Source organism: Pinus tabuliformis, chromosome 8 (genome assembly GCF_031772625.1).
Source record: "Pinus tabuliformis cultivar Carrire ecotype Pingquan chromosome 8, CPIR1, whole genome shotgun sequence".
NCBI lineage: Eukaryota > Viridiplantae > Streptophyta > Pinopsida > Pinales > Pinaceae > Pinus > Pinus tabuliformis.
The window spans coordinates 1,491,699,858-1,491,971,097 of NC_142294.1; the positions used below are offsets into that span (position 1 = coordinate 1,491,699,858).

General features: G+C 37.8%; 1 protein-coding gene and 1 pseudogene across 1 annotated transcript; one reads left to right on the forward strand and one right to left on the reverse strand.

The window, feature by feature from the left end:
• Positions 1-13,164: 13,164 nt before the first annotated feature.
• LOC149241471 (3-ketoacyl-CoA synthase 11 pseudogene) lies at positions 13,165-14,675 on the reverse strand (annotated as a pseudogene).
• A 98,645-nt stretch (positions 14,676-113,320) lies between these two features.
• LOC149241472 (calcium-transporting ATPase 5, plasma membrane-type-like) lies at positions 113,321-237,428 on the forward strand. The gene is made up of 23 exons (XM_089370555.1): positions 113,321-113,916; positions 138,379-138,489; positions 138,591-138,636; positions 139,630-139,721; positions 139,834-139,965; positions 140,071-140,160; positions 169,069-169,138; positions 193,589-193,659; positions 193,794-193,877; positions 193,974-194,051; positions 194,192-194,263; positions 194,367-194,450; positions 194,550-194,632; positions 194,728-194,836; positions 194,971-195,026; positions 195,150-195,192; positions 195,278-195,361; positions 195,516-195,653; positions 229,553-229,618; positions 229,744-229,842; positions 229,983-230,093; positions 230,214-230,381; positions 237,291-237,428. The coding sequence occupies exons 1-23, from the start codon at positions 113,701-113,703 to the stop codon at positions 237,426-237,428; spliced, it is 2,241 nt and encodes a 746-aa protein (XP_089226681.1). The 5' UTR covers positions 113,321-113,700.
• The last annotated feature ends 33,812 nt before the right edge of the window (positions 237,429-271,240 follow it).

Below are 271,240 nucleotides of genomic sequence, written 5' to 3' on the forward strand. Positions count from 1 at the left end.
AATGTGTTTATGAGTTAATGGAGGATAATGCAGCAAATGGCATGAGGGAACGATGGTTCATAGTGATTCTCAGATAAGTATGATATCCCTACACTTAATTATGTTATTTACACCTATAGGTTACATGTTGATGATATGTTTGATGAAATGCCTGTCATGGCTAGTAGGGGTTTGGTGATGATCTTGTTCATATTATTGCTTTTGCATCATTGTTTCCTTGCATCCTTACTAATTCTAAGTGATCATTCTATTCTAGGCAGTGTCCCGGATTCTGGGCCAAAAAAGGTGGCTCAAATCTTGGAATGCTAGCATTAGTTCTGAGACTAACTTGACTGGGCAGTGTCTAGGAAGCATTATAAAGCACTTGGGCAGTGTTTGGGAAGCGTTATAAAGCACCTGTGTAGTGTTTGGGGAGTGTTAGTAGTGAAACTAACTTGCCTGGGCAGTTTCTAGGGAGCGTTACCTTGCCCTAAGTCTCTTAAACAATAGTAGGACCCAGGGATTGGTAGTCTGAGTGGCTGACTTGTCTCCTTAAGGTTATTTGGATGATGTTGGATGGTTGTATGTGATGTTCCATTGATTCCATTTCCTTAAAGTCACAAAGGAGGTTGAATCTTATCATAGTGGCCTCTTGTCGCATGTTTACCCTGGCTAGCCGGTTGCATGGGTAGATGTGGGAGGAGGGTGTTACAAAAGTGGGATAATGTAAGATGTAAGGGATGGATTTTAATAAAAATTACGAAAGAATATGAAGACAACAATAGTGGTGTTTTTTCCCATTAGGTTTTCCACCTAGTATCCATTGTTTATGTGTGCTTGATTTTTTTCCCTGTGTTTTCTAATGATTACTTTTTCATGGCTCTTGATAGATAATGGTTTCTCTTATATATGCCTACTTACATATATCTTACTTATTGATACAATTAATGATTTGTAAAGAAATGCATAAATTGGGAAAAAATTGATTTAACACAAAATACTTATTCAACTCCCCTCTTAGTATTTTGAACAACTGACACACAAGAACTAGCAGGGTAATGGAAGAAAAGAAAGAGGTCCTTGTTGAAAGACAATAACTAGTAGGGATGGTGGAAGAAGAGATGAAAACCCTTACTGCTACACAAGAACTAGTAGGGTAACACTTGAAGAAAGTATTTGTTACACAGGGAGGTGATTATAAGAAACAAATAAGGGAAGGAGAGGTTCCAACACCAGAAATGGGAGCAAAACTATAGCACATAGTTGCTTCTCAATAGACCACTAATGTTGCAAAAGCTTTAAGGAAAATACACATGGGCTAAAGGAAGCAAAGGCCTAGAGGTAAAATTTTCTCTTCACCTCCACATTCATTTATAATTACAAGAAATAAAATATTAGAAAAGAGAAATAAGGAGTTGCAACACAAGTTTAAAACTCTAAAGGCCAAACTTAAGGTTAAAAATATTTTGAGGGGTTAAGATACCTTACATAAGTAATAGGGATCCTTGATGACATAATGAATGAAAATGAACCAACTATTAGGGTAAGTTAGCCACTTCAAGGATAAATACACAAATAGAGAACCTCTATTAGGAAACAATTATCCAAATAAAAGAAGATAGACCTGAATTACAAGAGGTAACCACTCAAATAGAGGCCAATCTAATAGATGAGAATTATGTTCAAACAGACATCCAAGATGTATTTGGGAGGACCAAATGATAAGTTAAAAAATATGATGGAAACCTATGAAGAGGTAATGTTACCAGTACGAGAGCATCACCAAACTATAAAATCCTTAGATAAAAGGGGATAGAACACTTAGAATCCCACAAGTTCTAAGGGTTGGAGCCTTCGGTAAGGGAGTGGTACTAGCTTACCTCTTGTGGTAGCCAAAGAACTTGCTAAGGGAGTGGTAGCTACCTTATGGTGGTGGTTAGAGAACTTCGTTAGGGAGTGGTGGCTTCCATCTAGTAGTAGCTGGAGAAATTATTGGATTTGTTGGCCACCAACAGGTTAGAGCGTACACACTCAAAGTGGGCTAATGTAAGATGTAAGGGATAAATTTTAATATTATTAAGAAAGAAGATGAAGACAACAATAGTGGTGGTTTTTCCCATTAGGATTTCCACCTAATATCCAGTGTTTATGTGTGCTTGATGTTCTCCCCTGTGTTTTCTAATGATTACTTGTTCACGGAAATTGATTGATAATGGTTTCTCTTATATATGCCTACTTACATATATACTACTTATTAATACAATTGATGATTTGTAAAGAAAAACATAAATTGGGAAAAAATTGATTTAACACAAAATACTTATTCAACCCCGCTCTTAGTATTTTGAACAACTGACACACAATAACTAGCGAGGGTAATGGAAGAAGAGATAGAGGTCCTTGTTGAAAGACAATAACTAATGGGGATGATAGTGAAACTTGAGGTAATGTTGCACAATATTTAAGGAAAACACACATGGCCTAAAGGAAGCAAAGGCCTAGAGGTACACTTTTCTCTACACCTCCACGTTCATTTATAATTACAAGAAATAAAGAGTTGCAACACAAGGCTAAAACCCTAGAGGCCAAAATTAAGGTTAGTGAAACTTAAGAAGTGATTCTAGTGGTAGCTTACAAACTCAAATATTGTCTGAGGGTTGGAGCCTTGAGTAAGGGAGTGGTGGCTTACTTCCAATGGTAGCCGAAGAACTTTCTAAGGGAGTGGTAGCTTCCTTCTGGTGGTGGATGGAGAACTTCGTTATGGAGTGGTGGATTCCATCTAGTAGTAGTTGGAGAAATTATTTGATTTGTTGGCCTCCAACAGGTTGGGGCATACACACTAGAAGTCGGCTAATGTAATATGTCAAGGAGGAATTTTAATATTATTAAGAAAGAAGATGAGGACAACAATAGTGCAGGTTTTTCCCATTAGGTTTTCCACCTGATATCTAGTGTTTATGTGTGCTTGATGTTTTCCCCTTTGTTTTCTAATGATTACTTGTTCATGACTCTTGATTTATAATGGTTTCTCTTATATATTCCTACTTACATATATGCTACTTATTAATACAATTGATGATTTGTAAATAAAATCATAAATCGGGAAAAAGGATTTAACACAATATACTTATTCAACCCCCCTCTTAGTATTTTGAACAACTGACACACAAGAACTAGAAAGGGTAATGGAAGAAGAGATAGAGGTCCTTGTTGAAAGACAATAACTAGTAGGAATGGTGGAAGAAGAGATGAAAACCCCTACTGCTACACAAGAACTATTAGGGGAACACTTGAAGGAAAAATTTGTTACACAATGAGGCGATTATAAGAAAAAAACAAGGGAAGGAGAGGTTCCAACACTATAAATAGGAGCAAAACTATAGCACATAGTTGCATCTCAATAGACCACTAATGTTTCACAAGCTTTAAGGAAAATACACATGGCCTAAAGGAAGAAAAGGCCTAGAGGTACACATTTCTCTACAACTCCACATTCATTTATAATTACAAGAAATAAAATATTAGAAAAGAGTAATAAGGAGTTGCAACACAAGGTTCAAATCCTAGAGGCCAAACTTAAGGTTAAACAATATTTTGACGGGTTAAGATACCTTACATAAGTAATAGGGATACTTGATGACATAATGAATGAAAATGAACCAACTATTAGGGCAAGATAGTCACTTCAAGGAGAAATACACAAATAGAGAACCTCTATTAGGAAACAATTATCCAAATAGAAGAAGATAGACCTAACTTACAAGAGGTAACCACTCAAATAGAGGCCAAACTAATAGACGATAATTGTGTTCAAACAGACATTCAAGATGTATTTGGGAAGACTAAGGATGATAAGTTAAAAAAGATGATGGCAACCTATGAAGAGGGGATGCTACCAATATGAGAGCATCACAAAACTATAAAAATCCTTAGATAAAAGTGGATAGAACACTTAGAATCCCACCGGGCTAAGTGGGACCAATGGAAGAAACAAATGAAAGAAGAAGCAAAGAAATCCTCCAAGTTACAAAGAAAGGTGGATAAGTTAGAAATTGAGAAGATATAACTTGGATTACTAATAGAGTCTACATTCAGTTGCGGGGTACCATCCCCTATCTACAACATGTATCTACAAGAAAAGTATATCATGTTTTAGAGGAAATCATTGATAATGGGAAGGCCTTACTGTTGAAAATGGCAATAAGAAATGCTATAAATAGCATCTCAAGTACCAGAGTTGGATATAGCAACAAGGAATGAAAAAATGGAAATGCTAAAAATAGCATTGCTATAAATAGCATTTCAGGATAGATTCCAATTTTAGTTAGTCCCTGAACTAAAATTGAGAAGCAAAATTCGAATTTGATCTTAGCAGATGTTTGTAAAATAATTAATTAATTCATCTTGAGTTAATTAGTTGTAGGAAATCAAACATGAAGTCTATGTGAAGACATGCAACAGTTTCTCCATTGATTGAGGAAGTTATCCCTTGATTAAAGGAGATCAGGATGAGTTATACCTTGAGTTGTAATTAGTTAGCTCAATTAACTGAGTTAAGTCCATTTAGATTAGTTCAAATACGTTGTTGAACTAATTGTGAGTTCAATTAGTTAATGCATGCATGCATGTAACTGCTGCACTTCAGATAACTGAATATTCTCTCATAAATAACTCATGCATGTCAGTTCAGTCAGAGACCCAGTTGAGATCAGAGGAAGGGACAGTGTACTATTAGTTGGAGGATTTTTCCTATATAGGAAACTCATCCATGCAGAAGGAATTATCTCCTTCAGGACTGCGCAGTTACTATTGAGTTTAATGTGTTGTGTGAGAGGTGAATTCACACAGGTGGCAGCATTGGACCCCAGGAGAAACTGCGCAAGGAAATAGGAGGCTTGGAGGGCAGAGGAGAAGGTTTGTGAGAAGCCTTTGACTATCTATGAGCAACAGAGGGATTGTACTGAGAGTTGGATAGCTTGTGAGCTAAAGCTTTTTGTAATCCGGACATATTTCCACTTGTATGACAATACATAGATCGAGGTTCTTAGCTGAGGCTTTCCCCAAAGTATTCTTCTATGTTCATGTGTGATTGATTTCTTTTCATCTGTTATATGTGTTCTATTTGATCTTGCTCATATTCGATTAAGCTTCCGCAAGTTTGTTATAGAAGTAGATCTGGTATTTTGCTTTAGTATATTGAATAATCTATTGATCTACAGTGGGGAATTCTACATGGTATCGGAGCAAAGGCGATCAAAGGAGAGAACAATATACAAGAAGGGAGAAGCTTGAAGTTTGAGGTTCCTGATTATAGAAATCGAGTTCTTATCGCATCTCAATTTCACCAATGTTGTTCAGTGGTTAAGGACTCGACTATGCCCTTGATGGCAGCTTGAATTATATAGCCTAGAAGGATCGCATGGAAGCAACATTAGAGGAAAATGGTCTAAAGGACTTCATTGATTAAGAAGTCCCCAAGCTGGCAGCAGCTAATGCTACAGAATTGGCAGAATGGAAGAAATGTGTGGCTAGAGCAAGGAGAATCCTCCTAGAGGGAGTTTGATACCACATTGTCTCAAGCCTCCATGGGAAGGAGACACCGTTTTCGATGTGGAAAACATTGAAAGATCTATATTAGAACAGCAGCGATCAGAGGAAGCTGGCGCTAAAAGACAAGCTTCCGAAAATCAAGTGTGAAAAGGGCGACACGATCTCTACATATCTAAACAAGCTCACCACCTACAGGGATGAGCTTGGAAGTGTAGGGATCACGACAACCGATGATGACATGGTGAGTCTTGCACTCCTTGGTCTTCCTAAGAACTGGCATAGCTACCAAGACTGAGCTAATGGAAGATAAAAACTGCCAGATTGGGAATGACTTTGGTCGGATCTGATGCAGGAGGAGATAAAAAGAAGCACCAGAGATGGATCTTCATCATCCAAGGAGTATGAATAAAATTGCACCTTAGCAAGTAAGGCAAAGAAAGGGAAGGAGAAGGATTATCATCCCAAATCGAGTTCTTCCTATGGTGGGAAGAAGTTTGACAAATTGAAAGTGCGATGCTTTCATTGTCATGAGGTGGGCCATTTTGCTACAAATTGTCCACTGAAGAAATCCAAGAAGGGATCCAAGGAAGGATCATATAGTGAGGCATTGGCCTCATAGTTCGAGTTGTATTTCACCCTCTTCGCATGCATGGTTTCATCCATGGCAGGATGTGGTTGGTTTCTTGATAGTGGAGCTTCATTCCACATGACTGGCAATAAGAGTTTGTTCAATACCTTGGAGGAGAAAGATCTCCAAATACTCATAATGATGGGTAATGATGAAAATTACAATGTCTCAGGAGTAGGCACAGTTGTTTTTCAGAGGGAGCATGGAGCTCCCATTACGTTGACAGATGTGAAGTATGTTTTAGGACTAAGGAAAAACCTGGTATCGATCACAATGTTGGAAGACAAAGGCTATGATGTAGTCTTTAGTAAGGAAAAGTTTTTCCTTAGACATGTCACCATGAGACAGGTGAAGTAGATCGGTTCACGAGTCAAGAACCTGTATGCTCTTGAGGTTCAAGATGCATACAAAGCCTTGAGGAGCAAGGCAACTGTTGGAGACTTGGTGGTTGAGAGGGAGAGTACATTACCTCTCAACATGCAGCGCCAGAAGAAGTCTCAGACCATTGTGGAGGAGCCATAATTGGTGAAGCAGCTTCAGGAGGTTGTGGAACAGCCACAACTAGAGAAGCCAAGAGGAGACCGAGTGGAGGCATCCACTCATGCAGAGACCTCCAGTAGGGGGGAATTTCAATTCAAGTGGGCAGAGGGATCACATGCATCCATAACTCCAAGTCGGAGGTGGGGCGATGTGGAGTGACAGTGCCAAGAAGGCTGGAATAGGGGCAGGATCATTGAGGTACCCAACCTCTTTGATTAGACCTTGCTACGGGAGCCCCGACGAGGAGTAGTAGAACTGGCTGAGTGGGTAGAGGTAGATGCATATGGAGCATCAGAGAGACCTACAGTGTAGGAATCCCAAGACAATGTAGAGCTAGCACGCTGCAACAATGTGAGAGGCACAGGAATGTTGCACCAATGCAGGATGGCATAGAGAGGTGTGCAACAGTGTGAGATGCATGGAGTGTTACAGCAGCTCAGAGGTCACAGAGGGAGCACTTGTCAGCAACAGAGGAAGCTTCAACATCAGAGGATGTTTCTAGCTCATCAGGGAGGTCAGTTGGGAGATTTTTTTGTTTCTAGAGTTGCTAGAGCAACAACACTTGGGAGAAGTGTTACATGCAGAACATTCCAAAAGGTTCAAGATCGGGTTTGAGTTGAATGCCTTTCTTGTTGAGAGGGAGTGTTGAAAATGGAAACAAGAAATGCTATAAATAGCATCTCAGGTACCAGTGTTGAAAATGGAAACAAGGAATGAAAAAATGGAAATGCTAAAAATAGCATTGCTATAAATAGTATTTCAGGATAGATTCCAATTTTAGTTAGTCCCTGAAATAAAATTGAGAAGTAAAAATCAAATTTGATTTTGCAGTTGTTTGTAAAATAAATAATTAATTCATCTTGAGTTAATTAGTTGTAGGAAATCAAACATGAAGTCTATGTGAAGACATGCAACAGTTTCTCATTTGATGGAGGAAGTTATCCCTTGATTAAAGGAGATCAGGATGAGTTGTACCTTGAGTTGTAATTAGTTAGCTCAGTTAACTGAGTTAAGTCTAGTTAGATTAGTTCAAATAGTTTGTTGAACTAATTGTGAGTTCAATTAGTTAATGCATGCATGCATGTAACTGTTGCACTTCAGATAACTGAATATTCTCTCATAAATAACTCATGCATGTCAGTTCAGTCAGAGACCCAGTTGAGATCAGAAGAAGGGACAATGTACTATTAGTTGGAATATTTTTCCTATATAGGAAACTCATCCATGCAGAAGGAATTATCTCCTTCAGGACTGTGCAGTTACGATTGATTTTAATGTGTTGTGTGAGAGGTGAATTCACACAGGTGGCAGCATTGGACCCCAGGAGAAACTGTGCAAGGAAATAGGAGGTTTGGAGGGCAGAGGAGAAGGTTTGTGAGAAGCCTTTGGTTGTCTATGAGCAGCAGAGAGATTGTACTGAGAATTGGATAGCTTGTGAGCTAAAGCTTTGCGTAATCCGGACATATTTCCACTTGTATGATAATACAGAGATCGGGGTTTTAGCTGGCGCTTTCCCCAGAGTATTCTTCTGTGTTCATGTGTGATTGATTTCTCTTCATCTGTTATATGTGTTCTATTTGATCTTGCTCATATTCGATTAAGCTTCCGCAAGTTTTTTGTAGAAGTAGATCTGGTATTTTTCTTTAGTATATTGCATAATATGTTTATCTGCAGTGGGAAATTCTACACTTACAAGATAACTTCTCCAGCTACCTTCTTGGATACCTACTACAATACTAATGAAGTAAAGGACTTGTTTTGTGAATTATACCAACATAATATTTTGTTGCACAACAATCCTGAATGGAACCCTAACCACTTTGTGGAAAGCATCTAATTGAGAGTCTTTATGTAATATCTAAACAATCATGCTTACTAGTTAATTTCTCACCAAGTAGCTGAGAACATATACTATTGTAACATGTGGGTAAAGGAGAAACAATCATGCTTACTAGTTAATTTCTCACCAAGTAGCTGAGAACATATACCATTGTAACATGTGGGTAAAGGAGAGTACCATAGACCCAAGAATGTTCCCTCACACACATTAGCTGGGTGAACTCCCATAGACATGAAAATTTCATGGTCCATAATAGATAAGAAGCTATTGATATTTGTAGGGAAAAAATCAAGGTGTTGTTCAAAGCTGTTGCAAAGGGATGTTCTCAAAGGTGGAAATAAGCCAGGAAAATATATGCACTGAAAAGATCCCTTCAATCCTAAGAACCTTGCAGTGGATTTGGAATGGGTGCACATGTATATTAGATGCATGGACAACTATGGGAATAAATGGATAGGCCTCAAGTTTCACTACCCCATGATTTGACTACTATCCCTAAAATATTAGGCTGATTATAACATGACTAAGAAAAAATATGTTGGTTGTTGCAGGAAAATTGAGAGGAGAAAACGTTATTTCTTTACCCATGATATATGGGAAGTTGAAAGCAACATCAAAAACCTCCATGGAGGTCACTCTCACTCTCATTCACACTAAATATCTAGTTGCATGGGTACAAGCAACACTTTCAACTGGAGGGAGATGATAGGTGCAAAAATTAGCATCCTTTCAACACTGATTCACCACATTTTTTATATTTATCTCCCATCTTCATAACATCTTATTACCTGTTTTCATCACAATGATGATTTTTTGTCTAATGTACAATATTTTTGTAGTTATATCACTTTTAATATCCATTCTCATGTATTAAGGAAAGACTCTGTCTTTTATGCTAACTAATGAGAATCATGAGAAATACTTTAGACAGACTCATACAGGTACCCTTGGAGGCAATGACAAAATATTTGGAGAAGTTTAATTGTTGCAACACCTTTGTGTTGCTACAACATCTTTATGTTGATACAACACCTCCAACTCTCGTTGTTGCAACACCACACATTCAATTGCTACAACACCTCCAGCACATTGTTGTTGCTACAACACCTCTAGCATAATGTTACTGCCACACAACTAGGAATTATTGATGTCATAGTACATTGGAGTATTAATGCTACAACACAATTGAATACCAATGTTGTAAAAAAATGGAGTATCGATGGTCAAACACAATAGCTAAGAACTAATTTTGCAACACCTTAACACACCAACCATGGAAGCAACTACTACAACTTTGTGGACAATTCTAGAAGCACAACGAAATCAACTACAAGATGCATAATTTTCACTGCTAGCTACTCAATGAAGGGATCAACCACTTGATTACCCAATGGATAAAATGAAAATGGTGGTTGGTCATCTAACATGGAGAGATTAACTGTAACTAATTTGACCCAACCTCCTTTCCTATCGTAGTGGTTGAGTGAATCAACAAATGCCCAATTTTTCCATATTTTGATTATGTTGTTGTAATGAATGGAGAGCACCTTGAAAATCATATATTCTCATGTTTGTCCCTCGATCTCATGGTCAAATTGAGAGATTAAAGCATTGTATAATACCTTGCTTTACTCAAGCCAAGGGGAATGCTTAAGTAAATGAAGAGAAGACTAATGTAATTGTAATTGCTATTAATTAAAAATATTCCTAGTTCTTGCTCCATTTTCATTTTTTGCACGTAATGAACTTCTCCACCTCAAGATAAATATTTCCTTAAGTTCATCATGCTACAAGATGGTTTTGCAGATAAATTTGCAGGAAGGGAGCTAAAACTTTGTTTTTTAAGCCCTCAACAGCTCGATTGAGCACTTAAAAAGCTTGATTGAGCACTTAAGGTAAAATTTGAAATAGCTCGACTCAGGGTTTAACAAACCCTCGATCAAGATTTTGACATAGTTAAACAAGGGCTCAATCGAGCCCTTCCAACCATAAACTCCTCATTGTGTTTTGGCCGGGAATTTAAAAAAATAGCTTGAAGAGCATGTAGATTGATTAAGATTCTATGTAATTATGGTTACATAGAAGTTCTATCGAGGGTTTATTTTTTAAATTCTAAAATAGCTCGATCAAGGGTTTATTTTTTAATCCCTCCAATAGCTCAATCGAGGGCTAAAATATTGCTCGATTAAGATGCTTTTTCCCCCATCTCAACCTGTGTGCTTGCAAAAAATGTTGGGTTGTGTTATATTCTTTCCACGACTAGCCCACGTAGTTAACCGAGGGGTTAGAAGGGGGGCGGAGCCCCCTCTTCATTGCGCCGATTGCGTAGCGGGGGGAATCACAAGGGGTTTAAGGGGTACAGGTAACCCCACCCTATGGGGTTCGGGGCAACGGCCGGGAAAATTTTGGTTTTGGACCCTATATTAGGCTAGGCGAACCTGCCTATGGTTTTGTGCATGTTTTTCGCACATGGTTTTAGACGCGATGGTTTTCGGTCCATGGTTTTGGGCATGATAGTTATAGGTCCATGGTATTTGGATGCTTCGGCATGTATAAATATATATTGTAACATTGAAAGAAATATAATGAAAAATCAAGCTGGTAGTCCCGGTTTTGGGATCCAGGGGAAAATCTCTGTGTATATGTGTTTTATGTGTTATGCTCTCGCATTGATTATTTTCTGTGTTCTAGAATTCGTATGTAGGTAATTTCTGTACAAGGTTAAAAGCTACATAGTGTAAATGAGCTTCATGCATTCACCCTAATTTACTATGTTTTCTAATGCTATTTGTTGATTGAATCAAAAAATGATTCATTCTCTTTCCAATTTTATGGTATTAGTCTTAATTTAGCTTGTGAGTTAGGATTTCTTTATCACAATTTGCTAGTATCTCATCAATTTATGAGCATTTCTATTGCAGAGTTCAGGAATGAGCAGTTAACTTGATCAAGACACCCATTTACTTTATTTTTTGTGTGTTCACTTTCCAACAAGGGTGGTTTACTTTCCTTCTTATGTGTTTGCTTTTCGACATAGTGATTTACTTTCTTGTCTATGTGATTACCTATCTAACAAAGAGTGATATACATTTTTGCAAGAGTGTTGTAATAGTCTTTCAATTCCTGCTAGTGTGAAGTGTAACGTTTCAATTCCTACAAGTGTGAAGTGTGATATTTTGATTCTTGCAAGTCTGAACCTTTCATTTCCTGCAAGTGTGGTTTGGTGACTTGAGAAAGAGCATTAACATCCAACTCTATCATACTTAATTAGTACTACAACCTAATCAATAGTTAGCAGTTTGTGTTTGGATATACAGTGCATGACGATTCTCATGGTCCATATGAACATCAGATTGACAATTAAAGGTACAACTTCTCAACTATCCACAAAGTAATTAAGAAGTGATTGAAAGACCCATCAAACATATTTCTTAATTTATAATGGAGATAATCAAAGAATCCAACAAAACAATTTTTATCTAATTCATGCCTCTCTTGGACTACCATATTTACACTAAAGTCTTTTTCCTAATTCTTTAAAGGGTAGTAGTTCATTAGAAAAGTGCCAACCTTACAAGAAAGAGATTGGTGATTCTATACAATTATACCTAGATATTGTAGTTTAATTTTAGGAAAATAATGTTAATTTTGATTTAAGCTAGTGGTAAGTAATAGATTTTGTAGATCATCTTATATATTGTTTATAAATACCAAAGGAATATCATTTCAGGAGAAATAAAAAAAAAAGATGCATTAAAACCAAAAACTTGTAATATATTGTAAATATAATTTTGAGAAAAATATGACATTAGGAGAAAGAAACTACTATATACCAAAGTAAGAGAGACATGATATGACCTGACCTTTATTACAATATCTCTAGTCGAATTCTCCAATGGTACTTGAAATCAACTTCATTTCTCATGTGATGAATATAAAAAGATGGGAATGATAACAGTAACTTTAATTTGTACAATACCGTTAACATTATGACATTCATCTTAATTTTCATGTATATTTTAATGTGGTCTTCTTAATGGCACTTTCTAATTTACAATATCAAATTCATTTAAAGCATATCAAATCCATTTAAAATTTTCAGAAAATCAACCTAAATCCATTTTAACTCAAAATTAATCAACACAATCAAATCTTAACCAAACCCTTGTGTAAATATTTATTTAAATTTTAACTAAAAAAACCTCTAATCTATCTTATAACTTGATAAATTTAAATTTAAAATAAATCTAAACTCAAAATTTAATAAATACAAAATTTAAACTTAAAATTATCCAAAAGTAATCACAATTTGCAAATAAATCATAGATTCTCGTAATTTGATATTGGATTACTTCACAATGAAGTTATATAATTTCTACGTTACTCATTTAAAAAATAAAAAGTAAAAATATACCTTCTGCAGTCTTATTACGAATAAGATAAGTACAAATATTACCCAATTGTTTATGGTCCTCTACAAAGTCAGTGAAGTTGTCCATTTATAACTTGGTTGGAACAAATTTTCTCATCAAGGTTTATTATTGAAAATACATAACTAAAAACAGTGGAAAAATTACATAAATGATAAATCAGTTTGCAGTTTGCGATATGATTTACTGTCTTACTTTCAATTTCTGACATCCTCAAAATCTGGGATTGCTACTGTGTATCGATCAATACATTCCAACCATGGACTTTTAGAGGGCATTTTGATAGTTCTCAAGAGCTTTCCAAATTGCATTGTTGCACTTGAATCCCGAGCCAAAAGGTACTTGTCATATTATGTAGCCTTTCTTGATTCTCTCCTTTTCTTCAAGGTATGCAAGCTCATACCAAAGAATTTGTTGGATGTATTTCCAAACCTCTGAAGAGTCATCCGAGAAGGCTCCATGTTGATGTCACTAAAAGATAAATTCTTCTGTAACGCATCAAGCACAGCTCAGCCTCTACCATGCATATAGAAATGCTGAGCTTCCAATTTGAAGTCAGGGATGTAGGGTTCAATGTTCATTCACATAATTTTGCAACAAAACAAGGAAGACAAGAATATATTTTGTTATGAAAAGGGAACAACCAGGGGACCCAAAGTTCTTATATTCGCTTTGAGTGCATGGCCTGCAAATTTCATGAGTTCTTTGCATAGGGTGAGGCCCTTTTTGATGTCACCATCTTACTCTTGAAAAACACACTAGTAATTTTTGCTATCTAATCCTGTATGATTTCTAGCCATTATGAAAAACTCGTATTTTTCTCCTTGTATCTTTCCTCTTGTTGGATAGAAGAATAGCTGCACCCCCCATGCGAAACAAGCAATTGGGTAGGAGCATTGATCTGTTGGTGCCATAGTACCAATTTAATGTAATGTTTTCAGTGCTCACAACCAGTGCATATGAACTCCCATGCAATTTCAACATGTCTTTGGCCACATCCACTGTTATGATCCCTGCACTGCACCCTCTTCCTCCCGGGAAGCTCAGAATGTTTTCTCTGATATTGTAATGGTTGAAAATCATGGAAGAAAAATATGGAGTTGAATTAAATAAGTTGCAGTTCACAACTAGGATACTAATATCCTTTGGCCTGATTTTACATTTCCTTAAGACCTCATCCAGGGCTCCAAACATCACCATCTCTGCTTCTGCATGAGCTTCCTTCATTGTGAGCTGAGGTGGGGAAGCCAAAATAGCTTACGAAAAGTACGTGCATTCTCCAAGCCCAGATTTCTCTAATATTTTCTTCTGAAACCTCAAGCTTCCATCATCAAATAGGCCAAATTTGTTAGAGTGTTCCATGAAATACTCTTTGGTTACCCCAAATTCATTAGAGGGCTTATAATAGGGAAAATCTACCAATTTCTGAAATGCTTATGTCACGACTTACATGTGTAAGATTGGACGGTACACTGAAATGTACGTTGAAGTACAGTACATGGTCCAGGATTCTCAGAGCTAAGCTCACCATTTCCATATCCGCTGAAAATTTCACAAATTCTTTGATTTCTTCAATTGAATCTGGGTCCACGAAACCCATCAAAACACAGTCAGTATCGCAGACACCTATAACAAACAAACTACACCTCGCAACACAACAATGAAATTGGCTTATGAGAGAAACTTCATCCTCATACGACAACGTCATGATTTAAAAATATGGCTTCCGAGAGAGAATCTTACACACTAAATTGTAGAGATCCTTGGCTGAGTGGACTGGAAAATTGATCCCGAAGATATAAATTTGATGATACCCAGCACTACCAGACGCAGAGTACACACGACCAAATTGAAAATAGAGCGAGCTGGCAAATTGAAAATATAAAAAATGGGTGGGAAAATAATATCAAAAATTGGTGGGAAAATTTAAATATCGGATCCATCATAAGCATGGTGGATCATCTGGCATCGACATAAGCCATGAATGATGAATGCGAATATGTATAGAGACATCAAACCATTTCATGTTAATCATAAATGGCTCGCCGGAGAAAGTATGTACACGGGTTGACTGCCAAGGTCGATGTCTAAGTCCTCCCAAGACTGTCCTTAGAGTGTATTAATGGCTCTATATCTTTCGAAATATTGGTTTCCATCAAAGACAAAGTTGGAAAGTCATTTCTCTCTTAAATGTGGTAAATGTTGCAACATTGAAGGAATAAAAGATTTGGGAAAATCACGGAAGTTGCAAAGACAAATTGGACCAGTTTTGGCACGATCACTTTTACTAGTCATATAAATACAACTCAGGGGACAACTTCATGGAGATAGACAAAAAAATTGTTAAGTGTGAAGCCAAATTCACGGAGGATTCTAGATTAGAGCTTTCTAGATCTCCAGGATTCTAGATCTTTCTACACCGCCATTAGTTTCTAAAATCACATGCAGGAGTCTAGATCCTCCTACACCGCGAGTGGTTTCTAGATCATTCCAGATCTCCATCTGAATCACACACAGGATTCTAGATCCTTCTTCTGCCTCTATAAATTTGTAATTTCTCTGGCCAAGGAAAACAAGCCAAGGCCCAAGCATGTTATGTAATGCAAAGTGATTTCTCTTGTACAGTGATTATTTTATCTATTCCGTTGTTTCTGACTAAGTAATCCTGTTGTTTCTCCATTTGTCTGTCTCTATGAATTATTCTCTGCTATTGTTGTCTAAGTCTCTAAGTATAAATCCGTTGTGTGTTATGTATGCTCTGGTCTAACAACTGATATCAGAGCATAGGTTCGAATATCCACTGTGCAAGCCGCTTAGTGCCATCGCCTAACTCTGGCAGCGTTTGTTAAAACGTTGGTTGTTACCCCTGGAGCTTTTGAAGGATCTGTTCAGGAAATAGCTGAGGAACGTTGGAACTAAAAGGCAATTGCTACAAGAAAAACAAGGTCGTGGATCTATGTTGAAATGTGTCGTTGGAGTTTGAAAGTGGAGATCCCTGGAAATTGGAGTTGAAACGTGGTGTTGGCAAGTTTTTTTATTACATCAAGCTTGCATGTATATGTAAGTTTTTTTCTCAAACCAACATATGTATGTGTGAAATGTGAAAAAGTTAAAACATTATATATGTTTTTATATTTATTATGAAACATATATAATTATATGTTGGAATTTTGAAAAGTATATTTTAAAAAGGAGCCGGAATTTTGAAAAGAGTATTTTAAAAGAAGGAAGGTCATTATTACTAAATTTTAAAGAGTAATAATTAAAGTTTTATTTTTTAAGTGGAGTTTTTCGTGTTTTGGGGCGTGAATTTGATTGAAAATGGAGACAACAGTTACAGATATGGAGAAGTTGAGCGGGGCTAATTTTGCCCTATGGAAATCACAGATGGAGGATATACTGATTTTAAAGGATCAGTATTTACCGATTGAGGGCACAACAAAGAAACCCTCATCGATGACAAATAAAGAGTGGAATAAGCTAGATAGAAAGGCGACTGCAACAATCTGCCAATATTTAGCAAAGAATGTTTATTTCAATGTGTCCGAAGAAAAGACGGTTGAAGGATTATGGAAGAAGCTCCATGATCTATATGAGAAGAACACAGCATAAGAGAAAGTGTTCTTGATGAAGAAGATTTATAATCTCAAAATGAAGGAGGGTGCTTCAGTCGCTGAGCACTTGAATGCATTTAATATTATTACTAATCAGCTTGCCTATGTTAAAATCATTTTAGATGATGAAATTAGAGCTATTTTGCTAATGTGTTCTATGCCAGACAGCTGGAAAAATTTAATTGTAGCTATGAGCACTTCAACAACTACAGGGACCCTGAAGTTTGATGATATCAGCAGCAGTTTAATGAATGAGGAGCTACGACGCAAGTCAATTGCGGAAAACCAGGGAGGAGAGGCTCTAGCTCTAGCTGATTGTGGTAGGAGAATGGATCGAGGTCGGAAAGGGCGATCAAGATCGAGAGGCCGATCAAAATCAAGGAGAGGAAGGATCATCTTCTTTCATTGTGGCAAACCCGGGCACATGAAGAAAGAATGTCGATTCTGGAAGAAAGGACAAAAGGATCAGAAACCGTCTAGTACAAATCACAAGTCATCCAGCACAAATGAAGGTGAGACTACTGCTGTAGCCACAGATGGTGATGTGTTGTTTACTGTTTCAGTAGAGGATGCATGTGTATATACATCTAGCAGTGGCTTTGATTGGATCCTTGACTCTGGGGCATCTCACCATGTAACCCCATGCAAAGATAGTTTTGTTTCATATAATCCCGGTGATTATGGTAGAGTGCATTTGGGGAATAATCATTTTTGCAGTATTGTTGGAGTGGGAGATGTCCAGATCAAGATGAAATATGGACAAGATATATTTTTGAAACAGGTCAGGTATGTACCAAAAATTCGCATGAGTTTAATCTCTATGGGACGACTAGATGATGAAGGCTATTCGACAAGCTTTGGAAAAGGAGGCTGGAAAATTAGCAAAGGTGCATTGGTCGTGACCAAAGGACCCAAGACAGGAACATTATACACATTGAAGACATTGATAGGAAAATCAAATTTAACTGTTGTCACAAAAGAAGGAAATTCAGCAGATCTGTGGCATAAGCGTTTGGGTCACATGAGCGAGAAGGGCTTAAAAATCCTTGTTGGTAAAAATTTATTGCCAAGTTTGAAATCCTACAATCTTGATCTTTGTGATCATTGTATATATGGTAGAAAAAGAAGGGTTTCATTCCTTAGAGGTGGCCATGACAGAAAGAAAAATGTGTTAGAATTGGTACACTCAGATGTGTTTGGGCCTGTTAACATCAAATCATTAAGAGGAGCATCATATTTTGTAACATTTATAGATGATGCATCCAAGAAGGTTTGGGCATATCCTATGAAAAATAAAAGTGAAGTGTTTGGAATATTTCAAAAATTCCATGTTGTTGTTGAAAGAGAGACTAACAAATTGCTGAAGTGTTTAAGAACAGATAATGGTGGAGAACATTGCTCAAATGCATTAAAGGGATATTGTAACAGGTTTGGCATAAAGCATGAGAAGATTGTGCCTGGTACTCCTCAACAAAATGGTGTCACAGAAAGGATGAATCGCACCATTATGGAAAAGGTGCGAAGTATGTTGTCCAATTCCGGTTTGGAGAAGAATTTTTGGGCTGAAGCAGTCAGGACCGCTTGCTACCTCATAAATAGATCTCCAACTACAGCCTTGGATTGCGGTATCCCTGAAGAAGTTTGGACTGGTAAGAATTTGAATTATTCTCACTTGAAAATATTTGGATGTGAAGCATTCGTACATATTCCCAAAGAAAATAGAACTAAGCTAGATGATAAATCTATGAAATGCATTTTTTTGGGATATGCGGATGAAGATCTTGGTTATCGTCTATGGGATCCAGTCAAACATAAAATTATTAGAAGCAGGGATGTTATATTTAATGAGTCAGAAATGTTCAAGAGGACTGTAGGTGAGTTGGAGGTCAAGAAGGTTATTGACAGGTTTGAAGAGAAGCAGGAAAACATACCAGCAATACAAGAAAATGAACAGCAAATTCAGGAGCATGAAGAACAACAAGAAGAAGGAATCTTGCAGGAACCTTTACAGGAGATTCAACCTGATAATGCACCACCACAGTTGGTTCGCAGATCTTCTAGGCCTCATAAGCCTTCACAAAGGTATCCTCCTTCAAACTATATTTTGTTGACTGATGAAGGTGAACCTAATTGTTTTCAAGAAGCTTGTAAAGTCGAGCACAATAAAGAATGGAAGAAAGCAATGGAAGAAGAAATGAACTCTTTGCAGGAAAATAAAACTTGGGAGTTGGTAAACCTCCCAAAAGGTAGAAAGGCTCTACAAAACAAATGGGTGTACAGGATTAAGCATGAAGGTGACGAAAAGAAGGAGAGGTATAAAGCAAGACTGGTGGTGAAAGGTTTTGCCCAAAAAGAAGGTATTGACTTCATTGAAATTTTCTCACATGTTGTTAAAATGTACTCCATTAGAGTCATTCTTGGTCTAGTTGCTACTTTAGACCTAGAATGTGAACAGTTAGATGTAAAAACTGCATTCCTTCATGGTGAATTGGAGGAAGAAATTTATATGGAGCAGCCAGAAGGCTTCATAGAAAAAGGCAAAGAAGGCCTTGTTTGTAGGTTGAAGAAGAGTCTCTATGGGTTGAAATAGGCACCTCGACAATGGTATAAGAAATTTGATTCATTCATGTTGGAACATGGTTTTCAGAGGTTGGAAGCTGACCATTGTGTCTATATCAAGAGGTATGATCAAGGAAAGTATATCATATTATTGTTATATGTGGATGACATGTTGATTGTTGGGCATGATAAGAATAAGATCAATAGGTTGAAGAAAGATTTGGGTAGAAAATTTGCAATGAAGGATTTGGGACCAGCACAATAGATATTGGGCATGCGGATTATGCGTGACAAGAAAAACAAAAGGTTGTGGCTGTCACAGGAAAAATATATCAAGAAGGTGTTTGATAGGTTTAATATGAAGGATGCCAAGCCAGTTGGTACACTCCTTGCAGCGCAGTTCAAGCTGAGTATTGAATTATGTCCTAGTAATGACAAAGAGAAAGAAGAGATGAGTATAATTCCTTATGCTTCAGCAGTTGGCAGTTTGATGTATGCCATGGTATGCACACGACTAGACATTGCATATTCAGTGGGAGTAGTGAGTAGGTTCCTTAGCAATCCAAGCAAACAACATTGGAAGGCAGTAAAATGGATTTTAAGTTATTTCAAGGGTACTAGTCATTATTGTTTATGTTTTGGTCGTGATGAGATTGTGCTTGAAGGATTTACAGATGCGGATATGGCTGGAGATATGGATACCAAAAAGTCCACTATAGGTTATTTGTATACATTTGCAGGCGCAGAAGTATCTTGAGTGTCAAGGCTACAAAGAATAGTAGCCCTCTCTACAACAGAAGCAGAGTACATAACTGCAATAGAAGCTTGTAAAGAGATGTTGTGGATGTAGTGATTCCTAGGAGAGATAGGAATAAAGCAAGACGAGTATGTGTTATATTGTAATAGTCAGAGTGCCATTCACTTGGCTAAAAACCCAACATTTCATTCAAAAACCAAGCACATTAACTTAAGGTACCATTGGATCCGGCATGTGTTGGAGGAAGAACAGTTATCCTTGGAAAAGATCCATACAGATAGGAACCCTGCTGATATGCTCACTAAGATTCTATGACGAAATAAACATGAGTTATGTAGAGGCATGGTAGGACTTGGTGTGACTTGATGACTCTTATTTGGCTTCAAGTGGGAGAATGTTAAGTGTGAAGCCAAATTCACGGAGGATTCTAGATCAGATCTTTCTAGATCTCCAGGATTCTAGATCTTTCTACACCACCATTAGTTTCTAGAATCACATGCAGGATTCTAGATCCTCCTACACCGCCAGTGGTTTCTAGATCATTCCAGATCTCCATCTGAATCACACACAGGATTCTAGATCCTTCTTCTGCCTCTATAAATTTGTAATTTCTCTGGCCAAGGAAAGCAAGCCAAGGCCCAAGCCTGTTATGTAATGCAAAGTGATTTCTGTTCTCCAGTGATTATTTTATCTATTCCGTTGTTTTTGACTAAGTAATCTTGTTGTTTCTCCATTTGTCTGTCTCTATGAATTATTTTCTGTTATTGCCATCTAAGTCTCTGAGTATCAATCCGCTGTGTGTTATGTATGCTACAAAATTGAATTTACAACACTTCTTGCTCAACATCCAGACTATGTCTTAACCTTAGGCTTCAACATCTGCACTCAATCTTTTGGAGCAAAATTGTGATTTCTGAATGTTTGAAATGAGATTTTAAACTTTATGAACACCTAAATTGTGCTAATTGTATAACTCAAACTTTTAATTTTAACACATATCTACTAATTTCAATAAAAATAAATAAAAAATTATGAGTTGTAAACTCCAAAACTTGGAATAATTAAGCTACAGTTTTCTTCAACAACCATGAGTCATTATGACCTTCACCAAGATTTATCTGCACAATTAGGAGAAGTTGGTTTGAAAAGGAAAAAATCCATAAAAATTAACTATAATAGTCGTTGTTGTGCAAGAACGTTATCTGATAAGATGTCAATATTCTTTCATCCTAAAAAGGAATTAAACAATTTTTTTTTAATCTTCAAAGACTTGAACCCACACTACTTGGGACACAAATCATTAACCACATCACTTGAGCTAAGTTCCTTTGACAAAAGGGAATAATTTTTTACTATGAAAAGAAAGTTCCATAGTTCACTAGGAAGATATATTTAAAAAAAATGATATCAACTAATTATAACATACAAACGTGAATATTTTTTCTTGAATTAATAAGAAGTCATTAGTTTTTTAATGTAAAAAGAAAAAATAAAAGTGTATATTTATGGGTAGATTTGTTTCCATTTTAAGTTTATCACATTATTATATTGTTTTAATTTTTAAATAAATTTAATATTCTGTCCCAAGTCTATATTTTTTCTTGAATTAATAAGAAATCAATGGTTTTGTAATATAAAAAGGAAAAAAAAGTGTATAGTTTGATGGGTGGATTTTTTTCCCTTTTAATTTTATCACATTATAATATTTTTAAATTTTTAAAGAATTTAAAATTTTGTCCCAATTAAGTCCTTTCTATTTGAGGCATGATAGAGGCCCCATTTTATAAAGCAATGAAAATTGATTAGCTCTGAAACAATCATACCAAATGCTTGAATAATTATCATATTACCTATTAATGGCTTACACTTGTGCAAGATGGTATCTTAGTCACTTATGGCTTCTTCTGCCTAGTGTATATTTGAAATTTTAACCCAACAAAGAAAACAACGACCTATATTAGTTAAATATTAAATCAATGCACTTGTAAGAACACTTAACAACTAATTGTTTCTTTAATATTCAACTAAGCCACTTAAAAAATACATGTCCTTGTGAAATTATCACAGGATCCAAAATGAAGTCACCTGTAACATGGGGAATTATTACAAGTTCTAGAAAAGAAATCTTTTCGATGGAATAACATTTATTCAAAACCATGTGATTCCTCCAAGGAATTATTTAGAGTTTACATATAGTTTAGTCCATGGAAATGGAAATATCACATGTCATCCAAGATGAGGATGGAGGAGATAGCTTCTGGCAGCGCATCCATTGGCCCTGTACAGATAAAATCCACCGGCTATGGATTCATTTCCTGTGTCATACAAAACTCTCAAGATTTCCCTTGGAGTTCTGTTGTATGACAGAGAGTTTGGATCTGCAGATAAAATGTGACATCTAACTCTTATTTCAACTCGTGAGAGAGTCTGGGGTCATCCTTTTATCTTATGTTCATCTAGCATGTTGCGACAAGCTCTATGTTCTCAACAAGAAAACCACTTATCAAATTTAACTAGCAATGTACATATGGAATTTCAAATAGTGCTTTATATAGATTTTTCATTGTTGTTGTAGCTGGGACTGACTTGATATTCTTAAATATAGTGCGATTCTGAGAGAGCCAGATAGGCCAACACAAGTTTTTAAGGATGGTTGCCCAACATATGGATATGACCTAGGAGTAGCTATGATTTTGGGGGAATGGAGTCTCTATTTCTCAAACATTTCGGTCCAATTAGCCCAGATGTTATGTATTTGACTAACATGGTGTAGAGAAAATTTCCATACTTCAATTGAGAAAGGACACTGGAAGAATATGTGATTGATATATTCTTTTGCTAAGCCACATAGAACACATCTTGAAGGTTCATGTATTTGCATTTTTTCTAAGTTTTTGCAGTCACTATCTTGCCATGAACTAGTTCCCAACAAAATATTTTGATCTTCAGAAGACCGTCCTTATTCCATATTCTGGTCTATATCCGAAAGGCTTGGGCGTGTGAGAGTTCACTAATCAGATATTCATAACCCTCTTTCACCGTATAATGACTTTTTTTACCTCACGGCCAAATTCTCAATCCAATTGATGAGAAGTTATTGATACATAGCCTTTGAACTCTTTTAGCAAGGTGAGCCATGATTGATGTAGGTGGGGTGAGAAATTGGGGTAGATCCAACTATACCAGACTCCATTTTCATCCGAGACTAGAATGTCAGCCAAGCTTTGAATTTCTTACTCCTCCATCCATATTGCAAGTTCCCAAACCTCTTGGTTATCATGTGCTAATTATTAGTAAGGAATTTTATTTTTCCAAATATTAATTCATCTTTCATTCCCTGTTTTCCATCCCAACTTCTCTAAAACCACCGGGACAGAGGCTTTACATAGTTTCCATATATTTATCCCCTACCCTTCCCAAAATTCATTCTTCAATCTGAGCAACTAATTCTTAAGAAAATATTTCCTCAAGAAAAATTGTTTCCACCATTTTGAATTAGATATTAACCTCCTTATTAGTTTTTCCCCATAGCGAGATTCATGTACTCCATATATATTTTATAGACAGACCTCCCAACTTTTTTGGTGGTCTAACTATATTGCAATTTACCAAATGAAATTTATTCTCATTACTTTTCCCACCCTTCTGTAGAAACTTCCAAATCATGCCACTGTTGATTTGGATGATACTCTTGGGGGTGAGGAGACCTAAAACAATGTATACTAGAAGAGAGGAGAGAACTGATTTGATTAGGATGGATTTCCCTGCCACTTTCAGTCACCAGGCACCCCAAAATTGGATTTTCCTTCAATTTTTTGGAGGAATACCTCCCAATCCTCTACAGAAGATGGCCCAAGAGAAATGGGGATTCCAAGATAGGATAAATATTTCCAATCCTTAGCAATAGGAAACCCAAAGATGCATGATATTACATTCAGGGTGTTTTATGAACAATTCTATCCTATCAGTTGACTTTTTCCTTTGTTTACCAGTCCTTCAAAGATCAAAAAATAGGTGTCCAATATTTTCTTGAATCTTGCTGCTATGATTTGAGAGGCACACTCCAACAAAAGTGTATCATCAACGAATTGAGAATGGTTGATCTCTTTCACAATTCTTGCTATGCTTAATCTTGGGAGTCACCCAACTTGCCTTGCCACTTCCAATTTGCAACTGAGACTTTCTAGTATTATTATATATAATAAACGAGACAATGGGTAGTCGTGTCAAAGGTCCCTTGAAGTGGAGAAGAACGGGGTTGGTCCCCTATTGATCAATGGAGTTTTCCAAGGTGCTCCTATGCAGGCTCTTATCCATTGAATGAAATATTGACATAAACCCACTTTTTTTAAAACAAGAAGTAGGAAGGAATGATTTACCCAGTCAAAGGCATTGTCCATATCCAACTTGATGACCATGCCTTCTTCGCCTACTTCTTTGTTGGAATGAACAACTTCTTATACTAAAATAGTGTTATCCAATAAGTTCTTATGATGCATAAACCCTCCCTAATTCTCTTAGATGAATGAGGATAGTAATAATTTCAGCCTATTGGTGATGATTTTGGTAAGGATTTTATAGGAGGCATTGCAAAGGGATATAGGACAAAAGCGAGAAAAGTTAACAGAATTTCAATCATTCAGAATAAGGGCCAAGAAAGAAGAATTATTTCCACCTCCTAGTTTCTTTTTCACGCAACATTATGAGAAGGTCATATTTAATGAGAGGCCAAAAGAATCGATAGAAGCTAATAGTGAAGTTGTCTGGGCTCGGGGCCTTGTTCATATCTAGGGACGTTTATCACTTCAAATTTTTCTTCCTCAAAAATAGGCTTAACTGAATTCGAATTTGAGGTAGGGGTAATTACCTTTGGCATGTTCTTGATAAATTCATTTGATTGTTCTAATGGAATCATCTCTGCATTATATAGGGCACGAAAGTGATAATACGCATTTTGTTTGATTTACTTAAAAGAAGAGATATTTGACTTACCTTCCGTGGTGATTTCTTTTACCTAATTCCTTGATTCCCTTGTCATAGTATGTTTATGGAAGAGAAAATTGTTCAAGTCCCCTTCCTTCAACCATAAGCTCCTAGATTTGAGGAGACAAAGAGCTTCCTCTTTTCGATTTGTTGTGAATATTTCTTGGGTCAACTCCATTTCCTTCTGCAAATGTCTATCCTCTACTGTGATGTCCTCTACCAATATGCAATGTTCTTCAAGCTACTTGCTTAAGTCCTTCTTCTTTTTCCCCAAAGGTTGGAAGGATTCTCTCAACCATTTTCTAAGAGCTTATTTAACATTTATGAGCTTGGATTCCGATGACACATATGCAGGGGAACCTTGCACTAGAGTTTTACACGCTTGGGTTATCAATTAAACAACCCCCTCCTCTTGGATCCATCCCGCGTTGAATCAAAATGGAATTGGCCTAAGGTTTTCTGACTTATTCATTTGTAGAACTATTGCCCAGTAATATGAAGCGTCATGAGGTTAAATTGTTGAAGAACAATCTAAAACTTTCAGCAGTTAGTTGTTGTGGATCAATAATCAATCCAAACAAGTAGTTATGTGATTATCTCCTACTCTCTGATTTGACCAAGTGAACTTACCTTATTTTAGGGTCACATAATAGTGGTCCCATTTTGCAATCAGGTCCTCCATGCGATCTTTGAAGGGGTCTCTAACAATGCTTCCCCCTCTTTTTTAAGAGGCACATAGGACTGTATTGAAGTCACCTTCAATGATACATTTTTGATACCAATCCTTACTTCTAATCTCCTCCAACGAATCCAAAAATTATTCCTTTCAAACTATATGGAAAGGCAGCATAAATATTGAAAGTTGGAATCCTTTCCCCTATCTCTTTATGTTCTAATACCACCATAATCCAAAACTAGGTCATTAGTCTATCCACTAAAGTGAAAATCTTATTTGAGCAGAAGGTGCAAAGGCATCCTAAAGCACCTCTTGACTATTGAACCATACCTGAGATTTCTTTTTAAATTATTTTTTTCACTTTGAAGGATTCCTTCTCCTTCAGTTTGGACTCTTGAAGGAAAATAATCCAAGGTGCTTCTTATTTAACCATACCTTTTATAGCCCGGGATTTTCCGAGGCTCCCCAAACCTCTTATATTCCAAGGTAGAATTATCATTTGGAGGCAAGAATTTCTAGAGCCCCTCCTTCAGTTCTTTCTTTACCTTTTCCCACTTTATTTTTTAATATATCTGAGATTACAGATTGATTTCCAAAATTTTTGTTTTTCTCTTCTTCCTTATCCCTTATTGTTTTATATTTCAATCAACCCCTTTTCCTGGAACTCTCACTCAACTAACTACTCCCTTCATCATACCATGAGAATCTCTTGGAAATATGTCGTGTGGTAAATCCTCTTATTTCCTTCACTGCACTAGAGGGAGAGTTGCGCTGCTAAGAGGGGGTTTTGGATTTTGATGTTGATCCCTATTTTGATGGTCAGGTACTTTCAGTTGAGGTATGCCCTCCTTTATTTCTCCATCTTCTAAATCTTCATATTCATCTTGGAACACTTGATTCTCCTTGTTTTTTTATGGATTTGTGATCCAGGTGGATATTGGTGGCCACCTACCAAGTCCACCTGGACCCCCACCATTGTCTTTCTCAGCATTTTCAGTTTCCTTAATTGTAGCACAACTTACTATTTTTAGCAGTTTTTCGGGTCCTGAACTTCCGGAGCCGTTTTGAGGCCCTAAACGACGTTTTTTGGGGAATCCGGGGGCAACACGAGTCCATGGAATGGACTGGTGTTTCCCGTTCCAAAAATGATAGTGCTCGGATAGATCTTTCTAATGAGCTATTGTACGCGTCAAACGGAGATCATATGCCAAAGTTACGACCCCGGGAAGTTGATGTACCAACTTACCCCCAAACGGGGCCCACAGTTTGGCGTTTCATCTCCTAGGGTTAGGTTTTGGAATGTTAAGGGTTTTTCCATTGTTTCTCAACAATAAATAGGCCTTCGAGCCTCATTGTAACACAGTTCAGAGGCATGTAGCCATCACATCTCTTCTCAGAGATAAGCTACCATCGCCCTAGCTAGTTTATTGCCATTTCTGTTTGTAAGCATATTTCAGTATTTTCCATTAATGAAATGAAGTATTATTTCCGCTGCATCTTTGTGTATATGGTTATCTCTGTAATTTGTTGCGTTCCTGTTTAAATCCGGATCAGTGGTATCAGAGCGGTCTGCTTTTTCTCTGTTTTTCTTTGCATGTCCCCAACAAGGTCGGGATATAAGGAGTTAGGGCTTGAACTGGTTGAACCTTTGCAAGACCAGCCTCGCAAATCCCGACGGCCTCCCATGGCGGACGAGAAGAAAGACGAGGGGGCAGGAGATCCCATCAAAATCTTGCTCGAAGAAGCGCTCGAGCGACAACGGAACGCGATGATGGACAACTTTGCACAGATCCTTCAGCGGCTACCCAGAAGCGGTGCATCGGCTTCCAGCAGCTCCTCTGGAAACGCCACACCCTTTAAGGTACAAGTTAATTTTGAAATCCCCATATTCGAGGGTCAGATAGACGCCGATGCCGTAGATAAATGGTTAAATCTGCTAGAGGGTTATTTTTCTGTTCATGAATTTTCGAGTCGGGAAAAGATTGTTTTTGCTCTTCTCAAAGCAGCCCCCCACGTCAAGGACTGGTGGGAAACCTACTGCGAGCAGAAGGATGAAAGTACTGGCTCACTATTTTCAGCCGCACCCACCTGGGATTCGTTCCGGGATGCCATCAAGGAGCAGTACTACCCTGTCGGAAGCTATGAGGATGAATACATAAAGTGGACCACGCTGCGGCAGGGAAGGGACCAAGACGTGCCGGAGTTCACCAATCTTTTCCATACCCTTCGCACAAAGTTGGGTATCAAGGATTCGGAGCAACATTTGATACTCAAATACCGTGGCTGCCTGCACAAGTACATCCAGGAAGAAATACAGTTCCTAAACATCCCCTCGCTCGGCGCAGCATACCGGTATGCCGTCAAGGTCGAGCAGAAGTTTAAACAAAAGAAGCGAGACTTTGGATCTGCGAATCCAAAGCAGGGGAAAGGTGCCCCTAAACCACAGAACAAAGGACAAAGCCAAGGCGGGACAGCCCAAGACAACCAGCCGAAGCTGCAAGCAAAGAGCAACGCCGCGAAGCCGAGAAAGGACACTGGAAAATGGTGCGAGTTCCATAAGAGCTCCACTCACAACACAAGTGAGTGTCGGGCCAAGCAGTCACTGGTGGCTGAGCTAAAGGTTTCAGAATCAGATGCATGTTCCGACTCTGAGTCAGAACCCGATAAGGGGTATGAAAAAGGGAAGCAGATCATTGATGCGGATCCCAGCGCCACTGTTGCTACCGCAAAGATCCAGAAAAATGAACCCGAAGATCCAGAGGAGGAGGAGCGTCTCTTCCACTCCCAGATGTGGGTAAAGGGCTCCCCGATACAGTTCATTGTTGATAGCGGGAGTCAAAAGAACCTCATTTCGGCAGAGGTCGTGAAGCGGTTGGGCTTACCGACCACAGCACATCCACAACCATACACCATTGGGTGGCTTCACCAAGGGCGAGATCTTCGCGTGAGCCAGCAGTGTCGCCTTCCATACAACATCAAGCCCTTCACGGATGAGGTATTGTGTGACATTGCTCCCCTTGAAGTTTGTGATGTATTACTAGGACAACCATACTTGTGGAAGCGACATGCTGTGTATGAATCAAGGCCCCGTGCTGTTATTATTACATTGGGAAATAAGTTGTTCAGGATACCAGAGGTAGCACCACCTGCCGCCATCTCTTTGATTACTGCAAAACAATGCAGTAAGATCATTTCCAAAACCAGGAAATTTGTTTTCCTGATGATACGCCCTCAAGGGAAGAAGAAGACAGTGGCCGCGGCCTCCAAACGGGGTCCCTCTGCACGGCAGCTACAGATGGACAAGATTGTGGAGGAGTACGAAGACATCTTCACCTCCCCGGCAGGGGTTCCTCTGCACTGTCAAGTCAAGCACTCCATCGATCTGACCCCAGGTGCGCCGCTACCCAATGGACCAATTTATCGGCGCTCCGTTCTGGAGAACAATGAAATCAAGAGGCAGATTCAGGAGCTCCTGCAGAAAGGTCACATCCGTCCGAGTTCTTCGCCCTGTGGGAGCCCGATAGTGTTGGTACAGAAGAAGGATGGGACGTGGAGACTCTGTATTGACTATCGGGCGCTGAACAAGATCACTGTCCGTAATAGGTACCCGATCCCGCGGATTGATGACCTCCTAGACCAACTAAAGGGGGCGAAATATTTCAGCAAGATCGATCTGAAGTCAGGATATCACCAGGTACCAATTGAACCCTCAGATGTGTGGAAGACTGCCTTCAAATCCAAGGAGGGCCTCTTCGAATGGTTGGTCATGCCTTTCGGATTGACGAATGCTCCTGCAACCTTTATGAGGCTAATGGATGACATCTTGCGGCCATTCACCAACTCCTTTGTAGTAGTATACTTGGATGACATTCTGATCTTCAGCCAGAGTTGGGAAGAGCACCTCCACCACATCCGACAGGTTCTCCAAACACTGCGGCAACACAAGCTATGTGCCAATTTGGAGAAATGCACTTTTGGCATGACCGAGGTTCAGTATCTGGGATACATCATTGATGAACAGGGGGTGCATGTCGATCCAGCCAAGGTCCAAGTCATTCGGGATTGGCCCTCTCCAACCACTCTAACAGAGCTCCGCAGCTTTCTAGGTCTTGCCAACTTCTACCGCAGGTTTGTGTTGGGATTTTCTCATATTTCTTGGCCCTTGAGTCAAGTCACCAAGGGCGGGGCGAAAGCAAAATTCTTTTGGTCTGAATCTCAACAGAAGGCATTCAGGGAGTTGAAGGATCGCCTCTGCACGGCACCAGTGCTCGCGTTACCAGATTTACAACAACCATTTGAGGTCGAGACAGATGCCTCTGACTATGCTATTGGGGCAGTCCTTACTCAACATGGACATCCAGTGGCATATCACAGTGAAACACTTTCAGACACAGTCCGGAAGTACCCCACTTATGATAAAGAGATGTATTCCATTGTACAGGCCTGCCGACAATGGAAGCATTACATTTTGGGGAAGGAAACGGTCATCCACACAGACCACCGACCTCTGCAGTTCATACAGACCCAAGGGAAATTGCAGAATGATCGCCATCAGAAGTGGTCTACATACCTGCAACAGTTTCACTTGAATATCAAGTATAAAAAGGGCAGCACCAATAATGTTGCAGATTGCCTCAGTCGACCACCGATCATGGCGCTAACCACCGTGCTCAACTCTTGTGGGCACGAGACTTCTGATTGGCCACTTCTCTACAAAAGCGACCCAGAATTCGGCCACACATACCAGACACTCTTGGAGGGTCGGCAGGTTGCAGATTTTCACCTCCAGGATGCCCTATTATGCCACCTCGGTCACCTTTGTGTTCCTTCAAGCGAGCGTGCCAAGATGATTTGGGAAGCACACTACAGTCGGGCTGCTGGGCATTTCGGGGTCGAGAAAACAGTGGCAGTACTGCAAAACTATTTCTATTGGCCGAATCTTCGACAGGATGTTGGGAAGTACATCCGATCATGTACTGCCTGTGCCATTGCCAAACCGACCATTAAGAAGCAAGGCCTCTATACCCCGTTGCCTACCCCTAGTCGACCTTGGGAATCCATCTCCATGGATTACATGTCAGGCCTTCCTTCCACTAAGCATGGAAATGACTGTGTTTTTGTGGTCGTCGACAGGTTCTCAAAGATGGCCATTATGATGGCCTGCAAGAAGAATATCACAGCAGAAGCCACTGCTAAACTCTTCTTTGAACGAGTGTGGGTGCACTTTGGGATCCCACAGTCTATCATCTCAGATCGGGACAGTCGGTTTCTCAGCACCTTTTGGTCCAGTCTCTGGTCAATGCTGGACACCAAACTCACGAAGTCCACAGCCTTCCATCCTCAAACTGATGGCCAGACAGAGGTTGTCAATAGGATGATTGTGCACATTCTGCGCATGTATAACTCAAAGCATCCACGCACATGGGACGAGAGCCTCCCCTACGTTCAGCACAGCTACAACCGAGCTCTTCACAGCTCCACTGGCCATAGCCCTTTTCAGGTGGGTTTGGGATTCCAGCCACTATGCCCCATTGATGTGGCCATGCCACTTGCAGCTACTCACATGAATTCAGCTCATGTCCAGTCCGAAACAGATAAGGCCACCAGCTTCATTGAGCGCATCCAACATATTCGCCAGCAGGTCCATGACATTCTTGAGAAATCAAATGCCAAGTACAAGCAGCGACATGATCAACATCGGGTGCCACACAAGTTTCAGGTGGGCGACAAAGTCTGGTTGCATTTGCAAAAGGAACGCCTTACTGGAGCCTATCGGAAATTGAGACCACTCCGATATGGTCCTTACACCATTACTAAGGCTATGGGAGACAATGCATTTGAGCTCAGCATTCCCCCATTCCTTGGCCTGCACCCAGTATTTAATGTGGACCGCCTTCGGCCATACTTTCCACCATTGCTAGACACATCCGACATTGCAGAACAGCTCAAACCCACAGAATTAAATCCAGATTGCATGGAACAAGCTGCAACTGATCGGATCATGGACACACAGATCAAGAACACTCGCCAACAGAATATCCAACTGTATCGAGTTGTCAAAGCGGGCCAACTCCTTCAGCAGGGCAAGTGGCTCACCAGGGAACAAGTTCAGCAGAAGTTTCCTCATCTCATGGAGGAGCTCAACGCAATGGGGACCATTGCTTCCTAAGGGGGGAGGAATGATCCAGGTGGATATTGGTGGCCACCTGCCAAGTCCACCTGGACCCCCACCATTGTCTTTCTCAGCATTTTCAGTTTCCTTAATTGTAGCACAACTTACTATTTTTAGCAGTTTTTCGGGTCCTGAACTTCCGGAGCCGTTTTGAGGCCCTAAACGACGTTTTTGGGGAATCCAGGGGCAACACGAGTCCATGGAATGGATTGGTGTTGCCCGTTCCAACAATGATAGTGCTCGGATAGATCTTTCTAATGAGCTATTGTACGCGTCAAACGAAGATCATATGCCAAAGTTACGACCCCGGGAAGTTGATGTACCAACTTACCCCCAAACGGGGCCCACAGTTTGGCGTTTCATCTCCTAGGGTTAGGTTTTGGAATGTTAAGGGTTTTTCCATTGTTTCTCAACAATAAATAGGCCTTCGAGCCTCATTGTAACACAGTTCAGAGGCATGTAGCCATCACATCTCTTCTCAGAGATAAGCTACCATCGCCCTAGCTAGTTTATTGCCATTTCTGTTTGTAAGCATATTTCAGTATTTTCCATTAATGAAATGAAGTATTATTTCCGCTGCATCTTTGTGTATATGGTTATCTCTGTAATTTGTTGCGTTCCTGTTTAAATCCAGATCAATTTGGCTCTGTGGAATTAAGATCCTTCTGGTTCCTTATAACATTGAATGGATTTGAAGAGGTGGAAGTTGAATTATTACCTTGGTTGACTTGGGGTTTTGGAACAGTTGCCTTTCCATGATTTCCACTTCTATGTTGCATCTACCATTTTTCTTCAGGAGGGGATGGTCATTCAATGCCTTTGTTGGAAGTAACCTTAGTGCAATCCCCAACAAAGTGATTGCTGTTGGACAGTTAGCATTGTGTGCATGGCTAATGGCCTAGAGAAGGCATCTGCAAGTGTGGTGGCATCGATGTCAATAGTCATGTTGTGGAGATGTATTGGGCAGTTGGCCGAAGTGTTGGCATTGGTGTCAACTAGAAAAGATTGGATGCTTGTTGCAGCAGATGCTGGTAGTAATGGCTAAGGAAGAATCTCATGGTAGATGAAGGCTTCATGTAGAGAATCATCATAGTAGAAAGCTTATTGGAAAATCCATAAAATGATGATTACAATGATGGCCCATAATGGAAGTCCATGGGAGCTACATGCATGATGCTAAGGACACATTATGGATGTGATTCCTAGATGTACAAAGAGTTCAGGAGCAGAACATTAGCAGTGACCCACCTTTGAGGCATCAGATAGGCTCAATATCTAATCAGACTCCTTCATTGGAAAGTTCTCTAGAACATATTTCCAACGATACGTGGAAGTCCAGAAATGGACTTGTGGGTCAAAATTTATGACCTATTGAAGTTTAGGGTGTTAAATCCTTCAGTAGGGAAGAATCTCGCATATCGCAAGTCCTGCAAATCAGAGGTGCAGTGAGATCGGAGGCCAAGCCATCTCGATAATCGGTAATCAGAGGATCCTAAGGAGAAGAGCACAACATTGTGAATTTCCAATTAGCGATTGCGATCCTACATATTGAAAGTCCCAACGATATCGATGATTGCATATCAGAGGATTAGCATGCATTGCATATTGGTGATCCCGCATATCAAAGGTCCCGTCAAATCGCAATCGAAAATCCTTGGTGGTTGGCATCGGTGCAACAAACAGAAAAATGTCATCATTTGAGCCTCTAGTGTTAAATCGCCAGTGGAGGCAAAAAGGAAAATACAAAGGAATTCATTGCAAAACAAAGGTTGGCGGGCCTCTTTCTCTCTCCTCCAGGAGGACATGTGGGGGCATCCGATTGGGTCTGAGAAGGACACGTGGCATCTAGTGATGTGATCCAATGAGGACAAGTGGTAGAGTCTGGTTGGCTGCAATAAGGATAGATGGTAGCGTCTGGTAAGCGCCAATAAGGACACATGGCATCAAGTGGTGAGCTCTGATGAGGACACATGGAGGTTGGTTCTAATAAGGTCAAGTGGTAGTTGACATTACCATGATGTGACAGTATGGAAGAACATGTGGCAAGCATTTTCGACCATTTTGGGTGGCCTAATGGGCCATATCTGGGTGACATGTGTCACCACTCAGGGAGTGCCACGTGGGAGGTGATGACATCACATCGACGATCGGTGATCAGAGGTTTGTGGTTGTTGGCACATTGGTCACAATTGGAAATCGTCGATTAAGGGGCTCCGATGTAAGGGATGGTGCGTGGTCATGAAGAGATATAGAACCAAGGGCTAGGGCTGAACATAGAGGGCCATCAGCGATCATTGATCAAAATTTTTTGGTTGTTAGCAGATTGATCACAATATGGAAATTATCGATAAGGTGTCTCTAATATATGGCTAGTGCATGGTCTAGAGGAAGCTCAGAAAACCAAGGGCACAGTGCGTTAACAAAGGGAGTGTAGACCTAGGCGGGAGTTTAAATTCTTAAGAACCTTAAGGCTAAGAAACTCATCACGTCCCTCGATCCTATGATAGGAAGTGCATGGTAAGGGCTAAGCAGAAGGAACTCAGAAATTAGAGATCGGCGATCAAATAATTGTGGTTGTTGGCACATGGGCAACAATTGAAAAACATTGATAAGGGGGCTCTGATGTGGTTAGCGCTTGGTCTAGGAGAAACTCAAAAAAACAAGGGCACAACGCAATAACAAAGGGAGAACAACCCCCTACATGAGCATAAATACTTAATGCCTTAAGGCTAAGCCCTTAGTCACAGCACTCGGTCCTATAGTGGAAATTCGAGGAGAGCTAAAGCAGAAGGGGTTTGAATTCAAAGGTTGGCAATTGATAGTTTGCAATGTGGGACTATTGTGAAGTTGTGATGGAAAAGCTCTGATACAGTAGTACAGAGGTGTATTTATGGTGTATGGGTCGACAGTTGGATGAGTAAATGCGGAACAAAGGTTTGGTAACGAGATGAATGGCAACTGTCATGGATTGGTCAAATATCTATAAGAACAAGGCAACAAGGACAATGGTCCACAGAATGTCCATGCCTGAAGTACGTAGAAGACATGCTGAAGTGTTATCAAGCTCTGTGAGCTTTGAATAGGCATGGAGAGTCTCAGTGATGGGAGAGCTAAAGCATAGTGGAGACATGAGATGTGTGGAAGTAGCTTGAGGTTTGGCCATCACTTGGAGAAAATGATGGTCTGTTGCCATCAATGCCAAAGGGAGATATTTTTGGACAGTTAGCATTGTGTGCATGGACAATGGCCTAGAGAAGGCATATGCAAGTGTGTTGGCATTGATGTCAATAGTCATGATGTGGAGATGTGTTGGGCAGTTGTGAGTACAAACAATTGGTAAGAGAGTTGGCATTGATGTCAACTAGACAAGCTTGGATGCTTGTTGCAGCAAAGGCGCGTAGTAATGGCTCAGGAAGAATATATGGTAGTTGCAGGCTTCATGTAGAGAATAATCACAGTAGCAGGCTTATTGGAAAAGGCATAAAATGAAGATTACAATGATGGCCCAGGATGGAATTCCATGGGAGCTGCAGGCCTCATGCTAAGGACACATTCTGGTTGTGATTCATAGTTTTCTGGAGAGTTCAGGAGTAGAATATTGGTAGTGAGGTTAGAGCCATATTTTGAGGAATCCCATAGGCTCAATGGCTAATCCGACCCCTTCCGTTGGAAATTTCTCTGGAAGAGATTTCTAACGATATGCAGCATTCTAGAAATGGACGTGTGGGTAAAAAGTTATGACCTGTTGAAATTCAGGGTGTTAAAGCCTTAAGCATAGAAGAATCTTGCATATCGCAAGTCTCGAAAATCAGAGGTGCAGCGATATCGGAGGCCAAGCCATCCCGACAATCAGTGATTTGAGGATCCTAAGTAGAAGCGCACAACATTATGAATCATTGATTAGCGATTAGCGATCCTGCATATTGGAAGTCCCAACAATATTGGTGATTTCATATCAGAGGATCAGTAAGCATTGCATATCGGTGATCCTTCATATCGGAAATCTCGATGAATCGCAATCAGCGATCCCTGATGATGGCATCGGTACAACAAATAAAAAAAGGTTTGGATTTGACCCTCTAGTGTTAAACCGTCAGGAGAGCCAAAAAGGCAAATACAAAGTAAATCATTGAAAAACAAAGGTTGGCCAGCCTCTTTCTCTCTCCTCCAAGAGGACACATGGAGGTATCTGATTGGGTCTGATAAGCACACATGGTAGCTAGTGAGGGCTCCGATGAAGACAAGTGGCAGAGTCTGGTTGGCTCCAATAAGGATAGATGGAAACAAGTCGTGAGCTCTGATGAAGACACATTGTAGGATCTGATTAATTATGATAAGTCCAAGTGGTAGATGATGTCAGCATGATGTGATAGTACAAAACGACACGTGGCAGGAATTTTCAACCGTTTTGGGTGGCCTAATGGGCCATATCAAGGTGACACATGTCACCACTCACGGAGTGCCACATGGGAGGTGATGACATCACATTGGCGATCGACGATCAGAGGTTTGTGGTTGTTGGCACATTGGTCACAATTGAAAATCTCTTATTAAAGGGATCTGATATAAGGGATGGTGTGCGGTTGCGAAGAGATATAGAACCATTGGCTAGGGCTGAACATAGAGGGCCATTGGTGATTAGCTATCAGAGGTTTGCAGTTGTTAGCACATTTATCTCAATATGGAAATCACCGATTAGGGGGCTCCGATATATGGCTAGCGCATGGTCTAGAGGAAACTCAAAAAACCAAAGGTGCAGTACATTAACAAAGGGAGTGTAGCCCCTTATAGGAGTCTAAAGGATTAAGCACCTTAAGGCTAAGCGACTAGTCATGACCCTAGGTCCTATGGTAGGAAGTGCATGGTAAGGGCAAAGCAAAAGGAGCTTAGAAATCGAAGATCAATGATCAGAGGATTACGGTTGTTAGCACAATGAAAAAAATTGAAAAACTTTGATAAGGGGGCTCCAATGTGGTGAGCTCTTGGTCTAGGAGAAACTTAGAAAACCAAGGGTGCAGTGCAATAAAAAAGGGATAATAGCCCCATGCAGGAGCAGAAATACTTAGCGCCTTATGGCTAAGCTCCCGGTCACAACACCCAATCCTATAGTGGAAATTCGATGAGAGCAAAAGTAGAAGGGGATTGAATATCATAGGTCGGAAATAGGTAGTTTTCAATGTTGCAGCATTGTGAATTTGTGATGGAAAAGCTCTGATACAGTAGTACAAAGGTGTATTTATGGCATATGGGTCAGAAACTACAAGAGTGAATGTGGAACAAAGGTTTGGTTATAGAACGAATGGCGATTGTCATGGATCAGTCGAAGATCTATGAGAACAAGGAAACAAGGATAATGGTCCACAGAATGTCCATGCCTGAAGTACAGAGAAGCCATGCTGAAGTGTTATCAAGCTCTGTGAGCTTTGAATAGGCATGGAGAGTCTTAGTGATGGGAGAGTTGCATCATAGAGAGGATTGTGCCTGATTTGAGTAAGCATGTGGACTGAGAATTAATTTTCAGTATGGAGAAACAATAAGGTGCCCAATCTTAGTGAACGCATTGGCAGAGATCGAGACCAATGCAGACAGCAGAGTGTAGGGCCATGCCGAGGTACAACATGTAGTATGGACAAAGGACAATGTGACAACATCGATCGCGAAGATAGAAGAGGAACAAAACGGAGGATCTTGAATGAGCAGTGGGGGAATGCAGCATATTCACCAGTTAGCTAAGAGGAAAGAGGTCTGATTGTGTGTATTGTTGCGTAAGGCTTAGTAAGATCCAGTTTTACAAAGAGAGTCCAAGAGTGCCTATGCAGAGGTAAAGAGTCCCCGAGATTAGCAAGCTATGTGTGAAAGGCCAAAGGTATCAATAGCAAGTCTGAAGTGCCTATTCTTTGTGTTTTAGGCCGAAAGTTGCATGTGCGTTGTGTAAGAAAGGCTGAAGTTCCTGTGCTCTATGTTTTAGGCCAAAAATTTTCCTGTGAGTTGTGCGTCAAGGATGAAGTGCCTTTGCAATGTGTGGAAGGCCAAAGGTTCCTATGAGATGTTGTGAGAAAGGCTGAGAGTTGAGCCTGTGTTGTGCAGAGAAAGAACACGAGTGTTGAAAGTTTATTATTGATGAGCAGATCAGTGGGCTGCTGAAGAGTGCTACAAAGTGCATTGGGGTGAGCTGAGATTAAAAGTTTCTATCAGGAAAAGTTGCTGCCAAACTAGAGTGAGCATTCAGATCCTATTTGAATGTGGGTTGGTGCCTACATACAAGAATTTGGTGCTTCCATCTCTAGTGGAGCTTGTGAAGGGTTGGAGGTCGGTGCCTCTTGCAAATTTTTGCTTGAAAAAATCTAAGGAGCTGCAATTCTGTGCTTGCAACAAATCCGTGAGGTTAGTGCCTCACATGGTGCTTCTAGTAAGTTGGATAGGTGTCAATAACAAGAGGGTGTTGGTGATAGCAAACAATCAAAGGGAGTTGGTGCTTCCTGTGAGTGGGTGCTCACAAAACATATTGATGTAATAGAGTGGGTGCTCTTAATTTACATCAATAACAACAACAAGCTTTGTGGTTTTTTCCTGAAAGGGTTTCCACATGAAAAACCTTGTGTCGAATGTGTATGATGCTTATGGTTTGTTTGCTTATATGTTGAGTTTATGTTGTTGCCACATTATATATTGTTGCTGGTTATATGGATGAATGCCAAGTTAAATAAGAAAAGTAAATTGGCATAAAGAAGTTAAAATTAGCCTTAATATTAATTCACCCCCCTCTCAGTATTAACATTGTTTCCAACAATTGGTATCAGATCCAAGTTCCTTCAGAAATAGCTTAATCGCTAGAAGGTAGATCAAAGGGAAACAATGGCTAATGAAGTTTGGCTAACAGCAACAAGAGTTCCATATTTAAATGAATCATATTGTGGGCTTGATTATGAAGTCTGGGAGGTTTTAATGATGGAATGTTTACTAGCCTTGAATGTTGACATGTGGTGCTTTGTTCAATATAAAGAGAAGAATGATTAGAATATAAAAGCCAAGGAGGTCATCATGAGAGGGCTATCTAAGTTGGATGCTAATAAAGTGAGGCACTGTAAGTGAGAAACAGATGTGCTAGACAGCCTGTAATTTGTGCATAGTGTCAATAGCCATGTGGCTCGAGAAGAGGCTGAGGATCCCTGTTTCTCTAGCAACGAATCAGAAAGTGGAGAATTTGTTGCTCGTCACACTTTTGTTGATGAGGTAGAAGTCTCAGAAGAGATACCATGTTACTCAAAAGGTATGTTATTGCCTTGTGATAAATGTAAAGAAGTAGGTCATTCATTATCTAGATGTTCATGTGAAGATAGAGACAGCCATGCATCTAGTAGTTGTAATGAAGATAGACTCAGTCTAGTAGCAATAGAAAATAATGGATCCTTAGATGAAGAAGAAGGAATAACCCTTAGACTTGTGGAAGACTCCATGAACACATAGATGGGCTTAGATCTTTGTGATAACTCAGCTAACACCTCTGATAGAGAAGAGAAGGATCTAAATGAAAGGATATTTTCTATAAAGAAGTTGATCTCTGCTCTAAAAGAGATCAAGGACCTATCAAAGGAAAATATCAAGCAAGAAGAGCAACTGGTAGTTTATGAGCTTGAGAATGAGAAGTTGAGAGAAACAATAGTTGAACTAATTTCTCAACAAGAAGAGGCTAGCAGTCTGAATGCGAGGTTAACCCATCAAATGAGTATAAAGGAGGCTTGCTATGAGAGACTACCATTTTAGGTAGTCTCATTGAGACATGACTTATAGAAGTCAAATAAAGCATTGTCTCAATATCAGAAGTTCAAAGGTTCCAACAACAACAAAAGAAAAGTTGTTGGATAGAAGCAGCAGCAAGGAAAGCAACAAAAACAAGAGAAGAAAAGGCAATAGAAGGCTAAAGAGCAGCAGCCTATAGTACAATAGAAGGCTAAGAAGAAGCAGCCAGTAGTGTAGCAAAATCCCAAGGAGCAGCAACAACCAATAGTGCAGCAAAAGCCAAAGCATTAGCAGCAGCAAGTGCAGTAGATGAAGGAAAAGCAGCTACAAGGGAGAGTGCATGATAACAATGATTGTTGCCATAGAAGGTATAAGAAGAGCCAACAGAGGACCCTTCCACCCCAATGAAAAAACCTTCAGAGAAAAGTAACTTTTGTCCATAAAATCCTTTTTATGGTTTTTGTTTTTTTTGCAATAATTTTGGATATAGAGCCATAGATTGTAGATGGCATGAAAGAAAACAAGATGTGTTGAGTAGTGGCAACCCAAGAATGCACAATAAGGCTATAAGAAGGAATGTTGGCCTTGAGAGGAGTTTTGACAAAAGAGATGTCAAAAAGGGTAACTCCTCCACCCCATTCTTAGGCCAAATCAAATGCTACGATTGTGGAAAATTTGGGCACAAGAGAGTTGGCTGCAAAAATGAGAAGAAACAGAAATCTTCTCAGCATATGCATGCAAATGTAGCAGCTCAGGGTTTGAAGACAATGAGAAAGAATGAAGCGGAAAAATATAGACTTGTCTTTAGTGCTTTGTGCCAAAAGAGCAAGATGAAAAGAGGAGGAAGTAATTAGATGAATGATCCTCCTACTCTTGTGGTAGATCCCTCTGAAAGGAAGAAAGGCTTCAAGAGGGTTTGGGTGAAGAAAGAGGAGTTGAAAGGAAATTTTCCTCTACCCAAGTGCAGTCGTGAAGAAGCCCAAACAGGGGCAAAGAAGAAGCTAGAGGGGAATGCTTCTGTCAAAAATCGACCTTTGAAGGTCTAGAGGAAGAAAGGGGATGATTTTCTCAGGGGGAGTAGATCCTCTATTTCTCTTCAATAAAGGAAGAGAAGGGCCTCAAGGGAGGCCGAGTAAGTTAGATGCAGGAGGCCATGAAGATGAACAATATGGTGCATCTGATTGATGAAGGTGGAGTGCAACTAGCATGAGGAGTACACAACAATATCTCTTGTTGTGGGAAGAAGATGGGTTGCAGTGGAAGTGTGGAATGATAGGAAGCTCACATTCATGTCAGGTCCACAGGATCAGTCCCCATGCAAAGGCAAGGAAGCTTTACAGGAGATCAAGGAGCATTGGCTCAGGGGGAGTTTCTTTAACAAAGCAGTAGCAGGCAACAATGGGCAACCTTAGAAAGGAAGATTGTTGAGCAAAGATAAAGGTTTGCATATTTAATGAAACATTTGTATTTCATTTAAGTTGTAAAATGATAATGTATAGCAGCCTTGTGTTCATAAAACACAATTGGTATAAGCTTTTTCATGCCCCTTAACCCTCAATTGGTGTAGCTATGTCAATTGGTTGTGATGGACTCATGTTGAGTAACCATGTGTGCAAATAGACATTTATTTTTGGGAAAATAAATATCAATGTTTGCCTGGTACATTGTTCCATTTGTATCATTTATGTTGATGCAATTGGGATGAGATGTGGAGTATTCCCTATATACGATAATGATCTCAAGGGGATAATTTGAGATGCTCAAGAATGAGATCAGTCTTAGAAGAAATAGCAACAACGAATAAGGGTGAGACAAAATGCATCATTATAAATTTGTATTTGTAATAGCAGTAATACCATGAGAAGTATAATGGGCATCAATATTTTTCATACAAACGATGCATTGGTTGACACAGTTCTCAGCCAAAAGCCATAAGGTGTCCAAAACTAGAACGAAAAATCAGAGGCAGTAGATATTCATGGGGATCATATCACATTTTCCTAGTTTATTGAGCAGCAATAGTGGCAGTCCTAATAGAGAGGTCTCCAAGGCAGAATGCACATCCTGATAGCTAGACTCTAGTCCTCACGTTCAGTGAGAGCATGGAAAGAGAAATGCATCTCGTAGCACTTTTCCATTGATTTCAAAGGGGGAGAAAAGTCGTGGAGAAGTTGTGATGGAAAGAAGGCTATTGGTGTCTCGTGCCATGAGATGTGTGGAAGCAGCTTGAGTTTTGGCCATCAGTTGGAGAAAAGGAGGGTGTGTTGCCATCAATGCCAAAGGGGGAGATTGTTGGACAGTTGGAATTGTGTGCATGGCCAGTGGCCTAGATAAGACATATGCAAGTGTGTTGCGATTGATGTCAATATTCATGTTATGGAGATGTGTTGGGTAGTTGTCAAGCCTAAAAGTTGGCAAAGTGTTGGCATTTATGTCAACCAGACAAGTTTGGATGAGTGTTGCAGCAGATGTTGGTAGTAATGGCTCAGGAAGAATCTCATGGTAGCTACAAGCTTCATGTAGAGAATCATCATAGTAGCAAGCTTATTGGAAAAGCCATAAAATGATGATTACAGTGATGGCCTAGGATGGAAGTCCATGGGAGCTGTAGGCCTCATGCTAAGGACACATTGTGGATGTGATTCCTAGTTGTCCAAAGAGTTCAAGAGCAGAAGATTGGTAGTGAGGTTGGAGCCATATTTTGAGGCATCATATGGGCTCAATGTCTAATCGGACCCATTCCATTAGAAATTTCTCTGGAAGAGCTTTCCAACGATATGTGGAAGTCCAGAAATGGACTTGTGGATCAAACATTATGACCTTCTAAAGTTCACGGTCTTAAAGCCTTAGGCAGGGAAGAATATTGCATATCTTAAGTCCTGTGAATCAGAGGTGCAGTAAGATCAGAGGTCGGAGATCGGAGCCCAATCCATCCTAGTAATCGATGATCGAAGGATCATAAGGAGCAATGCATAACATTGTGACTCACCGATTATCGATTAGCGATCCCACATATCGAAAGTCCGGTGATATCAGAGACTGCATATGAGAGGATCAGCAAGCATTGCATATTAGCGATCCCACATATTGGAGGTCCTTGCGAATCGCAATCGACGATCCTTGGTGGCTGGCATCAGTGCAAAAAATAGAAAAACATCAGGATTTGAGCCTCTAGCATTAAATCGCTAGGAGAGCGAAAACGGAAAATACAAAGGAATTCATTGCAAAAAAAAGGTTTGTGGGCCTCTTTCTCTCTCCTCCAGGCGGACACATGGAGGCATCTGATTGGGTCCGATAAGGACATATGGCAACTAGTGATGGGATTTGAGGAGGACTAGTGGTAGAGTCTAGTTGGCTCCGATAAGGATAGATGGCGGCATCTGGTAAGCTTCGATAAGGACACATGACAGCAGGTGGTGAGCTCCGATGAGGACACATAGCAGGATCTAATTGGTTCTCATAAGGCCAAGTGGTAGCTGACATCAGCATGATATGATGGTACAGAAGGACAGGTGGTAGGATTTTTGGACCATTTTGGGTATCCTAATGGGCCATATCCGGGTGACATGTGTCACCACTCAAGGAGTTCCATGTGGGAGGTGATGATGTCACATCGGCGATAAGCGATTAGATGTTTGTGGCTGGTGGAACATTGGTAACAATTGGAAATCACCGATTAATGGGCTCCAATATAAGGGTTGTCATGCAGTCACGAAGAGATATAGAATTAAGGGATAGGGATGAACATAGAGGGCCATCAGTGATCGACGATCAAAGGTTTTCAATTGTTAGCACATTGGTCACAATATGGAAATCGGTTAGACTTTAAGCTTCTGTGGTAGTTTTTTGGGGTAGCATGATCCGGATTCTCCATAGTACTATGTTCATTCTGTCGACGTTTCGAACCCCAAAGGGGGTCCATCATCAGGACCTTTTTAGAATATGGAAATCTCTGATAAGGGGGCTTCAATATATGGCCAGCACATGGTATAGAGGAAACTCAGAAAACCAAGGGTACAGTGCATTAACAAAGGGAGTGTAGCCCCCGACGAGAGTCTAAAGGCTTAAGAACCATAAGGCTAAGCAATTGGTCATGGCCCTCAATCCTATGGTAAGAAGTGTGTGGTAATGGCTAAGCAGAAGGAGCTCAAAAATCAGATATTGGTGATTGAAGGATTACGGTTGTTGACACATGGGGAACAATTGAAAAACGCTGATAAGGGGGCTCTGAAGTGGTTAGCGCTTGGTCTATGAGAAACTCATAAAAACAATGGCGCAACACAATAACAAATGGAGAACAACACCCTACAGGAGCAGAAAGACTTAGTTCCTTAAGGCTAAGCCCCCGGTCATAGCACCCAATCCTATAGTGGGAATTCGATGAGAACTAAAGAAGAAGGGGCTTAAATATCAGAGATCAGCAATCGGCAGTTTGCAATGTTGAACCACTGTGAAGTTGTGATGGAAAAGCTCTAATAGAGCAGTATAGAGGTGTATTGATGGCATATGGGTTAGAAACTATAGGAGTGAATGCGGAACAATGGTTTTGTCACAGGATGAATGGCGACTATCATGGATCAGTCAAAGATCACTGAGAATAAGGTAATAAGGAAAATGGTCCACAGAATGTCCATGCCTGAAGTACAGAGAAGTGATGTTGAACTGTTGTCAAGCTCTATGAGCTTTGAATAGGCATGGAGAGTCTGAGTGATGGGAAAGTTGTATCATAGAGAGGATTGTGCCTGGTTTGAGTAACCAGGTGGACCGGCAATTAATTCTCAGTATGGAGAAACATTCAAGTGCCCATTTTCATTGAACACAGTGGAAAATATTGAGACCAATGTAGACAGCAAAGTGCAGGGCCATGCCAAGTTACAGTGTGCAGTATGGACATAGGACAGTGTGACAACATCGATCATGGAGACAACAAAGGAACAAAACCTAGGATCTCGAATGAGGAATCCAGCAGAGTTTTCAATGAGCCAAGAGGAAAGAGGTCTGAGTGTATGCACTATTGTGTAAGGCTTAGTAAGAGCCAGTTCTGCAAATAGAGGCCAAGAGTGCCTATGTAGAGGTAAAGAGTCCCCGAGAGCAACGAGTTGTGTTTGAAAGGAAAATAGTTGCATGTGCGTTGTGTAAGCAAGGCTGAAGTGCATGTGCTCTGTGTTTTAGGCCAAAAAGTTGCCAATGCATTGTGTAAGCAAGGCTGAAGTACCTGTGCACTGTATTTTAGGCCGAAAGTTCTTGTGAATCGTGAGTCAAGGCTAAAGTTCCTATGCACTGTGTGGAAGGTCGATGGTGCCTATGAGCTGTTGTGAGCAAGGTTGAGAGCTCAGGCTATGTTGTGGAGAGAAAGAGCCCAAGTTTTGAAAGTATATTTTTGTTGATTATATCATTGGGCTATTGAAGAATGCTGCAAAGTGCAGTAAAGTAAGCTGAGATCAAAACTTGTTATGAGGCAGAGTTGATGCCAAACTACAGTGAACATTCAGTTCCTATTTGAATTGTGGGTTGGTGCCTATATACAGGAAGTTGGTGCTTCTATCTCTAGTGGAGCTTGGGAAGGCTTTGGGGTCGGTACCTCTTGCAAGTTGGTTCTTGCAAAATCCAAGGAGCTACAAGTCAGTGCTTGTAAAAAAATGTGAGGTTGTGTGCCTCACATGGTGCTTTTGGTAAGTTGGACAGGTGTCTACAATAATAGGGAGTTGGTGCTTCCTGCTAGTCAGTGCTAACAAACAATAAAAGGGAGTTGGTGCTTCCTGTGAGTGGGTGCTCACAAAACAAATTGATGTAATAGAGTGGGTATTCTTAATTTACATCAATAACAACAACAAGCTTTGTGGTTTTCTCCCAAAATGGTTTCCATGCGAAAAACCTTGTGTCAAATGTGTATGATGCTTATGGTTTGTTTTCTTGTATGTTGAGTTTATGCTGCTGCCACATTATATATTGTTGTTAGTTATATGGATGAATGTCAAGTTAAATAAGAAAAGTAAATTGGCATAAAGAAGTTAAAATTAGCCTTAATATTGATTCACCCCCCTCTCAGTATTAACATTGTTTCCAACAACTATATTTGTGATAGTTCCGACACTTAAATGAGATCTTCTCATAATCCAAGATTTGTCGATGCTTCTAGTCCCCTAGGGTTATATTTATTTCCATAGAGATGGCCTTTTTGTGATATGCTTACACACAAATGTAACCACCCCCTCCCACATTTACACAATTTCACTCGACTTCCATGGTAAACATGAGACAAAGAGTTATTATCATATGACCGACCTCCCAAGTTTAGTTATGGAGGTGGGGCCGAAAACCGACAACTCACAGACATCCCTCAAGGCTTACAAGACACTTAAGGGCCAAAGAACCACCCCAAGTGACCAAAATGTGAGCTGGATTATTTTTTCACTAACCTAGGCCCATAATTGCATGCATGACAAGCCAAGAGTGCAGTTATAGGCCTCCAACTACACATACAAGCCTCCTTACCTGTGGCTATAACACAAAATCTTTAGTTCAGAGGGTGCAATCCCAAGATCTAAGCCACCTTTCCAGGCCAACCTCTAGACAACTTCCAAAAAATACTTGTAACTTCTCATAATGATAAGTGACATAAGGAAAATGCTATTCATACAAAACTTGAACAAGAACTTAACCTAACCAAGCCTAACCATGTCAGTGATTTCGTCAAACATATGGTGAACATGTGAGTTATAGGTCATGAATGCATATATGACCTTAAGAGTTTGTGGTCCATCTGATAATGATCAAGAAGGTATAATTCCCTCTTGTATTAGTTAAAACAACACTTGTTAGCCCATGCATTCATTAATCATTCATATAGTTCTCAAATCATGAACAAGTCATAGCTATAGAACATTACAAATCTAGGCTTATGACCAGATTATTAACCATGACAAAACAACCATCAAATCATCATAATAATGAGTACAAGTTCTCATATATTACAATAGGAAAATAGATTTTATTAACTTGTGCAAAATCCAACCAAGTCAGGGACTTCCACGTACTACCCGACCATATATTGGGTTGAACCAAATATTTCTTTAAACCAATCAACCTCGTGCCATATTCGAAGCATGAATGTGGGATCTCAAGACATAAACAACCAGGGCTTCTCAGAGATTAAACCAACTCTTCCCTCAGGCTACTGTGATCTCACCAAAACGACGGACAAGAGATCACAAAAACAAAATAATCATGGATGCCTCAAAATTTCTTCACCGTCGCCTTGAAGAATTTTCCTATCTCTACCAACCTATTGAGGGCTTCCCAGATATTAAACCATCTCCACCCCCAACCCCTTGGGAATTTTCCTGAGACCACCTCACTCGGTTCCAAAACCTTTCGGAAATCCAAAGCTCAACCAGAAAAGAATCCTATCACAGCATGGCTATCCAAGAAATGGAAAGGCAAGCTTGAAACCATTGTCAAACCAAGAAAAACCTAAGCCAATGACAAAAAATGAATGTACCAAGCATTCACACCTTAACTAGGAAATCACACTTGCAACCTATTACCTACAAAATCCTCCTATTGAAGTTGCTTGATCCAACCTTCCTTCCTTGTCCTTTGCTTTCCTTGTCCTTCCTTTTCCTTCCTTTCTCCAATGCTAAAGTTCTCCGAGAATGCTCTAAGTGTGCAAGAGTATGAGATAGTAGAAGAGAGCTCCAAAACTGAACTAATAAAAAGCTGTGAATTGATCCTCAAAAGCCTTTTTATTATTGATGCCTCTAATTTCTTCATTTTCCTTCAACTTTCCTCTCATGGAAATTTGTGACCCTTCATCTCCCTTTTCTCCTATTTTCCTTTATTTTCATAAATAAATGTCAATTAATGCCTCTTTTCCTTTTCCAATGCCTTTGCCAATTTCCTTAGCCATAATAAATAACAAGTGATGCCCACTATAGATTTTTTCCCAACATTCATCTTGGAATATGTGTCCCTGAAAACCATGACAATCATAACGCTTATTGGAGCTTTATAACACAACTCATTCTGGTATTTACAACCATATACACATATAAATACATATACCAAAACGAATTTGCTTGACCCAACAAATAAGGAAGGATATAAAGCCCACATCTGGTCATCCATCTCCCATGTAGCTTCATTAGGCCCAAAGTGCTTTCACTACACTTTAACTTGCTCAATTGCTCTATTCTGGAGCATGAATAATCCGCTTCAATTTGCACTAAGGTTCCGGTTGTAATTCTTCTTCTAGTTCCACCTATAATATAGACTAGTCAATCACATGATCAACATCCTTCACATATCTTTTAAGCAATGAAACACGGAAAATGTCATGGACTTTCACTATTGGCAGCAGTGCAAGCCACTGGTCCAATCCTCTCAAGGATCTCAAAAGGCCCGTGCTACTGAGGTGCCAACTTGGCATATTATTCAATCATCAAGGAGCTCTTCCCACTTTCATTTTTGGTGCATAACATACATCCTCAACATATCCTCCAGAATATTCTTAACCCACTATTTCTATCCATCTGTCTGTGGATGATAAGTTGTACTAAAGGCTATCTCTGTCCTTAAACTTGCAAACAAATCCATCCAAAACCTAGAAGTTAACTTGGAATATTTGTATGAAATGTTCTTCTTAGGAACAACATGTAGTCTCACTACCTCCCTAATGTAAATTTGAGCTATGTCACTAGCTTAATCAGTAGACTTCACTAGAATGAAGCAAGCTATCTTGGTCAACCTTTCAACCACAACCATAATGGAATCATGATGCTTGTATGTATTCAACAAACCTATAATTAAATCCATGCAAATGACCTCCCATTTCCATTATGGAATCGAAATCGACTACAAGAAACCACCTAGATGCTTGCATTCTACTTTTACATTTTGACAATCCAAACAACTAGCCACAAACTCGGCCACTTACTTTTTCAAATTCAACCAGTAGTAAAACTTCTTCATAGTTATCAAAGTCTTCTAATATCCTAGGTGATCTGAATATGGATTGACAAGAAACTCCATAAAGATAAGTTTTTTGAGCTCACTATTATCTAGCACATATATCTTTCCCTAAATATCATTGAACCATATGTCATGAGATGATAATCCACATCCTGATTGCCTGTACTCTATTGTTGTAACATGTGCTTAAGTTGTGAGTACATGTCATCTTGCTTCCTTGCCTACAAGATTTTCTTCTACAAACTTATCCCATATTAACCTATTGCTTCAATGTGATTCACCTGTACTCTTCTACTATGAGCATATGCAACCTTGTTCTCCTTTCCCTTGATGTACCTCATATCGAAGTCAAACTCACTAAGTTTGACCAACCATTTAGCTTGACTGGCTTTCAGATTAGGTTTTTCAAACAACTATCTTAGCCCAATGTGATCACTCATCAAAACATACCTCCTACTAAGACGATAGTGCCTCCACATCTTAAATGTGTCAATGATCGCCGCAACCTCAAGATCATGGGTCACATAATTATGCTTATGCTCATTCAGTTTCCTTGACTTGTAGCATACCACATATCCCTCTTACATCAAGACTCCACTATTTTTTATATTGCAAGAATTTGTACACACCATGAACTCTTTATCTATATTTGTAATATTTACAACTAGAGTGTTTGTAACCAACTGCTCAAAACTAGTTGCACATTCCTTTGTCCATTCAAGCTTCTTTCCTTTTCTTTGCAATGATGTAATAGGATAAGCAATTCTTGATAATTTTTTAGTGAACCTCATGTAATAACCTGCTAACCCCATGAATGATATGACCTCATCTCCTGTAACATCCTCCTCCCCCATCTACCCAAGTAACTATCCAACCGGGGTAAACATGTCACGAGAGGCTATTATGATTAGATTCAACCTCCTATGTGACCTTAAGGAAGTGGAATCGACGAAAACACAACATACATACCTTCAACATCAGCTATAGGACTCTCAGGAAGTATCCCAACCACTCAGGTAGCTAGCCCCTGGGTCCCACTGAGGTTTTAGACCAGTTGACCTTTGGAAACTCCCATGATATGGACCTGACAGTGTCCAGGAGGCTCTGGATGCTCTCGCACCAAGGCATGCCAGCGTCTAGGGACTATTTTTCCCAGTGTTGTGCCAGCGTCCCTGGGATTTCAGCCACTTTTTCAGGCCTGGAGCCCAAGTCACTACCTAGAATTGAATGACACCTTCAGAACAGAAAGATAACAGGGAAACAATGATGCAGATGTAAATACTTGAATGAGCCCTTAACCAGACCCCTACTAGTCATGACAGGAATTTCTTAAAACATATCAAGTAAGTTACAGGTGTAAACAATAGATTTAAGTGTAGGGATCTCATACTTATCTGAGAATTGCTATGAAGCATTATTCCCTTATATCATTTGTTGCATTATCATTTATCGGGTCATAGATACATTGTTCATTCATTTACAAGTAAAAACATGATGAGAGCCTTACATAACCACTATCATAAAACATATACATAACCAACATAATAGCAACAAAAATACCAATGAAATAACAACCATATGATCCACATATAAACCAGTATAATACTCATATAAATACAAGGAGAAATAACCTCATATTCATGATGAAAAATCCAACCCCAGGATGGGACTACCATGTTCCACCCGAACATAGAATTGTTGATCCAAATCTCTCTTCATCCATTCACCCTATGCAATATTTCAAGCATGAATGTGGGACTTAAACCAAAAGAACCAACCAAGGCATCTAGACGCTAAACCAACTCACCCTCATCAATAGAAACCAGGCTTTACCGTAATCCATCCTAGATCACTAGGTCAACACAATAAACATGTAATAACAGGCTTTACCATGATCTCCACCCAATCACTAGGCCAAACAAGTTTCGATGCCATCGGATTTCTCCACCTACACAGTGAGGAATTTTAATGCCTCCTAGTCTCTCAGGCTTTACCGCAATCCACAGTCTGATCCAGGGATCACTAGGCCCTAAACCGAGGCACCACCTTCTACTATTTACCATATATCCCACCATTCACCGGCAAGGATTCCTAGGCCTAATCAAGGGAAACAACCTCTAGGCTTTACCGTATATCCTATCATTAACCAGCAAAGATTCCTAGTCCCACCAAGGCAACACAATCCTAGATTTACCGCAACCCACAATCTGGCTCAAGGGTTACTAAGCCAGTGGATTTATCGTGATCCACAATCCGATTTAGGGACCATTAGGCCATGTGCTATATCATTCGGAGATCCACCTCACTCAACTTCAAATCCATCTGGCAATCCAACTCAACCAAAACATGAGAACCCCATCACACCATGGCTATCTGGAAATGGGAGGGCTAGGCTGAAAACACTGCCACACCTGGCAAAACCCATGCCATAATAGCAAAATAATCACATGCAATACCATGCATGACAAATATAGCAAGGAAAATACACATGCAAATCGATACCTGCAAAGAATATTGTTATAAATGCTTGATCATGCTCTTCCTTGCTTTCTCCTTCCTTCCTCTTTCATTTTTTTCCTTTCTTAATCCTATGCCAAAGTGCTCCAAGAAAACTCTAAGTGTCCAAGAGTGAGAGAGAGAGAGAGAGAATAATGAGAGAGCTCCAAAACTGAACTGACAAAAGGTTAAAAATTGATCCTCATAATCCTTTTTATCAATTGGGCCTCTATTTTCTTCATTTTCCATTATTTTCCTTCATTTTCCTCACCTGCAACCTATGACCCTTCACCTTCCTTTTCTCCTAATTTTCATTATTTTCATAAATAAATGTGCCAAAAATTCCATTTGCCTTTCCAAAGCCTGAGCCATTTCCTTTCCCAATTTCCTTAGCTATAATTAACCAAATGAACACCCACACTAGGATGTCTTGCCCAACATTCAGCTTGGAATAAGTGTCCCATCAAACGTTTATTATTTTTTCCTTTGTTATCTTTTATTACATGGAATTGTCACCAGGGTTGTGACAAAACCCTCCCCCTTGGGGGACATCGTCCTCGGTGTTCAACCACACCTATACCTCATCAAAACTGTTGAAAAATAAATATATTTCTCATGGAGATTTATAACATAGCTCGATGTAGTATTTACAATGATCACCCTTCTAAGAAGCAAACCAACATGATAACATAACAACATGACAACTACAAATGACATGACACCCATAGTGCTTATTGGAGCTTTATAACATAGCTTATGGCAGTATTTACATCCATATACATATGTACATATACAAAACATCACCAAAACATGTACCAAAACTGCTTTTCCTCAACCGGCAAACAATCAAGGATACATAGGTTGCATTTGATCTGCCATCTCCCATGTAGCTTCATCAGGCCCAAAGTGCTTCCACTACACTTTAACCTACTCAATTTCTCGGTTCCAGAGCATTAACACCTTTTTTTTCAATATACACTAAGCATCTGGCTAGAATTCTCCATCTGGTTCCACCTGCAATACAGACCATTCAATCACATGATCAACATCTTTAACATACTTCTTAAGTTATGAAACATGGAAAACATCATGGACTTTCACTATCGGAGGCAGTGCAAGTCGATAGGCTACTAGCCTAATCCTCTCAACAATACTAAAGGGTCCAAAAAACTGTGGTGCTAGCTTGGCACATGATCCAATCTTTAAGGAGCTCTTCTTTGGTTTGATACTCAAGTACACATGTTCTCCATCCTGGAACTCCTTGAACAACCTATTCTAATCTGCCTATCCTGTATTTCCTTTAGATTCTAATTTACAACTACATTTCCTATTCCATGTCTACCAACATGTCTGGTCCAATCAACACCCTATTCACCATATCACTCCAACTGATGGGAGTATTGCAACTCCTCCCATACAATGCCTCAAACATACTCATCCTCAAGGATTCCTGATACCCATTGTTATAAGCAACTCTACTAGTGGAAGATACTCTTCCCACTTTCATTGTTGATGCATCATGTACATCCTCAACATGTCCTCCAATATCTTGTTGACCCTCTCAGTCTATCTATCTGTCTGTGGATGATAAATTGTATTGAAGGCCAACTTTGTGCCTAAACCTGCAAACAATTCATTCCAAAACTTGGAAGTGAACTTTTCATCCTTGTCTGACACAATCTTCTTTGGAACTCCATGCAATCTAACCACATCTTGAATGAATACTTGTGCTACATCACTAGCTGAGAATGTAGACTTCACTGGAATGAAGCGCGCTACCTTTTTCAACCTGTCCACCACTAGCATGATGGAATCTTGTTGTCTCATTGTCCTCGGAAAACCTATGATAAATTCCATGGAAATGAACTCACATTTCCATTCTACGATTGCAATCGACTGTAGCATTCCACCTAGATTCTTACACTCTTCCTTCACACACTGACAATCAAAACACTTAGCAACAAAATTTTCTACATCATTCTTCATAATTGGCCAATAGAAAGATTTCTTCACTACAGCCAATGTCTTCTAGTAGCCTGGGTGACCTGAATATGGTTTCACGTGAAACTCCCTCAAGATCACCTTCTTGAGTTCACTGTTGTCTAACACATATATTATGTCTCTAAATCTGACCAATTCATCTACTATAAGATGATAATCCACATCATGTGTACCTTCACCTGTACTTGTACCTATACCACTACATGTACATGTACATGTACATGTACTACTACCTGTATCTATACTTGTACGTGTACATGTATTGTGTTGCAACCTATGCACAATCTCCATATACATGACATCCTATTGACCTGCCTATAAGATCCTATCTTGTAAGTCTGTCCCATAGGAGCTCATAGTTGTTAAGTGATTTACCTATACCCACCTACTAAGAGAATTTGTCACCATGTTCTCCTTTCCTTTCATGTACCTGATTTCGAAGTCAAACTCATTAATCGTGGCCATCCATCTAGCTTTTCGGGCATTCATATTCAGTTGGTCAAACAAATACCTCAACCCAATGTGATCACTCATCAGTACAAAGATCCTATCAAGAAGATAGTGCCTCCACATCTTCAATGCATGTATGATCGTTGCTAACTCAAGATCATGTGTCGGGTACTTCTGCTTGTGCTCATTTATTTTTCGTGACTCATAGCATACCACCTATTCATCCTACATAAGGACTCCACCAAGTCCTCTCTTGCAAGAATTTGTACATACTACAAACTCCTTGTACAGATCTGCAATATTTAACATTGGAGCATGTGTCAACAACTACTTAAGTTGCTCAAAACTGGCCTCATACTCGTCTATCAATTCAAAATTATTACCTTTCTTCTGCAATGATGTAATAGGATAAGAAGTCTGAGAGAAGTTCCTGAAGAACCTCCTATAATAGCCTTCCAACCCCATGAAATATCCCACCTCATCCACATTTCTAGGAGCTACCCACTCCATGATGGCCCTTATCTTTTCTAAATCCACTACTATGTCCTCGTTCGAAATAACATGTCCCAAGTAGTGCATCCCAGTCTGAAAGAAACTACATTTGTTAATCTTAGCATACAACTGATGCTCTCTCAACAATCTCAACACTACTGCCAAATGCTCAACATGCTCTTCCTCACTTTAAAATATACCAATATGTCATCAATGAACACAATAAAAAACTTATCCAAATATGGATGCAACACACTATTCATCAAGCACATAAATGTAGCTAGAGCATTAGTCAATCTGAATGGAACTGCAACAAACTCATAATGCTCATACTTGGTCTGAAAAGTTGTATTGTAAATGTCTTCCTCTTTGATGTGTGCCTGGTGGTATCCTGGTCTCAAATCGATCTTTGAGAACACTGCTTCTCCCTTCAACTAACTGAAAAAGTCATCAATGCTCGACAACAGATACCTATTCTTAATAGTCACTTTGTTCAACTGCATATAGTCAATGCATAATCTGAGATTACCATCCTTCTTCTTCACAAACAATACCAGTGCACCCCAAGGTGATACACTTGGTCTAATGTATCCCTTTTCCAACATTTCCTTCAACTACAACTTCAACTTTACCAATTCAGGTGTGCTCATCCTGTAAGGTGCTTTAGATGCTAGAGCTACCCCTGGCACTAACTCAATAGAAAAGTCTACTTCCCTATAAGGTGGAAACTCTAAAATCTCTTCAGGAAATTCCTGAAACTATTGTAGAACTGGGTACCTACTCAAAACATTTGCATCCTCAAATTCCTTACCTTTCTCACTAGAAATATGTACAACAAATAACACACACCCTTTCCTGTGACTATGCTTTGCCTACATAGTTGTCACCATCCTAACTTATGTGGCTTTCTTCTTTCCCTGTAAGACTCTCGGTTCACCATTGTCATCCACACACTCAATGCCTTTGTCATAACAATCCACCTTGGTCCTATGAAGATACAACTAATCCATGCCCAACAACATATTGTATGATCCCAACAGTAATACATTCAAATGTGTTGCAGTAGGCATACCATTCAAATCGAATCCACAAGCTCTTACTCAATGTTGAACTCGCTTCTTTGTACCTATAGCCAACTACACTAACCAATATTATGCATGAAATTCCTTACTCAAACCACACTTATCCACCAATTGAGGACTAACATAACTATACTTAGATCCAGGGTCAATCAAAATAGAAATAACTTGATCACAAAGCTTATTCCCATCTCAATGACAAATGTCTAATGATCTGCCTATTTGTTATCCAATGCTACATAAATACAAGGAACACTCGGACCAACATCCCCAAGAATTTGTGCCTCCTTCATACTATATATTTGAGGCCTACCACCTCAATTATGTGGAAAATCTCTTTTAAGGTTCTCCTTACCGCATGTCCAACACTCCAACCGACCAGTATCCTCACCTCCATGTTGCTACTGTGACCCATGTCCATGTCTAGCTACATTGAACCTCTTTTTTGGTGCCACAATTTCTATCTCGTTTTCAGTTTGAGGCCTTTCGCTTTCTGGTTTCCATTTACCTTTACCTTTGTCTTTCGCTTTCCATCCTTGCTGAGATTCGTTATTACGTTTTGACTGTTCATAGAAATTATTCAATTTCCCAATAAATTCCTCAAGTTACTAAGGCTCATCATACCCAATCTGATCTCTAAATTCTAATAGCAATCCACTGAAAAATCGTTGAAATTTATCCTTCTCATCTTTAAGATATGGTACATACCTCAATAGCTCCAAGAACTTAGTCATGTACTCTTCATTTGTCATTGATCCCATCTTTATCTCATAGAATTCTTTGGCCTTACTATCGTAGTACCTTTTTGACAAGTACTTCTTCCTGAAAATCCTCTCGAACTCATGCCAAGTCAAGTCATCTGTCCTGATTTCTCTAACCCACTTCACATCTTCCCACTAGGTGTCTTCCTTACCTTTCAAGCTGAAGATAGAAATTCTCGCCTTCATGTTTTCTATGTACTCATGCAACTCAAATAACTTGTTCATCCCAAGTATCCAAGCCTCAGCATCTTTCGGTTTCATCAAGTCTCCATCAAAATTAGGTGACTTTTCTTTCTTCAATTCATCTAGCAAGTATCCCATATCAATCCTCTTGTAAGAATGATAACGATGACAATCATGATTCCTATCGGAACCATAACTAGAATAGTACATGTATCCATCACCTCTCCTATCTGGAGTATCCAACAATCTTCCATCTCTAACCATGTCATCTCTATCCAACCTGTAACCACCATGAGACCTACTGCCATATGCCCCATTAGTTTTGTCCTCCTGCCCATGGCTGATCCGAAGTGGCCCTTGTCACTGCAATTCTGACAAACTTTGAAGAAGTATTGCATTAACCTCTACTTGTTTCTCTTGTGCCTATATGATTTTTTCATTGTCTGCCTTACAACTCCTTATTTCTTCCTTCAAGCTTCTCAATGTGTCTACCAAATTAGAAGATCACCCAACACCATGTTGCTCATCTGATTCGTAGGGGGATTCTTTGTAGTCTACCATCTTACTAGTCATTTTGATCTCTTTTCGGCAAGGCATACTATGCCAGCTAAACCAAATCACAAAAAACCAACATACCTTAGCATAATTCGGGGAGGATATCTCATCTGCAAGAACAACCAATTAGTGTACTACATGTATAACATAATCATGACAACATATATACATATAAAACATAAGCACATAACCAAATAACCATCAGTCTAGCTAGAGTCCAATCATCAATGCATGACCATATAAACTACACATACGATGACCTCATGACAACAACAACCATACCAACGTACATGAAAATACACAAGCATAAACAACATGTAACCAATCATGCACTCATGATGACATACTTCATAACAACAAAATCCTCTTTCACATGGCGACATCACTACAACCATGACTGACACCATGCATATGCAACAAGCACATAAACCACAAGGATGGTTAACACACGTGCAAACGACATGAATGCATGACAAACACACTTACATCCAGTCCGAGAGGTAAACCATGGTTTGATACCACTCTGTAACACCCTCCTCCCACATCTACCCAAGTAATCGTCCAACTAGGGTAAACATGTGACAAGAGGCTACTATGATTAGATTCAACCTCCTATGTGACCTTAAGGAAGTGGAATCGATGGAAACACAACATACATACCTTCCACATCAGCTATAGGACTCCCAGGAACCATCCCAACCACTCAGGTAGCTATCCCCTAGGTCCCACTGAGTTTTTAGACCACTTGACCTCTGGACCCTCCCATGATATTGACCTGAAAACGTCCAGGAGGCTTTGGACGCTCTCATGCCAGCGTCTAGGGACTATTTTTCCTAGTGTTGTGCTGGCTCCCCCAGGATTTGAGCCACTTTTTCAAGCCTAGAGCCTAGGCCACTGCCCAGAATTGAATGACACCTTCATAACATAAAGGTAACAAGGAAAGAATGATGCAGATGTAAATACTTGAACAAACCCTTAACTGGACCCCTACTAGCCATGGCAAGCATTTTGTCAAACATATCACGAATATGTAATCTACAAGTGTAAACAATATATTTAAGTGTAGGGATCTCATACTTATATCAGAATCACTATGAAGCATTATTCCCTTATATCATTCGTTGCATTATCATCTATTAGGTCATACATACATTATTCATTCATTTACAAATAAAAATATGGGGAGAGCCATACATAGCCACTGTCATAAAACATATACATAACCAGCATAATAGAAACAAAAATACCAATTAAATCACAACCATATGATCCACATATAAACTAGTATAATACTCATAGAAATACAAGGATAAATTACCTCATATTGATGATGAAAAATCCAAACCCGAGATGGGACTATCATGTTCCACCCGAACAGAGAATGGTTGAGCCAAATCTCTCTTCATCCATTCAACCCCATGCTATATTCCAATCATGAATGTGGGACTTAAACCAAAAGAACCAACCAGGCCATCCCAAGGGTAAATTGCCTCACCCTCATCAATAGAAACCAGGCTTTACCGTAATCCATCCTTGATCACTAGGCCAACATAATAAACATGTAATAACAGGATTTATCATTATCTCCAACTAATCAATAAGCAAAATAGGCATGGATGCCACTAGATTTATCCACCTACACCGTGAGGAATTTTCATGTCTCCTAGTCTCTAAGTCTTTACCGCAATCCACAATCTGATCCAGAGATCACTAAGCTCTAAACTGAGACACCACCCTCTAGGATTTACCATATATCTCACCATTCACCAGCAAGGATTCCTAGGCCTAATCAATGGAAACCATCTCTATGATTTACCATATATCTTTCCATTCACCGGCAAGGATTCCTAGGCCCACTGAGGCAACACAATCCTTGCTTTTACCACAACCCACTGTCTGACTCAAGGGTTACTAGGCCAGTGACTTTACCGCGATCCACATTCTAGTTCAGTGACTACTAGGCCATGTGATCTATCATTTAGAGATCCACCTCACTCAACTTTGAATCCATCCAACAATCCAGCTCAACCAAAACATGAGAACCCATCGCACCATGGCTATCTGGAAATGAAAAGGCTAGGTTGAAAACGTTGTCACACCTAGAAAAACTTGTGCCTTAACAACAAAAGAACCACATGCAATACCATGCATGATAAATCTAGCGAGGAAAATACACATGAAAATCAATACCTGCAAAGAATATTAATGTAGTTGCCTGATCTTGCTCTTCCGTGCTTGCTCCTTCCTTCCTCTTTCCTCCTTTTCCTTTCTTGATCCAATGCCAAAGTGCTCCAAGAAAACTCTAAGTTTCCAAAAGTGAGAGAGAGGGAGAGAGAGAGAAAATAATGAGAGAGCTCCAAAACTAAACTAACAAAAGGTTACAAACTGATCCTCATAAGCCTTTTTATCAATTCGGCCTTTAATTTCTTCATTTTCCATTATTTTCCTTCATTTTCCTCCTCACATGCAACATGTGACCCTTCACCTTCATTTTCACCTAATTTCCATTTTTTTTCATAAACAAATGTGCCAAAAATAACATTTGCCTTTCCAAAGCCTAAGCCATTTGCCAATTTCCTTAGCTATAATAAACCAAATGAGCACCCACACTAGGATGTCTTGCCCAACATTTAGCTTGGAATAAGTGTCCCATCAACCGTGGTTATTATTTTTTCCTTTATTAACTTTTATTACATGGAATTTTCACCAAGGCTGTTACATCTACATTCCTAGGAGCTACCCATTCCATGATAGCTCTGATATTTTATGGATCCACTGTTATGCCTTCCTTGGAAACAACATGTCCCAAGTAACGAACTTTTGTGTGAAAAAAACTGCACTTGCTAAGATTGGCATACAATTGATGCTCTCTCAACAATCTTAATACTATTTCTAGGTGTTTTACATGCTCTTCCTCATTCATATAATATATCAATATATCGTCAATGAACACTATAACAAACTCGTATAGATAAGTACACAACACACTATTCATAAAACACATGAAAGTAGTTAGTGCATTCATCAAACCAAAAGGAACCACAACAAACTCATAATGCCCATATGTGGTCTAGAAATCAGTCTTATAAATGTCCTCTTCTTTGATGCATACCTAATGATATCCTAATATCAAATCAATCTTCGAGAACATTTTTGCTCCCTTCAACTGATCAAACAAATCATTAATCCTTGGTAACATATATACATTATTCATCATCACCTTGTTCCGTTGCGTGTATTGAATACACGACATGAGAGTACCATCCTTCTTCTTCACGACCAACACCGGTGCACCCCAAGGCGATACACTTGGCCTTATGTATCCGTTGTCAAGCATTTCCTTCAACTGTAACTTCAGTTCCACTAAATTTGGAGTGCTCATCCTATAAGGTGTCTTTCATGATGGTGTTGCTCTGCGTACTAACTTAGTAGAAAAATCCACTTCCCTATGAGGAGGAAACTCTAAAATATCTATTGGAAATACATCCTAAAACTAGTGCAATACCGGATACCTCTTCAAGACTTCCACATCCTCGAGATCCTTACCTTTGTCACTAGAAGCATGCACAACAAACACTACTGCCCTTTCCTACAACTGTGCTTTTCCTGCATAGATGTAACCATTTTTTACTAATGTAGGCTTCTTCATTCCCTACAAGGTTCTCTTCTCTCCATCATCAGCCAAGCACGTGATAGCCTTCTCATAACAATCTAACTTAGCCTTGTGAAGGTACAACCAATCCATACCCAAAAGCAACTGTATGATTCCAATGAAAGCACATTTAGATGTGTTGATGTAGGCATATCTTTCAGCTCAAATGCATAAATTTTTACCCAATGATGAACTCTTTTCTTAGTACATGTATCCAATTGCACCAACCAAGACTCTACATGCACTTCTTTTCTCAAACCACACTTATCCACCAGGTCAGGATTAACATAACCATAATTAGATCTACGGTCAATCAAAATAGAAACAACTTGATCATAGAGCTTACCTTCCATCTCAATAATGGATCCTTGGTGATCCACCTTCTTGTTATCAAATCTTGCATAGATCCTAGGAATTCTCTTGCCCACATCCCCAACTATCTACACCTCTTGATCACTATAGATCTGAGGTCTGCCACCATGATACAACAAAAAATCTTTCTTACGATGATCCTTGCCACATATCCAACACTGCAATGGCTCCCTGCCACTACCCTTATTATTCTACTCTCCAGGATGAGACCCATGTCCCTTCTCTACCACATTAAACTTCTTTTAAGTAGCAGCATTTTGCTTCTCACTTGCATCCTAATGTCTTTCTCGCTTCGGTGGAAAATTTCCTGTACTATTTTCATTACCCTTCCAATCTCTCTTAGACTTGGACTTACGCTTCAATTTGTCATAACAGTGCTTCAACTTTCTAATCATTCCCTCCAATGAATGAGGCTCATCATAATTAATCTAATCCTTGAATGATAATGGCAGTCCACTCATAAATCTCTAAACCTTTGTCTTCTCATCCTTGAGGTAAGGAACATACCTCAACAATTATAGAAACATAGTCATGTACTCCACGTCTGTCATAGATCCCATATTCAACTCATTGAATTCCTTAGCATTACCATCATAGTATCTCTCTGAGAAGTACTTCTTTTGGAAGAGTCTTTTAAGCTCATGCCAACTCAACTCCTTTGTCATGATGCCTCTAACATGCTTCACATCTTCCCACCAAATGTGTGCTTTTCCCTTGAGGCTGAAAATAGTTATCTTAGCCTTCATGTTCCCTGTATAATCATGCAGATCAAAGAAATTCTTCATCCCAAGTAGCCATGCCCCTGCATCTTTTGGTTTCTCTCTCCATCAAATGTAGGAGGCTTGGATTTCTTGAACTCATTCGAAAAGTATCCCTCCCACTCCTCATGTAAGGATGATAACAAGGATGACCATGATGCCTATATGAACCAAAACTAGAATATAACCCATAACCACTACCTTTCCTATCAAGTGTATCCACTCATCTACCGCCTCTGACTGTATTATCCCTATCTAATTTATGCCCTAATCGAGATCTGCTGCCATATGCCCCATTAGTCTTGTCCTCATGTCCATAGCGGATCTGTGGTTATCCCTGTCTCTGCAAATATGACAAACTCTGAAGGATAACTACATTGACCCATGCATTCCTTTCCTGATCCTTGTCAAGTCTTTCCTGTGACTGAATTATTCTATCATTATCTGCCTTGCAACTGATCTCTATCTTTAAACTTCTCAAGGTATCTATTATGTCAAGGGAGTACTCATCTCTGCTCATATGATCTATAAGGAGAGTCACGTGAACTGTAATCCACCATTATGTTAGTCATATTTTATCTTCTTATTCTTGCAAACATACCATGACATATAACTAAATATAAACATAATCAACATACCTTAGTGAAGTTTAGGGCAGACTATCTCATTTACAAAATCAATCTAGATTAGAACGATGTATATATATATATATATATATATATATATATATATATTCTTGATCATATTAGTATGTCAACATCATGCATGATAATACTAACTACATACAATTACCTCATGGAAAATAACCATAACTGTGATAATGAATGCATAACGACACACATCTAGCCCATCGAGTCCAAGTGTTTGAACCATGCTTTGATACGAATCTGTAACCAACCAACCCCCCCCCCCCCCCAACATTTACCTAATTTCACTGTAATGCCAAGGTAAACATGGGAAGAAGAGTTATTATGACATGATCCAACCTCTCAACTTCAGTTATGGAAGTGTGGCTAAAAACTGAAAACTCACAGACATCCCTCAAGGCTTACAGAACACTCAGGGGCCAAAGAACTACCTCAGGTGGCCAAACCCTGAACTATATTTATTTTTCACTAACATAGGCCCACAATTGCATGCATGATAAGGCACGAGTGTGGTTATAGGCCTCCAATCATACGTAAAATCCTCCTTCCCAACAATTATAGCCCAAAATATTTAGTTCAAAGGTTGTGGTCCAAAGATCTGAGCCACCTTTCCAGGCCAACCTCTAGACCACTACCCAAAACTGCCTGTAACTTCTCAGAATGATAAATGACATAATGACAATGTTATTCATACAAAAATTGAACAAGAAATTGACCTAACCAGGCCTAACCATGATAGTCATTTCATCAAACATATGGTGAACATGTGAGTTACAAGTCATGAATGCATATCTGATATTAAGAGTTTGTGATCCATCTAATAATCATCAAGAAGGTCTAATTCCCTGTCATATTAGTTGCAATAACATGTTTTATCCCATGCATTCATCAACCATTCATATACTTATCAAATCCTAACAAGTCATAACTAGAGCAGATTACAAATCCACACTTATAACTAGCATATAAACAAATTATTAACCATGAAAGAAAAACCATCAAATCATCATAATAACAAGTACAAGTGCTCATAGATTACAATAATAAAATAGCTCTTATTAACTTATGAAAATGCCAACCAAGTTAGGGACTTCCACGTACTACCCGACCATAGATTGGGTTAAACCAAATCTTTCTTTCAGCCAATCACCCCCACGCCATATTCGAAGCATGAATTTGGGATCTCAAGATATAAACAACCATGGATTCATGGAGATTAAGACAACTCCACTGTCAGGTTACTGCGATCTTGCCGAAACCAATCAAGAGATCGAAAAGCCAAAAAAAGATTGCATGTCTTAGAATTTCCCATAAATTAAACCATCTCCACCCCCAACCCTTGGGAATTTTCCTGAGACCACCCCACCCGGCTCCAAAAACTTCTGACAATCCAAATCTCAACTAGAAAATAATCCCATTACACTATGGCTATCCATGAAAGGGAAAGGCAAGGATGAAACTGTTGTCAAACTAGGAAAAACATATTATGCCAATGATAGAAAATGAAAGAAATAAACAAATGCATGTACCATGTATTCACACCTCAACTAGGAAATCACACGTGCAACCTGTTACCTGTAAAATCCTCCTGTTGAAGGTGCTTGATCCAGCCTTCCTTGCTTGTCCTTTTCTTTCATTGTACATCCTTTGCCTTCCTTTCTCCAATGCTAGAGTGCTCCAAGAATGCTCTAAGTGTGTAAGAGTATGAGAGAATAGAAGAGAGCTCCAAAATTAAACTAAAAAAAATATGTGAATTGATCCTCAAAACCCTTTTTATTATTTATGCCTCTAATTTCTTCATTTTCCTTCAATTTTCCTCTCATGCAAATCTGTGACCCTTCATCTCCGTTTTCTCCTATTCTCCTTTATTTTCATAAATAAATGTCAATTAATTTATCTTTTCCTTTCAAATTCCTTTTCCAATTTCATTAGCCATAATAAACAACAAGTGATTCCCACTATAGATTTTTTTTAAACATTAAACTTAGAATACATGTCCCATGACCTTGGTATTATTCTTTTACCTTTATTATATTTTTTTACATGAAATTTTAACATGTGGTTGTTACAACAGATCTTTGCACAAGCTAACTGGGAGCCTTCTGGCTCAGATTTATCTAGGTATTTCGCAAACCCATTTCCAATCACTCAGATGCAGTCATCACTCCAGCAGGACAGAGGGAGTCACGAGAATTTTCCTCAAACTAGAATGGTTGTAGTGATTTCCTACCCTAGGTTGAAGTCATGAATCCACTTGTTCAAATTCCCTCCCCGAGATCCTAAAAAATAAGGCCCATTTGGAAAGATCACATCTCTATCTTCATTAAACTCAATCAGAAAGGTGAAAAAACAATTATCCACTGCAAATAGATTGATATTCCCCTTCATTTTAAATTTCTAGGTGTTTTCAATCCATATCTCCATGGATCTTAGAAAAGGCCACGTGTTTGTGAAATTTCCAATTAAATCTCTCTCTGAATAAGCCAATGTAGTGCGTCTAGCACCCAACGGAAGGATTATATCTCATACTTCATCATTCCTCTTGAAAAATTACGACTAGTTCTCATTGAATCACTAGCGCTTAGGGAGAGAGGCCACCAAGGCCTGGAAGGTTGTGGCTTCCTCATCAGATGAAATAGGAGGAGGTAGGGGAGAGGGGGCGCCAGAGGAGCTCCCTCTGGAAGCGCCATTAGGGTTAGGGTTTATGTAGTTGATTAGAGCCTCTGGAGGCCAGGGGCAGAGCATGTGAGTATATTATTTAATGTATTTTTCTTATATAAGTAATAATTCAATTTACTCAAAATTGATATAAAATTTATATCCACGTTAATTTAATGTGTGTATATGTAGCAATTCATTATTCAAATGGATGAAGTTATATTGTAATAGATAAGAACATTGAAAAGTATAAGCATCAAAACACATTTGAATTACTTATAAATGAAAATAGTTTGGGAATAAATGTTATTGTTCAATAACAATAAAAATGCTCGAAAATGAAATACCAAACAAAAATCAAGATCTCAAACGTATGAAACTTGTATCGGTTGAAAAATATTAAAACATAGCATTTCAACTCAATTTATAAAATTAAACATGATGTCGCTTCACTTAGAATAGAGCTTTATGGATTTTCATATCCTAGATGTATCATGATATCCCCTCATAGCCTAAGGGAATATAAACATTCCATGCCTTTTGCATGAAGGTTCCTTCCTACGCTTTCTCCCATCAGAATATGCCATTTGAAATATCCATGTGGCTTCAACCATGGATCTCCCCAAGTCTAGAGCCATCCATAAACATATGGACTGCAACTGTGGGAATTTGTTGATTGGAATAATAGTCCCTAACTATGATTATTTATCACTCCTAAATCCATTATTATTCCATTTGATAACCAATCAAATGGAAGTTGTCGAATTGCCTCCGGGATAGGGATAGGAACCTTTTGTTCTATTCAACAACCCCCATTTTAATATATTATAAATTTCCTACGAAATTTATATATTAAACTAGTGACCCTTAGTTTTAAAAATCCTTTGATTTTATTTCTTTAAAAAACTAAAAACTAAAAATAAAAAAATAGAAAATCAACATAAAAATTTTAATAAAATCCCATAACCAAAGTTTAATACTTAGGATTTTTAATTAAAACCCAAGTATTAAACCTTGATTATAAAAAACCAAATTTTAAATAGCCCCCGAGACCCAGATCACACTTAAGCTTTTAAAGCCCTAAGTATTAAAACATGGGTTATTTAAACAAAAAATCAAAATAATCAGAGTTTTATTCTTTACAGCTCCCTCGCATCGCAAATAAACAATACACTAAGGCAAGACCCCTTTGTTAATTCTATTTTACAGTTGCGATATGATATCGGAACCGACGGGATCATAAAATTCACTTACAATCCCGTGTCCGCGCAATTGCAAGTTCCACAGTTTTGATGCCCATGCCACCTATTGCAATATGTGATAAAGCCCAAACCCAACGAGATTATCCACTACAATCCATAAATACCCCGTTTCCACAGCTATTGCAAGCTCCAAAGGCTTAAGTTCAAACCCCTCTCTGCACCACCAATTGCAATATGCGATAAAAGCCCCAGACCCAATAGGATTATACATGCCAATTCATAAATTACCCCACGTCTTCGTCTATCACAAATACCAAAGGATCATGCCTCATACCTCCTACCTCATGCCGATTGTGATTGCAATATGATCCATGTCATTTTCCACGTCATTTTCCACGTCACTCATCACATCACCTGTGATGTCATCCTCCAATATCCCACAGATTGCAAATCATTCGCAACTTTCATAGTCCTACCCGTTCCTTTGCCTCTACTTCGAACGTTGATTGCAATAATACGAAGAGCCTAATATGTCTTGTAAAAATAAATGGCTTGTTGGTACCCCATTTTGTCTCCACTACCACTATTTTCCACCTCCATTATTTTCCTTTTTGTACTCCTATACCTACTCTCCTACCATTTTTATTGCTCTAAAACTGTCAAAATCCTACTACGAGGTAAAGAATTTCATTGTGTCATTTTGATGTTTATTAGTTAAATTTAAGTGAATTTGAGTTGTTACCAAGGAACTAACTAATCAATATGGTCGAGTGTGGATATTGCAGCAGCTAAGCAGGATGAAATTAGGAGAGTGTTGGTCCATGAACCATGTTCCCCCATTTTTGTACTCAACAACCATTTCGGGATCAGTACTTAACAATGTAAAGGATGGATAGGTCGCATACTTCTAGATGAGTGAGCCACCTCCAGCTATGCTTGAACAAGTTCAACTTCTACCATGATAAAGATCTCCACTATCCTCACTGAACTTAGTTGGTACCAATCTTGGGGTTAGTTGAGGGTTTGTTAGGCTAAATTGAACAGGTTGTTCCAACAATCTAATCTGGAAGATCGATTTAGCCAAGCTGTTAGAATTTGCTATGTATGGTTCAAGTTGTTTTTAATCAAGTCGATGCCTATAAAGGTTGCTCTGTAATAATTAGGAAGGTAGTGAATAGAAGGATATACTGTCATTTGTATATTTTATCTCCAGACATATATTTTTAATTAAAAGATTGTTATGATGGTGATGTATTGAGTTCAGATCAATTTGTTGGATGGTTCACTGTGAATTCATGAACTAGCTGTGTTAAAGCTTTTCGTTTCCTGTAAGTAAATAAGCTCCCCAGGTGTGGCTAGGCCCACCACTATCTAGGATCAGCTCTGTATCATTTCTTAGGAACATAGCTGTGTGATAGTCATAATTGCTTCTCATTTATCTTTGGTTTATCAATTGTTTATATGTTGCATGGAGGTTTCTATTGAATTTGAAACGATTTTGGTATGTTGACTATGTGATGCGTTTTCAGATCCTTTACTTCAGCAATTTGAATGTATGGTTCTCGTGTGATTGGCACTCCTACTTCTAAGGTAGAGTCATACTCTGTTCTCTAAAGCCACCAACCGTATTTCCCTAACTGTGTTGTCGAAGTTATATAAAACTTGTTTTAATCACATTATAAATTGAATGCTTGTGGTGAGTTGGTCCATCCAATGAAAACACAGAGCAACCCTCGAACAGAAGTTGAGATAATTCATTGAGTAATCAAGATTGATCTGGTGTGAGTTTAATTATGCATTGAAGTGGATTTCATTTGATTCTGAATAAATCACATTTGCTTGTTTCTTTCAGTGATCAAATTGGTTGGTTTCCTACCAAATTATTTTCATAAATGTGTGTGCCATAGAAATATTGCTTTCCAGATTGATTGATTAAGTTAGCTTAACATCGTTTAATCTTGTCTTGTTTCTCAAATAGATTCTCAGTTTCTTAATAAATTCGCAGATCGATTTTGGAGTTCAAGTAAACGATTTAGTTTTAATTTCCAGTGTGATTTCCCTTGCTTTGTTTTGAGTGCTTGAGTGCAGTACCATAGCCTAGAGTCTACTACTGTTGATTGAAAACATAGTTTCCAACCTAAGGTAGTTTCCATCAAATGTGTTCTTGATTTGATTTTAAAGTTAGGTTGCAATCAGCTGTGAGAAGACAGAGTGTTGGTTTGCTGAGATTTTGAATAGGTTTGCTTGAGTTTAATTTGAGATTTATGCAACTGTAGGATAGTTTCCTGAGTACAGTTTTGTGTGCCTGATAGCAATTTATAGTTGTTTTATTTGTTGTCATTCTTGAGAATAGAGTTAAGGCTTGAAGCTTGTTCTTAAGGTTATGATAGATTAGGAATATGTATTAGTGTGAGAGATCAAGTTTCCTGGTTAAGGGTGTGAGACAGAGTATTCAGATTAACTCCCAACATAAAGATCTTTTACTTATTGTCAAAACAGTGGAATTAATGTGAAGCTTTTCTCATTCTAGGGTTTCAAATTAAGAACAGTCATTGAGTGCAGGATTGATTGCTTAGCTTACAGTTGAATTACCATTCCAAGTAGATTAGATCTTTTAATCCTTTCAAGTGGAAATTGTAAGAGTTGGAAATTAGGATTTGGGTTTTGAATGATTGAGTTATGTGTGGAGTCTGTTTGATTAAGCATTTGCTTTCATAGCCTGCTAGATTGGAATTTGTGGTAAAGAATCAAGTTGACATTTAAGTCCAGATTTCAGTTTCAGTACCAAGTAGGTTAAGTTCATAGAGATTTCAAAGTCTTTTGAATTTGATTATTGATTCTGCCTGTGTGAGTTGTGTGTTTACAAGCATTTGTGTGTTTCATCACTTAGTTGATCATCATAAGGAAACATTAAAGCTCTGACCAAGAACTGAATGTAGAAAGCGCAATACAACTCATGTTTACAAGCCCGGATTGACATATAGATGTAGGAGAATTAATACACCTATTAAATCTCTCAACACAGCTCATATTTAATCTGCCCGGATCAATTACAAAGAATATTTCGGACCCTCCTGCACTCAATTTTAAGTTTCTCAAAGGGGGGGATCCAAAAAGTGGTTTTTTTGTCTAAACCTATATCCACGTGTCACTCCTTTGTTCTTTCGGACTCCCCTCTTCACAAACCACTTACCACTTGGAACCCCCTCCGAAAAAACACTAAACCTCCCCTTTTCATCAACGTCTATTTTGCGATTTTTGATAAGACCGCAAAGTCAACCTCTCTTATCATAGGCCTCACTCTGCATTCCTCTCCATGATGGTTGTGTTCGGGATTTATTACGCTCTACGTTTTCTCCTGATTTCATGCAAAATGTTATTTATTTAAAATGAAACTCGCTTATTAGTCTCATTTAATTTTTCCTTATCGATTCTTGTTTTATATGTTCAGGTTCATGATAGAAGAGGACAGTTGTGTTGATAAGTGGTAGTTCAGTTCAAACAGGTGGACAAACATCCAAATAATTCAATGGAGCAAACAAATTCGATGAAGACAACAAATCACATACATATATTCCTACCAAAAACTATTTTCCTTTAAGCGTTACTGAAGGGATCTATTTAAATGCCCTTACTGCTCTGCACAATACATTCAGTTGTTTTTTTGCTATTTAAGCTTACTTGTTGTATGAAATCAAGTCCTGAATTTTATGAAGAAATGCTTACGAAAGATCACACTATTGTACTTTCATAACTTTTCTCGATAGAACGACTGGAACATTGTTTTAAGATTTTTCATAAAGAATTTTGAGAAGTTTCATTTCTGTACTCTCGAAATCATCTTTGTGAGAATGACTAAACTGCTATTATTTCTTTTATGAGCTGAGAAACGTGCATCTGTTATTTCTATCTATGTACATATGTTTTGTTCATAAATAAATAGTGAATTTATCTTTTCAGATTGCTTATTACATGGTATTTAAAGAATAATGTTACATGTATTCATTTCAAATCATGCTATCATTAATATTTTTAAATACATGTTAAGCAATTTGCCTTGATATTCTAAATGTGATATGAGTTATACACATTATTTTGATTAAATATTTAATCATAATAATAATCTTGAAATATTTTCATTTCCATTGGTGTTTGAGCAATCTATATTGTCATTTACTAAGGAAAATCATTATAGATCACATCTAGATAAATATTAAACAATCCCGGGTTATAGAGTAGATTAATGCATATGTTTTCCATTTTATTCTTTGTTGCAAATCCATATATTTCACTCCACTATAAGCATTACACATTCATTCAATCACCTTTCATTGGGAAACTGGTCCCATTATCCCTAGTCAGAGCCACTACCTAAACAGAAAAGGAGTTGTCTTAAGGTCCAGACCGGGTGGTTTTCCCCATGTTGATGCAGCAATTTTCGAGGCCTCAACACTTTTGGCGCTAGAAGGATGACCTGAATGCTATGAATGGAAATCAAGTCCAATCCAAAAACAAAAGGCCATTCCAAGATTCATTCCCCTACAACTTCCAAATCCCCTCCAGAATCTCTTACATTTAGATCAAGAGTTGTACAATCACCTCCCAAGTCTCCTAGAATACTTCCTGAGGTAATCCCTATGGATTATACTCTAGAATCACTAGAAATTATAGATTTGATCAATAAATTGGAAGACGTCTCCATTTCAGCAAAAAATCCTGAATCATCCGAAGTTTCTAAAGGAAGTATAACTTCTATTTTTCAATGAACTAGTGTTTTGAATCGGTCCCGAAGTGCAAAACTTGGAATTTCGCCATTTGAATTTCCACTTCAATCCCGCCAAACGAAAACTGCTACATCATATTCCCAAACATCTACTAGTGATATTACCTCATTCTCTCATTCACAAACATCTCTATTTTTCCTTTTTCATTTCCTTTTTCTCTATCGATCACTTCTTCTATTTCCATTTCCTCTACACAAATGACTAGTGCTACCTCAAGCAATACTATCATAGATTCCAATTCTTCTTTCATTACATCCACCTCCCCAACTGTTATAATGGCAGCTAGATCACAGTCCAATCCGGGAGTTGTTCAAATGCCAGTGCCACTTCATCCTCTGCCAAAACTTCCTGAAAGATGGCTTCCCAAATTCAATCCTGATGATGGGTTACCTATTGAAGAGAACCTTCATAATTATATGTTAGCCATCAATCTCAAAGAGGTAGTTGAAGAAGATGTTGTTGTTAGATTATTACTGGACACTCTTACAGGATCAGCAGGGTCTTAGTACTTTTCATTACCAACCAATTCTATTACTAGTTGGGATATTTTTGAAGAACTACTTTTGACTAAATTTGATGATAATCACTCAACCACATCTCTTATCAATGACCTTTCCAATTTAAAAATGAATTCATGGGAAAATATAAAATATTTCAATTCCAAATTTAACATATTGTTAAATAAAATCCCAGCTACTTCTAGATGTGGTGTCGATGTACAAATTGAATGGTATATTTCATCTCTTCCTTCTAATGTAGAAATTTTTGTAGATAAAGCTAATAAAAATACCTTGATAGAAAACATGAAAGAATATGTGTTTGTAGAGAAGGGGATAAATGCACTAGAAAAGAAAAAGGATCAGGAAGACAAAAAACAAAAATTGTTACATTTAAGGATGACTCTAAAAAGAAAGTACTTAAAGATCCCTTTGATCTTGAAGGCTTGCAACATGTCCTTAAAACGTTATCTAATGAGATGGTAGAGATAAAAAAACAAGTAGTTGAATCTTCTTCCAAAAAAACTTTTAAAACATTCATAAGAAATCAGCCACCTAATCCACAACCTCCAAACATGATCTCTAATGCAGAAATTGATGATGAAGATGAGGAAGAAGAAGCATTTTCTGGTGATGAATCCCAAGATGAACAAATAGCTTAGTTAAATGGAATGTGGGATTTTATTCTTCCTATTTTCGATAGTGAAAATGAATATGAATCATTACCTGTTGGTACAAGAAGTAAAGTTCCAACTAATCCTATACAACCAATTCAAAAATAGAAATGTTCAACTTCCATTGCTAAAGATAAAACCGTTGTTAAAAATTCCACTTCCACTTCCCCCAAAGTAATTTTGCCTCCGTCCAATTCTCCAACTTCACCCAAAACCTTAGTAGTTTCAGATACTATTGAGTACAATATAGTTGAGGATATGAAGAAAATAAAAGCAAACATTTCCCTTCATGAAATCACTAAACTCAAACAAAAGCAGAAATTTTTACCAAAATAATTGAATGCAGTACCTGCTTCTCCTCTTCCTGATGTTGTGGTATCCAAAGCTTCTAATGGAATCGGTAAACCTCTTAGTTATTCATTATTCGATTCCTCTGATGCTATTCTGATAGGTGAAAACTCTAATTCACATACCCCTCCTTTTCTTTTAACATTTTAAATATTTAATAAAAATGTACATAATTGCTTGGTAGATTTAGGGGCTTCTTCGAATATCATGTCGTATTCAGGTTGTCTGAAATTAAACATGTCACCCCAGAAAACTGCAGTTCACATTGTGCAACTCGATAGGAAAAAAGTCAAATTCATAGGAGAAATGAATTCAGTTCTTATTAGATTATCTTCGAATCCTGAAGTTTATCAAATAATTGATATACTAGTTATTGATATCCTAGATTTCTATAGTTTAATTCTTAGTAAAGATTGGTCAAAAAACCTACACAGTTATTTTCCCACTGATTCATCTCACTTATGGCTCCCATTTAATGGAAAGCCGAATCAAATTAGAATCAACCGAGAAAAACACATGAAACATTTGGTAACAGATTTTGAAGGTGAAAATGAGGCAGTAGCATTTAATAACAACATTCTTGGAAACTACTCTATTGAATCATTTTTTCAAAATTTTAAAGCACAAACATCGCCATTTCTGATTAATTCTGTAACTTCTCAAATTGAAAAATTTTCACAGACAGACTTTTCCAGATGTGTAAATATGCTAGAAAAACCATTAGTTAATTCTTTATTCTGGACATTGTATTTTGATGGGTCGAAATCAAGTGATGGTGCAGGAGCAGGTTGCATATTGATTAATCATGAATGTGCAAAGACAATGCTGACTTGCAAATTGTATAAATCGAATGCACAAATAATATTGCAGAATATGAGGCATTGGTCCAAGGTATGTACAAAGCAATTAGACTTGGCATTAAATACCTTCAAGTTTTTGGAGATTCAGGAATTGTAGTCAAACAAGTAAGAAACACGATGCATTGTATCTCTACACACTTGAAGCATTATCAGTATTTAGTTCAGTCTCTCACTTCACATTTTTTGGCGTTTAACATTTCTGCTATTCCTAGGATTCAAAATGCAAGCGCTGACCTTCTAGTTAACGTTGCATCAAAACTGATCCCATCCGAATATTACAGTCCCGATAGATTTTCTGTATAGTTAATATTTAGACCATCTATTCCTCATAATATCGCCAATTGGAGGGTATTTAATGATTATTAAGACATTTTAAGCTTCTTAACTTCTGAAAAATCATATGATGATCAAATAATTGATGAGGATGAACACGAAAATCAATTAAAACAGAAAATCGATGATAATCCATACTCAAATCTGTAGCTAAACTTGAGGATCTCTATGATTTAAAAGACAGATTTAAAAGAGTTACTAATTCAGAACTATAGAGTTCAACTTTGAGATTTGAAATAATAAACCTTGGGACATATCTTAAACCTCAGAACATCAATTTAGGACTTGGTCTCTCATCTGAAGAAATATTATCCTTCATTCATTTGTTAAAGAAATATAAGAAGGATATATTTGCTTGGAGTTACGAAGATCTCAAAACATTTGACACCTACGTCATTCAACACACAATTCCGATGACATCTAATGATAAACCTGTCCAACAAAAATGAAGCAAAATTCATCTAAACTTAGAAAATCAAATCAAAATAGAATTGAATAAACTTCTTAAGGCTAAAAAAAAATTTTAGTTATGCATTCAAGATGGTTTTCCAACTTGGTACCTGTTAGGAATAAAAACGGTGATATCCACATTTGTATTTTAGGAATCTCAATAAGGTCAGTCAAAAGGATAATTTCCCACTACCCACTATGGAACAGATTTTATTATCAGTTGTTGATTCTGAACTTATGTCTTTCCTTGATGGTTTCTTAGGATATAATCAAATCATGGTCCACCCAGATGATAGGCTAAAAACTACTTTCAGAACTAAATGGGGAACTTATGCCTACCAAAAAATGCCATTCGATTTAATAAACGCAGGGGCCACTTTCCAACGAGCCATGGATATAACTTTCAAAGGTCTGTTAAACAAAATGGTTGTTGTTTATTTGGATGACATTATTGTTTATTCAAAGAACATAAATAATCATTTGTAGGACTTAAGACAAATTTTTTAACACTGTAGAAAATATGGGATTTCATTAAATCCAAAAAAAGAGTATTTTTTCTCTCTTAGTGAAGGAAAACTTTTAGGATTCATTGTATCAAAAAATGGAATTTACATTGACCCTGATAGAATAAAATAAATTTCAAAAATTTCTCCACCATATAACAAAAAAAACATGCAATCATTTTTTGGACAGATCAATTTTGTCAAAAGGTTTGTCCCTGATTTCTCACAAATTATTTTGTCGTTACAACAAATGATTAAGAAAGACACAGTTTTTAAATGGGGTCATCATGAAAAGAAAGCATTCGATTTAATCAAACAAGAAATTATCAATGCTCCTTCTTTAAATACTCTGAATTTCTCCAATCATTTCATCTTATATACCTTTGCTTCTTCAACATCTTATGCCATTGTTTTGACACAAATTAATAATCAGAAAATTGAAGCACCCATCTCTTTTTTCAGTTCAAATTTTCAGGGTGCTTAATTGAATTATTTAGAAGTAGAAAAACAAGCATTTGTTGTATATAAATTTGTAAAGCATTTTAGACATTTTCTTTTAAAAACACACACGAAAGTAATAGTCCCATTCCCAGTAGTGAGGCAATTACTAATGCAAAAAGAATTAGGAGAAAAGAGAGAAAATTGGGTAACAGCTCTGCAGGAGTACGATATTGAAATTAAACCAGCCAAAATTGTCAAAGGGAAAGGTTTCTGCAAGCTGCTTACAGGAGAATCCAACATACTAGCTGAAGTGGACAAAGGTAACAATGAACACATTTTTGAGGTAAATGTAATTGATGTTGAGTCCCAATACGTTGATTTAATTTTTTATTTAAAAAATGGATATGCTCCTCGCGAACTCAATCATAAAAGAAAAAGAGCTTTATGATTAAAAGCAATTCACTATGAGATTGTTGATAACATGTCATTTAGGAGAAACTATGATTCTGTATTGTTAAGATGCCTTGAAAAGTATGAACAACAAACATTTTTGTAGGAACTTCACGATGGACCAGTAGGTGGACACTTTGGAGGAGATACTACGGCACACAAAATCTTACATGCTGGATACTACTGGCCCACTCTCTTCAAAGATACCCAAGCCTACATAAGGAAATGCAAAGCATGCTAAACTGCTTTTGGAAGAGAACAGAAACTAGCCTTGCCTCTACTGCCAATCAATATCGAACAATGGGGACTGGATATCATAGGTGAGATCGTTCCTCAATCTTCTGAACAACATAGATATATCTTGACTGCTACATATTACTTCACTAAGTGGGTGGAAGTAATTTCGCTAAAGGCAGTCAATTTTGAATCTATTATTGAATTTATTGATCGATTTATCATTACAAGATTTGGTTTCCCTTCTACACTTATATTTGATAATGCATCTTATTTTTTGGGTACCAGTATGATTGAATTTGTAATTAGGAGAGGTTTTAAACTTAAATATTCTGCTAATTACTATTCCCAGGGAAACGGTTTGGTAGAATCCACTAATAAAAATATCCTTAGAATAATTAAAAGAGTTGTTGACCAAAATCAAAGAAATTGGCACAAAGCTTTAATATTTTCTCAATGGACTGATAAGATAACTCAGAAGGCCTCTATAGGCACTGCTCCATCCAACTTAGCATATGGGAATGAAGCCATCGTTCCATCACATTTAGCTCTCCCTTCATTAGCCCTACTTCAATTTATTAAAGAAACACATTCTTCTTCCTTGCAATTAAGAAATTCACAAATCCTAAAACTAGAAGAAGAAAGGGAAAAGGCAAAACTCACACACACCAAACATCAACAGATGGTGAAAGATTCTTTTGATGCAAGTTCGGTCACAGAACGATCCTTCCAAGTTGGAGATCTAATTCTCAAGTGGGACAAAGCACACAAAGAAAAAGGGAAACATACCAAATTTCAAAAATTATGGCTTGGTCCATTTCAAATTGTTGAACAGATAAGCCCATCTACATTTATACTTCAAGATTTATCAGGAAATAGAGATTCTCTTCTTGTAAATGGGCTCATCTTAAAGAAATTATTTTCTTAAAAAAAAAAAACTATAAAAGATCACTTCCATTGTACATCCCGTTGCAATTTATTTTCCTTTTGCAAATTTTGTTAATAAAAAATGTTAAATAGTACTCTATTGACTTTTCAAACATTTCTTGAAGTTATTTTAATTTTTTCAATTTGAAGGTAGGAATTTTTTAAGAAGTGGTTACCAAAATTGAAAACTAGATAAAAATTATGTAACTCTGAATTTTTTTTCCATTAAGTTGTAAAATATTTAAAAAAAAAAAACCTTAAAAAATTATATCATTTTACTCTAGTTTCAGTCAAAAAGGTTATCCTTAAAAACTAACGATTGTCTTACGACAAAAGAATTTTCAACTCGGATTTGTCATCCAAAACTCTTAAGGAGTCAATGATCCTCCCCATCCATTAAAAAGATATTTTTTAGAGTGTAATTCTAAAATATAATAAATCTAAAAAGATAAGAGGTCTCATCACGAGCCTTCTTACCATGTTCATAGGGAACCAATTAAACTGACATTACCACACTGAACACCAAATCAGGGTAATGGCTTATGATTTTTAATTGTAAGACAAGGGGTCTCATCACAAGCCAGCTTGTTCAATTTTAATTATTACCGGTGAATGACATTGTCATTATCTGGCCACCAAACCAGGACAATGGCTTTTTAGCATCAAAAAAGAAAAGAAAAATAAAATAAAATTTACCTCTAATTATTGCACTATTAAATGGATGGGATACTGGATTGTTGTTGGTTAAAAGGTAACCCTGTCGAGGCTATGAACGCTTGCTAGTAGTAGTGGCTCTACCTGTGACAAATGAGTAAACTACAAACTAAGTTGTAAAAGGCCCCCTACTTTATTTTTATAAACTGATTAAAGACTGATACAAGTAAATAGGTGTTTTTCATTCACGAAATTTTTAAAATAAATTGCAATTTAATGAGTTTTATAGTTAGAGTAATTTTATTTATCTAAATGTTTTGAAAAGAAGTTTCCACTTCCTAAATTATTTTTACTGAATCTTTGAAGAAATTCGTTATTTATCAGAGATAATTGGTTCTTCCAGTGAATCACCAATTGTTGTACTGTTCAACAACCCCCATTTTAATATATTATAAATTTCCTATGAAATTTTTTATATAAAAATAGGGACCCTTAGTGTTAAAAAGCCTTTGATTTATTTCTCTAAAAAAAAATAGAAAATCAACATAGAAAATGTTAATAAAATCCCATAACCAAAGTTTAATACTTATGCTTTTTAATTAAAAACCAAGTATTAAACTTTGGTTATAAAAAACCAAATTTTGAATAGCCCCCGAGACCCAGATCACACTTAGGCTTTTAAAGTCCTAAGTATTAAAACATGGGCTATTTAAACAAAAAATCAAAATAATTGAAGTTTTATTCTTTACAGCTCCACCCGCATCCCAAATAAACAATACACTAAGGCAAGACCCCTCCACTAATTCCATTATGCGATTGTGATATGATATCGAACCTGAAGGGATCATAAACTTCACTTCATTATAATCCCACGTCCGTACAATCTCAAGTTCCATAAACTTGATGCTCGCGCCACCGATTGTGATATGCGATAAAGCCCAGATCCGACGGGATTATCCACTGCAATCCATAAATCCTTCGCGTCCATGATTATCGCGAGATCCAAAGGCTTAAGTTCAAACCCCGCTCTGCACCACCGATTGTGATATGTGATAAAAGCCCCAGACCAAATAGGATTATACATGTTGATTCATAAATTACCCCACGTCCGTGGCTATTGCAAATAAAAAAGGATCATGCCTCATGCCAATTGCAATTGTGATACGGTCCACGTCATCTGCCACGTCACTCATCACATCCCCTGTGACATCATCCTCCAAAATCCCGCAGATCGCAAATCGTAAATCCTTTGCAACTTTCAAAGTCTTGCCTGTTACTTTTCCTTCACTCTGAACATTGATTACCATAATACGAAGCGCTCGATGTGTCTTGTAAAAATAAACGGCTCAAATCTAATATGCCTGGATCAACGACAGAGAAGATTTTGGACCCCCATGTGGTCAATTTTAAGTTTCTCAAAGGGTGGGTCAAAAAAGTGTTTTTTCCAATCCACATGCCACTCCTTTGTTCTTTCAGACTCCCCTCTTCACAAAACACTTACCACTTCGAAGCCCCTCCAAAAAAACCGCAAAACCTCCCCTTTTCATCAACGTCTATTTTGTGATTTGCAATAAGGCGACAAAGTCAACCCCTCTTATCACAGACCTCACTCTGCATTCCTCTCCATGATGGTTATGTTCAGGATTTATTATGCTCTACATTTTTTCCGATTTCCTACAAAACGTGATTTGTTTCAAATAAAACTTTCTTATCAGTCTCATTTAATTCTTGCTTATCAATTATTGTTTTTCGTGTTTAGGTTCATGACAAAAGAGGACAGTTGTGCTAATAAGTGGCAGTTCAGTTCAAACAGATGGACAAACATATAGATAATCCGATGGAACAAACAAATTCGATGAAGACAACAAATCACATACAAAAATTCCTACCAAAAAACTATTTTCCTTTAAGCGTTATTGAAGGGATCTGTTTAAATGCCCTCAACACTCTACACAATACATTCAATTGTTTTTCTGCTATTTAAGTTTACTTTTGTATGAAATCAAGTCCTGAATTTTATGAAGAAAGGCTTACGAAAGCTCGCACTATTGTACTTTCACACTTTTCTCAATAGAATGACTTGAACATTATTTTAAGAATTTCCATAAAGAATTTTGAGAATTTGCATTTCTGTACTCTCGAAATCATCTTTGTGAGAAGGACTAAACTACTGTTATTTCTTTTATGAGTTGAGCAACGTGCATTTGGTATTTCTATCTTTGTACCTTTGTTTTGTTCATAAATAAATAGTGAATTTATCTTTTCAGATTGCTTATTACATAGTATTTAAAGAACAGTGTTACATGTATTCATTTTTTATCATACTACCATTGATATTTTTAAATACATGTTAAGCAATTTTCTTTGACATTCTAAACACGATATGAGTTATACACATTACTTTGATTAACTATTTAATCAAAATAATCATCTTGAAATATTTTTATTTCCATTGGTGTTTGAGAAATCTATATTGCCATTTACTAAGTAAAATCATTATAGATCACATCTAGATAAATGTTAAACAATCTCGGGTTATAGAGTAGGTTAATGCATATGTTTTCCATTTGATTCATTGCTGCAAATCCATCTATTTCACTCCACTATAAGCATTACACATTCATTCAATCACCTTTCATTTGGAAACTGGTCCCATTATATATAGTCGAAACCACTAACTAAACAGAAAAGGAGTTGTCTTAAGGTCTAGGCCAAGTGGTTTTCCCCAGTGTTGAAGCAACGATTTTCAAGGCCTCAACAGAACCTAAGTGAATGCTTGTCTTTGATTTTGATTCTTAGATGAAATACATAATAATTCCATGATCAAGTAGTGAAAAGAGAGTTATAAAAGAAATAAATTATATATATAAACCCTAACAATATTATAAAGTTATCAATAAAATAAAATTATAAAAGCGATGAATTAAAGAATCTAAACCCTAAATATGAAAGACATACTTTAATAGAAAAAAATTGTCTTTGATAATGTGGCTCTGTTACCAAATTTCATTGAATTTGTTCTGCAATCAAACTCCAAACATGTCTAAGAGCTTGGTTATTTTTATGTGTGAAAAAATCGTTGAAATTTGGGCCTTTAAAAGGTTTACATTAGAGAAAAATACCATGGGATATCAAAAACTGGAGTAAAAATGCTTACATAACACAAAACTAACTAATGGTCAATCAACTATTTTTAAAATTTTATTTTAATTAATAATTTTATTTTTATTATTTATTTATTATTTATTTTTATTTTCATTTTTATTTTATGTTATTTGACCTTTAAATAGAATACAATAAAGAATAATATCGTGGAAAAAAAACCGTGGGTTCCCAAAATCCAGAGTCAAAATATTTATTCAATAGTTTAATATATATATATATATATATATATATATATATATATATATATATATATATATATATATATATATATATATATATATATAGATATATATATATATATATATATATTCTACATTAAAGAAGAATACCATAAAAAATCCATGTGTTCCTAAACTCCGGAGCCAAAATGTTTACTCAATAATTTAAAATACATACATACATATATAATATTATGTTTACATAAGAATACCACGGGAACATGTATGGGTTGTCAAATCCTGGAGCTAAAAACTCACCAAAGGTAAATTGACTATTTTACTCATTTTTATTTTAATTATTGATTTCATTTTTTCTTATTTTATTTTAATTTCATTTTTTACTTTTATTTAATTTGGCTAAATCAAAATGTTTACAAGACACGACAATATTTTGTTTACAACATCTCTATCATACTATGTTGGAGTGCACCTCTTGGCACAATTACATGTCTACAACTCATCCTTGAGGTGAAATGTCATTCCCTTGGAATTTCTTAAGATTCTGGGTGCTAGGTTTGATGATCAAAACCTTGATCTGCAAGATAATCTAATGGTGGTAAAGCCAACATCAACATAGTCAAAAGAGGATGAGACGATGACTCTTGGCACTACCCGACAAGTTGCTTTCTTTTTGTGTATCTTCTTGTTCCAATAGTAGACATTTCCTAGAGTTATGCAATGTTTTTGGCTCCATTAGCCATTTTCTTACATGACTTATATTTCCTTGGTAATCTTCATATCATGTGTTTCTCAAGAAATCATTTAAAGGATGGTTTTCTTGAAATCAGAAGTTTCATATGATAACTTATGAATCGATTGATGATGGTTTGGGCCGCTTACCAAGGGTATGGTATGAGTAGTCACCCCTCCATCTCGTATTTCCTATTTAACACTCCACTTCGAGACATTTCAATATTTGGATCTATTACTAATGTGATATAAGAAAGTAATGGTTTTGTGAAAGGATTCAAGCCAAGGCTTTAGTATGGGCAATCCCAATTATACTAGCTGTGTTTCAGTAATCACATGGAATTGATCATTATCATGTTATAAAAAAACAATATAAGGACTTTGGAAGCCTTAGAAAATATCAAAGTTTAGGTTTGTTCATGGAAGAGATGGTTTTAAAATGATTTCATATAGTGAGCATTTGGATGCCCATAGAATATGTTGACCCATACTAAGGGTAATTTTATCAAAAACTGAAATTCTGATGAGACCTCCAAGGAGAAAGATAAATTTCCCCAAAGTAATTGGTTACCTCATTTGAAACAACTTGACAAATTCCCCAATATATACATTTTTTTGAGATTTAGTCTTATATTTTCTCATCTAGGGTAGAATCATACTATTGAAGGTTATTCTCTCAAACCTACAAGGCCTAGGAATATTCATTCTGGTCGTTGGAATTTTTGACAATTAATATTTTTCTCTTACAATTACCTGAATTTTGACCCATTTTGGTCACATAGGGATTGATTTTGAGTTTCCCTTGGTAGTACCTCAAGCTTGAGACCACTTTCTCCCAAGCTATTATCACCTTGGAAAACGAATAATTGATAACAAAGTATCAAAGTTCTCAAATCTTTTTCATTCTCACTCATTATAACTTTGAAGTTTACGCCTTTCATTTGTTGAGCTTGAGTTGTTGAGAATGGCCAGAATTGATGAAGCATTAGAGTCACTGAATAATTTGATATTATTTACTATTAATAGTATAGTCAAACTCAGTAAATCCACTATCACTGATATTCTAACTTTTTTACAAGATTCATAGGAGAAGATTGAATTTCTCCAGCTCAAATCACAACTCCAACAAGATGAGATACAACATAAGAATCGTCAATTTGGACTAATTCTTCTTTAGAATAATTCCCTATTTGAGTTTGTTTCCCATCAACAACCAACACATGATGCTATTTCAATAGTAGATTAAAATGATGATGTAGAAGTTTTGTTTGTACTTCCCAAGCCAATCATTAGACCTTAAGAAGAATTCATAAATACCAAACATAGAATTGTTCATGGATATGAAAAGGAAGTGATTTTTCACATCCAGATTATTCCAAATCAGTCCAGTTTCAGAGTGATGCGTTTCTTCAAGAAATATCATCTTCACCTACTTCACGTCTACATCAAATTCTTAAATTCCAACATTGTCATCAATGTGGCTACAGGAAAGATCTATGTCTTGACCTTCAACCTTGTGAGCATTGTGGAAAACAACCCCATCATTTATACAAATGTTACACGAACAAGAACCCTACAAGAGTAAAGACTCACCTTGGACGGATTGCTTCTTGGTAATGTTCTTCAATGACCAAGAAGCTATGTCAATCATACTATAGAATTCATTCTTGAGCATCGACAAATGTTGTGGTGGAAAAAAAATTCATCTTCTAACCTTGTATCTGACATGGTAGAATTGATAGTCATCTACAATTTTTGAAGTGACATCAAGCTAGACTAATCCACAACCAAAACCAGAGCCTAAAGCTAGAGTCATCTAGAATCAAAGTCAACATCCAAAGCCTAGAGCCAGAGTTAGTTAGAGACAAAGTTATAGCTAGAAACAAACTCATATTCTATGAGCACCATTTGGTCTATGATCCTCTTTAAACCACCACTTAGTACAAGATGTAAAGAGTCTCTCTATTTTTCCTAAGTGTTGTCCTCTTTGATTTTAGTTTCTCATTTTTTTCCTTTAAAACAGTTCTAAAGTGATCGTACTTTCACTTACAATTCTTTTTTTTTCCATCGGAAAAATCATAATCTTTCATTTATGTTTGAAAAATTACATATAGTAGATTCTAATAGCATATGCAGTATTGGCTTTTTTGCCATGTCTGTGTAATAAATACCTCCTTTTGTCACCATGACTATACAAAAATGGTGTTGAAAACTGGTCTCATACCACGCAGGGCATGTAGCATAATATAGTCTGTAATAAACATAGCTGAAATAATTACAATGTCATTCACCATCCAGGGTGAGAGCCAAAAAATATAAGTTTGAAATGGTAGCTGCAGTGATATTTACAATGTAAAATAAAAAACTGTATAATCAAAAAACCAAAGACTAGGGCCTGATTTCCCTATGATATGCCTAGTCTATGTACGGCTGGTGATAATACTAGTATTGTTCAGCTCCATTCTGCTCCTGAATCATCCATTGTCCTATGGGTAATAGCGAGGCCTCCTTGGATAGCCTATCAGCGCTTTGGTTATATTCCCTGTAGATGTGTTGACATGAGATTCTGTTAAATTGTGATTTGAACAAAAATACTTCATCCAGTATATGTCTAAGAGTATGTGCATGGCAGGCAGAGACATTATTGAACCAGTTTATAATGATTTTTGAGTCGCCAAATATCTGCAGATTAATGCAATCATGACCCAGAGAGAAATGCAATAGATGTCGGAGGGTAATAAGTTCTGCAAAATTGTTTGTTCCTTCTCCAAGTCCCAACTTTACATTGTATTTGTGATGTTCATTTAGATGTAGAATGAAACCCCCCCGCAACCTTGTTCCTGTGCGGCCCCATCAAAATAGGCCCATGGGATGGATTTATCAATGGGAGCGAGGGCGATAGGTCCGCGAGGAGCGAGTGGTTTGATATCAGGCAATTCATGATATCCTGATAATACTTTAGCAACCATGACAGCCCTGTTTGCATTCCCTTCGCTAAATATGATTTTGTTCCTACACAGCTAGACGGACCAACAAAAGAGCAAGGGGAGGTTGATCAGTTTGGAACCATGATTTGCAATGTACCAATTTTTCCAAGCATTATTAACATTATCTACTTCCCATCTCCCAGATTGTAGTGAATTTGAGATGGATTCCCATAGATGTTTCGAGAAATCACAATTTAAGAACAAATGATCTGTGGATTCAATGGACTGTTTGCACAGGATGCACCAACTCGGGCCGCAGAAGGCACGATGAGATAATTGGTCATCAGTTGGAACTTTGTGACTGAGCACTCACCAGAAAAAAAAGTCTGGTCCTCGGGGGGCCTTGTAATTTCCAGATTATTCGCCACCAAGCATGTGAAAATTCTGGCTGCCTGTGATTGCTGATGGCGAGGTAACCGATTTTGGGCGTATAAATACCATTGCCAGCAATGCTCCAAATCAGTTCATTAGGACCCTCCATGATTGTGATATGGGATTCAGTCAGATCATAAAGATATATTCTTGCCAAATATGTGGCCATTGAGGGGGAATGTCAAGGGTTTCTACCATCTTCCATGCCTATGAGTGTTGAGTATGGAGCATGATTGTTTAAAGGTCTTTGTTTCAGTCGGATGTATACCTCAGGAAGTTTGTACACCCCTCCACGCGGGGGGGTGCGGGGGCGACTTGTCCCCCCCGTGGGGGTTCAGGGGGGGCGATCCCTCCCAGCTGGGGGGTCTAGGGGCCAGCGGTCCCCCAGTGGGGGTTTCGGGGGCAGCGTTCCTGAAGCTAAAAACAAATGTAAAATTGCCTTGTAAAAGTATAGTAATTTCTAGTCAATCTGGGCCGTTCATTAGGCAGATGATCTGACGGTAGAACTTATGTTTAGTTTAGGGTTTTTGCCCTAGAAAGCAACCCCTCTCTTTGTATGAGGGCATTGTATTTGAGGTTGTGTAATAGATGTTTATTCTCCGAGCGAGAAATAGAGAGGTGAGACTGTGAGAGAAAACAGAGGATATTACAGCGGATCTGCTGTAGGTTGTGTCTCTTGATTTTGCTGGATAATAGAAAGGAAGGACTGGCTGTTCGGGGTGGACGTAGCCCAAAGTAGGTGAACCACGTATATCTGTGTCTCTCTTGTTTTATGCGTTTTCTGTGTTTATATTTCTCCAAAATTTATGTGTTCCATTGCTCCGTAATATATAATTTTCTAACAATTGGTATCAGAGTCGAAGGTCTATTTGGCTGATAAACTCGCAGGAGAGAAGGGTTCCTAGTTTGAGTGGGAGCAATGGCAGAAGATGGTAAGTTTAGGGTCGAGAAATTTAATGGCCAAAACTTCTCGCTGTGGAAGATGCAGATGGAAGATTATATATATCAGAAAGATCTATACCAACCATTGGGCGGAAAAACAAAGATGCCGACGGGTATGACAGATGAAGAGTGGAACCTTCTTGATAGAAAGGCACTCGGAACAGTACAATTGTGCCTTGCAGCATCAGTTGCCTTCAACAGTTCGAAGGAAACAATGAAAGAGGGTTTGATTAAGACGTTGGAGAAACTATATGAAAAACCCTTGGACTCAAAAAAGGTATTTCTTATGAAACGGTTATTTAATATGAAGATGTCGGAAGGTGGATCTGTTGCAGACCATTTAAATGATTTTAATACTGTTACAAGTCAATTATGTTCTGTAGGGGTAAACTTTGATGATGAAGTTAGAGCTCTGTTATTCTTGTGCTCATTACCAGAAAGTTGGAATGGTTTAGTAATGGCCATTAGTAACTCTGTTTCTGGATCTAGTACTTTAAATTTTGATGATGTTGTCAGTGCTATCCTTAGCGAGGAAATGCAATGGAAAAGCTCCGGTGATACATCGGGTAATGCTTTGAGTGCAGAGTCTAGGGTAAGAAAAATGGAAAGAGGAAAGAGCTCGGGATATCGTAGTAAATCAAGGAAAGGTAGATCCAAGTCCAGATCGGGGATAGTGTGCTGGAAATGCGGAAAGAAAGGACACCTAAAGAAAGACTGTAGATCTTGGAAGGGAAAAGAAGGAGATGCACAACAAGAAAACAATCATGAAGCAAATGTGACAGGTGAGGTGTTACAATATGCTTTGATTCTTTCTTTCGAAAATATTATTGATTCCTAGACGGTGGATTCAGGGGACTCATTCCATGCCACACCTGATAAGAAATACTTTCATGACTATGTTCAAGGAGATTTTGGACAAGTTCGTTTGGGTGATGATAAACCCTGTAAAATTGTTGGAATGGGTAAGGTTCTTGTAAAACAGCAGAATGGAAACCAATGGATACTAAAGGAGGTAAGGCATGTTCCAAATCTAAAGAAAAATCTGATTTCAACAGAGCAGTTAGGCGGTGAAGGTTGTGTGACAACATTCACAGATAAAGCTTGGAAGGTCACCAAAGGAGCCCTGGTAATAGAAAAAGGCGAAAAGGTTGGTACATTGTATTTATGTAATAGTATTTCCAACTCTATTAATGCTTTAACTTCCAAAGGAGCAGATGCAGCATTATGACATCATAGGCTCGGACACATGAGTGAAAAGGGGATGAAGATTCTTCACTCAAGGAATTTGTTGCCGGGTTTGAAGAATGTTGATTTAGACTTATGTGAGAATTGCATTTATGGAAAACAGAAGAGAGTCAGATTTCTCAGAGTTGGGAAAGAAAAGAAGAGCGAAAAATTAGAGCTTGTGCATACAAATGTATGGGGACTTGCTCAGGTATCATCTCTCGATGGCTCTCGTTATTATGTTACTTTTATTGATGATGCAACTAGAAAAACTTGGATTTATTGTATTAAGAATAAATCTGATGTATTTGATACTTTCAAGAAATGGAATGCTTTGGTTGAGATTGAGACAGGAAAGAAATTGAAGTGTCTTAGATCAGACAATGGAGGTGAATATTGTAGCAAAGAGTTTGATAGGTATTGTTCAAAGCATGGAATTCGCAGAGAGAAGGTAATTCCAAGAACACCACAAGAAAATGGTGTGTCAGAAAGGATGAACAGAACAATCATGGAGCGTGCAAGGTGCATGAGATTGCATGCAGGATTGCCTTTACAGTTTTGGGCAGATGCTGTAGATACTGTTGTTTATCTAATAAAGAGAGGGCCTTCAATTTCCTTGGATGGTGGTGTTCCAGAGGAAGCATAGACATGAAAAAAGGTAAACTACTCCTTTTTAAAGCCTTTTGGTTGTGAGGCCTTTGTCCATATTGATAAAGAAAATAGAACAAAGCTTGAGGCAAAGCCAAAGAAATGTACCTTTATTGGATATGGTGTTAATGATTTTGGTTATCGCTTATATGATTATGAAAATCACAAAATCATTAGGAGCAGAGATGTAATATTCAATGAAAAGGTTTTGTATAAGAATCAGTTTCAGGAGAAGAAACAGGAAAAAGAAAACAAGGAATACGCAGTTCTTGATGAAATCACTGAAAAAGTAAAGGTGTCTGAAAATAATAATAATCAACAACCACAACAACAACAACAGGCACCCCAAACACCTGAAAGTGGTGTTAGAAGATCTACCAGGATAAGTAGACCCCCTGAACGATACTCTCCTTCATTATATTATTTATTGTTGACTGATTCTGGTGAACCCGAATGTTATGAAGAAGCAATGCAGGTTGAAAGCAGGAAGAAATGGGAGGTAGCCATGGAAGAAGAGATGGACTCCTTAATGCATAACCAGACTTGGGACTTAGTCAAGTTTCCTGCAGGAAAAACTACATTGAAGAATAAATGGGTTTACAGGCTGAAGGAAGAAGATGGAGGAAAAAAAAGGTACAAAGCTAGACTTGTGGTGAAGGGGTTTGCACGAAAGGTATTGATTTTGATGAAATATTTTCTCCTGTTGTTAAAATGACTTCAATCAGAACTATTCTAAGTCTAGTAGCAGTTGAAGATTTGCATCTTGAGCAGTTACATGTAAAGACAACCTTTCTCCATGGGGATTTGGAGGAAGAGATATATATGCAACAACCAGAAGGATATGAAGTGAAAGGGGAGGAGAAACTAGTGTGCAGGTTGAAGAAGAGCTTGTATGTCTTAAAACAAACTCCAAGGCAATGGTATCTAAAATTTGACAAGTTTATGTCTAAACAAGGTTATACTAGATGTCACTCTAATCATTGTGTTTATCTGAAAAAGAAAAATGATGGTAGCTATATTATATTGTTATTGTATGTAGATGACATGCATGTTGCAGGGTCTAACATGCAGGAAATAAATGTGCTCAAAAGCAAATTGGCAAATTCATTTGCAATGAAAGATTTGGGAGCTGCAAAACAAATCCTTGGTATGAGAATAACTAGAGACAGGAAAAATCGTAAATTAACATTGTCTCAGAATGAGTACATACAAAAGGTGTTGAAAAGATTTAATATGCACAATGCAAAACCAGTTAGTACACCTTTTGCTAGCCATTTCAAACTTAGTAAGGAAATGTGCCCAAAGACCCAAGAAGACATGGATTATATGTCTAAAGTTCTATATGCATCAGCAGTTGGAAGCTTAATGTATGCAATGGTCTGCACAAGGCCTGATATTGCACATGCAGTGGAAGTTGTAAGCAGGTACATGAACAATCCAGGAAAGAAACATTGAATGGCAGTGAAATGGATTCTCAGATATTTGAAAGGTACCACAAATCAAGCATTATTCTTTGGTGGTTCAAACATTTCTCTATAGGGATATGTTGATGCAGATATGGTAGGTGACAAAGATAACAGGAGGATCACTACAAGATATGTATTTACTGTAGGTGGAACGGCTGTTAGTTGGGTTTACAAAATCCAAAGTGTTGTTGCACTTTCAACAACAAAAGCAGAGTATGTTGCTGCTACAGAGGCTAGTAAAGAAATGATTTGGTTACAAAGGTTTATGGGTGAATTGGGTAAGGAGCATGATATGGGCACGTTATACAGTGATAGCCAAAGTGCCATTCATTTTGCAAAGAACTCAGCATTTCATTCCAGGACTAAACACATACAGCTCAAGTACCATTTCATTTGATCAGTGTTGGAAGATGGAGAGTTGAAGTTGGAAAAGATACACACTAGCTAGAATCCTGCAGATATGCTAACAAAAGTTGTAACCAGGGAGAAATTGAGAATATGCTCAGTTTCAATTGGTCTTCAAGGATGACGATAAAGATGAGAAAAAACCAGGTCCAAAGAGGAGTCATTGTCCAGCAAATGAAGCAGCGGTGGAGTTGCTACAATCATTCTCCAAGTGGGAGATTGTTGAGTATGGAGCATGATTGTTTAGAGGTCTTTGTTTCAGCCGGATGTATACCCCAGGAATTTTGTACACCCCTCCACGCGGGGGGGTGCGGGGGGGACTTGTCCCCCCCGCAGGGGTTCGGGGGGGCCGATCCCCCCCAGTTGGGGGGTCCGGGGGCCAGCGGTCCCCCAGCGGGGGTTTCGGGGGCAGCACCCCCGAAGCTAAAAATAGATGTAAAATTGCCTTGTAAAAGTATAGTAATTTCTAGTCAATCTGGGCCGTTCATTAGGCGGATGATTTGACGATAGAACTTATGTTTAGTTTAGGGTTTTTTGCCCTAGAAGGCAACCCCTCTCTTTGTATGAGGGCATTGTATTTGAGGTTATGTAATAGATGTGTATTCTCCAAGCGAGAAACAGAGAGGTGAGACTGTGAGAGAAAATAGAGGATATTACAACGGATCTGTTGTAGGTTGTGTCTCTTCATTTTGCCAGATAATAGAAAGGAAGGATTGGCTGTTCAGGGTGGATGTAGCCCAAACTGGGTGAACCATGTATATCTGTGTCTCTCTTGTTTTATGCATTTTCTGTGTTTATATTTCTGCAATATTTTATGTGTTCCATTGCTCCGTAATATATAATTTTCTAACAATGAGAGGATGGTTGAGTTAGCTCGATCAGCAATGTGTGCAATGACCGATATGTCCCTCTGATTTAAAAGATGTATTAGATCTCTCGGTAGATTATATCAGGCTCCTCCTCCTGACCAGGGATCCATTCCAATGAGAGATTTTGTTCCATCGTTAATCCTCCATGCCAGATGATTTCGAATGATAGGCAGGGAATGTAGTACGGCTTTCCATACTGTGGAGATACCAAGATTGTTCCATTGAGGAAGTCGCACCCAATCCATGATCTGCATGGGCCAGATGTATTTGTGATAAGAGACAGTGGTCCAGAGGTTCTGTCCCGTGAGAAGGGTCCACCTCATTTTGGCGGCCAAAGCCTGTGCGAAATAGCTAAGGTCTTTTAAGCCCCAACCACCCCAATGCTTTGGTAGAGCAATATTTTTCTAGCTTATCCATGCAAATATCTTCTTTTTCTGATGCCAATTCCAAAGATATATGCTCTAAATTTGTTGGATGCGGGCAAGAATGTTTCTAGGGATCCAAGCCAAGGACACCCAAAATACTGGCATTGCTTCCAGCACAGTTTTGATGAGGATCATTCTGTCTGCCCGCGATAATAAACGATGGTTCCAATGCGAAAACCTTTTCTCCAATTTGATGACCAACCAAATCCAATCAGCTATTTTTTGGCTCAGTGGTTCGATCTAGAAACCCAGATATTTGAAGCCCTGATCAAGTGGAAGGACGTTATAAGGGAAGTGGAGTTGGGCAAACCTAGACTCTTGGATGGTTGTAAAGGCTAGGGTGATAGTGGATTTCCCCTGATTTGCCATCATGCTCGTAGCCTTTGAGAAAAGTGAGAGAGCATTTGCAAAAGCTGCTGAGTCTCGGATACTGCCATGAAGGAAGATAAGTAAATCATCCACGAATAGAAGATGAGTAACGGAACAGTGATCACTTACCTTTAGCCCAAAAAGTCTTCCATTTCTTTTCTTCAAGTCAAGAAATCTACTGAGGCCTTCCATGACAATAAGGAATAGGAGCGGTGATAGAGGGCAGCCTTGTCTAAGGCCCCTCTCGGCATGGAAGAAATGTGATGTAGATCCATTTATAAGAACACTAAAAGAAGCAGATGTGATGCAGGACATGATCCAAGTGATAAAACCATGAGGGAAACCCAGATGTATAAGCAGCATTTTGATGTATAGCCAGTTGACACGATTAAATGATTTTAACAAATCAATCTTTAATATGATGCCTTTTAGCTTCTTAGATCGAATTGTGTGAATGGCTTCTTGGGCAGTACCAATGCCTTCATGGATCTAACAGTTTTCTAGGAAAGCAAATTGCTTGGGGGAGATATGCTGAGAGAGGATGGGATGGATTCTGTTTGCGATAATTTTAGAGATGATTTTGTATAAATAGTTGCACAGAGAGATGGACCTGAAATTGTTGAAAGATGAGGGAGAATCTGATATAGGGATAGGGGCAATGAATGTGGAGTTTATGGCATCATATAATTTTCCAGTTGTTCTGCATTCCTCAATCACATTGAGCAGGTCATGTCCCAATAGTTCATAAAAATCCAGATAAAACTCGACCGTCCATCCATTCGGCCCTGGACTTTTATCTTTCTTGAACCACTTCAGGGTCCCCTCTAGTTCAGCGGGCGAGACAGGTGAGTTGAGTTCTATCTTCATATCTTCATCCACAAATCGTGGGAAAAGGCCTGCAACTTGGATAATCTCAGCTAAGTTGGTCCCAGGAGGGGATTTATAGAGGTTTTGAAAGTGAGAGGTGCCTAGCTGAGCTAATTTGTTGTATGTGTCAGCCAGACCCCCATCAGGTAAGGGGAGGTTCCAAATAGTATTGGAGACTTTTCTACCCTTGGCATAGTTCTGAAAGAATTTTGTGTTGTCGTCCCCGACACTTAACCACAGTGCTCTACTTTTTAGTCTCCAAGTTTCATCTCGCTCTTTGAGTATCCTTTCCTTCGATCTCTCAAGCTCGATAAGGTGGAGTTTGTCTTGCATAGATGTGAACCCCTTATTACTGTCATCCAATAGGTCTCTCAATTCGGTTCAATCTGAGAGAGAATATGGTCCTCCCTCTGAGATTTTTCTTTAGCCCAATTAATAGTTAATCTCTTCAGCTGGGTGAGATTGTGGCAGAAACCCTTAGCCAGGGTTTGGTGACCCGAAATGGGATTAGCTTTCTAGAACTCAGTAACCATCTTGGTGAAGCTAAGGTCTTGAAGCCAAGTGTGCTTGAATTTAAATGGAGGTTTTAGCTTTGCATGAGGACCAAGGATCTCTGTGAAAATAGGAGAGTGGTCTGAGATGCCCCCAACTTCGACCCACTTTCTGCATCTGTGCAGAGACTGCAGTAAGGGAATCTTGATTATGAACCGATCAAGCCTCCTGGCTAAGGCTGCCTCCCCAACCCGTCTGTTCCTCCAAGTGGGTAGGGGCTTGTTCATTGGGATGTCTGCCAGATTGTGGAGGTCTAGTAAGTTCCTCATGGTGTCTGATATAGGATCCACTTGTGCTTGTGAACCCCACGATTCTCCAAACCCTAGAGAGAAGTTGAGATCCCCCCCGATAATAATATTATTTGAAGATGTAATGGCAAGGTTTAAAAACTGGAGCCAGTATTCCTCTCGTCTGTGACACGGCCCATAAATGTTTATGATGTGCAGCTCCATACCCAATTCTACAGTAAAAATGTCCAGCCCAATAAACCCTTGCCCACCCCAGACAGAGAGGGTTTTGATGGTTCTGGGATTATACCCAATGGCAAGACCACCAAATCGCCCCGAGGCATCAAGAGAGTGAAAGAGACATCTAGGTTTAAGGGATACCATGATAATTTCAACTGGCTTGGACTCAAAGAGTCTCTTGAGGGCTATCTTTTTGGGTGCACTAGCCAAACCCCTACAATTAAAAGATAGACATTTCATGAGGGAAACGATCCCTGGGTGTACATCTCTCTAAGTACCCGATCAATGGAGGATTGTCTTCCTAATACGACTTTAGCCCCAGCTTTTTGGATGGCCTTGGAGAGGAAGGATTTGCAACCGCAAGAGGATTTGGAGAGGAATCCTGGTAAGGATAGTCCAAGACCGGATATGGATAGAGTCGAATCGGCCTGGAGAGAGCGAGAGCGGAGATTATATGAATGTGAGGGTTCAAAGCCTAGGGGATAGATGGAGCAGTAGTGGAGAAACAAGGCAGAGGGAGTGAGAGAGAACATGGAATGGAGGGGATGAAATGCAGAGGTGATGATGTAATCTGAGCTATATTACATGAAACAGAAATAGAGGAGATGGGTTGAGAAGAGGGACCCGCTTTCCTCGCGGACTCAGCGGCTGCCCTGGATCGCGTCATGGGAGGAGACAGTGTTCTGCACGAGTCTTCTGCAGCTTGGGGAGAGACCGCAAGAACCGATGCCCTGGGAGTCAAATTGGGAGGGAAATCCAGGTGAGTGGCAGGTTTTCCCTTAGCTCTTGCAGCTGGGGTTGGTGATTCAGGAGCCTTCTTGACCAATGGGCATTCCTTGAAAATCCGTCCAACCTTGTAACACCTCCTGTAGCGGAACAGGACTCCCTCGTAGTCCAAGATCTGCACCCGAGTGACGTTTTTCCACTGAAGTGTAATTTTCTCCTCCAAACCCTCACGAGTTTCCAAATGTACCGGGATTCGAGCTAGGGTTCCATTCTTTGACTAGATGTAGGATCTGTCGTAGTCGAGGTAAGTACCTAATGTGTTCCTTATCCACACGAATACATCCTCTAACCAATACTGAAGAGGGAGCCCCGCAAACGAACCCAGAGAAGTCCTTCTCCTATCTGTTCCCTCTCTGGATCGAACATCGGGTTCCAGCGCTTGAGAAGTACCGGGGCTGTCTCAATATGCCCGTAGCGAGCAAGGACTAGATGAGTGCATTCTTCCTTTGTGAAATGTAATGCAAACCATCCTCGCGGCAAAAGCTGCACTTCCGGCAATTCTTTCAGTGTATTTCCCCAGATTTCTTGGACCCAGAGAGTTAATTGTACTTCCGAGTATGTTCTTCCTCGGACATGACCAACCAGGACCATGCTTGACTTGTCCTCGATCTCCCCCATTGATAAACCCTCGCCAAAATTTATAGTGAAGTCCCTTGATGTGGCCTTAATGCATTTGACCTTTCTTTTGCAGGTTCGTGGCGCGGTGGGATGATCCTGCAGGGGGTCCGAGGTTGGGAGCCCTTCTTGTTGAGTCTGTGCGGCCGACTTTACCTTAATCACTGGGGTTTCAAAGCAGCCTAACGGTGAATTAGTGGCCGCAGTGGACAGGACAAAACCCTGATGAGAAGGTCCCGGATTAGGGTTTCCAGCTGCACCAGACGTGACTTGTTCTCGGGGCAGAGGTGAGGTGGTTCTAAGGTAAGAGGCCTCTGGGGGGGCTGGTTCAAAAGATGGAGAGGGCGGAGAGGCCACAGAGAGCAGGTGGAGGGTACCCGAAGAAAGCAGCGGGCAGTCTAATGCAAGGGAGTCAATGGAGAGAGTTTCAAAGTTTAAAGAGGAAGCAGAGAGGCCCGAAAGGGAGACCATAGTAGCGGAGCAGATCATAGCAGATACGGAGGGCACATTAGCGACAGAAAAGGACCGATTAGGGTTAGGTCTTCCGAAGATAGACTGGCCGGGAAATGGATCCGGCGAGTAGCTAACCGCCTCGATATCCATTTCAATATCCATCCCAAGCTATAGAAAAAGACGGCACCTAGAGTCAAACATGCGACAGGGGCAGTTGCAATGGAGACGATAGCAGACGGGGATGTTGTCGGAAGGATTACAGGGCAAAAACCAAAACTGCAGTAAAACTGCAGATTACCCTAACCCTAGATTGTGCGGCACGAAAGGGAGCTCCATCTCCTTCACATACATACTTAATCAAGGGAAATAATTGTTTTCCGCTTACAATTCTTTTGGTTTCCCATGTTCTTAAATTTAGAAATCTAAAATCTAATTCCAAAACAACACAAGTTAGTTCAAGTTTTTAATACTACAAATGATTCAAGACAAATTCAAATATATAAAAACATAATTTTTTATGGAATTCATAATTTAATCTAAAATCTAATTCCAAAACAACACAAGTTAGTTCAAGTTTTTAATACTACAAACGATTCAAGACAAATTCAAATATATCAAAACATAAATTTTTATGTGAATTCATAATTTAATCTAAAATAAATTTCTTTATATTTTCTCCTTTAGAAAAAAAAAACATTTGAAAGACATATTTTCATAGAAAAACAATAAAACAAGGCTCCTTCTCCCCCACAAAAAAATATTTTCCCAATGGAAACACACGCACATATATAATCTCTTTTTCCCCTTATCAAAAAGACAATATTTGTACCATTACAAAAAAACATTCAAACTATCCTTTTTATAAGAAAAATTTTAATTTTTTCTTTCTATAAAAAAAAATAACAATATATGATTTCATGGAAAAACAACAAAAAAATACCCTTTTTTCAATTAAAAAAACAAAAAAATCATCTCTTTTTTCCCATATCAAAAAAAATTACCTTCAATAGAAATTTTCTCCAAAGATGAACTTGGTGAACTTGTTGTTTTGCACTTTATACTTCGCAAGTTGATTATTTTGGTCTCAATCAAAACATTCAAACGAGTATTTATACACCACTCAGCCGAAAGAATTGTACATTAAAAGGCACGTCCATTGATAAAATAATTGTGTGGCCAGCAAAAAGATGCTCAGCCCAAAACTCTTAAATGAAAGTTTATAAATATTTTGATCGAGAGTTTTCTCTAAGAAAAATTCTCTTTCAAGAATTTCTATAAATCTCGTTCAAGAGTGTGAAAAAGGGAAGATTCTCTGCTAGAACTCTTAGTCAAGAGTTTTAAATTTTCTTGGATGATATTTTTTATGTAAGAGTCCCTGGTTGATTTCCTATGTAAATAAAAATTAAGACCAAGGTCATGGGACACATATTCCAAGCTTAATGTTGGGAAAAACATAGTGATGGGTATGACTTGTGATTAATTTATGGCTATGGAAATTGGCAAAGGCGTTTTCAAAGGAAAAGATGCATAATTGGCATTGTATTTATGAAAATAAAGGAAAAGAGGAGAAAAGGGAGATGAAGTGTGTTAGGTCCCTATAATGACGAAAAATGAAGGAAAATGAAGAAGTTAAAGGCCATAATGGTAAAAAGGTTTATGGGGATCAGTTCATGGCTTTTTGTTAGTTGATATTTTGTTGGTTAACTTTTGACAGTTTTTGGGTGGAGCTCTCTTCTATTCACCCATTCTATCATACTCTTGCACACTCAGAGAAATCTTGGAGCACTTGGGCATACATTGGAGTTGGAGAAAGAAGGAAAAAAAAAACAGGAAATCACAAGGGATAGCGGGATGAACAACTACAACTGAATTGCTTTGTAGGTAACATATTGCAGGTATGATCTCCTTGTTCATTTATGAATGCATGGTAAATTCATGTGATTTTTTGGTTATTTGCTATCATCGGCACAAAGGATTGCCTGGATTGACAATAGTTTTATTCTTTCCTTGTCATTTCATGTATAACCATGGTGTTGTGGGTTTTTCCACTTTATTTTTTCTAGTTGGCGCTCATAATTCCTTATGATTGTGGGTTGGAACAAATGGTCTTGTAGCCCTGGATCAGCTTGGGTTGAGTTACTAGTCCTGGAACCTAAGTTGGGACAAATGATTTGGAGCCTTTGGTGGGTTGAGTTACTAGTCCCTGGAGTCAAGTTGGACAAACGCTCTTGAGCCCTGGAAGGTTGTGGTTTGAGTTACTAGTTCTTGGAGCCCTGGACAGCTTGGGTAGAAATCGATCTTGTTGGCGTTAGTGATGTCCAAACATAGAGGAGGAATCATTGTGGTTGAGGGTTGACGTGGTATGGCCTCTGGAAGCCTTGGATGGTTTCTTCTTGGTTTATTCCATGAGATCCCACATTCATGCTTAGAATATGGCGCGGGGGTGATTGGCTGAAAGGGAGATTTAGTTCGGCCCAATCTATGGTCAGGTGGTAAGTGGAAGTCTCTAACGTTGTTGGTATTTTCATATATTAATAAGAGTTATTCTTCTACTATGATTCATGTACAGTTGTATTAATTATATTTGTATATTTTGGTTGAGTTGCCATGTTTCCTATGTTGGTTATTTTATGGTTATATGATGTGTACCATCTGTGTCTCTTGTCATGAATTATTTAGTTATTGATTGGTTGATGAATGTATGGACTAATAAGTGTTGTTGCAGCTATGTGGAGAGGGCATAGAGCCTTCTTAATAATTCTTTGGTGATCTTATTGAATTAATGAGAAGATATGTATTTATAACCTATAGTTACTATGTACACAAAGTGTTTGTATAAATGAGTAATTGGGACCTCTAACTCGGGGTCGTAACTTTGGCATACAATCTCTGTTTGACTATCATAATACCTCGTTTCAAAGATCTCCATGAGAAGGATGAGTGGAGATTGTGTGAAACAAATTTTGGCACTTTTTTATCTCTATGTTTCCCTTGAAAATACCGCTTAGGCCCTCAAAACAACCTCATAAATTTAGACCCTCAAAAATTTCCAAAAATAGAAAGTTATGTTCAATTCAAGAAAGCAAAACTGAAAATAAATAGTGTTGGGTCAAATTAGGCTAATAAAAGTGATCATGTGTCACTGGGTGTTTCTAGTCATTTCTGGACATGTGGACCCCATTTTCCATAAGTGCATCTTGGAAATCACGCCTCGCACAGTAACTCTCACCTCATGTTTACCTAGAAAGCTTGTGGATTTGTATAAATATGGGAGGGGTGGTTACAGATTGGTATCAGAGCTCCCAGGTTCAACACTTAGAATGGATGGGTGGAATGTGTTTTTCATGCATGCATGTTAGTTGTATATGTGCTTGTTATGCATACATTGTGCAGTCATTGTTACAGTAGTGTTGTCATGTAGAAGTTGATGGAGTTGATGTTGAGACGATTGATATGTTGATTTCATTATATATACATATGTTGTGCTAATCCAGATTGATTTTACAGAGGAGATAACCTCCCCTAAAATTCATTGAGGTATGTTGATTATTTTTATATTTGGTTTATCTGGCATGGTATGTTTGCAGGAAGAAGAAGATAAATATGACAAGAAAAATGGTGGACTATAGTTCACGTGATTCTAATTACAGATCAGATGAATAACATGGTGATGAGTACTCCCCTGACATAGCGGATACATTGAGAAGTTTCAAAACATAGATCATAATTTATAAGCTAGATAATGAAAGGGTCATTCAATGACAGGAAAGACTTGCCAGAGCATAAGAAAATCAAGTGAAAGTTAATGCAGTCATCCTTTAGATTCTATCAAATTTACAAAGATAGGGACCGCTTAGGATTAGTCATGGGTAGGAGGAAAGGACCAATGGGGCATATGGGAGGAGGTCTCAATTAGGATATAGGTTTGACAGGGATGACACAGTTAGAGATGGTACGTTCTTGGACACACCTGCCAGGACGGTAAATGACCATGGGTTCTATTATAGTTCTGGTTCAGAGAGACACCATCGTCATCACCAACACCATCCGTATAGGAGGAGTGAGAAGTTGTACTTTCCAGAGGAGTTAAAGAAAGAAAATCCTCCTACACTTGATGGAGAAATGAAGAAGTCACAAGATGCAGAAGCTTAGTTACTTGGGATGAATAATTTTTTTAGATTGCATGATTACTGAGAGAATATGAAAGCCATGATAGCTACTTTTAGTCTTAAAGGAAAAGCATACATTTGGTGGGAAGATGTAAACAATGTCAAATACATTTGGGAAGAGGAGACGAATTGGAGTGAGTTCGAGAAACTTTTCAAGAAGAAGTATCTATTTGAGAGATATTATGATGATAGGGAAAATGAGTTCTATGAGTTGAGGATGGGATCTATGACCAATGAGGAGTATACCGACAAATTCTTGGATTTGTTGAGATATGTACCTCATCTTAAGGAGGAGAAATCAAAGGTTCAAAGATTCATCAATGGGTTGTCGGTATCATTCAAAGACAAAAATGAGTTTGATGAGCCTAGATTGCTAGAGGAAGCCATCAGAAAGTTGAAGCATTGTTATGAGAAATTGAAGTGCATGCCTGAGTCTAAGCAAGATTGGAAAGGTAATGAGATGAATAACGAAAACTAGGCTAATAAGAGAGGAAAACCTCATGATACATATGATAAGAAGAATGTAATCTCTCCTAAGAGGTTTTATGCAGCTGATAGAGGAAAGGGATTTCAGTCAGAGGAGCATAACCAGGGTGATGGCAACAAGCCTTTACAGTGTTGGACTTGTGGCAATGATCATTGCAGGAGAGATTGTCTACAACATTAGGGTGGCAGACCATAGATTTATAGTGCTCAGGAGGCACAAATAGGGTGGGATGTTAGACAGAGTATTCCTTGGATTTATGCAACATTGGAGAATAGGCAAGTTGATCATCAAGCATCTATTATCAAGATGGAAGGTGAGATTTGTGATAAAGTTGTTTCTATTTTGAATGACCCTAGATCTAAATATAGTTATATCAACCTTGACCTGGTGGATAAGTGTTGCTTGAATAAAGAAGAGCATGCAGAGTATTGGTTAGTGCAGTTGGATACAAGTACCAAGAAAAGAGTTCATCATTGGGTAAGATATTGTGCATGTGAGCTGAACGGTATGTCTACATTAGCACATCTAAATCTGCTTTTGTTAGGATAATACATCATGTTGTTGGGTATGGATTGGTTGTACATTCACAAAACTAAGGTAGAATTATATGATAAGGTTATTGAATGTTTGGATGATGAAGGAGAGAAGAGAATATTGTAGGGTAAGAATAAGCCTACATCAGTGAGAATGGTTAAAACTATGCATGCAAAGCACAGTAGTAGGAAAGGGTGTGTATTTTGGGTAGTTCATATTTCCAATGAAAAAGGGAAGGATGTTGAGGATGATGAAGGCTTGAAGATATATTCGATTTTGCAGCAGTTTCAGAATGTATTTCTAGAAAATATTTCAGAGTTATCACCTCATAGGGAAGTGGACTTTGCTAGCACCATCATCAAAGGCATCTTACAAGATGAGCACTCCAGAGTTGGTGGAGCTAATGTTGCAGCTTAATGAAATTCTTGATAAGGGATACACTAGACCAAGTGTGTCACCTTGGGGTGCACTAGTGTTGTTTATGAAGAAGAAGGATGGTACTCTCAGGTTGTGCATTGATTATAGGAAGTTGAAAAAGGTGACTATCAAGAATAGGTATCCATTGTTGAGGATTAGTGACTTGTTTGATCAGTTGAAGGGAGAAATAGTGTTCTTGAATATTGATTTGAGATCAGGATATCATCAGGTACGCATCAAAGAAAAGGAAATTTACAAGACTACTTTTTGGACCACGTATGAGCATTATGAGTTTTTTGTGGTTCCTTTTGTTTTGACTAATTCTCTATCTAATTTCATGTGTTTGATGAATAGTGTGTTGCATCCTTAGCTAAACAAGTTTGTGATAGTATTCATTGATGATATATTGATAATATCTAAGAACGAGGAAGAACATGCAGAACATCTAGCAATAGTGTTGAGATTGCTAAGAGAGAATCAATTTTATGCCAAGCTTAGTAAATGCATTTTCTTTCATAAATATGTTCATTACTTGGGGCATGTGGTTTCTAAGGAAGGTATAACAATGGACCCGAAAAATATTAGAGCTATCATGGATTGGGCAACTCCCAAGAGTGTGGATGAGGTTAGATCATTTATGGGATTAGCATGTTACTACAGGTGGTTCATCAGAAACTTATCATGGATTGCCTATATTAGTACATCCTTGTAGTGAAAAGGGAATAAGTTTGAATGGACAAAGGAATTTGTAGCTAGTTTTGAGCAGTTGAAGCAATTGCTTACAAACACACCAATTCTAAAGATCGCAAACCCAGATAAGGAGTTTTTGGTATGCACAGATGCTTGAAAGAGAGGACTTGGTGGAGTTCTAATGTAGGAAGGATATGTAGTGTGCTATGGGTCAAGGAAATTGAATGATCACAAGAAGAATTATGTGATGCATGATCTTGAGTTGGCAGTGATCATTCATGCATTGAAGATGTGGAGACATCATCTTCTTGGCAGGAGGTTCATTTTGATGAGTGATCATAATGGGTTGAGATACTTGTTTGACCAACCTAATCTGAATGCCGTGAAAGATATATGGTTAGCCACATTTAGTAAGTTTTACTTAGAGATTAGGTACATTAAGGGAAAAGATAACAGGGTTGTAGATGCTCTTAGTAGGAGAGTGCAGGTGAATCACATTGCAGCTATGAGTTCATATGGGACAAATTTATTGGATCAGATCTTGCAGGAAGGGAAAAAGGATGATAGGTACTATCATCTTAGGCACAGGTTACAAAAACCAAACAAAAAAAGGGTACATGTGAACATGATGTGGATTATCATCTCACGATAGATGGTTTGGTTAGATTTAGGGACATGATCTATGTGCCAGACAACAGTGAGCTCAAGAAGCTTATCTTGTCGAAATTTCATGCTAAGTCGTATTCAGGTCACCCAGGATATCAAAAGGCATTAACAATGGTTAAGAAGTTCTATCATTGGCCAAAATTAAAGAAAGAAGTGGCTAAGTTTGATGCAAAGTGTTCGGATTGTCAACAGGCAAAAGAAAGTGTAAGCATCCAGGTGGATTATTACATCCGATTTTGATTCCATAGTGGAAATGGGAGGTCATTCCATGGATTTCATTATAGGTCTATCGAGGACATCTAGACAGCATGATTCCATCATGGTTGTGATTGACAAGTTTACAAAGGTAGCTCACTTCGTTCCAGTGAAGTTTATTAATTCATCTAGTGAGGTAGCATAATTCTTTATCAGGGAGATAGTGAGATTGCATGGTATTTCTAAGAATACTGTATCTGACAAAGATGCCAAGTTCACTTCCAGGTTTTGGAAGGATTTGTTTATGAGTTTGGGTACATAATTGGCCTTCAATACAAACTATCATCCACAGATATATGGACAGATAAAGAGGGTTAACAGGATTCTTGAGGACATGTTGAGAATGTATGTTATGCATCAACAACGGAATTGCGAAGAGTATCTTCCACTGCTGGAGTTTGGGTATAATAATGGGTATCAGGAGTATTTGAAGATGATTTTGTTTGAGGCATTGTATGGGAAGAGTTATAACACTCCTATCAGTTGGAGTGATCTAGTGAGCATAGTGTTGATTGGGCTAAACTTGTTGGTAGAGATGGAATAAGAAATGAAGGTTATTAAGAAGCATCTAAAGGCAAAATAGGACAAGCAAAAGAGTTATGCATATCAGCACAAGGAATTTAAGTATTTTCAGGTTGGGGAATATGTGTACTTATGCCTTGATAGGATTGGACCAGTGGCCTACCGACTTGCATTGCCTCTAACAGTGAAATTCCATTATGTTTTCCATGTCTCCTTGCTTAAGAAATATGTGAAATATGTTGATCATGTGATTGACTAATCTATATTACAGGTTGAGCCAAAAGGAGAATTCAATCGAAACCTCAATTACATTTTGCAGTAAAAGATGCTCATGCTCTGGAATCAAGCAAGTTAAACTGTAGTGGAAGCACTTTGAGCCTGATGAAGTTACATGGGAGATGGTTGATCAAATGTGGGTTATGTATCCTTCTCTATTCATTGGTTGAGAAGATGTATTCTGATATATTTGTTTGATGATGTGATTTTGTTATGTCTATATATAAGCATATGTATGTATATACCGCATCAAGTTGTGTTATAAAGATCTAAGAAGTGATAGGGTGTTCATTGTATGATGGTCATGGTCTCAGTAGTATGGTATGATGTAAATGTTGCACCTAGCTATGTTATAAAGCTCCATGGGTAGCATGTGTTTGTCAGTTTATAAGTGTCATTGAACACCGAGGATGTTGTTCCCCCAAGGGGGAGGGGTTTCTAACAACCCTTGGTTGATTTCCTATGTAAATAAAAAAAAATAAGACCAAGGTCATGAGACACATATTCCAAGTTGAATGTTGGGAAAAACATAGTGATGTATATCTCTTGTGATTAATCTATGGCTATGGAAAGTGGCAAAGGCAAAGAGGCATAATTGGAATTTTATTTATGAAAATAAAGGAAATTAGGAGAAAATGGAGATGAAGGGTCGCAAATTTGCATGTGAGGAAAATTGAAGGAAAATGAAGAAAATAGAGGCCTCAATGATAAAAAGGCTTTTGAAGATCAGTTCACAACATTTTTTCCACTAAGCTTTTGTTGGTTAGATTTTGACAGCTTTTGGGTGGATCTCTCTTCTATTCTCTCATTCTCTCGTACTCTTGCACACTTATAGAAATCTTGGAGCATTATTGTAGAACTTGGGCATACATTAGATTTGGAGAAAGAAAGTAAAGGAAAAGCAAGAAGGCATAAGGGACAGCGAGATTAGAAGCTACGACTAGATTGCTTTGTAGGTAAAGGTTGCATGTATGATCTCCTTATTTATTTATGGATGCATGGTATATGCATGTGATTTTCTAGTTATTTGTTATCAATGGCATGGAGGATTGCCTATATTGACAACGGTTTTAGTCATGCCTTGCCATTTCCTGGATAGCCATGGTGTTGTGGGTTTTTCCACTTGATTTTTTTCTTGTTGGTGCTCATAATTCCTTATAATTGTGGGTTGGAACAAACGCTATGGAAGACCTATAACAACTTGGGTTGAGTTACTAGTCTTGGATCCTAGGTTGGGAAAAATGTTATGGAGCCCTTAGTAGGTTAAGTTACAAGTCCCTAGAGCCAGGTTGGACAAATTCTCTGGATCCCTAGAAGTTTGTGGGTTGAGTTACTAGTTCCTAAAGCCTTGGACAACTTGGGTAGAGACCGATTTGGTTGGTGTTAGTGATGTCCGACCATAGAGGTGGAATCATTGTGGTTGAGGGTTGAGGTGGTATGGCCTTTAGAAGCCTTGGATGGTTTCATCTTGGTTTATTCCATGAGATACCATATTCATGCTTGGAATATGGCACGAGGGTGATTAGCTAAAAGAGAGGTTTGGTTTAGCCCAATCTCTAGTTGAATGGTACGTGGAAGTCCCTAACTTGGTTGGTATTTTCATATATTAATAAGAGTTATTATTCTACTATGATTCATGTAGACTTGTAGTAATTATATTGGTGATATTGTGGTTGAGTTTCCATGGTTCCTATTCTGGTTATTTTCTAGTTATATGTTGGTTATATGATGTGCATCATCTATGGCTCTTGTCATGAATTATTTAGTTATTGATTGGTTGATGAATCTATGGACTAATAAGTGTTGTTGCAACTATGTGGAGAGGGAATAAAGCCTTATTAATGATTCTCTGGTGACCTTATTGAATTAATGAGAATATATGTATTTATAACCTACATGTATTATGTACACAAAGTGTTTGTATAAATGAGTAATTGGGACATCTAACTTCCTGAGGTCGTAACTTTGGAATACGATTTTTGTTTGACTATCATAATACCTTATTTTAAATATGTCCATGAGGAGGAAGAGAGAAAAATATGTGACATAAATTTTGGTACTTTTCTAGCCTCTCTGTTTTCCTTGAAGATGTCATTTAGTCACTCAAAACGGCCTCAAAAGTTTAGAAACCGAGAAACTACCAAAAAAAGAACTTTGTGTTAAGTTAAAGAAAATGAAACTGAAAAGAAATAGTTTTGGGTTAAATTAGGCTAATACCAGTGTGATCATGTATCATTGGGTGTTTACAGTTGGTTCTAGACATGTGGTCCCCATTTTCCATAAGTGAATCTTGGAAATCAAGTCTCGCACAACAACTCTTACCTCATGTTTATCTGACGAGCTTGTGGATTTGGGTAAATGTAGGAGAGGTGCTTACATTTAAATTTTTTATCCCTCTGTAATTAATACAAATCAGAGTCATGAAAAAGTCTTAGTCAATAGTTTGTCGCAACTCTCGGCTGAAATATTTTCTCAGTCGAGAGTTGTCGACCAATGAAAATTAGAAAACAATCAGCGATTTTCATGAAATAGCTACTTCATAGGAGTCAAAAACCTACCAAATTTAGGAGTTAGCTTATGCCTTTGGTACCATTCAATTCGGCTCTTAATCTAGTTTTTAATGATATAAGTTTTATTCACTTTGGTGAATAAATGATATTTATTAATAATTATATACTAAATTGTGTCACTGCAACTTTTCAGACTTTTGAAAATCACCTGAAATAAAAAAATCAATAACTTCAAAATCGAAACACCAAATCATTTGAAAACTCACTCGGTACTCTTTCTATTTGTCCTCTTCAAAAAAATATTTTCAGCAGACTCATTGATGATCACATAAAAATGAAAATTGATGGATAGCCGAAAGGGTTGAAAAATTGCCTTTTTTTGTCTTATCCTATTTCGTTAAATGATTAAACAGAGTGATTGAATCTAAAAATTCACCAAAAATAATCCAAGTTCGAGTGCAATCTATGTAGATTTTTATGATATAATTTTTTTCCCAAAATCAATTACCATCTCTACAAACTATGGTGGATACTAAAGTCACTCATTTTAATTGCCTAAATTTTTCATGTATATGCATTCAGTATCCACCAAATTTCTCCAGCTATATATCCATAAAAATAAAAATAAATATGAGTACGAAGGGAACACAATTCTCTATAAGTCTTATTTTTACTACAAAACAAAATTCTCAATGAAAATATGAGTTTCTAGCAGCTGAAGTTAAAAAACATAAAAATTCACAATTTTGTATGTCAAAAACAAGCTAAAAGTGTTTCCCAATTTCGCATGTTCATCTTGAAGATATTCTTTCACTTGAACAAAGATTAAATCATCCATAATTTTAACAATGGAAGGGATTGGTGTACACTAAAGTCAAAATTATACTTTATTTTATAGCATGCAACTTGATATGTATAGCTTCTTATTCTTTGCCCTCCAACTTCTCCAAGTTGTTTTTTATCTCTCTCAAGACTTTGAGATAACAAGTCTATGACAATATTAATTCTTTTAACTTATGATCATTTCGTAATTACTTTCTTACTCACTCAATATTTTTATATAATACATATAAGTTATTCACTTTATTACATACTCTAGTCATAGATTTAAAAACCGGAACCAGTGACTGGACCAGTCCACCTAATAAACCGAGTTTCAAACTAGAACTAGTCAAACAGGGATTGGTTAGATTTGAATGAACCGGTTTCAAAAAAACACATTAAATAATTAATTTTTAATGAAAAAAAAAAAGTTTTTAAGATTTAAAACCAATAAACACAAAATATGCAAAGTTTGCTCATATATATACCATGTAAAGGTGAAAATATCAAAATAGGACCAAGTGCAATACATATCAGCAACAAAATATATAATCAATGAGACTCTAAATGGCCTCTAGAGTATACAAACATCACAAGGACCATTACTTAAAACGGAATAACATAGAGCATATTTATAGTTTTATGAATAATTAGTGTGAAGCCTTCGAGTAAAATAAATTGTTGTTATCTAAATATATCAAGTATGAGCATGCAAAATTATAAATTACAGTTTAAATATAATTATTGGGACCTCAAAATGATTTTTAGGTAATTGATATGATGTTTAAGCATCTTTATATTAATGTATTACTGAGGATGAAATGACACGTTAGGTCAATAAAATGACATTATATTAATACACAATTGAAAGTCAAGTCTCTAGGTTTTGGAAGGATCGATAAAATGACAATAGTGACTTTTTTTTCTTTTTCTTTTCCTATTACAACCATTTTTGAGACAAAAAATGATATAAAGGGTTTCAGAAAAATTAACATCACAATAAATGTTTCTTTTTTTGGCACCCCAAAAGAGATTTTATTGAAATTAGCATCATAATAAATGTCTTTTTTCACCCCAAATGTAGTAGTGAGTATTGTATGCATATATGGGGCCTTAAGGTCACAGCCCAATGATCTACCGAATTCTAACCACTATGACTTGAGCTCCATAACTTTTACTTATTATTGTAGCAAGGCATTGAATATCTAAGAAAATGATGCAAGAGCATCGTCAGCAGGGTTACAAGTGAGATAGGAACCTAGGAGAATGGGGATAATGACAATAATGATGGTAGTGCAGAGTGCGTAATAGGCATAATTATGCATTGTGTGATAGAAGAATGGTTAATGAACCATGTACGAGAAGGATTTTCCTAGATAATTGGTGGACACAACAGCTTACAACACATGTATTATGGTGAATGGTGATTCTTTTATATGGACCTCAACCAATATTTATGCATGTACAAGGTGAAATTAGAGTGGAATGAATTGTACGAAGGGCATATTACTATACATTATGCTACAGGAAAAAGAGGCAAACATATGACTAAGAGATATTTTGGAAATTCAATAATGGGATTGAAATATACAGGGAGGATTCATGCACAATCAAGAAAGGTATATTTCATTGTTGGATCATTCAATATTAAATTACTCTTTATCCCTTAGAAAATTTTCTCTTAGTGTAATATGCAAATTGCAAGTCATTAATTCACATATCCAGGAGAGTAGGAGAGTAAAAGAGAATTAAATGCAAGGTATAGGGATTGTTCAATATGATTAAAAGAATGATGTTCTTTTAGGAATAAATCAAATAAAAAATTGTAAAGAAGATTTTATGTCTCAGTATTCAATGTCAAAGATTTTCATAGATGGTTAATGGAGTCAAAATTGAGAAAGTCAATAAAAGTAAAGTTGAATTCAAGGAGTCAATGTCTAAGTTGAAATCAAGTATTGGAGTCAATAGGCCAATTCCAAATCAATAAATGTCAATGGTATGTAATGGAGTTTTCTTTGAGTCTGTCAAATTAAGGTTCCTATAATTTAGTCCTAAGTGTAATCAAAGTGATGAAATAAATTGAGAAGGAGTCATTGATGTATAAAAGGGTGCATGTTCAATGGTACTCAACACCCTATAAATGGCAAGTCAAGAGTTTTTTGAAGTAATGAATTACAATAAAGTTCAGAGACATAGTCAAAAGTTAGGTTATTGCTTATACAAATTTGAGCCTGTGTTAGAACTATCCGTTCTGATGATAGGATTTTTTTTTTGTCCAAGTACCTAACATTATGAAAATATGAATAGTTGAAATGATCGAGACCCTACGAACGGAGACAAAAGAGTGTGTTGCGTGCGAGAATTGCATGAAATTTAGCAATTGTCGCAAACCGAAAAACCGTATAAAGACAAATCCGTATCAAGAACGTCGAACCTTTCACCGGGTCAAGACCCAACCAAAGCCACCACCCCCGACCCAAAAAGAAGAATACTTGAATATTGAATCAAATCAACCTTGATAGCGTGAATTAAGCTCAGTTTCAGCAACTTTACGTGTTCTTTCTAATTTCCAAATGAAAAATCCAAGTTTCCTTACTGGCTATTGTACAAGAATCATATTACAGGTGAAAAAAGAATATTGCAAGTGTCTTGTTGAGGGAGACTTTCCATATACAAGAAATAATTTTATGTAGGTATTTCAATGGAATAAGAAAGAAAGAAGAATGATGAAAAAAGAGGAAAAGGAAGTAGACTTCATGAAAATAAGAAACCTTACAAACAAAAAAAGTTTTATGAGAGAGAAGAAAAACTTCCAATTATAATTGGGTATAAGTTGTTGACAACTCCACAGTTGCAAATGTGGATAGATTTGTCTAGAGAGAAAAGAGTAGGGGAAGCTCTTGAGAGGAAGTGAGAAGGTTCAAAAGCCTATAGCTATGGCAAGTGAAGAGTAAGGGAAGCTCAGAAGGTTCTAGCTAAAGGAACCAAAAATACCAAAAATCCAAGTTCAGAAGAAGAGCTTGGTGAGGTTTTATGTAGAGGTTATATACAGCTCATAGTGGTCATGGAGAAGCTCACAGGGGGAGGGGGAGAAAGAGAGAGATGACTATGAGTAGTTAGGTAAATGGTTTGGGGGGAAGCCACAACAAAGTGAAAGAGGACATTGACTCCATGACATAAAAAGATGCAATATAGTTGAAGCAGATAGACTTATATGCAATGAGAGGCAATAAATGTCAACAATGATGCAGGAAAGCAAAAGGACGAAGCAGTAGAAAATAGACAAAACAAAGAAGCAGAAATAAAGTAGCATAAGCATAGTTAACCAAGCAGAAGAAAACAAAGCAACGTATAAATAAAAGTATATTTTGTGTGGGTTGAAAGGTATATATAATAAATCCATGAAGCATAACATCCCTAAGAAATAGTCCTTAGATAATGTCCTTTAATAATGCATAGATTGAAAACTTTTGAAATTGTATGTACCAGAGTCAATGGTGTTCAAACCACTAATGTAAAATATTTTTCATCATGTACTATTATGGTAAGCATAAACCATTAAATGATTATTCAAAGAGAAACTCAATGTGGGTAGAACCACATATTTGAGGTAGTCTACACCTAGCAGAGTCATTGATCTGAGTGAGAAGGAACTCATGTAAATTTTGAGCCATGAAAAGAGGCTCGTGCAAGAGAAGAATGATCATTGAGGATACAATGGAGCAAAGAAAACTATCAGGAAAATTTTTGCAAGAGATAGAGAAACGATGAAGAGTTTTTATTCCTCAGGAGTTTGATGCGGGAGCATCGACAACGGGGCTAAAAGTGAACCAGGAACTCGGTAGACTGGGGATAATGACAATGATGGTGGTAGGGAAGAGTGAGTAATAGGTATAGGTACATAGTGTGATAGAAGAATGGTTGATGAACCATGTACGATAAGGATTTTCCTAGAAAACTAGTGGATATAGTGGCTGGAAGCCCATGTATTACGGTGGATGGTGATTCTTTTATATGGACCTCAACTAGTATTTACGCAGGTACAAGATGGAATTAGAGAGGATTAAGGATGAAGAAGGTTAAATATCACTTGAATATGAAGATAAAGGATGACAAAGGCAAAGATAGAGAAAGGACTAATTTAACAGATAATTATCATTAAAGAGGAGACATAAAGAAATAATTGCTACTTGTAATGATTAATAAATAATATTATGAAAATATTGTAAAGTAGGCTTATTCTAGAATGTCTATTTACAAATGATAGATGAAGAGAAATTATTTAATGTAGGGAAGAATATTGTTGAGAGAATCTCTTGTGGAAATATTTTAGGAGATAGGTTGGGAGAAGGATTTAATTAATAGAATTTTCCCAAGGGGGGACTAAGGCATGCTTTGATGTCCCTTGCTTTTTGGAATTGTATTTTTTATTTTTATTCCAACTTTGATGCAACTTAAAATTCAACAAATACTAGATATATCTTACATCTTGTCGCCTCAACCATTATAGACTCCTTTAATTTCTCCCTTGCCACAGAAGTCAACAATCACACTAGATCAGGTTCCCTTAACCAATGTTAATTTCACAATTTTGAAATGTTTACAATGAAATAATGTCCAACAAAGTTCTCCTTAATGATTATTATAAATTTTGAGAATTTTTATATTAAATTACAATGTCCAACATAATTTTTTCAATATTTCTTTATTCACTTTCAAAATTATAAATTTTTTAATAAAATATTCATACTCATGTTTCTCTAATTGTGTACAAAGGGTATACTTCATATCCATCTCCTTTATTCAACATTTCCTCATTTTTAGCAATAATAATAATAAAATATATTTAATAAAATTTACAAAGCAAAATTTAAAAATCAAAGAACACCCAACAACCATCAACATATATTATTATATTATTTTAACAAGTAGTCTAACTTATACATGAAATGACCATTTTTCAATACATTTTGTGGTCAATTTTGTTCATAATCAGGTAGAGATTTTTAAAAAATATAAGTTTAAGTTATTTAATATGCAAAATCAAGTGCTTCACTAATTTTTTTAGGGTGTTAGAATCCATTTATGTATTAAAAATAATTGTATTGTTGGATTCCAACCAACAAACCATTTCATTTATTAATTAAATCACACTTTATATATATATATATATATATATATATATATATATAGTTAATCTTCTATTGCTTTTCTAATTTTCTTGTTGCATCAGAATAAATATATATTTTAAAAGTGTCTTTCATTTTTTTTTGACTAATTTTAATAAAGTGTCTTTCTTTCTTTTTATGATGAAGTGTCTTTCATTGTTTTTCAAATTTTATTCCATTAATAATTTATAATAAATTAAGCAAAATCTTTAGGTAGAAATCACATAAGCAGAACCACAGTTATTGTTGGTTGAAACGCATCCACCAAAAATTTCTTTTATGTAATTTCTACCAAAAAATCTTTGCTTAATTCATTATAAATCAAAAACTTAAATACAAAAATTTCATTAAAATCTCTAATCATACAATGTTCTCCTAAACTCCAACTAATCTACTACTAAACCATGACCTTACTGCACCGACATCACATGTACATAAACCTCTTCGCATGCAATTTCGACCACCCTTCGTCGAAATTTAGTTTCCAAAGGCCGAAGCAACTTTAAACAAAGAAAACCCTACGGTCATGATCTTTGCCGTATAAGATGAAGATGGAAGACATTATTTTCCACGAAACACTTTTTTCTCACAAATTTAGATTTAGATTTAATTATTGTAGGGAAGCTTCATATAGGGTAGAGTGATAGTCTTACGGATTTTACGGATTTTACACAATTCTGAATTGATTTAATTTTTTTTGGTTTAATTTTTTCAAAAAGTCATCAAAATTTGAATGGATTGAAATTGTGATTTTTTTTGGATTCTAATGCGAAAAAAGAATTTTATTATATTATTGTTAAATATTTTCTCTCATATACGAGGAACTTCCCATATTTTATGGATTCTATCAAATTTAGATTTGATTATTGTAAGCTTTATTAACATATATTATTTTTTATTTTAATGCCTAGTCTAACTAATACACTAAATGACAATTTTTAGAATACTTTTCTTAGTCAATTTTGTTCAAAATTTTATACAGATTTTTAAGATCATATGTTTAAGTAGTTTAATATGCAAAAATCTAGTGTTTTTAGGTTTTGTAGGATAAAATTTTTAAGATTATAAGTTTAAGTAGTTTAATATGCAAAAATCTAGTGTTTTTAGGTTTTGTAGGATACTTAATTCATTTAATTCGAAAGTGCATTTTAAACAACAAAAAATCATAATCTTACTAAAAATTGTATTGTCACATTCTAGCAAAAAGCCATTTCATTTATTACTTAAAGTAGCCCTTATTTTAATATTAACTACCATTGAACCTAATGCATATGCTTTTATTTAATACTAGTTGTTAAAAAAACTAAACATAAATACATATACATAAGAAAATGGACAGTGAGAATACATTTTATTTTTTTTAATTTTATTCAATTTGATTTCAAGTGGGTGTAGTTAGGATGGAAGAGAAGAGTTACTATTATCTTCTCTAGTCTCACAAAGATTGACATAATGGCTCCTTGAAAATAATTTATACATGAAAAATCATCGATTCACTTGGACAGAAATAAACTTTTAGTTTATATAATTAATATCAATATCTCGGTAATATATATGTTTTTCATCTCGTTTATATATATAAAAAATAAAATTAACTATCATTAAACTTTTTTTTTAATTTCTTCTTTATCTTCCGTTGCTTTTCTAATTTTGTTGTTGCATGAGAATGAATTTTTTTTTTATTTTTTCTTTCTTACTAATCTTCCGTTTAATTTTGTTGTTGCATGAGAATGAATTTTTTTTTTTTTTTTCTTTCTTACTAATCTTCCGTTGCTTTTCTAATTTTGTTGTTGTATGAGAATGAATATATATTTTAAAACTGTCTGTCATTTTTTTTTAATAAAGTGTCTTACATTCTTCTTCTGATTTTAACAATAAAATGTCTTTCAATTTTTTTCAAATTTTATTCTTTACCCATTTTATAACAATATAATTTTTTTTAATAAAGTATCTTACATTCTTCTTCTGATTTTAATAATAAAATGTCTTTCATTCTTTTTCAAAATTTATTCTTTAACCATTTTATAACCATATAAAATATTTTCTCTTCGTTACGTACTCTAACGATAAAAGCTTCACCTAAACTTCAACTAATCTACTGCGAAACCATGACCTTACTGCACCGACATCACATGTACATAAACCTCTTCGCATGCAATTTCGACCACCCTTCGTCGAAATTAAGTTTCCAAAGCCCGAAGCAACTTTAAACAAAGAAAACCTTACGGTCATGAAACAGTATTTTCCCAGCAGAAAAGAAAATTCTCAGCAGTAGCCGATAGGACGGCAGATGCCACTGAATTGCCGAAAGACTGAAAATCCTGAGAAATTGTTTTGTTTCCTAGTGACTAGATGCTTTGCTTGTGAGACTTTAAAGCGAAGGCCGACACGCGCAAAAGGGGCCTTACTGCTTTTATATTTGGGTTACCCATTTTCGCGTGGCCGCTCTATTCGGCTCGAACTCATTTTCGTCGACCCAATATCTGTTTTTAAAGTTCAATTTTGCGCAATCCACAGATACCTATAGAAAATGCGTCGAGAAGAGGGAGAATGTGAGAGGATTTCTGAAAAGGATTCACAGTACTTTAATGTCAGTAATACCGTGTTCTCCTGCTAAGGTTTGCTCCGAAACGGCGATATTAGTTCGATTGCTGTGTTTTAATTACTTGAAAGGCAAGCTGTGATTTGCAGTGGAGTTGGTGTGTAGTTTGTGTTATTGTGACGGGTGACATTTCTCCTGCGCCTGAAAAGCAATCAAGATTTCCATGAGCTCCGGCGGTCCCGGAAACCCGAGGAGAACTCCTTCGTGGGAGAAGTACGATCGCCTCAGGAACGACCACGAGGAAAGGGAAATGCAGCGCGGCGTTTCAAATATCGGTCCCAGTAACGCCGCGGCAGATGAAGACGCTGTCGTAAAAAATGGCGATGTTTTCGATATCCCACCCAAGAACGCCCCACTGGAAAGCCTCAGAAAATGGAGGGTATGTATATGTTCAATTTCTGTTTTATGGACCGTTGATTGGGATGCCATGGGTTTTTTTTACGACTTGGTTTAAAATCCAGTGAAGGGTATTCAGGTGGGTTATGAATATTTTTTGTTAAAGAAAATTATTTAAATTTTGGGATATGTTATAAGTTTAAACCAGGTTTGCTCTTCTTTATCCTTTTGTTTTATCCTCGTATATGTATGGTATATGAATGACCAAACAATCTCTGAAATCAAGGTTATAATTCACAAATCCTCATGTGCTGCATAAAAGACTTGTATTTGTTTTGATGTGGTTTAGCTCACATCACTTTCACATCACTTTCTTTATGGAGGGACGCATTTTCAAGTTTTGATTTTAAGTCTTAGAGTTTTCTAGCTTCTAAAAGCTTTATGATGTATTATCTGGTACTTTTATATTGTCTTAATATAATACAATCGTGCTTTTTCGTTCTAAAAAAGAGAAATCAACGTCATAATATTAAGATAAAGTTCTAATAGTATATTAAAGTTTTTTTTAAGTGCGAGCAAAAGTTTATTATTGATTTTTTAAGTTTTCCAGCTTCTAAAAGCTTTATGATGTACTATCTGGTACTTTTATATTGTCTCAATATAATATAATCGTGCTTTTTCGTTCTGAAAAAAAAAGAGAAATCAACGTCATAATATTAGGATAAAGGTCTAATAGTATATTAAAGTTTTTTTAGTACGAGCAAAAGTTTATTATTGGTTTTTTAAGTGATTTAGCAGTTAAATTTACGATTGAGTAATACATATTATATTTTTCTGATTTTGAACGAGTAAACAAATTTTAAGAAGAAACACACACATTTAACTATAAATTCTAATATTATATTAAAGTTTTTTTTAGTGTCATCAAAAATTTATTAAGTTTATTATTAGTTTTTTTTTAGTGATTTCACTGTTAAGTTTATTTTTCTGTTTTTAAACTAGTAAAACTTCTTAAAAAAACACATACATTTAACTATTAAATTCACTAATCAAATTCAAACTTTTTTTTATATATGATAGAGCTAAAATGGTTTCCATTTTTAAACTGACCCATTTCTCACTCCTTACCCCTGTAAATTTGATTATGACACCTAGGAAGCTGGGTGTATAGTGAAATGATATTCAAGTTTTTTTTGTTGGGATATATGGCAAATTATGTTTCAGCGTTTTTGTATCCGTTTTTGAATTGAATCATTCTATGCTTTGAGAATTTGATTATGATAGTTTTATTGTATCAATAAAAAGAAATTTATAGATATTGTAGTAAATTAAATTAAGTGTTAAATAAATAATTATAATAATAAAATAAATTTAATTATAAAAGTATAAAAAATAATAAAAATAATTAATTGATTTAATTTGATTTTGATGTATTGTGATTTTATTTTTATTAATAAAATTATATATATATATTTTGGAAAAAGAAGATATAATCACATTGAAATAAATTTAAAATAAATTTAAATAATAATAGTTTATATATAGTATTTTTTAATTTAAAATATATATATATATATATATATATATATATATATATATATAGGGGTTGCTTATAGAGGTTTTAATTACTAAAATGGTTAGAATTTTTATTTTTTTTATTTATTTTTTTTTAAGTTGAGAATAAGATTTTGAATCATGTTTTTGATGGTGGAAATAGATTTAACACCATTAGAAACCCCTGGGACACCCAAAATAGCATATATTTCCAAAAATTTCCACCATATTTTATCAAAATTGAAATTAACGTTGTTTTTTAAGCAAATTTAAACCATAGTTAGACTAAGCAATATTTTTATACTTATAAATTTGAAATATATATAAAAAATAAATAGTAATTATAAATTAAGATCTATTTCACCATATAAATTAAAATAATGATTCCTATATAAATTTAAATAACAAATACATAAAAACTTAATTGCACAATAAACTCTTCTTCTAAACTTTACACCAAATGCTATATGCATCACATTAAAAATTTATATTCAAAAAATTGTCAAACTCTTGTGCCTGAGAGATATATTGGTTTTAATAAAATTGAAATTAGAATGTTTGAATATATAAAAGAATTAAAAAAAGATTTTCTTCTTAAGAGATTGGATCTTTCTCAAAATTTGATAGATGATTTTATCCTAGTATATAGTGAAACAATGATACTAAGGTTTTTTCAATTTGAATTTGATTTTGATACATCTACAGAAACTTCATGTATAATGAAACAACGATACTGAGTTTTTCTTAATTTGAATTTGAAATTCACAAAAATACTAAGTTTTTCTTAATTTGAATTTGAATTTCATTATGACACCAAGAGGGAGGGAAGATTCATGTAAACACATACTAAGGTTTTTATTAATTTTAATTTTAATTTGATTATGGCACTACAACGAAGTTTCATGTATAGTGAAACAACAATACAAGGTTTTGCTTTATTTGAATTGGACTGGGTCTAAATTTTGATAGGTAAAAGGAAGCTATGTATACATTATTAGTTTTTCCAAAATCCCAATTTATCTAAATTTATATTCTAGTCGTTAAAGGTGAGTTTTTTATATCTTGCTAATCTAAATTCTAAATTAAATTAAAGATTCTAATTGCTAAATGGAAGGATTTTTTTGAATCTTGCTAGCCCAAATTCTAAACTAATCTAAAGATTCTACTTGCTAAAGGGAAGCTTTGAATATGGTGGAATGATACCTTGGGAGTTTTGGGTATTTTGAATTGGTTTAGATCCTTAAGAAAATTATGAGAATTTGATTGATTAGATTTTGTGTACTTTTTTTGGATTGTAGTTCTAAGCTAACCTAAAGATTTTAGTTGCTAAAGGGAAGTTTTGAATATCGTGGAATGATACTTTAGGAGTCTTGCCCTATTTTGAATTGATTTAAATCCTCAAGAAAATTATGAGAATTTGGATTGTGTACATTTTTTGTACTTCCTTTGGATTATGGTAGCTAAAAGAAAGTTTGTTGCATGTAACATTACTTTATTTAAACCAATTTACTCACTCACACATGGGTGGACTTCTTATTTCTCCAAATTATAATAAATATAGGAAAGTTTTATGTATGATGGAATAATGGCCTAGAGTTTTTATCCCATTTTTTGGGAAACTCAAACCCATATTTCAATAACTAGAGGGAAGCTTTGTGTGTGGTGAAACAATGCTATCAAATGTTTTTCTAATATTCAAATGTGATCTAAATCTAAAATCTAGTAGCTAGAGGGAAGCTTCATAGATTGTTGAATGATATCTCCAACAAGTTTTCTCAATTTTGAATCAACTTAGATCCTCACAAAATTAGTAAAACTTTCATTTAACTCTATCTCTAACTTCATATATCTTCAAATTTTAATATCTAGAGAGAAATTTGCTACATGATTGCATCTAACACATTTTCTTACACACATAAGGGGTGTGACACTCTGAAATTTGACTATATTTACATTATTTTGCCAAGATGACACTCTATAGACCAATATGGGGGAGGTGTTGTAGTAACCCATTATATTAAACATTGTAGTGAAGCATTGAATCAAAAATAATAATAATAATAAAATATATCGTTGACTCAATTAAGAAAATGATAAAAAACAAACAGAATAGAAGTAATAATAAAGATAATATGTGCTTAATTTGTTATATTGTAATTTTATTTCTAACCAATTTTCTTAGAAAAATCATAATATCTGTCACTTAACAAGCAAAACAAAAAAGTGATGTTTGTTTTACTAAAACAAAAAAAATAAGAGTATTTCTATTTTTTAATCTGTATATCATCAAATATATATATATAAAGTTTGTACATGTTTATTTATTAGCAACCATATGGTTGATAAGGCCAATAGACATCAATACATGGTAAACATCCAAACACTTATTTCATAATACATTCTACTTTGCTAAAATTTAAAAAATCTTAAAAACTAACTAAGTTATAACCTTTTAGAGACAATGAAGCTATGAATATTAGGGTTTATTCTACATACCCATGCATGGCTATGACCCTCCTTCAATCATATGTTTTCGAGAGTTTGTAAATATTTTGGATCTACTAGCATTCCTTTTCAATCTACTCATCTTCGACATCATTTTCATAAAGTAGCTAGGCAAAGTGGGGTTTATGGTTTCTTAAAGAAACATTCCCTGGGTGCAGCTTGGAAAACTATAAATCCATGGTTTTGCTTGCCAAAAACAATGCAAGATCCAAAATATGGGGTTAAATCTAGTAATATCCGAGAATATGTCCAATATATGTAGGATCATGCTTTGATCCGCCAGTTAATTAGATTATGGCCTTAAAAGACTTTGATTGGGTGGAGCCAAAATAAATTGAACCTCTACCATAAAATAAAACTGGAGCTGGGGGGAAGTCATACATATAGAATGTAGGCAAATATTCAATAAAAAAAAACGTAATTTACTATTAAAATTTGTAATTTTTTGGTGAATATTATCCATTTAATCATATAGATGCAAAAAATAAGTGAGTTTTTTAACTAAATTGACAAATAATTCTTTTTTTTTCAGAAAATGTCCAAAAAATAACCAATTAGCAAAATTTTGTGGAGAAAATTTTCCCTAAAATGCCATTGACAACTTTTTCAATGTGCTACTCAGAGAGGGAGGTTTACATCATATACCCTGATATGTTTTTACATGAATATCTCTCAGCCTCTTCTAGCTTCAATAGATATTTATATGGATAATTATTAGTCTTTGGAAGCAGTCTCTAGATTATGAACATGTCCCCTTTAGATGGGGACTTTGTAAAGAATGCATGCGTCTTAATGGGGACTATTTGATGAATGCAAATAAATCATCCAAAGAACGCCCCTCTCAAAACGAGCAAGATGATTTGGGAAAATGCCCTTAAAGAAGAAGAAATTTGAATGTTGAGGATGCCCCAAATCCTTACCAAATCCCTAGATTTGGAAATAGGTTTAAGTATGTCTCCTTTCCCAAGGAATCTTCGGAGCAAGATAATATTTAATCAAACTTACAACCAGCAAGAACAAAAACCCATAAGCCTTTATTGAATCTTCCAAAGCCCATGGGAAAGTTTCTAGAAGAGTACCAATAAAATACATTACTATAGGAAATGGTTTTGCAGCAAGAAGCTAAAGCAAAAGTCATACCAGAAGATATAGATGTGGATGATCCATAGTTAAGTGCCTTTGTAGAAGAATAACATGGAAAAGATATGAAGGACATGTTCATGCTAGGATTCTTTACAAGGCCTATCTTTAATGCAAGGAAGGAGACCATACCGGCTTGAGTTCTTCAAAGTCTTGTCTTGAGGTTTATGTAAAGGATTTCAAAGTCACGGTCTCCATGCAAGACAAGGAAGGAAAAAAATGAAGCCACAAAGACAATAAGATATTGATTGAACTAAATGGTGAACAAAGAAAAGAAAATCATATTGACGTTAAAAGCATTTCCTCCCTTAAATTTTTGAATGGGCAAATTTTCCTCCCAAATTTTTGAATGGTCAAATTTTTTTCTCATGGTCTATATAGAAAAAGTGTCTCCTATTGAGTTTCCAATGTATTATACTCATTAAATCGTGAGAGGAAACTTCGACGAGCCTCCGTAAAAGAAAAAGCGCGAATCAACTTTATACAAAAGAAAAACCCCACAGGTTATGATTTTTTGGGCCAACTTTGTACAAAAGAAAACCCCACATGTCATGTATTCTACTCATTAAATCGTGAGAGGAAACTTCGACGAGCCTCCGTAAAAGAAAAAGCGCGAATCAACTTTATACAAAAGAAAAACCCCACAGGTTATGATTTTTTGGGCCAACTTTGTACAAAAGAAAACCCCACATGTCATGATTTTTTTTGCATGAAAAGATGAAGATCGGAGAGAATTTTTTCAATTAAAGAGAATTTTGATGTATAAGCAGAGGAAAAGAAATATTCTCAGGAGCCGATGGGACGACAGATGCCACTGCATCGAGGAAAGATGGAAAAATTTACAATCCTGTAGGTCTGGGAGAGATAAAAAGCCAAAGCAACAGATTATAACTTTTTCTTTTTGTGTGAAGATGCTTTCCTTGGTTGTAAGATTTTAAAGCGAAGGCGGCTACGCGCAAACAGGCACTCAATTAGCGTGACTGCTTTAATCAGCGCTAACTGGTTTTCATCGGCCCCATATCTGCTTTTCAAGTATAATTTTGTGCAATGCACATATATACCTATACGAGATGTATCGAGAAGTGGGGAAATCTGAGAATATTTCTGGAAACAGTTAACTGCACTTTAAGCCTTAAGGTGAGTAATACTGTGCTTTCGCGCGAACGTTTGCTCCGAAACGGTGAGATTAGTTTGATTTTAGTAAGTTAAATACTTAACCTGCGATTTGCATTGGTGGTGGTGTGTGGTTCGTGTTACAGTGACGGGTGACATTTCTACTGCGACTGAAATACAAGACTGTCATCAACTCCAGCGGTCTTGGAAACCTGAGGAGATCTCCATCGTGGGAAAAGTAAATGCAGCAGGATGTTTACACTATTCCACCCCAGAATGCTTCATTGGAGTGCCGGAAAAGGTGGAAGGTGTGGGAAAATATCGTAAATTGGGATTTTTATAAATTCAAGTAAAAGCTGTCAAACTTCATATTTTAGGTGTTTTAGAAGTTTTTGATAGTGTTGAATCTATTTCCACCCTAAAAGCATGATTTAAATCTAACTCTACAAGATTTTTGAAATTTTTTAGCCAGGATTCTGACCACTTTTGGCCGTCCTCGCAATTCTCTACCTATATTTATAGTTTAAGGAGTTTTTTTGAGTTACTATTTAAATTTTGAATTTATTAAGTGTCAAAAGGGATCAAATTTTTTAAGGTGTAGATTTTTATTTTAGTGCAGAATTTAAGGAAAAGTTGGCACCTTGAGAGATTTAACATTTCATGGTTTTAAATGGGTTATATCACATAAAATTGTTGTTGGCAAAACCATGGATTGGCAAAACATTGAGCCCAAAAACCGACAATCTTAAATTGAATCTATGACCTCAATTTCTCCCATAAGAATATTTAGAAGCATTTATAATTTTTATTTTTATTTTTATTTTAAACCAGTTTAGATCTATTTTAAGCCTAGGTTGGTTTAATTTCCCCCTTTAAATAGGTTACATTCTACATGAATACCATGTGTCAATACCATGGGTTCTCAATACCATAGATCAATACCATGGACCATTTTTATTTTTATTATTATTTTATTTTTATAACATTATTTTTATTTTATTTTATTTTGACTCAATTAAAATGTTTACATTACATTAATTTTTTTATTTTATTTTATTTTATTTTGATGTAATTTGACTTACTCAAAATGTTAAACATTACATTACAACATCTCTATCATACTAGGTTGGAGAGGCTTCTCGGTACAATAATTTGAGTTCTCTACATTTTATTTTTTAATTTTTAATTTTATGTTTGTTTTTTAGAGTCAAAATGTTTACATAACTTAAAATACATTTCAACAAAATAAATCATTAATAAATTTTTTTGAATGAGACAAGATATTCATTATGTTCATAATGTAGGATTTTGTTAGACGATCATGGAGGCATGTAAACCTGGTAGGTTGTTATATGCTTTTGAATTTTCTTGGGGCAATAAGAGATGTTCAAAGACCAAAAAAGGTGATTTTGAATCTCTGGCTTAACTTCTATCCGTTTTCGTTTTTCTTTTTATTCTTAAAAATGCTCTGAAATTTAACGATAATGATGATGATTAATGTCCACTAAGACCATGTGGTCTATCTCAATGTGTTAGAATTACAAATTTTAATAATACTAGTGTAACTGTATAAATTAAATGGCTAGTAAAAGTAGATAGCCATATATCCATAATAAATCTCAAAACACACACATTTAATGATAATGATGAGGATTAACGTCCACTAAGACTGATGTGGTCTATCCTATTGTGTTAGAATTACAGATTTTAATAATACTAGTGTAACTATATAAATTAAATGGCTAGTAAAAGTAGATAGCCATATATCCATAATAAATTTCAAAACACACACATTTAATGATAATGATGATGATTAACGTCCACTAAGACTGATGTGGTCTATCCTATTGTGTTATAATTACAAATTTTAATAATACTAGCGTAACTATATAAATTAAATGGCTAGTAAAAGTAGATAGCCATATATCCATAATAAATCTAAAAACACACATGTTTTCATACATCTCATGTTGCTAAACTTAAGAAAATCATAAAAATTAACTAAATTATAAATTATTTTAAAAATACTATTATTATTAAAAATATTAATATAGAAATTAAACATATATACATTTCTTAAAACATGAAATAATATTCTTAACCATAGAGCTTCATCTCCATTATATATGGAGATTCTTAATCTTTAAATAGGCTTTGTTACAATACCATGCCTTATCAATTCCGACTTCAAAAAAACCATAACATATTTCATATAACATATATTCATATGACCCTTTTTTAATCAATGACTTTAATTAAAATGGAAAAAATGGCATAACTACTTTGCATATAAATCTCAACCATTTTATTTATGTACTACTAAGAATATTTTATAAGATTCTATTAATTCCTATCATCCACTTAATAATTATTGAAAATTATATTAAAATTGTGGAAATTATTATTCCAAAATAAACACACTTATCCACATAAATTTATTGATATTACAAATTTAAATTATAAATTCTATATAATTTAAATATAATTTCTTCAAAACATTAAATGCATTTATTGATTAATGTGACAACTTAATTATATTATGATTTTATAAATTATCATTACAATGAGAAATTTGGGATCCATCTCATAATGGTTACTTTTCTTCAAAGTTACCAAGATTGAGCATGACCGCTTAATCCAATCCCTCAAGCGATTTCCCATTGATAAAATAATTTCAACTCCTTTCTAGCTAAAAAATTTCCAAAATACTCTCAAGATTCAAATACATTTACATTCCATTTTCCACTACTTTTTTATTTAATTTTGATTAGCTTCTTGTTTCCTTCTCGGAAATATTTTTTCCCTTCATCCCCACTTGAATCTACCGCGTGTTTTCTGCTACATCCAATGTGCAATCCTTCAGTGAGTGAGTGTTGTTGTCTTTAGGTTCTTATTCATCTACCTAATCTTCCCAAGAAATTGCTTATGCATCCTTTTGCTTTGAGGATTCGAAGGGGAATCTAACTTTCACTAGGGTTTGTTGCATTTCCTTTTATGCTGAATATGGAGGGTCGTCATTGACATGCACTTCTTCCTCACTTATTTTTGTTTTTCTTAGGGGTTTTATTTAACAAGAACTTCTTCATGTTTGTCTTTTGCTTCTTTCTTACCCTAAGTGTCTTCATTTTATAATTTTCACTTTGAACTCCTTCCCACCATTTGAGCTTCTGGTTATTTTCCCAGGCTTTATTATTCTACAAATGCTTGAGGCAATTTTTTATTACATTCCTTGTTTCATAACATGCTCAACATCGAAATGAGACATTTTCATAATCAAGTTTATGAACCCATACATAGTTAGGAGTCTTATAAAATTATTCAATCTCTAATTATGGAAATAAAACTTCCCTAATGCATTTCTGATAGAAAATAACCTTAGATGCATAATGGAGTTGCAAAAAACGATCGAAACTTCCATCTTTGAGATTCTACAAACTACTACAAAAGCACAAATCAAGTTTGTGTCACAGGTAGTATGAAACCCATTAACAAAATCCATGGGGATGGAGTACAAATTCCTCGAGGGAGTTGTAAGGCTAATACAACACCAACATGTAGTTTGTAGGTTTGCATTCATAGAAATTTAAAAATTTTAAATCTTTGATATAGTTTTCCATTTGTTTGTGCATGAAAGGCCAAAACAAGTACCTCTATGAGTGCAATAACCTTTTCTACACAATGAATACCCATAAGATGAAGAATGTGCCTCTTAGATTAGAGGAAGGAAAGTTGGACCAATTGGTATGCAAAACTAATTCAACTTGTATCATAGTCTATCTATAATTATATAATCTAGGAATCAAACGTGGTTTAATGAAGAGAGCTTATAATAGGACTGGATTAAGGTTGGTGGAATAAGAAGGTTTCTATTTTCCATATTCTATACATCTAACATCTAAAATAGCAAGAGCCTTGGCATGCGGTTTACTAAATAGATCAATCACTTTATTTGAGTTGCATTAATTATATTTAACGACTAAATGGAACCATTGAATCTAGAAAGCTCATTTTAAACGTATTTTCTCTTGAATTTTTAGATTGGAAATTTAAAAGTTGTCTAGGGCATGATGATCAATGTGTAAGATAGTTTCCTTAAAAATGAAATACTATCATCATTACTTGAGTGCTTGGACCAATGCATAAAATTCATTGTAATAAGTGTTGTAATTGAACTTGTTTAGACAAGGTATCTAAACAGTACATCATTGGATGTAGACGTGCTAAACAATAGTACCTAAGGCATATTGTGAATCATTTGTCTCAATTTAAAAATGTTGTTGTAAATTGGGAAGATCAATCACTAAGTGCATAAAAAAGAACATCTTTAGCTTCTGAAATTCTTGTTATTCTTTAGGAATCTAATGAAAAGTATGTTGATTGTTAGAGTGATACACTGGACAAGTAATGGGGTAGAAGTAATAATGAATTTCCTATAAAAATCCATGCCTCTTAAGAAACTCTTTAGATTTGTAGTGTTGGTGGGTGTGGGCCACTCCAAAATTTGAATTTTGGTTTGATTTGTGTGAACCATCTCTCATAAATCACAAAAACCAAGTACTGGACAAATGTTTTCCAAAGAATATCTTTGTCATTTTGTATTGCAATTTGTATTGGTTAGTGCATCCAAAATATTTTATACATGTTACAAATGATTGGACAAGTTTTGCTAAAAACCAAAATGTCATCTAAGAAACAACAAACTTATTGGAATGTGGACAAAATATGCCACTAATGGTCTGCATGAAGGAAGGAAAGGCATTGATGAGGTTGAAGGACATAACTAATCAGTGATAGATACCAAGCAATATTTTGTACATCTACAAGGTCCATTCATATGTAGTCATAGTCTGAAGTGAGATCCAACTTGGTGAAGTAATTTCCCCCCTAGAAATAATCAACAAGGTCATCAATTTGAGGTAGAGGTAATGGTTCCTAACAATGGCCTTATTGAGGGTCCTTTCATTTGTGCAATGCACTATTCTTGCCAATATTTCTTGTGTATAACCAATGTAGGAAGTTTGCAAGCGGATGTACTAGGTCTAATTTTTGCATCCACCAAAATTTGTGTGAGTTGTGGTATCTACGAAGTTGGAAAAAGAAGAATTAGGAAAGAGCTCAATGAAATGTTGTATGTTTCAAAGGAGAGGTAAACCCTTTGGATCTTCATAAACATATATGTATAATTCAATGATTGATTGTATATCAAATTCAAGTAACTTCCCTTTATTTCCTTACCTAACTTATGTGGACAATTCCAATGAATATAATTTGTTGAGAGTGATTTGTTTAATAGATGGCCCTTTGGAATGTCCATGGGGAATAATAAAAAGAGAAGTGGAGGTAATTTTGTTTGTCTTGTTGTCTTTGTGAAACATAAAAGTGTTGAAGTAGCCATTAAGTTATGCATGTCAGCTAGAAAAATGGTATGTCCTACCTAAAATCAGGTTAGAACTCCCAAGAAGAATGACATCACACTCAACTGTGTCACCAAAGGGTCCAACGACAAAGATGATGGAACACATTTGAGTGATGAAGTTAGATTTTTTGAACTACTTGACCCATCCCTACTAATATAGCTTAGGATGAGCTATTGTTGATAGATTTAGCTCTATAATTAACTACTAGGATACTATTTTCTTCTCGTTACCATGGTTCACAATGAGGGAGCTTAATTTATCCTTGATATGGGAAGGTTTTGTAAATAGATATTCTTCATCATTATAGAGATATAGAAGTGGAATTGGTTACATATACATCTGTGTCTCTAAAAATATTATGATTAGTGAGAAGATATTGAACTTTATTAGTGATCTTTCCGTGGAGAAATTTGCACTTATCATTAGAATCTCCATATCTTTTTTTGTAGAAGCACTAATTCCTCTTCTTCAGTGTCCTAGCAAAAATAATTTATGTTAGGAGACCCCATGTTCTATCCACTGTTACTGGATTGGGATTTGGGCTTTAGACGTGGTAGGAGGTTGAGGAGAGAAAATCAACTCATTTTTATTGATAGAAATGGTTTTAGCTAGGTTACACTCTATTTTGGAAGCAAGAAAGAAGCGATGTTCTATAATGGAAGAAATAAAAAATATCTCTAATACCTTCCTTAAATGCAACAATTACCTAAAAATGGAATTAACATAGACTATGTCTTACGAGTCTCTTACCTTGAGCTTTACCTTGATCTTGTTAAATTTTGGGTAGCTCAGAAGGTATTTCTAAGAAGAGGAAAACCCACAATAAGATGTTTGATGGGTGATTTACCCAAAATGGGGTTTTGGACCCAAGTAAGGGGTTTGGGGCCAAGAAATAAATTATTATTAATTCTTAAGGTCAAGAGGACAAAAACCCTAAGTCTAGAGGGTTCCTAAGTGACCAAAAGAAAAGTATAAATATGAGAGGCCTAAGAGGAGGTTGATACACACAAGATGGAAACTCATTCTCAAGGATAGATCTAGCCAAGGAGAATCAATGAGCCTCAAGAAGTCACACAATCAAGGAAGCTAGTGATATGATATGTCTGAGTTTTCTCAAGCTTATGGAGGGTTATGATTCTGTTTTGGCAGTCAAATTTCAGTGGAGATATTCCTAGAAAATAAGGTTGAAGTTATTCTCTTTTTTGTAGGAGGGTCGAAGCCCTGAACTATGCAAGAAGAAGTCTTGAAGAATGTAACGAGGTTCGGTATTCATAATCGTATAATGTAATTTATTTGTCAAAATAATTTTTTATTATGACTTATTAAAGCATGGGTTTCATGCTTGGGTCATCATTTTTAGGTCAAAGCCTCCATTGTAGGCTTTTAGGTTTTATATTGAGTCAATAGAGTCATTGTCAATTTTATTAGACCCTTCTTGGGTTTTTTTATCATGTAAAACGAATTATTTTTTAGTCAAATAGGTCATTTGACACCTCCACACCAAGTCGACCCTATAATGATGAAGTCGGCCTACATTAGGCAAATTCAACCTACATAAGAGGTTATATATAGATAGACATTTTGATCCATTTGCTCACTCACTCACCAAGTTCAATACACAAGAAAGATAGGTAGAAAAAGTGTGAAATTGCTAAGAGAAGGAGGAAGATTGCAAGAGAAGAAAAAATCGAAGTTTTGGGTTATCTTTCTCTCACACGTGCAAAGTTATTGGGCTATTACTAGGGTCGAAATTCTGGATTCTACTGCAGGTCGAAGTTATGTTCCTGAGTGGAAGTTTTATTGTTGGGGAGGCCGAAATTATACCGTTGTAAGTTCGAAACTCTAGGTCAAATTTGTTGTTGGAAGACTAACCCTTGGAGAATAAGGAAGGGTTGACTTGGTGATTGGAGGAAGTTTATGTCTAGGTTAAAAGGTCTTGCACTATCTCATCTTGTCTTTGAATATGTTGAAGGAAGAGTTCTGACTAGTCTTTCCCCTTATAGGGTTTTGCCTTGGTTTCCTGCCTACATCTTATGTCTCTTGTTCTCATGATTTTCAAATACACATAAATTGGTAATTACTTGATCATACATAATATAATAAAGAACTAAAAGAATCCAACATAATTCACAAGTAATTATCAAGAAGAACAAAATCAAACCCTAATTACTACTAGTATTGATTTCTCAACAAGAAGGTTGAAAGGCCTATGAAAATACAAATAGGAGGGTCAAATTCCCTCATGGCCCACCACATTGAGTAAGAGGCCATTTAAGCCAAGATCTGAAAGCTACAGGCCTAAAGTGTTACAGCGCAAGTATGTTCTAAAGTTGGAGATGTTTGATTTGGAGGTCAAAGTGAATTAGGCCCGTGGAAGGGTTGAAAAGAGGCTGATATCTAAGGATAAAAGTTATCGTGGTGTGTGTGTGTGTGTGTGTGTGTGAGGGTTAGACCCAAGCGAATTTCATATAATGAGAAAACTAACCTAAGATCGGAGTGGTTTTGGGAATGCATTCCAGTTGTATATTTCTATGTATAGGGCTGAGGGTTTATGTGTGTTAAGGAGGGATGATACCCTTGAAATTGGTGGAAAGAAAGGTCGTAAGGCATGTGGTACATTAGTAGTGAGGGTTGGGCCTCATCCAAGTAATGTGTAGAAGATTAAGAGTTTGAGAAGTGAATTATACGTCGAGATAATGAGGTTTCGTAGGAATTTACAGGGTAATTTCCTCAGATAGAACACCAAAGGACATCGCTCACAAACAGATCACAGATCAATACACTTGTATTCTTGACGTGGTTAAAACCCTCAAAGAGGGAAACAATCCATGGCCTAAGCCAATGCAGCCACTTCAGACAATTTATTAATAAAAGAATGAAAATTTACATAAGCTTCTCTCGTGAATGATTACCCTACAAATGACCCTCCATGCTCTTTAAATAGAGATCATGGACCAATCAGGTATCAAGCCACGGATCAAGTGTCGGTAATACCGAGGAGAGAATGAACCATTGGATCACTACATATCGTGACCGTCGGATTGTAAGTTACAAAAGTACATAGTAAAGAAACACACTTTACCTAACTCTACACTAGACCAAGTTATACTACTATTTCCTATGTGTTGGAATATCCTAATGTAGGTTCATCCTAAATTTTGAAGCTGAGGTATTGTAGAAGCAAGTTTCAAGGTTGAAGTAACCTTAGGAAAAGTGCCATAGGACCGTGACCTTTCAAGGCTATGAAGAGATCCTTGAAAGGGTACGTGGCTTAGGTTTCAAGTAGATGATTGTAGGAAGAAAAGAAGTGTTAATGTATATTCAACAAGATGGTTTGGATAGTATGTTTTGTGCCCTATGTTAAGTCACCTTTGGAGGCGTAAAGGGATTGTGTGAGAGCATATTTGTGGTGCCTATTTACAATGATATTTGGTGAAGGAATCTATTGTTAGAAGGAAAATCCATGGATCTTAAGATCAATGACTTAGTAGTAGTTGAGTTATTGTATGCAGGCAGTTTGTTGAAGACCCTATGAACAGTGCCTTTGATGTGGAAAACCACTGTTAGAGGGTAGAGTAATACAGGCCTAAGATCAATGACCTTGAAGCAACATAGTCATTATGTGAATGAATATATGTGGAGCTAAAGATATCGAGGTTTTGGAGCGGAAGAACTCTTATGAGCAGTTGTTTGAAGGAGGCAAAGGACCTACCAAGTGTCAAGGACGACGTGAGTAGAAAGGGTTGATCTACTTCAGCAAGTAAGCTAAGTGTTTGTTCTTGTCTATTTCTTTGTGGGAAGGTTGCAGATATGAAGTTGCAGACTGCAAGCCCTAGTTGTATATTATGTATACTATTTATATCAAAGGTGAAGGGCCATGATCCCTGGTACGGGAGCCCCATGATTCTTTTATTAATGAAGTAATAAAATTATCAAGTAGTGGGATCATATCTATGTGTGCTATATTAATTCACTATTGTTACATTTCCATTGTGCAAAGTTCTAGGTCTTGTGGCATTTTAGTGTGTTTATGATTGTGTTTTTAGACATAGACTTGTAGCTGAAGTGTCGAGGAAAAATCAACATGGTATTAGGGCTATTTTGAAGGGACAGTGGATTAGAGTGTGCACAGGAAGAAAGTGTCGGTGTAGGTTCAGGTACCAGGTGTTCCATTGAAGGTTATGTAGACTCATAGGGATTCTAGCTTTAGAGGGAGTCTACCCTATGGAAGTTTGAATCTTCAGGATTAAGTGATCTCGAGAATTTTTCAGCCTAAGCAGAACAAGCATAGACCATACGAGATCATGCATGGTGGTGTAAGGAAATTAATAGATCCTTCGAAGGCAAGCAAGGATCACACTATAAAATTAATGTTGCATGCGAGATTATTCATGCATCATGCAAGTCAAAGCTAGGCATAGTACAAAGAAGTCGTGGAACATACATGGATGAATATGACTACTCAAGGAAAGTCATTACTCATGTGAGGATGTCATGGGCATGCGTGGAAAGTCATGGAGCTAGAAGCGTGAAGGAAATACCTTCCTCACTATGAGGGAGTGCTAAATGTTGGGTAGCTTGGAAGGTATTTATGAGAAGAGGACAACCCACAATAAGATGTTTATTGGGAAATTTACCCAAAATGTGGTTTTGGACCCAAGTAAGGGATTTGGCACCAAGAAATAAATTATTATTAATTCTTAAGGTCAAGAGGACAAAAACCCTAAGTATAGAGGGTTCCTACGTGACCAAAAGAAAAGTATAAATATGAGAGGCCTAAGAAGAGGTTGATACACACAATATGGCAACTCATTCTCAGGGATAGATCTTACCAAGGAGAATTGGTGAGCCTCAAGAAGCCACAACATCAAGGGACCTAGTGATCTAATTTTTCTGAGTTTGCTAAAGCTTAAGGAGGGTTTTGATTTTGTTTTAGCAATTGAGTTTCTGTGGATAGAGGCCTAGAAAAGAAGGTCAATTTATTTTTTTTGGTAGGAGGGTCAAATCCCTAAAGCGTGCAAAAAGAAAGTTGAAAGGTTTGTGACAGTATTGATAGGAGGGTCAAATTCCCTCAAGACCCACTGCAGTGAAGAAGAGACCATTTAGGCCAAGATCTACGGGCCTAAAGAGTTAGGTTGCAAGTTTTTTTTGAAGTTGTGGATATTTGACTTGGAGACCGATGTGAATTAGGCTTGTGGAAGAGTTGTAAAGAGGTTGAGATCTAAGGAGAAAATTTGTTGTGGTGTGTGCATGAGGGTTAGACCCAAAAGCAGTTCATCTAATGAGAAAACTAACCTAAGAGCAAATTGGTTCTCGGCATGTGTTTCAGCGGCATATTTATGTGTATAGGGTTGAGGGTTTTTGTGTGTTAAGGAGAGATAAGACACTTAAAATTGGTGGACAATAAGCTCGTAAGTCTTTTGGTGCATTAGTAGTGAGGACCATGCCTCATCCAAGTAATGCACAAAAGGTTAAGAGGCTAAGAAGTGAAGTATACGCAAAGGTAATGAGGTTTTTCTTGAAGTCTGAAGTTGAGATATTGTAGAAGCAAGTTTCAAGGCCGAAGTAACATTAGGAAAAGCATCATAGGATTGTTATCTTTTAAGACTGTGCAAACATCCTTTAAGGGATGTGTGGGTTGGGTTTTAAGTAGATGATTGCGGGAAGAAAAAAAGTGTCAAGGTCTGTTCAACAAAAGGGTTAGACAGTATGTTGTGCCTTATGTTCAGTCACCTTTGGAAGAGAAAAGGGACTGTGTGAGAGCAGATTTGTGGTGCTTATGTATAGTGAGATTTGGTGAAGGAATCCATTGTTAGAAGGCAAATCCATGGAGCCTAAGATCAATTACTTAGTAGTAGTTGAGTTGTTATATACAGATAGTTTGTTGAAGACCCTATGATTAGCGCCTTTGAAGTGGAAAACCACTATTAGAGGGCAGAGTAATATAGGCCTAAGATCAATGACCTTGAAGCAACATAGCCATTGTGTGAAGGCATATTTGTGGAGCTAAAGATGCAGAGGTTTTGGAGTAGCAAAACCCTTGTGAGTAGTTGATCAAAGGAGGAAAAGGACCTTCCAGATGTCAAGGACAACGTGAGCAGAAAGGGTTGATTTACTTCAACAAGTAAGCTAAGTGTGTGTTCTTGTCTAGTTCTTTGTGGGAAGATTGCAGATCTAAATTTGCAGACTGCAAACCCTAGTTGTATACTATGTATATTGTTTGTATCAGAGGTCAAGGGCCATGATCCCTAGTACGAGAGCCCCATCATTTTTTTATTAATGAAGTGATAAAATTATCGAGCGTTGGGCTTAAATCTATGTGTGCTAGATTGATTCACTGTTGTTACATTTCCATTGAGAAAAGTGCTATGTGTTGTGACATTTTAGTGTGTTATGATCATGTTTTTAGACATAGACCTATAGTTGAAGTGTTGAGGAAAAATAAATAGAGTTTGATGGATATTTTGTTGAAAATATCAATAAATTGTTGCACGAACTACCTTGGGATTTTCCGACATTGCATCCAATTTTCTAGCAAAGCATCCTTCCACTCTAATGGGTGCAACCTTTGATGAACAATATCCTTTAAGTTTTCCAAAATACTAATCAAGGGTTAGGTGTTGGTTGCTAAGTGTTTTGTGGGTCTCCCACCATGTAAAGGCTTATTCCTCCATGTGAACTTTAGAGACTAGGGTCTTGTTGGCATCTATCAAATTTGACTTGGTTTTGAAATAAAATTTTATGTTGAGTATCCAAGAATCAAGTTTGTCATGCTTGAGGGTCCCATCAAATTTAGGTAGCTACAATTTAGTGTCTAGCTTGAAGACCTTTGGTACATGAGGACTGACATGGTCATAATGGTTTGAAATTTAGTTTGTGGTTGGGATTGTTGTAGATGGGTGACGATTTGTTAGAAAATATTCATTAGGTCATGCATAATTTTAGTCTAGCACTTCTTATATTATTGGGTTTACTTCTCTTATTTAGTGATAACGGTTTTCAACAATACACCTCAATGATCTTGCATTTGTTCAATTAAAACCTAGGAAAGGTTGTATTCTTGGGAGTCTCCTAATTCATTAGAGATTTTATAAGTAGACATGGGAATTGAAGACGCTGAAACAAATTGGGTTTTACACCTTTAATGGTGATATGCAATTTATTGAAAAATAAAAATAAATAAAATAAAAAAGGACAAAATGCAGTTTACCACCCAGTGAAATTTCAGAAGCCTTTCCTCCTATGTTCATAATTTTCTTATGAGTTACAACCATAATTCCATGACTTGGATAGATTCAAAAAAGTTTTTAAGACAAAAATACTAAAAGAAACAAAAAAAAAAAATGAAATTCTAAAAAAATCCCTAATCCTAAGAAAATATTTTTTGAATAATTCAAACTTTTGTGATCTGTATTTTGTAAATTGAAATTATTTCTGTAAAAATTACAATGAATTTTTTATGTCTACTTGTTTTGAACCATCTAATATGATTCCTCGTCAAGACTACGATAGAAATTCTGTTCTAAGCGAAAAATTAAATAATACAGATAATACACAGAAAATTGAATAAACAACTAAAATAAAATAATTATAAAAAAAATATACTTAAAAATAAATAATATTAAAAATATAATAATTAAATTAAATTAATTAATATAAAAAAAAAAAGAATTATAATACAAAATTAAGGAAAAAAACCAAAAACAAACCAAACCAAACCAAACCAGTTTACACTCCACCATCAAAAAATGATCAAAAAAAGAATGTGGAAAGACAATACAAAAGTACAATCTGTTTCCTAAACCAGTTCTCATCGATCCTACTGCTGCCAATATAGCTACATGCCTTTTCCCATTCTTTTATTTCCTGGCCGTGATTAATCCCCACTATTTGAGATTATGTCAACTTTGACTTTTCAGATTCAGTTGTGTTATATGTGACTCTTTGTTATCCTTTCCTCTGCTTCAGTGTCTGTTTCTCATGGTTATTTTGGCGGCTTTATCTTTTCCTCAGTTGAAACTTTCTGTTGGAGCTTTGCAAATCCACATCTTCCGCAAATTTTGCATCATTGCTATCTTCCTCAAATTCTATCTTTTTGTGATCTCTCCAAACTTCACTTCATACCCAACCGTTCCAGAACTGCAATGTGTAAAACTTCATGCCATCTGCAATTTCCTGTTGTCTGCATTCCTGTTTGTGCCATGTGGGTCCAGTCTCTTTCCCCTTCTACCAGACTTGAGGGTTTTGCAAATCTTCTTAAATTTAACTTGGTGGGATTTCCACCCATGATTTGCTCACACCTCATATCTGCAAGGATTCCTCATATTGCAACTCACATTCAACTTGCCTCCGACACTTAACTTAGCGGATGCTCCTGGATCCAGATCAATGGACAGGAACGATAGGCCAGTAGATACTGCCAGGAACTAAAAACATGCAAAAAGATAACTAGCATTCATGGAAGGAATGCAAAGAAACCACAATATTCATTCTACCCTAAAGCTATCATAATCCAACACTTCTTTAGACTTTTACTGTCAAGTCAACAGGCAAGCCTGAACGAAAAAAATTGAATTTGGAGTGAATGGATATACAGATGGACCATTGAAAGAATCCTTAACATCTACTAAGAAAAAGACACAAGACAACCTTAGTCTTTCTGAAATCTCTTGCAGCAAATATACTATAAATGATTCAGGAATTTAGAGGTCCACAAATAGTTAGTACCTGCTTACATTTATGAAAAATGTTCCCGGATGGTATACTTCTTTTTCAGTTTCTTGTTTTCCTTTCAAATCACAAAAATCGGTATATGAGGTTGATTTTATGTTTCACCGGGAAAAATTTTGCTCTATGGTATATTTCTTTCTCAACTTGATATCTCAACTTGATTTGGTGTTTTAATGGAATGGGCAGTAGCGAAATGAAATGATATTTTAAAGTCCACAAGACTAAAAATAGGCTATGAGACCATTAGTTCCCTGTTTTTAACTCTTTGCAATTCAGTGTTTTTCCAATTCAAATTGATGATGAGTTGACGCAACCTTCCAACAATCTCCTGGCTAAAAAGACAATGCCAAGAAACTGATGCTAACATGTTCTCATAACTTTCTTTGATGTCTTTGAATGCATCACATTCCACATTGAAATGTTTTTCCAATTCCACAGCGCTAGACGTGTAAAATGTGCACACCCTTTCTTCCCAAGCTTTTTTAGGCCTTTTCCACCGTCTGTTTCACACCAAAGTTGATGTGAGTTGGTCCTTAATTGAGCAATAAGAACCTTTGCCCTCCACTAAATGCTAGCTCCAATGAACTCTTTTTGTTGTAAATCACACCTAGGGTTGAATTCCTCAATGTAATATTTCTTCTTTCTACCCAACTCTTTTCCTCATACCTTTTTACGAAACTTCTCCTAACAAAATCCTTCCTTGCTATTTGTGGGACAGGCATTGAGGTAGATATCTCATTTTTGCATCCATGTGTGGTTTTGTTTCATCCAATAAGAACCTTTTCCCTCCACTAAATGCTAGCTCCAATGAACTCTTTTTGTTGTAAATCACACGTAGGGTTGAATTCCTCAATGTAATATTTCTTCTTTCTACCCAACTCTTTTCCTCATACCTTTTTACGAAACTTCTCCTAACAAAATCCTTCCTTGCTATTTGTGGGACAGGCATTGAGGTAGATATCTCATTTTTGCATCCATGTGTGGTTTTGTTTCATCCTTGTTTTCTTTCTTTCACTGATGCCTTAATTGAAGATAACATTAGGCCATCTACCTACTCTCATTTGTTCAATTCTTTTTAGGTATCTTATGAGCCGCACCATAGCAATTGTTTCAATGGAAGTTGCTCCTATTTCACTCAACATTATCTCATAAGGTACCGAACTTTTTATTTTGAACTTTCTAATGATCAAGCGTTTTTGGATTTTCTCAATTTGTTTCCATTTTGAGACGGAAGTGTTGCTAACCCACAATTCACACCCATATAGCATCATTGGACAAACTAGGAGTCCAAAAAGCACTTTAATCATTTTCCAATCCCATAACTTTGCGTCTCTACATCTGTTTTGAAGAGCATATAATGCTTTCCACCCTCCTAAAATTCTCTTCTTTTTGTAGTCCTCCCAATTGAGTTTGTTGTTGAAATCAATCCCAAGGTACTTGTACTCCTTTATTTCTTTAAGAATGTTGTCTTCAAAGAAGAAAGTATGCTGGTTATGCTTCCTTTTATTAGAAAAAATCATTATTTTGGTCTTGCTAGTATTGACTTGCATCCCCACTATTCTACAAAAATGCTCAAGGGCATATAAGTGCATTTGCAATCCATGAGCCGATTTAGAAATCAATACAATATCATCAACATATAAAAGAAGCTTTATCACAAACTCCCCCAACTAAACACCATCTCCACCTTGCAGATTTAGCCACTCTTCCAATTTATCAATATATAGACCAAAAAGAGTGGGGGATAGAGGGCAACCTTGCTTGATTCCAATCTCACTTCTAAAGCTTTCTGAAATACCTGCTGAGGTTCTAATTTTGACTTTCACTTCTTCATAAAGTCTATGGACATCAGCTCTATAATGCACAGGAATTTCAAGTTCTTCCATTCTACGCCACAACTTATCCCTAGGGACTGTGTCAAATGCTTTTTTGAAGTCAACAAAGTAGCAAAATACTTCTTTGTCCTCCCAAACCTTTTCAACAATGTGTCTCAATGTGATGCCATGATCCACTGTAGACTAGTTAACCAAAAACTCTATGTTACCAGATCCATTAGGCCTAGTGTTAGAACCGCGGATCCCCAGATCAGAGACGGATTCGGATCCGGATCCACGAAGATCTGCCCAACATTTGTTTGTGTAAAATAATTTGACTTCAGCACAGATTTCCACATTAGATCTCAGCGCAGAATTCCAAAATGAAAATGTTAGAGGATGAATAACGCGATATTGAAAAAATCAGCAAGGCCAATAATTAACAAGGGAGTTCATTAATTTACTTTTTGCTTAGTTGACCATATTATAAACTTTAATTCAAGATTATAAAATGCTAAAGTTTGAATATTCTAATTAAATTTTATGTTTGTTTTAAACTTAAAAAAAGTGAGTTTCATAAAGTAAGTTCTATAAATAAAAGTTTAGATATTCTAATTAAATTCTATATTATTTTAAACCTAAAAAAGGTGAATTTCATAAAATAAGCTCTATAAAGTAAAGATTGGATATTTTATTTAAATTGAGGTGAGATTTAAGTGAGTTTCATAACGTAAGTTCATTTAATTTAAATATAATAACTAGTAATTAATGTTTCAGTATTATATTATGATACATTAATTTTAATATTATTAAATTAATAAAAAAAATCATCTTAAATTACTAATTATTTTAGAAGTTTTAAATTTTAAACCGAACTTATAATTTTTTTTTTTTTTTTATATAAATTTAATTAATATTTATAAATAATATATTAATTTATCTAATATATATTTTCATATTACTATATATAAAAATTATATATTTAAAATTAAAATAAGTTTTTTATTTTATTTTCATATAAATTAAATTTATAAAATATTTTATATTGTTTGTACTCCCATATCCGGATCCTGGCCTTTCAAAAAATTGGTGGATCTGGATCCAAAGCCTGGTAACTTAGCAAAACCTTCGACCCAATCAGATTACAAGACTATATGAATATTGTGGCCAACTAATTTGCAAGTGCGTTGCTGAGGAAGACTATATTATTTTGAGCTTTTGTGATCTCTACACCCAGAATCGACTGAAGCGTTGCAAATAAAAAAATCAACCTTGTGTAGAATTGCAAATAAAAAAGTCAACTTTGTGTAGAATTCTTTGTTTCAATTTCTCTTCACCTCCGCCCAATTATAGGGCTATATGAATGTTGTGGCTAACTAATTTGCAAGTACCCTGCAGAGGAAGATTATATTATTTTGAGCTTTTATGGTCTCTAGTCTCTGAATGGACTGAAGTGTTTGAAATAAAAAAGTGAGCCTTTTGTAGGATTCTTTGTTTCAGTTTCTCTTCACCTTGGAAGAAGTCATTTTATTTTGAACTTTTTATTATGCTAACTCTAGTGGGTATTTATTGAAGTGATCTTTTGTTGAGACATAAATTACTTGCTATTGTGTGGCTTCCAGGTTGTTGCACGTAGCTTAGGTTTATAGTGGCAGTCAGTCAGATTTGATCCTGGGCCTGTTCAGGATAACTCTCACAACTTACCGATTATCCTAAATTCAAAAAAAAAATATTGAATTGATCCATTGATAAAGAAAAAACACATACATTACCTTATTCACAAGTCCGCTATATTCGTAACTAAAACATTTGAATGAGACAATTTTCCCCCACAGTACTCCTGCTAGGGTAAACTCTGGACTGTTTTTGGCTCGACAAGCCAAAAAGGATCTATCCAATATGTCTGAGAAATGCGTTATTGCTGACTTTCCCTTCTGCAATGTTAAGCAGCAACTATATGCTAGGATTAATATCGTCCCGTCTTATATGTTTATGTAAACTTAGTTTATAGATAAATGGAAATAGCACCTACAGGAAAAGGCTGAAAAAATTATATCAACGTTGAATTTAATATTTAATAGCCATGTCAGAGTGTGCTTTCATGGTTACCAGTGAGAATTACAGGAGTCAAACATATTAGTAGTAACTTGGTGAAAAATTAACATGTTTAGATTTTCTTTGGGTTGCAACTCCATAGCTTTCAAATGTAATCTTCATCATGCACATATGCAGGCAGCAACGTTGGCTCTGAATGCCGCTCGCCGGTTTAGGTATACTAAAAATCTAGAAAAGCCAGAGCCAAGCGGATTGGATCGGCTCAGAGTCACCTCTCAATATTTAAATGTAAGTCATCTGTAATTGTGGCACCTATTGTTTATTTCTATGAAGGCAAATGACATTTTAAGCGTACAACATTCCTAAATTCTTTCTTTTCATCCTTGCAGGCAGCCATTCGTTTTAAGAATGGACTTTCAAAAGAAAGAGAGGAGGGTATGAGAAATTTTCCTTCTTTTGGTTTTAAAATACTTTAATCCTTCATTTTCAGGTCTGAACTAAAATACAGAATTTTATATGTGGAACAGAGAAATTGGTGAATGATTATTGAATAATCAGGACAATTATAGATTATAGTCTTTCAAGCCAAAACGATTAATTTTGTCTTGATGGATGTATGCATGGTTTTGGAGGAATGCCTTAAATCTGTTAATAGAATGTGGTTATCAATCTATATATTTGGATTTTTTTAAGAGTTTTTCAATGTGTTGCAGTCTATTTTTGAGTTTTTATAATACAGTTTTAGTGGGTCTAATTTTTAAGAATGTGTTTTTTCTTAAGAGGTTAAAGGACAAAAACTAGAGGGGTAGAATATGTATGTTTTTTAGACTTAGTAGTCAAATGGCTACACGGAAGTGGGTCCATTGTCCCACAAACAAGAAGACTAAAATGGGTCTCTTATCCCACAAACAAAAAAGTTCCTTATCCCATAAACGAGAGACCCCTTATCCCACAAACAAAAAAGTGTCTCGCTTAGCTATGAGCTTAAAATTAAATAATAATAATATAATATCATGAAGATTTTTTTGTTTAAGGGGTTTAAGATTTTAATTTGTTGACTAAACTTAAGGCATTTTTCTGGACCTTCGTGGCACCCTTTGAAATATACTGCTGATTCGGCATATCATGTCTTTTACTTTAATGTTAGGGGCTTTTTGTCATGGTTGTATTATATTATATATAAAGGTTCTGTATAGACTCTAGACTTAGCGTCGTTGGATGTCATTCACCGAGAGTTTTGTTGTCCATATCTTGACATATTTAATGTCTTACCTGTTATTTTGTAAACGCCACATAATCTCCCTGTGGAAGAAACGATCATTAAAAAATTTATCGTAGTCTTTTAATCTCATGTGCATATTAAATGTTCCTGAATGCTCTTCCAGTTTGATTAATTATTTGAAACCCATGAACTATTGCTATTATTAGATGCTCCCGCAGAAGGATATGGAGTTGGACCATTAACGCTTGCAAATTTGATCAGAGAACATGATATTGATGATCTAAATCAGATGGGAGGGGTAAGTTGGGAAAGAGATCGAGATTTTTATTTTGTTCGCGCATCTCAATTATGTTGGACTTATGCTTTTAAGTTCCTGCTGAAGTATTTATTAGAACCCTCAATGTTAACAGGTAAATGGAGTAGCCAATCTATTACGTACTGATATCGAGAAGGGTATTAAAGATGATCCAGAAGAGTTTGAACGTCGAAAGAAAGCATTTGGAGAGAACACATATCCCCGACAGGCTGCACGCAATTTTTTTGTAATGTTTTCTTTTGCATTGTATGGTTTTATATGCAGACGTATTTATCCTTTCTGAAATTGGCATCGTGGTTATTTATATATATGAACTTATATTCTTTGGTAGGTTTTTCTGTGGGAAGCGTTTCAGGACAAGACACTCATCATTTTGATGATTTGTGCGGCCTCGTCACTTGTTTTGGGCATAAAAACTGAAGTAAGTTGTGTAATATATGTAAATTTTTTTTAACCAGGTTTTTTTTTCCACAAAGAAAAAACGCTTTCTATTCAGTGAGAAAGTAGATGTATCTCAGAAAAGGTTCTCTATCGCCATCTTTAAGCAGAGAAAAAAACAAAGAAATACTTACAGTCGATCCATATATCATGGATGGTAACAGAAACTGCTCTTAGAACTAACAATGCAGCATTGACCGCTGCTAAATACAATGCATTATTGACCGCTGCTAAATGGATCTGACAAAGGACATAGTAGCCACAAAAAAAGTATTATATATTTAAAATACTACAGAGGAGCAAAACCCGAACAAAACCAAGGGAAAAAACAGGGGAGGCAGAGTCTCCCTGCGTGGGATATGATCTTTTTTTTTTATAGGTATGATACCTTCCCATGTCAGCATGTCGAGGTTTTGAAGATAATCTGTTCGGTTTTGAAGATAATCTGATCTTGAACAGAGCTGCAACCCATTTTTGAGAGGCGGTCGGCTTCACTGTTTTGAACTCTGTTGATATGTTGGATAGATAAATGATGGAAAAACACAGATAGAGCTTTGATGTGGAGCTTCGAGGATTCGAGAGCTGCAGAAATTAAAGGAGCCTCTGTTCTTTCCCCATTCAATAACTGATTTGGAGTTGCCAAAAACAAAGAGAGGCCTGACATTAAGCCAGATTGCACAGTGAAGGACCCCCAAAGTGCAAGAAGTTCGACCCCAGTGTTGATTCCCAAGCCACAATATCAATAGAATCTAAAAAGCACTCAGGGCTAATGTAGATGGCCATACCACATCCGCAAGAGTCAAAAAAGGAAACACCATCGATGGCCATACCACATCCACAAGAGTCAAAGGAGGAAACACCATCGAAGAACCCCACGGGATAGGAATACCAAAGGTCTCTAGGAGGAGGATAGAGTTGGTTGGAGGACAAAGGAACCAAAAATTCTGAATAGTAAGAAAGGATGCTACAACATGTCCTCCAAATATTCGCAGAATTTGATCAAAAATATAGGCATTTCTAGACTTCCAAATACCCCAAATAATAAAGAAAGTCAAAGTAATATTTGCAGAATTTGATAAAAAAAATATAGGCATTTTTAGACTTCCAAATACCCCAAATAATAAAGAAAGTCAGAATTTGATAAAAAAAATATAGGCATTTTTAGACTTCCAAATACCCCAAATAATAAAGAAAGCCAAAGTACGATGAGGTTTATGGTCTAGTGTCCACCGACCAAGGCAAGAGGTAATGTCTGGACCCTCCCAAGCAACAGGATAGTTTATCATATGGAGCACCCCATTCCACACTGAGAGGCAAAGGGGCAGAGGATAAAGAGGTGAAAAGAGTCTTCTCCAGAAGAAAGGCAGTGACTACATCGTCCAGGGCCTTGAAACCCCTTCTTGCATAAGATTTCCCATGAACAACATTTAAGTTTCATGGGGAGATTCCATTTCCAAGCCCGAACCATCCAAGAGTGAACCATCATCTGTCTAGAGGGAAGAGTAATTAGATTATATGCTTCCTTTACAATGACTCTCCCCTGCATTGATCCCCCATACCATAAAAACCTGTCATCTTTGGGAGATAGGACTATCCCAGAAAGTTTAAGATTGGTAATGTAAATTTTCCATTCCGGAATCATTGCCTCGTGAATCTCAAGCTGAAACTCATCTTTCCAGTGAGTATGGAAAGAAGAGGAGAGAGCAACATTTGCTATATCTTTGATCACAAATAAGCCCATGTTATTTAAGAAGGTGATTTGAGATCACGAGATAGTAGGTGAGGGCCATTCATACCTGCGAGTAAATCTAGGCCGATTTGTTGAGTGGAGCTAGAGCCAACTTCCCATCTAATATTTCCAAAAAACCAGTGCTTTGTCAAAAGAAGGTTGCTCCAGGAATAGAAGACATGGGAAGGATCCAGTGCATCATCACGCAGCCAGTGAATGAACTCTCGATTTTGTAGGTATTTTGCACAGATAACTTGTTGCCAAAGGCCTTCGTTGGTGACTTCTCTCCAATTTTTTTTTAGTAAAAGAGCCATGTTGAATGAAGCGATATCTTTTGTCCCCCATCCACCCAGGGCAATGGGAAGATTAATCATATCCATACTAGCAAGGTGAATTTTCCGCTCTCTTTGTGTGCCCGCCCACAGAAAACGAGATGTGATGGAATTTAATTTGTTGATCACACCCTTTGGGAGCTTAAAGATATGCATCCAATAGATGGGGATGCTATGGAGGACAAATTTAATTAGAACAATTCGACCCCCAAGAGAAATCCAGGTGTGTGCCCAGTGATTAAGCCTCTTCTCGATTTTCTTAGTGAGCCAATCCCAGTCCCGGTTTTTGTAACCGTTTGATTTCAAAGTGAAGCCCAGGTATCAGAATCCAACATCCATGTGTACAATTTTAACCCCAAAAGTGTTTGTAATTCAAAGAGTCGATACAGCATCTGGGTCATCTGATATGAGAGTGGACTTGGATTTATTCATATACAATCTGGATGCAAGACCAAAGTCATGTAGGAGACCATAAAAGGCAAGCCATTCTTTGGGGTCTGGTTTTCCAATGGCCATCAGATCGTCCACAAAAATAAGGTGAGATAGGATGACTGAAGACGTTATTCTGCAACTTGATACGATACCCTGCGATTGAGCATCTTTGATTTTCCTACTGAGTCCATCAATGATGATAAGGAATAAAAGTGGGGACATCGCACAACCCTGTCTAAGTCCTCTAGACGCTGAAAAAAAAATTGTAGGAAGGTCGTTGATTAAGATGGCAAAGGAGGCAAATTTTATACATGCTTTGATCCAGTTAATCATTGTTCTGCCCAGACCAATCTTCTCCAGAATCATCCATCCACAGAAGTTCCCAATCAACACAGTCAAAGGCTTTTGTTAAGTCAATCTTCATGAGACAAGCATCCATATGGTTTTTTTTTAACTAAATGTATGGCTTCTTGGGCAATTGCAACCACATCGTGAATCTGCCTGTGCTTAAGAAAACCAAATTTCTCCACAGAAATATATTTGGACAAGAAGGGCTTAAGTCTATTTGCAATTGTTTTTTATATCAATTTGTAAATAGTATTACATAATGAAATCAAGTAATAGTAGGAAAATAATATCGGATTTGTGATCTTTGGAATGAGATGGATAAAGGTAGCATTTGTAGCGCCAAAAACCCAGCCAAGTCCCTTGGATTCTTCAACCATCTCAGTCAGCTCTTGGATCATTATATTGAAAGTGCAAGAAAAGTTCCATGGTCCATCCGTCAGGGCCCAGACTTTTACCTTTGGCCAGATCTTTTAGAACTTGAAGAACTTCTTCCTGTGTTACAGGGCGATCCATTTGATTGTTTTCTTCTTGATGAGACCAAGTAGCGAACAGACCACACACTTCCAGTTGTTTGCAGAATGAAACATGAGCCCTAGAGCAATATAGATTGTTAAAATAGCTTCTAGCCTCCTCTTCAATATCCGATTGATTGGTCAAGATTTCACCCGATTCTGATTTTATACTCCAAATTGAGTTTTTTTTGGCGTTTGGAGGAAATCTGGTTGTGAAAAAATCGGTTGTTCTTATCTCCTGCTTCAACCCATAAGATTATGCTCTTTTGTTGTAATTCTTCAGCCTGACATAGTAGAATTTTTTATCTTCGGATTTCCAACTGAAGGATCTCCTTTTTTTCATGTCAAAGAAGTATGTAGGAGAGTTGTGACCCTCTAAAAAAAAAATGTATTGATCAATCAGATTGAGTTCTTGGATGTTCTCTCGCTTCTTATTCTTAGCCCATAGTCTAACCTTCTTTTTTAGCATACGCAACTTATGGTTGATTTTTTCCATCTTCCGATGAGCCAAGTCTTCATTGGGGGACTGCCAAGTCGAAAGGACCAGAGCAACAAAGTCTGGATCCTTCAACCAAAAATGATTAAATTTGAATGGAGGTACCTTATGACTATGTAGTCCAAACCAATTCAGCAAGATAGGGAAGTGATCAGATATTTTGATTGGGAGGATGCAAGAGTGTAGATCCTTTAGATTGTTGCTAAAGTAGCTTGTACATAGAATCGATCAAGGAATTTAGCTAAACCCTGTGCATCCCGCCTTCCATTCCTCCAAGTAGGGCCCAATGGGATAGGCATGATGTCTCGAAGGCGCTTCTGCTTGAAAAGTTCTTTGAAATAGCCTCCCAAAGAGTTTGGACGACAAAGAGAACCCCAAATCTCTGTAGAGTCAATTGAAAATTTAAGGTCCCCTACGAGAATGAGAGAGTCAAGGTCCAATAGACCACTATTATCAACACAATTCCATAAGTCCTTCTTGTTTATGTATGGGGCATAAACATTAATAATTTAGAGCCAATTCTTAGTGCCTCTTTGGCCACCGGAGATAATTATTCCCACCATAGTGTTGTATGCTTTGAAGTGATATAATTCAGGGTTCCACATGATAGCCAATCCCCCAGAGAGGCCTTTGGCGCTAATGGCACATACATACCATTTTGGAAAGATCTGAAGCAAGTGTCCCCAAGCCTTATCCCTACTTGTCATAGTTTCCTATAAAAGTACTATCCCAGAATTATAGATTTCAATTATGCTTTTCAAGGATCTTTTTTGTGGACCAATCTAGGACCTTGGACATTTAATGACAGATTGACATTAGGGTAGATCAAGTTCGGGTGGCTCTACTCTAAGGACCTGAGATTGAGGGAAATTTACATCAAGGTGACCCACCCTAAAAGAAACAGGGTTTGCTTGGGAGGCAGGAATGTCTTTGGAGGCATGGAAATGTTCCATCAAGTTTGATGGGAGCAGGGTATAATTCGAGATCTTTTTATATTTTGTCCCTTTCTTTCTTCTGGTAGTTACATTCTTGCGGGAGGCTAGGGGGGAGAAATTTTCATGGTCGTCAAAGAAATATTTTTTGATAGTCAGGGGTTCCATGGTGTTTTTTGATTCTCTAGCCAGGGTCTCTAGCTCCAAATCTTCCGAGAATAGAGAGAAAGTTCTATCAGATGGGGCCCCAAATTTGATTGGGGAGGAAAAGTATGGATTAGAAGTGGATGGTTGAGCAATGGGATGTAAAGTAGACTGTGGGGCAGGGGGCAACAACAAGTGATTTAAAAGGGTTATCAGGGGGTTTGTGATTGCAAGAGATGAGGATTTGATGACAGGATTATAGTGGGAAATGTTAGGAGACAATTGAGTCACAGCAGGGGATGGGCGACTTAGTGGAGAGGGATTAGATAGATGTGGAACCTTTTAATTTTTTATGGATGATAGAGAGGAGGAATACCTGTAGCATGCATTTTGGTAGATATTTTCTGAGCAAATACTCGTTTCCTTCATCAGCTGAGGAGTTTGATTTTCGAGAGAACCCATTGAGCCTTTCTAGAAATTTAGACATAAGATGTCATGTTCCATGGAAACAAAGGCATCGAAAAGGAATAGCCCAGTAATCAAAAATTTGCTTGTGTGAACATGGGCCCCAATATAAGTTGAGTTTTGTAGGAAGGCCCCCTAACATCGACCTTTCTACCAAAACCCAAGTAGTATGTTTTACCAATCCACCCAGGCTGCCCTCATCTAAGAAATAGAAATTTCTAATTGAATTGGCAATATTTGTAATGGATTTTCTAGTCCATAGTTCAAGTGGGAGTCCTGGGAGTTTTACCCATAATATGTTCCGCCTTGGAAAGTCGATAGCAGCATCGAAACCAAAGTTCCATCATTGTAATGATAAATAGTCGCGACCCTGTACCCATGGTCGAGCTGCAATCAAATCCGCGTCCATTGGATTCAAAAAGTGAAACATGAACTAGCCATTTTGAAGGGCGCTAACACACGAACAGTATTAAGGAGAGGGAACCACTAGGTATCAATCCATTTTTTCATTTGTATGTTGTTGTAGTAGCTGAAGAGCCACTGGCCTACTAGCGCTTGGGATTTTAATTTGATGGATTCGTCCCAGTAACTGTCGGACTCAAGAACTAATCCTTGAGACAGTGTCGCAACTTTGATGGCCTTCGGTTTCCGTTGCAAAGAAACAGTCTTCACCCCACATCTAAAGTCTTGCTTAGACGTTTTATCGCAGTCCACAACCCAATCTAGAGAGAGAGATCGAGTGTTATTTTGATTTGCCTAGGCTGTAACATCTATCAAAATTAGAGCATCAGGGGAGGATGGCAAGATCACAATGTAGTCCATTTGAGTCATCCAATCAAATAAAGAGTCAAGGGCCAACCAAACCAATCAATATCATTCAAAATCATGGGTAGATAAGTCACCCAATCGAGTTGGCCAAGTTGATTCGGAGATGGGACCCGCCCTCTAGAGTGGATTTGAGGTGGAGACCCACACAAAGACACCTCAACATCTAGTCACAATCCAATAACCTATCAAGATTGTGTCCACTTGTGAATGGTCCAATAGGAAAGGACTAAGTGGGAGTCCAATCACATTTAAGAAGGTACGTCAAAGTAACTTTCCTTGCAGTCGGTTGGTCCAGCAAATTGTAGTCTAGGCATCTATCTGGTTGCTTAATTGGATCACAATCCGCCGCCTAAAATCCCCCCAACATAAATTATGATAGGTGTCTAGGAGAAAGTAGGCCCACATAAATCCCAGACATAATTCAAATTTTGAACCCGCCCATGTCTAGTCGTCGCCTATGTTCCCTCCAAAGACATATGTCAAAAAATAGTAGGCCTAAAAGGACAATCAAATCCCAATGAGAGAACGTTCACAACCAAAAGTGGAGAATGTACAACATCCCATGATGTCAGAGGAAAATCCCCTATACCTTTTTCTCCATGTATCGGGGAGAATCTGAACAAATCTAAGATTGCCACTCCATAACTGCATTGGTGAATAAAGACACCAACCACCAGCTACCCAATTAATGCAATCCTGATGCTTGTTTGAGATTGAAGGCACACCCCGAGACATTGTGAACCAACATCGGTCCAGGGATCAAAACTTCAGGATGTAAAACAGAGCCTCTGAAATGTTGTATGCTTCAACACTTAATAGCCTTCCATGGGATTTTCAGCATACAAAGAGTAGAAATGACACCAATTGAGATTAATCCATATCTAGCAAAAATGGCAGTTCCAACCAATGCATTCTTTTAATATTTCTTCCTGATTGTTTGGCAACTCTGCCCCCCAAGTGTAATTCATTTTATCTCCATGGTCACATTTTATGTGTTATGAATCTCATTTGGATTTCCTGCATGCTTGCATCTTATGTGCTTTGTATGATTCTACAATTATCATTGTAAGAATTACAATTGCTACAATAATAGTTCCAACAGTCGATAGATAGTCTATGATATGTCGGTAATCAATATCCATGGGCATGCCTTGAAGCTCATGCACCCCTCTTATTCCATGGATATTGAGAGAAGGAAAATAAATACAATTATGAAGAGTGAAATTACCAATCCAATACCTCCACTAATATTTGCTAATGAATCTTTCATACAGCTTTAGCACTTTCTACTGACAGAAAATAGCCTGGACAGGGAACAATTCATACCACATCATTAGCCATATGTTGGACTAAACCATTAGTTGTTTCTTTCCACCAGTAGCAGGTTCTACCTCCTTGTCGCTTATGTCTTCTTCCTGTTGAAATTTTTAACTAGGTTCGTCTTCATAAATATTTTTGAGATGTACTTATCGAAAGAATGAAGAAAATATTATTATTATTATTATTATGACTTTTTATGATTTATTAAAGCATGGTTTCATGCTTGGGTCATCATGTTTTAGGTCAAAGTCCCCATTGAGGACTTCTAGGATTTATTTTGAGTCATTAGAGTCATTGTACATCTAAAGAGACCCTTCTTGGGCTTTCGGATCATGTAAAAATAATTATTTTTGAGTCAAAAATGAATGTATTCTCCTCCACACCAAGTCAGCCTCAAGAAGATCAAGTCGGCCTCAAGGCAAGTAATTTAACCTCACATAAGGGCTATAAATACAAGGGGTTTTAATTCAATTAAAGAATCTCATTCTCTCTCTCATAGTTCGATACTTGAAATTGGAAGCTGGAAAAGTGTGAAATTGTCCAAGGGTTGCAAAAGCCGCTGGAAAGAAGTGTGAGTTTCTAGAGGAAGATAGAAGGGCTTGAAACCGAAATTTTGGGACAAGTCTCACTCCATTCTGAGGTGTATCAAGGGAGACCGAAGTTCTCCAAGTTTGGTCGAAGTTGTTGCTGCTACTGCTGCTGGGTCGAAGTTGCTGTTGATTCTACAAGGTTGAAGTTTCTTTTGAAGGGTTTTCATTTACAAGAAGGATTGAGGGTTGACTTGGTGTAGAGGGAATCTTTTTCTAGGTATGGAGTCTTGGATTATCTCAAGAAATATTGAAGGAATAATTGTTGACTGGGTTTTCCCCTAGATAGGGGTTTTTCCCTAGCTGTCTGCCTACATTTGTTGTCCTTGTGTTATTGTTTTGGTAATTGCTTGATGACCTAAAAGATAAAAGAATCACAAGTAATTATCTATATAAGAAAATATTTATGTCTTTCTAATTTTCTAGCATGGAATCAGAGCTAAGGTGAAGGAGGAAAAAGGAAATCTTGAGTATTTACTAGAAGGAATGTAAAGGATTGATCTAGGGATCATATAAGGAGCTCTTATAAGAGAAGAGGTGCTATATCTTCAAGGAAAATGTCTAACACATTAAAGAGTGAGAACAAGTTGGAAGGAGTATCAAACTACAAATCTTGGAAGAAGAGGATTGACATCATTCTTGAAAAGAACAAAGTCTTAGATGTGGTCAGAGGGAAGGTGAAGAAACCTACCGAAGGATCCGGAGATGCAGACAAGGTGAAGTATAGGGAATTGGAAATATTTTCTATGACTCTAATGGTAGAAAGAATTAAGGACAATCTTGTCCCATACATTTCCAATGTAGACCATGCTCAATAAATGTATGACGCATTAACAAAATTATTCACTATCAAGAACATAGGTCAAGTAGCAAGCTTGAAGAATGAGTTAAGGATTGCAAAGATGACTAAGGATGATATTGTGGCTTCCTTCTTTGTAAGGATATCAAGGATCAGAGATGAACTTCAAGCCATAGATGAAATAGTGCCAGAGAAGGAGCTAGTAATCATTGCACTATTGGGATTACCACCTACTTAGAGCTCTTTTACTTCAGGTCTCAATAGTTGGAAAGAAGCTCCCACCTTTGAACAACTATGGAATGCCTACACCCAAGAAGAAATGAGGATTTCATTAGTATCCAACAACGGAGAAGGTATTGTGTCAAATTCTTACTCTGCCTCTCGCAAGAAAGGACACTCCAAGAAGTCAAGAGGACTAAGAAAGAAGGTTGATATGTCCAAGATAGAATGCTATCGATGCCACAAGGTAGGTCACTATAGAAGTGACTGCCCCAACAATCTGAAGAACAAGAAGAGAAGCAGGGATCAAGCCAATGTAGCTGAAGAAGGATATCCAAAGAAGACTAAGCCTGAAGAATTGGATTTAAGGGACTTACACTACTAAAGTCCTTTGATATAAGATTTAGTTTTTTTTTTGTTTTTTTTTCTAGCTTTTAGGTTTAACATATTTTGGAAAACCATTTTTATTTGTTCTTAAGGTTATAGGTATCCCTCAATCTTGGAGGGAGCCCTCATCAACCTCCAAAGATAAGTATACTATTACCATTTTCATTTTTAGTTTTCCTTACTTATCTAGTTTTGTTTGCATAAAATACTAATCACATTTCTCCTCTTATTTCCTTGTCTAGGAAAACTTGTTGAAAACCCAATGAAGAAGGCCTCACAAAAACAAAGCACTGAAATTACAAAGTTTGGTAAGGAGAAAGAGGTATGTTTTGAATTACAAGTTCTTGCTCTCTCCATATTCATTCTTGATAAACTATTACTAACATATTTTTATCTAGCTCTCTTGAATCTTAAAATACTATTGATTGGGTGATTCATCATTAGATAAATCTACCCTCCTTATATCTCTGATTGCTCTTGTGGATCCCTAGAAAAGTTCATTGTGAAAAAACATAACCTAAGAATATGTCGATGACTATGTGTGAAACTCTAATCTTTTTAGGGTTATTGTTGAAAGAAAATGTGTAATGTTTTGATGAAGTCTAAAGTAACTAACTGATGCTTTGATGATGTCTTGTTTGGGTTTTTGGTATGGCTATGGAAACCCTAACTTGTTAGGGTTGAAGGGTAATGTCTGAAATCTCGAACCTTTGAAGTATTGATAAATTAGGTTTTGCTATATTTTGTGTTGAAACCCTAAATCAATAGGGTTTGGTAGAATGTATAAGCAAGACCCTTATAAAGTATTAGAAATGATTTCCTTGGGATGTGTGCATTTGTTCGATGTGGTTCGATGAAACCCTAGTGTGATCAAATGATCCAGGTGGATGTTGGTGGCCACCCACCTATCCCACTTGGACCCCCACAACTATCTCTTTCAGTTTTTCAGTTTCCTTAATTGTAGCACAATTTACTATTTTTAGTAGTTTTTTCGGGCCCTGAACTTCCAAAGCCGTTTTGAGGCCCTAAATGACGTTTTTTTTGGAAATTTGGGAGCAACATGGGTCAATGGACTGATGTTGCTCTTCCCAAAGTTGTAGTCCTCGGATAGATCTTTCTAACGAGCTATTGTGTGCGTCAAACGGAGACCATATACCAAAGTTACAACCCCGGGAAGTTGATGTACCAATTTACCAGAAACAGGGCCCATAGTTTGGCATTTCGTCTCCTAGAGTTATGTTTTTGGATGTTTAGGGTTTTCCATTGTTTTTAAACAATAAATAGGCCTTTGAGCCTCATTGTAACACATTTCAGAGGCATGTAGCCGTCACATCTCTTCTCAGAGATAAGCTACCATCGCCTTAGCTGGTTTATTTCCATTTCTATTTGTAAGCATATTTCAGTGTTTTACAGTAATGAAATGAAGTATTATTTCTGTTGCATATCTGTATTTATGGTTATCTTTATAATTTGTTGCGTTCCTGTTTAAATCTGGATCATAAAATCTATTATATGTCTAACTCTTATTGATATTTGTGTGGTTGGGTTTGACTAACACGTGTTGTGATATGCTTGTGCATGGTGATGGAATCATAGATATATGATTTGACCTAATTATTGATGGTCATGATTCCTGGGGTTCGGAACTAAACCCTAGTCAAAGTTTGATTCTCTAGAATGATGGTATTTGTGAATTCTAGGGTTTTGGATTTCAACCTTAGTAGAAGTGAAAATCTCTGATGTATGATAACTATATGACAATCTGAGATTTGTGTAAGATTGTTGCAATTTGAGTCTTATTTATGATTGATGTTTTATAGTTTGAGAAAATCTAGGGTTTGCAACAAACCCTAGTGGAAGCTAGTTATGTTATTGATTAAGTTGTGATTGATTTTGATTGTTAAATCTCATGTATGAAATCTAGGGTTTGTATGAAACCCTAGTAGGAAGTCTAACATATGAATTTTGAAGTTTTTAGATACTTTGTAGATCTACATTTGTTTGAATAGTTTCTAAGGTTTGCTATATGTTATAGTAGGGTATGTCATAACTCTGGAAGAAACATTGAAACCCTAGATGTAATGATAGTTGTTATGAAATGCTCGAAGCCTTGATGAAGTAGTATAGGGTTTATGACAAAATTCCTAGCAAGATGTTGAATAGTATGTGCCTCTTGTTTGTAAATTTGGGCATCTAATATATAAAGTTGAATGCTTCCATGTTTTTTATATGGTTCAATTCATGTTTCTATAGATTTGGTTGTACTTTCTATCTAAGTTTTGCAGGTACGTGATCTTCAAGATAGTGAAGATGTTTGTAAAGAAAATTTGGTGTGATAAGCATGAAGTGAATGGTGATGATAATGATAACTTTGATGAGCAGGATGGAAGCCATGAAAGATTCTCTGATGTCGTAAAAAAGAAGTAGAACTCCCTAAGTTAAGAGGGAGCCTAGATAAAATCCCCCTAGATTAAGAGGGAGCTTGATTGAAAGAAATCTCCCTAGATTGAGAGGGAGCACGAATGAAAGGAATCTCCCTAGTTGAGAGGGAGTTCATATCATAGTCATGATGGACACCTTAATAGAAGAAATTGGAGAAAGTATTCTTGAAGGGTTGTTGAGATAAGAAAAGCTAGATTTATTTATGATATATGTTGTTGCATGAGAAGTAGGAAAGGAAGTTGCATGGTTGAGGAATCTTCTGTCAAGATTCATTGGAAAAGCTCTAAGTCCTACTATGAAAAGTTGAGAAGCAACATCAAGTTGTTTGGAAGACCCCAGAGGTTTGTATCTATGTAAATTTGAAATTTTGTTACTGATTGGGGTTGTGTTTGTACAGGTAAATCTCTCGGAAGTTTGATAGCATGTCTTTACATGTTTAGAGTTGACGATCAATTTGATTGGAGAGATTTGTTTCCGATCAATTTGATCGGGGAGGATTTTTTATCAATTGAAAAGATGAGGCTTTGTGTGAGACATTGCCTAGGAGGACATCTGGCCGGCACTTTGTGTTGATGTCTAGTTCCCGAAGTAGGGAGGGTGGCGTTGGTCATGGAGCTCTGACCTCGGATACGCACCTAGATCCCTGGGTTGATGGTTAGTAAGTAAGCTTGATGGTACCTAGAAAGGCTGAAAGATTTAGTCCATCTTAGTCCCATCTGGATAGATTTCCCTGGCCAGGAATCTATTCCATGACATTGTTGTGCCTAAATTGTTAGAGGACCTTGGATAGATTTCCCTGGTCAAGAATCTAGTCCATGGAATTACGGTGCCTAAATTTCTTTATGGTTCATGTGTTCTGAGATCTTCCTTGTACTTGTACTAATGAATACCTCCGTATTTAAGAGGAAGTGTTGAAATTTGTAACTAGGTTTGGTCTTCACAAATATATTTGAGATGTACTTATCAAAAGAATGAAGAAAATTTTATTATTATTATTATTATGACTTATTAAATCATGGGTTTCATGCTTGGGTCATTGTGTTTTAGGTCAAATTCCCCATTGAGGACTTCTAGGATTTATTATGAGTCATTAGAGTCATTGTACATTTAAAGAGACCCTTCTTGGCCTTTCAGATCATGTAAAAAGAATTATTTTTTAGTCAAAAATGGATTTATTCTCCTCCACACCAAGTCGGCCTCAATAAGATCAAGTCAACCTCAAGACAAGTAATTCGACCTCACATAAGGGATATAAATACAACGAGTTTGAATTCATTTGGAGCATCTCATTCTCTCTCTCATAGTTCGATCCTTGAAGCTGGAAGCTGGAAAAGTGCGAAATTGTCTCAAGGTTGGAAAAGTAGCTAGAAAGAAATGTAAGTTTCTAGAGGAAGATAGAAGGGCTCAAAAACAAAATTTTGGGACAAGTCTCACTCCATTCTGAGGTGTATCAAGGGAGATCAAATTTCTCCAAGTTTGGTCAAAGTTTTTGTTGCTACTATTGTTGGGTCGAGGTTGTTGATGATGCTGCTAGGTCAAAGTTGTTTGTGAATGGTTGTCATTTGCAAGAAGGATTGAGGTTTGACTTGGTGTGGAGGGAATCTTTGTCTGGGTCTAGAGTCTTGGATTATCTCAAGAAACTATTGAAGAAGAATTGTTGACTGGGTTTTCCCCTAGATAGGGGTTTTTCCCTGGATATTTGCATACATCCATTGTCCTTGTGTTATTGTTTTGGTAATTGCTTGATGAACTAAAATATAAAAGAAGAACATAAAGATAAAAGAATCTCAATTAATTATCTATGTAAGAAAATATTTCTGCCTTTTTTATTTTCTAACACTTCCCTATATCAGTTGACATGTCGTGGAGAGCTTCCCACATCATTACCCATATGTTGGACTAAACCATTAGTTTGTTGCTTTCCACCAATAGTGGGTTATACTTCCTTGTCGATTATGTCTGCTTCCATGTATCAGTTGGCATTCCATGGAGAGCTTCCCTAGCAAGCTCTTCTGCGAGATACTCCATGAGCGCTATACTAGGTTTTCTCCAGATGGGTTGAAGATAATATCCTTTAGATAACAAAAGAACAAGGTTTATATTATCTTAAAACATATTGCAAACTGCCAAAATTCTTGTAGGCATAGTCTGTTGTACATGTGTCTTATTTAGATGATACATTTCTTTAATTAAAGAAAAATTTTAAAATTTAAAATCCACAACTTTACCTGCAGATAGTAAAGGAAATATCGAAAGGCTCATATAATGGTTGACTAAAGCTAATGAGATCTCACATTCTAGCTAACTAAAGCTAATGAGACCTCACATCATAGCTAACTAAAGCTAATGAGACCTCACATTCTGTCGCACTACAACTCTGCTTATTAAGTGTTCGAAATTCATAGATTTTACTTTTATGAAAAGTACATTTATATTTATAATTTTTATCTTTTTTTAAGACAGTGAATTAAAAGTGAAAGTATTGAGATAAAGAAGTTTAAATCAGATACAGGATTTCAAAGGGTATTTTTAATCAACTTAGATCTTTAAAACTAACACTAAGATAAAGAAGTCTGAATAAGTTAAAGGATCTAAATATTGGGTATCTTCAATCAACTCACATCTTTTAGCTAAAAGTTAATGATGGAGTACCACATCATGCTACATGGTATAAAAAGGGGGACAAAAGATCTTACCTCATGCTCAAAAACAAACTTAAACCTGAGTTTTCAGAGAATGAACATGACTAAAATCCTCAAACACTACCATAACCTGGTTAGGATGGATCAAACTAGAAAGTGACAATATTTAAACAAGGTTGCAGGCTAATGAAATCTACCTTGAAGTAAAACTAAACATTGATTTTGAAAATAACTCCCAAAAAATGTGCTTCGCCATCTTAGGGTGATTACATAGAGGGTAAAGATCATTAAAGAGCCCACTCTTGACTGGCCTTGGAAGGAACCCCCTAATGATTAACTAGCTAGACAAGCAAAATCTCTTAGCATATATGATAGTTGTACAAGCCAAACACTGTGGATTTTACATGTGCATCTATCCTTGGGATTTGTGGACACACATCTCACATTGAGAATTTGGGATAATGGACGTCTATGATGCAAAACTAAAAGTAGCCATTGAAAATGATACTACTAAAGTGGGTGACCAAAATTCCATCCCGAATCACTCCAAAAAGGCCTTGGCATCCATATATTCATTTTAAACATGTTTACTGAAAGATGACGAGGGCTAATCAATTCATACTCCTGATCTAGGGAGCCATCAAATCCCAAAGTTTCTCATGCTTCAATTGAAGTTAGGAACATAAACAACACAAAACCCTAAGAGACAATCTTGCACCAACAAAGTGACTCAAACTCACTCATTGTTAGGATCTAAAGCATGAGTTACCACAATTTTTTGCAAATAACATGAAAGGGCAACCACTGCCCCATCATTCCCCTAATAATTATGTGAAACCTAAAAAGGACAATTCCACCAATTGTTCATTCAATTTTGAAGCTAAAATCTAGCTAACTTGAACTTTGCAAGAGAATCAAATTTGGATGGAAAAATTACCCAACACCACATGCTATCTACCTTCATTTGGGTATTTTCATCCCTCAAACATCTCGAGACAATAGAAAGAGTTTCATTTCAAAAGAAGATGAAGTTCTAAATTATTGTATCGTTTATCCATAGCAAACCCATACAAGGTTGGAGTACAGTGATCAAGTGAGAAAAGCATCACATCCTTATAGGACTTACCTCGTAGCTTAAGGCTTAAATCCCCCACTGATTTGTCTACATGAGTCAAAGAGGACACAGTTTTCTTGTAGGCTTGATTTTCCATCCTATCTTGATCTCCATGTTGCTAGGCCTAGGACAAGCTAAACCACCCTTCATTGTAGGATCGTAGGATCAAGGCTTTGATTTTCATGAGGTTGCCCCACCATCAAGGAAGAACTAATGATGCTAAACTACACCATCAATTCAACCAACCATCCTTGTTCCATTTGAAAGAGGAATGACAACACCACCCTCACTCACAGCCTCACCCTACTTGGGCCCATGAAGAAGGAAATCTCTAAACATTTGAGCTTGAGCTTGGCGTGAAAGGAAATCATTTGGAAGGTTAAGGTATTGAACCTCTCATTTTCCAACTCCATCAATGTTGCAAAAACAAATAAAGTGGGGAAGCTTATGCTTCAAATCCACCTCCACACATACCTTTGGATTCACTTGAAATGAATTTTGGTGATAATTTGGATTAAAAACATTGCCAAACTTGTAGGAAAACAAGTTGATAAGAAAGTTAGTGGGGATGGATAGAATTTTTGTTCAAATTGGATAATGGACCTAACCATGATCATCTAGATTGGATTCTACTTTCCAAGGCTAAAATTAACAACACCACCAATAATATAATAATTTCCAAATTGTATCACATAGTGAGTAGTGGAATCCAAGTTAAACAATAGGAAGGCATACTTCAACTCCAATCCCTAATAAGTGTTCAAGGAGGTTCCCTTGACCTCTTATTTTAATAAGTACCATTAATTAAAATCTTCCTCATCTAGTATTCTACGTAGAAAGAGGAAAATAACCCCCCTAGTATGCAAATGCATGCACCCCTCAAAATATTCCTTGTTGTTGGTAAGGAGGACGTTAAAATTGTGAGGATCTAGCAAAGCCTTGGAACCATTATTGATGGAAGGTTGTGAAGGAATTTTAGTTCCCTTATCCTACAACTCCACTATAGGTTTCACTAGCATCTTTCACAGGATGGGCTTGTCATTTCCCAACTCCAACCTTGCACTCACAGATGCCAACACAAAATCCGTAGATGGAGAGATAACCCCATTACCATTTGGGGAAATTTTGTTATGCTTAATACATAAAGGGACATCAACTAGAATCCAAATGACCATATCCTTTTAATTCTAACCCAAACCCACCATAAAAAATTTCACCATGGTGACCACATTGCCCATTGATGTAAGGGGAAATTGCTCAACAATCATTTCTTAACTAGAAACCTTGGCTCCTATAAACTTGGCATTTAGAGATATAAGCATTGCTCACATGGAACCATCACTTTCAGAATAATTGAGAGAAATGTACTCTATGGGAGAAAACTCTTGGATTTACTTCATCTTCAGTAAACATTGTCCCTACCCTCAATAAAACCCTAAGCTCAACCCCTAGAAAAAGTGTGTTTCTCAAAACTAGCACACCTTGGTTTCCTTATTGTGTGGTTTATTTGCTTAGAAGAATTTAAAATTCCCATTAGCCTTCGACTTGTTTCATCTATTGTGAATCCATACATTCTTATACATGTGTGTCTATAACAATTGTTTTACCCATGCATGTCATATTTGGTGTTGTATCCTCATTTTCTTATGTTCTTGCACCTCCATATGTTGTACCTTTTGATTTACCCTCACCCTTCCTTTCTTGTGCACCCATACACATACCCATGGCCTTTCCCTACTCGTGCATAATTCATATAGTCATTACCTCCATTATTGTTATTATCCATCTCCATCTACTCTTTCATCACCTCCTCCCCCTCATTGCTAATTTATTTTTCCACACTATCCTGATTTCTAATTTCTTACTAAAGTCATTACCTATTTCTTGAAGCTCGTATCTTAATGCAAGGAATTCCTCACTTTTCTAGCTTAACTAAAGTTATATCTCCCTTTCTAGAATCTTCTTCCATATCTACAAACTTTTGCAGGCAAACATCTTCAAAGGGTTCCCTTTTACTAGGTAGTGGTTTTGAGGCAACTAGCTTTAGATGTTGAATTGACTCTGCAACCATCAATACTTCTTTTTCCTTTGGTTAACTTGTTGGGATGCATTTGAGTTTTTGCTTGTAGTGCATGTATAGTTCTTTTCAAACTTGTTACTATTTTGGGCAAACTTTCCTCATATGGCTTGCTTTTACATAGAGTATATAGTTGAAGGTGACATTCTCATAATATAGACTTGAGGTCCATTCAAAATATTCATTATCAAAAGAAATTCGTGTTTGGAATACCTACATTCAGGTCCAACTCTAAACATATCTTGGCATACCTAAAAATTCTTTTCTCCTCTTGATTGGGATATATCTTAATCATTTTCCTCGAGAATGTTTATATTCCTTGCAAAATATCCTCTTCCCAAAAGTAGAAAAAAATATTTACAAAGCTCACCTAGACTTAGGTTGAAGAGATAAAGATTGATGCAAAGGTGAATTTAGGGAATCAAGGTTTAAAGAAGAAGTTGGCTCTATCCTAAAACCAGTGTTCCTCTTCCATGTCCTTCTTGTGATATTATTTCTTGAAATCAATAATTTAAAAAGTTCCAAAGTTGAGGCTTACCTCATAAGTTGATGCCTAGTCATTCTCAATCTAAGACTCTATGAAGATTGAACATGATGGCCATGACCCTTTATATCTACATGACAAAGCATGCTTTTATTTTTCTTTGGTGTACACTTTCATCATTGGAGAAGAGACTCGTAAATAGGGCCACATTTAAGTTTTCAATTATCCCCACAATGAAATTCCCCCAATATGGATCTTTCTTCCTTATGGGGACAAAAATCTAGGTTGGTTAACCATGTCTTTGAAGGTTTGAGGGTTGTTAATTAACTCTACTATTGTTGTTGAGAAATATCTGAAAGACATTTGGGACAAAAGACATAACAATGTCGTTTGGAATGCTCATGAATACCACTAGAGTAGAGTTTGGGAAAGTCCTTGATTATTATTCTTAGCCATGGCTACTTAGATAGGGTAGAAAATGTCTCCAAACATCACAGGAGGATTCAAGTAGCTAGGATTTAAATACTCCTATAAACTCTAGGTCATGCATGGGAGATGCAATAAGCCTTAACTAGTGGCATAGAGAAACCCTAAATTAAGTGAAATTCTTAATCATTTTTTCTATGATTATCCATAAATTAACTCCCACAATCATAAAAATTACTTATTTCTTGTAGCATGTCATAAATACTTAGAGTTTTAAGTATTCAAATTACTATCAAGAGGGATGGTCATAGGTCTATCAAGAACTATCCTTCGACATGCTATCCTCCAAGATAGGTCATCTCTAACCTTGGGAGGAGGACCAAAGTTCCCTGAGAGCTAGTAATTTTCATCCTTGGATGTTGAAAGCGCCTCTCCATTGGTTTCTACCTTAGCTCTAGTTTCTACGATTTCTCCTAGTGGGAACATTTGGTGGTCATCATAGATCATTTCCTAGATAAGTTGAAAGAAACACTTACCTCCTTCCCCATGTTTCCCACGCCTAAGTGTTTTGGTGAGTATTTTGTGATTTAGAAATTGCCTAGAAACATAGGCCCACATTTTGGGTGTGCTTTGACTTAAACAAGGTGCGATTAATGAATAATTAAAAAAAAAAAACACACGTGCAAGGAAAATAAAAATTGTCCCTTTTTTGAATTGTCATTAACATTTGATCTTTATTTTTTAATTTAATGTTTCCATTTACATTTTTTTATACTTTCATTAACTTGAATTATAATTTTAAAGTTAAATGGGAACCCTATTTTAGAATGTTAGGGGATGGACCCATTAGACTTCACATGGAGAAGATAGAAATTGAAGTGTTTTCTAAGCTTTTAGAACAATTGAACAATTCTTCCAACATTTCAACATATATTCCAAACAAGGCCTTGTACCCTTTCCTATTGCACCCATAAAGCTAGGAAGTCATTGATTCTAGGATTTAAACATAAAAAGGGAGTAGGGTGGTCAACGTTGCCAACTAATTGAGACCTATATCATTCTCAAGCATGTCCTAGCCAACTAATTTAAAACAACGACAATGCTAAGACCTATAACCTTTCTAATCATGCTCGTTCCAACTCAATTAAAACATCAAATGGTAGAAATGGTTGAAACTAATATCCAAGAGAAAGGAAACTTCGGATTATTGTAATTCATTGAGTCAAACTAATGAGCCAATTTTAAGATGAGTTGTGTACTCATTTGATTATAGAATGATGGTTTTTAGACTCTAGAACCTAGTGGCCATTTACAACCTTAGTGTGTTTTTATTTGGAACTTCAAGTATATGTATTAAATAACTTATAACTCAATTAAATATTGTAGTATTCACCTTTACATGATATATACAAGAACAAACTTTTCATATTTGATGTTTAATGGTTTGGATCTACATTGATGTGTATCGATAATGTGTTATCTAAAAATTAAATAAAAGCTATTTTTTCCTAAAAATATTGTGGAAAACCTTTTCATTATTTTCTCATGATTCATGGATGGTAAACAAGGTAAACAATTGACATTGATTATGGTGCTTAACCCAAGGGGATAGAGAGAGTGAGAGATTCTATATTTAACTCCATGACCAATCAAGCAACATTCTAAACTAAACAAATAATATAAAATCTAACTATTATCTTTTCATGATTTTAAAATAATATGTTTCCACATCTTCCAAAGTTTAGGTTTTCATGTTTTGTTCAACTTAACTCATGTTGACAGTGTTGGACCCGCCAATGTCAGGGGATATCCCGGGTAAGAAGTCCCAACTAGACCTCAGACCATTTGGAGTGGGAGTCCTAGCAGTGGGTAGTACAGTAATGCCTTGACTGCGGTAACGCGCAGAGGTAAGTATGATAACTTTGTCGGAAGCAAGTGTGTGAGCTTGCAGTGAGTCAAGTGAGATGCATGGGGGTTCTAACACACATAGGGGAAAGGAAGTGTGTCCCTTAGAAGCCTGTAATAGTATGCATCTTGAAAGGAACACACGAGCTGAATGACATCACAGGCTGGAAGCGGAATAGTCCACAATACAAAGTGACGGGTTAATGCAACAACACGTCTTCAACAAGATTCGTACAATTGAATACAAAATAGTTAAATAACATACATTGCTAAAGTAACTAGAATAGTCGAACTACAATAACAACATATGCATGAAAATGTGTTGGCTCAGTTATATTATATTAAGTGAAAGTTTCATCCATACATACACCATTGGCAGCCACTAGCCCCAATAGTGGAACATTACAGTCAACACTGCCTTCTCCTCCAAAGAGATGTACTCGCTCTACGTTGTGGAGAAGCCAAGGCTTGTCACAATACTCTCCAAGCCTTCTCTAAGCAATGCCTAGCTAAAAGCTTGGCTCCCAAAAAGCATTTTCTATGAGTTATGAGGTTCTATTTATAACAAAGGGTGGGGTGACCCTTGACATTCCCCTTTGTGACTCTTTGTCTACCCTCGTGACTCTTCAACTTCTTTACAAAACATGTTACATTACATAGTGACTATTAACATTCCACTAGTGACACTTGGAATTTCACTTACAACATGTTTACAATAATATACAATTTCCACATATACCCATGTGGGACAAAATAGGCTAGAGACAGCCTAACAAGACAAAACAATATGACTCTGAGGTGTGGGAAAAGACCAACTCAACAACCTCCACTTGATGCTACTTGGTCACATACTAATGTAAGCTTGGTATTGTGTTGTGATTTCGTGATGTTGTCTTGCTAAAAGCGGACTCTTGCCTCCATGGCATCCGGGCATGTGGTCTTGGAACTTGTGTCTGTCTCATCTTGAAGCATGTGCAGTGTTTTCCTGAGTGTGGCTGGACCACCAACGTACTTCTGCATGTTGTCTGTGCTCAGTTGCAAGTCATCACTGGTGGCCTCGTGCATCACTTGCTCCATGTACCTGTCGACCTCCAACCAGACTTGGTTCTTATGCTTAGCTTTGGTGAGGGAACCTACATCTGTTCACTCTCTTCTTCAGCTGTTGGCTATTCCGGCTCATCAACCTGTATTAGTGTTGTTGCTCTGTCATTGCACCTTGCCTTTGTTCTTCTTCCTGTTTCTGCTTCTCAGCTCCTGTTCTTCCTTTGACTCTCGTTCTACTTGCTACGATCTCAATTCTGCTACCTGCAATCTCTACTCTTTTCTCTTCCTCTACTATGTTGTCTGTGTCCTATGCTTCCTTTTGCTTCTGTTATCAAAGTTGCACGCATGAAGACTGAATGCGCTTTCTCTCTGCAACTTTGTCCTCCCTAAGTTATGTCAGCGATTTCCTCTTTCCCTAATATTGTACTGGCTTGCTGCCTTCTGCCACTGCTGCTGGTTTTGTTGCCATGTTAGTGTTGATTCCATGGTACAATGACTGCTGGAGAGAAGCACTTCATGAGTGTGTTACCTATGGGACAGAAAGGACACTCATGGCAAGAAAACATTAGCTCTTATAAATCTAACTTTATAGCGTGATGAAGCAGCAGCTAGGGCATCTGATGAGAGGAAATATGCAGTTTTGACTGACAAGGGGTGATTGACTGACTATGGGAACTACGCACTGTGCAATCCTGACAGTCAGTGTGGAAGCTTGCTGAATGGAACTGCGCAATGCACAGTTTGGTTTGGGACAGAGCCTGGGAGAGATTGTGCATTGTGCAGTCTCAATGACCAATCTGGGATACTGGCTCCTAGAACTGTGTAGTGCGTAGTTGGAGCCAACCCAGGACAACCTATGCGCAATTCCAGAAACCAAGGTAGAGGCCTTGAGCTGCCAGATTGCGTAGTGCATGCAAGTGAATGTGAGACCCGGGCAGGGGGAGCCCAGATATGTCTGTGGGGAGTGTGAAAATAGGCAGATCTGAAGGATGATGTAAGGATGAGTGTCGATCTAACTAAATGTAGATGTATGCATGTAAAACAAGTGCAACAATGGATCAAATTGAAGGAACACAAAGCGCTCAAAGGAAGTCGCCGCATCGATAACTGTTGGTGCAAAAATGGGAAAACTCATGTGATGCTTGGGGAAGGAAATGTATAACTTGAAACAACACTTCTACAAGCTAAAACAAGTTAAAAAAACCAGCGGTCACTCAACAAAACGAGCGAAACAACACTCTCATAAGCTAAACATACAAAAGCCACAGAAAAAGAAAGGAAAGACAATAAAAGCAAAATTCACCCCGAATAGCAATGACAATGCTTTGAAGGCTCCTTGATCTCCTAGGGAAGCTAGAGATTGATGATCAAATGCATAAGTGAGCTCTAGAGGCGTCCATTACATAGATTTGAGAAAATGGAGTTCATGACACATATGCTTGAGATCAAGGGAAATAGTGACACTTAGCAGAAACTTCTAAAGATGGAAATGTGTCACCTTCAGGAAGCTAATAATAGATGTTTTTCCTCTTAGCCTCTTGCTTTTTGGGAAAAATGCCACGCATTGCCTGGAAAAATTGTGCAGTTCTAGGGAGGACTGGGCAACTCTCTGGTTCATGCACTGACAGTTTCTGAGCACAGTATGGTCTTGCGCCATTTCTGGGCTGAGTGGCTCTAGGATGCCACTTAGGCTCTGTGTAATTTCCCAGTCTAAGGCAGTTTGTTAGCTGGCTCTGCGCAATTCTGGACTTAAGTGCTCACTGTGGGTTAGGACTGCACAATTCTTGGACTGAAGGTTGGTTGTCAGCTGGCTCTACACAATTCTGGACATGAAGGTTCACTTGCTGGCTTAGACTACTCTGAGCAGTTTTCCAGCTGGAGACAAGCTGCCAGTTGGGTCTACGCAATTCTAGAGTTGAAGCTCACTGTTGGGTTTCACTATGCATTTCCTGAGACCATGGTTGGTTGCCCTCAAGGATTGCGCATATCATCAAGGCATTGCTAGAACTGGTTTGCAACCAAGTCACGGTGTCAGATTGTGGTTAGTCAGCAAAGCGAGTAAGCAAACACAACTTGTAAAGTGAAAGATAAAACTCAAATGAAAGCACAAGTACTTGGGCAATGCAAGATAAGCTGTTGAGATTTTAGTAGGGAGGCTCCAAAGTGAAGCGAAGTCAAAATTTTGGAGGGTGGTTGTAGCCACTACAACAACTCCCTAAAGACCCATTGATTCTCTATAAAATGTTATTAATCAATGTTTTGAAAGTGTGCATGGATATCCTTCGCTTTGGCAATGACAGTTACTCGCCTATGTTTTTACTTTCATGATAATAACTCACCTATGCTTTTACTTCCTTTATAACATAGAGAATTTTTCTACTATTTTCCTTTATATTTTTACACCGAAGGTGTTCCTATGATGGATTTGGCTGGGCAAATTTAGCCAATAGAAAAGGGTCAATTTCTTCCTCTTCTATCCAACAATTTTTTATCATCTAGAAAAGCATTCACTGAGCGCGATTATGTTTTTTTCAATCCTTTTGTAGGCATGGTGAATATGTAGCGAGGTTTCCGTGTTTTTTCATTTGACTTTGCAGTCATTTTGTGAAAGGAGGCAACATCAAGGAAAACAGCGAGATCAAACATGAAATAAAAACCCTCGAACCTTCAACAAGCATAGCTTTGCATTTAGTTCACATCATATCACAAGTCTGAGCATTCATGGGCGACTTGAACTTCTTACTTCCAGGCTTTCGATTTCATCCAACAGACGAAGAGTTGGTCTGCTATTATCTCAGAAGGAAGCTTTCTAACTCGAAATTGAAGTCGAAGTCAGAGTCGGAACTCGTTTACTTGAATGCAATTACATATATTGATCTTTACAAGTACAAGACATCTAACTTAGTGGCGAGGGCATGCTTCCAAGGCAGGGGTTGACACCGGTTTTTATTCACATAGGGGAATATGAATAAATACCATAATGGATCATGGAAGAAATAGGCTACCAAAGGTGGGTAATGGAAAACCACTGGTAAAGACCACCCGGTTCTATCGAGAGGGGTGATTGTTGGGATGAAGAAGACTCTGGTGTTCCCCAGAGGGCGCTCGCCTCACACGGAGCATACTAGCTGGGTCATCATCTTGTGGTTCCAACTCACTGAACTGTTTTTCCACCATTTTTCCAACCTTCATGTTGCCATGCACTCTACAGGCACCAAGCAATGTTCGCCACACCAGAGCACTAGGTTCAAATTGGTTTTGAAGCTTGCATTTTGGTCATGCTAGGTTCATCTGGGCAAGCGGGAGATTCCGCAGACATATTTGAATCCTCTGTAAATATTGAGGATCAACACATTCAGCAAGGGTACAATGAAGGGTTCAAAGACGGAGTAGAGTTGGGTAAAGCAGAAGGAAGAGATGGTGGTTTGAAGACCGGTTTTGAGACAGGGGAGGAATTGGGTTTTACAGGGGTTGTATCAATATATGGAAAGTTTCAATTGAAGTTGAACCGACTGTATTCTCTGCAAGGGTACAAAAGAACCTAAAACAACTTGAGGAATTGGCAGATAGTTACCCACTTTTGGATTCAGAAAATGAGTCAGTTCAGGACATTTTGGGAGCCATGAGAACAAAATTCTGAGCCATTTGCGCAACACTATCAGTTCATCTTGAATATGATGGATATCCCAAGAGTACGGAAGGAACTGAATTTTGAGTGCACAATTTTTCCCTTTGCATAAGTTTTGGCAGAGTTACTGATCAAGGCACATATGGAAAGCCTTTTTGCATAGACAAAGAACCATTTCTTTTATTTAGAACCTGATTTGGGCCTAATTAATTCTTGTTTTGGATTGGGTAGATTTAGAACCAAATTCTCACATGGGTACCTACCCCATGTCTTCAATGTTTGGTGCAATGCACAACAAGTGAGTCTGAAACAGGTGATCCAGTTTGAAGCGACCCTTGTTCTTCAGTCAGTTAAAGTGTTTGCTCCTGCAACAATAGCTAATCTTGGACCCGGATTTGACTTTCTGGGTTGTGTTGTTGAGGGACTGGGGGATCATGTCACTGTAGAGGTGGATGAGGATGTGGAACCTGGTAAGATCATGATTTATTTCATCGATGGGGATAATAATCGACTCAGTCTCAATCCAATGAAGAATTGTGTTAGGATTGCAACCAAAGCAACGATGGAATTGCTGGGAGTTAGGTCGGTGGGCTTGTCACTGGGTCTTCATAAAGGTCTACCTTTGGGAAGTGGTCTTGGCTCAAGTGCAACTAGTGCACCTGCTGCCACAGTGGTTGTGAATGGTTTGTTTGGAAATAAATTAACAAAATCAGATCTTGTTTTGGCTGGATTCAAAATGAAAGGTGCATTTATATTGTCTTGTGAAGATGTTGGTTACGGGCATACCCTGTAATCATGGCATTGCATCAAACTAAATCCCATTTTGGCATCTTATCAAACACATTGCATGCCTCTTTTAGACAACCATAATTAGCATATATGTCGACCAGAGCACTCTCAGTGAATATGTCTGCCTTAGGCTCAACTTTGATCACGTGAGCATGGACCTTCTTTCCTAAATTGACAGATTCTATAATACAATAGATTCTAAGAATACTCACAAGTTTGAATTGATTTGGCTTCAAATTTGCTAGTTGCATCTAATGAAGTAGGTTCAAGACTGGCTCACCATATCCGCTCTGGACATATCTATAAATCATTGCACTCCATGGTACCTTTATAAATAGACCCAAACCCTCTACTCCCCAGCTTCTCAGAAAAATTCATAGTCGTAGTATGCAAAAATGGTTAGTATCGTTGCATCAAAACCCATGTTCATTTATGTGTGTTTGTATGTGTAATTATTTTATTAGTTAATGTAAAAGTGGTAGCCTAGAAGTGTTTTGGTTGCAATTTGATATTGAAGTTTTAACTCAGTAAATGAATATGGGTTTGGGTAGTGAACCATATGCAAAGAAAACTAAAACTGGAGGGGCTACAAGGACCTAAAATTTCCTACAAAGTTTGATGGTGTATTGATTTGGGGAAATGTTGAGAGACCCACCAAAATTTCAAGAGACATCACAAGGGGCATTGGGGTCCCTAACATAGGGAACCCAAATATCCAATATATGAAAAACATAAAATTCTAAATATAAAAATTAGACTTTTTAATGCATAATTAATTGCACATCTACACAATTAAACAACAACATCCATGATCCAATTGGCAAATAAACAATTTAGAAATTGTCATTACCATATTTTTGATTATTAATTGATTAATAGTAAGTATTTGTTAAGAGTTATAACCATTAATCACGACTCTTCACCAAAGAGTGTGAATTCAATAAAAATACTCAACCTTAAGCTTTGTACCAATTCACTATTCACCTCTTGGATTCATTTCTATTTTCAGTCGTAGTTTCCTTCTAACATGGCCTTATGGCTCACTTGGTCATTTGAACCACAACAGAAATAAACATCTTAGAAAGAGATGAAATATTCAGACTTTAAGTAATGTTAAGGTAACAAAAATATCATAATATAATGATAATTCAACAGCAAAGGGCAATAATAGAAAAGTTAAAGTAACATGAAAAATATAATTACAATATCTAGAATGATATTAACAAAGTTCTAAATAGATTATGATGAATATTGTAGATAAATTCACCTTGCAAAATTATTTAGGCTCCTTTTTGGAATATATAACTCAACCCTTCCGAGGAATTTGTGTATTGTTTCATGCAAAATTATCAAGGCAATTAATTGCCATAATTTGCTCCAACACTCGGTACCTAGATTTCAGTTATAATGGGACAAACCTTTGTTTCATAGTGTCTCCCAAATGATGTATTTAGTGTTGATGCTCAGGTATTTAGTTACTTCATGTATACATGTTATTCATGTTTGCATTCTTGAGTCAAATTCCCTTCTCTAGGTCAATATCTATGATATACAAGGCTACCACATTAGTAGATGAAGATCATATTTCCAAGTTCAGAGAGAAACACCATTCCCTGGGATGAAGATCATCTTTCCAAGTTCTTGCAGGGATGTCTTAATAAGCCAAATAATGAACAGACTGCTTCTTATTCATTGCAAATTCCAGTTGGGGCTAATGAATGGTCTGGTTTAATTAATGATCCTTTTGCTTAAGTGAAGGGCGAAGGGCATCAACACTCTTGCTGATGAAGCGAACATTTTGATCAGAAATGATCCAAACGAACAAAGTTCAACTAATCAGACAAAAAGGAATGTTCACAGGGTTGATTATATGGATGGAGCAGACAATACTAAGTAATCAAATTTCGAGGCATTATTTTCTCCAACTTATTTAAGTGGAGACTTTTTGGAGTTGAATGATCTAATTTCACCACTTGAGTCAAATTCCCTTCTCTATGCCAATATCTATGATATACAAGGCTACCACATTAGTAGCCTAAATATGGTTGGAAGTGGTAAGTATGATTGGTTATTGTTGACAAAATCGATGTTGTGCTTTTATTGTGAATATTAGCCTTATTCCTGAAGTGGTGTCAATGAGACTAGTGAAATTTTGCAAGAGAATCTATTGTGCGACCTGGGGAATGAGTCATTGACTTTGGAAAAAGATTCATCTTGATCTTCATACAATATTTATTTTATTAGAAATAAGAGTTTTTTTATATTTAATGATTTAATTTTTCAAAATAATTAAGTTCCAAATCTGCTCTTCCTTCTATGTATTTTTCAAGTTTAAAAATAATTATTAATTATATACTTAAAAAAAAGAATTTTACACTTTCATATAGTCCAATTTAACACCACCTTCTTTTCCACACCACCTTCTTTTCCGTCCCATTAGCTTATTATGGTGGCCAATTTACATTGATATAATTTTACCTTATTATGACAAATTTACATTAACATAATTCAACTTCATTTCTGATATTACCAGCTATGCAACTATTATGTCGAGTCTGGTATATATTTGCAAACATTCGACTAAAACGGCCCTTTAAACGATAGGCTCTTTACCGCATATTGCACCTCTAACCTTTTGTGGCTTTGATTTTGTAAACTGTCGCATGTGATATGTCAAATATTGAACATTATACCACTTGGACTTTTAAAAGAATATTTAGGAATGATTGGTTTCTGTATGTTAAATTTGTTCGAGGTATCGATTACTTTAGTCTTATTTTTAATTGTGGTTATATATTTGAATTTTGCAGGGAATTAAGGAAGGGTGGTTTGATGGTGGAAGTATATTTTTTGCCGTGATCCTTGTCATTCTCGTTACATGTAAGGATTTCAGTTTTGTTTTTTTTTGTTTTGTTTGATTTATTATTAATTTAAACTAATTTGTAATTCATGATATTCATATATTTTTATGTATCACTAATTAGTTAAGTAAATTGATGAATCACATTTACATAATAATATAAAGATGATGATGTATTACCTTTTTAGGTAAAATTAATATTTAATTAGAATTTTTATTTACATAGTGACTAAGTTTAAATTTTAATTTAAAAAAACTAATCTAAAATTTAATATAGAAAAAATGCACAATATTTGCTCAAGAAAAGATGTTATTTTTTAAAAACTTTAAAACAAAAACAAAATAAAACAAAACACATATTCAAAACTTCAAAAAATTTTCAAAAATTATTCTCTTTTTCTTTCTTTCTTTCTTTTTTTTTTTTTTTTTTTTCAGAGGAAAAAAACCATCATAGATTTATATTAAGAAAATATATTCTCAATCATGTTATAAAGGAAATGAACTCGTACTAAGGGTAAGTCTGAAATTCCTAAAATTCTTAGTTAATCAATCGATAAATAAAAGTTAATGAGATTGTTTCATAATAATAAGTTATGAAACAATTTCTTTACAACTATCCAAATAAAGAATATATCAAGTATCATTGTTATAGTGTTCATTTTGATGTTTTGCTAGTTGTCCCAAAAAAAAATGCTAGACTTTATGTGATTTGTTTTTTAAACCAAATTTTCAAAAATAAAAAATTAGATTCCATTAATTATTGGAACAAATAAATAATTATATACCATTCATACTCTCCTTACTCAAGAATGTTATTTGAAAAAGAGATATTGAAGTGTTAAGGATTAGCAAAATGTAAGAGATATTGAAGTGTTAAGGACTAGCAAAATGTCTAGTAGAGATTTACTTTAACTCATAAAAACCTACTTTAATTCATAAAAAGATGCTCTCAACTATTTCCTTTTGAATCACAAAAATTTAAATAACAAAATATATACCATAATTAAATATATATATATATATATATATATATATATTTCAATTTTTTATTAAAAATATATATTTTATGGGAAATAAAAATATAAAAATATAAATTTAATTTAGAAAAACGGTGTGGGGATTAAACCAAGAAAGTAGTGTTATCTGGATAATGTAATACTAGTACAACTATAATAATAAATGTAGTTATTTTCCTTTTTAAAATTAATGGTTCTAGCACAACCATTCTTTTTATAAGCTATCCATAATTATGTTATTTGTTATTTGATAATTTTGCAATGATAATTTTATAATTGTATTTGGTAAATGTGAAAAAATAAATATATGTTAACATGATGTCATTTGTTATTTAATGACTTGTATATTTGAAATTTCATCCATTGCCTATAAGAAATACGAAGAATATGCCAACATCTTTCATTTATGACCATAAGGTAAACATTTAGATTTAAAGAAAAATTAATGTACCAACATTCCACATTTAATAAGGCCTATCAACATAATTATCTCAACAAAAAAGTGGTGTCTAGTTCAATTGTCTTTTAATCAGAAAAACCTATTGTCTGGTATTATTGAAAATATCGCATATTCTTCCAGACATATAGTGAATGAAAGGTTAGGATTTAATAAACCATATTTTTGGGGTGATTATCAAGTAGTGTTACTCATGATTGATTAGCTAGATGATGTGGTTGTTTCCATTCTTTGGTAACTGGTTCTTTGGATTGTTTATGATCATGCCAATTCATATTCCCGCTCTAGTTATTCCTATTAGCAACCAATTTTTTATTATCCCAGTTGTTTCTAATCATGCAATTTGTTATTCCAACCTCTCCCACAAGGTTCATATTATCTCTACCCTCCTGGCTAGTGATCCTACTGACCTTTGCCAGCTCTTCCATAGCAACGATTTCCCTATGCTTCCCATAAATCAAATCCTTGCCTTCGTGCTCCTTGGGGTTTCTCAATATCAACTCTTTTGCACATTAGTTCCATTGGTATAGGGTGTTTCAATATTTCTTTTGCTTCTAAGATGATTGATCGTGATGGATTCAAGTAGTATCTTCATTTATTCATTTCATTGAATTTTTTCTCAACCCATTGATTGTTGGTAAAATTCAAGAAACAGATAAATAAATTCCCCATTTTAGATCTAAAAAATTTCATATGGATCACAAAAGAAATTGTGGATTTTGTAGTCTTATTAGAGTGACTCAAAGGTGTTGGAAAATGTAACTAGGTTAAATCTTCATAATTGTAATTGTACTTATGTCATTATATATTTCTTATAAAATCAAAAGAAGAAAAATAAATTTTATTTTATAAGCATGAGTTTCATGCTCAAGTCAAATTGTTTTCTAGGTCAAGCATTTTTTTCATGGCCCTAGGGTTTATTGAGTCAATAAGAATATTTTTCATGAGTCAAATTATTGTATTGGATTCAAGTCCCATTTTGACTTTTAAAAGAAGCAAGAAAAAGAATTTTATTTCAGTAAAAAATGTCAATTTTATCCCCACAAGACCAATTCAGCCCTACCTGGACAATTCAGCGCTAGAAGGGGACCCATTCAACCTCTTGGTTGTGCATAAATATATTGCAACTCATTCTCCATTGGATAATTATCAAGCAAGTTCGATTTTGTTCCAAGAGGTGAAAGATTCAACGAAATACAAGTGAAGAAGAGTTGAAGTCAAAGGAGAGAGAGTGAGGGTTGAAAGAGAGAGAATCTACCCTAGAATCTGCCACACGTGCAAAAATTTCAGGAATTGCAGGGGCTGAAAATTGCAAACCTAGTTGCTGGAGTTGAAATTTTGATGTAGTGGCCAAAAATCTGAATTTTGAGCAAGTTTGGAGAGTTTTGACTATTGTTGACTTGAGTTGACTTTGACTTGTTAAAAGAGCTTGGAAGGAGGGTTGAATTGTGTCTTGTGTGAGGTCTTGGTTTTAAATTTTTTGTCTTGAATTTCTCACTTTGATCTGATTCTATAAGAAGAGAAGAATTTACTGGGTTTTCCCCTTAAAGGGTTTTTTCCTTGGCTTGGAGCCAACATCTTGTGTTCATTGTCATTTTTTGATCTTCATTGTTTATGGTTTTAGTAATTGTTTAATGAAAAGAACATAATAAAAGTAATAATAAGTCCACATATATTCACAAGAAATTATCAAGTAAAAGAGAAATCACCTTAATTGTTGCCCTATTGATTTCTCAATATGGTATCAGAGCTAAGGTGACTAGAAGGCAATTTGAAGATCACTCTTGTTGGCATAAGTGGAAGATTTTCATCAAAGCTACTCTGGAGGACATAAGAAAGGGATTAAGGAAGAAGACACATTATTCAATTTGAAGGAAGACTTATACATTAACTATTCATCTCTATCTTGGAAGCTCTTTTGATCATCATCCATTTTAGAAGACATATCTACAAGAAAGTACCCCTTAAGGAACATCAATAGTTTTAAAAACAATATCTACACTCTTGGAAACATCACCACTCACCTTTGAAGTAGCTTGAAGTTACTATTGTACCATCCATCCTATAATTCATCATTCTATGACATATTTGAAGTCTCTTGGAAGGTCTTGGGAGCATCAAGATACTTGAAGACATCATGATCAAGAAGGACACCCTTTTAACATGTAAGTACTATATCTTCAAATCAAATGACTTAATTTTTTAAGGAAGGCAACAAGCTCGATGGGTCATCAAACTTTCGAGGCATGGAAGAAGAGAATATATTTGGTGCTCATAGAAAATGAAGTCATGGACTATGTTCTTGGAAAAGATACAAAATCAGTTGAGGATAAGACTCGAGAATGGGCCAAGTATACTAAAGGAGAATTTATGGCTCAAATGATTCTCATTGAATCCATGAAAAATCATCTTATTTCATTTATTGCAGATTTGGGTACATCAAAAGCAATCTATGACAAGTTGGTAAAACTCTATTCAATTAGTACCTCAAGTCAAAAAATATATTTAAGGAATCAACTATACAATACAAGGTTATCAAAGGATGAAGACTTGGTCTCATATCTTACAAAGATTTCATAATTGAAGGATCAACTACAAGGACTTGTAAAAATTGTTTCTGATCCTGAAGAGACTGCTTGTGTAATCAATGCTTTACCTTCATAATCGAGCAGTTTTGTGTCAAGCATCTATTCAAGAAAGGACACTCCAAACTTTGATGAGTTATGGTCTTTGTGTGTTCTAGAAGAGACAATATCAAAGGCAAAAGATGACACTAAACCCAATGAAAAGTTTCAAGTGTTTATTTCTAGATAAAAGAAGAAGAATGGAAGATTTGGAAGGTTTGAACCTTGTCAAAGGAACAATAGAGACAACAACAATCAACCATGTGGGAGACAAGATATGTCAAAAGTACAATGCTTTGATGCAATGAATATGGACACTTTAAAAGACATTTTCCTAAGGATCCCTAAAACAAGAAGAACAATAAAAGGAAGGAAAGGAGATAAGTACACATTACCGAAGAAAATGAAGAACCAAAAAAGACGCCAAAAATGTGATCATAAAGATCTATATTACTGAAGATCTCCACTCTACCAATTTTATTAGAAATTTGTTTTCCCTTTTACTAGAAGATGGCAGTTATATTAGGTTGTACAATTACTTTTATGGCATCATGGAAAGAAGCATATAACATTGGAAGGATTAGAGTCTACATAGTCAATTACATCTCATTGGAAGCAGACATCTAGCAAAAGCAAGAATAGAAGGATTTGGACCATCTAGCACTTCTCAATTCATGCAACTATTGTCTAGCATCATGTTATATAAACAACCATTTAGGAGAAAAGAATCAAAAGGATCCACAATATTAATTATTAGAACAATTTTCTTCATCATATGGAATAACTATTTGCAAAAGTACATTCATGATTAGAAGAAAGCATGCATTGAAGAAGCTAGAAGATAGTCAAGTTGCAGCATGAAGGTATAATTGAGGCACCTCTCATCTTAAGAAAAGAGTCTCATCATAGACATTATATTCAAGGAAAGTCAAAGAAAACATTCGTTCTAAAGGAAGCCAACTAGATGGGTATATATGAAAGGAAGATGTATGCATATCTTTAGAAAAAAAGCTCTTCATGTCTTCAGAAATTTTTTGTAGGAAGTGTTGGATGCAAAAATTTACTTGAAAGCATGAGCATGATATGTCTTGGTTAAGAATTAGATAGAACACAAACTCTTCAATATGATTACTCCATACGCAAGAAGCATGATATAGAAGCATGGTATTGATCAACATCTGGTATGGTCTCTTGAATAACGTAAGATAAGAATGACAATTTCAGAAGGAGTTGTGAAGAATTCGATGGATACGATATTGAAGTTTTTTATTACACATTGATTGATGTTTGAAAGGTGAACAACATGAAGGTAGACCATGTAAAGATATATTGATCTTAGAGGGAGTTAGTAGTAGAATTTGACATCTTGACAAAAGGCGATCATGATTTGGTAACTCTGATATTGATGATTTGTGTAAGATATGATTTGGCTACCTGAAAGAACATATTGAAAAAACATAGGTTGGAAAGATATCAGTTGAACATACAACCATTTGATCCAACTCAATTCAAAAGAACACATGGTTTAGATGGAAAACATTGGTAATGGCTTAGAAGATTATATGACAGAAATTTGTACACTATAAATGTTGAAAAGGTAGCAATCATGAGATAGTTGGTTGCTCATGATAGATTTGGAAATTATCTAGATGAAGTTCACATTCCCAATTGGATATAAAGAGATACATTTATTGGTTTGACAAGATACTTTTGATGATGAAGATACTACAAATGATGGTTGGTGGAAAGTGATTAATGGTGAGAACCTTGTCACAATGGTGAAGAGGTTGGGTCCATAAAATCTAAGAAGGTCGAAGCTCAAGTATTATATGATGGTGCGAGGAAGGAGCCTTGTAGCTACTACTAAATATCTTAACAAAAGAACGAATAGCCAATGGACGAGACAAAATGAAGCTTATGGTTGAAGTCTCCCTGATTAAGAGCGATCAAGGGTTATCTCTCTGATTGAGAGGTAGTGGTGTGGGACATCGCTCTCCATGTGTCATGCACTAGACCAAGAATAACATCTGTAAGTCTTGGTGAACACACTGGTAGAGAGAATGGAGGATTGGATAAGCATCTGGGATTGGTACTCCTTAAGGATTAGGAATCCAAGATAGGAAGTAGTCTCGTGAACAAATACTCTTTGAGGATCGAGAAAGGTATCCAAGATAAGAGTGGTCGAAGAGGACTAATATTCTTTGAGGATTGGAAATCTAAGATAATAATAGTCCTAAAAGGACATACCTAGTGAAAATCTATATGGGGTATGTGCCTTAAGAGGCTATGGTGGTGTCCATATGTATGCATCCTAACATTGTGCTATAATATAATGGAGAGATAGAGCTAGTTAGTCAAGGACTTGTTATATTGTTATTTGAAAATGTTGGTTATGATGTTGATGCTTGAAAGATGGCTTATCAATATGACTATTCTTATGAGAATATTTCAATTTGAGAGTATCCTTGTACTGGTTATGTAATTATGAATACCTCCCTAGTTAAGATGTAGTGTTGGAAAATGTAACTAGGTCCAATCCTCATAATTGTCATTATACGTATGTCATTATATATCTCTTATAAAATAAAAATAAGAAAAATAATTTTTATTTTATAAGCATGGGTTTTAAGCTCAAGTCAAATTGTTTTCTAGGTCAAGCATGTTCCATTGAGTCAAGTTCCATTTGGAATTTTGAAAGAAATAAGAAAAATAATTTTATTTGAGTCAAAAATGTCAATTTTGTCCTCACAATACCAAGTCAAGCCTGCTTGGATAAATTGTCCCTAGAAGGGACCCATTCAACCTCTTGGATGTGTATAAATAAAGTGAAACTCGTCCTCATTTGGAGAATTATGAAGAAAGTTTGATTTATGTGCCAAGAAGTGAGAGAGATTCGATGAAATACAAGAGAAGAAGAGTCGAAGTCAAAGGAGAGAGAGCGAGGGTAAAAAGAGAGATAATTTTCCCTAGAATCTGCCACACGTGTGAAAATTTCAGGAATTGCAAGGGCCAAAAATTGCAGACCTAGTTCTAGGGGCCAAAAATATGAAGTTTGAGCAAGTTTGGAGAGTTTTGACTATTGCCGACTTGAGTTGACTTTGACTTGTTGAAAGAGCTTGGAAGGAGGGCTAACTTTGGTCTTATGGGAGGTCTTGGTCCTGAATTTTGGGTCTTTAATTTATCACTTTGATCTGATTCTATAGAAGTGAAGAATTTGCTAGGTTTCCCCTTGAAGTGTTTTTGCCCTGGCTTGGAGCCTACATCTTGTGTTTATTGTCTTCTTGTGATCTTCATGTTCAATGGTTTTGGTAATTGTTTGATGAAAGGAACATAATAAAAGTAATAATAAGCCAACATATATTCACAAGCACTTATCAAGTAAAAGAGAAATCACCCTAATTGTTGCCCTATTGATTTCTCAACAAAAGGCATAGAGAAACCCAAACAAGAATTCAAAAAGGCTTGATCACCATCAATCGTGGATCCTACTTTTGTAACATTACCAGTGATTATCGACCCAATCTTGGGATCCTACTTTCACAAAATTACCAATTATTTCACCGAGAGGTGTTCTATAATCCAATATAGGGAGATGTATAGGCATAATGTAAAAAAGTATGTATGTTAACATTTTTTAAATGTCAAATCTATTACAACTAAACATAATTGAATGTCAGCTTCAACAATTCAAAGTAAATGTATAAATAAATATGAACCACACAATCAATCAATCCATCAATTTGTTCATGGACGCGAGTAGGTGGGAGTAGTAGGAGGTCAAAATTGGTTGCAAGACAAGTGTTTGTCGACAAGGTAAAACTATAAAAAAAATCCTCAAGGTATCCATTTTATTTTTCTCATTGATAAACTCCTGACTAAGGATGCCACTAAGTGTAGTGAATCCTTAGTGTAGTAAATAGAGACATGGAGCTAAATGGATCAAGTTTCTAACTCTGAAAGGGCTCGAACATGTGATATGACTCAACACAATCACCTACAAGTTTTCCTATGATTGTTTATTGTTAAAAGAGAGCTTATAGTTTATAAGAGAGCTTCACAAGCTTACTCCTCCATGGTGTGTACACAAAAAAAAGAGTGTTACCTTCTGAAAATAGAGATCCACTTATGGGTATATGCACACATCAATGACCTTAACATATTACAAAAGCACAACTCAACCTATTATTATTTAGGACAAGGATGGTCATGTTTCATGTATGGTTTCACTCTTCAATGCCTTTCTTGAAAATCACATGGCCCTTGATCCTGCAACCCAGTTAGGATTTTCTAGAGGAAGGAGATGGGGGATTCTCTATTTATATTGATCAACATCTAGTTGATATGATAGCTGAATCAACCTTACCTAACACTGCAGCCATGTCAAAAGCTGATAGTTCACAGAAATAGAACCCACCACACTTTAATTCCTCCTTTGGATTAACAACCACCATGAAACCAACAATATATACACAATCTGAAACACAACTCTAAGTAGTTCAGATTTTGTAAAATAGTCTCTTCTTTTGCGATCATTTTTGCGTATCCTTTGAGGTTTCCATCGAAGAATATCACTTTTTTTGTTTTCCATTACCATTATGTTAATTCTCATAAAATGTAAAACATATTGTATTATCCCCAATTTTCAATGGAATATAAATGAATTTTCAGTTTCCAATTGGAGATTTGAAACTTATCTATGAACTCATGGGCCTTTAATCAACTGAATGATTGGTATATTTGGACCCAATGATCGATTTCTTAGAGATGAAAACTTAATGATGAACTTTACGTTGGATAGATTCATTGTAAGAAGAAAATACATATCTCAAGAATCTGGTCCCAACATATATATATATATATATATATATATATATCTATATATATATATATAGATATAGATATATATATTGATTTTTTAAAGTGTATTTAGCTGGAGTCAAGTGGGTGCAGCTCGGGTGGTAGGGAGGAGTCGCTATTATCGTCCCTACCTGGGTCTAGTCCCAATGATATTGACACGCTCGATCCTTGGGAGTTATTTCTACATGAAAGATAACCAACTCACCTAGGCACAAGTGGATTTTCCATGGATGTACTAGTATCGATCTTTGGTATAGTAAACCACACAAAAAAAGGTGTATTTAGTTGGAATTTGATTATATAATTTCTGGTAAAATTATTATATTTTGTTATTTAAATTATATTTTAAATGTAAGAATGAATTCAATTTAAAAATAAAAAAATAAAAAATAAGATGTAAACGTCATTTTCTAATGCAAAACTTGAGGAAAGGTTTGTACCTTGAGAGATTTAATACCTCTTGGTGCTTGATAGATCTGGGGTTAAGATGGATATAAGTTGATTATTGACAATGGGAGAGTCATAGATGCATTTCTTATCATTTTTGTTTGTTTGTGTGTGTGTATGTGTGTGTGTGAATTTATATTTTTTTTCTTTTGGTATTATGGATCGGGATTATACATGTGGGACACATAGTCGATTCTAGCTACTATCAATATAGTCTCTAAGTGAATTCATACGCTCCCTAGCATGGTCCAAATGGCTAATCAAGGGAATTTTAACCTCAAATTACATATTTCACAAAGATTTCATTTCACATGCATCACCAATCAAACCACCCCTATAATGAATTTATGTTTATATTTTATTTTTCCTTTTTCCATACTCCAATGAATTTCTTATATTTACCAAGTTTGAAATATCTATATTGGTATATAGTTGGATCAGACAATCTCAATTATTTCTCTACTAAAACACATTTCCATATGGTCATTTTTTAATTAATAAATTTAATTAAAAGGACAGAAAAGTCAAAACTGCTCTGAAAGTAAATCTCAACCTTTGATTTTTGTATATTACTAAGAATATTCTAGAACATTCTATGAAGGTTAAATCTCTACCATCCACCTAATAATTATTGTGGATTAAATTAAAATTATTTAAGCCCTATTCCAAAATAGGCATGCCTATCGACATAATAATTTGATAATGTTCAATTTTTTTATAAGAATAATTTCTAAAATTTTTAAAATTTATTTATATGGGAAATTTATAAATTAGCATAAATTTATGTTAACCCTAGATTTGAGGTGCAAACATTTGTTAAAGTACAAAAATTGAAAAAAAAAGTTTTCACATCAAGACATTTAATTCCTAAAACATTTTTTAATGTGCAAAATTTGAAAAAAAAAAGTTTTCACGTCGACATTTCCATCTAGGCACTTTAGAATTCTAGGTTTTATATATATACATCATGGATAGACTCGAATATAAAATAAATTATGCATTTCTTTTATCGTGACCATCACACTAATAAAATATTTTAACCATAAGATTTTATTTTTTATTTTTTATTTTTTATTTTCATTCACTTTATGCCAAATATAAAATAAATTATGCATTTCTTTTATCATGACCATCACACTAATAAAATATTTTAACCATAAGATTTTATTTTTTATTTTTTATTTTCATTCACTTTATGCCAGCCTCAATTCATCTTAACTCCTGATCTACCAAGTGTGAAGAGGGATCAAGGTGCACACCTCTTTTGGAGTGAAAAGAGTTTTGATCTCCTTGGTGCCAAGTAGATCCAAAGTTTAGATGGATCTAGGCCGGTTGCATTATTAGTTTTTATTAAAGCTATTATGATACGTGTGCATAAATTGTTCTCAATTTTATATTTAAAAGAATTTTATAAAAAATTCTTTGAAATATGTATTTATATATTCGAAAACATTTTAAATATTTTGGGGAAGAATATCATGGGAAAAAACATGGGTTTATAATATTGTGGGAAAAGCCATGGGCTGTCAAGAATTTGAAGTCTAAAATCCACTAACGTTTACATGACATGACAACACCTCTTCCATATTAGGCTAGAGAGCATCTCTCGGTGTAATAATATATACATAATAGAAATTAAACATGGTCATTAAATTATTTTATTTATGAGTCATATTGTCCATATTAAAATGTGTTTTTGATTATTAGTATTTTTTAAAATACACTTCCCCTAATATTAAGTATTAAAAATCTCCCTCATATCGTAAATTAAAAAAACACATATAAATGTAATAAGAAGCACTTTCTTATTTATTTATCTTTGTATATTTAATATTAAAATATTTTATTTAATTTGCATAGTGAAATATTTTATTTATAATCCAAATTGAAATTGTTTTATCATCAATATTTTTTAAATGCCACATATCAAGTATATATTAGGAATTGAATAAATTACATATCTCTATCATAATGGAAAATGAAAATATAACCAACATAGACCCATTTTAATCCATGGTGTTGTCTACCGATGCCACAAATTCACTCGGACGACAAATTTCTTGCTGGAATCCAGTAAAAAAAATTCCATATATCAAAATGTCGTAGTGTTTGAATCATATTTTTGATGGTGGAAATAGATTCAACACCATCAAGAACCCTTGGGGCACCAAAAATCCTGATGTTTGATAGCTGTAACCCAAATTTTCAAAAAAAAAATGTCGTATTTTGTCATAATATTGCTGAAATTTCCATTATTTTCCAAGCTAATTTGTGCACTCTTTAGACTACACTTTAACCCACCATCTATCAAACTTTAAAGAAGGATCAAATATAGATGCAAACCTCTTTTTGAATGCAAAAGTTCACGATAAAGAGACCTCTTAAGACTTAGATAGATTTAGATTAAGATAGATATAGTTCTTTACATATATGTATATAATCAATTTTATTAAAATCTTCATAATACATTTAACCATATATATGCCCATCATATTTTTTTATAACATATATTATTCTTTAATATAATATATGTTAGACTGGTTTTCTATATAAGAAAGGGATATTAATGTAGAGTTATTATTTGTTTTTATATTTTTTTATTGACATATTTTATTATTATTATTATTACCCTGTCACACACAGGTAGTAATGTATTCACATTTCCTTTGACCTGCAATTAGTTTGGTAACTGACTAAAAATTAAACTAGATATCACAAAGTTAACGTTAGAACATTTGATTGGGGTGGCAGGAGGGGGAGGGATTTTCATTAATCCCAAAGGAAACATCAAAGACATATATGTTTGGGGCCTCGGTAGGAAGACAAACAATTAAGTTGAAGCTTATGGTTTATTTATCAGTCTATCCTTGGCACAAAAAAAGGGCATTAGAAAGATCCAAGTCTTAGGAGACTCAATGTTGATCATAAAGAATATGAATTATAATTCATCGGCAAAAAACATGGACCTAAATCAAATTATTAAGAGATCCCAAGGGATGATTCCCTTCTTTGATTTGGTGTCATTTTTTCATATCCTAAGAGGGAATAATCAGGAAGCAAATAAACAAGAAAACTTGGCTTGTGAGTAGAATGTAGAAAGAAGTATTGTGAATGAGGTTGAGGAAACGATATGCATTCCCTAATCTTAGTCATGGGTTTCAATTATCAGTCTAAGGATGGAATTTTTGGCTCACCCAAGAGGTTAGAAAGGAAAAATGAATTGGATGTTTCAAGGTTAGTCGCTCATTATCTTTCCTTACCCTCCCCCCTTGCCCCTTCCTTCCCCTCCCCTCTTCTCCTTTATCCCCTCTTCTCTCCCCCCGTCACCCTTCTTCCTCCCATCTTGTTAAATCTCCCATCCTTATCGTTCCTCCTCCTCTCCATTTTGTTATGGCCCCTTTCTCCTTTTTTTTCAGCCTCCCGCTCCTTAGTCCTTGTCGCATAGTCCTTTGCTTGGCCCAGCCTGCCCTTGTGCCTCATGGCAATGGTTATCTCAGCTTGATGTAGCCACGTGTCTGCATCCTTCACGATGGTACTACACTTGTTTGGTAGGTCTCACAGCGTGAGAGCCTAACCCCCACGACATAAAATGTATTGCCTAGGTCAGTGTTCCAGCATAGGAGATGGCAATTTAATGGGAGAGCGTGAGAAACATTTAATCCCTCTCCTCAGAATTGCTTTGGCCACGCGTGGGAGGAAGGTGAGGGTGACAATGAACGACGAGGAGAAGAGCTGGGAAATTATGGTGGATAGATGGGAAATTAAGTAGGAGCATTGGGATCTCAGTTCCACAAGTACCAAACTCCAGTACAACATCAATATCCAGACCTGCACCTTCTATTTAAGGAGTAACGATTTGATATGATATTATGGTTTATGGATAATCTTTGCTTAAGTGGTATTTGCGAAGGCCTAGCGGCTGAAGCTGGGTCACTGAGCATCTGTTGTGGGTTCTTGGTCAAAGCGTCGGCCTTCAAGGGGGTCTTTGGGGGCGCTTTTTGTTGTAAGGGGAACCTGGGTGTTGATTTACAAAGTGTTGGTTGTCTGAGTGAGGTTAAGAATTGTGCGGATAAGCGGAGTTGGGTGGGGGAGGTTGGAGTAGAACGTCGCAGACATTTTGGAGTTGGGGGTCTGTGGCATACTAGAGTTGGGGGTCTGTGGCATACTAGAGTTGGGGGTCTGTGGCATACTAGAGTTGTGGGTCTATGGAATTCTAGAGTTGGGGGTTTGTGGCATACTGGAAAAAATCACGAGCGTGCCCAACAATTCTGCAGAGGACAACTCTATGTTCGGTCCTTGGGGTCGTTGCAGGCCCAGGACAGGGGGGTCGAGGGAGGGCAAAGCTCGGGAAGGTGGCAACAACATGAATGCCTGTAAGTACTGTGTGCAGGAACATTTGGAGATTCGAGAAGGTTTGGCTATTCTACATCATTGTCTACATCAACAACAAAAGGAGGCTCTGGCCATGCAGGAGCAGCAATTGGAAAAGAAGGAGTGCATCCGTCAATTGGAAGACGAGGTGGATGCGTTGCGTCAACAAATTGAGCAACTGAAGCTAAAGATGGAGGAGAACAACTAGAGAAATGAATAAGAATTCACTAGACTAGATCTGAATAGTCCAACGCCGATGGAGGAATAATCTGTTCTCTCACTTAGTTTTTGAAAAATGCTTTTGAATGACAAACTATAAATGTATGTATTTAGTATTACAGTTATGTCGAATGTATAGCCATAGGCTATCAAAAATGAGATTTTTTTGTAGGAAGCATGGGGAAAACTATCAGGTAAGGGATGGAGAACAATTGATGTCTCAGAAGCCCTTAGCAAGCTCGAAAATATGATATAAATTCTTGTTTTTGCATGCGAACGGGTGCGATATATATATATATATCTATATATATATATATATATATATATATATATATATATATATATATATATATATATATATATATTTGGTAGGTAAGCACCCACGGGGGATTTGAACCAGTGTCCTATCGCAAGGAGTGCCTTAACAGTGCACCCATTCACCGTCAATCCAAAGCCCCGTGGGCAAAGGTGAGCGGGCTTGGCCCAGGCAAGTCACTCCTCGCGACTAGTCAACGCCCTCGCTCAGGTTTGAGCACAAGACCTCACCGTCTTTACGAGTCCGACTTTACCAACCAGCCGCCTCCGCCGACCTTAAAAGGTGAGCGGGCTTGGCCCAGGCAAGTCACTCCTCGCGACTAGTCAACGCCCTCACTCAGGTTTGAGCACAAGACCTCACCGTCTTTACGAGTCCGACTTTACCAACTAGCCGCCTCCGCCGACCTTAGCACGATTTATATATATAAAAACACTACTCATTCCGGTTTAAAAAAAAACTTTAGAAAGTTTGATTTGATTTTTATTTATTATCAATTTAATTTATTTATTTGTATTTTTATTGGTTAAAAGCAATAGGGTCTTATTGTGTCATCATTGCACTGGGCACTATGCCAGTGAGCTGTCAACAGAGGTGGGAGTATGTAATTCTGCAAACATAATGTGTGATATTAATGAGCGATAGTTAAGACCAAATCGGGAATTGAAGTTTGCGATGTACTATATGGGTAATGTGGAAAGGAAATCGATAGAGATAGTTATATGGACTCCATTTCCAATCCATGGGCATAGTGTTATAAATAATCATATTGATGTTACTTATATTTATGTTGCACACTCCACGTTGGCACATTACACATGGCTCTTGCATTTACTCCACAATGTAGGTAGTAGCTGGGCAGCCAGAAGAGAAGTATACAGATTTGGAAACGAGCTGTCTTTAGTGAGACTTTTTGGAAGGTTTTTCTATGGGTTTTTCGGGTCTAATTTCTCTAAAATCCTGCAAGAATTTATTGAAATCACAATCTTGATGGGTAACCTGTGCACAATAGTAGTGCCCTAGGGGTTTTTGAGTATGGTGAATCCATATATATAGTCAAAAAACCAGTTTAAATAACACAAATCAATATTTCATGTCAAATATTTTGGCCAGATTCCAACACCAGAAAGTCCAAAAAATTAGAAATAGTAATGTTTTGTTTTTTTACTAATTTTTTATTTTCATAAAAAATTCTTGCATTTTCTCCACAATGGAGAGAGTAGCTCACACGTCTCAAGAGATGTGTATTGTGAAATAGTAATGTTTTGATTTTTTTTTCATTATTTTACTAATTTTTTATTTTCATAAAAAAAATTTAAAATAATATATATATATATATATATTTTTTTTTTTAAATTTCTATTTGTATATTAAGTGAATTGATCCAGATTAATAACACAAATATTTTTTTATGATTAAAAATAAATTATTTTTTTATAATTAAAAATAAATAATAATTTTAAGTTAAAATATATATTAATTTATAAAATCTAAATTTGTTTATTTCTATATTAATTGAATTGATTGAGACAGTATTATAATTTTTTTATTGATAGCTTAATATAAATACTTTTATCTCTTTAATTTAAAAAATGCAACACACAATCGCTTTAATTAATTTGCCATTTAATATCATCATACATATAACTATATGTATGGTTTTATGAATGGTTGATCCATTTGGGCAATAAGCTTATATCTCAGGAAATATCATGTGATTGTGCAAAAAGTCTTGTATATAGTTAATTGTGTGTCAGCTCCAAGGTTTGCATTCCGGATACCATAGTATCTAATTTTGTTTGTTTAGTTTCTGAACTTCTCCAACTTTTTGAAGCTTTTGTTGTACTCTCTATTATCTTTATATTATCTCAATATAATACAATTATGCTTTTTCGTTCCAAAAAAAATATATGTACCTATTCCTGTAATTTAATGTGCTTGGATTGACTATCGTGTAAACGAACATAGTAAAAATTGCAGTTCATATCGTTGTAATGTGATTAGACTGGCAATTTTGACAAATTTCTTAAATGTGATTGGACTGGAGATTCTCACGCAACCAATGAATCAGTGCCTGTATTTGCCAAGTTTCAAGCAATCGGCTGACGCAGATGGGCTTGCTAGACTTTTTGGAGCGTCTTCGGGGCCAAAACTGCCGACTTAAAGTTTCACAGCATAAATTTCGAATTCCAATAAAAAATTTGGAAAATATACAAACAAGACTAGCGCGTGAAACTATGAGGAAAGAATCAAAACCCAACTAAGTCACTTGGAAAATCACTTAAATATAAATAGTTAATTGGTAATCACTTAACATAACTAATTTATTGATAATTAATTTTAGCAACCCAATCTCAATATCGAATCAATACATTTTCTTTCATGAATGTAACGAATGTCAAACTTATCTCTAAAAGTGGCCTCAAAAGAGAACATCCTTTTTAGGAATACTTAACTAGCATTTATATCAAAAGGTGCACAGAGTAGGTTGTACTGTTTCGGTTTTTTTATTAGATTTTCATCTTTTCCTTATTTAATACTTTTTAATTTTTTATTTCCAATTTAATTATTAGTATATCAGTTTCTCCTCTCCTTGCCATAAATGTTCGTGCGAATTTATATTATTTTTAGTTATTTTTATTTATATAATTGGATAATATTTACATTATAAAATAAATTGTCTTCCATATTTATAACCCACCTTAATTCTACAACTCTAGTTTCTTTATTAAAACACATAAATTTATTTTATTATTTTTGTTTAAGATTTCTTATGTTATTTTACTACTATTATTATTATAACAAGCATTCATGTTTTCTAATTATAAAAATATAAAAGTGCAAAATCATTAAATATAAAAAAAAAATAAAAAATTATTTTGTTGTTTTTGTTTTTTCTATTGATACAACCCTAAACTAAAACCAATTATGTTGTAAATATTTAATGTGATGCAAGTGAATGAAGCTTAGTTGAGCCCAAAGCCCTAATGAAGACTTCTAGACTCTTAGTGTCACTAAACACATTTCGATATATTTGAGTGTGTTTCACTGGATGTTAAACATGGCAATACTATAGTCATGTTCAGTGCATAGGGGTCTCTCCTGCTCTATTTTTGGGCTCGACTTGAAGTTTCTTTGCTCAAAATGTACAGAGCAGCAACTGCATTAGCTTCTAGAATTAGGTTTGTATCAAAAACTTTCAATCAGGTCTATTTTAATGATATGGGAATGATAGGACTAGTTATGTTGGGTAGCACTCTACATGATTAATTTAATAGGGTTTAGGGTTTAAGTTTTGTTAAGTTTACAAATCTCGTCCAGAGTCGGTATATACTATAATGTAAACTTAGTATTCTTGTGTGTTATTCTAATGATTTAGTGTGACATGTCTTATACATGGTATAATTGTATCCTATTGTGATGATTTAGTGTGACATGTCCTATACATGTTATTTGAGGTTTTCTAGGTTATTTTGTAATGATGGTTTTATTGTCAACCGTCATTCAATCGTGCACTTGTAGGACCGTGCCAGATCTCTTTCATATTGATGACTATATGTCAAGCAATCTTGCAAAGTGTCCACCAACTCTTCAAATTATTCAATTGTGCGTTGAGCCTCCATCTCACATAGTCTGTATTGTTATAAAACAATGCCTCGAGCTCATACATTCCCTCTTGTTATAAAACAATTCAACGACAACTAAAGCAATTGACCAATAAATGCATTTATTTCAATAGACATCAAATAACTCATCATGAATACATCTATAGTACAGTGCACTGCACAAAAAATTCTCTAGAAAGATGGGCCAATTTCATACCACAATAGTCAATCTACCTGGTCCACTCATACTCTAAATTCAATGGTACAGTAAACTACATGGCAAATTCTCTGGGTAAAATGTGCCAATATTGCACACAATAGTTAACGGTTTTGTCTCATTATATTTTTATTGTTTTTTACTTTAATTTAAGTATATTTAAACTAAGAGCTCTATAAATTCAATGGTACAGTAAACTACATAAATGTGCCAATATTGCACACAATAGTTAATGATTTTGTCTCATTATATTTTTATTGTTTTTTACTTTAATTTAAGTATATTTAAACTAAGCATGAGGGATCGCGAACTATCCGACCTTGTTTTATATTCTATTGAATAATTTTCACAATTAATTTTTTCAATTCGATTCTTTCACTTAATTAGAATTGTTTAATGTTTATATTTACTTAATAATCATATATATGCAATTTGAAATGTAATCTCAATTCATTTGAATTTTATTATTTAGTTTTTTAAAGTTTTCATTTAGTTTTATTATTTAGTTTTTTTAAGTTTTCATTTAGTTTTAGATTCAAACACTTCAATACATTTTTAGATTATTTTTCATCATATTCTTTTCTTTTCTTTTTTAATTTTAATTATGTTTTTTTATATTAATATTTATTTTAGATGTCATGTGTAAATTTTATATTAAATATTAAAGTAATTATGCATTTCCCTTATATTAAAATTTATAAATGAAATTACTTTATTTTTATATAAAATTGAATATGAAATAAAGGTGGAAATTAAAATATTTTATTTATGTTAAAGATTTATTTATTTATTTATAGTTAAGTAATGCGAGTCCTTAGATGATTGGCATGCCTAACCTATGGCTTGAGTAGGGGCAACCTAAGGGTATCTAAGCCGTCAAAATTATTCAGGGCCTAGACCACACCATCTCCTAGCATCACTTTTTGCCCACAAAATTTAGAACCAATAACCCTTTGCCATAGTCTAACTGCCGGAGGAATTGCCCAAAAAGTTATGGAAATTCCGGTCATATTTGGAGAAAATCGAGCAAAGATTTTTGTAAATTCAATTTATAGTTGTTAAACTTCAAAATTTTAGGTGTCCTAGACATTTTTGATGGTGCTGAATCCATTTTCACCATCAAAAACACGATTCAAACATTGTCTCAACAAGATTTTTTGAAAAAATTTTACCCGGATTTCAATCACTTTTAGCCATCCAGGCAATTCCTCCGCCTCGTTAGATGACTCCATAACTCTTTTACCACAAAATGTATTAACCAAAATCTTATTATATACCTCATAAGCTATATATATATATATATATATATAATTATAATTTTAATAAAAATATTATTTTATTATTTTTTAATTTACATCCTTTTTTCTATTCTATTATTGCTATTAAAATTACATCACTTTATTATAAAATATATATTATATATATAGAGTAATATATTACTAAAAATGAATAAAACATATTATGATGATGATGATGATGGTTAACGTCCGCTAAGACCAAACATTAGTCTATTGGACCTAAAGAAACAAATTATTTATTTTGATTTAAGATTTTATTCCTATGCTCAAAAAGCTTGGAGAGAAGCCTCCCGAGCTCAATATAATTTTGACATTGAATAAGAGAAATTTTTTACCAAATAGAGATGAGACGGTACTATACTTTAGTTGTTTTAATAAAATTTTAAAATTAAATCTTATCCGTACAAAATAATTTTTTGGGTCGTCTTGGAGTACATAGGTTGTTAGACTTTTGAGATTAAGGTTGTTTTTATTTTATTAAAATTAAAAAGTGAAAAATTAGGTTTTATAATTAGATTTTTATAAATGGTTGAATTTTATTAATGTAATTGGATTTTAAGGGTGTTTTTGGTATAAGGTTTAAAATTCATGATAGTTGAGAGGAGAAATAAAAAAATCTAATTATGTTAAGGGTTGGTGTAGTCCGACTTGGTATGATCCTCTTGTGATTTTGATGGCTTATATTCCACGGGATGCTGCTTTCTTAGATCACATGTTAATTTCATAGATCAAATGCATGCTTACAATGAAATTAGCCTCACTCTCATCCCGAAAGCAAGAGCTTGTAGTATATAATAACTTAAGAGCACCACATAGATTACTTTATTATTGAGCTCAAACATGTTAACTTACAAGACTCAAAACCAGGTGAGGAGGATCACAATGATTCTACCTAACCACTGAAACTAAACTTAATTAACACACACACATGTATTCCAAGAAAAAATCATACTTTCTATTTCGCTAAAAATTGAAAGTACATTCCATAGGAAATCATGCCACAACATAACATCAATATCTCCCCCTTATCTTTCTCAAATTCTTCTTCCATGTATCTCTCTAATTTATGCCTTTCAAAATATATTTGATTCAAAATCTTGACGCATTTATAAATAGTGTCGATCAAGAGTCATTTGATGACAAAATACTAATATTTTAGCAAATTAAAATAAAGTAATGTGTTGACTAACAATAAGTAAATTATCCTTGAATTCTTCCATAAAAAAAAAGAGTTTAATGGAAGACTGAGGGTCGATTCTGAAAGTGTATCTACCAATATATTTTGTTCTGTATATATATATGCAGAAATGAGATAGCATGAAATAAGATGATCATCTCCATAGGCTAATTGGCTAAGGCTTCAAGACCCAAACTTAGAATTTGTAATGTACCTTACATCCAACTTATCACTACAGTTGAATCCTTAAATTCTTGCAAATTTTCTATGTTCTTTGATTTTGTAGTTCTAAGTAATGAAAATAGAGCATTGAACTTCCTAATGTCATTGGCGATAGCCCTTATACTTGCTTTATCATTAATAGAGTGATTATTAAAGAATCACATAACAAATATGGTCTCACAACATTGAATCCTCTCTTGGTTGGCTCTATCAAAAAACCCCAAGGATGAGATCGATCAATGAGTGGTCAAACAGAAATACAACGAGTTGATTGAGTACCACCCTTTGGAGGTTTGATCCATGATAAGGCACAAAGAGCTACCAAATATAGGGATAGATATTTATCCTCAAACACACACCTATTTCAAGATTTCCATATCCCCTAAGCCACAACCTAGGGGAAAAACTAATACTTTTTCTTACCCAACCTCTCTAAGAAAGATTTATAGCATGCATCTACGAGTTGATGAGTAAAGGGGAAAATTATGAAAAGATGTGAAGGGTCTTCATTAACTTCACAACATAAAGTACAAGTCGTTGGGCCCTTGAATCCCCTCTAGATCATTTTAGACCAAGTTAAGACTCAACCTTGAAGTATTATCCACAATAAGGGAATGCTTTTTAATGTCACGTTAGATTGCCAAATCTTTTTGTACCACCGTTTTTTCTCGCCTTATCCATTTACTTTTAATGACTAACCCAACTTTGTAGTGTAAACTACATTAGAAGCATTATAAACCCAAACGAGTTCATTATCACCAACCCCTATCCTTGTGTGCACTAAGGTTAATTGTGATGTAAATTGAGCCCATTGAGTATGCAAAATCTCATTAAGATGCAAATCCTTAGTGGAAGTGCAACTTTGCTGCCAAATTGTAGTGAGTTACTCTGCAATATTATTTAATGTGGATATGCCCTTCTCTTGTAGAGGTACAATCAAATCATCTAGAATAAATATCTTGGTTGCATCAAATAATAACATCCTTTCTTAGACAAACCGTACAAGCAAATTTGACCCCCAATAAAGATGAGGCCCAACAACTGAAAAAACTTGATATATCACCTTCCATTGATTAGAAGAATTGGGTGGAGTCTTATGAATCGATTGGATCCACTCACATAAAGTGCCTAGAGTAATATACTTGGCCCTCAAGATATTCTGCCATAAACTAGTTCTAGTTATAAACACCCACAAATACTTTCAAAGTCTTACCAAAATCATCAAGGTTTTTAATGCCCCACCCTCCACTTTCTTTGGGAAGGAAAAAAATGTGACCAACTAACCAAATGGGAACCCTTATACTTCATAGTTCCCTTCTATAGGTAGATGAATGCTATCTTTCAAATCCTACTCAAGATGCTTTTTGGAATAAGAGTCATAATATGCCAATATACTAGGATAGCCTCCAGAACATATTTTATGAGGATGAGATGTCCCCAATGGGAAAGATATAATTTGCACCAAAATAATATATAACTCCACCTTTTCTTGTAACAATTTGTAATTCATAATGCCATATTTGTTGGGATTGATGTAGTAGTCCAAATACTTGACCCATCATTCAATAATTGAACTTGGCATACAAATGTGTCCAGCACTTGTCTCTTATCTTCTTAAAAAAGTATGGAATAAAAGTAGCATATTTTTCTATATTTACTAGCATCCTTGTAGTACTACCAAAAGTTTTTATGAGTTCATTAAAAAATTATCCTTCAAAGACATTGTAACAACAAAAAAGTATAACATTATCCCATCATTATCCCATGGAGAAGACACGCATGTTTGGCTTTAATCATTAATATACTAAGGCCATTAGCAACAAGGAGGAACAAATATGGGGAAAGATCCCACCCCTTTCGCAAACCTCTAGATGGCTAGCCATTACCAAAGGTTTAAGGAAACTATTGGTTTTTGGAGACTCAATGCTTATAATAAAGTAAGTCACTAAGAAAAAAGTTGGAGGAGTAATTGCCAACATTGTAATACTCCAAATGATAGCTTTGCAGTTGAGGAAATTCAAAGAGATAGAATTATACCATGTATACATTCAATTGAACTCAGAAGCACACAAGCTAACTAATAAAGGAGCAATCTTGAATCAAGGCATAATGGAGTTGGAGTTGGGTCAATCACAAAAATTATTCACTTCTTTACCATGATGAACTCATCAAATATTTAGTTAAAAAATATGGCCATTCCGGTCATCAAAATGGTGAAATAAAGCATCAGGAAATTAGTGGGGGGTCTACAAAATTCGACACTCCATGCTCCTCCAGTCGGTGGCTCGCTTCAAGGCAACCTATTCAACAACCTCACTGTGAGAAAACTGGTGAGAGAAACACCATACCCGATTGACACCATCAATTCTAGATAAATAACTAAGAGCGAACCTTGATGAAGAGAGGCGAGGAACCTTGGAAAAATTTGGGGCTCTATGGAACCATCCCACAAACCTAGAGTTGAATGCTTGCACTAGAAGCCTTCACCCATTACATTCATTCTAGCATTGATGCCTCTTATATCCAATAAACCCACTATTACATGCTGTCGCTTCCCAAAACTCCTTGCATTTGATCTTGAGGTGGGGTGGAGCTAAGGCGGTGAATGAAGCCCATGTTAATGTCAGGTGTAATGACTGATCAACCACACACTGGATCCTTTGAAATTTGCATTATTGATAAGACTAACATGCGATAGGTGAGGTGATGAATGCTCCCAAGGGGGAGATAAACCATAATGGACCCTTTCATATATAACTAGGAGATTGGAGAGAGGGAGGAGGACTCCCCAACCTAAATACTTGTAGGTAGGCTAGCCCCCACATTAGCTTGGCAATTTGCTTGCTTATTATTATGGCGTAACAATTGGAATAATTATTTATAGTTGAACTTCTCTAGAATCTGAATGAATTTTCATGACGATAGATTGTAGCTACATGTCCAGAGGAAGGGTGTTGCTTAGGATAATATTAATAAGATTTGCTGAATCCCATACAATTGTAATTTTGCTAATTCCTTTCTTGACAACCACTTGGAGTCCTTGAAAGAGAAAATAAGCTTTAACCTTATTATTGGTGAATAAACCCATCCCCTAAAAGAAAGATATTTCCAAATATTCCTTGGGTTGAAAAAACACCCCACTCTTGCCACCCCTCTACTCAAAATATTTTATAAAAATAATTCGAGTAATTAAGTAAAAATTCTAATTATTTTATTCTAAAATAAGCACAATAATGTTATATGCAAAATAATTAAAAATTACTTTATAAATAAATAAAAAATATGTTAAAAATTAAAACTTACCATATAAGCGAATCAAAAATTTGTTGAGGAAATAGTGCATAGGAAGAGCTCTCACTAATATTCCAACTCAATTGTTGACCAAGACTTCACCACATCGCTCGTAATAGAGTGAATAACGTCCTTTCCTCATTCCTCATGCCACTGTTTACTGGTGTCATGTACCATATGTCAATAGAGCAGTCACTCATTCTTCCCAAGGGTAAAAATATAGATGTCTGTGAATGTTAGGGTCACATCCAAGGAATAAATAGCACCATTATATACTTTGTATTTACCTAGTTTCTTATATTATTTGTAATGCTTGCTTATTGCATTTTATACTTATTTCGTCTTTATATTTGCAGCCATCAGTGATTACAGACAATCTCTGCATTTCCAGATTCTGAGTGAAGAGAAGAAAAACATTCAACTTCAGGTGCATCCACCGTCACCAACTGCCTTATTCTTTGAAATTTCACGTCTATATATGTGTCTATAGACATACGTGGAATGTTTGAGATTTGCTTTTTGGTATTGTGATTAACAACTGTTTTGTATTTGCCCTCTTAGGTGATCAGGGGTGGAAGAAGACATACAATTTCCATATTCAATCTTCTTGTTGGTGATGTTGTACCCCTCAATATTGGTGACCAGGTATATTAAAATTGCCAATGTACTAATACCATAAATGCATGCTTCATTTTGGACATTGAATGAGTGTGCTCTGAAAGACGCATCTTTCCTTTACAGGTCCCTGCAGATGGCATTCTTATTATTGGACATTCCCTGTCAATTGATGAATCTAGTATGACTGGGGAGAGCAAATATGTATGTACCTCTCTTGCTGGTCTATTTGCATCTTGGCCTATTGGCAAAGCAGGGAATTTTTCCCAGAAGCTTGTGATGCTAAAATTTGTAACACTTGCATCAGTCTATGACTGCCTCTTCATTTTTCTTTTTCTTAATAGGTTGACAAAAATCAGAAAAATCCCTTTATGATGTCTGGCTGTAAGGTGGCAGATGGCTATGGGACCATGCTGGTGAGTTGTTATGTCTGGTTAGTCGTTTGAAAATAGTTATGCTTCCTGATTGTGATTTAAAGGAGTTGGTCTGAACTTCTATCGCCTTTTTTCAAAATTTCAGGTAACTGGTGTGGGGTTAAATACTGAGTGGGGTGTATTAATGGCTAGCATATCAGAGGATAATGGCGAAGAAACTCCCTTACAGGTCTGACTTATCCGGCTTGTTTAATTTACATTCTATTCTTTGCCATTGGTGGTACCTTCACATCTTCAACACTCACAGAGAGTCTCCTGTTTCTAATAGGTTCGCCTCAATGGTGTTGCGACTTTTATTGGTAAGGTTGGAGTTACAGTGGCAGTTGTAGTCTTTGTTATCCTCTTGATAAGGTAAGTGATACTCCCCTTGATTGTTTTGCTCTAAATTATTTGTGTACTGTCATATGTTCCATTCACTGACTGTACTTTATGTTTTGTTTTATCAGATTTTTTACTGGACATACAGAAGATTCCAATGGAAAGCCCTTGTTTCAAGCAGGAAAGACTAAGGTTGGAGATGCAATTAATGGAGTTGTTAAAATTTTTGCAATTGCGGTAGGCCAGCATGTCCACTTCAATAACTTGCCAGTTTTGTGTTTGGATGGATGGTTTCTATATAATCATTGATTTTGTTGTTTACAAAAATGTTTGTAATGAAGAGAGGTACTAATAAAAGTATTTGTTTCTAGGTCACAATTATTGTTGTTGCAGTTCCAGAAGGACTTCCATTGGCAGTCACCTTGACGTATGACTGATCACAGAAGTTTTTAAAATTTAGCTTATTCAGATTAGAATTTAGTAACAATCTCTGAATTCTTTGAGAGCTACTTTTCTTTTCTTACCATCTCTTTTTTTCATTTCTTGACAGTTTAGCTTACTCAATGAAGAAGATGATGGTTGACAAGGCTTTGGTTAGTATTTGATTCAAAATAATGTATTATGATGGGTTGATGGGTGATTTGGGTTTTCAGCATTCTAAAAATTCACAAATCGCAGGTAAGAAGGTTGTCAGCCTGTGAGACTATGGGTTCTGCTACGACAATTTGTAGTGATAAAACAGGGACACTGACCATGAATCAGGTTGGTTATTGGCATTGCTTAATATTAGTGAACATGATTCTTTCTTATTTGTGTTATCGGCTATATTAAAAAAATGGCATGGCCCAATTTACATTCTTGTTAATTGTATGTGAACCTTAACCCTATGAAATAACAAATCATACTTGGCTTGCAGATGACAGTTGTTAAGGCATATGTTGCTGGCATGATCAGGGAACCACCAGACAGTTCAGAAAGTCTCCCCTCTGTTGTACAATCCCTTCTTATTGAGGGGATTGCCCACAATACTACAGGGAGTGTCTTTAAACCCGAGGTAAAATGTTAGAATCTTTTTGACCACACAAGTCCGAGTAGAAACAGTTGGAGATCAAGAAATGCTTAAACTCAATATCACTCACTTTTTATTGCATAGTGAACATTAAGCAACTGTTCCAGAAATGTTTGTTAAATCCACACCAGATTTCTATTGAACTTTTTATTTCTTGTTTTCTTTCTTGGACATAATTGGAAGCTTCGATAAACACAACAAAATAGCGTTCTTCTTTAAGTTAAGATGTCAAGGGTATCTAATTTGTCAATCACCGAAAATTTACATGTGGTCTCATTCCTCTTGAACTCATGCCATACAAAATGAGCAGATCACAGTGAGAATTAAACCTTGGTGGCTGACCGGAAACTCCGGTGACCACCACTGAGTCCTGTTGGTGCTTCCATTGAGAATTGAAAAAATAATAGATTACTTCTAACCCTTCTTGTATTCCTTTGAAGGTTTGTTTTGCCTGGACAAATCATGGTATAGGTGAAACATTATTCACAGCTGTTTTGGTTGTGGACTATATAAAGGAAACCAAAAAATTGGAAGAAAAGTAAATAGATTTGAAGGGCCTAATGATTGTATCTTTTAGTTTCCAATCTTATGTATGTTACAATATTTGAGACATAAGAGGACGGCATTTTAGTGTGTCAGCGATATAGGAGCTAATGGATAAGGAAGATGGCTTCCTGTCCTATTGATAGTCAAGATAAGCTATTTATAGATCCTTTTGTGCAAGGAAGTTACTTCTACCAACCCAACTGGGTTAGAAGAGTTGTTTGTTTTTTGGAAAATGTTGATTCTGTTAACATAAATAGTGTTACACAAATAATATACAACCAAGCACAAGACTATGCAAAGGCCAAGCGAAGGGTCTTTAGGTCCAACTACATTTCAATTAGAAAACCTCTCACATATTTTAGTAAAAGAGTGCTTTTAATTTGAAATGATAAATTTATCTTACTGAAGAATATGCTCCTTAAAAGAAGCAAGGCAAAACACATTACTAAAATCTTCACATTTAAGCTTCCAGAAAATATGCAATGCAACGACTCTTATGCAATGCCAAGCACCCTGGAAATTATGAAGTGCAATGGAGTTGACATTAGCTAGCAGTGCTAATTTCCAAGAAATCTTACTAAAGAAAAGATGACACCAAGTATCACCAACAAAATTCTAGCAGCCTTGAACATACCTACAACTCTGAAATAAATAAAGGATCGTTTCAACTTTCAACCTCACTACAATGAGGATTGTTAATACAAAATGTAGTAGGACTAGTGCAAAGCCTCACTAGGCAATCTAGATCTTATGGAAACAAAGATATCAACCACTACTGTCACCTCAATGGCCTCTCGCCAGCTATTTAGTGGTGGATATTATCCCCACAAAGGACTCTTCCCTAAAGAAATCACCTAACAAGATCTTCAACAAACAAGGGCTCAAGGGTGATATAATGCCTAATGGATATTGGGGAAGCTACTGGCAAGACATTAATGGCCATGATAAGAGATACAAGTGATCAAACACCCTTTTCACCAATTCCATAGACAAGAAGAACGCTACTCAAACTAGGGTTTTATTGATATGCAAGTTCACAAAATGCAAAAACATATAGCAGTGAAGAAATAGCCTTTTCAAAGATAGATTCAACAAGGTATCAAAGGCTATCAAGGGGTGAGCTAGGGAAAAGGAAACTTTGGGACTTTTTAATGGTTTAAGATGCATAAAACAAAAAACCAAGCCTAGGCGTCAATCCTAATTTGGGGATAAAGATGCAACAAGTGTTAGGTTTTGTCTTTTTAACTTATTCAATGCAATTTTTTTCAATATAATAAAGATAGGTAGATGCAAATTTACCATACACATGCAAATTAAACCCAAACTTTAACCCTAGCTACCACGAAATTAGGAAAGAGAGAAATTTAGGATGACCACCACAACTGATTAGTGCCTTATCTCAATTGAGTAATGGAGTCAATTAGGGCAAGGTATATGATAAAAGGCCTTGGATGAAGAGGGTGGAAGACTAATTTTATTCTCTTAAAAACCCTAGCAACTTCTCTATATGGGAGATTAATGGTCAAGGGATGCATAAACCAAGTTCCCTTGATGGATTCTTGCAAAACAAATTTCACATACCATAAAGAATCAAGATTTCAAGAAAGATATTGCACTTTTTAATATGGCTCAAGTATAAACCCTAATTTTAAAAATATAGCATACAAAATGGAAGATAATAGCAATAAACTTACACAATTTCCACAAGAATCACTTCATCAATCCAAACAAGTCTCTCCATGCAAAATTTCCCTCCCAAGACAATTCGCTCCATTAGATATCCATTGCATCCAAGAGAAAAGTACAAGATAACTAGTGTGCACTTCTCAAGAGAGAAAGAAGTGTATGCACTAGGAATGCGTGATGATACAAAATGAAAGTGACTTCCCTCTATTTATATGAGGGCAACCAAGCCACTTTTCATAATTTTACAAATAAAAGCCCTAAAAGTTTGCTTGAGTGTTGAACTAGGTCTAAAGGTTACAAGCCGGCCTTAAGATATATTTAAAACATAACAAATACATCAAAATAACCCACGTGTGAAATAAATGCTCTCCAACATGATTTCATCCTCCTAGAAAGGATAGTCGCCATCAAGCAAGTGATAAAGTGGTCCATGAGTGCTCCTCACTCTAGGAAATCATCAAAGTGCATGGTTACATCTCCAAGTAACATCTCCTCCACCATGACATCATGTCCAAGGTCGCTCATGTCACCCTTCTAGGGCATCTAGGGATAATGTGGTCACCTCTAGGGAAAGCATTGGCATATAGGCGTGATATGCTAGCCCTCCCAAGTCATCTCGGTGGTCTCCATCATCATCTAGGCTCTGGAACAAGGCAACATCCATCAAATAGGGTTAAGTCTAGTTTGGGGGTGTCCTGGGTCCATCTAGGTACATCATCAAACAAGCCGATGCCTTGGATTCTTGGCTCAACGTTTCAACATGTGCAACAAGGGGCATACAAATATGCCATATGCCATGATCGCATGTTTGAAGATGGGCCTCCCAGATATAAAGGTATGCCTTGTCATTTTGAAATTGAGTATGGTAGTTTGCTTATCATGGACACTTCTGGGCATGGATTAATGGGGGGATCCGGTGGAAATGATGGGCTAGGTTTGTGCTTTTGTCCCCTGGACTCCTTTTAGGAATTAACATTGGATTTTAGTCCTGTGGGATCTCTTTTACTGACCATTTGGTTTTAGGGATGGTATTTCACGGGAATCCCCGACTTTGGTTGCGTGGTCCCGCTTCCTTATTTGCTTATATTGCCCCCTTGCCATTCATTATTACCCCATCCATCATTTCTCCCACATGGGTCCACATCCCTCCATCAGGTCCACATATGGTTAGCTCGTCCCTTCCCCTTGCCCACGCCTTGGGTCATGGCGTGGAATGAAGCTCGGAGGTTGATGGAGCTTAAAAGAAAGTTAAAAGCATATATGGCCACATTCAACAGGAAAAGTACCACAAAATGCAAAAAATGGTCGGGACAAAAACATGTAGCACGTGGGCAAAAGCTAATACATGAGCTCTACCCCATCATCGTGGCCATCACCCTGGTTCCTATAGGTTCTATGAGCCTTTTTCATCATATAGGAACCCATGATCGTCCCAATCTGCGGTGGGCGATGAACCGCCCCACCTTAAAGGGGGAATTCACTGCTATATCTTATACAACATGCTCTAACCCCTTGAACCCTGAGTAGTTAATCAAAGAAAATCATAAAAAGGCAAAAGGCATATAAATTAGGGTGGAAAAACCAAAGCCAGGGCGCCTCATGTACCATGATTGCTCCCTCCTACACATTATAAACCCAAGTGTGGGCTTCCCTCTTATTAGCTACCCTTGTACCCCACCATGTGATCCAGGGCTGCCCCTTTTCATCCCCTACTTCATTCACATATCTGTCACGTTCCACCACCTTTTGACAAATGTACCGTTGACTATATTATCCCCTTTAGAGGTAGAAACCACCTAATAAGGCACTTGGCCAACCCCATTTGGAGTTTAGGAGACATTGGCACACCCTGAAGCCCATTATGGAAGGGCAGGCCATTATGAAGTCCCCACTTGTGGTCCATGATTAGGTAAGCTCATTTACTCGATTTCTCTAATGACTTGTCATACTGGAAAGCTAGGGGACACATTAGATCTTATGCAGGATTGCAGATGGTTTCCATTTGGATTTGGTCTCCCTATACGGGGTCCTAATCCTCTAGAGGGCTACATTGGCACATGTAGGGTGAACGTTGAGAGCCATGGGCCTCCACAACAACAAATTGCACTCCATGGATCCCCACAACCATTCAGAGATTGCTCGTGGTTCACTTATTGGACGAGGAGGATGCACTTGATCTATCATGCCCAGCTAACCCCAGATCTACAACATACGCTTGGCAGATGATCCAGGACTTGTACGATGATGTGGAATCACCTACAATATCATCTTAGCCCTTGAAAATTACCCACAAGTATCTTTGATTTGTTTGGAGACCCATGAGGACACTTGTGTGCCCCCACATGTCATTTGGAGAACCACAGGTTATTACAAGGGGCCAACCCCTTGTCCACTGCTTTTGAGGGTCCCATTCTTCATTGTGGCACCCATTGACCTCATTAGGCCTCTTAGAGGGCCCTATGACATGCATAGATTATTATTTGATCTCTTGAGAGGCTTACCTTTTTCATTTATGAGCTAGTTTGGTGGGCTTGTCACCAAAATTTGTATTATTAGCACATTATTTTATTTTGGGGCTTATGTAGGCAAAGGAGGCTAATTTGAACTCCTAGGATGTTTATAAACACAAGTGAGGTGAGATAATTTCTGATCATCATCACTTTGGATTGGATCTGTCTCTTCTAAAGATAATGTCACACTTTTTCTGGAGGATGAATTGGAGCTTTTATGGATGAATTTTGATGTATGGTTGTTGGTCTATCTTCTCTTGGAGCTTCTCTATTTTCATTTGTGAATGGTTGGATAAAATTTACTGCATGTAAGTACGAAATTTTGATGTTATTCTCATTATTTTTTGTCATATATGCTAGATTGGGATTTTCGTTGTTTTAGGGCTAATTTTTGCATGCAATTATTGCTTAATATTGTGGAATTTTCTCTATTATAATGTTCTCTCGATGTATGGGCCATGTAGTGTGAGCGAAATCTCCTAGGGGTAAAATTTGACCTTGATAAGCCATTCCTCTTGTGCATTTGAAGTATAAAAGCTGCAAGATTGCTTTCACTTGACCTAGAGGGTTTGTGAAGTAATTTTGAGGCCTCCTTGACTGAGAACCAAGAAATCTTACACATAATCAACATAGACTCCATTCTACCAAGGATTAAGGCATTGATCTACCAAGGGTGGTCACCAAAACTCTCATTCTTTCACCTTCTCCCAAGTCTAGCCACATTGGGGTGCTTAGGGAAGCAATTTCCCAACAAGATAGCTGCTGAACAAATTTGATCTCCTAGGGTCTCCTGCGCTGGCCTTTCCTCTAGCCCTCCTCCAAATTTGAAGACATTTTGATGGTGGAATTGTGAGAAAAGCCAAGCCCTAGCTCCGAGACCAAAACTTGCCCTGTCATCCCCAAGGCTACCACTTCCTAGGGTCAAACCAACATCTTTGAGTAATCATATTTTCTTTGATCCTCTCTCCACCTTGTCTAGGGTAAGAATATCATTGGTTGCTACATTCCTTCCTCATACCCTAGATTGGGTCCACTTGGCCCTGTGTGGTCCCACTCCTTTGAAAGACCATTCTTCAAGAACCATTCGGGATACCAATTCTAACAAGGATTTTAGGGATTGGGAACTCCTTCACACCTATTATCCCATAAACCTAACCCTCAAATATTCTCTTCCTTTCCCTAGATTACCTAGTACCTTGCTTACAAAGTAAGCAATCTTTAGCCTTCAAATTTTGGGAGAGGGTTATTTGGGTCACTCACATCCATTGACTTATCCTTCATTAGTGACTCCACACATACCGGGTCTCTTCCCATCGGTGAAAGTTCATAAATAGAAGGGAGCCTTAGCTGAGGTGACAATGGGCTAAGACTCCATTTGTTGCCCTTGGCCTAACATTTTCCCTTTAGGTCCCCTGCTAGTTTGAGCGGTAACATGTACATAAGAGCGGAGCTTTCCCAAGCACAATAGCTCGTAACAATGGATACAAAATGAGAGCACAAAGCTCTATTATATAGAGAAATGAGAGGAAATCCCAATGTAGCAACCAAGTGACAAATGGCCATGGAGAAGATCCCAAGAAAGGAAATCAAATTCCAAATGTGGATGAGCAATGCCAAGTGTGAAGCCTCCACCAAATCGAATTTCATATGTGGTCCAAGCAATCTCCTCAAGGAAATCGAATTATTCAAGTGTGAAGATAAGCAAAGCCAAGTGTGTAATGAGAGGGAGGTAACTCCCAACAACCAAGCTGATCAAGTGCCACCTCTCCAAAAATGTCTCCTCCAAGCCATGCATATATCTCCTCAAGGAATGTGTAGGCCCTCCTTGAGCAAACTTGTGGTAGATGATGATATGCCAAGTGTAGAAAATGAGTAGTCCATGTGGAGACAAACTCCCAAGAAAATCTCATCAAATATCCTCCAAATATTCCCCACATGTGCATTTACTCCAAGAAATTCGATTTTCCATGTCACTAGCTCCTTCATTAATTGCCAGAAATTCAATTTCCTTGAGTGGGCCATGAATTTATGATGCAAGGTGCCAAATCATCCTCCACTTGTCTTTTGACTTGAGATAATTTCCAAGTCATTTTCTCACATGGAGCTATTTATTTTTCTCCGTTTAATTTATTTATGGTTTAATTTATTGCCATATTTCCCACTAAAATTAGGAAAAGTGGGTTTTGAGGGTCTATAACACATTTTTAACCCCTCAAAGTGTGTCATAGTAGAAAGTTGAGGGTGAGAGGTGTAATTTTGAGCACACATACCCCATACAACTTCTCTAGATGTCACTTATTACATATTACATTCATATTTTATTCCAATTTCCACCTTGCGGGAAATTTTAAAAATTAAAAAACTACCCCCTAGACCTAATCAAATTCCACAAAGTTTTTTGTGTGATCTAGTATGGTAATATACAATGACCCTAGACACTAGGACTCACCCAAGACCTCACCATCAAGCCACACTCCGACTTTGTGGTTATGCTTGGAGGAAAAAACTCAATTAATTATTAAATCCTCACAAGGAAATGATAATTAACCAAGTGAAAAAAACCTACCAGAGTAAACTCACTTAATGACAAGGTCCCAGGCCACCCAGGCCTGTTACATGACTCGACTCCTCATACTAGTATCACTTTTACATCGTCCCCACAGGGCTTGTGGAGTTTGAGTACAACTAAAAAAAATGAGAAGAAGAAGTAGATTTTAAAAACTTTGATGATATGATGATATTTGATGGTACATGAAGCCTCTGATACATCCTTAGGCATGGAGTCTTCAAAAATATTTGGGTACACTTCAGTGGTCAACAGGATGCAGTTGCTATGCTTCTCCAGAATCCTTCTGAGAACCGAAAGATGTTCTTGAAAGAGAAGCTGAGGACCACCAATATGCAGAAGGGTGAAGGAGTCACTCCTTATCTCACTAGAATTCAGAATGTTCGAGATGAGCTACAATATTTGGAGAAACACCTCACGAGAGTGAGCTAATGCGTACAACTCTCAACAGTTTCACCAAGGAGTGGGCAACTTTCATCCAAGGTATCACTGGACGAGATAATCTACCTGGTTGGGATCGATTGTGGGTCGATTTCACTCAGGAAGAGATGAGGCTTGCTCTGGTCGAGAGTAATATCAGCGACAACAGTAGCATAGGATTGAAGTGTGAAAGACGAGGAGAAAGTAGCCCTTGCATTGAAAGGGAAAGCGAAGAAAGGTCCCAGTCAGGGACAAGGCTCAAAGGGTGAAGAAAAGAAGAAGAAAGATCTGTTGAAGATCAAATGCTTTAGATGTGGTGAGTTTGGTCACTATACTACCCAGTGTCCCAAGAAGAAGAAGGGCAATAAGGAGAAGATAGTAGCTTCGACAAAGATCGATAATTTGTTCAACAAGTTGGAGGACAAATTTGTTTTCTATGCAGCTATACCTCTAGGAGAGAGGTGGGGAGATCTTGAGCTCTAGTTCCCAGAGTTGCAGAGATTTGGGCAGGATCCATGGAGGATAGCATCAAACAGATGTTTCCTCGCAGATCAATACCTTAGCTATAGGTGCCCACAGTTTTCAGTAGCAGATGGATCAGTGTCAGCATGGCGCAATCAGATCTTGAGGGACAATTGCAGAACTAGTTGCAGTCAGTTATTGATGGGTGCAGAGCCAGTCAAGACGTAGAAAAATACTCAATAGACAATGCAGAGGCTAGTTGCAGTCAGAGACTCAGGAGACAGTTGCAATATAGGGACACAGTTGATTCAAAGTTTTATTCTCAGTTGCAGTAGTTGCAGCAGCAGTAGCATGAGATCAGTTGCGGCGCGAAGCAGAGTTGGCAGAAGTGCAGGAGGCACAATGTAGTGTTAGCAGCAACATAGATGCAGGATGGTTCAGCTAGAGGATTGACAACTGAATCAGAGTATGTGCAGTGGCTTGGTGGGTAGTGGCAGGTTGTCACAGTTGTCAGACACCAACAACATGAGGGAAGATGTTACAGGTGAAGACAAAGAGAACACCTTCCTCGCTAAGAGGGAGTGTTAGTTTTTGTAGCATCGGACAGGTGTTCTAGTCTCAACTTTGGTTAGAGAGGCTAAGAAACACAAGATCTCCAAAACCTAGAAAAGGTTTTGGGAGAAAACACCCATTTTTATTGTGTGTGCTCTATTTTCTCAGTTCCAAATTTATTTCAAGATTGCATTTTAATTTTGGTGAAAATTGCAGTTGTGATTTTATTTGTTGTTTGCCGTAATAACAAATAAACTGCACATATTAATATTCAATTAGAAGAATAGTTTCCAGTTGCTGCAAAAGAGTTGAAAATTTCACAAAGTGATCTTTGTTGATGAACAACAAGTTATCTTCTTACACTACTACATTTCAATTCCAAGATGATAATATAAACATCTTGGCTGCATAATCAAAATCATTCACTCAATCCATATGTTCTTTGAATTGAGTTCAATACCAACAATTGATCTTACCTCAACTGCCATTATGCATTTCTACAATGTTCTTTCAGGTAGCAAAACAATATGTCAACCAAATAACCAATATCAAAATATTAATATCTGACTTACCTTATCATGATGGCTTGCTCATCAAAGTATCAACTTACTTGAGTCCTTTGAGATCAACATCCTTTTGTATGATCCATCTCCATATTGTACAAGGATCCTTCTTCATGCATCCATTTTAATTAGAGTGCCCATGGATCGAACTTGATTACCAAGCTACAACATCTTCCTTGGAGTTGTCATTTTTAACTCCCTTTCTTTCTTTCGAAGACTATACTTGATGTTGATCAATATTGTCATATTTGTGCCATGCAATCTTGTGAAAGAGTCTTGATCTCCATCCATTCCAAGCATATCAAATTTCTTCTTTTGATCATCATGCATCCATGTGGAAGACTTATTGAACACACTTTATTTTTAACTCTTTCTGCAAGATTCTGATAGATATGAACCTTACCCTAGAGAAGAGTTACTTAAAATAGGCATACCTTTGCTTCCGTATAATCATCTAGCCATCCTTTCTTGAATGAGCTTGCTTCTTGTACCTGTCAAAGATAGATTCCTTTTCCTAAAAGTAGAAAAACTTTTATTATGTCCTTCACACTGCAACTTGACCATCTGCATTCCTTCATCCTTCAGAGGTATTGTTTCCATATTGGATGGAATATATACCAGTCATGTCATAATGCTCTTTCCAAGAACCTTCAAAATGATGGTTCTTATAGGATCTTGATGATCCATCTTTGCAAAATGACTACCTCTAACATGATGTTAGACAAATGCTTGGATGAACAATAATATGTAATATGGTCCCAATCTTCTTATTTTTGAAAGATAGATGATTCCTACCAAAGCAACTGGATTTGTAAACTCTAATTCTATTATCATATGTTTTTATCTATGATGCCATGTTTTTATAAAAACCAAGACTCTCCTAGAGTATACAATGATGCATGTTATTCTACTTAGTAAAAGAAAGACAAATTTCATAAAGAACCTGACTGAGATGGAGCTTCCTTCAATAGTAAAGATCCTTGAGACCACCTCCTTTCGGCTTCTTTTCAGGTTCTCCTTTTTCTTCAGCCATGTGAGCTTCACTTCTTTCCTTTCTTTTGTTGTTCAGCTTGTTTGGACAATCCCTGTTAAAGTGTCCATACTCATTGCATCCAAAGCATTGAATCTTGGACATATCTGTCTTCTTCTTGGACTTTCCAAACTTCCCTTTCTTCAACTTCTTGGACCTTGCAATAAATGCTTGAGACCTTTCATTTGATTCAGTGTCATCCTTTGCCTTGATCTTAGATTCTTCCTAGATACATTGAGCCCATAACTCATCAAATGGTGTAGTATCCTTTTTTATAGTAGATACTAGTTGCAAAATTGATTCCATCAGGTGGGAAAGCATTCAATACACAAATGGTCATTTCAGAGTCTGAAACATTTTCCCTAAGCCCTTGCAATTGATCTCTTATTTGTGAGATCTTCATGCAATAAGTGGCCACTGGCCATGCCTTCATCCTTTGATTTCCTTATTCTATATAGTTGATTCCTCAAGGAAATCTTTTGACCTAATGTACTTATAGATTACAACTTTACCAACTTATCATACATAGCTTTGGATGTCTTCAAATCAGTAATAAAGGGAACAAGATGATCTTTTATAGATTCAACAATGATTCTTTGTGCCCTTACTTCTCCCTTGTATTTTGCTAACTCTTGAGTCTTCTTCTTGCCGAGTTCAGTGAATTCACCAAGGACATATTCCATGGAATCATTTTCTGTGAGTGCCAAGTCAATCCTTTTCTTCCATGCTAGGAAGTTTGCTGATCCAACGAGCTTGTTGCTTTCCTTGCAGAGTGTAGCCATATGATTTGTAGATTGAGACATAGAAGACAATATGATATTTACTTGTCAACTAAGAGTCCTCCCTTTTGATGATGTCTCCAACAATCTTGATGTTTTCAAGGCCTCTAAGGAGGCTTCAAAGTTGCCCTAGAATGATGACATCTAGGATGCCTTCAACAATTGTGTCTTTGAACACCTTCAAAGAGTGAATGATGATCCCAAGGTTCCTTGATGCTTACTCTTCTTCAAGATGATGCACTAGAGAATCTTCAATAAGAACTTGTCCTTCCTTCCTTCAATGAGAGCGTGATGATGAGGTCTTCTTTGATGTAGATCTCTTCCTTCTAGGTTAATAAATCTTCTTCTTTCCTTGTCTCCTTCTGCAAATGATTCCCCTTAGCAATTAGTCCCTTCTTATGTCCACAAGATGATCTTCCAACTGCCTTCTCTTTGTTCACCTTGTTAATTTTAGGTATGTTTTATGCTAGAGCAATTTATTTAATTTCTTTTCCATATTAGCAATCACATCAGCATAAAGTAAATTGCAGATAGAACATAAATATAAATCGCAGAAGACAAGCCAAGACAAGAGGACACAAGATTTGGTGCAAGCTAGGGACAAACCCACAATGTGTGGGGAAACCCTTGATCAATTCTTCTTTTATGTTCTTCAAAGTTCAGCAGAGAAAGAGAGAGAGAGAATACATTTACAATAGAAGTCAACACTTTGACTCTTGATATCTGTAGAGATCAGTTGAAGACATATTGCTTCAACTGATTCTCTAAGGTGACTCCACCTATCATAGAGCTGCCTCTCGATCATTTTCCACACCCTGCCGTGTAGCACCTTGCTGTACCATCATAGTGTGTTGAACCTTGATGACTGAGCTGCTCCTGAACTCATCATCATGCTGCCCTGCTAATGTGCCCATCATGCTGCGGTTATAACTTCTCGTTGCTTCATCATGCTACAACACTCTCCTTATGCTTCATTATACAACTATATGTGTATTAGCCTTAGCTGCTTGCTATGGCTTGCAACCTAGCAAAGCAGCTAGGCTATAGTGTAGTCTCAAACTACACAATATCTACAGTGAGGATATACATATACCTTGACTGCTGTGAGATAGATCCATCGGGATTGTTCTCACCAGAATTGTGACAATGCCGAGAATGTTGTTATCTGAAGTTTATAATGCTTCATCCATCTGAGATAGGTACATCATTTAAATGCCGAGACTTACTGGTCCTTTTGAGACTTTGATCTTAACCGAGATTGTTGTGACAGAAGTACCTTGCTGTTTCAGACCTCTGAGAAAGATATCTTACTACGCCTGCACCTTATCACGGATATCTTGTGTCCATCCGAAACCTGTATACGCCTTCCAGCAGTGCGGATCTCTGCCCTCATACTCATCCGAAGTTCCTTCTGCGTTTTCCAGCCAAGATCTGGCTTGACTGTACCATAAACCCACGAGGTGCAGTCAAGATCTTCACCGAAAATGCCTGCGGCTTCCTCATGACTTGACTGTAGTTTCGTTACCCTTATTTTGGCTCCATTATCATGATTGCGACTCTCAGCATTCCTCATAGTGGCTACAACAACTTTTAAGGTGTTTCCATATCTGCGTATAACGTATTACAGTCTTCATGAACAACATATAAAGGCCTCTTTATTAACTGTGTTTTGTTGCGGCTTATTGCGGCTCATCTTCCACCTTAGACTGCGACTGTTCCTTTTGTGACTGCGGCTATCCCTTGACAGCTTATGATGCTGCGTTCCCTTGACGGCTATACCTCAGGACTGCGGCTCCTCTTGCAGCTCCATGTATTTACAATGGCTACACACAATGTTTATCATGCGTGTGATGCGTGTATATGCCTCCACGAGCGGCGATTATATGACTGTGTTGATGCGTGTATCCACGAGCAGCGTTTATTGTTCCAGCGTATATATATATATATATATATATGCCATGACAGCGTGTATGTACAACGTGTCTGATATTAGTGACCAGCGTATCTATTGCCTGTTTGTTCATGATCCAACGTAAGTGTTTCTGCCTGCGTTTTTATGCCCAACGTATATTCCAGCATTGTGCATATATATATTCATGAAGTTGCTGTTGTTGCGTATCCACATACATTCATGTAATTGCTGCCTATTCCAGTTTATATGTTTCCATGAATGGCGTAGGGTTTCACTTCCTGAACAACGTATAGAGATTCATCAAACTGATTGTAATTTAGGGCATCATCTGAGTGTGAGCTAGGGCATCATCTAGGCCAGCGTATTCTATGTTCTCTCCTTCTCCAAAAACCCAAGACGTGGAGAGGAGATCACCTCAAGAATATGTGTGTGAAATGACTTCAAGTCCTTGCCAATTTATACTAAAACGTAAGTGATGAATAGGCGTGACTATTGGGCTTCTGAGCCTACTCAAGTTGCTGGTCGACTTGATAATAATTTCATAATCAAAATAAATTCATATCTCCATAAATACTTATCAGAATCGGATGATATTTAGATCAATCCTACACCTCTCGACGAGAGGGATCCAATAAAAATATCAGCTGTCATAAATAAGGTGACCCACATGGAGTTTGGCCCTAGTTGCCAATTTAACACTCCCTCTCAACTAGGGAGAACACCGTCTGCTGATCCATATGTCTGACTATACTATTTCTGCCTTCAATGCCCTGCACTGCTTTGCCCAGCTCTGCTGGCTCTGCTATGCTCTATTCAGCTCTGCTGGCTCTACTATGCTCTATTCAGCTCTGCTGGCTCTGCTCTGCTCATCTTAACTCTGCTGAACTATGAAGAAGAAGAATTGATCGAGAATGTTTCATACCATTCTCCACTGACTCGAAGTTAGTCTCAGAGTGTGTACCACTAGTCCCAGACCAGTCTCAACTGACCCAAAGTCAACGTCCCAGACCAGTATCATTGATCCCAGATCAATGGAGGTCATCGTAGCGTAGGGAGTACGGTAGATACAACGATGCGTCCATCGGTACTACTATGGTCCCTAACTTCATTTCCCTGCTCATTGATCAGATGAGAGGTACTTCCCATGAGTCCTAGACTGCATGGGTAGGATGCCTCGACAGGAGAACTAATCAATCCTGTCCTCACAGGAGAACACATCAATCCTGCTACAATCGCCATGGAGAACACATCAATCCAGGCCTCACAGGAGAACACATCAATCCTGCTACAATCGCCATGGAGAACACATCAATCCAGGCCTCACAGGAGAACACATCAATCCTGCTACACAGGAGAGCAAATCATCCTGTTCCACAAGAGAGCGAATCATCTTGTCCCACAAGAGAGCGAATCATCTTGTTCCAGTGCGCACCACCAGGGGAGGGTGAGTCACCCTGTGGTCGTGTTGTCGCGCAGATTGACACGACAACGCTCAGACCGGGGGCTGTCACTTTGATCCCCGATCCCTCCGTTTAAGCCTGTTTCCCGCGGCTAAGGGGGGTAGTCCCTGCGAGATAATGAAGACCAACTGCCTAACAGTTGGTTGGGAGACACGAGATACGATATAAAAGCACTCGATGGATTTGATTAGTTAGCAGACCAGTGCCTTAAGAGATTGTTATTAAAATGATTACTTGTTAAATGATATAGAAAAATAAACCGTGAACAGTAATCATCTATCATCAGCGAAATCATAATGCTCTTAAGACGACCAAAATGATATCCAGCAACTGAAAATTTCAAAAAAACGACTGCTTTAAACCACCACGAATCATAAACCCTTAACTAGATATCAAGTTCGCATCTCGGCTTGAAAATTTGGATCTCAGCATGAAAGATGATAAATCCCGAAAATGACTGGATCTGACGAAGAGAATTTTCCTCAAATTTTTTATACTTTTTTCGATTTTTTTTTTTTTTTTTTGGAACTAAAAAAGCAAAATTCTAAATCTAAACCTAAAACCCTAAAAAAAACTCATTAAAAAATATTATTTTTTATTTTTTATTTTTTATTTTTTTATATTAAAACTAAAAAAAATCTAAACTATGAAAATTTAAAACTAAATCTAAAATCTAAGCAAATTTTTTTTTTTTTTTTTAATTTAATTTTATATAAAACCCTAAAAGGCAAAATAAAATGAAACTATTTAAAATAATCTAAATCTAAAACTCTAAATTTTTTTTTTTTAAGAAAATCAAAAATTGTAAAATCAAACAAAACCTAAGAATAAAAAAAAATTAATTAAAACTTAACTTATGTCTAAATTTAAACCTAGAACAAAAATAATTCCTAACAAAGAAAACCTCTCATTTTTATATTAAATAAAATCTAAGAAAAATGAAACTATGTAACAATATCCTAAATAAATTTAAATCTAGAAAATTAAAAAAAAAGAAATGTGAGCCAAATTTTTTAAAACTTTAACTAAGCCAAATACCTATCACATGTTTATAAAGTCGTATGATGAATAAAACAATGAACAATGGAGAAAACGACGGAATGTGACAGGCTCAGAGAAAAAGAATGCGTACCACAGCCGAAAGCCTCAAACCGTTAAAGGACTTACGCTGCATCGTTTACGTTTATTATACCCTGTCTCGGTCGACGGTGAATGCAGTGTTTGCAGGTGATTTCCAATGGAGCAGCCACGCATAGACTGCTTGCAGAAGCTTGAAAACAAACGATTTGCTCTGCCAAACACTTACCTGCATCCTCTGGCCTTGTTTGCTCCAGCGATGTACGTATTTTTCTTTTTGTCTGACAGGTGGAAGACGTAGCCGCAGGAGTAGATACGTTTTCCCCTCAATGTATTTGGCAGCTTCGACTGATGGCGGATAGGATTGCTTAAGAGAATGTCGGCTTGATTTGTGTGACTGCGGATCAAAATGAGGACGCCTGAGGAGATGCGCTCGCTGAGGGAGAAGGGATCGACTCTTTATTTGCAGGCTGAGGGACGTGTACAGGTGCGATGGTGCCGGAAAATATGAATACAAAGCCCGTATCTGTCGTGACAGCGATAAAAAAAAATCTAAAGCTTTGCGGGCGTGCACACGATTTCCAACGATAGCCACACGCAAGAAGATCCCGATGGTGAAAATAGCAAGTAATTAAATCTTTTCCGAACCTCCTACGCAAGGATTTCACATTGGTGGCTCTCTGAACATGATGGTAGATGAGTACAGCTTAAATGAAATGATACCCAGCACATAACCTTCAATCTCAGATCAAACTGTGTGAGACGTACTGAAAGCTAAGGGTAAATAGCTGACACTTGATAAATCTGAGACTTATTTTTCAATTGACCCGCAAGTATTGGTGGGGAGAAAAAAAAAGTGAAAGATGGCCACGATTTTAAGCAGAGGATTTCTATAATCTGGGCAGCCGCGAACTCCTGAAAATCTGATCTTGATGAAAACCCTGTACACGAAAACAAAACCCTAATGAAAACTGCATAAAACAAAAATTTGAAAAACCTAGATCAGCTAATTTAATGTACAGATTTGGCCCCTTAACAGCCAGATTTCAGCAATAGGCACAGAAATATTTTGAAGATCAGAAAATTCTCAGATTTTCACTGTGAAGAACTTCAGAAAATCTCTCATGCAAATTTAAAAAAAATAAACCGAATGATAGACCCAGGATCAAATCCAACTGGGCTCAACACAAAATGCTTGCGGGAGTTGGCTGGTTCAGCTGAGAACTTCCCCGAACGCCCACAAAATTTCCTTCAATGATGTTTTCTGCACAGCTCAAAACAACCGTCAATAAAGAGGGCAAAAATGCTGTTAGATCTCAAGAAGTAATGGAGATACCTGCCATTACTTCAGAAATCCTAACAGCACCCAAACCCCAGCAAGTGAACAAGATACCTGTGCTCACAATACTCTACAAAAAGCTATTATTAACAGCTGAACATATGCAGAAAATGAAACAATCTCACAGCATTTTAAGAGAGTAACACCAGCAAGATATGGACCCCAAAGTCTTCCTTTATTAACCAGAAACAGATTTACAAGAGAGCTTCTTCAGTATCAGACTCACAGATCGAATGATCTGAAATGACTCCTAGCACCCTATTTAAAGGAAATGATCCCAACGGCTAGTTCGAGTGATCCATGTAGAAATGATCTCGACCATTGATGAGGATCAAGACATCTCTTGATCTCATCCGTCGATTTATTCACTTAAAAAATTATTTAATTTTTTATTATTTATTATTTAATTTAATTTTTTAAATTTTTTTTATTATTTTTTATTTATTTCATTTTTTAAATTTTTAAATTTTTTATTATTTATTATTTTATTTTATTTTTTTAAATTTTTAAATTTCTTAATTGTTATTTATTTTATTATTTTATTTCATTTTTTAAATGGATCATCGAACTAAGCCTTCGGAAACATCACCTAGGACCTAGGACTTAGGACTCACGAGGGGATTTAAAACATTTTCAACCCTCAAGACACATTTCATGATGACTTTTACAATTTACATCTCAAGGGGACAAACCCACTTAATACAGACCCTCACAAAACACCCAGTTCTGCGACACAACTATAATCTAGCAGATCAACACACTAAGATTCTCCTAAAGTTCTAATGACAAAATCCATCCCGGCTTTGGGGTCAGGTTTGAAGGAAAACTCTGCTGATCCATGGATCGGTGAGACAAAAAACCTTCCGGGACGTAGATTACCACTAGAAAGTTAGGTCCACCTAGGCAATTCACATACACGACTCATATCTGCTAAGATTATTTACAATTAATACATGCAGACTGGGTTTACAATTAGATTGATCAAGCTGCTGATGATTGCTGGATGGCACGGACACGCTGATCAGGTGTTGCCCTTTTCTTGCAAAAAAAAAAGGGGGTGTACTGCATGGGTAGTTGACCGGTAGAGGTCAACATCTGGCTCTACTTGGGGACATGTTGCTGCTTGCAGGAATGTGAGAATCCAGAATCTGCATCCATACAACACAAAAATAAGTAGCGTCCATCCAAAATCATCATATACATTAAGCACAGGAAAGATAAAAGCTCTTCATTTATTAATTATCTAAAGTAGAAATAAAAATGCGGAAAAAACGAGTAGGGTTAGAAATACGATACAAAGGATGCCCTACGGCATCAGATGTGTTCAATATAGTGCATACTGAGCATTTGCCTGCTTTCAGGCAAATCTGTTGGCTGCTTGTCGGATGTACCATGTCCAATTTTGCATATGGTAGGACTTTTTCCTATCCGAAAATCAAGCTGCTCGCGGCCATCTGATGCGTCAAATCTTCTTCTCATTTTCTTTCTCTTGCGCTTTTTCTTTCTGGTTGGTTGTATGACTGATGACACGGAACTTTCTGTTTCAAAACTATCAGATGAAGTATGTAAGATATGCGTGCTATGTCTTTCTTCATCTTGTATCTGATCTTTGTCGTTTTTAAGTCTATCCGGATCACCTTCAATTAACCATCTTTCAATTGAATCAATAACCTCCTCATAATAGGATGGAGCTTGTTGCAGCAAATGAGAAGGCTCCTGATCTATTGATGTCACCTGGTTTCTTTCATCTTCCAATTGCTGAAACCTTTGAACCTGTATTTTAATGGCATCCATCTGACTAGAGTGTTCAACCTTTATAGCGCTGATTTGTCTGGCATGATGTTCTTCCATGTCTTTTATCACTTTATTGTTCTTTTCCTTTATGTCCATCAAGTGATGCTGCATGAAATTTATTTCTTCTCTGTGATTCGCTTGCATGTCAGCCAACTGATTATTATGATTGAATGTCATGATAGTTATTTCCTCATCCATAGTGAATAACTTATTTTTCATAGAGTCAATTTCCCTATCATGATCAGCTTTAATGGTCACCATATTTTCCTCTAAGACTGACATCTTGCTTTGCATGATTCTAATTTCTGTTTCATGATTAGTCTTCATGGCCTCAATTTCTTTAGCATGGTGACTTTGCGTGACCTTAATCTCCCTATTACGTTTTTCCAGGTGGGTGCATAAAGTTTTCACATCATTGACATAATTAGTTTGATTGATTTCCATATTTCTTACCAGCATCATTAGGTCTCGCATAATTTGCTTTTGCTCTTCTTTTTCATTGTCATTTGTCCCTGATTTTCCACTATCATGGACTTGATCTGCATTAGTACCGGTGGATGACACATTCTGACATGATGAATCGTCTTGGGATCTTTCAGCTGGACCTCTTATCAAATTACTTTCATTCTGTTGCAGAATTTTAGAGGTAGAAGGCAAGCTGTTTGGACTATCATATCTATCTTTAAAAGCATTGAGAATGTCTTGTAAGGAAGTGAAAAAATCATTAGGAAAATTATTAAACCAATTCAAGGCATCACCCTCTAAAGAATGGACAAATAGACGCATCTTGAAATCTTCATGATTATATTGAGGAAATCTACAATATAAGATCATTACACAAGTAAACATGTTTAAATGCTGTTTAACAGTGACCGAATCACCACCCGAGAACTTAAATAATTTAGAAATGGCCTCTTTCGGAAGATCATGGAGATTATCAGTAAAATGACATGGTTTACATGAATAATCCATGATGAATAGTAAGGGATCAAATGGATGATAGAAAGAGATTTCTGCTCAAGAAAATTAAGAGATGAAAGAAGTGGAGTCGCCACTTGAACAATGAATCTGATTCTAGGATCCAAAAAGTAACCACAAGCAGATATGCGGGAGGCTTCTTGTATGGGAAAAATAAGAAAATGGAGTCGCCACCCAAACAAGAAACACACCGAAGATATGCTGATGAGGCAATGAAAGATCCAAATGATAACCCCCAAAGGTTGAATTTGCCAGCTCAAAATGAGAGATGAGAAATATGAGAAGATGAATGTCGATGAAACTCCAGGAACAGAAAAACTCTGTCCCCGGCAACGGCACCAAAAAATGTTGGCGTTGCCGGGCCAGATGAAAAGATAAAAATGAGAAGGAAGATTGTCGTTTGAAACACCGAGAAAAAGTATCCCCGGCAACGACGCCAAAAAATGTTGGCGTTGCCGGCTCAAATGAATGATAGACAGATGAACGATGAATGATGAAAAGATGTTGAAACACCAAGGACAGAAAAACTCTATCCCCGGCAACGGCGCCAAAAAATGTTGTCGCGCAGATTGACACGACAACGCTCAGATCGGGGGTTGTCACTTTGATCCCCGATCCCTTCGTTTAAGCCTGTCTCCCGCGGCTAAGGGGGGTAGTCCCTGCGAGATAATGAAGACCAACTGCCTAACAGTTGGTTGGGAGACACGAGATACGATATAAAAGCACTCGATGGATTTGATTAGTTAGCAGACCAGTGCCTTAAGAGATTGTTATTAAAATGATTACTTGTTAAATGATATAGAAAAATAAACCGTGAACAGTGATCATCTATCATCAGCAAAATCATAATGCTCTTAAGACGACCAAAATGATATCCAGCAACTGAAAATTTCAAAAAAACGACTGCTTTAAACCACCACGAATCATAAACCCTTAACTAGATATCAAGTTCGCATCTCGGCTTGAAAATTTGGATCTCAGCATGAAAGATGATAAATCCCGAAAATGACTGGATCTGACGAAGAGAATTTTCCACAAATTATTTAAACTTTTTTCGAATTTTTTTTTTTTGGGGAACTAAAAAAGCAAAATTCTAAATCTAAACCTAAAACCCTAAAAAAAACTCATTAAAAAATATATTTTTTTTTATTTTTTTATTTTTTTTTTAATTAAAACTAAAAAAAATCTAAACTATGAAAATTTAAAACTAAATCTAAAATCTAAGGAAAAGTTTTTATTTTTTTTTATTTTTTATATAAAACCCTAAAAGGCAAATTAAAATGAAACTATTTAAAATAATCTAAATTTAAAACTCTAAATTTTTTTTTTTTTTATTAAGAAAATAAAAAATTGTAAAATCAAACAAAACCTAAGAATAAAAAAAAAATAATTAAAACTTAACTTATGTCTAAATTTAAACCTAGAACAAAAATAATTCCTAACAAACAAAACCTCTCATTTTTATATTAAATAAAATCTAAGAAAAATGAAACTATGTAACAATATCCTAAATAAATTTAAATCTAGAAAATTAAAAAAAAGAAAATGTGAGCCAAATTTTTTAAAACTTTAACTAAGCCAAATACCTATCACACGTTTATAAAGTCGTATGATGAATAAAACAATGAACAATGGAGAAAACGATGGAATGTGACAGGCTCAGAGAAAAAGAATGCGTACCACAGCCAAAAGCCTCAAACCGTTAAAGGACTTACGCTGCAGCGTTTACGTTTATTATACCCTGTCTCGGTCGACGGTGAATGCAGTGTTTGCAGGTGATTTCCAATGGAGCAGCCACGCATAGACTGCTTGCAGAAGCTTGAAAACAAACGATTTGCTCTGCCAAACACTTACCTGCGTCCTCTGGCCTTGTTTGCTCCAGCGATGTATGTATTTTTCTTTTTGTCTGACAGGTGGAAGACATAGCCGCAGGAGTAGATACGTTTTCCCCTCAACGTATTTGGCAGCTTCGACTGATGGCGGATAGGATTGCTTAAGAGAATGTCGACTTGATTTGTGTGACTGCGGATCAAAATGAGGACGCCTGAGGAAATGCGCTCGCTGAGGGAGAAGGGATCGACTCTTTATTTGCAGGCTGAGGGACGTGTACAGGTGCGATGGTGCCGGAAAATATGAATACAAAGCCCATATCTGTCGTGACAGCGATAAAAAAAAATCTAAAGCTTTGCGGGCGTGCACACGATTTCCAACGATAGCCACACGCAAGAAGATCCCGATGGTGAAAATAGCAAGTAATTAAATCTTTTCCGAACCTCCTACGCAAGGATTTCACATTGGTGGCTCTCTGAACATGATGGTAGATGAGTACAGCTTAAATGAAATGATACCCAACACATAACCTTCAATCTCAGATCAAACTGTGTGAGACGTACTGAAAGCTAAGGGTAAATAGCCGACACTTGATAAATCTGAGACTTATTTTTCAATTGACCCGCAAGTATTGGTGGGGAGAAAAAAAAAGTGAAAGATGGCCACGATTTTAAGCAGAGGATTTCTATAATCTGGGCAGCCGCGAACTCCTGAAAATCTGATCTTGATGAAAACCCTGTACACGAAAACAAAACCCTAATGAAAACTGCATAAAACAAAAATTTGAAAAACCTAGATCAGCTAATTTAATCTATAGATTTGGCCCCTTAACAGCCAGATTTCAGCAATAGGCACAGAAATATTTTGAAGATCAGAAAATTCTCAGATTTTCACTGTGAAGAACTTCAGAAAATCTCTCATGCAAATTTAAAAAAAATAAACCGAATGATAGACCCAGGATCAAATCCAACTGGGCTCAACACAAAATGCTTACGGGAGTTGGCTGGTTCAGCCGAGAACTTCCCCGAACGCCCACAAAATTTCCTTCAATGATGTTTTCTGCACAGCTCAAAACAACCGTCAATAAAGAGGGCAAAAATGCTGTTAGATCTCAGGAAGTAATGGAGATACCTGCCATTACTTCAGAAACCCTAACAACACCCAAACCCCAGCAAGTGAACAAGATACCTGTGCTCACAATACTCTACAAAAAGCTATTATTAACAGCTGAACATATGCAGAAAATGAAACAATCTCACAGCATTTTAAGAGAGTAACACCAGCAAGATATGGACCCCAATGTCTTCCTTTATTAACCAGAAACAGATTTACAAGAGAGCTTCTTCAGTATCAGACTCACAGATCGAATGATCTGAAATGACTCCTAGCACCCTATTTAAAGGAAATGATCCCAACGGCTAGTTCGAGTGATCCATGTAGAAATGATCTCGACCGTTGATGAGGATCAAGACATCTCTTGATCTCATCCGTCGATTTATTCACTTAAAAAATTATTTAATTTTTTATTATTTATTATTTAATTTAATTTTTTAAATTTTTAAATTTTTTAAATTTTTTAAATTTTTTTATTATTTTTTTATTTATTTCATTTTTTAAATTTTTTATTATTTATTATTTTATTTTATTTTTTTAAATTTTTAAATTTCTTAATTGTTATTTATTTTATTATTTTATTTCATTTTTTAAATGGATCATCGAACTAAGCCTTCGGAAACATCACCTAGGACCTAGGACTTAGGACTCACGAGGGGATTTAAAACATTTTCAACCCTCAAGACACATTTCATGATGACTTTTTACAATTTACATCTCAAGGGGACAAACCCACTTAATACAGACCCTCGCAAAACACCCAGTTCTGCGACACAACTATAATCTAGCAAATCAACACACTAGGATTCTCCTAAAGTTCTAATGACAAAATCCATCCCGGCTTTGGGGTCAGGTTTGAAGGAAAACTCTGCTGATCCATGGATCGGTGAGACAAAAAACCTTCCGGGACGTAGATTACCACTAGAAAGTTAGGTCCACCTAGGCAATTCACATACACGACTCATATCTGCTAAGATTATTTACAATTAATACATGCAGACTGGGTTTACAATTAGATTGATCAAGCTGCTGATGACTGTTGGATGGCACGGACACGCTGATCAGGTGTTGCCCTTTTCTTGCAAAAAAAAAAGGGGGTGTACTGCATGGGTAGTTGACCGGTAGAGGTCAACATCTGGCTCTACTTGGGGACATGTTGCTGATTGCAGGAATGTGAGAATCCAGAATCTGCATCCATACAACACAAAAATAAGTAGCGTCCATCCAAAATCATCATATACATTAAGCACAGGAAAGATAAAAGCTCTTCATTTATTAATTATCTAAAGTAGAAATAAAAATGCGGAAAAAACAAGGAGTAGGGTTAGAAATACGATACAAAGGATGCCCTACAGCATCAGATGTGTTCAATATAGTGCATACTGAGCATTTGCCTGCTTTCAGGCAAATCTGTTGGCTGCTTGTCGGATGTACCATGTCCAATTTTGCATATGGTAGGACTTTTTCCTATCCGAAAATCAAGCTGCTCGCGGCCATCTGATGCGTCAAATCTTCTTCTCATTTTCTTTCTCTTGCGCTTTTTCTTTCTGGCTGGTTGTATGACTGATGACACGGAACTTTCTGTTTCAAAACTATCAGATGAAGTATGTAAGATATGCGTGCTATGTCTTTCTTCATCTTGTATCTGATCTTTGTCGTTTTTAAGTCTATCCGGATCACCTTCAATTAACCATCTTTCAATTGAATCAATAACCTCCTCATAATAGGATGGAGCTTGTTGCAGCAAATGAGAAGGCTCCTGATCTATTGATGTCACCTGGTTTCTTTCATCTTCCAATTGCTGAAACCTTTGAACCTGTATTTTAATGGCATCCATCTGACTAGAGTGTTCAACCTTTATAGCGCTGATTTGTCTGGCATGATGTTCTTCCATGTCTTTTATCACTTTATTGTTCTTTTCCTTTATGTCCATCAAGTGATGCTGCATGAAATTTATTTCTTCTCTGTGATTCGCTTGCATGTCAGCCAACTGATTATTATGATTGAATGTCATGATAGTTATTTCCTCATCCATAGTGAATAACTTATTTTTCATAGAGTCAATTTCCCTATCATGATCAGCTTTAATGGTCACCATATTTTCCTCTAAGACTGACATCTTGCTTTGCATGATTCTAATTTCTGTTTCATGATTAGTCTTCATGGCCTCAATTTCTTTAGCATGGTGACTTTGCGTGACCTTAATCTCCCTATTACGTTTTTCCAGGTGGGTGCATAAAGTTTTCACATCATTGACATAATTAGTTTGATTGATTTCCATATTTCTTACCAGCATCATTAGGTCTCGCATAATTTGCTTTTGCTCTTCTTTTTCATTGTCATTTGTCCCTGATTTTCCACTATCATGGACTTGATCTGCATTAGTACCGGTGGATGACACATTCTGACATGATGAATCGTCTTGGGATCTTTCAGCTGGACCTCTTATCAAATTACTTTCATTCTGTTGCAGAATTTTAGAGGTAGAAGGCAAGCTGTTTGGACTATCATATCTATCTTTAAAAGCATTGAGAATGTCTTGTAAGGAAGTGAAAAAATCATTAGGAAAATTATTAAACCAATTCAAGGCATCACCCTCTAAAGAATGGACAAATAGACGCATCTTGAAATCTTCATGATTATATTGAGGAAATCTACAATATAAGATCATTACACAAGTAAACATGTTTAAATGCTGTTTAACAGTGACCGAATCACCACCCGAGAACTTAAATAATTTAGAAATGGCCTCTTTCGGAAGATCATGGAGATTATCAGTAAAATGACATGGTTTACATGAATAATCCATGATGAATAGTAAGGGATCAAATGGATGATAGAAAGAGATTTCTGCTCAAGAAAATTAAGAGATGAAAGAAGTGGAGTCGCCACTTGAACAATGAATCTGATTCTAGGATCCAAAAAGTAACCACAAGCAGATATGCGGGAGGCTTCTTGTATGGGAAAAATAAGAAAATGGAGTCGCCACCCAAACAAGAAACACACCGAAGATATGCTGATGAGGCAATGAAAGATCCAAATGATAACCCCCAAAGGTTGAATTTGCCAGCTCAAAATGAGAGATGAGAAATATGAGAAGATGAATGTCGATGAAACTCCAGGAACAGAAAAACTCTGTCCCCGGCAACGGCGCCAAAAAATGTTGGCGTTGTCGGGCCAGATGAAAAGATAAAAATGAGAAGGAAGATTGTCGTTTGAAACACCGAGAAAAAGTATCCCCGGCAACGGCGCCAAAAAATGTTGGCGTTGTCGGCTCAAATGAATGATAGACAGATGAACGATGAATGATGAAAAGGTGTTGAAACACCAAGGACAGAAAAACTCTATCCCCGGCAACGGCGCCAAAAAATGTTGTCGCGCAGATTGACACGACAACGCTCAGACGGGGGCTGTCACTTTGATTCCCGATCCCTCCGTTTAAGCCTGTCTCCCGCGGCTAAGGGGGGTAGTCCCTGCGAGATAATGAAGACCAACTGCCTAACAGTTGGTTGGGAGACACGAGATACGATATAAAAGCACTCGATGGATTTGATTAGTTAGCAGACCAGTGCCTTAAGAGATTGTTATTAAAATGATTACTTGTTAAATGATATAGAAAAATAAACCGTGAACAGCAATCATCTATCATCAGCTAAATCATAATGCTCTTAAGACGACCAAAATGATATCCAGCAACTGAAAATTTCAAAAAACGACTGCTTTAAACCACCACGAATCATAAACCATTAACCAGATATCAAGTTCGCATCTCGGCTTGAAAATTTGGATCTCAGCATGAAAGATGATAAATCCCGAAAATGACTGGATCTGACGAAGAGAATTTTCCACAAATTTTTTATACTTTTTTCGATTTTTTTTTTTTTTTTGGAACTAAAAAAGCAAAATTCTAAATCTAAACCTAAAACCCTAAAAAAAACTCATTAAATTTTTATTTTTATTTTTATTTTTTTATATTAAAACTAAAAAAAATCTAAACTATGAAAAATTTAAAACTAAATCTAAAATCTAAGGAAAAGTTTTTTTTTTTTTTTTTTTAAAGGCAAAATAAAATGAAACTATTTAAAATAATCTAAATCTAAAACTCTAAATATTTTTTTTTTTTTTTTAAGAAAATCAAAAATTGTAAAATCAAACAAAACCTAAGAATAAAAAAAATTTAATTAAAACTTAACTTATGTCTAAATTTAAACCTAGAACAAAAATAATTCCCAACAAACAAAACTCTCATTTTTATATTAAATAAAATCTACGAAAAATGAAACTATGTAACAATATCCTAAATAAATTTAAATCTAGAAAATTAAAAAAAAGAAAATGTGAGCCAAATTTTTTAAAACTTTAACTAAGCCAAATACCTATCACATGTTTATAAAGTCGTATGATGAATAAAACAATGAACAATGGAGAAAACGACGGAACGTGACAGGCTCAGAGAAAAAGAATGCGTACCACAGCCGAAAGCCTCAAACCGTTAAAGGACTTACGCTGCAGTGTTTACGTTTATTATACCCTGTCTCGGTCGACGGTGAATGCAGTGTTTGCAGGTGATTTCCAATGGAGCAGCCACGCATAGACTGCTTGCAGAAGCTTGAAAACAAACGATTTGCTCTGCCAAACACTTACCTGCGTCCTCTGGCCTTGTTTGCTCCAGCGATGTATGTATTTTTCTTTTTGTCTGATAGGTGGAAGACGTAGCCGCAGGAGTAGATACGTTTTCCCCTCAACGTATTTGGCAGCTTCGACTGATGGCGGATAGGATTGCTTAAGAGAATGTCGACTTGATTTGTGTGACTGCGGATCAAAATGAGGACGCCTGAGGAGATGCGCTCGCTGAGGGAGAAGGGATCGACTCTTTATTTGCAGGCTGAGGGACGTGTACAGGTGCGATGGTGCCGGAAAATATGAATACAAAGCCCGTATCTGTCGTGACAGCGATAAAAAAAAATCTAAAGCTTTGCGGGCGTGCACACGATTTCCAACGATAGCCACACGCAAGAAGATCCCGATGGTGAAAATAGCAAGTAATTAAATGTTTTCCGAACCTCCTACGCAAGGATTTCACATTGGTGGCTCTCTGAACATGATGGTAGATCAGCACATAACCTTCAATCTCAGATTAAACTGTGTGAGACGTACTGAAAACTAAGGGTAAATAGCCGACACTTGATAAATCTGAGACTTATTTTTCAATTGACCCGCAAGTATTGGTGGGGAGAAAAAAAAAAGTGAAAGATGGCCACGATTTTAAGCAGAGGATTTCTATAATCTGGGCAGCCGCGAACTCCTGAAAATCTGATCTTGATGAAAACCCTGTACACGAAAACAAAACCCTAATGAAAACTGCATAAAACAAAAATTTGAAAAACCTAGATCAGCTAATTTAATGTACAGATTTGGCCCCTTAACAGCCAGATTTCAGCAATAGGCACAGAAATATTTTGAAGATCAGAAAATTCTCAGATTTTCACTGTGAAGAACTTCAGAAAATCTCTCATGCAAATTTAAAAAAAATAAACCGAATGATAGACCCAGGATCAAATCCAACTGGGCTCAAAACAAAATGCTTGCGGGAGTTGGCTGGTTCAGCCGAGAACTTCCCCGAACGCCCACAAAATTTCCTTCAAAGATGTTTTCTGCACAGCTCAAAACAACCGTCAATAAAGAGGGAAAAAATACTGTTAGATCTCAGGAAGTAATGGAGATACCTGCCATTACTTCAGAAACCCTAACAGCACCCAAACCCCAGCAAGTGAACAAGATACCTGTGCTCACAATACTCTACAAAAAACTATTATTAACAGCTGAACATATGCAGAAAATGAAACAATCTCACAGCATTTTAAGAGAGTAACACCAACAAGATATGGACCCCAAAGTCTTCCTTTATTAACCAGAAACAGATTTACAAGAGAGCTTCTTTAGTATCAGACTCACAGATCGAATGATCTGAAATGACTCCTAGCACCCTATTTAAAGGAAATGATCCCAACGGCTAGTTCGAGTGATCCATGTAGAAATGATCTCGACCGTTGATGAGGATCAAGACATCTCTTGATCTCATCGGTCGATTTATTCACTTAAAAAATTATTTAATTTTTTATTATTTATTATTTAATTTAATTTTTAAAATTTTAAAATTTTAAAATTTTTTTTATTATTTTTTTTTTTATTTCATTTTTTAAATTTTTTATTATTTATTATTTTATTTTATTTTTTTAAATTTCTTAATTGTTATTTATTTTATTATTTTATTTCATTTTTTAAATGGATCATCGAACTAAGCCTTCGGAAACATCACCTAGGACCTAGGACTTAGGACTCACGAGGGGATTTAAAACATTTTCAACCCTCAAGACACATTTCATGATGACTTTTTACAATTTACATCTCAAGGGTACAAACCCACTTAATACAGACCCTCACAAAACACCCAGTTCTGCGACACAACTATAATCTAGCAGATCAACACACTAGGATTCTCCTAAAGTTCTAATGACAAAATCCATCCCGGCTTTGGGGTCAGGTTTGAAGGAAAACTCTGCCGATCCATGGATTGGTGAGACAAAAAACCTTCCGGGACGTAGATTACCACTAGAAAGTTAGGTCCACCTAGGCAATTCACATACACGACTCATATCTGCTAAGATTATTTACAATTAATACATGCAGACTGGGTTTACAATTAGATTGATCAAGCTGCTGATGACTGCTGGATGGCACGGACAAGCTGATCAGGTGTTGCCCTTTTCTTGCAAAAAAAAAAGGGGGTGTACTGCATGGGTAGTTGACCGGTAGAGGTCAACAGGTCGTATGTTGCTCCAGTAAGAACCGCAAGCCCTGAGAGCTCCCAGAGCTCAATGTATGCAACATGCAGGACCCTTGTACAAGGGTTTCTTGACGACTTCAAGTCGTTTGGAAAAATCACAGATTAGATCTTTCCTCGGGGCTTTGACAAGGTGTATCGACCTGTACATTATCTTAATGCGATGGAACCTCCTTGCTCATTGACTTACCATATCCCAGAGGATGTCTATCTACTGGAGCAATCGACGAATATGGGATTCCTCAATAATCGAATCCCACCTCTGGTTGTTACAGAGAATCACAGTGGTATGTGATCAAACAGCTCACTGAAGAGCTTCCCCAACTAGGCAGCTTCATACGAGATCATACTCATAGATATGTATCCGGTCTCGGCGGTGCTTATGGCAACCGACTTCTGCTTCCTGCTCATCCATTATATCGAAGCAGAATCCAAAGAGAAACAACACTAAGAAGTGCTCCAGTGATCCTCCACACTACCTGCCTAATCAGCGTTTGAATAATCATGCAGTTTCATATTTTCGGCAGTGTATCTCAATCCATGAGAGATTGTGTCCTGAAGACATCTCAGAAGATTCTTGGCACCAATCTAGTGAGGCTCAACCAAATATGAGCTCACAATGCTAACTGCAAAACATATGTTCAGACGGAGGTTCACCAAGAACATCAACGCGAGTGAGTTTTTGAAACTTAGAGGCATTTCCCAAATCTGGTCCGATATAACTTCTGAAAGTTAAGATCCTCGAGGTAGTCACAGGCTAGCAGTTTATCTTTCCACATTCGGAATCCAACTCCCTCTGTCTTCTACAAATGAGAGGGTCTGCACCTATCAGACATAGGTGTCGGTATGAGAGGTCTGTCATCCACAACCTTCGGATGGTTTGGATCGATTTCACTCCTAGTGAATCTCAGCTTCATCAGACAGCTGCTGATCCTCTCATACTATGCTTGGGGTGTCTTGCTTCAAGCCATAGAGGGCTTTCTATCACCTGCATGCATGAGATTCCCGATCATGAATCAAACTCCTCGGGTTGTTCCAAACCTGTGGACCTGTGGCATGAGGGGGATGGTCCCCTTATAAGATTTTCCTTCGGTACATCTCAGACATGTACCTTCATGCTCCTTTTGAATTCAGGCTTCCTTGTCACCATCTGACTCACAGACCTTCGGTGCTATGTGTCAATGGACTTCCTGTAACTTAATACAACCCTGAACACAAAAGCATCTTTGAAAATTCTATTTTCAAACACGTACCTTTCCATCGACGAATGCCACCTTAAAACCTTCGACTTCCATTCCTAGGATTCCTTGCTTCCTTTGAGAGTCGACCATGTCCTTAATGCCCTGCATCTCTGCCATTCAGACACTCCTTCGCATAAGGGCCGAACTCATAACCAAGATATCTACCTTTCCTTCCACCCTTAGATCCGAACTTCCCAATGAAGTGATCTTTAGGTATGCCATCAGAAGTTTTGCTGCGCCATTCTGATAATATGCTCTGCTTTGACTTCACCCTAAATGAATTTTGAAGAACCCATTGATCTTTCGGTGATTGCTCTTTCACTCTTGCTTGGGCATATTCTTCACCTCAGCTCTGATACCATGTTAATTTTAGGTATGTTCTATGCTAGAGCAATTTATTTAATTTCTTTTCCATATTAGAAATCACATCAGCATAAAGTAAACTGCAGATAGAACATAAATATAAATCGTAGAAGACAAGCCAAGACAAGAGGACACAAGATTTGGCGCAAGCCAGGGACAAACCCCACAATGTGTGGGGAAACCCTTGATCAATTCTTCTTTTATGTTCTTCAAAGTTCAGCAGAGAAAGAGAGAGAGAGAATACATTTACAATAGAAGTCAACACTTTGACTCTTGATATCTACAGAGATCAGTGGAAGACATATTGCTTCAACTGATTCTCTAAGGTGACTCCTTCACCTATCATAGAGTTGCCTCTCGATCATTTTCCACACCCTGTTGTGTAGCACCTTGCTGTACCATCATAGTGTGTTGAACCTTGATGACTGAGCTGCTCTTGAACTCATCATCATGCTGCCCTGCTAATGTGCATTGTGCGTATATATATGCATGAAGTTGCTGTTGTTGCGTATCCACATACATTCATGTAATTGCTGCCTATTCTAGTTTATATGATTCCATGAATGGTGTAGGGTTTCACTTCCTGAACAACGTATAGAGATTCATCAAACTGATTGTAATTTAGGGCATCATCTGAGTGTGAGCTAGGGCATCATCTAGGCCAGCGTATTCTATGTTCTCTCCTTCTCCAAAAACCCAAGACGTGGAGAGGAGATCACCTCAAGAATATGTGTGTGAAATGACTTCAAGTCCTTGCCAATTTATACTAAAGCGTGAGTGATGAATAGGCGTGACTATTGGGCTTCTGAGCCTACTCAAGTTGCTGGTCAGCTTGATAATAATTTCATAATCAAAATAAATTCATATCTCCATAAATACTTATCGGAATCGGATGATCTTTAGATCAATCCTACACCTCTCGACGAGAGGGATCCAATAAAAATATTAGTTGTCATAAATAAGGTGACCCACATGGAGTTTGGCCCTAGTTGCCAATTTAACAAGCTCTGATACCATGTTGGAGAATGCAAGTGGGAAACTATTAATTCAATTTTTCCTTAACCTTAATAATTGCTTGTGAAATTTATTTATCTTCTTGTGTTTCTTTATTAGACCTTTTCATCAAATAATTATCAAGTGCAAAAATAGTGAAGACAATGGGCACAAAAATTAGGCTCCAAGCTGGCCAAAACCCCTCCAAGGGGAAAACCCAGAAAACCTCTTCTCTTCTTATAGAATCTGCTTCAAATTAGAACACCAAGACCCAAAACCCTAGACCAAGTCTTCCTCCAAGCGCCAAGTCAATCCTCCAAGAAGCCCTTCTAGTTAGGTCAAAAGTCAACCATGTCAACAAGAATCAATCTTGCTTCAACCAACTTCCAACTTTATCTTTGACCTGCAAATTTTTTCCTGCAGTTGCTGAAGAAACCCTAGCTTCTTTGCACATGTGAAAGAAAATAGCCAAAAAAAACAAACTTTCTTTCTTCTTCTTGGTTTCTCCTTGCTTCCTAGACCTTCGCTCTTGCTTTTTCCTTGTCCCCAACTTCAGATTGAACTTCTTCTTGAGAGAGATCGAATTGGTGCTAAATGAGATCAATGCTGCTTCTATTTATACACATTTGAGGGGTTCGAATACCCTCCTTTAGGACAACTTCTTGCTGGCAGGGCCGAATTGTGCTAGGAGGCTTGTAGAACTTTCTAGACTCAAAATCAATATCTTTTACATGTTACAACTTGCCCAATAGGGTCTTATACAATTGTTAATGACTTTCTTGACTCAAGAAAATTATTTTTTTGATATGACAAACCCTAGAAGGATGAAGAACATGTTTTACCTAGATGACCATCAAAATGGAGCATGAAACCCATGCTTAAAATAATATTTTTCTTTCTTCTTTTTCTTGTAACACAAAATATACATAATGATTTGAGTATAATGACAATTATGAAGACCGAAACTAGTTACGTTTTCCAACACCATGAAGATAGAAAACAAGGGATAGAGCTTTGAGGAGTCTAAGACCTTGGTAATTAATAGTAATATTAAATTCCTTTTACTTAAATTTTTAAGATTACCATTAAATGTTTCAGGATGTTTGAGAGTGGTTCCAACCTCATCATACTTCATACAGAGAGTAGAATTTCATATCCCATTCAAAATTCAGCAGACGGCATTTCAAGATTTCAGGACTGGCAGTATTATAGCATTTCCACTGTAATGCACAAAGATAATTTGCATGGGATGAATTATTATTGTTGGGATTTTATCATTATTATTTTTATATTTTATAATTTTAGAAGCGGGGACCTCTATCCTAGGGACTCTGATGTCACCCTGTCCTCCCTGAATTTTCCTAAAATTTGGGGTGCTCCCACACATCCCCTTTGTGCGTCTTCCCGCTCGTGTGCTCCCCCATCCTAGAAACTTCGTGGAACATAGATATTTTCCCTTTGACAAGTCTCTTTCCAGACCCTTGGAAATATATTCCCCAAAACTATATTTGCAACATTTCTATATACACTAGAAATTCTGTCTAAAAGCTGTTAGTGGATGTGTAAAAACAGATAAAAGAAGATGTGCATGCTGCTTGATTTAAACATAGTATTTTTGGTCAAAATAACATGGTTGCATTTTTTGGCATGATATTTTTGAATTTTTTTTGTGATTACTTTTTTTCATTCTTTGTGGTTAATAATTACAAATTTATAATATAATGCATGGTAGTATATGCTGAGGAATATCATATGTGGAATCCTCCATTGATGTCTTAGCGAGCTTCATTTATGATATTTCTGACTAAGATTTTAATCTGTCGTAGGATGGTGGAGAGATGGAAGTGACAGGATCCCCAACAGAGAAGGCTATTCTTTCATGGGCATTAAAGGTGTGATGTGCATTTATGTCTTCGCTATGTCAAAAGCATTGATGATTACTCAATTACTATTTTTTTGCTCTGTTCAATTACATATCAGCCTACAATTCAATTGTGCCATTGTGATGTTCTCTTAGCTTGGAATGAATTTTGATCACGAAAGATCCAAATCCTCCATCTTACATGTTTTTACATTCAACTCGGAAAAGAAACGTGGAGGTGTTGCACTGAAAAAGGTAACAGGTGTATTCATGCATCTACAGACTTTGTTCTCTGTGCAATATAATATCATCTTTCTTTATTCAAGTAGTTATTATCTCTAACTATTTATTATTGGAATTTTAAATGTTTATTAAATTTTAGTGCATAATTGCAGTCTGAAACTGAAGTATATATTCATTGGAAAGGAGCTGCAGAGATAATACTAGATCGCTGCAATACATGGATTGACAGTGCTGGCCTTATTCGAGAAATAAGTCCTGATGAGGTTTTGTTTCTCTTAAGTGTGAATTTCTGCAGTGAAAAATACCATACCAATATGATTATTTAATTTTGATTAATTTCCTACTCAACGTGAGTTTATGGAAGTTTGCGTCCTTTATTGCAGGCAGATATGTTTAGGAAAAACATTGAGGGGATGGCTGCAGCTGCATTGCGATGCATTGCTTTTGCTTACATGAAATATGATCTTGATAGTGTGCCTGATGAAGAGCAACGCCAATCATGGGAAATTCCTGAAGAGGATCTTACCCTTTTGGCAATAGTTGGTATAAAGGTATTTTTTTTTTTTGAGGTCATGGCCATTGATTCATAAAATTGGTTGGAGGCTATTTACTTTATACCAAATTTCTGTATGTAATTGATACTAATAGCATTATTGTTCCCATTAAAATGATGAACAGTGAAAATGCATGACTATAGACTTGGACTTATAATACATGTTATATTATGATTTTGACTTACAATACATGACTTTTGCAATAGGATACTTTGGAAACTGGATGTGTAGGAAACTTCTTTAATAGTGAACATTTCTGCTACATGTGCATGAAGCTTTGCTACTTATTAATAGTAAATACTAACTGTATAACCCAATGTGTAATGCCCCCAATTACTTGAGCACGGAGATACCCTTCCTACTAGCTTAATTGTCTCCTTTAGGCTAGCAAAAAGGGAAGTTGCTAAGGAGACAAAGAAATATTGCCCATCTTTACTTTATGATATTATTATTAAACAAAAAGGAGGGAAAAAATATTATTGAATAGAAAGGGGAAAAAGTCACTTCGAGAAAATAAGTGACTTGATCAACAAAAAATAATAAAAAAGGGGATTTCTAGAAGATTGTAGAAGGTTCGGCCTGACAAATCTTTAAAAAGGGAAAGGATGTCGTTTCTCAAGCATTCTGATTTTTTATTATCTTTGGAGAATTGTCTAGGGCTCAAGTGGGTCTAGTTTGAGGGTTTCAAGTGAAATCCTTCAGCGAATTTTGATGGACTTGAGTGCCACCCTAGTTGGCTCTTTAGCTGATTTCGGTGGACCTAGAGTGCCACACTAGTTGTCTCTCAGGGGAGATCACATCACGTCTTCCATTTGTACTTAGTGATTTGCAGGTTTGGGGTTTGTTGCTGAAGATCGAGTTCATCATTTGGAGGCCGAGTTTGTATTACAGGAGATTGTTGAGGCCAAATTCCTTGTCTAGAAGGAGGCCAAATTCATTATTGTAGGAGGGTCAAATACATCTTTGAGGAGGCTGAATTCATCTTGTGAAGGATGAATCCTTTAGAGATTGAATTCCTTTGCAGAGGCTCAATGCTTCTCGTGGAGGCCGAATTATTCTTTTGAGGGGGCCAATTTCTGGTGGCTGAGTCATTCATCTTGGAGACCAATTACTAAAGGCTGAGTTTATCATCTACAGGCCGAGTACATCCACTATATGCCAAGGTGTCGTCTAGAGGGCCAAATTAATTGGAGGCCAAGTTCATCTTCTACAGGGGCCGAGTTCACTTGGAGGATATGTTAGACTTTTGGAGGGCCGCATTCATCAGAGATTGAGATCATTTCCTGAAGGGGACGAGTTTACTTGGAGGCAGAGCTTATCTTTAGTGGATCGAATTACTCAGGAGGGCCGAATCTTCTTCATATTTGGAGGTCGAAGTGTTGTGCTGGGCCAAATTTCTTGGAGGCTGAATGGTCAAGATAGAATTCATCTTTGTTGGGCCGTGTTATTCTCTATGGTCAGATTGTGTTCTTTATGGACCAGATTAATCTTATTGGGCTGAGATCATCCTCATCTTGCAGACAGAGCTGATATATTAAATTGCCAACAATAAACTGGAACTCATACACAACAATTAAAACACCAAAATGTCCAACAACACAATCTGAGCCATTTTATTAATTTTATGATAAAAGAGTACATAAAATGAGCTAAAGTTTTGGAACCTGGGCTTGCTATGAAAGCTATGCAAACCCCATGTAGTACAACTCTGATTTGGAGGAAATACTGGCCCAAACTGGTATTGCGCACTACCTAGAAAATTAATGTTATTGCTGCTGGAATGAGACTAGAGATTCTGACTTGAAGAATGCTTGAATCACCCTGAAATTGTAGCCATAGACTCCTCCAAAACCCCATAAATACCCAAAAAGGGTTTGGCCCAACTCCAAGCCAAAATTGAGCCCACCAAGTGATGCAAATTCCCCAGCTAACTAGCAATTCGCCCTGCTATAAGAATGAGGATTTCAGGCCCAAATATTTCCTGAAAAAATCTATAAAATTAGTCGGACACTGCTCTCAATAAACCCACAAAACTCCAGAAAGGGTTTGGGTTGAATCCAACGTGCTTCAGTGACCCCAAGAAATGTGTATGGTTCTAACTTGCTGGAAAAACGCCCCATAGAAAGAATTCTGCTGTAGAAGGCCAATCAATTACTGGAAAAATCTCCTCCAACCCCTGCAAATCACTCCTCCAAGCCTCTTTATTTCTCCTTAGCCCAAACTCCCCAAATCTCCCTGTCAAAATGTCTGCACAGTAGTTGTCTAGAAACCCCTGAAATAGATAAATTCGGCCCTCCAAAATGCAACACTCTTAGCCTTGCAAATCACCAAGGAAAAACTCGCCCTCCCTATGGATAAATCTCTGCAAATTCTCCAGCCAAAACTCCACTATTTGCTAGCTTCTCTCAGCCCCTTCGAATTTCCTTTTGTGCCCTAAGAGAAGCATGCTCCAGCTAGAAATAGTCTGCAATGTAGCTCCTAGAGAAGCCCTGAGATGGACTCCTTCTTACTCCCCTAGGGTGACACTTGAAGTTCACTGAAGGTAGAGGTGGAATTCCTGCTCGGAAATTCCTTGTGTTGAACAACATGGTTGTCTTGGCTAAGCAGCTCAAGAGAACTAATGTTGAAATTGTAAAATGACCAAAGATAATCCACAAAATGAGTCCATCCTCCTTTTATAATTTCTCCTCATGCCTCTAGATTCCTTTTTTTGAAATTATTTTATTGGTGGGGCCATTTTCCACTAAGTCACTTTTGCCACCATTTAATAAAATAATAATTTGTCGCTATTCTCCGATAAAATAATACTAGCCACCTTTCTCCAATAATATTTTCCCCTTTTTAATTAATATTACTAAAATTGGGTAAAATTCCTTAGTGACTCCCATGCTCACAAAATTGGGGATATTACAGTCCTCCCCGCCAAAAATTGCTTGTCCTCAAGCAATGCTCGAACAAGCGCTCTCTCTCTGCTGACCAAACTATCACTGCAAACAATACTGGGGTCCCAAATGTGCCACTGAGTCACCCTGAATCCTTGCACCATCCTGTCATAAATGAATCCTTCATACTAGGGTCCCATGTTGATCTCAAAAAGATGCCACAAAGGCGATGTTGCACCACTCTGATTACAACTGACTACCCATCATGCGCATACCGTATCCTCCTCTCCTGGAACCCAGTGGTGAAATACTGACAAATGCCAAATACATCCCGCCCAGGCATCTCCATGATGCCAAAGCCTACCCATCCAAAGGTAACCCCGAACTTGTGCAGCAATAGGGAAAGCCTACCTCGCCATACGATGAATGCCTCCGCAAACCCCCATATGTCAACCCAAGAGTGAACTAAATCACTCTCTGTCATGATTTCGCTCATCATGAGACAGAGTGATCTATCAACCAACTGAATCCTCGAATCCCATAGCCAGACCTGCTGCGACATAGCTTTGACAATTGTTGGAATCCATCTGTGCCTCGTCTCTAGTCCCTGCATGCAATCAATATATATGCTCCATATATCATGAACTAATCTGATGCATGCTAAACTGCCCTATGCCTGCCACTGCATAGTACTGATGACGCTGGAAACCACATGTGCCAAATAGCTACCCCCTGAATGCAGCCAATAGATGGGTTTCCGATACTTGCAATTGACTCAATGTATGTGGATCCATCCTGCTCCTGCCAACCATCACCACTAAGTTTGCCATCCACCCTCTTGATAATGTGCCAATATAATGTCTGGAGCCTGGACACCCACTGGAAAACTTCCTCAATCATACATGGTATCCTCTGCTCATGCAGGATCCCGACATGCCCTGTGGAAAGAGTGGCACATGTCTCCCCCATGACCAACTCCCCAGGTGTAGGCTCAGTGATGAATGATATGCCACCCCTGCAGAAGATCACCTCATCTCCCAACTTGTGGCTGTCAACTCGTGCACCGACCCTGCTCCTCCATTGTAGAATATCTATCGTGCCCCTGAGGCATTGAATCTCATAGTGTCGTCTCAGGAAAATCCCCCAAGTCTTGCTATCCACACTATATGTTTAGATCAAACACAATAAGGCTCCCCTCAACTGCACCAAGTGCCAATGAGTGGAAGATGCGTGGGTTTTGATGGGTATGATCAAGAACTCGTGTGGACACTCTCGGCCCGTCCTGTGACCGATACGCTCTCCCAACCTGGGTATGTCCAACCCAATGACATGCTTGACATCCTCGTCAAGGAATCTCCCTGCAAGTAACACTCCCTCTGCCCACAGTGCAACCCCGCACTCTACTGCATATAATCATGTATCCTCGTGTCTCCTGGCATGCAACTGTACCCAATCGCACATCTCTATGCACTGCCGGATCCTGCTACACGCTGTTGCATCATCCCAGATCAACTGGTATCCCTCTTGTATCAATGTGTTTGTCACTCTATGAGTGAATGTACTAAGATTTGAACCGCTCCTCCTACACCATGATGCAACCCTGCACACCACTGCGTACCACTGCATACCCCTATACACCCCTGAATCTCCAAGACCAAGAAATCGTTTGGAGAAATTCCACTCGGAGTGCATGTTATTCAAATAATTAATTATTTTTAATGGTGCCTAAGTTAAAACTTAGGAAATTAAAATAATTAAAGTGAATTAATGTAAATATGGGTGAGAAGCTTCTAAGAGACGAGGATCAAGTCTAATTTAATCTTAGCCGTTGATTAGAGATTAGATCACGATCGTTGATTTCTCAACAGGAAAAGTATAAAGGAAGGCTTGGGGTCAGTTGGAGAACACACACAGGGAGAGCAACACTTGAGCTAGATCGAAATTCTGGGGCATGGTTTGCTGAGAATTTCAGAGTAAGATTCTAGTGCAGAGGGGCAGTTCGGCAGTGGGACTTTCGTCCAAGGCCGAGAATACATAATAGAGAGGCAGCGCAACACCAGGGAGAGACAACACAACTCCAGGAGGGTGACACAGAGGTTGGAGGGTTGACACAGTCACATAGAGGCAGCGCTGGGGTTTTTGTGAGGCAGATTGGGCATCAATTCAGTAGATTGATTTCTGAGCTGGGAAGGCTCACCGGGAGGGTGACACAGCTCCTAGAGGAGGTGACGCAGTTCCAGCGCAGAGCTGGGAGTAACCATCGCTGCACAGCACTGGGGACAACGCAGTCACCTGTGGGGTTTGTTCATCTAGTTGCTGGATTCGCCAAAATATCTGTCTCCGGATAGAGGTACTTCTGCTGGGTTTATTCTCTGTTGCATGAGCCGGATTTGGCACCCTAGTTGTATTCACAAATATGCATAATAATAAAACCCTCATATCTGCTGGACCGGTTTTCCCACACTGGGTTTTTCCGAGGATGTTTAGTCCAAAAATAAGTGTCCTTTGTGTGGTTGTCTCATTATTTTTTCAGTACTTGGTCAGTATATAGGTGTAGGCTGCAGTGTATTTGCATTAATATTTCTTGAATAATTCTGAAAATAACTTGTTAAAATGAAGAACACAAGTAGGTGATGCAAATTAGTTCACTGCAGTAGGATTTATGATTTGTTAGATTAAGAAATTTTCACATGGTATCAGAGGGATTGCAGATCAAGGAGGACTGAAGCCATCAACAAAAGGATAGAGGAAATTCCCTGCGTGAAGACAGTTGTCCCGAGAGACAACGCAATTTCAGGCCAAGAGAGCAGAGGAGGGGTGATGCAGTCACCAAGGGAGGCTCACGTAGAGCCTGCGTCAGCCCGATTGGGTGACGCTGTTGCTGCAGAGGGCAGCGAAGTGGTTATTGGGCTAGTGTAGAGACAGTTGAGTCTCGTTTTTTCTGGTTGCCGTGGCTAGAGGTGCAGCGCAGATTTCATTTGGAGTTGCTGGTGGGGTGCTGATTCTGTTGGTGCAGAACAATACCTAATGGGGTAGAAGCAAAGTAGAGGGAGTCAGTGCCTTAGAAGATTTCTTGCCAAGAAATCTAGGTCCAGTGCTGAGCAACAGGGAAGAAAGACCAGAGAGGGGTGGTTCGACAGTGGTTGGCAGAAGGATTTTCGTGAAGGAAATCGAAATTCAGAGGGAGCTTGTTCCTTGGAGGATTTCTAGCGCCATAGAAATCCAGATCCGAGTTTTGTTGGGGCAACAACGAAAGAGGGAGAAGAGAACCAGTTCAACATTTATTTGAGCAGAGATGGCCGTTAACGGACTGAGGGATCAAGACAGGTTGGATGGAGCATGAAACTTCATCATCTGGAAGGCCAAGATCCTAGCAGTTTTGTATAAAAATTGCATCAAGGATTATGCCTTGAGGATGGTTGCTGTTCCGGTTAATGATGATCCTCTCAAGAAGTACGAGGAGGTTCAGGCAAAAGCAAAGTGCATGATCGTGGATGGGGTCAAGGATCATGTGATCCCACATATTGCTGAGAAAGACACAACAAGGGAAATGTGGGAGGCCTTGACCATATTGTACAAGGGAACTTCCGTTTAGCGGAAGATGTTGCTCGAGAGTCAGATGAGACAGTTTTAGATGCAGAAGGAAGAAGAAATTGATCCCTTCCTTTTTAGGTTGCAAAGGATCTGTGACCAGCGATCTTTCGTTGGGGTTACACCAGATGCTGAATTTATGGTTAGGATTGCCCTGAATACAGTCACTAAAGACTAGGAAGCCTTTGTCCAAAGCATCTTGGGCAGGGCTTCTCTTCCCAGTTGGGAGGAGATGTGGGCAACTCTTTGACAGGAAGAGATCAGACGATGGGCCAAGGCGGGAAGCAGCAGCAAAGGGGTCAAAATTAAGGAGGAAGAGGAGGATGCGGCTCTCGCATCAGCGGGACAACAAGGGCAAAAAAAATGAAAGAAGAAGGACATATCCAAAGTCATATGCTTCAGATGTGGAGAAATGGGTCATTTTGCCATACAGTGCTCTCGGAAGAAGGGCAAAGACGAGAAGTCTGACTCAAAGGCTGCTCCAGCGCAAGCTGACAAAGAGGACGATGATGATTGCACCATGAGTGCTCATGCACATCTAGAGAAGAGATGGGGCGATATTGAGCTGTAGTTGGGAGGACTACATAAGGGGAAAAGATCCTTGAGTTGCCCAAACTCTTGGATCACATACGGCTACAGGAGCCCTTAATGATAGTAGCAGAATGACGAGAGTCAATTGGTGTGAGGGATGATGGAGCAATAGTGGCAGAGCTAGAGTGCCAAAGTCGGAAGCAACGTAGTGGAGTGTTGCAGTGGTGCGGAAGGCACAAAGAAGATACAACATCAGCGCAGTAACATTAGAGGGTTGGCACAAATTAGTAGCAGAGGTAGCTTCAGCGTCAAGGGGCATCCAGACTGATTGGCATGTCAACTTTGGGGTGGATTTTTCAGTTGCTTACTTCTCAGCAACTGAGTTGCGGTGCAACAATTAGCAGTGGCAGTGCTATGGGCAGCATGGTGCAGCATATTGAGAGGGAGCCGCAGTATAGATGCAACAGTGACAGTGGTATTGTCATGGGAAACATTACAGATTACAGTAGCGCAGTGGATGAAGGGAAGTAGGTCGAGCATCAACAGTGCAGAGGATTGATGCTGTGGATTACTGTGATACTTCTGTTGGGAAGTATTGCTAGAGAACATTCCTCGCTAAGAGGGAGTGTTGATTTTTGGGTAGCATCGGATGTGCTCTAGCTCCGAAATTTTGTGGAGGGGCTAGAACACATGAGATATCCAAGACCCAGAAATCCTTTGGAGAAATTCTACCCGGAGTGCATGTTTCTCAAATAATTAATTATTCTTAACGGTGCCTAAGTTAAAACTTAGGAATTTAAGATAATTAAAGTGAATTAATGTAAATATGTGTGAGAAGCTTCTAAGAGACGAGGATCAAGTCTAATTTGATCTTTCGCCGTTGATTAGAGATTAGGTCACGACCTTTGATTTCTCAACGGGAAAAGTATAAAGGAAGGCTTGGGGTTAGTTGGAGAACATACACAGGGAGAGGAGCACTTGAGCTAGATCGAAATTCTGGGGCGTGGTTTGCTGAGAATTTTGGAGTAAGCTTCTAGTGCAAAGAGGGGTAGCTCAGCAGCGGGACTTTCGTCCAAGGCCGAGAATACATAATAGAGGGGCAACGCAGCACCAGGGAGAGACAGTGTAGCTCCAGGAGGGTGACGCAGAGGTTGGAGGGCTGGCACAGTCACATAGAGGCAATGCTGAGGTTTCTATGAGGCAGATCAGGCATTGATTAGCAGATCAATTTCTGAGGCAGGAAGGCTCACCGGGAGGGTGACACAACTCCTAGAGGAGGTGACGTAGTTCCATTGCAAAGCTGGGAGCAACGATCGCTGCACACCATTGGGGACAGCACAGCCACATATGGGGTTTGTTCTTCTAGTGCTGGATTCGCCAAAATATCTGTCTCTGGATAGAGGTACTTCCGCCAGGTCTATTCTCTGTTGGGTGAGCCGAATTTGGCACCCTAGTTGTATTCAGAAATCTGCATAATAATAAAACCCTCATATCTGCTGCAACGGTTTTCCCACACTGGGTTTTTCTGGGGACTTATAGTCCAAAAATAAGTTTGTCCTTTGTGTGGTTGTCTCATTTATTTTTTCAGTACTTGATCTATATATTGGTGTAGGCTGCAGTGTATTTGCATTAATATTTCTTGAATAATTATGAAAATAACTGGTTAAAATGAAGAACACAAGTAGGTGATGCAAATCAGTTTACTGCAGTAGGATTTCTGATTTGTTAGAGTCAAAACTTTTCACAATGCTAACGTGAATAATACTACTGAGCCTATCCTCAGTAGCTCTTGTGTCCAATATACCATTGAGAGAGTACCGCCTCTATACAATACCCTGTCTGGTGTCTTGCTGATGCCACCTCCTCCTATCAACTTTTGTCAGAGTAGGCTAATCATCCTACAATCCCATAAATGCCCAACATGCCATGACAACTCATGAAATCTGCCTGCTCCCCTGTTAATCCATTTTGTCACTAGTGCTGTTAGGAACTTTGCAGGGGATATGAAATGGTGTGTGCACCCAACAACCGATTCCATCATGCAGCTACTACCATCACCTACCGACTCCACGATGTGATGGAGAATCCCACCTAGATCCCAACAATAGTTTGGCCCTTTAGCCCCTCTGGTAATCCATAGCCTTTGTTGAACTATGGCCATGGATGCATCTAACCTCCTAACTAGCTCCACCGAATACCAACTCAATATCTCTTGCCAACCAACCTTGAGAGGGATCTCATTGACCTGGTTGGTACATAAAATTTGTCGGGGTAATTCTACATCTCCTTTTCGTTGTGCAGAGGTAGCCTAGCAATGTTGCAAGTCGCATCTATATAAACCTGAAGAGAGCTATTGTCTGGAAGTATTGTGGCTCTGGTGATGGTCTATGCATTTGTATGCTCTAAATAAGTCACTGACCCAAAAGATGACTGCTCGTCCTCCTCCGCCATGGGCTCATCATGAGTCACAACCCGCCCTTCCATGACTAGCTCACGTCCCTATGTGTGTTCTCCATGCTTCTGTAGGCGGCTGCTATATGGGAACTCAGTTAAGGCTTCGAGGACCTCTATGTCTCCTAGCACCTCAACTGGGAATGACACCTCATCAACAAATGGCTCTATTGGTTTATGCTCTACTCTCTCCATCAAGGTGTCAACTGGTGCTATCAAAGAGGTCTCCAACAATGGTGATTCCTGTGCCACACTGAATATTTCAATGTGCCCCTCACCATCCTGTGTATGCTCCTGCTCAACCTCCTCCTCAAGCTCCTGACATCTAAAGCCCGGTCTCCACTAGCAAAAATGCCCCCTGGTCTCACCCTCTAACTGTCCTCGTCTTGTCCACTCCCTTTGAGGGGTTTTTTTGTCCTCTCGGTCAAATCTCTTCACGAGCTTCCATGTGAACTCTATGTAGGATGTGATACGTGCATGACCCAAAGGGATCAACCCTCGGTACCACCACTCCATAACATCTCCATCCAAGTGCAGAGTGGCATGTCTAATAGCATTTTCCTCCCTCATGGGGTTTAGCCGGAAATGTGTCCAATTCTTCTACCCATTTTCTGACAGAACTCCTAGTTGAACCATCAAAGTGGGTGAGGGTAATTTTTCCCTCAATGCTACTCACTCTCCCTTGAGCCATGGGTTTGTCTATGGTTCACCCATCACAGTGCATACATGACCAAATCTTCCATGGTCTTGCTTGCTACCCCACAACTGGCCAAGATCATGCTCTGATACCACTGTAATATTCCTAATTGGAATTTAACAGCTAATACCAAGTAATGTACTAGGAACAATAAATTAGCTGGAACTCGTACACAATAATTAAAACACCAAAATGTCCAACAACACAATCTGAGCCATTTTATTAATTTTATGATAAAATAGTACCTAAAATGAGTTGAATTTTTGAAACCTGGGCTTGCTATGCAAGCTATGCAAACCCCATGTAGTACAACTTTGATCTGGAGGAAATACTAGCCCAAACTAGTACTACGCACTACACAGAAAATTACTGGTACTGTTGCTGGAATGGGACGGAAGATTCTGCCCTAAAGAATGCTCGGATCACCCTAAAATTGTAGCCATGGACTCCCCTCCAAAACCCTAGAAATACCTAGAAAGGGTTTGGCCCAACTCCAAACCAAAACTGAGCCCACCAAGTGATGCAGATTCCCCATCTAACTAGCAATTTGCCCTGCTATAAGAATGAGGATTTCAGGCCCGAAAATTGCCCGAAAAATTCTATAAAATTAGTCGGAGACTCCTCCCAATAAACCCTCAAAAATGTAGAAAGGGTTTGGGTTGAATCCAACGTGCCCCGGTGACCCCAAGAAATGTGTATGGTTCTAACTAGTTGGGAAAACGCCTTGTAGAAAGAATTATGCTGTAGAAGGCCAATCAATTACTGGAAAAGTCTCCTCCAACCCCTGCAAATCACTCCTCCAAGCCTCTTTATTTCTCCTTAGCCCGAACTCCCCTAATCTCCCTGTCAAGGATTTTATTTTACTATGCAATAGTGAAATCTGAGTACAATCTATGGATGCCCAATTGGCAATCCAAATAGCAAGAAAATCTGGGCAAAATTATCTGAGGGAATTACCCTTCTTCCACAAGCAATCCCGACACAACTTCTCTTTAGAAATTTGTCCTCCTAGACCCTCTGCGTCAGCCTCTGCGCTGCTCTGCGCAGACCCTATGATGTCTAGCCTTTGAACTGCCTCTGATGAAGTTGTTTTGCTTGTCTCTGCTAAGGAAATCGCTTCCTCGACACTCTGGAACCTTTGCCCGACCTCTAGAACTGAAAATGAATTTCTCTCCAGCTAAATCGAATTGCTTCTCTGAAGCAACTGCGCAGTCCTTTGCGCTGCCTCACTGGGAATTACTCGGCCCCTTGCTATTACCTTTGCGGATCCAGAAAACTTACTTCGGATAACTGTCTTTGCCCGTCACTCACCCTACTTCGATTTCTGGCTCTCCGGCAACTGCTACTGCTCTCTAGAAATCGATTTGCCAAGAAAATCGAACTACAAAGGTGTCTTCTCCAAGTGCTCATTGACTTCCTCTTATAATCCTCTGTTGGGACTCCAAAGACCAAGATTAAATCTTAATCAATGGCTAGGATCATCTTGAGGTCGATTCGTGTGAGTTTCTAGATGATTCTCACCTTGACTTAATTAATTATGATTAATTAACCATATTCCCTAAGTTTAGACTTAAGAAATATTTAAAAAACTAGTTAATAATCTAATTAAGCCATCTCTAGGTGGAATTTCCAAAAACGATTTCTGGGTTTTGGAGATCTCATGTATTCTAGCCTCTCCACCAAACTGCGTGGCTAGAATGTGAAAATTCCTAGTTCAAGGAACCCCTATTGCAGCAAATCTGAATCTACTTCACCTATTTGATTTTTTTAAAATTACATTCATCATGTTATTCTTCTGAATACTGAAGCAAATTACTTTTGCAATGTACACTAATTAAATATTCGATCTCATGAAACAGAAAATAGAGGAAAGAACAAGATACATAGGACACACTTATTTTGGACACAATAGTCCCTGGAAAAACCCAATGCGGGAAAACTGGTGCAGCAGTTCTGAGGGTTTCATTATTATGCAGGAGAAACATCTGAATACAAATCTAGGATGCTCATCTAACAATCCTTTACAGAGAAAATACTAGCAGGAAATCTGAGTGAGTTTTACCTCACTTCACCCGGCAGAATTCTGGCTGATCCGACACAAGACTGGCTAACCCCAACTATTTTTGTGCTATCCTCTATGTCAGTGTGAATTTCTAAACTGAAATTCTACTGCAACAACTGATTTATTTCACCTACTTATTTTCACAATAAGTTATTTACGAAATCCCTTCAGTAAATATTAAAATAAATTCTACTGCAGTTATCACATAATTACACAGAGAAAATACATGCACAAGAACCAATCACATCAACACAATTGTTTTTGGAAATTGTCCTCGGAAAAATCCAATGCGGTAAAACTGGTGCGGCAGATGAGGGTTTTATTAATATTCAGCAACAATCGCTAGTACAAGGAATGATTTTACAGAGAAATTGAAAGAAAACACCTGAGACTTTCTGACACTTTGGAGACCCTTCTCCCACTCCTGCGTCACCTCTGCGTCACTCTGTGTGGCTCAGTGTGGCCCTGAGTGGCTCTGCGTCCCTCTGTGTCAACTTGCTTGAGGGCTATGTCTCTCCTCTAGACTGCGTCTTCCTCTATGCTATCTCTCACTGTCCTTGCGTCACCTCCTCCTCAGTCACTGACTGCTATTGATGCCCTCCTCTTCCTCCACCCTGCAACTCTCCCTCTAAAATTGGTCTCCTTCTCTTGAGAATCGATTTCCTTGAGATATTGAGTATCTGCCTATGTATCCCCAAGTGATCCTCAAGTCTTCTCGTATGCTTTTCCTGTTGATGAATCAACGACCGATATTAAGTCTCTAATCAACAGCTAATATTAAAATAGACTTGATCCTCGTCTCTTAGAAGCTTCTCACCCTTATCTTTATTAATATCCATTACTATTTTTATTTTCCTAAGTTTAGACTTAGGAGCCCATTAAAAATATTAATTATTTTAATAACTCCTCATCCGGGTGGAATTTCTCAAAACGATTTCTGGGTCTTGGAGATATCATGTGCCTTAGCCTCTCCTCCAAATTTCAAGGCTAGAGCACATCCAATGCTACCAAAAATCAACACTCCCTCTTAGCGAGGAATGTGCTCTAGCAATGCTTCACCATAGAACATTACACTGATCTTCTGCATCGGTACTTGTGATGATGCTAGGCCTGCTGCCTCACATCCCCTACACTACTGCTTCCTGTATTGTTGCCCATGACACTGCCACTGCCACTGCCACTGCTACATTTGTACTGCAGCTCCCTCTCAACGTGCTGCATCATGCTGCCCATAGCACTGCGATTGCTAACTGTTGCACTACAACTCCCGACACTTATCCATTTCTGCGATTGAAATGGATTCTTCACCATCCCCATCTTCTCCCTGAAATAAACAAACTTTGTTCTTCCTAGAGTGATCCAAGTGGATATTAGTGGCCACCCGCTAATTCCACTTAGACCCCCACCATTGCTTCTTTCAGTTTTTCAGTTTCCTTAATTATAGCACAGTTTACTATTTTCCGCAGTTTTTCGTGCCCTAAACTTCCGGAGCCGTTTTGAGGCCCTAAACGATGTTTTTTAGGAAATGGCCAGTGATTTTCTATCTAAAATCATCTTTTGCATCGCAGTCCTCGGAGAGATCTTTCCATGGGCTATCATGCGCGTCAAACGGAGATAATATGACCAAGGCGCGTCCCCAGGAAGTTGGCTGTCCAACTCACCCCAACGGGGCCCATAAACTCTTGGTGTTACATCTCCTCGGATTAGGGTTTTGATTGTTTAGGGTTTGCTCTTATTGTTCAACGAGGTCGGGATATGAGGAGTTAGGGCTTGAACTGGTCGAACCTTTGCAAGACCAGCCACGCAAATCTCGACAGCCTCCCATGGCGGATGAAAAGAAAGACTAGGGGGCAGGAGATCCTATCAAAATGTTGCTCAAAGAAGCCCTCGAGCAACAAAGGAATGCGATGATGGACAACTTTTCCCAGATACTTCAGTGGCTACCCAGGGGCGACGCATCGGCTTCCAACAACAACTCTGGAAACGCCACACCGTTTAAGGTACAAGTTAATTTTGAAATCCCCATATTCGAGGGTCAGATAGACACAGATGCTGTCGATAAATGGTTAAATGTGCTAGAGGGTTATTTTTCTGTTTATGATTTTTCTAGTCGGGAAACGATTATTTTTGCTCTTCTCGAAGCAGCCCCCCAAGTCAAGGATTGGTGGGAAACCTACTGCGAGTAGAAGGATGAAAGTACAAGCTTACTATTTTCAGTTGCACCCACTTGGAATTCATTCCGGGATGCCATCAAGGAGTAGTACTACCCTGTCGGAAGCTATGAGGATCAATACATAAAGTGGACCATGCTGTGGTAGGGAAGGGACCAAGACGTGCCAGAGTTTACCAATATTTTCCATACCCTTCGCACAAAGTTGGGTATCAAGGATACAGAGCAGCATTTGGTACTCAAATACCATGGCTGCCTGCACAAGTACATCTGGGAAGAAATAGAATTCCTGAACATCTCCTCGCTCGGCACGACATACCGATATGCCATCAAGGTCGAGCAAAAGTTTAAACAGAAGAAGTGAGACTTTGAATCTGCGAATCCGAAACAAGGGAAAGGTGCCCCCAAACCGCAGAACAAAGGACAAAGCTAAGGCGTTGTGGCCCAAGACAACTCGCCAAAGCTGCAAGCAAAGAACAACGCCGCGAAGCCGAAAAAGGACACGGGAAAGTGGTGTGAGTTCCATAAGAGTTCCACTCACAACACTAGTGAGTGTCGGGCCAAGCAGTCACTGGTGGCCAAGCTAAAGGTTTCAGAATCAGATGCATGTTCCGACTCTGAGTCAGAACCCGATAAGGGGAATGACAAAGGGAAGCAGATTATCGATGCGGAGCCCAACGCCACCGTTGCCACCACGAAGATCCAGAAGGAGGAACCCGAAGATCCAGAGGAGGAGGAGTGTCTCTTCCACTCCCAAATGTGGGTAAAGGGCTCCCCGCTACAGTTCATTGTCGACAGCGGGAGCCAAAAGAACCTCATTTCGGCAGAGGTCGTGAAGCGGCTGGGCTTACCGACCACAACACATCCACAACTGTACACCATTGGGTGGCTTCACCAAGGACGGGATCTTCGCGTGAGCCAACAGTGTCGCCTTCCATACAACATCAAGCCCTTCACGGATGAGGTATTGTGTGACATTGCTCACCTTGAAGTTTGTGATGTATTATTAGGACAACCATACTTGTGGAAGCGACATGTTGTGTATGAATCAAGGCCCAGTGTTGTTATTGTTACTTTGGGAAATAAGTTGTACAGGATACCAGAGATAGCACCGCCTACCGCCATCTCTTTGGTTGCTGCAAAACAATGCAGCTCATTTCCAAAACCGGGAAATTTGTTTTCCTGATGATAGCCCTCAAGGAAAGAAGAAGATTGTGGCCACGACCTCCAGACAGGGCCCCTCTGCACGACAACTACAGATGGACAAGGTTGTGGAGTACAAGGACATCTTCACCTCCCCCGCAGGGTTTCGTCTGCACTGTTAAGTCAAGCACTTCATTGATCTGACCCCAAGTGCGCCGCTGCCCAATGGACCAATCTATCGACGCTCCGTTTTGGAGAATGATGAAATCAAGAGGCATTCAGGAGCTGTTGCAAAAAGGTCACATCTGTCTGAGTTCGTCACCCTGTGGGAGCTCGATCGTGTTGGTACAGAAGAAGGATGGGACTTGGAGACTCTGTATTGACTATCGAGCGCTGAACAAGATCACTGTCCATAATAGGTACCCAATCCTACGGATTGATGACCTCCTGGACCCACTGAAGGGGGAAAAATATTTCAGCAAGATCGATTTGAAGTTAGGATATCACCAGGTACCAATCGAACCCTCCGATGTGTGGAAGACTGCCTTCAAAGCCAAGGAGGGCCTTTTCGAATGGTTGGTTATGCCTTTCGGATTGACAAATGCTCCTGCAACCTTCATGAGGCTAATGGATGACATCTTGCGGCCATTCACCAACTCATTTGTAGTGGTATACTTGGATGACATCCTGATCTTCAGCCAGAGTTGCGAAGAGCACCTCCACCATATCCGACAGGTTCTCCAAACACTGCGGCAACACAAGTTATGTGCCAATTTGGAGAAATGCACTTTTGGCATGACCCAGGTTCAGTATCTGGGATACATTAATGAACAGGGGGTGCATGTGGATCCAGCCAAGATCCAAGTCATTTGGGATTGGCCATCTCCAACCACTCTGACAGAGCTTCGCAGCTTTCTAGGCCTTGCCAACTTCTACCGCAGGTTCGTGTTGTGATTTCTCATATCACTTGGCCCTTGAGTCAAGTCACCAAGGGAGGAGCGAAAGCAAAATTCTTTTGGTCCGAATCTCAACAGAAGGCATTCAGAGAGTTGAAAGATCGTCTCTGCTCGACGCCAGTTCTTGCATTACCAGACTTGCAAAAACCATTTGAGGTCGAGACAGATGCCTCTGACTATGCTATTGGGGCAGTCCTTACTCAACACGGGCATCCAGTGGCATATCACAATGAGACACTTTCAGACACAGTCTGGAAGTATCCCACTTGTGACAAAGAGATGTATTCCATTGTGCAGGCCTTCCGACAATGGAAGCGTTACATTTTGGGGAAGGAAATGGTCATCCACACAGACCACCGACCCCTGCAGTTCATATAGACCCAAGGGAAATTGCAGAATGATCGCCATCAGAAGTGGTCCACATACCTGCAACAGTTCCATTTGAATATCAAGTATAAGAAAGGCAGCACCAATAATGTTGCAGATTGCCTCAGTCGACCACCGATCATGGCATTAACCACCGTGCTCAACTCTTGTGGGCACGAGACTTCTGATTGGCCACTGCTCTACAAAAGTGACCCGGAATTCGGCCACACATACCAGACACTCTTGGAGGGTCAGTGTGTTCTAGATTTTCACCTCCAGGATGACCTGTTATGCCACTTGGGTCACCTTTGTGTTCCTTCAAGCGAGCGTGCCAAGACGATTTGGGAAGCACACTACAGTCGGGCTGCTGGGCATTTCGGGGTCAAAAAATGGTGGCAGTACTGTAGAAGTATTTTTATTGGCCGAATCTTCGACAAGATGTCGGGAAGTACATCAGATCATGCACTGCCTGCATCATTGCCAAACCGACCATCAAGAAGCAAGGCCTCTATACCCCGCTGCCTACCCCTAGTCGACCTTGGGAATCCATCTCCATGATTTACATGTAAGGCCTTCCTTCCACTAAGCATGGAAATGATTGTGTTTTTGTGGTCGTCGACAGGTTCTCGAAGATGGCCATTATGGCGGCCTGCAAGAAGAATATCACAGCAGAAGCCACTGCTAAACTCTTCTTTGAACGAGTGTGGGTACACTTTGGGATCCCACAGTCTATCATCTTAGATCGGGACAGCAGGTTCCTTAGTACATTTTGGTCCAGTATCTGGTCGATGCTGGACACCAAACTCACTAAGTCCACAGCCTTCCATCCTCAAACTGATGGCCAAACAGAGGTTGTCAACAGGATGATCGTACACATTCTACGCATGTACAACTCAAAGCATCCACGCACATGGGACGAGAGCCTCCCCTATGTTCAGCACAGCTACAATCGGGCTCTCCACAGCTCGACTGGCCACAACCCTTTTTAGGTGGGCATGGGATTCCAGCCACTATGTCCCATTGATGTGGCCATGCCATTTGCAGCTACTCACGCAGAGTCGGCTCATGTCCAGTCCGAAACAGATAAGCCTATAAGGCAAACAACTTCATTGAGCACATCCAACATATTCGCTAGCAGGTCCATGACATTATGGAGAAATCAAATGCCAAGTACAAGCAGCGACATGATCAACATTGGGTGCCACACAAGTTTCAGGTGGGCGACAAACTCTAGTTGCATTTGCAAAAGGAACGCCTTACCAGAGCCTATCGGAAACTCAGACCACTCTGAAACGGTCCTTACACCATTACCAAGGCTGTGGGAGACAATGCATTTGAGCTCAACATTCCCCCATTCCTTGGCCTGCACCTAGTGTTCAATGTGGACTGCCTTCGGCCATACTTTCCACCATTACTAGACACATCCGACATTGCAGAATAGATGACACCCACAGAGTTAAATCCAGATTGCATGGAACACGCTGCAACTGATCGGATCATGGACACACAGATCAAGCACACTCGCCAGCAGAATATCCAACTGTATCGAGTTGTCAAAGCAGGCTAATTCCTTCACCAGGGCAAGTGGCTCACCAGGGACCAAGTTCAGCAGAAGTTCCCTAATCTCATGGAGGAACTCAACGCAATGGGGACCATTGCTTCCTAAGGGGGGAGGAATGATCCAGGTGGATATTGGTGGCCACCCGCTAATTCCACTTGGACCCCCACCATTGCTTCTTTCAGTTTTTTAGTTTCCTTAATTATAGCACAATTTACTATTTTTAGCAGTTTTTTGGGTCCTAAACTTCCGGAGCCGTTTTGAGGCCCTAAACGATGTTTTTTGGGAAATCGCCAGCGATTTTCTATCTAAAATTGTCTTTTTTGTCGTAGTCCTCGGAGAGATCTTTCCAACAGGCTATCATGCGTGTCAAATGGAGATAATATGACCAAGTCGCGACCCCGAGAAGTTGGCTGTCCAACTCACCCCAACGGGGCCCATAAACTCTTGGTGTTACATCTCCTCGGGTTAGGGTTTTGGTTGTTTAGGGTTTGCTCTTATTGTTCAATAATAAAAAGGCCCTTGAGCCTCATTGTAAGACAGTTCAAAGGCATGTAGCCGCCACATCTCTTCTCAGAGATAAGCTACCATCGCCCTAGCTGGTTTATTTCCATTGCTGTTTGTAAGCATATTTCAGTATTTTACATTAATGAAATGAAGTATTATTTCCGCTGCATCTCTGTGTTTACGGTTATCTCTATAATTTGTTGTGTTCCTGTTTAAATCCGGATCATAGAGCCTTGGTGAGGATGTCTGCCACCTGTTCTCCTGTAGGAGTGTACCTCAACTGTACTGCTCTTTGTTGGACATAGTCTCTGGCAAAGTGACACCTGATATCAATGTGCTTCGACCGATCATGAAATACTGGATTCTCAGAGAGCTTGATGTAACTCTGATGATCACACAAAATCCTGGTTGCTTCCATCCTTCTCTTGAATAGGTTCACAAGCAATTTCCTAAGCCATATGGCTTCGCACGAAGCTATGCTAGCTCCCATATATTCTGCTTCAGCTGAGCTCAAAGCCATGGATTTCTTTTTCCTACTACACCAGGAGGTCATTCCTGATCCAATGTTGAAACAATACCCATTTGTATTTTTCCGATCTACTGAACTTCCATCCCAATCTGCGTTAGTGAACCCACTCAGCCTGATGTCATTGCCTTGGGTGTACAATAGTCCATGCTCGATTGTTCCTTGTATATACCTGAGAACATGTTTGGTCGTTGCCCAGTGCACCCTCTTGGGTTTCACCATGAACTGACTGAGGGTGTTGACTGCATAACAAATGTTTGGCTTGGTATTGACCAGATACATCAGGGACCCTAAGTTGCCTGTACAAGGTGGGATCGACGTCTTTATCTTCTGATGCATCATTCTTCTTCTAGTTGGTGATCATTGGGGCAGCCATAGGTCTACAGTCCTGCATCCTGAATCTCTTCAAGATCTCTGTAGCATATCTCCCTTGTCCAAGGAAGATCTTACCCTTCTGCTGCCAAACTTCCAACCCTAGGAAATAATGCCTTTGTCCCAAATCCTTCATGTTGAATTCTGTGGCTAGATTCTCCTTGCAGTCTTTGATGAGCCTGGGCCCTGGATGATCCTGTTAGGAAAATATCATCCACATACAACACTAGGATTAGAGGCTCATTCTCTACTACAAGGTAGTAGAGATTAGGGTCTGCGTCACTCTTGATGAACCCCATCTTCTGCAAGTAGCCATCAATTCGACCGTACCATGCTCTAGGTGCTTGTTTAATCCCATACAAGGCTTTCTTTAATATGCATACATGAGATTTCTTCTCATGTGTCTCAAAACCCTCTGGCTGTTCAATGTATACTTCCTCTTCTATTACCCTGTTCAAGAATGCCATCTTGACATCCATTTGGTGAATCTCCCACCCCTCTGTGCTGCAAGAGATATAACGGTTCTAATAGAAGTATATCTCGCTACTGGGGCGAAGGTTTCTTCGTAGTCTATCACTTCCTTCTGAGCATACCCCTTAGCCACAAACCTGGTTTTGTATTTCTCCACACTACCGTCTGCCGCATATTTTACCTTGTAGATCCATCTCGAACCTATGACTGACCTGTCCTGAGGCCTAGGTACCACGTCCCAGACGTCATTGACCATTATAGAACTGTATTCCTCCACCATAGCATCTACCCATACTTGATGCTGAACAACCTCCTGAAAACTAGAAGGTTCCCCAACTTGAGCTATTAGGGCCTGGTATTTGTCTGGCTGTCTTCGCTCCCTTTTACTATTCCTGGGTGCACCAATGAAGTCCTCTGCATCCCGTATAATTTGTCGGAGTTCCCGGCCCGTTCTTCCATTGGTAGTGGGCACATCTATTAGCTCTTCCCTCTTCCTAAGATTCCTCCTTTTCTGAAGTTAGGAGAATTTCTAGTACTAGTTTCTGTTTGTTGAAGTGGTTGGACCAATGTATCATCTTTTGACTGCTCCTTGGAAGGCATTTCTCGGGATTCCCTGAAAGCTCTATCCTCCATGAACTTTACATCCCACCGAACTACTACCTTCTTACTCCCTGGAAGATAGATTCGATATGCCTTAGCATTCTTGCTATATCCCACAAGTTATCCTTTCTCAACAGTTTGATCTAATTTCTTTCTCTTTTCTTCAGGGATACAACAATATGCTAAACTCCCAAATATCCTGAAATGTCTGACTTCAGGCGTCTTCCCGGTGAAGACCATTTCCAGAGTGATTTTGCCCAATGCCCTGTGTGGAGTCCTATTCTGGACATAAACTGTCGTGCTGCATGCTTTTGCCCATAGGAATTTGGGCATATCCTCATCATACAACATTGCCCTAGCTGCTTCCACAATAGTCCTATTTCTCCTCTCTGCTACCCCATTCTGCTCCGGATTTAGGGAGCTATCCACTCTCTTCTAATTCCTTTCTTAGCCCAAAAATCGGTGAAGTCCTTATCAACATACTCTCCACCATTGTCTGAGCGTAACACTTTTATCTTCTTTCCTGTCAGATTCTCCACTAGAGCCTTGAACTCTTTGAATCGACCAAAAACCTCATCCTTGGTTTTCAGAAAGTAGATCCAAGTCTTCCTAGAATGGTCATCGATGAAGGTGACGAAGTATTCAGCACCACTAAGAGCTTTTGTGGACATCGGTCCGCAGATGTCTGAGTGTATCAATCCTAGCACACTCTTAGCTCTATTGTTACTTCTGGAAAACGCTGCTTTGGCATACTTGCCCAGAGCGCACCCTCTGCATACATCATCTCGTTTGGTACTTAGTTCTGGAACTCCTGATACTGTTTTCCTGAGAATTCTCAGAGCCCCATGGTGTAAGTGTCCCATCCTCCTGTGCCATAGTTCATTCAAATCTTTGTCTCCATTGCTGCCTATTAGTGCCACTGGTGATTCTAGCTGTAATCTGTACAACCTGTTACTTTTGATTCCAATCTGGGTCTTCCTTTTCCAACTCGGGTGTTTGACATATACTTTCCCCTTAATGAAGAAAACGTCATAGCCCTTGTTTTGAAGTTGATATACGGAGAGTAAGTTCATCCCCAATCCTAGCACATGCAGCACATTGGTTGCTCGAAGCCGCTCTCCTGCTTCGGTTTGAAAGACTACAGTACCTCTTCCTACTGGGGTACACTTTGCCTTATTTCCCATGGTGATTTGAAAATTCATTCTTTCTTCCTGATAATCTCAAAAACATTCTCGAATTCCTGTCATATGCCAGGCAACTCCACTGTCTATATACCAAACCTCAGAGCAGGCAGAGCTTGCCAGGCAAGCGACTTCTTCTTCCAATCTGGAAGTTAACATGGAATAATCGTGATCCATGTCCCTTGTGCATTCTTCTGGAAATCTGCATGAGTCCCTTTGAGTTGATGCCTCTGCAACATGCTCTTGAACAATTGTCGATTTTTCTCTCCTGTTTCCGGATCTCTGCTCCGATACCATGTGAAAATTTCTAAACTAAAATTCTATTGCAACAATTGATTTATTTAACCTACTTATTTTCACAATAAGTTATTTACGAAATCCCTTCAGTGAATATTAAAATAAATTCTATTGCAGTTATCACATAATTACACAGAGAAAATACATGCACAAGAACCAATCACATCAACACAGTTGTTTTTGGACAATTGTCCCCAGAAAAACCCAATGCGGGAAAATCGGTGCAACAGATGAGGGTTTTATTAATATTCAACAACAATCGCTTTTACAAGGAATGATTTTACAGAGAAACTGAAAGAAAACACCTGAGACTTTCCCTTTAAAACTTTCTGACACTTTGGAGACCCTTCTCCCACTCCGGCATCACCTTTGCATCACTTTGTGTGGCTTAGCGTGGCCCTAAGTGGCTCTGCATCCCTCTGCGTCAGCCTGCATGAGGGCTACGTCTCTCCTTTGGACGACGTCTCCCTCTGTGCTGTCCCTCACTGTCCCTGCGTCACGTCTTCCTCAGTCACTAATATTGCTGATGCCCTCCTCTTCCTCCACGTTGCAACTCTCCCTCTGAAAACGATCTCGTCTTGAGAATCGATTTTCCTTGAGATACTAAGTATTTGTCGGTGTATCCCCAAGTGATCCTCAAGTCTTCTCTTATACTTTTCCTGTTGATGAATCAACGGCTGAGATTAAGTCTCTAACCAACGGCTAAGATTTAAACACAATTGATCCTTGTCTCTTAGAAGCTTCTTACCCTTATCTTTATTAATACCCATTAATATTTTTATTTTCCTAAGTTTAGACTTAGGAGCCCATTAAAAATATTAATTATTTTAATAACTCCTCATCTGGGTGGAATTTCTCAAAACGATTTCTGGGTCTTAGAGATCTCATGTGCCTTCGCCTCTCCAAATTTCAAGGCTAGAGCACATCCGATGCTACCAAAAATCAACACTTAGCTCTTTTGGCAGTTTCGGCAGTTCTCGGCTGTTTTGGCAGTTCCCAATAGTTCCGGCAGTTCCGACAGTTCCCGGCAGTTCCGGTTGTTCCGACAGTTCCCGACAGTTTCGGCAGTTTTTGGTTGTTCAGTCAGTTCTGTATTCTACATGACATGCAAATTTTTTGTGTCAACTCTCCCGACAATTCCTACAGTTCCCGACAATTTCTGTTGTTTCGGCAGTTTTGGATTCTGTGTGATAGGCAACTTTTCTGCGTCAGCTCTCCCGGCTACTGCGCTGCCTCTCTGCAAGATCTCTCCGCTTCTCTATTCTGTATTGTCCGGAAAGTCCTTCTCCCAAATTCTCTCTGCCCCTCAGCTGCAAGATCTCCCCAATCAATTTTCCTCCCTAAAACTTCTCACCTCAGAAAATCGAATTCCTCAATCTCTGTGTGTGTGTGTTTCCAAATGAACCCCAAGCCTCCATTTTATACTTTTCCTATTAAGTCTTCAACTGCTGAGATTAAGTCTCTATTCAACGGTTAAGATTAAAACATGACTTGATCTGCCTTCTAGATCATTCTCACCCATATTTTGATTAATACACATTGATATTTTAATTTTCCTTAATTTAGACTTAGAAACCCCATTAAAAATATTAATTATTTTATAAATACAATCCGGGTGGAATTTCACCAAACGGTTTCTGGATTCTTTAGAACTCATGTGCCTTAGCCTCTCCACCAATTTTCAAGGCTAGAACACTTTCGATGCTACCAAAAATAACATTCCCTCTCAGGGAGGAAAGTGCTCTGGCATCAATGTCCACTTGCATGCTGCTCTGTTTTTGAAGCACTTCCTTTGTGCACTGTTGCTGCCACCAACACTGTGTTGTTGCTGCTACTGTACTGCTGCCCATGACACTGCCACTGCCATTGCTGCATCCATACTACAACTCCCTCTCAAATGCTGTATTTGCTATGCTGCTAGCACTGCCGCTGTTAACACTGCATCCTTACTGCAACTCAGTTGTTGAGAGAAGCAACTGAAAAACATCCAAAATTAGTTGAACTTAACTGTGTTCAACATAATACAATGAATGTTGGAATCTGATTGCTGCTGATTCTAACCCTCTGAATCTTATGCGTTGTTGTTGACTCCTTCATTGTGCCAACTGCACTGCTGCCAACCTTGCTTTGTTGATCAGTCTCTGGTCCCCAGCTACTGCATCTGTCCTCCAAACACTCCACTGCATCATCTGACACTAAGTCCATCTCGCTACTGCTGAATCTTGGGCTCCTGTAGCAAGGAATTGATCCAAGAGGTGGACTCCTCAAGGATCCTGCCCACATGTAGTCCTCCCGACTATAGCTCAATATCGCCCCATCTCCCTCCTGGAGATGTGTGGGCACTCATGGAAAACTCATCCTCACAATCTTTGTTGAAGCAGCCTTAGGATCATGTTTCTTATCCTTGTCCTTTTTCTTCAAAGGACACTGGGATGCATAGTGGCCCAACTCGCCACAACTGAAACATTTCACCTTCAAAATGTCCTTTCACTTCGGCTTCTGTTGTCCCTTCGATGCCAGAGTTGTGTTCTCCTCCTCCTCCTTCGTCTTTGTGCCACTCCCACTGCTGCCACTGAGGTTGACCTTCACTAGGTCCCTCCTTAACTCCTCCTGTTGAAGAGTCGCCCACATCTCCTCCCATGAAGGTAGTTTTTCTCTGCCCAATATGCTTTGGACGAAAACTTGCCATTCATCCGAGACTCCATTCAGGGCTATCCTCACCATTGCGGTTGGTTGAGGAGTGGACCCCACTGCAGCAAGCTGGTCTATAGTGTCATGAAGACACAGAAGATAGAGGTTCATCCCTTCTCCTTTCTGCATCAAAGTCCGCTGCAACTTCTGCGCTAAACACATATTCCGCTGTTTGGAAGAGCCTTCATACAGAGAAGATAAGGCTTCCCACATCTCTTGGGCTGTATCCTTGCCCTGCAATTGTGAGACCACATGATCTCGAACTCCATCAAGAATGAGCCTCTTCACCATCCCCTGCTCGGCCTTGTATTCTTTTTTTGATCTTTGTCAGCAGGAACAACTACAACACTATTTCACCCAACTATCAGACTGACTTTTGTAGTCATCGCTTAGCACTGCTTAGCTGCTCAGCAAGTGAGAAATTCGAACTTTCTGGTAAAAGTTATCTGAGGAGAAAATTCCCCTTCTACGTGTCTTCCTTTTTTTCTAGTGGATTTTTGCCTCGGTAGAAACTGCGCCCTTCAAGTGCTGCGCTAAGGCTCTGCGTCACTCCCTCTGTCTTTGCAAACTTATGAACTGGAAATCGTACCATTGTCGTCTCACTCAGAGAGAGATTTCCTCGAATCTGCTTTTGGCAAGGATTGCGCAATCCCTTCAAGGGGAGTCGAATTGCTGCCAAGTGCAACTTTTGGCCTCACTGCTTAGCACTTGATCTGCTCTTCATGTTTCAAAATCAATCCTCTGATACCATGTGAAAATTCCTAGTCCAAGGAACCCTTAATGCAGCAAATTTGAATCTACTTCACCTACTTGATTTTTTTAAATTACATTCATCAAGTTATTATTTTGAATATTGAAGCAAATTACTTCTGCAGCCTACACTAATTAAATATTTGATCTCAAGAAACAAAAAACAGAGCAAAGAACAAGATACATAAGACACACTTATTTTTGGACATTATAGTCCCCAGAAAAACCCAATGCGGGAAAACCGGTGCAACAATTCTGAGGGTTTTATTATTATGTAGGAGAAATATTTGAATACAAATCTAGGATGCTCATCTAGCAATCCTTTACAGAGAAAATACTGACGGAAAATCTGAGTGAGTTTTACCTCACTTCACCCAGCAGAATTTCGATTGATCTGGCACAAGGTTGGCTAACCCCATCTATTTCTGCGCTGGCTCTGCATCAGCCCTGCGTCACCTGCGCTGCCCTCTGTGTCAGCTGTTCTGGCTGTTCCGGTAGTTCCAACAGTTCCCGACAGTTCTGGCTGTTCCGACAGTTCTGGATTTTGTGTGACAAGTAGCTTTTCTGTGTCAGCTCTCCCGGCTACTGCGTTGCCTCTGCGTCAGCTCTCCCGGCTGTTTCGGAAGTTCCCAGCAGTTCCCGACAGTTTCGGCTATTCCAGCAGTTCTGGATTCTGCGTGACAAGCAGCGTTTTAGCATCAGCTCTCCCGGCTACTGTGCTGCTTCTCTGCAAGCTCTCTCTGCCTCTCTGTTCTGTATTTTCCGGAAAGTCCTTCTCCCGGATTCTCTTTGCCCCTTAGCTGCAAGATCTCCCCAATCGATTTTCCTCCTGAGAACTTCTCACCTCAGAAAATCGATTTCCTCAATCTTTGTGTGTGTGTTTCCAAATGAACCCCAAGCCTCCATTTTATACTTTTCCTGTTGAGTCTTCAACGGTCGAGATTAAGTCTCTAATCAACGGCTAAGATTAAAACATGACTTGATCCGCCTTCTAGATCATTCTCACCCATATTTTGATTAATACCTATTAATATTTTAATTTTCCTAAGTTTAGACTTAGGAACCCCATTAAAAATATTAATTATTTTAATAAAATACAATCTGGGTGGAATTTCACCAAACGGTTTCTGGGTTCCTTAGAACTCATGTGCCTTAGCCTCTACACAATTTTCAAGGCTAGAGCACTTCCGATGCTACCAAAAAAATAACACTCCCTCTTAGTGAGCATTGTGTTCTCTTTCTAGTGCTGCACATCCTGCTACAACACTGTCTCTGTATCACCTCTGTCACGCTGTTGATGTTTTTCCATTCTTCCCACCAACCATTGTGCAACTCTGATGCTGCATCTGTGTTGTTGCTGACATTGCCATACTACTGCCAATGCTGCATTTGCACTGCAATTCCCTCTCACTGTTGTTGCTGCAACTGCAACTACTGCAATAGAAAAGCATCCAAAATACTGAATCCACTGTGTTCAGTATGATGCATCTGTCTCCCGAGCCTTTGACTGCTACTAGCATCTGCATTGTCACTGAAGAACCTGGGTTGCTGCCAACTCTGCACTGAGCCACTTGCTTTGCTCTCAACATTGCTCTGTGTTCCTCAACATCTGACTGCTACTAGTTTACAAGTGTCACTCTGGTATTGATTGCATCAACTGCCATTGATCCATCCTGCTACTAAATATTGTGGGCCTCTGTAGCTAGGTAATGATCCATGAGGTGAACTCCTCAAGGACCTTGCCCAAATCTGTAGCTCTCTAGGGCTACAACTCCAAGTCACGCCACCTCAATCTGTAGCTCTCTGGGGCTACAACTCCAAGTCACCCCACCTCACTCTTGGAGGTATGGCTGCCATCATCGCGAAGTATTCCTCCAACCTGGAGGACAACTTGTCGATCTCAGTTGACGCTGCTTGCTAGTCTTGCTTCTCCGACTTGTCCTTCTTCCTGAGAGGATACTGCGTGCTATAGTGACCAAGATCACCACATCTGAAGCACTTGACCTTTGACAGGTCCTTCTTCTTTCTCTGCTCCCCCTGCCGCTGACTGGGACCCTTAGATGCTAGGGTGACATTCTCCTCCTCCTTCACCACCATTGATCCGCTGCTATTGTTGCCACTGATGGAGCTCTTTAACAAAGCTTGCCTCAACTCCTGCTACAAATCGGTCCGCATTCTGTCCCATCCTGGTAGTGTGTCTCTGCCCAATATGCTTTGGACGAAGACCTGCCAATCCTCTGAGACACTATTGAGTGCCAATCGTACTAGCTCTGAAGGTTGAGGCACTGCCCCAACAGTTGAAAGCTGATTTCGAATTTCCTGAATCTTGGTGAGGAAGGGATCTATGCCTCCCCCCTTCTGCATCCTGATGCAGCTTAGCTTCTCCTTTAGGAACATCTTCCACTGCTCAGAAGTACCTTGATATAGCGTGGAGAGAGCATCCCACATTTCTTTGGCCATTCCCTTGGCCGCTATATGTGAGACTATATGGTCCCAGACTCCATCCAGGATCAACCGCTTTGCTTGTGCCATCTCCTTCCTATATTCCTTGAGTTGGTCTGCATCTTGAGGAATTGCCACTACATTATCAATGTAGGCTTTCAGGCCATATTCATCTAGAAGGAAGGACATCTTGGCCTTCCAGATGACATAGTTGGATGATCCATCCAACCTATCTTGATCTCTAAGCCCTGCAGTGGCCATCTTGAAAACTGTCGAAAATCCCCTCTTTCCTTCTGCTTGGTTGTTGTTCTGCTACTCACACTCCCTTCTGGAGTGAGAATATCTACTCACAACTACTGCCAATTTGCAAGGAAAAAATCGAACTTCTGAGACTCGAAGTTCCTTGAGAGAAATTTTCCCTGTGATGTGTTTTCTTTTCTCTTCCACCCGACGCTGGTTCTGCTACTGCAAAAACCCTCTGTGTCCAAGGAAATCTGCTTAGCGAAAATCTAAGCTGCAATTGCTCCCTTTGACTGATGGAATCACTAACGTAGGCAATTCGACTTTTCTGCCCTAGCAACTCTACCTGCCTATCAAGAAACTGCGCTGCCTCAAGAATTTCGGCCTGTTGCTCCCTCTGAGCAGTGAAATTCTTTCCTCCACCTCTAAGCTTCCTGGCTGATCACTTACGCTCTGATACCATGTGAAAATTTCAAAACTGAAACCCTATTGCAGTGACTGGAATTAATTCTTCTAATTGTTAATTAATTTAACAATTTATTTTCTACGACAAATATCAAATTAATCACACTGCAACCTTCACAAATAATCTGTGGAAGAAAATAACACTGGAAACTGAGAAAATACTAGCACAAGCACATTAAAATTAACATTGTTATTTTTGGACAAAAGTCCCCGGAAAAACCCAATGCGGAAAAATTTGGTGCAGCAAATGAGGATTTTATATTATTATTTAGCAGTGAAATTTGAGTACAATCTATGGATGCTCAACTGGCAATTCAACAACAAGAGAATCTAGGAAAAATCATCTAAGGGAATTACCCTTCTTCCACAAGCAATCCCGACACAGCTGCTCTTCAGAAATTTGTCCTCTTGGACCCTCTGCGTAAGGCTTTGCGCAAACCCTATGATGTCTAACCTCTGAATTGCCTTAGATGAAGTTGTTGTGCCTGGCTCTGCTGAGGAAATCGCTTCTCCGACACTCTGGACCCTCTACCCGACCTCTGGAACTGAAAACGAATTTCTCTCCAATGAATTGCTTCTTTGAAGCAACAACGTAGTCCTTTGCGCTGCCTCATAACTCGACCCCTTGCTGCTGCCTCTCCGAATCTGGAAAAATTCCTCCGGATCACTGTCTCTGCCCCTCATTGACCCTGCTTCGATCAACTACTGCTGCTGTATGGAAATCGATCTACCAAGAAAATCGAACTACAAAGCTATCTTCTCCGAGTGCCCATCGAATTCCTCCTATAATCCTCTGTTGGGACACCAACGACAAAGATTAAATCTTAATCAATGGCTAGGATCATCTTGAAGTCGATCCTTGTGAGTTTCTAGATGATTCTCACCTTGAATTAATTAATTCTGATTAATTAACCATATTCCCTAAGTTTAGACTTAGGAAATATTTAAAAAACTGGTTAATAATCTAATTAAGCCATCTCTAGGTGGAATTTCCAGAAACGATTTCTGGGTTTTGGAGATCTCATGTATTCTAGCCTCTCCACCAAATTTCGTGGCTAGAACACATTCGATGCTACAGAAACTAACACCGAAGTGGGAAAGCATTTCGATGGATTTCATCGTGAGGTTACCATCAGTGCAAGGGGGAGATTGCATCTATGTTGTGTTGGACAGGTTGATTAAGTTTTCCCATTTCTTTGCGATTCCTTCTAGGTATTCAACATCTTAGGTGGCAAAGTTGTTCTTTTGGGAGATTTTCAGATTGCATGGTCTGGCCAAGACCATCAGTAGTGACAAAGATAACAGGTTTACAAGAGGATTTTCGCGGGATATCTTCATATTAGTGGGCATAGATCTCACACCCAACAAGAGTTATCGCCGTCAGACTGATGGGCAGACAGAGGTAGTTAACAAATGGCTGGAGGGTTATTTGAGAAATTATGTGATGGGCAGTAGAAAGCTTAGGTGAAATGGTTGCACCTTAGAGAGCATTGCTACAATACCACACATCACATGTCTATTAGGATCGGGCTCTATATGGTTACAATGTCCTTTCATTTGCAGAGTTGATATTTGGAGATAACCGGGACCAGGGGCTAAGTATTGGACGGGACCAGGGGCTAAGTATTGGATCCAAGAGAGCCAACACATCCTCAAGGATTTGAAGGATAATCTACATACAACACGAAACTAGCAAAAATTGTATGTTGATAGGCACAGGGTCGAGGGGAGTTTTGAGGTTGGAGACATGGTATACTTACATTTGCAATCTTATAGACAATCCACTCTCAAATAAAAGGGGGCCGAGAAGCTAAAGCCACGGTTCTATGGGCCATACAGAGTCATTAGAAAAAGTGGAAGAAATAGCTTATGAGTTGGAGCTTCTGGAAGGGAGCAAGATACCCAATGTTTTCCATGTATCTTGTTTGAAGAAAGCATTGGGACAAAAAGACACATCTTCATCCGAGTTGCCTCCTTTAGATATGGAAGGACAATTGGTTTTGGTTTCGGAGGAGGTACTAGAAATGGGGGAGAGGAAATTGAGGAGTATAATCATTAGGGAATATCTTGTTCGATGGAAGGATCTACCTTTTGAGGATGCAACATGGGAGGGGGGAGCAGATACCTCAACATCCAGGACTAAAATTGCTTGAGGACAAACAATCTTGGGCGGGGAGGACTATAATGTCCCCAATTACTTGAGCATGGAGATACCTTTCCTACTAGCCTAATTGTCTCCTTTAGGCTAGCAAAAAGGGAAATTGCTAAGGAGACAAAGGAATATTTCTTGACTTTACTTTATGATATTATTATTAAATAAAATGGAGGGGCAAAAGTCACTTATAGAAAATAAGTGACATGAATCATGATCAATAAAAAATAATAAAAAAGGGGGTTTGTAGAAGATTGGAGAAGGTCTGGAAAATCTTTAAAAATGGAAAGGAGGTCATTTATCAGGAACTCTAATTTGTTATTCTCTTTGGAGAATTGTTTGGGGCTCAAGCAGGTTTGGTTTGAGGGTTTCAAGTGAAATCCTTCAGCTGTTTTCGGTGGACTTAGAGTGCCACCCTAGTTGGTTTGTCAATTTATTTCGGTGGACCTAGAGTGCCACCCAAGTTGGCTCTGAGGGGAGATCACATTAGGTCTTCCATTTGTATTCAGTGATTTGTAGGTTTGGGGTTTGTTGTTGAAGATCAAATTCATCATTTGGAGGCTGAGTTTGTATTGCAAGGGATTGTTGAGGCTGATTTCCTTGTCTGAAAGGAGGCTGAATTCATTATTGCAGGAGGGATGAATACATCTTTGAGGAGGCCAAATTCTTTAGAGGCCTAATTTCCTTGTAGAGGTCGAGTGCTTCCTTTGGAGGCCAAATTATTCTTCTAAGGGGGGCAATTTCTGGAGGCCGAGTTTACTATTTGGAGGTCGAGTCATTCATCTTGGAGACCGATTACTGGAGGCTGAGATTATCACCTATAGGCCGAGTACATCCATTGTATGCCGAGTTGTCTTTTAGAGGGCCGAATTCATTAAAGGCCGAGTTCATCTTCTATAGGGGCCGAGTCCACTTGGAGGACGAGTTAGGATTTTGGAGGGCTGAATTCATCAAAGATCGAGATAATTTCTTGAAGGGGACAAGTTTACTTGGAGGCAGAGCTTATTTTCAGTGGGGTTGAATTACTCAGGAGGGCTGAATCTTCTTTGTTTTTGGAGGCCGAATTGTTGTGCTGGGCCAAATTGCTTGGAGGCTGAATTGTCAAGATAGAATTCATCTTTGTTGCGCCATGTTATTCTGTGGCCAGATCGTGTTGTTTGTGGATTGGATTAATCTTTATTGGGCTTGTTACCCCCCATTTTGTCGGTGATATCCCTAGGAGAAAATTTTCTCCAAGATGATCCTCAACCGATAGCCAACAACCCCTTGCAGCCACCAACTAGCTCATTGTGCCATTTCTCCCCCACTTGAGCCAATTGATGAGCCTCATCATTGGGTAACTATATGGACCTTAATACACCTCCAAGCTTATTAAAATCAACTCTTCTCATAATTCCTTACATATTTTAATCATATTTTTCTTAATGAGATGAGTAAAAGTAAGATGTTATGTCTAGTGGTCTAATGTGCATTGATTGCAGGTTTTTGAGAGCAAATCATGGCAATTTTGGCTAATTAAGGGCAAAAACTCGAATGAGACAAGGAGGAGATATTGTAGGAGATAGATCCTCCTCATTTAATCCTCACTCATTTGAATATTCCTCCATCAAATCACACTAGCTCGGAGTTGCAAGCAGCCGAGTCATGAAGATCAAAAGGCAGCTGAGCCAGTGACAGTTAAGAGCCAGTTCATCTTGAGTTTGGGAGCCAAGCCTCCCTAGATTTAAGGAAGTCATTGGAGACTTCAGTTGTATAAATAAGGAGGCTTGTATAAATAAGGAGGCCTAGAGCCTCATTAGGATTCGGATTTTTTATGTAAGAGCACTAAGCATTTTCGAGTTCAAGACTTGTGGAAGACATTGTTATGTAATTTTTCTGATATGATAATGAGAATGAGCATTTCCTTGATCCAGCACTGAGTTGACTCAGAGGGCTGAAGCTCTTGGGTTAGGGCCCAACCCTAGCAGAAAAGGCTCCTCTTCTTGTACTTGTATGCTTAGTTGATTTCATAGATTAATGGTTGAATTGGTTTTAGCATTATTTCATTGCAAGTAGTTGTGAATTTGATTAGTTTGCTTCCATTTGTGCATTGCTTTAGCAGTAGCTTAGAAAGATAAAGGAATACCAAAAAGCTGTTAGTAGGTGGATTTGGCCTCACTCCTCCCTTTAGGGACCATGGTTTGAGGAAAGAACTCCTATGCAGCCCCAAAAAGACAGAATTCTGATTTCTCATGGAATTTAGGGTTTTCTGCTACTTAGGCCAGCATCTTTTCAGTTTTCAAGAATAGGATTAAATTGTCATTTCTGATATCTTCAGCCTTGTATTAGATCTCATAGTGTTTCACATTACTCTGCAAGTATTTCCATGCATGAACTAGGCAGCTAGATAATGAAATTCTGTTTTCTTAAGTTGATTGAAAATCTTTCTTATTTGACATGATTCATGGATAAATGCCAGTGATTGATGCAGTGCAGGAGTTTCAATAGTGCAGGGAGATCTCATGACCAGCAACCCCAGCCTAACCTCATCCATCCATGAACACCAAAAGCCACTAAGTCCCTCAACCAATTCATCATTCCATAAGAACAACTTTCCAGGGTTGTTGAGCAAATCCAACCATCTTACAAACTCTGTTTTGAGCTCTGAAGAAGTCCTAGCCACTCCCTTGCCTTATTTCTCTCACCATTCACCTTCCCTAAGCCCTATACCACCTTCCAAATCACTCCTATTGCTCTCAGCCGGATCCTGTAGGAATACAGGGGATCCTGTAGGAGCATTAGGACATCCTGTAGGAAGCATTAGGACATCCTGTAGGACGACCTGTAGTGGCCTGTTTTGAGGCCGAATTGTGGAAAAAGCATCTAGGAAGATAGGAAAAGACCCCTACTTGCCTCCCAAGCCATCTGACCCTTCACCACCATCTCTAACCCACTTGCCACATCACCAAGAGGATTTAGCATTCATATTTTCACACAAAAAAGGACAAAAAGGAAAAAAGAGTTATTGTGTTCATTTACATGCACAGTAGTAGAGTGTTTGGTTATTTCAGATTGCATGCCTAGGATAGTAGGATTACACACATGATAACTTAGCATTCTTTTGAAGCAAAGCCTCTAGCAGTTAGTTAGATGAGTGGTGTGTTTAAGCATTTGATTTCAGTTTTTCCTTACTACAGTAGACAATATTTCAGCTAGTGTAAATTTCCCTTTCCTCATTGGTAATCAAGCTTCTTCTAAATCAATAGAAGGTTGGTTTGAGAAACCATAGTGGTCTATCGCCAGCTTAGCAGTGACAAAGAGTGGACCCATCGCATCTGCTTGTGTATACAACACTGTCACCTCCAAGTTTGTACGAACCCCGGGTTGATAAAGTAAAGTTGGTAGCTCCAGGAGTTGCAGCATTCTTGCTGCAATACTGGTGCTCATCACTTTTTGGCGCCGTTGCCGGGGAGGTGTCTGAGTAAGATGTGATTTCTGCTTTCTTTCTTCCATTTCTTATCTCTGACATTCTGCTATTAGCTTCATTTCTGCAAAAGTAATTGTAAGTTGGTTTGCTTTCTTTTCCATTCTGCAAGTGAGATTTCATTCAACAGTTAGTTTCCATTCAGTTTGTTATTTCAATTCTGCAATTAGTCTCAAAACTTGAAAAATCCACAAAACAAAACAAAAACACTTCTTTCATGCCTCGTAGGAATAGGGATAACTTAGGAAAATTTCTACCAAATACCCCCACCACTTCAAACAACCAACCTTCCCTCTTCTTCGGTAGCTGTGAATTGGAGGACCCTTAGGCGAACAACTAGAGATATTTGAAGAACCTACAAGGGGAGAAGAAGAAGGAGAACCCATTCCAACTGATCTAATGGCTGAAAATAGAAATGATAGAGGAGATAGAGAAAGAATTGAGGGTGCTTTTCCCATCAGAGAAACTAATGGGGATACCAAGATGAAAAACATAAGCCCCTCTGCTCTTCCTCATTTCCATGGCCTGACCTCAGAAGATCCAGATACTTTCTTGTTTGAGTTCACTGTCATATGTAGAACTTATGATTACACCACTGATGAGCAGAATTTGAAATTATTCCCATCCACTCTCAAGGATGCAACTCTGCGTTGGTTCATGGGTTTACCTGGGGATAGCATCACAACCTGGGCTCAAATGCAGCAAGCTTTCAACAACAAGTATCAAGACTATTGCAGGTCCATGGAAACCAAAGAGGAAATTTTTAGGATGACCTTCAGGCATGATGAATCCCTAGAGGATTATGAAGAAAGATTCCAGCTTAGTTACAAAAGGGCCAGGTGCACACTTAATCTTGAGTCACTAAAGCTAGTCCTGCTCCGAGGGGTAAGGGAAGATCTTCTGGATACCTTAAACCTAGTAGCAAGAGGGGACATCTACCAGCTACCGTATGAAGATATCAAGATTGTCTTTAGGAACCATTCTAGGACAGCTAGGAAAAAGGGTTGTTGGAATTTCTAAGTTTAACCCGTTAGAAATTCTTCCTGTACTATCTGGTTTATTTCTTCCTACTTGTTTAATTACTTAACAAGTTATTTACCATGTAAATACTAAAAATAAGCACAAGTACAGTATCAACGTCTACAAATCATCAACTGAAATAAAACAAGCACACAAGTGACACCGTTATTTTTGGACCAATGTCCTTGGAAAACCCAATGCGGGAAAACCGGTGCAGCTATTCAGAGGGTTTTATTATTATGCAGTTTTCAGAATACAACTAGGGTGCCAGAAATGGCTCACCCAACAGAGAATGCCCTTGGCAGTAGTACCTCTCCTCGGAGACAGATATTCCGGCTGATTAATCACCAGATGAACAATCCCACAGCAACAATTGCAGCTCCCACTGCTCTGCGTCACTCTGATAGGGACTGCATCACCCTACCCGACTCACCAACACCCAGTTTGACCCACGAAATCCTTCCAGCGCTGCCTCTTGGGCTGCGTCAACTCTGCTAGCCTCTGCGTCAACTTTTGGAGCTTCTGCGTCAGCCCCTAGACCCTCTGCGTGTCACACACTGGCCTCCCCTGGCTGCCTCTGCGTCAACCTCTTTGGGCTCTGTGCTGTCTCTCTGGTACCAACTCTGCCTCTGCTATGTATTCACTGCCCCTCGCTGCGGATCATTGCTTCTATCTCTCTTAGCAAACCCCGCTCTAGAGAATAGAATGATTGATCACTCTGGTGTGTTCTCCAACTGACCCTCAAGCCTCCTCTTACACTTTTCTCGTTGGTCCATCAACGGCCGAGATTAAATTTCTAATCAACGGCTAAGATTAGATTTGGCTTGATCCATGACTTTTGGAACCTTCTAACCCAATTTTATATTAATACTCATTAATATTTTATTTTTCCTAAGTTTAGATTTACGAACTCCATTAAAAATATTAATTTTTTTAATATCTCCCAAACCGGTTAGAATCTGCCCAAACCATTTCTGCGTCTTGGAGATCTCCTGTGCTTTAACCTCTCCACCAATTTTCATGGCTAGAGCACATCCGATGCTACCCCAATCAACACTCCCTCTTAGCGAGGACTCTGCTTTAGTAATACTCCACACTGAGTATGACCCTGATTATCCAACACCGGTCTCTGTGCTGATGCTAGGCCTCCCTGCCCAACATCCTCTGCACTGTTGAATCTTGTACTGCTGCCCATGGCCCTGCCACTGCCACTGCCGCATTTGTACGACAGCTCCTTCTGCATCCGTGTCACTGTTGGTCCATACTCCCAGCACTGCATCTGCACTGTATCCCCCTCTCATCATGTTGCGTTGCGCTACCCATAGCACTGCCACTGCTAACTGCTGCACTGCAACTCAGTTACCGAGAAGTAAGTAACTGATCCACCCAATTCTGACATCCTGTCAGGCTAGAGACACTCCCGATGTTGAAGCTCCCTTTGCCGCTAACAAGTGCTCCCTCTACTGACCTCTGCGCTCTTGCAACAACTCCCTGTATCTCGCACCGTTGCAGACCTCTCTGTGCCATCCTACATTGTTGCAACACTCCCGTGCCTCTCGCACTGTTGCAGCCTGCTAGCCTTGCGCTGCCCGGGGACTCCTGCACTGTAGCACCCTCTGTTGCCTCATCCGCATCCGTCTCTACCGACATCCGCCAATCCTGCTACTCCTCTTCGGGGCTCCCGTAGCAAGGTATAATCCAAGAGGTTGGGTACTTCAAGGATCTGCCCCTCATTGCCTGTAGTTTGTCTGACTACAACTTGATGTCTCCCCACTTCTTCTCAAGTGGCACATGAGCACTCATGGCACAATCATCATCCTCCTCGACTTCTTTCTCTGCCCTCGTTGGCACTGTCTTGGTCTCAAAAGCCTCTCCCTTACTCCTCTTCCTAGGACACTGGTTCGCAAAATGACCGAGTTCCCTACAATGGAAGCACTTGACCTTGGGGAGGTCCTTCTTATTTCTATTCTCCTGCTTTCCCACAGATGCTAGAGCTGCATCCTCTTCTTCCTCCTTGATTCTGACCCCTTTTCCACTATTCCCCACCTTGGTCACTCGTCTGATCTCTTCTTGACGAATAGCCGCCCACAGTTCCTCCCAATCCGGAAGATGCTCGTCCTGCCCAGTATGCTCTGGACAAATACCTCTCAATCCTCTGAGACTGCGTTCAATGCAGTTCTCACCATCAATTCCTGATCCGGTGTGGCCCCTATGGAAGTTAGCTGGTCACGGATCTCCTTCAATCGACCGAGGAAGACATCTATCGCTCTCCCTTCTGCATCTGGTATGACTGCAGCTGATTTTCAAGTAACATCTTCCTTTGTACGGAAGTATGCTGGTACAATTTATTCAGGGCATCCCACATCTCATTTTCGTGTCCTTCTTGGCAATATGCGACACCACATGATCCTTGACCCCATCAAGGATGATGCACTTCGCCCTGGCCATTGCCTCCTCATACTTCTCATTTTCAGCAGGGTCAACTGAGATCACTATTGTTTTCAAGGCGAAGTCCTTGATGCGATATCTGTCTAGAATGGACAAAATCCTGGCCTTCCAGACCACAAAGTTGGATGCTTCGTCCAACCTATCCTGATCTCTCAGTCCATTCACAGCCATTATGCTGCTCTTCTTTCGACTCCTGCTGAGTCTCTCAACTTCCCATCTGGATGTTCTCGGTTCGACTCTCTCTGAGTCTCGATTTCCCTTCTAGAAATCCCTCCTCCTTGGTCTTGCCCTGTTAGGTACTGTTCTGACCATAGTGCCCCACCAGCTTCGCTCGCAAATTACCCACAGCCTCCTATACCTCAGCAAATGAAGGATTTAGCCACTTGGCTCTACGCAATCCCGACACCAGCAAATCAGCTCCCCTAGCCAACTGCGTCAGCCCTCCCGGCCTCTGCGTGGCTCTGCATGAACCTTATTCTGCCTCCCTTAGCCTCTGCGCTGCCTCTCTCTAGCCCAGAATGATGATGCAGTCTCTCTGCGTCACTCCTTCCTCTGTCGCCTTCTGCACGGATCAACTCTGTCACTTGGGACAGCTGAATATGTTGCCACTTCTCTGCTAGCTGATTATCCTGTGATCTGCAACCACGCTCTGAAACTATGTTGGAATTTCTAAGTTTAACCTGTTAGAAATTCTTCCTGTACTATTTGGTTTATTTCTTCCTACTTCTTTAATTACTTAACAAGTTATTTACCATGTAATATTGAAAATAAACACAAGTACAATATCAACATCTATAGATCATCAACTGAAAGAAAACAAGCACACAAGTGACACCGTTATTTTTGGACCAATGTCCCTGGAAAACCAAATGCGGGAAAACCGGTGCAGCTATTCAGAGGGTTTTATTATTATGCAGTTTTTAGAATACAACTAGGGTGCTAGAAATGGCTCACCCAACAGAGAATGCCCTTGGTAGTAGTACCTCTCCTTGGAGACAGATATTCCGGCGGATTAATCACTGGATGAACAATCCGACAGCAACAATTGCAACTCCCACTGCTCTGCATCACTCTGATAGGGACTGCATCACCCTAACTGGCTCACCAGCACCCAGTCTGTCCCACGAAATCCTTCCAGCACTACCTCTTGGCCCTGCGTCAGCTATGCTAGCCTCTGCGTCAACTTCTGGAGCTTCTGCGTCAGCCCCTGGTTGCCTCTGCGTCTCACACGCTGGCCTCCCCTGGTTGCCTCTACGTCAACCTCTCTGGGCTTTGTGCTTTCTCTGGTACCAACTCCTCTCTGCTATGTATTCACTGCCCCTCGCTGCAGATCATTGATTCTATCTCTCTTAGCAAACCCTGCTCTAGAGAATAAAATGATTGATCACTCTTGTGCATTCTCCAACTGACCCTCAAGCCTCTTCTTATACTTTTCTCGTTGGTCCATCAACGGTCGAGGTTAAATCTCTAATCAACGGCTAAGATTAGATTTGGCTTGATCCATGACTTTTGGAACCTTCTAAGCTAGTTTTATATTAATACTCATTAATATTTTTTTAAAAATCTCCCAAACCGGTTAGAATCTGCCCAAACCATTTCTGCGTCTTGGATATCTCATGTGCTTTAACCTCTCCACCAATTTTCATGGCTAGAGCACATCCGATGCTACCCCAAATCAACACTCCCTCTTAGCGAGGACTATGCTCTAGTAATACTCCACATTGAGTATCACCCTGATTATCCAGCACTGGTCTATGTGCTGATGCTAGGCCTGCTGCCCAACATCCTCTGCACTGCTGCATCCTGTACTGCTGCCCATGGCCTTGCCACTGCCACTGCCACATCCGTACGACATCTCCCTCTGCATCGTGCTGTTGCTGGTCCATACTCCTAGCACTGCATATGCACTGCATCCCCCTCTCATCTTGCTGCATCGCGCTGCCCATAGCATTGCCACTGCTAACTGCTGCACTGCATCTCAGTTAACGAGAAGTAAGTAATTGATCCACCCAATTCTGACATCCCTGTCAGGATAGAGACACTCCCGATGCTGAAGCTCCCTCTGCCGCTAACAAGTGCTCCCTCTACTGACCTCTGCGCTCCTGCAACAACTCCCTGTATCTCGCACCGTTGCACACCTCTCTATGCCATCCTGCATCGTTGCAACACTCCCGTGCCTCTCTCACTGTTGCAGTTTGCTAGCCTTGTGCTGCCCCAGGACTCCTGCACTGTAGCACTCTCTGCCGCCTCATCCGCATCCGTCTCTACTGACATCCGCCAGTCCTGCTACTCCTCTTTAGGGCTCCCATAGCAAAGTATAATCCCAGAGGTTGGATACCTCAAGGATCCTGCCCTCATCGCGTGTAGTTCGTTTGACTACAGCTCGATGTCTCCCCATTTCTTCTCAAGTGGCACATGAGCACTCATGGCACAATTGTCATCCTCATCGACTTCTTTCTCTGCCTTCGCTGGCGCTGCCTTGGTCTCAAAAGCCTCTCCCTTACTCTTCTTCCTAGGACACTGGTTCGCAAAATGACCTAGTTCCCCACAATGGAAGCACTTGACCTTGGAGAGGTCCTTATTTCTCTTCTCCTGCTTTCTCGCAGATTCTAGAGCTGCATCCTCTTCTTCCTCCTTGATTCTGACCCCTTTGCAGCTATTCCCCGCCTTGGTCACTCGTCTGATCTCTTCTTGACAAAGAGCCGCCCACAGTTCCTCCCAATTCGGAAGAGGCTCATCTTGCCCAGTATGCTCTGGACAAATACCTTCCAATCCTCTGAGACTGTTTCAATGCGGTCCTCACCATCAATTCCTGATTCTGCGT

What these genes read in the sequence shown, in the direction of transcription:
- LOC149241472 (XM_089370555.1), top strand. Translation starts at nt 113,701, where the DNA reads ATGAGCTCCGGCGGTCCCGGAAACCCGAGGAGAACTCCTTCGTGGGAG. An exon ending in TTTTGGGCATAAAAACTGAA is followed by an intron (nt 140,161 to 169,068) that starts GTAAGTTGTGTA and finishes TGAATTTTGCAG; the next exon opens with GGAATTAAGGAAGGGTGGTT. An exon ending in CCATTGGCAGTCACCTTGAC is followed by an intron (nt 195,027 to 195,149) that starts GTATGACTGATC and finishes ATTTCTTGACAG; the next exon opens with TTTAGCTTACTCAATGAAGA.